The 288,358-nt window shown below is 43.7% G+C and overlaps 1 protein-coding gene across 1 annotated transcript in view; it reads left to right on the forward strand.

The window, feature by feature from the left end:
• Positions 1–280,405: 280,405 nt before the first annotated feature.
• The window catches only part of E2F8 (E2F transcription factor 8), a 20,935-nt gene continuing 12,982 nt past the window's right edge, over positions 280,406–288,358 (forward strand). Inside the window, 4 exon segments of the mRNA XM_074998542.1 lie at positions 280,406–280,483; positions 286,004–286,276; positions 286,734–286,890; positions 287,600–287,917. Coding sequence (XP_074854643.1) covers positions 280,406–280,483; positions 286,004–286,276; positions 286,734–286,890; positions 287,600–287,917 — 826 coding nt within the window.

A 288,358-nucleotide genomic window follows, 5' to 3' on the forward strand; every position in this document is an offset into this window, starting at 1 on the left:
GTAAGACAATAAATAATGATAGATAGCATCTGATGAAAACTATAGCTAACAAAAACAGATAAAGAAAAATATCACCACGCTTCCTCCATTCATCTTCTCCCCAGCAACAGATGAGCTTTTTAAAATGAGGGCCTGATCTCATATTTGGATGTATTCAGTTCTCTTGTATGTATTTATTATTTCTGCTGTAACCTGAAATTTACTGAGGGACATACCTTGTTTATGTCTATTGTGTTAACAGAAAACATCCATACAAAATGAAAAATACATATGTAAATATTGATTTTCTAATCCCAACAAATATTCTTCAGGAGAGGAAATTGACAAATAGAAATGTAATTTGGTAGTTTTTGATAATTTGTCCCAATAATTCTCCTCCCAGTAAACTAATATCCATGAGTTCATTTGCCAATAAAACAGGATATAGAGAGGCTGTGTGGAAAGTCTGATCATAATTTTAGACTACCAGTTGCTAAAGAATAGCTGAAGGGGTTTTTCTCATCCCCACTTTATTTTAATAATCTCAGAGGTGGAGCTGTTAGTCTGAAGCTTCACTAAAAAAAAAACAAAAAAACCAAGCAATCTAGCAGCCCCTTAAAGAATAACAATTTTATTTATCAGGTAATGAGTTTTTGTGGGTAAGACAAAGTTCATTACCTAGTAAATACAACTGTTAGTCCTTAAGGTGCTACAGAACTGCTTGCTTTTTTTTGCATTATTTTCATGTTTTTCAGTGTTGGTTCATGTAACAGGTCAAAGTCTTCAAGAGTTCTTTCCCTTCCTTTCTTGTACAGTTGACTCTCCTCTGATAAAATGGACAACGGTGCCTGAGAACTTTAATAAATGAGTATTCCTTATAAACTGGTTTTAAGGAGCCCCTTAAGAACATCATGACAGACAGGGAGGTGTTACGAAGAAGGGGAATTTAGAGGTTATCCCAGATTAAATGCAATCCTTACCTTTCCTTGCAAGACATTTAAATCACCATAAAGTCTGCATTATGAATTGGCCTCCCAGGAACAACATCTGGCAGTAAAATATTCACATCAGTCCCTGTCTGGATTATCTCTTTCAGACATATGGCTACAGGATGTAAATGAGAACATGTATAGGAAACCAAAGAGAGCAAAAGCACATTCTGCTGCTGTTGTTACTGAACCCCATTAGGTGGCAACATGTCTTCACTGATAGCTCATAGGGAGAGGGAGTTCAAAGGAAAAATCAGGTCTTTGGATTATTTAAATGTTTATCTTAATATATACAAGTGCAACGGTTAAATATACATGGTTTATATCACATAATCCTCTCCCTCCAAATTCTAATATTCATAAGACTTGCACTCATATTTCTAACCATAGAACAAAAATTTCAAACTACAGGGTTTGTTCATGAGATTATTCCAAACAGCCATTTTGACTACCCTCTTCTTACAGGGAACTGGTCATTTTGTTCTTGATTTTCTTAATGCATAGGCACATACTTAATTACCATCTGTAGTTTCACTATTTTGGTGAGAGCTGGAGTAGTAAAGTTAACCAGGTGCATAAATGTTTTCAGGATTAGGGCCTTTAAGCATGAAACAGTATCTAAGCAGCAGGCTCTGACTTCAGTCTCGATTGACTTTTTTACACATGGCCTCCTGTTTACCAGAGCAATGCTGTTCCAGCTGAGCTGAAATTTGAATAAAACCATAGGCTGTTTAGCTTTGAGCCCAAGAACTACAGCAGTTTAAAATAGTTTGAACCAAGATTTTCTCCAACAACAACCAGCATTTATTCATAATTGAAATTTTTACACAAAAATTTTGACTGTTTTGAATTTTTTTTAGTTTTGATGTTTTTACAACATTTTTTTATCAAAATATGTAGAATATATTTGGTCAAAAACATTTAATAGAAAGAGTAGCAAAAACGCTGCTGAAATCCAGTGTTTTCATATGGGAAAATGCTGATAATTTTGAAGGAAAATGCTGTCCATCCAGACTTCTAACTGTTCTGTGAACAACTGGGAGCATATCCTGCACTTGTGAGTCACTGTAATTGTTCTTTTCCATTGTGACCTCAGACACAATCCTAGAACAGTTTCAGTATATTCTTCAATATCCAGCAACCCCAGGACCAAGAGGTTGATGGATATTAAAATATTAACTGAACTATGCCGCTTAATGGAGAGGCAGTGGCGGGATCCCTAGCAGGAGGGCAGGGGACCCCGCCAGCCCCGTGGCTGAAACCTGGCTGGGGTGCAGAGCCCCGCCAGCAGCTCCGGCCCCAGGGAGGCTGGGGCACTGGGTTCGGGGAACTCTGCCAGGGCATGAAGCTGTGCCAGCAGCCCCAGGCTAGGAACTCTGGGAGACTCAGTGTGCAGGGCTGTGGTTGCGGCCCTGGGGCGTGGGGCTCTGCTAGAGGGCACAGGGCTCTGCCAGTGGGCCTGGGGAAACGTCAGTGAGCCCAGGACACAGGGCAGTCCCGGGGTTTGAGGCTCTGCCAGCAGCCCTAGAGCTGGGAGCCAACTGGGGCACAAGAGAAGCCTGCAGCTCCAGTGCTGGGAGAATGCTGCTGCTCTGGTACCAGAAAGCTGACAGCTCAGGGACCAGGAAGCTGGCCAGGGCCAGAGGAAGCCGGCAGGAGCTGGCCAGGGCTGGGGTGGAAAGTGGCATGTTTGTGCCAGATAACAGAGTTTCAGCTGAATGAATACCAGATGAAAGAGAGTTCACTGTATTAAGGTATCTTAATTCATATTTAGTGTGTAGAATTTTTAATAGTTATGACTAAAGCCAATACAGCTGATACTGAAGTACGAAAACACACAAAAAAGTGTATTAACATTAAGATAGGCCTTAGCGTATTGCCAAGCCTAATAAAGTCTGGCTCGTATGAGTTGTTAGCACAAGTAGCCTAAACATTAGCATAAGTACTTGACCTACAGTAAAGAGATTTAGCAATAAGTGCTTTATACTAGACCAGTTAAAAGCAAGAGAATAAATCTAATGGAATTTTGGGGGTGAGGGAATTGGATACATATTTTACTGAGGCTAACCACATTGAGTAGTTGGAAATATTGACAAATATACTGATGCAAACAGCTAGCTCAGCAATCAGAAGCCAAATTATGATTCCTCAAAAAGCCACATTTGGAGACAGGGGGCCAAGACAGAATTAAATAGATATGGATAAGTAGGTGTATGGAAAGAAGGAATACAAAAACAGATACTTGAATACTCATGAGTGGGATCATAGAAATAAGCACATGGCAGCTCAAACCTCATTTCCGTTTCGGACTGCCCCCACTGATGTTTACTTCTGTTATTGTTTCATATATCTTCATAATGTTGTATGTCAATGTTGTTGGCATCCTTTTGTCTACTAGGGATGGTGAGAATTGCAGCCTATGATGTACGTGGTTTGCAATGGCCATGTGGCTGACAATCCAAGATTCGCATTAGCTTTGGCAGTTATTACAAATGCACGTATCTTGGTTGGGAACTGTTTGACTCCTAACTTTCTTTTCAAGCTAGTACTGTGAAAAGACCTGCTCTGCTGACAGCTGAACGATTTGGTTAGATCCACAAAGGTGATGGTACAATGGTTGGTTTTTGCAAGCATTATGTTTCCCCCCTATTTCCACCCACCCCGCAATTTCTCCAGAGCATTGCTTAACTGCCAGGAAGGGGCAAGGCTCTCTTGCTGTGTGCCTGTGTCCCTCTCCTTGGCTGAGGCTAGCCTAGCAGGCAGCTCAGGATGCTGCCTCCTGGTCCCAGTGCCCATCACCACCATCTTCTACATGTGCTGGGTCCATTTCTGGGCAGCTAGTGAGTGTCTGGGGGGTGAGAGGAAGGGACAGGGAAAGGAGATGAAGAGAGAAAACACAATATGCACCAGAACAGTAGTGCGGAAAGCTTATACAGAACTTGCAGACATGATATCCAGCTCCAGCCAGAACTATTGCCCTACCCATCTCCGTGTATAAGGAACAAATTCCCACACGTTAGGAAAAACAAAACAATATCCCATTTGGGATACCAGTACTTTAACTTTTACAGTGCCTTCCCTCAAGGGGCTTCAGATTTATGATACGCTGTGTTCAATACTGTGCTCAACTGTACTAAAAATGTAAGACGCACAGGCAACCAAGTTCTTTCCTTATGTTCCACCTAGTTCCAGAGGCCAACTCATCTTTTACTTTTACAAAAGTAAAAAGCACTTGTACAAAAGCCCTGGCAGAAGATCACACAGTGTTGTAAGTTTCTCCCTCCTCTGCCCCACCCCAAGGCTTTCCCTAAAGGAAAAGGATTTTAAATCCACTTTTTACCAGGCTACGATGGAAAAACTGGTTGAATATGCTAAGATAGGGTTCTGTCCATTCATAGTTTCTCTCGTAGTTCAATTTATCATAAAAGTATCTCACATTTGATTTCTTTTGAGTTTCATTCCAAAACTTAAAGCTAAGAAAACCCCAACTCTAACTTCTGTCCCAAGTGGTAATGCTGGGATGCATGGAACAAGTGTGACTGGAGAAGGGAATGAGAACAAACATCAGTTCTTGTTGAGAGTTGTACATTGGTAGCCTTAGTGACTTCAGGCCAGATAGAACATATTTTTACATGAGAACAGATTTTGGTCCCTTCTGTTTTTTCACACCTTGATAAGCACAACATGAATCACTTTCTTCCCTAAACTCTGATCACCTCAAGAGGAAAAAATAAGCCAGGTCTGCATTCTGCTTGATCCTTCATTCTACACCAGCCTATCACACACCAGATCTGAGTGTGGCACTACAGCAGCTTTGGTTGGACTCTTCTTATGAAAGTTTGTTTATGGTTCTTTTCAGAGGTTGATTTACAATAAAATATTTTTGTTGGGACTGGGGGCAGGGTGAGCAGGGAACACAACAGCAAATACCTATGTTTTGTCATCTCCTAGCCATACAAAAGCTGAAAGGCTTTAATTAGATTAAGTTTGCGTACTGATTTTGAAGAGCTAACAAACTACAAAAATGCTACATGTTATGACCTGGGCAGCCATCTAAACTCTTCTCTACCTGCTACCCTTGTCTTAAAGAATGTTTAAAAACAAACAAATTAAAACTGTAGGTGGCTGGGGCACTGCACACAGAAATCACGTTTAAACCTCATAGCACGTCACAGCTACTGACCACGCAGTCTAGAGTAGATAGCGCTATGAGTGCAGAGGACTGGACTAGATGACATCTCAAGGTCCCTTCAGACCTATAATTTTATTCTATTAGAGGTTGGATCTCCCAGGTCTGGCAATCTTGGCACCTGACTGGTTCTGAGCAAGGGAGCTTGCTGGACAAGGGGAGATCGGGCCTTCAGGTTCTCCCAGGGGGCCACCATCCTGCTGGCTATGCTCTCACCTCGGCTCCCTGCCCCCAGGCTAACAGATGGGCTCTGTTCCCAGCCCACCGACAACCTCTGTCACTGTTGCTCTCTAGTCCAGGGCTCCGCAGTCAAGCAACATCGGTGTTCCTGTTAGATCACAGAGGGTGCTGGACCAGAGAGCCTCGGACCAAAGAGGTTCAACCTCTCTTCTAATTGTGGAAGAGCATGGTGACAGGATGGTGTGATGTGGTGAATCACTAGGGATTAAACTACACAAACAGTAGTGTGTAATCTGGAAACAGTAATTCACATAATTTTGAAAGGCAGCTTTCAATGTCACCCAATGTAACTTCCCCACTTCACTTCTTCTTTGTCAGTGGATTTTACACCTGAGTGGTTTTTTTTTCCCATAGCAAAAGCTAGCTTCCTCTCAGACTGAATCAGAGTGAGATAGGGTCTGTGATATAGAATCCACAGTCTTGGGGCAAACACCTGCAGTATGGCTTGGCTTTATACTGTGCCATGTGGAGAGCTGCTGATAGAAGTACAAGGTTGAAAGAGGTGAACAGGATGGGGAATATGTTAGTGTCCACCATCATACAGATGAGCATTCCACTACCTAGGAAGGCGTAGGAAGAGGACAGGGTAGCATCCCTTGTCCTACCTTTTGCTCAGAAGTATCCGTTAAGAACTGAGTGCAGGTGGAGTAGAATACACTTGTTAATTTTACATAAGTGAATAGTAAATAATATGTATGTAGATAAATGTTTGATGACTTAACTTTGTTTTTGGCAATATATGTTTCAAACCTAGGTCCTTCCCTCCCATTAACTTTAGGCCCTTCATAACCTTAATTTGGCCCTGACTTTGACTAAAGTTGTTACTTGGATCTGTGTTTTTAAATCTTCCCAAAGTTCTTCTGCCCCCTCTGTCTTCCCATGCATGCAAAAGTTCCAATGCCTTCACAAATTCCAGGCATTTTCTCTGGTTTTAAGTATTAGTAACTTTGATTTAGGGCTTGGTCCTAGGTTTTGCTCTGTGTAGTTTCATAGCTGTAGCCTTCCCTTCGTGACACTGACCATTGATTGTTATCAATCAGCACTATGGAATGCGAGTGTTCTGCATTAAGGGTATGTCTTTCCTCTTGACGATAACAGGATCTAATTAGCGGCAGTAGTCTGATCATGGATTTCACCACGACATTTTGTGGCAATCTTTTCCTGTAACATATGAATTGGTAATGTACACTTGATCTTGGGCACAGAATTCAAGGAGTCATTGGCCACTCCCATTCATCCTGCCAATGTCAAAATGGCCATGGCATTCTTTTGATGACCTGATACAAAGAGTCATAAAATGTATCCTCCTCCTCAGGGCTAGATTTAAGTATTGGTGCAATGGCAGTAATGATGTTCACAGAGCCTATGACCATTTGAAGTTTAAGTGAGATGACAGAAGCACGGATTGGGCAGTCACAGCCTAAGAGCTTTACCCAACTTGTTTCTCACAGCAAAGCCAATACCCACCACATGATTTTCTTTGCTGCTTTTTCCTTGCCAAAAGAAGATGGAAAGAGACAGCTTCTGCAAATCTAGCTTCATGAAGTGCTGCAATGTCAAAGTTGAGATTGTACAGTTCACGGTCTATCAAAGCTGACTACTGCTCGTATATTGTATAGACCAACATCTTCTGTTGGTCCCAGACATATGGTCTTGATACTCCAGCTTTAAAGCCAGAAAGGTATTACTTTCCTACTTTTGTCAAGTGCAAAGTTTCCAGCTGCCTTTTGAATTTCAGTCTTGCCCCATGCATTTCATCAGGCAGACAGATTGTGGCAGATCACCACCTAACTGTCAAGAGGCTGTCCAACTTTGTGGTGGGCAGGGGCTGACCAACGGAATGCAATAATTCCTCTCACCATCAAAGCTGACTAATGACACCACCCTTTATGCCAGTCAAATGAGATTTCATAATCCAACCCTGCCATTTGGTGTGTTGTGTCCACATTGCCAGTGAAGATGGAGTGTTCTCTCCATGAAATGTGTCTGCAATAGCCTGGGCAGTTAATATGCAGGAGCTACTTTGCCCATGTGTCACTGTCCCCAGCTGCAGTGCAGGGGCTGCCAGTGCAGAGGAGATCTTCCATCTGCTGGCTTTTCAAAACTCCACTCCTGGATTGGTTATCACTCATAGCCGAAGGGCCCAATTCATCCTGGGTTGATGTTGCTGGAAAAAACACTGAGTGAATTCGCTCATCCACCTTTTGATGGCATGTCTTCCATCAAGGATTTCACTCTCCTCCTCAGGCACTCATCAGCCTTCAGCTGTTGACAGTTCCTGAGGTTTCTGGTTTAACCTAGTGCCACCAGTCCTCGGTGTAGACTAGTACATGTTGTACCTTTTATGGCCATAGCTGCAGCAGGTTTTCAAATCTGAACTGACATGAATGTCAGCTCCAGGGATTTCTTTATTCTTTGTATCTATTTACCGTGCATTATTGTTTGCATTTTGGATTAATTCAGATTTTAAGGTAATTTGTCACATTTTTGTTTGTTTGTGTAACTCGCTCCGGTCTCAAATTCAGTAATGTTTCTTACCTAGCCACTTGAGTAAAAGAGCCTGTTATTTATAACTTGTGAAATCTGTACCCTAATTTCATCAAAAGGTACTTTTTCAAAATAGAGTCATTAACCATAGCAGGCAAATTTGGGAAGCACAGAGCAATGGTATCCCACAGTGCTTGACAGAATGTAGGATTTTAATTTAATTTAAATCTCATTACTCTTTGCAGCACAAAGTAGTAGTCTAATTCCAGGTAATCAGCACAAGGAAAGTACAAAGCAATCCTCGTCTTAAGGGAAAACAGTGAAGGTGACAGTTCTATACAAGGCTCTAGGCATCCTAAAACAATCAGTACAAAACACACATGCATCATTAAAATAACCATTCTAAATGGAACTCTACCAACCTGCCACCTACAAAAAGGCTCCTCACCTCCCTTTTCATTGTCCAGGGCAGGGGAGCAGACAGAATTGCCAGGCCTCCAGATGAAGTGAGAGTGTGGCCAGCTTTCTGGCCCCAGAAGGGGTAGGGCCTTAAGCAGAAGAGGTGTGGCTGAAACTAGCATTCCCTAGGCCACATTCAGTGCTGCTTCCAGGGCTTCTTACCCCCACGCTTCCTCCCAGCATCCTGGGAGCACATCCAAAACCATTACTGAAAATGGGTTCTGAAGGAAACATAAATCCAAGGACTCAGAGGTCTTCCTGCAATTTCACTGTTCTCTACATTATAACAGACACTTGGAAAAATATGAAGAGGCATTTGGAGCTGCTGAAAAGGCCTTTGGTGATGAGCCTTTAAAATTAAATTTAAAGTGCTCAAAAATTAACTAGCAAAGATAAACTTTATGTAAAAGAGTTTCAGATGAAGACTTAACAGGGTTGAGGTAAGATTTTAAAAGACCAAGCAGGACTGTGTTATTTTCTTTTCTTTGTGGTTTACCCATGGAGGCAGGCCTAACACAATAGGAGATCATCTCCAAATTTAAGGTTTCACCAGTGACATTTAAGCCTGCTATTCCTAAAACGTCTATTATGACTTGGTTCATTCCCAGTAAGCCTCAAACTAGGAATAGGAAAGTAGGGCCCTTTATTTTTGTTGTGTTGGTGACAGTGACTAACAGCTAACCGGTGGCTTCTTGGTATCATACCCAAGGAGATGCTTATTGATGTACTAAACAGGAGATGCAAGTAAATCCCACAATGGCAGCACAAACAGCTGCACCTGATTAGTAATCAGTATGTGACAAGAGATTTGTCCCTTCCCTTCTTTGAATATTCTGCCACAGGGCAAGCTCAAAATTTGCACTGTCCCACAGTCAGATGAAAGGACAGAGCCAATAGCTGAACCCCCAGTCACATATGCGAGAGAGATGTAAGGATGAACAAACACAGAATGTGCTTCATCAAACAACTTCAAAACATAGCTAGGAGAGCAGATGTAACCCCTTTGTGGAGTATACTGGATGGGGTCCTGATCATGTTTGGAATTATTAAAGGGTTCAACCATGGTAATTCAAGAAGGAGCCCTGACAACTCATGATGGAGATCACATTAAAAGAAAGCAGGGCCTCCGGTTTGCTCTGGAAACTGAATTCCAGGGCTGGCAACCACTTAATGATAGCAGAAAGATTAAGAGTCTGGAAATAAATCTGTGTGTATGTGCAGGGGAGTATTATCATTCACTCCACAATAGTAACATGTACTTCTATAGCAAGCAAAGAAAGCACAGCAAGTATCTTCTGGGCAATCTCTGCTTTGCAGGGTGTTCTTTACTGCCATCTGGTGGTTCAGTAAGTCTTACCTGTATTGACTGGTCAATTACAACAAACAGTACAGTAGAACATGGAGATGTATTTTCCACTGAAGTAAAAATACTTATTTTCTGTTTTTTTTTAAAATAGAATTCCTATGTATCTATGGCCTGTTTGCTTGGCAGGATTGGAGAAGGTTATTCACATTATCTGCAGTTATCTGAGATGTGTCCATCCCTCTATAGCTGCACCAATTGGGGGGGAGGGGGTGCGCAGGTGTACATATGTGTGCATGTCAAGTTCTTGACCTGAGATGTTTTTGTTAACAGTGTCTATATGGTCTGTGCATATACCTTGTGCCTTCCCATGCAGACAAACTAATCATAATCTTCTCTACCCAAATGCCTCTAGAGAGAGAAGTCTGAAGTGAAGGGGAAGGAAGTGGAGACTCATCTTAAAACAGGGAACCATCTTTTAAAAACTGCAGTTAATGCACCAGGAGAATAACCTCTTCTTCAAATAGATTCTCTATGAATGCTCTACTTCAGATGGCTTCCAATGAGCTTCCACAGATGGGAGAGGGTGTTGAAGAAGCGAAGATAACAGGGCAGCCACATTGTATCTGACAGCATAAAGCACAGTGCTTCAAAACACATATGTACTGAAGCCCACATAGCAGTCCTGTATCTGAGACATCAGTACATTCTTAAGCAATGCTGTGGATGTTGCATGTGACCTAGTATGATGTGCTATCATCCTCTGAGGAAGATAAATGCCGGCAATCTCACAATAAGTGACAATACATGCATATCTTTCTCTGTAGTCTGAACAGAAACCATGGCTCCCTGGGATTTACCCACAAAGGGGCTGAATGGCTTGGGTGATATGTGAAATTGCTTGGCCTTATCCAAGTACAAGGCCAGAACCCTTCTAACATCCAGAATAGGAAAACAGGAGGCCTGCAGAGAGTTATGTGGCTCCAGGAAACATAACGATAGCTGAATGGAATAGTTAAGCTGAAAAACTCTTAGGCTGTGTCTAGACTAGCCCCCAGCTTCGAAGGGGGCATAGTAATTAGAGTGCTGGGAGATTATTAATGGTGTGCTGTGGTGCATATGCAGCACTTCATTAGGTCAAATCTCCCCTGCGGCAACTTCAAAGTGTGAAGCTTCCAAGTCGGCTTGCGTGTAGCCATGAGTCAAAAGAAATAAAAGGACTTTGGAGTAGCACAGGAACTTCGAAGTACCCGCGGCTACACGCAAGCTGGCATTTTGAAGTTTCACACTTCGAAGTTGCTGCAGGGGAGATTTAGCCTAATGAAGTGCTGCATATGCACTGCAGCACTTCATTAGTAATCTCCCAACACACTTATTACCATGCCCCCTTTGAAGTTGGCAGCTAGTCTAGACACAGCCATAAAGGTATCTGAGCACCAAGTCAAGGGCCTAGGTCAGAGTCGGGTCTCCAGTCTGAGGGTATGAGTTGTCCAAACTATTAGATTATACAGGATGACAAAATATGGAAACCTCTTTATTGTCAGATGAAAGACTGATATTGTGGCCAAACTAATCTTAATTGAGCTGATTACCCTGATTTCTTCAGACCCAAGATAAACAAACTGGGATGATTAAAAGACACACAGATCCAGGCTAAAAGTGATAATGAGAACGTTAATGGAATATTTTCTTCCAATCTGGACAGTTGCATGGGTTGATTTCCTGCTATTACTCAGTAACACCAGTTGAGCTTCCTTGGAGCAGGAAGAGCCTAACCCTGAGAACAGTTAAGGAATCACACTAAGAGGTAGAGTATCCCCTGGACTGGGGTGAAGCATGCAGCTCACCTCTTGTGCGGAGAGATAAGGTATAGTCAGGTGCTTCAGCAGTAGGTGGATGTATAAATGAAGCAAATAAGGGCACTAGGCTTGACCAGGTAAGTACTATAATGGACAACTCTGGCCCTGTTCTTTCTGATTTTGTTCATCGCTCCCCATCCCTGCCCATGATTTTGGAGGAAATACATAGAGCAGACCCTTCTTCCAAGGCAGAAAACACACATCTCCACTAAAGAGTGGTGGCCTGGCTCCATCTTGAGCAGAAAAGAGGGGGCTTCTTGCTGTTGGAGGTGACAAAGATCTATCTCTGGCAGACACCACCCTTTGAATGTGTTGTGGAGGACATGACAGTTTTTGTTAAGAAGTGAGTGCTGAGGACATCAACTGTGGGGTTCTGTATGCCTGAGAGGTAGACAGCTAAAATGTTTATGTGATGAGCTCTGCAGCAATTCTACAGCTTCATACCTTCAATGCACAAAAAGAGGGCACTTATCCTCCATGTTTGATATGGAACATGCAAGATATGTTGTCCATTATGATTGATTTGCCTCAACGAGGGGCAGGATACGGAGACAGGCACTCCCAACAGCCCTGAGCTCCAACAGATTTTAAGGAAATCCACACAGAAATTTGCTTATAGAGACTTATTTTGGACACATTGACACCCAGTGCAAGGCTTCCATTTATAACTAGGGCTTCTTTCAGTACCATCTCCTCAAAACGAGAGTCCACAATCCTCTCTTTGGTAGCTCTTTTAAAGAAAGCCTGAGTCAAAACAGAAGGTTGTTGGTTCTCAAAGGTATGGGAGGGGTCTCCTGACCTGACTCAGATGATGGTCAAAATGAGCACTCCATCATTAACAATCTGAGTTTATTCCCGCCCATTTTTTCCCTGTGCTCAACGAGAAGGGTAGGCAGGCACTGCACTTCTAAGAGACATGGGGCTCCTCCGAACAACAGAAACAGTCGCTGGCTCATAGCTAGTGTCACCTTTTTTCCCTACTAAGGACCACCACAGGGTTACATTCATATATATTTTATTAAACGCCACTGTTAGATTAAAGAAAAAAGGAACTAGCTTTCAAGCACACACCCTCCTGCACTCTGACACTTACACAGGCAAAGAGTTGTGTAGAGACAGCGGAGGAAGCTAAGGCAGGGTGGGCCCAGTGTGTCTACCTGCAGTCATGAATCCAGGGTGGCAGGCTGACTGCATGAGTCCCTTGTCAGCTTGCTCTCTTGTCAGAGTAGTACTCAGGAGCAGTCAGTACCATACATCCTGGGAAGCAGGGGAGAGGCCCTACTACCTCCCCAGCCAGTCAAGACTAACTGCTGCAGAGTGGTGATAGCCAGAAACACCCCTTATAGCTTTGCACCAATCTTTTTATATGTTCCAGTCCATAGCTGTTGTCCTGTCCCTCCTGCTGCAGGTTGCTGTATGACCTTCAGTCAGCAGCTAGCAGCAGATAGGACTTAGTTTTTCTCTTGATGGGTACTGCCTCTCTGTCTTTTATGTAGGTTCTTTTGCAGGGCTCAGCTCCTATTATTCTCTGGCCATCAAGGTGCTGCTGGCAGCTGGTCCCTCAGACAGGTTGGCTTTGGGGACTGGTTACACTATGCACACACCCACATTCACACTCTCCTCAAGTATCAGAGGGGTAGCTGGTTTAGTCTGTATCCACAAAAACAATGAGAAGTCCTGTGGCATCTTATGAATGAACATTTTTTGGAGCATAAACTTTCGTGGGCAAAGACCCACTTCATCAGATGCAATGTAGTGGAGATTCCAGAGGCAGGCTTGTGAAAATGGGAGAATCCCAATCAGTCCTCTTTCTCTTGATTGGGGGGTTCCCTGCTTTTCATGAGCCTGTATAATTACACTTTCCTCACTCACACAAAGGAAAACTCACTTCAGAGAAAGAAATTTCTTTTACAAACAAACAGCCAGGATTTCTTAGAGACTTACAATATCATAAACACTTTCTTACTAACTTATAATACTTAATATAGACCCACCAGCTTCTACAAAACAAAACTTACAGAAAGTTACAGGACTTAAAACCAACAATGACAGAGTTACAGAATTTACATCTGCATTGTACTGGACTGGGCAGAGATTTTATACAAGAGTTAGAGCCTCTCAGTAGGAGGAGGAGGAGTGTTTGAAGCTTGATGAGCCAGGCATGCCCTACCAGGAAGCCAAGACTCCCCAACAAAAAAGAGGAATAACCACCCCCGCATCCAGTCACTAACTCTAACTACAGCTTGAACCTCTGTGGTCCGGCAATATCTGTGGTATAGCAAGATTTTGGTTCACTTATCATGAGTGGGGCCTAATTTCTTGCCTCCCTTACCCCATCCATTCCTGTCACTGTCCCAGGCTAAACCCATAGCTGAGGACTTCTGTGGAGTCCAGCAGCCAGGATGGAGCCCTGGGGCCAGAGCCTGGGACCCCAGGACCAACACTGAAGCCCCTCAGGCTATGGTTGACCTTCTGTGGTCCAGCAAATTCTCTCATTTGACACCAGTCAGCTCCCCAAAGTGTTGGACTGGAAAGATTCAACATGGAGTACCAACAACTAATAAAACTTAAATAACTAGAACACAAAATACTTGAAGCACCCTGAAGGAAGGCAAGCCAGAGCACCATCTCAGGCAGAAAAGGTAGAATGGATGGGATTAGAATGCTAATGGGAAAAAAAAAAAAACTTTGATCAGGGGCTTAAGAGGAACAGCTGCACCTCAAGTGGAGCATCCACAGGGGCACAACTGGAAGAATGACATTCAATGTTGACAACTGCTGCTACACATTGAATGGATGTTTTCAGAGAACTATTCACAATCGTTGGGATTCCTCCAGCCCCCCAATCAGATAGCTGACTACGGATAAATGTCAGACAGTGTTTTTTTGACTTTTGTTTTTAGTTCCAAGAGTGGAGTATAGGAAAGGGGAAAAATTTAGTAGCAATGGCTAGGATCTCACAAAAGTGTCATTTAAAAGATCCTTTTGTGATACATATTGTAACCTCTAAGATTCAGTGGCACAATACCATCCCAAAAGGAGACCTGTAAAATGTTGATTTCAACGAGAGGCAAGTGGCTACTGCTCAGGAACGATCATCAATCATCCAAAACCTACTGAGATTCCTATACAGCTCATCTTTTTGATATTTCACAGTTAGGGCTCCATTCCTCAAGATGCTGAGGGACGTTGGCCCCAACTTACCAACCCATTAACGGACATGCACAGTTTTTAACATGTGTATGAGTAGTTGCAGGTTTTGCTGCAGAGAGAGCCAGAGTAAACAGCACCTTGCACAAACAAACCTTTAATTTCTGCAATTAATACTATTTTAGAAGTTTAGATTGTTAATGTTAAATTAACACCAAATGCTTTTGCAAATGGCTGAGAAGCACAATAACCGGATGTGGATGTTTTTAATTATTTAGTTGTAAAGTTAAAGTTGTATTAGTAAATGGACAGTTAACAAAGGTTCCTAAGTCTGTCCTAGAGGCTAACATGGCAGATGCTTTTACTCTGTTTATAGGCTATTATACTTCATAGAGAATATACAGATTATGCTACCATAAATGGCTCAGGTTTCACTGAACTTGATACAGGCTTTTACTGCTAAGCCATATTTTAATGTTATAGAATAAAACAGGTTTAGTCCTACTTTACATTGGTAAAAATGGCTCTAGACACACTATATTGATTAGCACTTCCATTAGCAGCCCCAGTTTCTCTTCCTTGACTAGGAGTGATTATCCCTTTCCTAGATTTTCAAATCACTTTATTTTAAATGATTATTGTTAGTCATATTTGTCTGTCTTACCCTAAAGGATCAGAGTCAATTGCCCTATCAAAGTACTTTGATCCTACTGCCAAATCCAAATCTACAACAGAGATTCTATGTTTAGCTGAATGAATCATCTATCAGAGCTGTTTCTTGATTCTGTCCTTAACAGCTGCCTTTTGGATGCTGGCTCATTAATGAGCTCAGACAAGGGGCACAGACCAGCCAGCAAATGATAGATATACCTATTTCCAAAGCCCTGAGGTATGATCTACCGCCACCACACATGCAGGAAGTACAATCTCCTACAAACATTGAGAGGGGTGATACAGATTATAGTATCCATAGGGAAGAAGTCTAAAATCACAGTGGTTTAACCCACACTTTTTTTTTTGGGTAGATGAATACTTTCTACCCAGATCCTGGACCAGACTTCCTTTTTTATCTACTTCCTAAATGTCTCTGTTTAAATGCAATGCATCTAGCCTGATGCACAAGCTATACAGGATTAAACACAGATGACTTCCCAAGCAGATAACTCCCTTTCAACACACGTCTAAGTAGCAGCTACCCATTCTTTGAGACTTAAGGGAGAAACAGTATTATATGCCTGTGCACTATGTAAATTTGTGTAGATGTTTCACTATTTTCAATGTATCATCATAATCTACAATCTTTCATTCTAAAGGATTCCAGGACACTTTACAAACTTACTACCCAATTCTGCTTTCACTGATGTTTTTAACTCACCTACAATGACAATTTAACCCATATTTATGAAGGGAGAATCAATAATAGAAAAATATAAAAAGATGGACAATGGAGAACAGCGTGGAGGAATGCCAGAAGAAAGAACTATTGGGCTAGTCACAGGACTAGATGATGCAGATTTAGTGTTAGAACCATTGTAACAACGAAATGAAGTTGTGAGGGTGTCAAACACTTGAGATATTAAAGAACGATTTTGGATCTAGAATTTGTCTTACCCTAAAATTTTGTACTCCAAAATGGTTTGCATCAGAAGCCATAGTAATGGGTTTATAACAATTTTGTGAAATTCTAACTGAACACTTCCCAGAGTGAGCAGTTATTTTGCTTGTTTTAGACAAACCAATAATATAGAAACTTTTAAAATGTAATTACCATCATGGTAAAGTACAAGAGAGCAGCCTTGCAGCCTGGGCTGATAGATTTTCAGGGCTTTGCAATGTTGGTTTAAAGCTGGATATGCAATTTGCTGAGCTTTCCTATCAGCAATTTCCTTACATGTATGGGCATTTTCTGCAAAACCCAGTAGAGGGCAGTTTGTGCTTTTCTAAGCCATCAGCAGCAAATGAGTGTGAGGAACAACATTTTCCTCCTTGCACTGTTCTTTATAATCACACAGAAAATGCCCGTCGATCAAATAAATGAAATACACACCTAGACATTTCTAACAAATAGCCAATTTCTCTAGCCAGCTCTGTGAGTTTGTAACTAAGGTAATTACTGGCCATAGAAGAGGATGATACAAATATCCATTTACTACACAAAATGATTTAGTAAAATGTAGTACTCATGACTCCATCATATGGCCTGAGATTAACAGAAGACCAGGGTTACAACTGAAGTTGCCCACATGACTGAGCTCTTGTTTCTTTATTCAGATAAGCAGACAAAAACATATACAATGATCTTCAGGTCCTTCTTGTCAATCAGATTGGAGGCAAGCTAAAAATACCCCAAAACAAAATCATCAAATCTCCTAAAAAGTACCACAGTCAAGGCCAAACAAGAGTTGGCATTAATACAAAAATACACCATTGTTTTGTCCCATAACCACTCTTTTTTCTCCCATAAAGGTAACTCATGAAAAGATTAGAGACACTGAGAAAATATGCAGAGCAGGGAAGAGGAGAATCTAGAGTGAAAAGGAGTGAGCTGGGTGCTCCTCTCTCAGCTGCTTCCGTTGAGTTAGATATGCCTGTCCAGGCACAGACTTCTCCGATTCATGCTGAGAACACATAAGAAAATGAAAAACCCCAATTGCTTATCAATATGGGCCTCTTCATCCAATTTATTATTTTGGGTGAACTATATTTTCCTCTCAGTTGTCTGTAGCACGCTAATGAGCATTGATCCCACTGTGTTTACACTGCTGTAAACATGCTGACAACAATAATCAACATACTGATGACAATTATTATTCAGAATTAGTAGTCAACGAGTATACAAGAGAGACACGATAGTGTTTTGTTAATCAACTTGTTCTACACAGAATTTTTCGTGTGAGATTGCCAGTCTCCAAGATGGACAGACAATATTACAGGGACACAATCCCTTCCTTGAATTAGTAGTTTTCAGGGCGAATCCCATCTCTGCTCTGACTCTCGCCTTCTTCCAAACCTCTCTGCCCAAAGCAGCATTTGTACAAAATTTCAGAAGATTCAGCTCACAGAGTCCCCAGTCTTCTTCCTAAGGGTTTTACTACACAAGGGTAATATAAAACCCTTACATATGGCACCAGTTAAATGCAACTACTGCTGGGGTGGAGGAAGGCACTCAGCCAATAGACATAGGTCTGGACATTTTTTCTAATGAGTACAGCACACAGGGCCAAACTTAGGCATATACAGAAAACACAGCTGCATAGGGCGCCCCAAGCTGTGTATGCCTAGCACTAGTCGAGGACAGTGCTGACTCAAGCAGCCCTAGCTCCCTGCCCTCCAGTCCCAGCCGTGCCTCTTGGCTTAGGCAGCCCAATCCCATGGTCCCTGCTCCTCTTCCCAGCCCTGGTGGCCCAATCACCCAGCTGCTCAGCTCCCGGTCAACCTCCCAACCCCAAAGATCCAATCCCTCAGTTCTCTGGCTCTGCTCCACCCCCTGGAGCCAGAGGCCAATCTCCCTGGCCCTCAGCCCCTGCTCCATCTCTTGGTGCTGAGGGCCCAATCCTGTGACCCTCTCGCACTGCCTCCCAGCCTCCACCCCTTGTCCTGACTGCCTCCTTCCCCTGGCCCCTACTCCACCTAACAGCATCAATCCCCCAACCCTGCTCTGCCTCCCGGCTCACAGCTTTGCTGGGCTGCACTGTTTCCTCTTCGATCTGTTCCCCCACCAGCCTTCCTGCCCCACTCCTGCCCCCACAGATTCTACTGCACAGCCCTGAGCACAGCTTCCCGCTGCACAATTGATGTCCCACTCTTTGGCAAGGGTGGGGTATTCAGGTGCTCAGTGTGCATAGAGCACCTGAATTCATAAAGCCAGCCCTGACAGCACATACTTCCATTCTTGGGAAACGTGAGGCGATCTGATTCTTTAGTATCCTTGTTGAACTAATAGAAACTTCTTTTCAACACAACACCTCTGAGAACCCCTTAGAATAATCTGCTACAAGGATCTCTCTCTCTTCCCTTAAACTCTCCCACTGGTACTCAAAAAGAGTGGGAAAAACTGCCCTGTGCCCCCCAGCAGCTACCAACACCTGCCCCTTCTGTGGTAAGACCTGCAGCTCCAGAATGGGACTGATTAGCCATCAACAGGCTCACAAAGAGGAAGGTGACATGAAGACATCCTACTCATTATCGAGTGACTGCCAAGAGGAGACTCAAATGTAAATTGTAAGGCTGAAGGGTTGCGTGAACCCACCTGACATTTGAACCTGCTGTTTCAGGGAGTATCAATAACTGAGATTTTGGCTTCGTCTACACTGCCAAATGAACAATTAAACTCTTGTTCTTCACAGGTGCTTAAATTACCCTGAAAGATAAACTTTTGCTGAAACAAGTGGCAGTGTGACCAGGGGGAACATGAACCCTGCTCAAAGGGGTGGAAGTATTTTATCGACAAAAGTGTCAACAAACAGCAATTGCACTTTCAGGCCATCAGCAACACAGCCCTGTAACTAAAAGCTGGGCAGTGTAGATAAAAGCCTGAGTCACCACTTACATCTAATTTTGTTCCTTCTCATACACTATGGTTACGTCCACATAGCATGCTGCTGCCAGCAGGGTCATGCAAATGAGGGCACTCAACAGTGCAAATGGGGTGCTAATTCACAAACTGTGTCCCTCATTTACATACTCTGGCGCCATCACTGTCCCGGCAGAGGCTTCTGTTGCTACAAAACAAGCCATGTAGACAGAGGTCTGTCAACCAAAACCCCCCATGTCAACAGACCCTTATCCCTCATTTTTGTAAGGGATAAGTAGCTGTCAACAAGGGGACGTTTGGTTGACAGACCCCACCTGCATGACTTGTTTTGTGGCAACAGAAGCTTCTGCCAGGACAGCGATCGCGTGAGAGTATGCAAATGAGGCATGAGATTTGTAAATTACCACCTCATTTGCACTGTTGAGTGCCCTCATTTGCACGACCCCGCTGGCAGCAGCACGACGTGCAGACATGGCCTATAGTCAAAGAAGCGTGCTACTAGCAATTCTGTGGCTTGGTCTACAAAGCTTTTAGTGACATAGCTGTGTTGTTAGAAGTAAGACGGCATAAATGTTGGCACTTTTGCCAACAAAATATTTCCTCCCCTATGAGCAGAATTCTCGTTGCCAGCAGGAAAATGCTCCTGCAAACAACACACTATCTATACTTCCACGTGTTATGGCCAAACTTTTGTCATTGGGCTGGGGAGGAGTTTAAGCACCTGTGAATGAACTAAGTTGTGTTATTCAATTTTAAGTGCAAAGATCGACTAAGTTACCACTACAAACATGGTTACGAAGGAAATTTCTTCATTTATATTATTGTTGCCCTAGGGAATCGTGCACCGAACTATGGTGCTTTGGGGCTGGCAATCCTCTAACATTCTGACAGTTTATGCACTTGAATTGTCACAGCTCAGCAAAAGAGGGAAAAATGATAATCTCATAAAATCTGTAACACTGAATAATTCAGCGAATGCATTCATCTATACTCTCAAAAATCTGCAGCATGGTAGTTTGTTGCAGCTGCATTTGATGCATATGGAGGATTTTTCAAGGGCTTTGCAGAAAATAAGGAAGCTGAGAATTCTGCCAATGGTCCTCTCTCTCTCTCTTTCTAGCGAAAAGAGATCTGCCTCCAGATTATCTGCCCGGTATTTATGAATCCTGCATGTGAAATTATATACCAACAAAATAAATTACACAGCCAGTTGAACAGCATACAAACATCAAGCATGCTATGAATTTTTCTACTCCCTTCCAATTTGCTAATCCAGTAAGCAGGTTTTCCAAATCGTAGCTAGATCAATTTTCTGGGAACTGAATCAGAAAGGAAAAAAAACCTGAATTTTCAATGAGTATCAACTGTGAACTCTCACTGCCACACACTCCTCTCCTATGTTCAATCCATCTGTTTTATTTTCTTGTTTCACTGGTGGAAAGCACCCTTTTTTCCTGCCCTCAGGAAGAAAATCAACTTGGGCAAATCCTGAGATCACTTACCCGTGCATCCCTACCATCTGTACTCTTTCCATCAACTGCCTAAGGCTCCCCAAACTTCCCCTGCATGCATCATCCTCTGAAGCTAACTCCACCCACCCAGTCTGACCATGTGGATTCCATTTAGCAGCTTCATTAATAATTTACCAGATGAATACAAGAGACAAGCCCTCTCCCACATGCTTTTTCAGACAAAAGAAAGGGATCTAATACTACTACAGTAAGGCTAACCAGCTTTTGTGGGGTTGTGAGTTGAGAAAACAATGAGCTTTTGAATGAAGGGAAATTGCAGTGTGAACTAAGTAGCAAAGGGTCTCAATAATCAAATATGAAATTAGTGGGAAACATCTGTTTAATTGGTATTATACATCATGAGAATCAAGACTACCAATCAAATGCAGATCAGACATATATTTAGGAGCACAGCTTGTCACACGCTGTCACTGTAAACAATTTAAAATATATATTCTGTGAAACAGATTACTGGAACATAAATTTACTGCTCTGAATGCCTTCATGCTCAGAATTTGAAACGTGAAAGATTCTCGTAGTCTACTGCTTTGTGGTTGCTAATTTATCAAGATGTCTGCTTACCATATTTTTTGTAAACAACTAGTGTTCACCAAGTCCTGTTTTCATTAATTTCTAATTTTTTGGAAAAATCACAAACAAGTGAGAATAAATGGGCTGACCAACACATCTTCGGAGGAAATCAGGAGCAATTTTTGTTTATGTTACTAAGATAGTTAGGAAACAGTTCACTGTCTGAGCTAAGAGAGGGAGAGATTAAAAGGCCCCATCAGAAATTAAGCAGACAACATTGTAATTTTTGATAATTTTGGGGCTTGCTACTGGCTACAAGCAGCAGTTTTTATCAGATCCAGAAGTAGGTTGTGTGAGTATTTGGGTGTGACCTGGAGGTAGGGATGAAAGTAACAAATTTCTTACAAGTACAGGGCAGAATGATGAGAGGGGGCTGTGATATGACAGCACCTGTAAGAAATTTAAGTGTGGAGTGGAGTGCTCGGGTTTGGGAGAGTCAAGATGGGGGGAGCTCAGGGCAGGGGGTGTGGGCACAGGGGTCAGGGTTGGCATGTGAAGGAGTGCAAGAGTGAGGGTTGGAGCATGTGTGGGGGATGCACAGGGGCACAACGGGGCTGCAGCACCCAGATCCTACCCCCCTACCCCCAAAGATCATACCAGGACTGCTTGTTTTTCCCCTTCCTGTCACCATCAGGGAGCAAGGGGAAAGTGCACAGCTTATCTGCCTCCTGTGCTCCCCAGCCAGAGTGAGGAATGCCACAAACTGTGCACTTTCCCTTCACTCCCTGGTGACAATAGAAAGGGGAAAAGCAAGCAGCGTCCCCTGGTGTGAGTCTCTGCCTCAGCCCCCATGCACTCCCTAAGTGGTGCTCTGGGAGGAGCTCAGGGCTGAGGTAATCCCGAACTGGTGTGTGAGGCACACCCCCAACCAGCCCCTTTCACCTGCATGGCTGCATTCTGCTTAGCACAGCAGCCTGCAGGAGACCCCCAAGATCCCAGCTGGGAGCTCCCCTGCTATCTCCTGCCACTGAGAGCACCAGTCAGCTCCTCCTTCCTGAAATGGAGCACTTGCTTACTTTCACCTCTGCCTGAAGGTACTGTTTTCAATTAAGCAGATGGAATGCTTCCCAGTAAGCGTGTAGTAAACCAGTCTCCTAGAACAATGAAAGAAACCACTGCATTGCTGGAGGTCCCATCGTCTGTAAAATATACAACTGATCATTTTATATCCATTTTAAGCTACTCCGTAGCACTGTAGACAATGTTGGTTACATAAATTCAGAAACAATGACAGATTCCTCAAATGAGAAGATTTTCCAACCTTCTAACCAGTGCTTCCCAATTTTATTGAACCACAGAACCCTTTTAAACTCAAAAGAATTTAGCGGAACACCTAATAACAGTCTTGTGTGTGGAGCTGAAAAAGTAGACCACAACTAAGTAAGGACAATAATAAACAAATGCTAAACAAGGTCATGAGATCAACATTTAATTGAACTGCACATATTTAAAAACAAAAGTCACTTTTAATGTGTACAAAAATAAAGCTCATAAACTAATATGCATTATACAGCATTGCCAGTTTTCAATGCAAAGAATGTTTTTTCTTCTTTTCTTGGAAAATTCTTTCTATATTTGGTTGAATAATGGAAAGTTGGATTTGCTTATCTAGCGCAGCATTCAGTTGATTTCTGTATTTCGTTTTTGCTGCTGCATAATTCGAGAACCTACTTTCCCACAAGTACGTCCTGGAGAAGGGTAACAACTGATGAACTGCATGTCTTGATAAAGCTGAATATTCTTGATGTAAAGCTGCCCCAAAATCATGCATGCTCCCTGACAGTGACTACGAGGATTTACAAAAGTATAAAACAGGCGCTCACATCACTGACTGACTGCTAGTGCAGCGCTGAACAGTGACACCCTCATCCCCACTCTCTAGCTAAGCTGGCATTACACAGGGACACAAATTATGGCAAACACAAATGAAAATTGTTTTTAATAAAATTCATAAGTGCTTAAATATTAATTATGTTTAAATCATAAAATGGAATGGAATTTTCTTGTGGAACCCTAATTTCACTTCATGGAACCCGGGGTTCCACGGAACACCATTTGGGAAACCCAGGCAGCTTTAAACCTCTGATTAAGAGGAGTCAAATCTAGATAACATATCTCCTAGGTCAAGTGTGGCTCCAGAGCCAGATGTGGCTCTTTAAGGCCTTTTTTGTGGCTCCCAACGCTATAATTGCAAAGTAAAATAACCCCCCTGATTATTTCTGATAAATGGTGAATGCTTAAAAGACCAACAATGAACAATTCATATTTAAATAGCAAATGATATGTGATCTCAAAATGTTGGATAACTCCCCCTTCAATAAGTGCAGTGAATTGTGGAACATGATACTGTATCTGTGTCTTGATCGTGTTGCTAATAATGTCTTGATTTTGAAAAGGAAGCTTGCAGCAGTCCTTCTGTGAAGGGGAACACATATTTTAACAAAGAAAACTGAAATTAAATGTGAAGTAAAATTGGCATAAATAAAGTGGAGTTGGAACAGCTTCATAAAGAGGAAAACTGAAGATGAAAACAAAGAATTTTAAACTAAATGGACCCAATCCACGTTTTTATCAAGTTTGGCTGGGCTCCCTTTATGTCTCATTAGCAATGAGAAATTGGCCTACAACAAAAAATGCAACCTTGAGAGGCATTTTCCCAAAAAAAAAACCAAAAAAAAAAACCACCGCAACTTTTTCTGAACAGTATCCAGCTGGAGATTCCAGTGGGGAAAAAAGCATTTGAGGCACAAGGGACTGTTGACGGAGGGTTTAGGTGGCACAGGGACATCCACATGACCTCTGCACTGCCAGCACCCCCTTCTGCCAGCACCAAACTCTCATCTGGCTATGGTAATGAGCTTCGGGAGTATGCAAACGGACAGCCATTTGCAATCCCAAGAAGCTCACTTTGCATAGCTCTGCTGGCAGCAGTGATGGCCAGAGCCCCGTGTAGACATAGCCCAGAACTGTGACTCCCAGAGAGAAAAGGTGGGTAACAGTAAAAATTATGCTTGTAATAAAGACCCATGATCTATGACTTATTAAACCAACCTGTATCCAACCCCTTTTTGTTCTCTGGTGGCACTGGAATGTTAACCAGCCAAATCCTCCTACAATATGTGCAAATCACCTATGCCATCTGTTTGATCTTGTTTTTAAGCTGACACTCACTTTCTTAACCAGTCCTGAAGAAGAGCTCTCTGTAGCTCATCCCTCTCCCACCAATAGAAATTGATTTAATAAAAGATAATGCCTCACTCTCCTTGTCACTTTAATTCCTAGAACATCGGGGGAGGTTTGTTTGGTTTTTTTTCCCCTGCAGTAAAGTATCTCAGGAAGCCTCAAAATTGAATAGGAATTGTATAAGAAAAAGACTGGAAATCTAGAAGAATGTATAAAAAAAAAACCTCCAAGAACAACAAACCATCGCATGGGTTTTCAAACTCTTATCTCCAAATGAATTAAATAATGCAAAGGAAATGGGGATTTGTCACTTTACATAAATTATTAGGTCTGCAGTGGTTCTTATGTGGAACTGTCCAGCCTCTCTCAATTCCGTATAGGTACTTCTTCTTCACATCTAGCACAAGAGTTTTTTCCAAGGTTGTTGTCCATGCCAAATTTCATGCCATACACAAAAGTGTACACGAAACAAAATGATTAGGAAAGAGTACAACTGTCAATATTACCTTCTAAAATTATCTGAGCCTATTTTCTGGTATTAACATGTGAGAACCAAGGTTGAGGCAGAAGCCTAGAAGCAAAATACTTCTCTTAACTATCAAGGGTTTTTGTTGTCTGTGATGTTACATCCTCCTTCATTAAAATGTTTCCATTATACACAAAAAGAGTCTTGCTGAAAACTCTAAAAGGCAGTCAAATGCTAGATGAGCTTCATTTCTTAAAGTGCCTTTCATAACTACTATTTTTATTAATTTTTATGAAACTATATTTTAAAACTTACTTTTAGATTGACCTAAAGCTGGTCACTTGACATTGGTGACACTGTGCCTACACAAATGTAAGGGGCACAGTTAGCTGCTTATGTAGCAATGTTCTGTTTGTGCCGACGACTCTTTAAAATCAAGGTTTTCATGGAAAAACATTTTCTAAAATGTATAATGTGAATTAATATGAGTCTAATTTACTAATCTATTTTAGCCAACAAAAAAGTCTCAGCATAACCTGTTTAATCCCTTCTTTTGTGTTCAGCATTTCTGAACTCTCATATTTTCCATCCATTTAAGTTTGGCATTAATACCATAGACCCAACAGCAAACTGCGATGCAATATTGTCAGTTTGGATACAGCTGATTTACTATACACAACACACCAAATAATAAAATTAAAGAAAGTTAAAATTAATCACAAAACCATCACTCAGAATAAGTTGAAATTTAAACAATACGGCATGATCCAAAATAACTAGCTGGTATTAGCCACTACTACAGACAGTGTGCTAGTCCAAATGGACAAGGGGTCTGATTTGGCAGGTCAATTCCTATTCTACTGACATCAATTGGATTTGAATTGGACCCATAATCTTCACTCCTGTTCCTTCTTTAAGAGCAGGGGACTCCGAGGGAAAGAAGGATATAAGGTTGGTCCTGAGTACACAAATAAAAGGGATTAGTTCACAGATAGTTAAAAAGGGGGAGTTGTTTGTTGGGGCAGATGGTGTTACATTACTTAAAACTGATTGTTTCTCAGACACAAGGCAGAAATCCATGCACATCCTGCTCTGCCTGGTATAACTTCACAAGATCTTTCTCGGGACTCTAGTCTGCAAAACCTTCCACGGATGTGCAGGATTTTACAGGCTTTCAGGATTGCCCCAGTAGCCCTCTCAGTCAGGTTGTTCTGAGGATGAAAACCCCCACTGAGGGAAAGAGGGGAAGCAGAGAACCAAAGGGGGGATCGCTAGCTGAAAAAATTAAACAGATAAGAGAAAAGGCAAATTTATTATAACAATGCTGAAGAATCCAACCTACCCCAGACTCAGGATAAATGAGGTCAGCTCAATTCATCACAACAATTCAAGTGGAAATAAGTTTGGAATTAAGCACCTGAATCTTGATCAGAACCAAGGGGACAACAGAATCAATGTACACCACGAATGGCTGTGACCCACATGTCCTAGTCTCCACGTAGTCTTCAACAGCTCACTTACAAAGCAGCAGTATTTACAGAAACAACAGCAGCATCTTTTTATCGCTAAGGCTCCTTTAAGACCTTTCATGCTCTTAATCCTTACTCAGAGTTGGGCTGCCTTTTACTTACATGAATAATAGTCCCACTGAAATCAGTAGGGCTATTTACATGAGTAAGTATTACTGAAAGTGAGTAAAGGTAGTAGCCTCAGCCCCTTAATGAACATAATCTGGTCCAGTAAATACAATTGTTCATAGGTTAGAAATGCCTAATTTATTTTTAGATTGAATAGCAGAGAGTCCCACAAAGTACATTCCAGATACAGAGTATTAAGCCATACCATTACCAATGGAATTTAACGGAATGTGATTCAGTCATTAAGGCACAAGCTCAGGAATTAGGAGATTCATTTGCCACATTTCATGCATGAACCACGCTTCCTGAACTCTAAAATGGAAACAATACTTTCCTACCTCCAAAGGTCTTATGAGAATAGAGACATTAAAGATTACTAGACGTCAAAATACTTCACGTTGGAAAGTGCTATACAAGAAATAGTATAAATAGTACAATTGTTATTATCGTACATACATTGTAGAGCCTTGTGGCATATGAATCCAGATACAGAAACAAAGGAAGAGAGTAATTGGAGACATACATCTCCTAGAACTGGAAGGGACCTCTGGAGGTCATCTAGTCCAGTCCCCTGCCCTCTTGGCAGGATCAAGCACCATCCCTGACATCCATCTGCCTTAATTAGGCTCCACAAGGATTGAACTCACAACCCAAAGTTTAGCAGGCCAATGCTCAAATCACTGAGCTATCCCTCCCCACAACAGAACCAAACACCATTCATGACCAGCTTCATGAACTCATTTATCAACTACTCACTGACCCTACCAGCACCATTAGGTTTCTTTAAATACACAATTACTGTAGCTTTAAAGAGATTTACCATTACATATGTAAGTTTGATCCTTCTCTCTCTCTGTAACAGTGATACACTGGCAACACATACACTGAAAGGGCCCTTGCCTTTGGAATACTTACCTTTCCCCACAAGATCTGAAATAGCCCAAATGAGTGGAGCACATTGGAGCCCAAATGAGTGGAACACATTTAACAGTAAGTTAAAGCACAAATGTTTGAGGCTATGGTAGTTGAGCATGGAATTTCTGTGTAATGGGGGACTCAACTGCCCAGATCAGGTGACTGGTGAGATATTAGGAAATAAAATGCTACCGCTTTAGACTATTTCCGTTCTGTAGTCCTTACACTGCTGTGTTTCTGCATGTAAATCAAAGGACAAGTTTCTTTTAGATTTAAATCTAAACACAAAAAAGTGAATCTTTACATTTGTGATGCTTGAGGTACAACATATTAAAAGACAGAATGACTTGAAATCCTTCTTGCTCTTTTATATCTGTTTCTACTTGTTTACTATTCGGCCCAGGAGATACAAAAAAGCCTAATTTTGAAGTTAATCCATACCAGAATTACCCAATGCTTCTTGTGTGGAAATCTGGATTGACCTCTTGTGAAAAGCTCTGTACAGAGGCCATAGTAATCTATAAAAACATGAAAGCTCAGGTAATCTTAATATTTTTCTGTTTCATCTGAAATATGGCGCTTTCAGAAGCACAGCCACCTCTATTACCAAGCTGTGACCTTGCTTCAGTATTCATCTATAGGAAAACATACCATTTATACTACTTTCTGCAATACCTTCAAGAAGTTTTTTGTTGGTGGCCTCTGATCTAATTATTGGGTTTACCCCTCTCCAAGTGATTTTTGAGATAGGTGTGATAGTGCTCTGAACCAAGAGGCTACATCTACACTTTCATTCCTTTTTTGAAAGAGGAATGCAAATGAGGGAAATGAAAAATGCAAATGAGGCACTGATTTCCATATCTCATGCTTCATTTGCATAATATCTTTTCAGAAGATACTCTTTTGAAAGAAAAGAAGCAGTGTAGACAGTGTTCTTTCGAAAACATACCTCGTTTTTGAAAGAACCCTTCCTCCTGAAACAAAATAGGAAGAAGGGTTTTTTTTGAAAATGGGGTTTGTTTTCATAAGAGCCCAGTCTACACAGCCTTTTTTTCTCTTTAACGAATCTCTTCTGAAAAGAGATTATGCAAATGAAGCAGAGGATACGTAAATCAGTGCCTAGTTTGCATTTTAAATTTCCCTCATTTGTATTCCTCTTTCAAAAGAGAAATGCAAGTGTAGATATAGCCAGAATGGCAGCCAGGAACACCTAAATTCTGATTCAAATCTCATGTTCTCTGAAGATTTAGAGAAGCCATCTAAAATATTGTCCTCTGGTTCCCAGCCTATCTGTAGCCATTCATCTCACAGGAGTGCTGAGAACCAATTAATTTTTGTAAATAAAAACCACTATATAACAATATTAGGTAGAGAATAAGCCAAAATATTTTGACCTAGATTCAAAAGTCCACAGCACATGTGGAGTTTAGATCCAGCTTATTCATTGGGACTGCCCTTCAATGTCGGCTATTATTATTCTAAAGAGTCATAATATAGCTGAATCAAAATTAAAAGATGAAACGTAATTCACTTTATTTAGGTACACAATATGTTCCATCTAACCACTGCGGGAACATGAGAATAACATATGCTTCTGAACTAAAATTCAGTACCTTTCGTGGTAGGGAGCCAAATCTACACATTTGTACGAGTCCTGCTCACTCACATAAGACTTCTCATGCAAGTACGGTTTTGTGGAATCACACCGTCATACAAGACACCAGCTGGCATGCAGTTCAGATCAATAACATCTAACTGTAACAAAATAAAATGACCCACTGATAAAACGATTCCTGTGAGCTCTACAAATCCCAAGGACATCTCTCTTCTTCCGGCATGCTCTGAATTCTAGGTCCTGATTGTTAACACAGGTGCAGATCAATCATTTTATTCCCGAAATAGGACAAATGATAATTTAGGTTCTAAGCCTCCTACATAAGGACATGCTGCATATACTATACTACACTGCATGCCCCTTTTTACCATCTTTGGTGAATGACTAGCCACACGTAATGATCAATGGGTTATTTTTTGTTATTAGTGGAGCATGTCTGTTTTTACAGTTCCACCTACAGAAGTGAAAGAACCCCCTGCTCCTAAAAAGCCCCCCCACACTTTATCATCTGCTCCAGGGGAGAGTATTAAAAGACACAAAAGGCATTTAAGTGCTGAATTCTCTTTGAAATACCATTATGCCTTTCAGAAACTTTGCTCTACCATACTCCAGGAAAACTGTCAGCCTTCAATGATAAGCAATAATGAAAATAATGGTTCTCTCCTGTTCCCAGGTGTAAAGAAGCTTATCATTGCTTCACTCTTAGAATACCTGATATTAAATACTACCAGTTCTATGTATATATGTTTCAACAGCAAGACAGGGAGCATGTCCTGGCAATCCAGTGAATACCATGAAAAAATTCATCTCTAACTCCAAGCTGCGAAGTGAGACTGGAGATTTTGTGCATGTATAGTGCCCATGTCCAGCCAGAGCATACAAAGATGCAGTTTGTAACCAAATTTAATAAATTATTGGATATTTATTACCAAATGATCCTTGAGTAATCTTCTTGGGGCTTCCTAGTTGAAATGGTCATTCAAAAGGAAATGAAGAATTAATCTCATATTTTATCTGTTCGGATACTGAAAACACAGTTCTAGAGGCTCCAAAAATCTGGGAGCTTGCTATTTTCGGAGAAAATAAATTAACCAATTACACACTCAGCAAAATACATGAAGAATGCACAGATACTTAGATTTTGGTTACCTTTTATTCAATACTGAGCCAAAGTACACATCTGCAAAAACAGTACACCTGTCCACTTTTTAACATTAATATTTGATAGATGTGCCTGGCTTGTTAAATGTGTGTAAGCAGATTTCACTTAACTTAATATAATCAGCAGAAACAGCACACCTAGGGTATTGCGAAAATCTCATTAACATGGAAAAAACACATTCAATAAAGAACTCAAAATTGTATTGAAACTTTAGTGATAAACATCGATTTATGGAAAGTCTAGATCAGGTGCAATGGTATTTCAATGCCATTTGGAAATTAATATATTCTTCAAATATATTCCCCCCAAAATGTCCAACTAACAGTAATGTTCAAAAGCGACATCTGCTTGAGGATCAAGTCAGGAAACGCCACAGACTCCTCTTGGATTTTGTACCATCTAAGTTCAGATGTGATGCAGGATCCATTGTGCTAGGATATCACCAATGAGTATTCATGCACCACTAAACAGCATAATGCTCCTCTCTGACTAATGCATAGAACAACAAGGGATACAAATGGGATTATTCTCTCATATCATGGAAAAATAGATTGAGGATTAGAATGAAGGTGGGAAAGGGAAAACAATCCCCTTTTCCCATGTTAAAAGAAAGAATTAAATCTCGTAAGGGGAAATAAAGGTAGTGGAATCCCCCTAGCAAGGTGACTAGACCAGAGGGCATTACCAAGATACTGAAACCTGCTTCAATAATCTCATCAAGTGACAAAGTAAGACATTTTCTTGCTGAAGGCCTTCTTAAGCAGATGGAGTATAGGCTTACACCAACATTTGTCCTACTGAATTCTTATAGAAGAACATCCAAACTTACTACTATAAAAATCATCACAGAGATCGAGTATACTGGTGAACTCCTAATTTTACATCCCCAAATCAAAACATATTGTGAACACTTGTTTCATTGTTTGAAAAATATATTTCAGTTACATGCAAACTTCTTCAATGCACACTGTTTAAACAAGCTTCTTTGATATCTGAGGCAGAATATTTCTTACTACATTTTATGGAAATAGCCACCAAGAATTCAGTGACTTCTTCAAACATACATGTACTTCAGAAGTGCTGCACCTTCCACAGGCAGGGTTGCCAGCACCCCTAGTTTTGCCAGGAGTCACACAGAATTAATCTTACTCTCCCAGAGGCTTCTGAAGCCCATCCAGGGGATTCCAAACCACTAAGAGTCTGGTGGCGCAGTGGGGCTAAAGCAGATTCCCTAACTGCCTGAGCCCTGCACCAATCCCAGAAGCAGCCAGCATGTCCCTATGGCCCCTAGGTGCCAGTGGGAGGGCAGGTATTTTCCATGTGTTGCCCCCACCCTGAGCACCAACTCCACAGCTCCCATTGGCTGGGAACTACCTACCCCCACACCCCATAGGAGATGGAGGTCCACTCTAGTAATTTCCAGCAGCAGCATGAGGCCAATGCAGGCAGCTGGCAGTTGTATCCAAGCTACACCATCAACCGAGAGCCGCCAAAGGTGAATGCCACCCAGCCACAGCCCACATCCTCCATTTCCTCCCACTCCTCAATCTAGTGCTCGAGTCCTGAGCCCCATCTCAGAGTCTGCTCTCCAAACCTCTCAGGCCCAAGCCCAGCCCTATACCCAAACTCCCTCTGAAAGCTCACGTCTTCTCTTGCACCCCACCTCCTGTTTCAGGCTCCCCTCAGAGCCCTTTCCCACAAAACAAATCCTTCAGCCCCCAGCTCAGAGTTCACGTCCCAATCCCTTGCCCCATCCCAGTGAAAGTGAGCAAGGATTGGGGAGAGTGAATGAAGAAGGGAGAGGGGATGGAATGAGTGGGGGGCAGGACCTCAAAAGGGGTGGCGAAGAAGCATGGCCTCAGTGCAGGGGATGGGGCAAGGGTGTTTGGGTTTGTGTGATTAGACATTTGGCAGCCTTACCAACAGGGAATATACTGAACTGCAGGAACAAATTGACCATTCATTTTGCTAGTGGCTTTAATTTCAAGTTGGGATTTTTCTACTTTTATTTATTTAGGCTTTGATATGCAGAATGAGGACATTCAAACCCACTTAAAATATAGGCAAAAATAAGTAAACGAGATTAAACTAAGCTGTGGTATTTCTTTTCTTCCTATCCACCTATGAAAAAGAAACATTTGTACTTGTGCAGCACCTGCTAGCCAAATGTCTCAAGATGTTTAAATATTTCAGCTACTGAAGCCTCATAACCCCTGTGTGGGAGGTATTATGATAAACTGAAGACCAGGCAAAGATTCCCTAGTTGACTCAAGATCACACAGCAGTGGCAGAACCAGGAAGGAACCCCTGGAGTGTCACCTCCTACTCCTTTGTTTCTATTACTTGACAGCACTTTTCCCAATTATATGCCACACACATATGAACAAAACCTCACAGGAAAATGTAAAAACATTTAAATGCTGCTTCTGCATGTTGGAAAAATTTATTAAGAGCTTTTCAGCCCATTGTATAACAAAAGTTTGTGTAATTGTGGGAGACAACTTTTGCATGAATCATTTAAAATGAACAATTGTTGTCCATGCATTCACTGCATAGTCATCTCAGGCTTTTCTTGATCAAAAGCATAATTTTTCAACAAAATTCAGACTGCTGGTTTTTTTTAATACTACTGAGAAATGGCATTCTTGGACACTTTTGCTCTTTAAACTGAGTGCATTTGTCAGAACACTTAACATATGAATAAAGAATTTTTTTTTACATCAAGGTCTTCACCTTCACACATGCAATACAGTAAATGAACAAGTAGAGCTTTCTGCTTCTATAACAACTCCAACCCATGGATCTCCTAATATGTTACAAATTCATGAATTTAGTGTCACAGCTCTCCTGTCCACCTGGTCACCAAAGAACCCTAGTGGCTCTGCTGAACTGACCATTGAAAGTCTGATCGGCCACAAGTAGGCTGTGGCATGGGATGCAATTTGGGGAATTGGCGATGTGCCTCTGTGGCTTCTAGGTGCAGACATATCCAGGAACGCTCTGCATGCTGCCCCTGGCTCCATCACTGCAACTCCCACAGGCCCTGATTCTGGGTTAGCATGAGAGCTAGCTCTACTTCCAAGATTCTCAGCCAATGGGAGCTGCGGAGCCAGCAATTGAGGCAGTATGTGGAACCTCTTTAGCTGGCCCGGTGTCTAGGAGCAACAGGGATATGTGGAAATGTATGGGACTGAACTCTGGGCATAGTCACTAGGGAGCAGCTCTTCAGGTGGTGCAAACTGTCATAGCTACATCGAAGTCAACTGACTCCAGCAGAGGATCTGGCCCTAGGTGTTAGGAGGATAAGAAGCACTAGAGGTCAGCTTGCATTAAGACAAGCCCAAACAAGAATTTGATATGTCCTGAATCCAAAGGAATTCAAATGTTGAATCCACCTACAAAAGGTCACTCAAATACGCCTACGGAGAATAAGTGCTCAACACTGTTCAACGTATTTTACTACGATTAAAAGTTTCTTCCTCAGAGCATTTGGGCTCTTAAGAGTTCTGTTGTATAGTATTATTTGTTGCTTTTCTCTATTCTCCCTTCTTTTCCTCATTAGAGGACTGTTTGGTCAATATTTAGCTTGCCAGGAGCAAATAACTCAAGAATTTGTTTCTCTTCCTTGGTAATATCTCTTTTCTTTAGTTAAAAATCAGATGCTACAGCAGTTTTATCCATTCTGAAAGTTCCATCTAGCAGTCAAGTCAGAAAAAGGAGTCATGAAGCAAGGCCCTCACCTAACACTGTGCAGGGATGGAGACCCACACGTTAGCAAGATAGCAGTGCACAACTATTTTGCAATAAGAAGAATTAACTAATTGTTCAAATCATAATGATCTGTGATTGCTTGCATCATTGCATTTTAAATGTCAGTGGGGAATGAAATTCAGTCTGTAAATTACCAACATGTTGTGATCAAAGGAGATTGCTGAAACTGCTGAAATGTGCTTTATTAATAAGGGATGAAGAGAATGCAAATAAACTAATTATAAATTGGGGTTAAAGCAAATTCCCAAAGTAAAATTTTAAGTGATGTTCAAATGATTAAAATTATAATTAAGAACATATAGCCAAATGTAGATGACATGATAACTAACCTCAATATAGTATACATGTGAGGTACAGAACCACCCACATCTTTGATTTACCTGCACCCAGCACATCAGTTGTTAAGTGCTAAAGCTAGGAATGCCAATGTAACTATGGCTGACTACATATTTCTGACGACTGAGGTTCAACTGAAGATCATGCATGAAGAATACTAATTGAGCCTCAGTTTGAAGCAGTTAATCTGATCAGATTGCAACCTAAAAAACTCTTCTCCCCCAAATGGACGAATCACACATTGGGTTTTACACACAGAAGCTCATGACCTAATAAATTTGTTAGCCTCTAAGGTGACACAGAACTGGCTGTTATTTGTGATGCGACAGACTAACAAGGCTACCCTCTGATTCTGTGTCCTAGTGAGAAGTTGTTGTATCTTTTCTCTTTGTATCAAGTTAATACTTTATAATACAATTCACCAAACAAAAAACCTGATCTTCTGACGTTCTCTGCATCCACTCCTAATTCCAATTGACTTCAGTAGTTTTGGAGAGTAATCAAGTAACACAAAGAATCAGGTCAAAATCTAAGAAGCTGGAGGAGTTATATTCTGCACTTACAAATAGAAATAATGTTTTCTGTCTCTAATTAAAAAATGCCTTTCCCTCTCTGCTTTGTGACTCATGCAATAAAATCCCAAAGACCTAGAAAGCCAAGCTCTCAACAAATCTGTGAAGCGATACATGTGTGCCCAAGTTCAGCCTGAGAGCACAGCCATATGGCACTGATGTTATCTAGCATACTGAGCTATGGTCACACATCTTGCATTATTTTTAAATATTTAGTTCTAACAATGGCAAAATATCAGAGATTTATCATAGACATCAGGACAGCTATAAAAAAGTGCTAAAATACTCTCCTCAGACTGAGCCAGACCCTGAGCTGGTGTAAATCAGCATATTCCATCTAAGTTTTTCTGTACCTTTGTAGTGGCTTGATCCTATATTCAACAAGGCCCTTCTGTATGTGCCTAATTTCAATACACTGAGTAGTCCAACTGATTTCAGAGGAATTTCAAGTGGTTAAAATCAGGCTGCATCAATAAAGCTACCCTGGTGTACATTAACAAGGATCCAGCTCATGTTATGGTCATATTCCTGCAGCAGATATGGAAGAACTACAGAACTTCCTTCTTAGCCTGGTACAAACAAGATACACTCATTGTAAGAGCTTTTAATGAACTGTCATTTATGGCTGAAGTTATATTAAATAAAGTGCAAGCAGTCATTTAGCACTTTAAAGACTAACGGAGTTATTTGTTAGATAATGAAGTTTCATGGGTAAGACACACTTCTTCAGACTGGAGATTAAATGAGATAAAATGAGGCACTTTATGGAACTGTACGTAAAATACCTGTGCACCTAGTGGCAGAACAGTATAGTTTACTATGCTATACTGTACATACGGTTTAGCATTCCCTTACATCTCTCTTTTTAAAGCTCACCTTTAAAAGGCCTAACATTTACAATATTTACTCTATCACATTGGTTTTGAAGTTCAGTACCTTTCAGTCTGTTAAATATCTTTGAATCTTACCATGATAACTGGTTCATCTATATGTCCATTAGTTGCAACAACTGGCTGTGGTTGATCTAGAATCTTTGAGTCATCTTGTTTTAAACCCTTCTTTAGAGTTGGCTCTGTTGAGTATTCTTTCTGGAGGAGAAACCGTAGATATTGACCATTTCTGTTATACTAAATTTCTACTACTGGTATCAAATTAATAACCTGAGTATCAAATTCTCTTTATGCTAGCCAGAATAGCAACCTTTTTTTCCCACCCCACAATCAATTTGACAAATACACAGTTACTAGGCTGAGTGACGTTTGTTTCAAGAGTGTTCCTAAGCTTTTTGTCCTGTTTAGCTATTCTCTTCAACCGTGCGTACACTACAATGATCTTTCGAAAGATGATACTCCAGAAGATCTTCTTTCGAAAGAGCACATCCACACAAAAAAAGTAGAGCAAAAGAGCAACCTGTTCTTTCAAAAGGGAGCATCCACATAGACCCCTCTTTTGAAAGAATGGGCTAGGGACAGAAAAATCCAGTACCATGAGGACGACTCTTTTGAGCATAGGACACCCAGAGCATCTACACATGCTTTTTTACTGAAAGAATCTTTCAGAAAAACGTGCTCTTACTCATTTGGGAAAAGTGCTGGGTTCTTTTGAAAGGCATTCGAAAGAGTATTTTGTGTGTGGATGCTATGCTTGTTCTTTCAGAAGAGGGACTGATTTTCCGAAAAGACTTGCTAGCGTAGATGTGGCCGAAATTCACATCTAGATACTGACAATATAGAACTATTGTTTCAACTTAGGAAGAGAATCTGAGCTGTCTCCCCATCAGATGGTATGTTGGACAACATCCAATAGCTGCTACTGGTGTTAATGTGTAACTCAGAAAAGCAGGGAATTTATCTTCCCACCACAGGATTTTCTTGGTTATCAGTTCTGCTCTCAGCCTCTTAACTCTCTTGTGGATAACATGAGCTGATAGTCATACGATCAAAATCATATTTTGTTCAGAATGACTTGAATTCTGCTGCAGTGTATTATGATCACTAACTGTACATCACTAATTATAGAATCATAGTATACTAGACCTGGAATGGACATCAAGAGACAATCAATTCCTGTTCCCTGCCCTCTCAACAGGACCAAGCACCATCTATATTATCCCTGTTAGATAATTATCTAACCTGTTCTTAACTATCTCCTATGATGAAGACTACAGTTACCCCAGGCAATTTATTCCGGTACTTAATCACCCAGACCGTTAGGAAAAAAATCCTAATGTCCAACCTAAACCTCCCTTGCTGCAATTGAAGCCCCTTACTTCTTCTCCTATCATCTGAGGCTAAGAAGAATAATTTTTCTCCCTCCTCCTTTTTAGGTACTTGAAAGCTGCCATCATGTCCCTTCTCAGCCCTCTCTTTTACTAACTAAACAAATGCAATTATTTTAATCTTCTCTCGTAAGTCATATTTTCTAGTGCTTTAACCATTTTAGTTGCTCTCCTCTGGATCCTCTCCAATTTCTCTACATCTTTCCTGAAATGTGCTCGACAGAACTGGATGCAGTACTCCAACTGTGCAGTGCGGAGTAGAGTGGAAAAATTACTTCTCATGTCTTGCTCACAACACTCCTGTTAATGCATCCCAGAATCATGTTTGCCTTTTTTTTTTTGGCGCAACAACTTCACGCTATTGGCTCATACTCAGCTTGTGGTCCACTATGACCCCTAGATTCCTTTCTGCAGTATTTTGTCTTTTTCCAAACTTCTGTAATCAATCTTGTCTTCCATGATTTTCAACCATCATGGCTACTGGCTTGGATACTTCCTTTATCAGTTCCTTGAGTATTCTAGGATGCATTTCATCAGACCCTGGTGACTTGAAAACATCTATCTTTTCTAAGCATTTTTAAAATTTGCCTCTCCCTATTTTAACTTCTTGACCTAACCCATTTTCACTAGCATTCACTGGCTACGTCTACACTAGCGAGTTTTTTTTTTTAAAAAAAGCCAGGGCTCTTTCAAAAAGTCCCACAGAGTGTCTAAACAGAAAATGCATTCTTTCTGTACTAAATCCAAAGACCACAGCACTTTTTCTGGCTGCCCTCTTCCTCTCCCAGATGAGGAAGAGTACCTTTTTCAGGAAGATTCTTCCAGGAAAAAAAAAAGTGTATAGATGCCCCAGGGGCCCTTTTTTGAAAGAGCAGTTCTCATGGTGCCACATTCTTCAGTCCTTGGCCCATTCTTCCAAAAGAGCAGGGGGGCTGTCTGGATGCTCTCTATCGAAAGAACAGATTGATTTTTCTGATCCACTTTTGTGTGTGGACCTGCTCTTGCAAAAGAAGTTTTTTCAGAAGAGATCTTCCAGAAGAATTTCTTTCGAAGGATAGTGTGGCAGGGTGGGGCCAAGAGAGGGGAGGCAGGAGTAAAAACTGAGCAGAGACAGATCTGGCAATCAAAGTGGGAGCAGCTGAGGAGTAGGCTGCCCTAAATCAATTAGGGCCAGATGATCCTACTCAGGGCTACCTTTATACGCTCTTCTCCACACATGGCAAGGGGAGGGTGGTGAAGGAGAGTTTGGGAGACGAGTGAGGAGAAGAAAGGAGACTTAGAGGAACACCAGGGACCACGAAAGAAGAGAGGAGCCACAGCAACCCGGGGGCTGTACTGTCCCAACCCAGTTGGGCCTGGAGCTCCACCAGAGACTTTGAGGAACTGGTCAGCTGGAGGAGCCGAACAAAGGAGGGGACTTGCTGTCACAGCTACTACTAGAGGAGGGAGGTACTGGGGGGAGCGACCCAGGAAGAGGAGCTGCAGAGGCCAGGGTGAAGGGGGTCAGCCCTCATGACTAGCAGCTGTCCAGGGTCCCTGGGCCAGAACCCAGAGCGAGTGGGTGGGGACTGAGTTCCCCCCCCAGACTGCCCCCTGCCTCAGCAAGGGTAACGGGGTTCATATGGTGGGCCAGCAGACTAAAACAGAGGACCCAGGGCCCAGGAATGAGACTGACTTTGTCACAATAGCTATAGTGTCAATGTAGCCGCTGTGTTAGGCTTCTAGTTGCCATCAACCTTCTGGATGAAAACGCAACCAAAGAAATCAGTAAGTACCTCTGACATTCCCAAGTTTTCTGTTATTTCTCCCTCTTCATTGAGCAACAGGTCTACCTATCCTCAGTCTTCCTCTTGCTTCTAATATACCTGTAGAATGCTTTCTTGAATCCCTTTAGGTCTCAAGCTAGAATGAGTTCATTTTGGAATACTGAGGTTTGCAAAAGTTCAGTTCAGTTTCTCAGTAACACTGCTATACGTTAGGTCTTTCAAATCCCTTATTTCTATATATCTGAAAAGAAAAAAAAACAGTCTACTATGACCTCTAAATATGCATAAATGTGCAGCTAGTCTCTTCCAAGCCACCTCTGACAGAGGTGTTTGTACAGTTTTGCTCAGCCTCAAGTTGATTTGTACTGAATTTCCTTTTGGAAGTCCAATATCATCAATCCCTCAATTAAGTTCTTCCTCCTTTCTCAATAAGCCAGTCATGAGTACTATGTTGCACTGAGAAGGCTGCTGGCCTTTGATAACAAATGTTCTGAATGCTTAGATTTGTTTCTGTGTAATTTAATACACCTCCAGGGTTAGTCAGACTTGCTACATGATATTAGCTCTGGGAGGGCTTGAAGGCGATTTTAAATCCATTCTGAGATGACTGACACCTGCTCCTGAGTCAATTCCAAATCTTGCAACATATTGTTTCCAGTCTGTCCACTGTGAAGATTTGCCACAGCTGAAGTCCTCTGATGCACTAAAAATTGTCACACTAAAGACCTTTCCCAAACTTTGTTGCTTTGTTCCTTCTTCAATGTTCCTAGCTTAGGCCAGATAACACGTCCTGTTCCTGAACTAGAGATAGATGGCTATAATAGAGCTTCCTTCTTAGCCTGGTACAAACCAGATATGTAAGCCTCTTTACTGCATTTCCAGGTATGCCTGAGGTCAATTAAAGTGAAGTATTTTACACACACTAGGTGAACAGTATGACACAACATAATATTTCATTTCAGAAAATCAAACTTTCAAAAAATGTGATAATGTATATGCTACTCATTTATTTAAAAAAAACACAACAGTTCAACAACTAAGGTCTCCATCCAGCAATGTACAAAGAGGCATATGCCTAATTTCAAACACTTGAGTAATTTCACTGAAATCCAGGGGATTACCCAAGTACTTAAACCCTAAAAAAGCTTACTGAGTTAGAAGCAACACCACTACAGAGGTACAGAAAGGCTGATGACAAGAATTTCAATCACACAGAAGTTTCACATTTCATTCACAAAGAGTTACAACCATAGAGAAAATGGGTTGTCCCTGTATTCAATAGAAATAGAAAGGTAAAACAAAAATAACCAAAAACACACACCAAGAAATTCAAATAGGTCTAAAATATAAATCAGCCCAGGGCTTTAACAAAAATATATAGTAGAAGTACTGAAATGCCTGTGCTCACCATAAAATTTTCAATTAGTTTGTATCCTCAACAATGTATCCATGAAATCCAAAACTGACAAGTACCCAAAAGCCATTCTAGCCAGTCTCAGTCCCATTGAAAAACAAATTACAAATGCATCTATTTAATACGGCAGCAAATCAACTTTCCTAACGTAAATTGCTTTTCTACTCTCTGTACTTATGTAGGTATTGAATAATATGTGCATATTCTTTGGGGCAATGAATTCAAGCTATTTAGATTAATGTTAATTTATTATGGAAATAACACACTAAAAGCAATGTCTTATGCATGTTGGGTGAAAGCCTGGTTCCACTGTAGTCAACTGAAGTTTGCCAGACCAGGATTTTACCTACTCAAGACAGGTCAATACTACTGATGCACCTACATTGCTGCAGTCAGGCCCGCTGATGGGGAAGGAGGGCAATTGCTCCATAGCCTGGCCTTTAAATCAACTCCAGAGAACTGGCCACCACAATCAAGAGCCTGATTTCCCCAGCCCTGTCCGTTCCACCCAAGGCCTCACCCTTTCGAGGAGCACAGAGACAGTCCACCCCCACCTGCACTGCATAGCCCCCTTGGCTGCAGTACATCCATTGAAGACAGGAGAGATCTCTACATCACATAATTATCTCAATGAAAGGTGGAAGCTGTGTTGGCATTACAGTGTCTCCCATTGATGGAAAGCAGCATGGAGACCACTGTAAGTCAATGTAACTTACGTCGCTCAGAGGGGTCTTTTTCACACCCATGAACAATGTAAGTTACATCAACTTGAGTGGTAGGGTAGAGAAGCCATAAATCTTCAAAACATAGAGAAGTCTTGTATTGTGGTGAAGATCTGGAAATATTCTTAAGATTTTTGATTCTTCGAGACCAGTTGACCTAGTCTCTGTTGTCAGACTTATTTTCCCATGTCTCTTCCACTGTTGATACAGGAGGGAGACAAGGGTTTCAAGTAAGCCAGCAAACTGATCGTTACAGATGGAATTCCAGACTTGTGTGTTCTCTCCGCAAACTTCTGGCTCCCTCTCACATCAGAATGCAAGTTTTATTGCACAGAGGAGGAAAAGTTAACAACGAGATTTGCCTTTACTGTGTTTGAAATCACCCAAGCCTCTATGGGAGTTGAATGTTACCTGCATTTTTCAAAGCCACTTAGCAGTCATTTAGTACAGAAGTCACTACCTGCAGGTGAGCAAACTGCAGCTGGTCTTCTATGAACCCAGCAGCATTTGCTTTTGTTTTTAATTTCAATTTAAATCACGGAAAGAAGGATGGGACAAGACATATCATGCGCTCCAACACAGGCAGTCGCAGCTGCAGCAGCAAGAGCAGCAGATGCTCTGTTAATCTGGAGACACTGGATCATTTGCCAAAACATCTGAAAATGTGAGTCCAATCTCAGGATATACTTAAATCTTTTACTCCAACATATCTTGTTTAAGTGGCAAGAACAGTTTTCATTACAATATTTTAATTGGATTTCTTGCTTTTAAAAAAAGAGAACTGGTATCATAAAGGTTAAAAAATGCAAGAGATGTCACTTTAAAAGCGCAGCCTTGAAATAAGATGACATATGCATATGAATGTTACTGAAGTTATGGAGTATTAGATTAGGATTCAAACATGCAATTATCTTTCTGCTCAGTAAAAGCAAAAGAAAAAACCCCTTTGAATGATAAAAAAATCAACTCTATATTAAAAGAAAGCATATAATGTTACAGAACTATTTAATGCAGGTGTTAAATTGAACGAATCCAGTTACTGAGACCACTTCTAAAGTTTAATTTGAGCAAAAGAACTTTATGAGTTATTTCAGTTTTATTTAGGTGGATTTCAGTCCCCTTGGACTATATCTACACAGCAGTGTTATTTTGAAATAAGCTGTTCTGGAAGAGATCTTCCAGAATGTTTTATTTCAAAATAGCACCTCTACACACAAAATGCATATTGAAATAGCGCTCAGCTATTTTGAAATAGAGCAACCAGACACAATAGAGCCTATTTTTGCAAGCTTTATAAGCATATTCTCTATACCATTATCTAAATCATTAATGAAGGTACTCTGTAGAACTGGTCCCAAAACTGTCCCTGTGGAACCCCACTCTCTATGCACTTCTAGCATGACCATTTTAACAGGGTCAGGTAGGCAGACGCTGCTAGGAAAGGGAGAAAAGCACCTCAAGCAGGCAGCCTGAGCTAGGGAAGCAGCTAGGCCAGCAACACAGGTGAGAGCACTGCAATCAAGTAAGGGGAGCTAGCTGATTTGACTGACAGTGTGTTGGGAAGGTTTTAAAAACCCTCCCAGTGAAGCAAGCAGAGGTGGGTGCGGGGGAGAAGAGGAGGTTAAAGTTATTGGAGAGCAGTCAAGGAGGAGACCAGGAGAAGACTAGACTGATAAGGAGAACAGGGATTGCCTGAAAGGACAGCTAGGGAGGGAAGAGCGCCTGAGCTCCCCTCCCTCAGCAAGGCTGAGAGCCCTGGCTGTGACTAGGGGTGGGAAAGAGACTGACCAGATGGCCAGAACAACAGAGGTGGGTGCAGCCCAAGCCCTCCAGCCACGAGGACCGGTGTAAGACCCGAGGAGGACAAGGGGCCACACCCATCACACCACAAATGATTGATAACTACTCTCTGGGAATGGTTATCCCACCAGATGTTTGTAAATTAATATTTGCTCCATTATCTGTCCCAGTATAGAGGTAAAGCTGATTGCTCTATAATTCCCTGGGTTGTCCTTATTTCACTTTTTATAGATGAGTACTATGTTTGGCCCTTCCTATCTTCTGGCATATCTCCTATCTTCTATGACTTTTCAAAGATAAGAGCTCAGATATTTCCTCAGTCATCTGCATGAGTATTTGAGGTACTGGTGGCTTGAAGACATCTAACTTGTCCTTGATCTTCACTGGTTCATTATTGCCTTCCACATGCAGTTTAAGATGTTGGCTATATAAAGCTATAAATGACTTTAGATGGGGCTTACCTGAAGGACTGGCCTTCCGCTCAGGCTATGGTTCTGTAACTGTGGGCAGTAAAAGCATTGACATGGTAGCCCCCTTGCATTGAAAATTACTCTTCAATAGAAAACGAATGGTGGAACTAACTCCTGTCACAGTACAAAGGATCCTAAATCTTCAGGGTTCCCTGCTTTCCCCAGGCTAGAGAAGAGAGGTGAGTGGAGGATTAGGATGTATGCACAGGGACTGAGAAGTATGACAGAAATGAAAAGAGTACATGATTGTGGATGGGTGGCACTATGGGTTTCGAAGAAGCCGCTGCGTTTACTTTTGTCATATTAATATAGCTGCATTTTGAATACAGAGCAAGGGTCCTTAAGACCCTGGATCAGCACATTTTACACTTTGTGCAAATCTAAGTTAAACAAATAAATGCATCCCTGAAGAGCACTGTGCATTACATGGTCACCAAAGATATACAAGCATCCTATTTTGCACTGTGCAGTATAATTCTGCTCTCTCATATTTTAATAAAAAGAAGCCAGCTTTATTCATCCAAGTTACATGGATAGATAATCATAATAAATTTACTCTTGCTTGTAAAATGCATAAATACCATTATAGATGTAGATGTCATCCCACTTGGTATTTACTACCAATAGTCTCATTTACAGAGCTAGCTGCAGTATTCTCATTCTGCAGTAGGAGGACATAGCAGGATGATGTGCACATCTATTTTAAATGGCACAACACATAAAAATAGCAAATGATACTGTTCAATTTCCAAATATTAGACCACAAAATCCTGTGCCTCTACATATTACACAAGTTGATGTGTAATGCATCAAAAGATGGGAAAATTATAAAATTGTGCAGCATACAGGCAAAAAAAATGCAAGGGCATTCTTTTATGATCCCTGTAAACATCAAATTATACACTACAGCATGAGATTTGATTACTCTTGTCCTGGCATGCAAACATTTTGACCAAAATCCTGCAAAGTTTTAGGCACCTACCATAAATTAAGAGCACAAATGTTATTACTGGAGATAAAATTATTGAGCTATCTTGTTTTACCTTTTACCTAGTCATAGTGCAAGAGTATTTTGTGAAGATAATATGTTTCTTTTGCTTTAGGCCTAAATTAAAACTCCTACTAATTTAAGGCTAACAGGAATTGGCTCCAACTGATTTATTCCAGATAGCATAGTGGTATCATTACAGATAGTGTTTGTAATCTTATTGGTTTTAGTGAAAAATATAGGACAAGGGAGCTAATACAATAACTTTTTCAGGACCCACTCTTAGATTTGAAGATAGAAGCTTTTGGCCCAAAGGCTTGTATATTGGAACATCTCTAATTTTTAGACCTAAACATAATTTTATCCATCTTGTCTATTTTTAGCTATGTACATGAATACATAAGGTATATAATAAAAGGTCAATTCCACGGCACACATATAATTATAACATAAAACAGCAAAGCAGAGTTTCCAAAGCTTAACTAAATGTTCACCCTTAGGAATAACGACAGTATGAAAAACATTTGCCTAAACTCATAACTTACACAAGCATAATATGGCTGTTGTGCAAAATAGAAAGTGACTTTTCAGCTAGAAATACTGTTTCTAATTTTCACAAGAAGATAATAATACAATAGAAAACATACCTAATGTGAAGGCATCTCTGAATATATAATTAGCGTGAATGCTGGCTAATGGCGTTAAAATAACTACACTTACCTTCTAAAAGCATCCCTACCAGAAAGTAACCCTAGTGCAGTGAAAGTGTTGAGAATGGAATGCTAATCCAGGGAGCACAGTGTCTGCATATAAATGAGCCTCTCATTAGGTCTCTAAAATCTAACCATCTTTTGTAAATGTGATCAGGGAGAAGATTTTAACCACTTTTCTTCAAAAGGCCAGAGAAGATTTCAGCAATGACTCCAGTTTTGTGGATGTTTCAGGAAGTGAGTAAAAAATTCCCTAACACTCACTTTAATATTGTCCTGAATTAAGTATTTTTGAAATAATATTTTAAAGTAGTGGCTGGATTTTCTTAAAATACTTCCTTTCTTGTAAAATCCATTAACTTTACACTTCTCACGGTCACTAATTTGTACAAGAACAATATTGGATTCTTTTGTCAGACAATGAAGTAACAATCACAATTTCAGTGGTGCACTCATTGGTTATATCTACATATACTCCTCTTGCAAGAGAGAACCCGACATTGCAAATGAAGCGCGATTTACAAATCTTGTGCTTCATTTGCATAGTCTCCCATGATTGAGGTGTCAGGAGAGATTTGGCAAAAAAAAATCCATGTAGATGGCGTTTTGTTGGCAAACCCCCCTTCTTCGACAGAACCCTTATACCTCTCTTTTTTTTCAGGGACAAGGGTTCTGTCGAAGATGGGGGTTTTTGCTGACAGAACCCCATCTACACAAATGTGTTTTTCTTTTCATGAAAATCTCTTCCTAACAATGCAACAATGTAAATCAGTGCTTCATTTGCAAAGTGCGGTTCCCTCATTCATATAGATGTAGCTGCTATGTTTTAGAACAGTGTTTCTTAAACTTTTCCAGACCAGGGAACACCAAAAAATTGTACATTTTATGCAGAATGCCTATGAAAAGTTTAATGAAAAAACTGTTGGCAGACAAAAAAAAAAACCAAACAGCAACATTCACAGCAAAAATAAAATGAAGCAATTTAATCAGGTATCGTAGCAATGAAGAAGTAACACTTCATCTGGTTTTAATAACAGAATATATATATACCATCAGTGTATGACATCAAAAAAAGTGTCAGATGCTTGCAGCACATCTGCAAGTTGTTCATGGAACACAGAACATAGTTTAAGAAACATCATTTAGAATAACCAAAGTACAGAGCTGCTACCCTACCTTCTACTGAGAAAACTTCCATGTTACATCCATGTTCTTGTATCGAGTAATCACTTCCTTAAAACTGTAATTGCATAGTGGGAAACTCAATAAACCATCTATCTGATTTGAAAGAGACACGAAGTGCCTGAATGTAACACATCGGCCGTGTCTACCCTAGCCAAAAACTTCGAAATGGCCATTTACATGGCCATTTCGAGGTTTACTAATGAAGCGCTGAAATACATATTCAGTGCTTCATTAGCATGCGGGCGGCCGCGGCACTTCGAAATTGACGCTGCTCACCGCCGCGCAGCTCATCCCGACGGGGCTCCTTTTCGAAAGGACCCTGCCTACTTCAAAGTCCCCTTATTCCTATGAGCAGAATAGGAATAAGGGGACTTCCCAGTAGGTGGGGTCCTTTCGAAAAGGAGCCCCGTCGGGACGAGCCGTGTCAATTTCGAAGTGCCGCGGCCGCCTGCATGCTAATGAAGCGCTGAATATGTATTTCAGCGCTTCATTAGTAAACTTTGAAATGGCCATTTGCATGGCCATTTCGAAGTTTCTGGCTAGTGTAGACATAGCCATCTTGTGTAGAGGCATAAGATTACCTCAGACATACTCAATCTTTAATCATGGCAATAACATGTTCATTCATTTTATTTACACGTAGAGGTGAAGGAGGTAGGAGTGAGTTAGGCTTTTCTCCTTCATTTAAAAAAAAAAGTTAGAAAATTGTTATGCAATTTGTTCCCTGAGTTGTCACTGAATCACTCCTGAAATCTTGCTGGCATCTCCTTGCTTTAGGAAGGAAAACAAAGCATCACAAAATACCACAAAAGACAAACAAACAAAGCAAAACAAAATCCAGATTTATCCTCCACTTCCCTTTCAACAGCCAAAGCTCACAGATTGCTACTGTTATGGGTATGTCTACACTTACGGGGAGCTATACACACCTCAATCAATCTTCTGGAGATTGAGTCTGCTGCATCAGTGAAGATGTGGCAAAATTGATCTCTCTGGGCTCGGCTGTCAACTCTGGTACTCCACACAGTAGTGTGGAGTAAGGGACATTGGCATGAGCCTGAAGAGCCCCGACCTACACCAGGGAACAAAGTCAGTCCTGATACATCAATTCTAGCTACGCTAATGCTGTGGCTAGAATTGCATATCTGGCATCAACTTTGATCCCTGGTGTAGACCAGGCCTATAAGTCAAGGTGGCATTTGTCCTTTATGCCACCAGCTGTAAAGCTGCTAACTTCAGAAAGGAGTAAGAGAAAGGAGAGGACTAGTTCAGTATGCTGAATAGGCAGATGCCCTCCTGGCAAAAATGCACTGAGGTGAAATGATTGGCAAGCATACATTAAGCCCTGATATTGAGAACACCACGCAATACACACACATACACCCCTTCTCTGAAGAACTAAGTCTTCTTAATAATGGGCTACATTTCAGTGAAGAACACAAATTAGGAAATACCAGGGGAAGAAGGCAAACTAACACCACGTAAAGGTTAGGTCAACACTAGCTGCAGAAGATCGAACACTTAGGTTCCATCTTCTGGGGCACTGTTTTGCACATGCACAAAACAGCACATTCTGTGATCGATGTTGAACCTGGAACTCCTTGCGAGCCACAAGGATAAAGGAATGTTCACATTCTGTAGTGAAGACAGGGACCCACACTGACGGCTGCAGAATAGATTTTAGGTTCACAATTGGCATACCTAAAATTGTGTAGCAACCGTTGACATTCCCAGCAAGTGTAGACGTAGCTACAGGCATACATACAAAGCATTTTGTCACTCTAAAAAGTCTGTGTAGGAATTGTTCAAAAATTGAAAGATCAAAACTACAGAAAATATACTGGCAGATCAATAAGAGAGGACATACTATTGCCACCATCAAGCTAATCTTAACCAGCTTTTGAATAATTCAGTCTCATTAGACTTCCAAACTGTCAGCCGAAAAGTTATATGAAACATGCATCAGTCTGTCAAAAAGGTGGCAAATGTCTCTTCACTGTCTACCCACACATCAGGTATTAGTATAGAGGAAAAATGTATTTCAAAGTTTTTAGCTAAATCATATCAAAATTGTGATCCTGAAAGCATTTAACTCATCAGGAAAAGAAAAGGGATTTTTAAAAACACATGACACTCAGAAAATAACTGTCTTTGTGTAGTATTTGCAGCATAATACAAAGCTTATTATGAAAATCAAAGTAAAACAAAACTGTAAACCAACAGGGACCAATAAATGACAAGGAAAGGCTGGCCCAAAAGTGTTTGATTTATGGTATAATTGAGCAAGTGCCTTTTTTTTGGAACAATATTGAATTTCCTTAATGTTTTCTTTGAGACGACAATTTTTTTCCACATCATCTTACCTATACTAGTAATGTTACTGCATGAAAAGCACGGATCATTTGTATTTTTTAGCAGCTGGTTCCTCAGCCTAATGGTTGCGACACACACGGGTGTCACAAGAAGGTCAGGTATGGGAGGGGAGACCAAGTACTGTCTCTTTAAAAAAAAATTTAGGTGTGTGTGGATTCCCATAAGGAAGGGAGAGAAATCCTGAAACTTTTTTTTCCCCATAAGATAAACTCATAGTATAATACAGCTTTTTGATGGTGCTGAGCATTTTCTTTTGTGGCAATTTCATTTTGCAATAACAACAGGAAGAATCAAAAGAATACTAAAAGGTTTAGAAATCCTGACTTACAAGGAAAGATTAAAAACTGGGTATTTTTTATAGCCATGAGAACAGAAGCCTGATGGGGGGGACCTTGCTGGTTTAAAAAGGCCAGTGATCGTTCATTCTTTGTGTTCACTAGTACGACAAAAAATAATGGGCTTAATCTTCAGCAAGGGAGAATTAGGTGAGATACTAAGGAAAAAACAAAAAAAACAAAAAACACCTCACTTCATCTCCCTAAAGTACTGCAACAGGTTGCCTAGTGAAGCTGAGGAATTTCCATCAATGAAGATTTTAAAGACAGGTTAGGCCCACCCCAGACAGGGAAGGCCTAGGTATATTTAGCCCTGCCTCAGCATAAGGGCTGGACTATATGACCTCTTGAGGTCCCTTCCCCATCTACATTTCTCCCATCTGTGTTTCTTACACTATAGCCTAACGGCTAAGGTACTAGCCTGGGATGCTGAGGTTCAAGACTCTACTCTGCCTGATAACACCATGTTCAGATCTGTGACATACTGCTCTGAATCAGAGCACAGGCTTGGACTTTGATGCCCTGTAACCCAGGTGGTCCCAACAAGCAGGCTACGCCCACCTCTTCCTCAAGAGAAGAGATCAGAGTCTGGCCTAAAAATAGACATTTCAACACAATTCTGTTTTCCATCACTTTGCCAAAGAATGAATGGACACAAACCAAACATTAGGAATCGGAATATACATAAATCGGCAAGTGAGCATTTCAGTTTGGCAGGAGACACCATTGAAGAATGAATGATGTGCATTTTAAAACAAAGAGATTTTAACACCAGATTCCAAAGGGAGAGATCTGAATTGGAATTTATTTTCAAGTTTAATACCTATCACCATGGACTCAACAAAGGTCTCAATTATCTGACTCATTACAAGGACAATTTCCCCATATTTGATATTTGCAGTGATCACCAGCATCCCACTCAACAAACACTTGAAGAGGCTTTTTCCTCCTCCCTGCCCAGCCATCCTTCCCCCCACCCCCATCTAGCTGATTCATCAGCCTTTTTTTTTTTAATTCTTTTTCTCTCAGTTATCAGTTATTATCCATATCTGAAGCTGGTCTGTCCCACTAAAGCTCATAACCTAATAAATAATATTGTTAGTCTTTAAAGGTGCTACAGGACTGCTTTTGTATGAAGATACAGACTAACACAGCTACCTCTTTCAGAAAGGATATGTTCTCATCCAAACAAGTTTCAAAATAATACAAGCTACTGAGAAATCATTGTCGTGATTTAGTCAAGCTTAACTGCAATCAACTGCTTTAGTAAAAACTGTTTAACCCTGTGGTACCAGCAGGTGACGAAAACATCCAGTGACATCAAGGTATTTTCTGCTTTAATGCTTCATTGTGACACCTCACTGCTCAGAATAGGCTATAGAACTGAACACATTGAACAGGAAATGAACAAGAGGAGCATGATAAAGACATACAAAATAATGAACAGAGTTCAGAAGTTAGATGGGGAAGGGTTATTCATTCTCTCTCACACTACAAAAACTGTATGGAACTGACAGATAGCAAATTTATAACTACATTTTCATATAATGCACGTTATCCTGTAGAACTTTATTGTCACAAAACACCACTTAGTTAAGAATTTAGCAAGATTCAAAATGGATGTTTAGATGGATAACGTGCAGTTAAAATACTAAAAATGGGGAGAAAAGTGTTTGGGCAGTATATAAGCCAACATGTTTAAGAGTATAAGCCAACATGCAACCTATAGGGCAGGGCATAGAAAGAATTTGTGCTGAAGTAGGTTATGCCATAACTTATCCCTTTCTCTCAGCCAGGTGGTAACTAGACACTGCTGAAGACAGAACATTAAACCAAAGGGACCCCTGGTCTGACCCAGTATAACAATTCTTATGGTGTTATACTACTGTTTTAAGTTGTAACTGAATAGTCGTTAACAAAAAGAGAAACGTATTTGTGGTCTCCAAGAGATAGAGACAAATGTGGATTAATAAAAGGGCATGTCTACACTGCTACCTTTCCATGCTATAACTTTTCTGGTTCCCATGTACAGCAACTTAAAACACTGTAAAGAGCCAGAGTAAACAGGCTCCCTGTGCTGTTAATTACTCCCCTTGCGGAGGTGGTTTACCTACAGTATAGGGAGTTCTCTCCCAGTACTGGCACCTTGACCACACTGATGCATTAAAGCACTGCCATGGTTGCAGTTTAAATTTTGAAGTATAAATGAAGCCTTATGTGTTCATTTTACTTTTATCTAAGATGCCAAGATCTCTTAGATAAGCTGGAAGAGCTGCAATTACTTTAATTAATTTGACTTTCTGTAGAGACTCACTCAAGGGAAAATAAAATCAGTTCAAACCAGTAGGACTAATGTGATGACAAAGTTCCTCAAATTGTTTGGTGGAAGATCTTTTCAAAAACCGCATTATGTTTACAAAATCAATTACATTTGAAGGAATTTCATTGGAACCACACAAGGAGAAACACTTGAAGGAAGAGACTCCTTCTCTTCACTGACCTGAATTTCATCTAATCTCAGAATCTGAGTTTCAGAAACAATGTGTGGACTACTTTTCAGATTATCACCATTCTTGGGCTACGTCTACACGTGAAGCCTACATCGAAATAGGCTATTTCGATGAATAACGTCTACACGTCCTCCAGGGCTGGCAACGTCGATGTTCAACGTCAACGTTGGGCAGCACCACATCGAAATAGGCGCTGCGAGGGAACGTCTACACGCCAAAGTAGCACACATCGAAATAAGGGTGCCAGGCACAGCTGCAGACAGGGTCACAGGGCGGACTCAACAGCAAGCCGCTCCCTTAAAGGGCCCCTCCCAGACACAGTTGCACTAAACAACACAAGATCCACAGAGCCGACAACTGGTTGCAGACCCTGTGCATGCAGCATGGATCCCCAGCTGCAGCAGCAGCAGCCAGAAGCCCTGGGCTAAGGGCTGCTGCACACGGTGACCATAGACCCCTGCAGGGGCTGGAGAGAGAGCGTCTCTCAACCCCTCAGCTGATGGCCACCATGGCGGACCCCGCTATTTCGAAGTTGCAGGACGCGCAACGACTACACATTCCCTACTTCGACTTTGAACGTCGAAGTAGGGCACTATTCCCATCCCCTCATGGGGTTAGCGGCTTCGACGTCTCACCGCCTAACGTCGATGTTAACATCGAAATAGCACCCAACACGTGTAGCAGTGACGGGCGCTATTTCGAAGTTAGTGCTGCTACTTCGAAGTAGCGTGCACGTGTAGACACGGCTTTGGTTACTTAAAGAAAAAAGAGGGAAACTGCCAGTAATGTTTAACAGTGTGGTAACAACAGAGAGCAACAATATTACCAATTACTGACCAGTTTCTAACCCAGACCCACTTCTTCAGATCTGGAGATACAGTATTTCCAGTACAGACTGACAGTTATATAACACAGAGGTCCACATAAAAACTGACAAATCAGATATAGAACGGAACGAGAGGTGAGGGATACGAGATGCTAAGTGTCCTGCCTGAGATCATTATGAATACCAAAGGAAGGGAAACAGTCCTTGCCATGCATGAGGTAATTGATATCTCTATTGATGCCAAGTGTTAATGTATCAAATTTGAATATGAACCCCATTTCACATATCTCCCTTTGTAATCTGCTGCTGTCTCTTGGTTGTAGGATGCATATTCTCAGGTCTTTAACAGAATGGCCCACGCCATTGAAATTCTCACTGACAGGTTTATGTGTATTCAGATGCCTAATGTCTGCTCTGTGCCCATTCATTCTTTGGCGAACTGTTTGTCCAGTTTGTTCGACATACATAGCACAGCGGCATTGCTGGCACATGATGACATATATAACATTAGTTGAGGTACAGGAGAATGAGCCCATGATGTTGTAATTAACGTGATTAGGTCCAGTGATGATATCTCCTGAATAAATAATGTTGCAAGGAAAAGTTTCAGGATTACTACGACTGTGTGTTGTGGGGCGGAGTGGCCACCCCACTACCGAAAAGAAGAGAACCCCTCCTGGGAGCCTTTTTATATGGAGCCTGGCCCCTCCCAGTCACCTGACTGGAAGTCAGGAGGTGGGGCCAGGGTTATAAAATCCTGGGCTGAGGACTCAGTTGGGGCTGAGCCTCCCAGGGGGGTAAAAGGACAGTTCTAGGCTCTCTACCTGGGAGGCTGAGGCCTGGATTGGACTGCCTGGGCCCATGCTGGTCCTGGTAACCCATGAACTCCAGCAGAATCAGCCTGTAGAAGACACACTGGAACTGGAGGACTGACCAATGGACCAACCTCAGTCTGCACCCCGAGCCAGCCTGAGGCGGTGGGAAAACAGGCCTCAGCCTGCACCTTGAGGCAGCAGAGCCCATAGGCCAAGCAGGCCTGGATCAGGCTTCCCAAACCCCAGCCACATCTGGAACCCCCTGAGCACCAAGAAGTTGGCAAGACACAGGGTATGTGCTGGGGGGAGGGGGAGACCAGATGTGACCCAGGGGATAGAGGGGACCATTAAAGGATCTCGGGTTGGCGTGTTGTGCTCTGGATTTCCTGCTGACCCATGCAGCAGCACGGGGCTCCTGGATTTGGACACAGTGGAGTGGGTGGGCCTTTGTCCCCCCTGCCACCAACTTCCCAGGTGGCAGTCTCCCCACTCTCTACCAGCACAGGCAGAGTGTCTGTTTGCTGCCCTTCCCTGAGCTATGGCCTAGACCTCCTGAAACTGCTGTATTTGTTTGATGCCCCACCCTGCACCAGGGCATTGACTTCTTTTGGCTGTTTGCCACCCCTTCGTGAGCTACGGCCAGGGGCTTTCTATGAACTGCAGGCTTGTTGCCCTGCCCTCACGTAGGGCCTGGGGCCTTCTAAGAGTGTGGGTCTGTTGTTGCCCAGACCTCAGGCTAGGCCCTGACGAGAGCTAATTTTCCCCAGCACCTGCTGGAAGTAAGGAAGGGGGGTTTGAACTGTCACCACTCACCCACCTGAGGCAAGGTGGAATCCCTGAACAAGTGTCTTGGGGGGTTGTTTGGTACTTGTGGCAGGGGAGCAGGATGGACACCCACTGACTCAGAAGGGGAGGAGCCCTTCTGGGAGCCCCAAACCAGCTACACTGTGGTATGGATTGTGGTTGCTAGCATGAATATTCAATATATTAGAAGGTTGTCTATAGAAGAGAACAGGCCTGTCACCTAGGACGTTCCAGAGTGTAGCATCATGTTCTAGTATAGGTTGTAGGTTTTTGATGATGTGCTGCAGGGGTTTGAGCTGCAGAAGGTAAAAAAGTGATTGACAGGGCCAGACAGATACCCAGAAACGAGCTACCTCTAGACAGCCCCAAGAAGGTTAATAACAAAACATCACTTGTTATTACCTATAGCCCCCAGCTCAAACCAGATCTGAAGAAGTGGGTCTGCCACCTGAAAGCTCATCACCTAATAAATTATTTTGTTAGTCTTTAAAGTGCTACATGACTGCTGGTTTGTTTTGTTAGAATACAGACTAACACAGCAACCTCTCTGTGACAATCATTTGTGTAGGCTTACTTTTCTTAGCATGTACGGTTCATGATAACCTGCCCATTAGGGTAATTATACTACCCATCATATATCCTTCAAATGTGTCTTTAACATCTGTATTCTGTTTCTCAGACTCTCAAAGCTCTAGGTGTTTTGCTGGGCACAGCCAAACTTCCGCCAAGTCAACTGATTACGGACAAGTCTATAACCACAGCAATGAACTTGTTCAACTAGATAAACCTTCCTTTCAAAATCCTCTACACTTTTTCATTCAAGGACTATCTCCCTTCCCTTTATTACTTAAACCCTTCATAATCCAATCAACCTCTGTAGCATCATGTCAGCTCTGTCAACACTGTAACCCTGTAATATTTCATTCTAGTAAAAGAGCACGAAGACTCCACTTCCAGAGAAGCTGTAATTCCTGCCCCTGACCCAGCTCTGCTTAGGATCCATCTTCGTTTGGCTTATCCACCTTAGAAAAATTGATCCTATTTTCTGCACATCGTTATTTCACTGAGTTTCAAAGGAAAAAATTAACTGATAATTGCATTATCTCCTAGGGGGCTGCAGGGCCTGGGACAACACTCTCCGCACTGGTCCCTGCCCCGCCACCACTCTGCCCCCTTTGCACCCCTTCCCTCAGGCAATACAACCTGAAGAATTACCTGAGAGGGAGGGATAGCTCAGTCGTTTGACTATTGGCCTGCTAAACCCATGCTTGGGGTTCAGCCCTTGAAGGGGTCATTTAGGGATCTGGGGCAAATAGATTTAAAAAAAAAACTGTCAGGGATCGTGATAGGTCCTGCTGTGAGGCCAGGGGACTGGACTCAATGACTTCTGAAGGTCTCTTCCAGTCCTGAGATAGGATAGGACTCCTCACAGATGACAACATGAACCTTCTGTTTCTAGCCAGAGACTTGGACAGCCATCTCTGTGTACTGACACTCCCTACACAGCTTTCAGCGACTGGGGTTTCAGGTCAATGGGCACTGTGAAATCAGCACCCTATGGCCATTCCTCCATTTAGAAGCAGAAGAAACATGTTTCCAGGTCCGGGGAGCCATTCACAGCCAAGTAATTATAAAACAAATCAACTGGAACATAAATAGTAGTTATTGTACTTTTCAGCATACAGTATGTAGAGCTGTATAAACAAGTCATTGTATGACATTTCAGTTCATACTGACTTTGCTAGTGTCTTTTATCTAGATGAGCTGATGTATTTCCTAGAAGACCTCTGTGTACTGGATTCAGAACCACTGCTACATGCATCAGTGACAGCTCAAGCAAAGATTCTAGTGGCTGCCTCTTGTTAAGCAGACAAATTGATTGCAAGAAATAATAATCATTTTTTATTGTTTCCTCTAACATGGGGAACAGCAAAATGGTTTGAATAAGGTATTTTTATGGGCATTTGCTGAGCACACATCCTTTCTGCACATTTTTCATATGCCTCCTTACCCCATCCTGAAATACCCACTGCTAATTAGAACTCTTCTGAACAGTGGTGTCACTGGATATAGACCCAAAACCTGTCAAACTAGCTTATGAAAATTTTAGTATGCCAGAAGCTAATCAATACAGTTGAATCTTCCAAATTGCTTTGCATGCACCCTTCCAAGGTCAAATATGTTTGTATGTAAAACTAACACATTCAGAGGTCCAGACAGTTGATGAAAAATCTGCAATACTCCATTCTGGTGTTAATGAAGCTATATTGTTTTAAACCAGATGAGGATCTGGTGCGTGTTATGCAAATATCTAATAAAGCTCAGTCGTTATTTCAAGCCAAATGGAAAAGAATGTGATCAAGCACTGACCTCTAAAGTCTGCAACAACATGCCTGTATTAATTGCAAGTCTAATGAACGAGATTTGAATTTCGGGCATGAAAATGTACTGTAATATTTTATGCAGGGTTAATTAGCAGAAACATATATTAGGATAAGACCCATTCAGTTACTGAACACAAGCCAAACATCCCTTACTGCTGCGCAATTTCTGCCACCATTATACTTGATAAAGCCATTAATTAGACTGTAACCAATGAATTAGTGTTTAGAGGATTATGGAATCATTATGAACAACTGAAAGGAGGAGACTTCCACAGAATACTTTCAGGCTAATTTTGACTGAAATTTTCTTTACTTCTTTGTTGGTGTTTTTTTTTTTTCATCTCAGATACCAAAACAGAGCTGAAACAAAGTGACAACCACAAAATAGTAATTCACCAGAGCATCTATCCATTTAGAATGGATAGCTTATCATTTCTAATAGAATTACCTAAAATGTGACATTTAAGAAGAGGACATATTATTAGCTTTTCTATAATTTATCTGCAATTTTTTTCTACTCATTAACATTTATGAACACAAACTCATAATTCAGCAACAAAGAGAGAGTTATAAATATGATCCTTACAAGGCAATAAACTAGAGAGGTTTCTTCAGCACGAGAAAACATTCACATTTTTGTAAGGCGTTCAAGGAACAGTGCAGGACCATCTTATCCATTCATCATCAGCATTACAGTCCATGAGAGGACACAATCCTGTAACCATAGAAACAGGGTTCCTGTGGACATGTTCTCTCTTTATTAAAAAAGAATTAGGCATCGTTCCCATTCCCCATAATATGCATCTCAAATGCTTCTTGAAAATAATTCCCTGTTGTTTTAAAACCAAGCCCCTAACCTGCAACCCCCAACCATTTCTCTTTGTATTAGAGTAACATTATCCAGCCCAGTTTTGTTCAGCATTCCAGTCCCCTTCCCCACCCCACCCCTTTTTTCTTTGCCCCCCGCCTGGTCAAAGAGCACACAACAATTGCTGATCATAGAACAAGGTGCTGAAAAATCACTGACAGAAGAATTTAGGACCCATTTCAAACAAAACAGGGAAAGGACCTCTTAACAAACTTGATTTGCACCTACTTCTAAGTTCAAAATAGGAGTTATTAAAAATCAACACCTTCCACTTTTCCTCCAAGCGCAGACATTACAGAGAATGAGCACCGTGGGATCTATAAAATTGCTATTTACCACAATTAGTGCATGAGTAATGAAACACCAGTGACACACTGCAGTCAGCACCACTCTACAGCAAGTCAACACTCTTGGTTACCAGTTTTATGTGGATCATTAATTCATGCACTCAATCTTTACCCTTTGTCCATTCCCTAGTCTGTTGGATGATTTCTTTTTAAAAAAAAATGGGGGAAGGGCCTCAATAAATTCACAGCACAATACATTTTAAAAAAAGTTAGAGACTGATTCCGCAGACACCGACTACCAGGCATAGAAGCTTCTACTACGATCCCTCATAAGCATTTACACAATCAGAACCTCTGTTTTTAAATGCATTTATGGGAAATCACAGCTTTTGCTAGCAGTAGATTTTAGTAGCGGGTCTGTGGCACAAAAATAAGAGGGTCAAAAAGATTTAGGCTGGTCTCTGCAAGCAGTACTAAGGGAGGAAGTGTTAAAACTGACTGGGTATTAGGCATCTTATTATAGCAGCTGCTCAGTATACTCTGAACAAATACATTTACTCATTTTCATTTTGAAAACCCCAGTAATAATTTTCTGAGCAGGTGATGAAACATTCAGTTTTACACAGAGTTCTTACCAAATCAATAAATGGTATTGGAATACAAGTTTATTTTCTCCCATCTATAGATATTTAATAATTTAGAAAACAAAATATTAGAAACAAATTTCAGCCTTTAATGAGCACGTTTTAAAACAGATATAGACATATATAACACTGCCTATTTATGCAGGTATAGCAACTTGATATAGAAAATTGCACTCATTTAAGACTAAGGATAAGAAATTAGGCACATAAAAGCGAGGCATGGAAATGCAATTTTTTTTAACAAATATAATCTCACCCCCATTGCACATACTTCAAAAATAAAACAGGAATAGACAACATTACGTGTAGCATGGCCAACTTAATACTGTTACTGGAATTTTAACTTTCAAATTTCCTCCTTATTGACCTTCTAATATGACAACTTTAATGTCTCATCAATGCATTCGCTTTCATTTTATTTCCCTACTTGTTAGTCTTTAAAAGTAAATACACAATCATTTAGCACTGAAGTGGTTCTTTAATCTAAAATGACTCTATGAGCCAGAATTTTAAAAGTTCTGCAATTAGGCTACCTTCATAAAAATTTACTTCTATTTCTCTGTATAGTCAATCCCACTATCTTTAAGCATTTTTAACTTTAAAAGCACAACAATTTTTTTTTCAAATATGGCTTGATTTTCCCCCCTTCAGTGGAGAAAATGCTAGTCAAGTTATTACATATTTTAGAGTTACAGGAATGGGGAAAATAAGATTTTTTTCCCTATGCTCTGACATAATTCTAGAGTAGCAGATTTAATTTTACTTAAAATTTCTGGAAGAAAAAAAAAATCACTCTTTTGGCAGAGAACTACTGTGGAAAGTTTCTGATCAGATGAGTCTTTCTCCGACCACAGAAGATGTGATCACATGAAACTTTTCAAGCTTCATTGGGATGACAATGGGTACAAAGTGGTTATGTTAAAGATAAAACTACAAACAGGACTGATCTCTCAGCAGAAAGACTTGGCCATGAGGTTTAACTGCACAGCTTTCACTTATGTAAGGATTTATAAGGTTGCTATGTACTATATTGTAAAATGTACAAGTAAAAGAAGAAAGGTACAGCAGCCCACAAAACAGAAGTCCATTGACTGGAGAGATGGAATAGATCCACAGATCACCTTGTCCATCCACTGCCAATGCTAACTTATATATAAATCAGGATTTCATCTCACTATCTCTGAAATAAAATGTGTGTTATTTTTGTCCAGAATCACCCATGGTAAGGGAAAGAAATGTAACTGATGCCTCATTGTGTCATCCTGCCATCATCGCAACTGAGCAGAGGTTCAGCTCTTGGAAAGGCAGGCATTGTGTCTACAAAATATCCTCCAGTTTTCATGGGCTTCTGCAAAGGGCTTCCCATGAATGCAGCCCACTGAAACTGCCAAGAGAATATGCTGAAGCTGTCTGTCTAACCCAAGCTTTTTCCAAAAAAATCAATACTTCACTCAACCAAGTTGCTGGCCACTTTTTGCTGTGCTAACCCTGCAGGCTCCTTAGTTTCCCCCCCAGACAGCAACTTTCTTCCAATTTAACCCCTACGCTTTTCTAATGGATTTCTGCTTAATGAACCATGTGCCTAGATTTCCAGTGAATTGTGCCATTTAGCCACCACTTGTGCTGTTTCTAGTACCTTACATTATCAGCATGTGAAACTGGTTATACTGAAGTGAGCTCTGGGTCAGGCTTTAGAGAAGGGGTGTGCAAAGTTGCAGGCAGGCCCACCGAGGGGGATATGAAATTTCATAAGGAGTGGGGACACAGTACAAAGAGTTGCTGGATCTCAGGCTCATCTGTCTCATTAAAACTGTTAAAATATGTTACTGTTTTTATGAATGTGCATTCACATTCATATACCGATTAATCATATTTTTACATTCTACATACTCATTTTCTTACACATGCCGAAAGGGATTTTTTTCATATGAACATAATCAAAATTTCCATCAGTTTGGATTACACTAGACAGGTCGGGGGGGGGGGGGGGGCTGCTAATTGCAGGGAGGAAAAGTGGGGCCCAACATAAAGCTTGCTATTAAGCTTAGAGTACTAAGCTTAATTGGTCAACTACAACAAATACTGAAGAAACGTAGTAGGATTGTGAACAGAGCTCTGATATGACAGGCTTCATCCAGGAACTTTTAAATCTTATTATCTGTAATAAAAACTTCAAAGCAGAGGTTTACTAGCAAATAAAACTTAGAGACTTTCATCCATAATGACACCAACAATTAATTGCTATAAAATGCACCAGATCCATAAATCAAGAGTGACATCTGTTCCTGCTACTGTATTTCCTTTACATCCATCTTTCCAAATGGAGGCATACTAAGACACAGCATTGCTCCCTGTCTCTAAAATAATGTTTCAAATATTACTCCAAGAAGCCTTTAAACAGTTAGTTGAAGTCATCCACCTTACTTATATTATATACATATATATATACTGTAAACAACAGAAAACAAACACAGCCCTAATTATCAAGCTAAATTATCAAAAGTACGGTATATCACCAAGTACAATCATTTGCATTATTTGAGGAGGCAAAAATTTTCCTCTTTCCTTCACATTTTGGTGTACATATATACTGTATACTTATTCTGCTTATCCTCATATATTAGTTTTTCTTAGTATGCAATTTACATAAATATTTCCCAACCCACTCCCAAGCAAACGTATAGACAGCTTGGCTTTTTCAAAATGTGCTGTTGAACTAGTGACTTAATGTAAACAGTCCACTGATTATTCAAGCCCTTCCCATGCAAGGATACTCAAATTGTATATGAAGTTCTGCTCAGTCTCTCAGGAACAACAGAAAGCTAGCACCACCTGAACAAGGTACATGTGTTGACAAACAATGCTAGGGGAAAGAAGGGGATGCTGGAAAAACATGTCTGTCTGGAATCCGGGAGAGAGCAAAATCCCCACGTCCTTGCTCAGCATAAAAAATGCTGAGCTTCCAGCTCCGGCAGGTGATTGCCCCTTTAGACTGTAGTCATTAATGTTAAGGTGGTGAGCATAATATTAATCAATTCATTATATTTAAGCCCAGAGGTGACCATTAGATCATCTAAGACTAAGCTAGTGGTTCCCAACCCATAGTTTGTTTGTAGGACCCATAACAGTCTCAGGAGCATGGGGTAGTATATATAGAGTAAATGCAGCCCATGTAAGAGAGAGAGCTGCATATGCAAAGTTCAATAATAAATAGGTTGAGAACCACTGACCTAAGCTGATTGCCTATCAGTCATTCAAATCTACCCAGTTAACCCTTATTGAGCCTGATAACTATTGAACTAAAATTTACCTTTCAGGAAGACATCCAGTCCTGACTTGAAGGCACCAAGACATGAAAAATCCACCACTTTTCTTGGTAGTTTTTCCATTGCTTAATTATTTCCCCATAACATCATTTCTGGGATTGATAGCATGAGTCGTGTAAGCAAGACACAGGAAGTAATTCTTTTGCTCTCCTCTGAGCTGTTCAGGCATCAGCTGAAGTACTATGTCCACTTCTATGTGCCACACTTCAAGAAAGATGAGGATAGACTGGAGAAGGTCCAGAGAAAACCAATAAAACAAAATAATTAAAGATCTGGAAAATTTGACATAAGAGGAAAGATTGAAAAAAAAATGGTTTGTTTAGTCTGAAGAAGAAAAGATGCAGAACAGTTTCTACAACATAAAATGTTCTTATAAGGAGGAGCACGAAAAATTGCTTCTTGTCCTAGCCTTGGAGATTAAAGAGAACAATAGGCTAAACTTCACCAAGAGCTGTTTAGGTTGTACATTAGTAAAAAAAACTTGCTGTCAGGTTGGTTAAGCACTGAAATAAAATTGCCTGTGAAGATTGTGAAATTTCCATAACCAGAGATTTTAATGAGGAGGTTCGACAAGGAACAGGGAACCTTTTTGGCATGAGGGCTACATTTTGGTATGCAAATTATATGGAGGGCCACAAACTCTCATGAAATTGGAGACTGAGGAAGGGCTCTGGAGTTTGGGTGCAGGATGGGGCTCAGGTGCAGACTAACGGTTCAGAAGGCACAAGGAAAATCAGGACTGAGGAATGTGGGGCATGAGGGGTCCAACTGGAGGTACAGGTTCTGGGGCTGGAGTGGGAATGAGGGATTTGGGATGCAGGCAGTGATAATTTAAGCAGCACCACATCCTCCCTTCGGTTCCTACACAGAGGCTCAACCAAGAGGCTCTGAGCTCTGTCCCATCTGCAGGTACTGCCCTGAATCTCCGATTGGCTGCAGTTTCCAGTTGGTTGTACTTGGAGCGAGGGTCGCCTGCAGAGCTCCCTGGCTGCCCCTATGCTTCAGAGCCGGAGCAAACCCATGGCCCTACTTCTGGGAGCTGTGTGGAGCCACAGCATGGATAGAGTGAGGCAAGCACCCAACACTGCTCCCTAGAGAGAGAGCTCAAGGGCTGAGCTTAAAAGGTTTGAGTGATGGGCCAGATATGGCCCATCGGCCATAATTTGCCTACCTCTGGTCTAACCTAAATCTCACTAGCTGTATATTAAGAACATTACTTCCTGTTCTGCCTCTAATTTTCATGGAGAATGACTGATCACTTTCCTCATTACAAGCACTACTGACCTATTTGAAACCTACCAGCTCTCTGCTACCTTCCATATTTTCCCAAATCAAAACACCGAGTGTTCTTATAATCTTTCCTCTTAGGTTACGTTTTCTAGACCTTTTTACTTTTTCTCTTCTAGACTTTCTCTGAATTGTCCACTTCTTACCTGGCAGCTGGCATCCAAAACTCGACACTGTATCCTGCTGAAACATCACTAGTGATGAGCAGAGTGGAACAAGTACCTCCTGGATTAGATGTAACCCTTGAACCAGAATGACAATAGTCTCATTTTGCAACTACTTCACATGGTTGACTCATATTCAATTTGTGAGCCACTATAACCCTCAGGTCCCTTCATACAGTACTGCTGCTTAGTTAGTTATTCCCTCGTTTGTATTTGGGCATTTGATTTTTTAGTTAAGTGCAGTAGTTTGCACTTGTCTTTTCTGGATTTCATTTTGTTTATATTGCTCCAATTCTCCAATTTATCAACTTCTTTTGAATTCTAATCCTCTCATCCAAAGTGTCTACAACCCCTTCTAGTTTGTCACATGCAAATTTTATAAGTGCACTGTCCACCCCACTAAATCATTAATGAAAATACTGAATAATGGACAGCCCTCTGTAAGTCACCAATAGACAAGTCCTCCAACAGTTTGACAGCAAAGCATTGATAAATACTTTGAATACGATCTTACAACCAGTTGTTCACTCACTTCATACTAATTTCATCTAGCTCACACTTCCCTAGTTTACTAATGAGACTGTCACATGAGAATGACAAAAGCTGCACTAAAAATCAGAATAAAATTACATGTCCAGCTTTCCCCTTATCCATCAGGCCAATAACCCTAACAAAGAAGGAAATTAGATTGGTTTGACATAATTTTTGTTTTTGAGAAATCCATGCTGGCTAGTATTTATCATTCTAATATCCTCTAGTTACTCTCAAATTGATTGTTTAATCATTTGTCCCATTGCCTTCACAAGTACCAAAGTTAGGCTGACTGGTCCATAAATTCCTAAGATGCTTTCTGTTCTCCTTTTAAAAGAAAGGTGCTATCTTTTCCCTTCTCCAGTCCTCTGACAGCTCATGTGTCCACCAGAAGTTCTCAAGATTAACTGCCACTCTTGGCAGACCTGGCTTCTAACTATCTAATGTTCTTCCATCTCTCCTTACATCATCTCTATGACTTGTGTTAAATGCCTGGTCACAATTAAACTTTGTTACAAAGACTGAACTTGTTACTCCTCCACTAAATACTGGACCTATATTTTCCCTAGTTGTGGCCTTTCTCCTAATGTATTTATTGAATTTAATTGCCTTTTATGTCTCTTGCTAGGTGTAACTCATTTTTTGCCTTAGCATTTATGAATTGGTCCTGATGTTTATGCTATTCTTTTGTGCTCCTCCTTAGACACGTGTCCACATTTCCACTTTTTGTAGGATTCCTTTCTGATTTTCAGATCATTAAAGAATTCCTGATGCAGCCAAACTGGCCACAGGGCTCCCTTTTCTTCACACTAGATGGTTTACTGTTGTGTCTCAAATATCATCTCCGAGAAAATGACAGCTCTTCTGAATGCCTTCTTCCCTTAGAATTTTACATTACACAGAAAATAGGATTTGGCACACCAATTTCTGTTCAGATTTAAATTTCTAATCCTGATTTTTATTATAAAGTCCCTGAAAGCCATCATGAAAATAGTGCAGGGTGATGTGGTTTTTAATCAAATAAGACTTCACTCATCCCTTGAGGTGAACTAAACCTAAATTCTGAGGTTCAAAAGGAGCTCAATAAACTGTTCATTTATTTGAATTTTATATTCCACCAACCTTTTTGGTTTTAGTTAGCACAGGAGGCAGAATGCTAAAATATCAGGCATAAGATTATCACCATCATTCACAACATCACAACATGTAACAGGATAGCAGTGGTATAAAACGACTCTGAAAATCCCAACTCTGCTCAGAGAAGCAGTCTCCTGGAGCAAGAACATTGGAAGACAGCCAACTGTAAGGCTGTCTTGAACACCTCCCACCTTCAATCACAGGAACAAGGGCAAGCCAGAAGCAGAGTTGAGGTCTCTGCAGCCTACAAAGCAGAGGAGGCTGCCATAATTTACATCTCCGGTGTAGTCTTAATTGTACCGGGTATCTCTCCAGTACCTGGAACAGGATTAGAGAAGCCACCTTAACCTCTCCTCCTTCTGAGCGAAAAGTCTTGTGATGTGTCTTTTAGAGACTCAATGCACAATCTCACCCATGAGTATAAAAAGCTCTCAGAGAGCCAGACTGTCAACCCTTTACTCAAATGTGTCAGCAGGTGTTCACTCATGGAATCTTAGAAAAGAACTGTGCCCTCCCACCCGCCGGCAACACCCTCACCTTTCAGCTACCACTTCATCAATTAAAGGAAAGAACAAACTTTTATTGTGCTAATCTTTCAGCTGTATAGTAGTACAATTATTGGCTTTGCAGAAGCCTAGGAGAGTTAGGAAAAGAGCATGGGCTTTAAATGAAAAAAAAATTGATTTTAAATGGTGCAAACAGAATGGACACCAACATTGAACTGTTCGTTTTGCCCATACAGGGTGGCATGTGGTCAGGGTTAAAGCACACCAACAGTATAAAATATGGAATTGCACTATTGCATCTTGGACTTTAGGGTCCAGAACTTCAGCTGATATAAATCACTGTAGCGCCACTGAAGTAACTTGATTTCAACCGAGCAGGATTCTAGACCCAGTGTGTCAGACGTCAAAGCTACCCAGTGCACACCATTCATCTGAATGAAGTATTCAAGTTTTCCTCCTCAAAAGACTTACATTTTAATGTCAAATTTCACTGCCAATAGCCAAAAAGCAGCAGCTGCTACTTTAACATCAGTTTTGATTTATATCTGATAAGAAGCCAGGCCTTTTACAACAGTATCATGTCTGAACAGAGATACCATTTGAGAGTGTCATCACAAAGCAGACAAAATGTTTCCATTGTCTAAACATTATGAAGAATGAGGATTGTGACAGCTTTTAGCTGATCTGTGAAATCCCTGAACAAAAATCTCTAACAGGTTAATAAATGGCTCTGAAATTCTATTCAGTTTACCATAATCTAATCATACCCCCAGTTCTCCTAAGGAAGTGTTCACCCTTAGGCACAAACTACAGCTGCAACGAAGTGAAGAATCCTAAAATGGCTAGATGCTGTATGTTTGCAGTCACAGAAAAATTACTCTAATTCTTTGGGATCTTTCTAATTGATCTCAGACATTCTCACACAGTAATTATAAAGAAAATATGCTTTGATGCTAGCTTAAGACCAACGACTCATTATTCAGCTATCTAGATTTCAACTGGGTGCATCATTCTGTTTTAAAACTTAAATTTAATTGTTGCCACAGTGAAGCCCTCTCTCTCCATTGTTAGCCCCCATGATCACATCCTTTGATTGTTTTTACAATCCTTTGATTATCCTTTGATTATTGTTCGGTTTGCACCTATTTACAGCAATTCCCTCTTGGTTTCAAATGATTCCCGAAGCTCTTGGTTATATGCTTTCAACAGATAATTAAATCATGGCCACATTTGCTTGTCAGCTTTTTAAATGAGAGAATTCACAGTGCAGGTTTCAGTTACATCTAATGAAAAATTATGTTCTCTACTGCAGCAAAATAAAAAAGATACAAATGGCCCAGAGACTGGAAAGCTCCAGGAATTAAACAAAGGAAAATGGAGACAAACACACAGAACATTTACCTGAGATTTCATATGTGATGACCAGTAATACAAGAAAATTAAGGAATCTTAAATGTAAACATCTAATGAAGTGATAAAAACTGGATTAGGAGAAAGGACTCCAAAACTCTACAGTAGAAGCTCGAGTTATGTGTGGGTTGTGTTCCTCGCAACCCCCGTGCAACTCAGATTTCACGCAGCAGCCTGGTTCCTGGCTCCCCTGGCCTTGCAGGAGCCAGGAAACTGATCTATCATGTGCTGGTCAGTTTCCGGGGTCCCGCCAGCACAGAAGAGACAGGAACCAGGCTGCCACTTGGTTCCCATCTCCCTGGAGTTTCCCAGGTCCTACAAGTGGGGGTGGGGGAGCTGGGAACCAAGCGGCAGCCTGGTTCTCATCTCATTTCCCCCACCACTGGTGGGAGCCTTGGAACTGACCAGCCTCAGTGGGGTGGTCAGTCTCCCAGCTCCAGCAAGCCCAGCAAGCCCAGGGGAGATGGGAACGAGGCTACCAAGTTCCCCATTCCCCGGTACTCTGAGAACCAGGTGGTGCTTCTTTGTGGCTTCCCCCAGTGGCGGTAGCTGTCTGCCCACCCGCCTGGCTTCCCCACCCCCGTTGGGGGAAGCTAGGAGGCAGACAGCCACAGCAGCACAGTGTTTGCCTGGCTGGCTTCCCCCAGCCGGGGGAACCTGGCAGGCAACAGCCACAGAGCATCTTTGATTTGTGCTTAACTCATGTTAACGTGAGTTAAGCGCCACTCGAAGTCAAGCATTTCAAGGGTTTACTGTATTCCCAAAACTACTCGCACTGTTTGGTTGTATGACCTTGGGCAAGTCATTTACCCTCCCTGTGACTCATTTAACATCTCAGAGAGAGAAGGGATACTTTGAACTTCTAAATCACCTTGCAGTCTTTGACCTCAATGGCCTAATGAATGTTAAGCAAGCCACACAACTGTCCTGTAAGAGAGACAGCTGAAAGAAATCACACATGCGAATGTGCAGAAAACAGATTTTATATATATAAAAGACATGCACATTGTTTTGGTTTTTTTTTAACCAAAAGAGCAGCCAGTACTCCGCTGGCTCCCCACCCTCACCCGTCATCCCACCAGCCAGTCCCACAGTCCACACACACAGAGCAACTAAGGTTAACAATTATTATTCCTTCACTGCTATCAATTTGACCAAGGAAGTTAAAGGATCGGTGTTATAGTTTTAAACTTTCATAAATGTATACACAAGAATTTACCCAGGAGCAGTCACACGTAAATCAATGCAAGCAAACTTTTGCAGGGTCAGTTCCCCTGCTTGCAATCTGAAGACTTTTAAGTCTAAAATTCTGCTTTTTTATCCTAGATTTTATCTTGTAACTAAGTTGGCTTCCTCATTACTAAATACTCCTTCCTCCTTCACTCCTAGAATGATCTGGTGGGAAATAGCACTGTTTACCCATTTCAGTAGCTAACCAGTAGTAGGCTCCATTTTGTCTAATAGAAAAGGAAGTGGCATGCTGAAGGCAGAAGGGATATATCCATCCAACAGGAAGAGAGCTGGATAGTGGAGGGGAAGGAATGAGGCAGCCATCTGGGATATGTCTTCAAAGGATAAGCCTACATAGGGCTGGAGCTGATCTGGGAAACAGTTTTGGGTGGCCTAGGGTCCAGAAGGAGCAACAGGACAGAAGAAAGCAAGGAGTGACTACTAGGTGGAAGACCAGAGTGGCCTCCAAGGAGAGCACAAAAATGTGGAACTAAATTTTGGATGAGGGGTGGGGGACTTACAGAGCACCCTTTTCAGGGAGTGAATGCTAAGAGGAGGAACTCAGGCAGTAGTAATGAGAAGTCCCAAGTGAAGAGGTTACTTTTGGACTATCCTCAGGGGCTAAGTCATCTTTTTTATTGTTGTTTTCATTGTTCAAGTTATCGTGCCAAAGGATTTGCAGCCTGTGTTTTCTGCCAGCCTTACTAAAAGAAGCCAATTACTGATTCAAAGTGCAGGACTGTTTAATAGGAACCAACTCTTGGCTAGATTCTCTGAAACGTAGTACGAGAAATGCTGACAATACTTGTGTCCAAGTTCATGGCAGAACACACAACCAGATGCCTAAAAAGCCACTGTTGTCAGATATTCTGATTTTATTGTTAGCTTTGTGATACTCATTTTTTTGAAGCCCTGGCTGCCAGAATCAAGAGAGTCTATTAGAATCTCAGCTTTTTGTTTTTGTTTTCTTTTGTATATTTTGTGAAATGTTTAGTTCTCCTGTTTTGAAGAAAAGCTTGAACCATAATTTTGACTTGATTAATAAGTTCTCAATGTCAGCAATACAGACAAGGTACTGGTATCTTACAAAGCTCATAGTGCATCATGGTTGGGTACTCTAGATTAATCACAGAATTAGCACAGTGGAATTTAAAGGTTTTGCACATTATCTATCCCAACTATAATGTTCATTTCAACCCACTGTACACAAGGATATATTTTCATATAAAATTGGCTATTTCCAATTAAAATTCAATAAGCTCTGGTTAATTACTGCTATTCAGAATGGACTTTTACATAGGTTTGGGTTTTTAATACTAGTCTATCCCTCAGGGAGAATGACCACCATTACTATGCAATCCTCCTGGGAAACCCAAGACAACAGCTGTCACTTTCTGTCACCATAGTAACACTATTGTAACTACACGGTATCCAGTCAATAAAATATAGTCACGCACAATGTGTTCACATTTTTGTAACACAATTTAAGCAATTTGATTCCAATTCTAATAGGATTTCTTCCCTCTCCTACTTTTGCCAGATAAACTCTAATATAGCTTGGAATTGTGGTGAAGGATGATGATGGGGGGGAATCAAGTAAGCCACCCCCCCTGTAAACTAGACTACTGTACAATTTGTGTTAAATTGATAAAGAGTGAGAAGGAATGTGTCATAACAATCCCAGATATTATCATGTTCTTAGACATTGCAGGGTTTTTTCCCACCATTCCTCTTTCTTCTCCTCTAGATTTGTCCAAATTGCCTCAAGGCAGTGCTAGTCAGATAATGCCATCACTGCTCACCATGCAATTTAATCATACTTCCAGTTCAGCTATTAATCCAGTAAGAACCAACAATGCAAGCTTTACTTGTATCTGCTTTCTCCTCCAAACTACAACCCTCTCCAGGGGCAATGTGGTCCTTGGTGCATCAATGTGCGCAGACTGTGAAATACCATAGGTGTTTGTAGCTAATAATAAATGGCAGAAATCCCATCATATCACAGATTAGTGACTAGGGGATCTAATTTGATGCTTTGGCCTCACATTGGTTCATAGAGGAGTTTACCCTCTTATGTCCCATGTTTCCTCTTTCCCCTCAACACCCCAGTGAAGATAGGGAAAAAGTTTTGTATTTATGCATGATGTTCCTGACAAAGAAGTACTTCTATTGCTATGAAAGTGCATGATACTGCCTATGAAAAGTTAAAGCTACTGCTTATTTCTTATTCATGAAGTCCAATTTTCTGGTTTCATTTGCATTAAGTATTTTTGTTTTGCTTCTTTTTGAGCTGTCAAATAAATCTATTTTTCCTGCTGTATTTTGCTGTTAAAGAGAGAGATGAATGAGTGATTTGTGTTTTGGTAATGCCCTGAACTCATTTACTGGAGCCAGTTTTAATCATGAAATTCATACACTCATCAATAAGTGATTTTACATTAACAGAAAACAATACCCACAGAGAAGTAACTATTCCTTTCTAAATTTGGGTACACAGGAATTGCCATAGTAGGAGACCCATTCATTTTTGCCACCTTTCTCCAAAGCCTTCCTAGATCAGCAATATCCTGTTTGAAATAGGGTAATTGTGAACCAGGGACTTGTGGGCACCAACAGCAGAGGGCACAGGGGAATACACAGCATTTTACAGGGATTCCCTGGGGGAGGCATGCGCATGCGCTCGTGCGCGCACACACATACACAATTCACCAAAGGGTGACGTGGGCAGCGTTCCCTGTAAGCCAATCAGTTGGACAGCCACCAGGAGAGACTGCGGTGCTATCCAGCTGATTAGCACAGCACCCAGACCCACACCAGTCTGCAGCATGTGTCTCAGGGGTGCACATCCATACATGCCTTGCTGCACATAAAATGGAAAAACTCAGAAGGAACATGGCACACGAGGACTCTAACTACAGCCAGTTCCCTCTCTACTCCCCTCTCCTTCCCCCATTGCCCTCTAATTAGAGCCAGTGGTCACAGTAATCATTGCAAGATGTATATATTAATAATATTTAAAGAGTTTTTTGTTTATACTCACAATTATGCCCTTAAGGCAAGTAACCAGGAGGTGCCGTATCTCAGGCAGGGGATAACAGATGTTGATCTCATTGTGTACAGTCTGCTTCATATTGGAGATCTAGGTACATATTGATGCTAATCAAAACATTGTAAAATAAACAAGAGGGGAAAATCACTAGAAAAAACATCAACAGGGGAGCATCCTGGTTATGAAAAAGAACTATCTTGGTAAGTCTAACGGCACCTTCTTTCACAAATGAGGTAAGCTGACAGTGTGGTTTGCCTCATGTCTGGAAGATGAGACTCAATCCTAACAAACTCTAGAAGGACTTTGGTGGGAGCACTGATCTAAGACACAAAACATTTAGTTAAGTAAGTTTAGATTCCAGACTGTGTTATGATTTTATTTGATGTACAGTAGTGCCTGAATTTACATGAGGGTTCTGTTCCCAGGCAGATGCGAGTAACTACAATTTCGCATAAGTCAAGGGACGGCTTTTTCCCCTGGCAGAACGCACATTCTGCAGCCGGGGAAGCAGCAGGAGCACCTGGAGCTCCTTTTGAAAGGTAAGTCCTGGAGTTTGAGGGGGCAGCCAGGGAAGATTAAACCTGGCGCCGTGGGCAGGGGAGTTACGCCTGGTGGGGGTTAGGGCTGCGGGGGGCTGGAGTTCAGCTGGAGCTGCATGGGGGGGTGGGGAGGGCTGAACAAGGGGAACGGGGGTTGAGCCGGAGCGGTGAGCTGGGGTAATGAGCCACAGCCGTGCTCGAGGGGTGAGTTTGAGCTGGGGCTGTGGGGAGGTTTGAGCCACATACAGATGGGGGCGGGGGTTGAAGCAGGGCCAGGGGAGAGTTGCTCCAGATCCATGCTCAGGCAATGAGCTGGTGGGTGGTTTGAACTGGGGCCAGGGGGGTTGAACCAGGGCCACATGCAGAGGGGGAGTTGAACTGGGGTTGCACATGGAAGGTGGGGGTTGAGACAGAGCTGCGCATGGGTGGGGTTGAACCAGGGCCGGGGGCAGGGGACTGAGCTAGAGACGTGCTTGGGCAGTGAGCTGGTGGGGGGAGGGATTGAACCAGAGCCTTGAACAGGGGTAGTGAGCCAGGATGTGGGGGCGTTTGAACTGGAGTCGGGGTGATCCAGAGCCAGAGCCTGGCACTGGGGTGGGGTGTGAGCCAGAGCCATGTGCAGGTGGTGAGTGGGGCTGGGGCGTGGGTTGAGCCAGGAGGAGCGGGATTTTGAGTTGCACTTAACACATGTTAATGTGAGTCAAGCGCAACTCAAAATTGCCCATTTCAAGGAATTACTATATAGCTATTTACTTCCAACATTTCTACCTGATATCCCTTGAATTTGTAGCTATCCTGCAGCAAAGAAATTTCAAGAACAGACTCCAAAGAGAAATTGCTGAGCTACAATTCATCTGCAAATTCAATACCCTCAGCTCAGGATTAAACAAAGACTGTGAATGGCTGGCTAAATACAAAAGCAGCTTCCCCTCTCTTGGAGTTCACACCTCCAGATCTACTGATAACAATACAACTCAGCCTGCCTGACTGAGCTAACCTCGTTATCCCCAGCCTTGCTCTGGCCTATTTATACCTGGCCTTGCAGATTTCCAGGACCAGCATCTGAAGAAGTGAGTTAACTCACGAAAGCTCATGCTCTAAACTTTTCTGTTAGTCTATAAGGTGCCACAGGACCCTTCGTTGCTCTACAGATCCAGACTAACACGGCTACCCCTCTGATACTTATATTCAAATTGTTACTTGTTTCAAAAAAAATCAATTCATCTTTGTTTTTTTATGAAGGCATTATAATATTCACTATTACAGTACTAATCATCATTCTATTCCTTATGCGTCTTAACGTATTGTTTATGGTTTTTACCACAAATGCCCATTAGCCAGAGGAGCTCATGGAGCTGTCTACAATGATGTTTTGGTCTCTTTCCAGAGCTGACATTCTGCTGCAATATCACTCCACTGTAGAAGTGGTTTTAACAAAATGTCTAGCACCAGTATTTGATTTTTGTTTTTTTCCAGACAAGACACTTTAAACAACTCAGAATCACAGGTATGAAAGTTAGCTTCAGATTTCAGGGCAATCTGAGTAACCTTGTGGATTTTAGAGCACTGAGAGAGTCAAGCTTTAAACAGAAAGGTGATCTATACCTTAACTACAGCAGACCTGGCTGTCTACTCTAATACAAATAAATTACTATCGCTTACAGAATATCTAGGACCTTACATTATAAGGCTATTTTACACCATTATCCTTCATGGTCACAAACAGGCTTTTAAGAAACCTTTAGGAGAAGTAATTAATCATAATTAGCATAACCTCAGATATATTTCAAGCTTTTCGTCCTCAGCTCTTTATTTATGGGCCTTTCAAAGTTGTTCCAGTACATTAATTTTTCATTTTTTAAGCAAATTACAACCAGAGCCTAGCAATTACTGAAAGAATCTACATATCCAAATTTATAAATACAAATGTGGCTCGTGCATGATGTTAGTTTTCTATATTTTTAAAAGCCACAAATATGTTAAACTCATTTTTTTAAAGTGGCCAGTTATTGTGGATACATCAGTTTATAAATAACTCCATCTGAGATGCCTTTTAAAGGAATCCAGTGTGCAGAAAGTGAAAAACCCATGAAATTAAACTCAAAAATCACCAATCACTTTTTGAAAAATTGTGGTTTCACTGTTGGTTAGTAGCAGCTGTATTGCAAAGCACAGGTGCTATGGATCTAGATTTACTCTAAACATGCTTCAACTGAAAAGTTTATTTTTCCATCATTCATAAATAAAGCAAAGTATTATAATACAGTTGGGAAGTTCTCACAGAAGAAGTAAAAACTGGAACAGAAATATATGAAGGAAACCAGGGGCACTTCATATCCAAATAGACTGGCAGGATGCTAATGGCATAAGGAACTGTTAGCAGGTTGCACAACCTTTCCTATCTGGAGTGTCAGTATGAAACTATCTTAAGATCTCAAAGCTGGAAATATGGAAAGCCTATTTAGGTGTTTACCTGACGTGACATTTTTAACTGAATAAATATATACATACACAAAAGACACCTCCCACAACCACTTAGAAATTTGAACAAAAATATTCCCAACAAGTAGAAACCACCATAACAGAGACAGCTGTGCTTGGGGGTGAGATAAAACAGAACCCCATCTGGGTCCTTGCACTCCTCCAGCACCATGCAGACCCAAAACTATCTAGGGCAGAGCCTCTACTATGTGAGGAACCAAACACAGATGTGCTTCTCATTCCACCAGCCCCATGATCTTGGTGAAAAACTAAAGGGAGGAGAAGTTAGGCATATACCAATGTGGTTGCAAACACAGAAGCTGCCAAAGCACGGACCTTTAGACACTGGAGGCATCAGAGAGCTTTCCAGTGTTTTGACTAGACTTTCTCTTCCTTGCATTACCTCTTACCCTCCCTCCTTCTGTGCTCATCAGCTGGCTCTGATTAGTGAATAGGGCTGACTGGTCCCAAGCCCTTAAATGGACCAGCCAACTACAGCATTGCAGTCCTGCTCTAGCAGGTCTAACATCTCTTTCAGTTGGTTGAATGAAATACTGTAGTTGTCTACTAGGAGTTTGCAGACTGTCACCCTTGTGCTAGATAACTTACGAGTCACACTATAGTAAAATACCTGGCAATTGTAAACCTTATGGATTCTTTGAGTATTTTTCAGGGACTAAGAGCATTTTATAGGCACCTCACAGGACAAACAACACATGGTTCATGCCCCAAAGAGCTCACAACATATGGGCCAGATTCTGTCTATCCCTTAAATGGATACAAAGGTGAGCATAGGTCATACATCAACAGCCTTTAACCCCCTCCTTATATGGGCTACATAATGATTACACAGAGCTGTGTTAATGCACAAAGCCAGGACTGTTGGGTGGAGCTGGCTAATTGTTCAGAATCACCTTCCAAAAATGCTGTACAAGCAGCATCTCCCACTGAAGACTGACAGTCAAGGAAACAGTGTGTCTGTGTGCCATCCCTTCTGCTTGTATGCGTATGAATAGCACAATCTGGTCCAAAATGGTTATGAAGTTTTATGTGTAGAGCAGACAACAATGGTACACAATGCACTGTTTAAATTTACATTTAATATAAATCTGCAAGTTGTATCAACTACTATAGAAGATCATAGAGGAAAAACACCAGGAAGGAAATTCTCCTTTCTTAAAATTCTCATGGCACCAACCCAGATGAACTGAACTTCCAGAACAATGTCCAAATTAGTAGCTGGATTAGACTACCTAAAAAAAAAGGCAGCCTAAATCATGCAGCCTTCAGAGGCTGGAGCTACATCAAAACAGTATTTTCATGTCAAGTCTCAATTGAAGTCATGTTGCTATCTGCATAATGCTAACAGAGATTTCTCTCCTGTCTCTAACCAAAGAGGTTTGCCATTGAGCATATGTAATATATACATACCTCATAAAACAGGAAGGGAACCTGAGGGAATCATTAAATCCAGTCCCTGGCACTCATAGCAGGACTATCACCATCCCTAACTGATTTTTTTAATCTAACCTACCCCAGACCCTTGAAATGCCCCCTCAAAGGCTGAGCTCACAACCCTGGGTTTACAAGGCCAATACTCTAACCCATGAGCTATCCCCATGAGTTTCTCTTTGCACACACCTCAGAGAATATGCATTTGAAATTTCAACATCCTTGTTAAGTGCAACGAAATTTCACTTTCTAGTCATTGAAGCCCATCCTTAACGATGAGGTTCTAAATTTGTTTTTAACCTGTGATCACTCACCCCCCCTTTTTTTTTCTTTTGCTTTTTAATAGAGTCTGGCCACAAAATGGGTAGAAATCATGTGATCAGTATGAAGGTGAGGAATAACCAGTGGCCAAAAATGCAGGGCAGTTCATCACATCCTTATCTTTGCAGATCACTAAGCAGAGGTCCTGACCCAGCACAGCCTCCAATACCTCCTACCCAGGCAGCCAAATAAATGTTCATTAGAGAGAGAGTAGAAGAGAATAAATTAATAAATCACGTAATGTAGTTCAGCCACAAAACAGAATTAAACCAACTCCTTGTTTTACCAAGACTACAAAGCGTAATACTGTACTGAAAAACAGAAGCCCTTAATAGAAACTCTAAGAGATAGTCAGTGGAATCAGATTATCTGGTATGAAAGCAATACAGTACTATTTTGTGCTCTTTTTCTTTCAGGTAGACTAAATATTCCTTAGTGTGAACATTAATTTCATTTCTTAGGTATCTATTTGAGAATGATATACAAAGATGGCATTTACAGCCCTGCCCCCCCCCCGCCCCCCAAAAAATACCAGGAGAAAATTGGAAGAGAATATATGTTATCAATGGCCAAATTCATGCCCATGTTGATACAACTTCACCAGAAGTTCCACATGTCCTGCTACACATGGATTAATCAGTATCCTTGTGATTCTGGCATTATGATCAGGGCTGCATCAAATTCACAGTCATGTAAAATGAGTCACAGACTATGAAATCTGATTCTTCCCCATGAAACCTGGTCCTGTGTGCTTTCACCCTAAACTATACAGATTTCATGGGGGAGACTAGTGTTTCTTAAATTGGGAGTCCTGACCCGAAACAGAGTTGCAAAGAGAAGGGTATCTGGGTATTGTCACACTACAGTGGTAGTGTCCCAACAGAAGCAACACATAAGTCAGGGTGACAACACCATGCCATCCTTAATGGTGCACTGCTGCTGGCTGTTGCTCTACTTCATGGGTGGGTTCCCAGCCATCAGCCACTGATTTCTAATTCTGAAGGTAGTGCCAAACCAGCAGCCATGCAGAACGAAGGGCAGAAGAAGCACAATCCCCCCCAACACACACACACCAATAATCTTGCAATTCCCCCAACCACAACTCTTGTTTGAGTCACAATCCATACAACACCAGGACACTTCAGATTTCAATAGCTGAAATCATAAAATTTACTATCTTTGAATTCCTATGACCATGAAATTGACCAATATGGACCACAAAATTGGTAGGGTCTGAATTGTGAGGCTGAGGAGAGCCCAATATAAGAAAAAACAGACCAAAAGTTTCAAACATAGGGGCATAAAGTTAAGCATGTAAATCCATATTTAGAAGCATACACAAAAGCAGCCTGATTTTCAGCATACACAGCTTCCATTGACTCTAGAAGAAACATCACATGTTCATCTCTAAAAACTGCACCTATTTGGTGTCCGACCAAGTTTGCAAAGTTTTCCCAAGGACCCCAGACTTGCAAAGCACCATTTGTTTGCACTTGCTTTAGCTGCAAAGATCAAAGGCAGCTTGGAGAGATCCAGGTCTTAGTTTGTTTCACCTGAAGGCAAAACACAGCTTTATGGTATTAAAGTAGAACATTGCACTACGTTCCTGATCATTTGGTACTCCCATCAAAGAAAACAGAAAAGCTTCCATGTGCAGCTGGGTGAGGTTCTGAATAAAGAAACAAAAACATGAACTGAAATTGTAAATCGTTACTTAATATTACCTGTTGATTACTGACAGAGTACCACTGTGAATCTAATTCTTGCATTATTTTACTTGTTTTAATGGGGCAAAGCAGTATCTCAGTTTTTCTTTATCACTGCGGATGTAACTAACCCGGGGTCAGCAATCTGCAGCTTCGGAGCCACACGTGGCTCTTTAAGGAACCAGGTAAGGCTCTGAGAGCTGCCACTGCTGACTCCTCTTGCAGCTCTGGAGGCTGCTGCTGCTTAAACAAAAATCTAAATTCAGTTGCTGCAGCTGAGCCAATTGAATTTAGTTATTTTGTTTAAATTATGGCAGCTGGAGCTGCTCAGTCATCAGCTGTGGCAGGGAGCCTGGAAGAGAAAGCTAGCTGGGCAGGTAGCTGCTCCACATGGGCAGAAGTCTAAGTTGGCAGGAGAGCTGGGGGGGAGGGGACCACAGGCAGCCAAGCCCGCCTCTGCCGGAGCCACGCAGTCGTGCCAAGGAGGAGGCAGCAGCCGCAGCAGAACTGCACGTGCTAAGGTGAGTTAAGCCAGGGGAGGGGGGGAGTTTGGGGTTCAGGGGGGTTAAGCCTGGGTGTGGGGGAGGTAGGTTGGGGTAAGGGGACTAATCCTGGGGATGGGGGGGTGAGTTTGCAGTTTGGGGTGGTAAAGCCTGGAGATGGAGGTAACAACTTTCTAACTGATACAAATCATTGTGTGTGCACTGTTCTTAAAATAGTGGTGATAAAATGTACCATTTGATGTTACTTATTAAGGACTGTCGCATATTCATGTCCATTGTGGCTCCTGAAGGATTGATTTTTGTAACTGAATTCGAAAAAATGGCTCTTCTCACTACTTCAGTTGCAGACTCCTGGACTAACCTCATACACTTACTTATGCTGGGCTCTAAGGCATTTGGTTATAAATGTTGCAGAAGTGTGTCAGACTACAGTAACAACAAAGCTCTATTTTCTTTTATATCATACAAATTTCTGCAGACAGGCTTATTTTTCTAATAAGACAAATTTTGCTGGAAGAAACACATTGTCAGCTTGCCAAGATCACAAGGGTTGTGCCAGATCAGCCTAAAAGAGCAAATTGCCATAGGCCTCACCTTGAATAGGGAGGTGTGCCCTGCAGCGCTTTTACATATAGATGGAGTGTGTTTCATAGAGCATTTAGCTATTTTGAAGTCTGGGTTTGTACCAATTTGGAATGAAAACCCAAAAGTTAGAAATTCTGTTTGAAAGTGAATTGAGCCCTGGCAAGCTGCCCCAAGCAGTAGATTCTGAGAGCCTGAGCTGCCAAGAAGCATGAGCCTGGGAGCTGGGACTCCTGGCTTCCTATCAGTCTATCAGGTAGGATGCTGAGAGTCCAGGAGCCTGGAAGCTATGGGAGCCTAGGCTGCCAAGGAGCAGCAAATGACACATCCACACTCTTAGCTCTCTGCCAGCCCATCAGGTGACCGCTGAGGATCCTGAGCAGTAACTTGGCATATTTTATTGCCACTTCCTCACTGCAAAACATTGAGATGGATAAGCCAGCAAATTCTGACTAAAATGTTCAAGCAAAATGTTTCCGGTCAGATGTGCTTAGGAGAAGAGGGAGCACTACATTCTGGAAACTACGCAGTATGGAATTAGTCTGCATAGTCAAGGACCGGGAACCATGAATTGCATTTTGGCACTTGAAAAGCCACGTTTTGGAGCATTCTTACTATAGAGTTAAGAGAACAAAATAGGAAGCACAGAGTTCAATGAACGTTAGCAGCCCAGCATACATTGCAGACAGAAACGTGCAGCCCCCACTAAACAAACAAAACTATTTAAATGTTTCAAGATTATTCGATTCTGGGTTGTGATGATCCTTTGGACATTTTACTCCTCAAAATTTTAATACTGGTACAGAAAACATCATGCCTTATTCATATCTTTCTATTTTAAGAAGTCAGATATTAGTGAGCCACCACAATGCTGATGGCCCAGAATCTTTTTTTTCTGGTTTGGAACTGCATAAAATATAAGCTTGTCAGAGAACCATGTAAGTAACAATCAATTTCCACATATATAGTGTCTGTCTGACCAATTTTACTACCACCTTCTGCACAGGCTATTTTCTAACCCCCTGCTGTGGTAATTTAAAGAGAACCTAGATTCCCTAACTCTGCTACATTTCAGTACAATCCACATATCAAGCACACTGCTTTTTATTTAATTATTCAATGTGATCTCTGAAAAGCCAAAATTATACAGGAGGCAATTTTCATATTTCATAAAAAAGAAGAGAATTGAGACCAATAGCAGGAATGAAAAAATTAAGATGTCAGTATCAGATCTGATGAGCAAATGAAGGATGCTCTGATTAGCAGATAGAAGTTTTGTACCACTCAGACTTGAAATGGAGTCCAAAATGGAGTCACAGTAAAATGTGTGTGGTTAGTTCACCACTAAACTCAGATCAGAAGAACAACACATGTTTCTGGGCACATTTTGCCAAATGCACTGGCAGTAACACTGTTTACAGATCATCAACAGACAATTAGCTCTTCCCTTGTCTACTTAGAACAATACAAAGGATAGCGTGCGGGTGAGCACATGGAAGATGCTCTATTGTGTACCTTGAGCCTTATTCTACATGTTCCCTGCAATACTAAAGTCAGAACGCATTCAGGTTCACAAGATTACAGGACTTGATCCCTTTTGAGCACAGATATAAAGAAGGTTGCAGTGCCTGAGCCTTCCAAACACCACACATCAATGACAACTGCTGCATACGGTCGTATTCCACTTCTGGCTACATTTTTTCTTCATTTGGCTTCAAAACTGAGAAGCTTATATTTGGAAAATAGCCTGAAACATAGTTTTCAAATGAAGGCAGATAAACAAAAGGATTTTTGATTAGAAGTGATTCAGAAGAAAAAAGTGCATATGTCTCAGAAGGGTGATGAATACTGGGACACAGCTACAATTTGTGATAACATTTAACCTCTTGCCCTCAATTTAGAGCCTGTAAGATGGTAAATGAATACCAATGTGTCAATAAATGAGGACAAACACAAGCTGGGTTATAATGACAGAAACCTTTCCCCCCAACAATATGCTCTTTGTGTCTCAGATTGTGGGAGTAGTGCATGGAATTGAAATTCTTTCATCTACGGGCTTACATAGGCTGTAAAGGGTTAAATCAGGAAGACTGCTCAAACACCTGCGGCAGCCAGTTCATCTGCTCTCCCAACACAGTGGCCCTGCAGGTCACTGCTCTTTAAAATCTGTCTGCTAGCACCAAGCCAATATCTGTCAGCACCGCAGCTGTATTACACAGCAGTTGGCACAGAGAAAATAATTCTCTGTTAATAGGATTTAGAAAATATGCAGAACATTAACTAAATGTATGCAGCAACTGGCTTTAGTTCATTTTATTTACTTAGCAAAGGCTATTGCTCTGTAAATAGCAGGGCACTGGTAAACAAGTTTTCTTTCCTATGGTCAACCAAGGCATGAGTGGGGAAAAAAGTGCAGATCAGACAAAATCATCAAAGGACAAATGCAGCACCAGTTTTAACAGTCCCTTCTTGACTTCTTAATTTTCAGACTTTTAAAAAAACAAAAACAAAAAAAACACGCTTTCTGATGAGAGCTGAGAGTGCTCAGCACTGGACCAAGAGCAGGGAAATTCAAACTACTATTCATCAATTTAACTATTACTTCCCTGCCCACTCAATTGAAGTTGGCTGCTATTCCAGGATCCAGTATTATTCTGCCTGAAAGTCTGTAAAATCCTTCTAATAAAGAGACAACTATTGTGTGGTAGTCCAAATATTAGACCTACCAACTGCTCAGACCTCTTGTCACTCCACTACTCACACTGTTTCATGATTCTCCAGTTAAAGCTGCCATTTCCCAGGTTCTCCTCCCTGGCACCTACCCTCTCTGGCTCTAGTTTAGTCTATGCACAGGCCACTTTTCCCTGGTGCCCCCGCAGATCTAGGTACATTCATATCCATCTCTTGTTCATTCTAAAATGTTGCAGCAGTCTCCAGTCTTCTTGGCATTCCCCTTTGGCACTGGTATCTGCAGTTTTCACTTGGCTTGAAATGGCTTGAGCAGCAGCAGGGGAGCTCTTAGGAGCCCTGCAGTAACAATAGCATTTAGGAGGAAATAAAAGCCAGTCAAGAATCAACAGTCAGTGGAAGTACCAGCAAAGCCTTCTCCAGAGAGAAAAAGTCAGTATGTGTGTGTGGATAAAGTGTATTATATAATCTGGGGAAATGCCCTCTCAATTTTTAATGCTCTGAGTTAATATCTCAACTTGTTCTGAGTTGATTATCTGCATATATCTCAACCCACCATGTTAAAAATGGGGAGGGTATTTCCCCTTCCAGTTTGCCCTTGTAACTCCAGTAAGATGTTACAAAGCAAGCTGCAGGGCTGACCAACACTGGCACATGTTTTTCTGCACACCTGGGATGGGCATCACTCAGAGTTCCTTCGTGCCACTACTTAATTAGCAGGAGCAATTTACTTCTGATCACCCCCAATGCTGTGTGTTTAAACAGACTTGGCCTTCCACAGCCAGGGGCTAGGTTTTATTTGCAGATCAAATTAGAGGCTGCTGAAATCCATCATCATCTCACCTCTCTGCACAAGGAGCCAGCTCTTCTCTCTCTCTATGGGGTGAAATGAAAATGGGCTTGGTTGCCTAGAAACCTGAATGATCATCTTCTAGGTTAAAGCAGAGCAACTTCTGGCCTGTTGAATCAGTGAGAGTGAGCTAAGAGAACAGTTGGTGGTGTCCTGCTACCATAGTCTCTCTGTCACCAGCTGTAGGACACAGAGGTGGTTTACTTGCCTCCAGAAGACTGCCACCTGAAGCACAAGCTATGTAATTTAAAGCCAAAATATAAAAATACTCAGAACAATTTCTTCACATTATATAAATATTTCCTCATGTAGCATTAGGAAAGGACCTCTTCCTACAGTGTCACAAGACTTAATCTATACCCTCCAAGCCCCTGATGCTGCAAAGTTGACTCACCCTTGTCACTTTATGCACTATGACTGATTTCAGTGGAACTATTCAAACCATGCAAAGTTAAGCACATCCATCAGTCTTTGCCAAATTTGGACCCAAGAATACAGTACTTTTTGCCCAACTTCAAGATCCAAGAGACAATTTCAACAGGATCATTTATCCAAAGGAGGTTAACAGTATAATGTAATAGTAATTACATCACTATTACTACTATACTCTTATCCAGCAACATCTGTAATCCAGCATGATTTTATTCAGCTGGATGCCCACTTATGGGTGTGGCCAAGTTTCCCACTGTTCCATAAGGTTTGTTTACAGCCACCAGCCCTGGCTCTGTGTTTTGTGCTGTTATTTAGCTGTAATTTACCCCCAAATGTCTTGTAAGACCCCAGTAAGCAATACAAGTGTTGGTAATGCTACTAGATATTAACCTCCCATGGTTCTGCAAATTCTCTCATTTGACACAGGCCTCACAGATGCCAGACTAGAGAGGCTCAACATGTACTAATAGTACCAGATGCAACTCTGCAAATAAGGTTTGCACTTAAGCCAGGGATAAAGTCTTTTTAATGTATAATAAACATACAGTTGAACCTCAGAGCTATAAACCTCCAGTTACAAACTGACCAGCTAACACAAATTTTTTACACCCAGACATACAAAATCAGGCAGCAGCAGAGATCAACAACAACAAAAGCCCCACACAAATACAGTACAGTATTGTGTTAAATGTAAACTAGTAAAAGTAATGGGAAAGTTTTTTTTTGTTTGTTTGTTTTTTTTTTTTTAAAAAACTAGATAAGGAAACTGTTTCCAAGCGTATTTCAGTTAGTTGGTTAAAGGCAGCATTAATTTTGCACAGTAAAATATCAAATCTGCACCAAGCCAATGTTCATTTGCAAGCTTTTGAAACAACTATAATGATCTGTTCAGAGTTATGAACGTCCATTCCTGAAAAGCTTATAACTGAAGGTTCTGCAGAATGAATTTTCTGATAATTACAAGAAAGCTTATGAGTTACAGTTTATTTTATAAATACCCATGAAAGCTCACTACCTAATAAAGACAATTGTTAGTCTTTAGGATGCTACAGGCCTGACTGGTTCTTTATATGTGATTATAAAGTGCCTAGCACACTGGGCAGAGCCATCTGCATCCATAGGACAGTTCAGGACAAGCCCTGGACCCTGTGATTTGGGGGACCCCAGGAACCCCAGAGCCTGGGAATTCCCCTGGGAAGGGGGTGGTCTAGTGACAGCAGCAGGCATCACAGGAAGCAAAGGGACCAGCCCCAGCCCTGCTTTGGTCTTACTGCTGCTAGCTACTCACTCTTCAGAATCAGTCTCCCTCTTAAGCCCCCAAAGCTTCTAGGATTCATTAGCAAGAGCTCCCATGAAAAAACCCTTCTCATGTGGTGTATCTTGATGCACTAACTGCACATAAGTATTATCCACACAGCCAGCCAGACCTTCTCATACTAACTGCCTCCAGTCACAGCTGCACATAAATAGATTCCCGACAGCTTCCTGCCCCCAGTCTCTAGAGACAGCATTATCAGTACATTACCAGCCAAGAAGGTGAAAACAAGGGAATGGAACTAGTAAGGGGGAGGGGAGAATAAAATGAAAAATACACAGCAGCTGGTCAGTGAGACTTGATTTTCAACTCTAATCTCAGCTTGTGCAGTTGTCTATGGGGGAGAAATGGCACAATTTGCATGACAAGAGCCAAGTGCACTGAATGGTGGCAAATCAATTCTGCAAAAGGAGATAAAGCGAAATATACCTAATGTTTTAGCAGAAAGGTAGGAATTCAACTCCCATAATGTCAGATGATATTGATTAAAACTGACATTTTGTTTTATTCTGCCCCCATTTAGGCCTCAGAAACAACTAAGCATTATAAAGACACATTTGTCTTACATACATGTAAATATACTTCAGTGTTGAAGAGAATGATGTAAACTCCACCTCCCTTAAAAGTGCAGCCCTTGGAACTCGGAAAGGCTGAGCTGTCTAGTGTTATAAAGCAAGGATACTGAGCTCAGTCCTAAATTCAGTAACTAGCATAACTGTCAGTGAAGATACTGGGAGGGAAAAATAAAGCTGCAAAGACATGCTGGAATTTTTTAATTAATGGGATCATATCTTTATAAAAATCTTTGAACAACTTAAATAAAGTTCACTCATCTTCTCTGAAATATAAAACAATCCTCCTTCGGTTCACTGAGTAGCCAGGGTGATGAGATTGGGGGAGAATTGCCTTGAAGGTATTTTTTTTTTTTTTTTAAAGAAACTGATGATTAAAGAGCTATACATTTGCTTAAACAAAAGCCCCTTTCTATCTTTAACGCATCCACAAATGGTTTCCTAAAAACTTGGATTTCATCTTTAATAATGCTGTAGAATATAATAACACTGATTAGAACTACTGAATTTAATAAACTAAGAGTTTTTTTAAATGTGCACCTGTCTTCTGTGATTAAAAAGCAATTTTCTTAATCTCTAGCAGTCTCCCCAGTTTAATTATCTCATTAAACAGTCTAATTTTTAAAGAAGACAATTCATCTGTATCTGATTTATTGATCTGACAAGAGTAATGTATGGTAAAAGAAAAAAGTGACTTTCCACCAATAAACACTGCAGCCAGTTTATCAAAAAAAAAAAAAAAAAAAGTGTGACTGAATGCAGACAGGAGAAATAGGAAATTCATGAAGAATATTTGAAAAAAATTCTGCAGCAGTTTTAATAAAAACCAATTCCTTCTATTTTATAGTGTCAAAGAAATATTGCAACAAAGCTTCATTTCTAAGTTTAATCTTATTTACAGTATTACATGACACCAAGGATAAATTATGACTCACCCCAAGGCCAGATACAGAACTGCAGAAGTTTTACCTCCATGTAGGGTTATGCTGATAATGGAGTCCTAGCCCTGTCTGAACTACAGCCCCTACTACTTCAGGGAAGAATTCCAGGCCTCATTTTTGCCAGCATAAAATGTGGCCAAGGAACATTTTTCCTCCCGAAGCAAGGAAGAGCAGTCAAAATACAGCCAGTGCCTCCTTGAGCACCAAGCTTTTTAGTATTTTAGCACTATGCTTGTTGGAATTCTTGCACTTCAATCTCATTCCCCAAACCCCTTGATCTGGCTAGAGTGGCCCCTTCATGTTCTGCTAAGCTACGTCTACACGTGAACCCTACATCGAAGTAGCTTATTTCGATGTAGCGACATCGAAATAGGCTATTTCGATGAATAACGTCTACATGTCCTCCAGGGCTGGCAAAGTCGACGTTCAACGTCGATGTTGCGCAGCACCACATCGAAATAGGCGCTGCGAGGGAACGTCTACACGCCAAAGTAGCACACATCGAAATAAGGGTGCCAGGCACAGCTTCAGAGAGGGTCACAGGGCAGACTAGCGCTTCAGGGGCAACAGCTAGCCGCTCCCTTAAAGGGCCCCTCCCAGACACACTCCGCTCGCACAGCACGCGGTCTGCAGAGCCATAGGCACGCACACCTCGAGCGACGCAGTCATGATGGACCCCTAGCAGCAGCCGGCAGAGGTCCACCCAGCCGCCCCTGCAGGAGTAGTGCTCGCCCTGCTCCATGCCATGCAGGAGGCAGCTGAGCACCTCCTTGCCACAGAGGAGGAGCTGCCCGCAGGGGAGGAGGACGCAACCCCCAACCCTGCAGCACCCTGCCCCCACCTCATATGCCACTGGCTGTGGAGCTACCCCACGAGCACCGACTGGTGGGAGCGGCTGGTGCTCGGAGAGTGGGACGACGACCGCTGACTCAGGAACTTTCGCATGAGCCGGCAGACATTTCTGGAGCTATGCCAGTGGCTCACCCCCGCACTCGGGCACCAGGACACCGCCATGCGGCATGCCCTCAGTGTGGAGAAACGGGTCGGCATCGCTGTCTGGAAGCTGGCCACTCCAGACAGCTACCGATCTGTGGGCTGGCAGTTTGGCGTCGGCAAGGCCACCATCAGGGCTGTCCTCATGGAGGTAAGAGGACCCAAGGGGGGAGGGGGTGGAGGCAGCCCTGGCAGGGGAGGGCCCCACACACCCTGCTCACCCCTCATTGGTGCTCCCCCATGTGCTTCTCCTGCAGGTCATCCGTGCCATCAACACCATGCTCCTCCACAGGCTCATGAGGCTTGGGGACCCAGTTGCCGCCATTGCGGGCTTTGCCACCCTGGGCTTCCCCAATTGCTTCAGGGCTCTGGATGGGACTCTCAAATCCCCATCCGTGCCCCGGAGCACAGTGGAGGACGTTACATCAACAGGATGGGATACCACTCAGTGGTCCTCCAGGCCTTGGTGGACAGCCGGGGCCGTTTCCTGGACATTTATGTGGGCTGGCCTGGTGGCACCCACAACGCCCAGGTATTCCGGAACTTGGGCCTGTGCTGCCAGCTGGAGGCGGGGACCTACATACCCCAGCGGGAGATCCCTGTGGGGGACACCACCATGCCCCTCTGCATCATCGCAGATGCGGCATACCCCCTCTGGCCTTGGCTCATGCACCCGTACAGGGGCCATCTGTCTGCCAGCCAGGAGCGCTTCAACCAGTGCCTGAACCACGCGTGCCAGGTGGCGGAGCGCTCATTTGGCCGCCTCAAAGGGCGCTGGAGGTGTCTCCTCACCCGCCTTGATGCGGGCCCCACCAACATCCCCCAGATTGTGGGTGCGTGCAGCACCCTACACAACCTGGTGGAGAGCAAGGGGGAGGCCTTCTTTCAGGGGTGGGCTGTGGAGGCCAGCAGGGCCGATGTGCAGCCACCCGCTGCCCCCAGTCACCAGGTGGACCCTGAAGGGACCCGGGTCCCGGAGGCCCTGCGGGCCCAGTTCGATGAGGCCGTGGGGTGAATGGGGGCGGGCCCCCCACTGCCCCCCCATCCTCCACGACACTCCCTGCCCCTATGCCCACACCACAGAGCAACCCAACAGCACACCCCCACCACTTTTCTTGTACAAATAAAAGCAGACAGTTGTTTGTGAAATCAAACATCTTTACTGGAACTCTTATTAATTATAGAAATTCTAACATATATGTATATTACTATAAAAACAGGGATAACAAGGAAGGGGAGAACTATTTACATGGGGGGGTAAGGATCAGCCATTGAAAACGGGGGTCACAAATAAATAACTATTTACAGCCCAAACAAACGTAAAAGTGGGGGGAATATATACAAAGGGGGGGGAGGGCCACATCCTGGGCCCCACGCCCCTACAGTCCAGCACTGGGGGTGGGCGGCCGGGATCCCCACCTCGGCCACAGCCCTGGCTGGGGGCCAGGCGGACCGGTAGATACAGCCGGTGAGTGTCAGCTGGCCCCAAGTCCCCCTCGGCGGAATGGCCCTCAGTGGCGGTGCGACGGCGGACGGCGCTGCGGCTGGAGCAGCAGGTGGCGCAGCTGGTGGAGCACGCAGGGCGGGTGCAGCGGCGGCCAGCGCGACATGGGGGGCCAGGTAGTCCGCTATGCGGTTGAAAGTCTGCATGTAGGCCCCCCCCATGCCTCCTGGCACTAGGCCAGCGCCCGCTCCTGCAGGTGGAGGCGGCGTTGCTCCACCCGCAGCCGCTGCTCAGTGACCTCCACCTGCTGGCGGTGGAGGGCGAGCAGCTGGGGGTCCATCGGCGGCGGCTGCTGCTGCTGGGTCCGCCGTCTTGCCCGCCGTGGGGCCGGTCGGTCCTCCGCCGAGGGGCTGGCCTGGAGTGATGGCCCCAGAGGGCTTTCCAGGACCACTGACGCCTCGCTGGCGCTCTCTGGTCCTTCCGATGGTGCAGCTGAGGAACACAGGAGGTGGGGAAGAAGAGTGGAGACAGCCGTTAGTGTGGGCCACGGCCCTTGTCCCCCCACCCCTGTGCTGCAGGTTCCCCATCCCTGTCCCCAGGAGATGCTGCTGTGATGGGGTTCAGAGGTCCCCCTGCACTGCACCCCGTCCGCTGGCAGGAGTGACTCTCACTCACTCAGCAGGTATGACAGGAGAGGTTTATTAGGCAACAGATGCCCAGTTTCTCCCAGAAGCGACAGTACAGCAGTCAGAGACAGTCCTTCCAACCCGTCCTGGGGAGAAGACCCCGAGGGGTGCGCCTCTGGGGTGTAGCTTTCCTCCTCCTCAGGCAGGCAGCCTTCAAGCTCTCCCTTCCCCTAGCCTCTAACTGCGGCCCCCGATTTCAAACCCAGCTCGGCTCCTCCCTCCCCTTTGTTCAGGGCAGAGGTGTAACCTGCCAGTTGTAGCCCCAGGATCATCCTTAGCCACTGGGAGCTATTCAGCTTGTTTCTCATATCTAGCCTGAGTCTCACATTTGCACTCCCTCCTGCCCCAGGGATGGGGCATGGTACTGTCGTGCTGGGGGGGCAGGGGCTGATGCACTCCTGTGAGGGACATGCCACTGCTGTCCTTGGGGCCATGGTCATCTGGGCATGTGGAGGGCCCTGGCCATATCTATTACCCCCGCTCCTCAACCCAGGGGGTGTGCACCGGGGGGGTACATACCTGACGGTCCACTCCCACAGTCCGGGGGCGCCCGACTGCAGCTCCAGGACGGCAGGATGATCTGCAGGCCGGCGTCACTAGAGGAGGAGTCCCCCCCCTGCTCCGGTGCCCCGGGGGTGGGCTCCTGGGGGGGCCCCGCAGGGTGTGGGGCTTGCCTCTGGGGCGGACTCCGCCTCCGGGGCCTGCTGCGGCTCCTCAGCCGAGGTGTCAAGCGTGGCCGGAGGGGAGGAGGTGTGCCGGGGGCCCAGGATGTTCCTGAGCTCCCTGTAAAAGGGGCAAGTGACGGGGGCGGCTCCAGATCGGCTGGCCGCATCCCGGGCCCGGGGGTAACCCTGCCTCAGCTCCTTCACTTTACTCCGGACATGGTCCGGAGTGCAGGCAGGGTGACCCCGGGCGGCCAGGCCCTCAGCCAGCTGAGCAAACGCATCCATGTTCCACCTCTTGCTCCCCATTACCTGGAGTACCTCCTCCTCGCTCCAGAGCCCCAGCAGGTCCCAAAGCTCGGCCTCCATCCAGGAGGGGCCCCGCTACCGCTTCCCGGCCTGGCTCCTGGTCTGGGAGCCCTGGCTCCACTTGGGGGGGGTCCCCTGGGGGCGCTGGGTGGGCTGCCGGGCGGCCATCACGTTGGGTGGGGGTGTGGATGGCTGTGGAGGAGCGTGCAGGCTAGCCGCGTATTACTGCTGCTGCCTGCACGCTCTCTCAGCTTCCTGCACAGGAAGGGAGGAGGCGGGGACCTTTAAGGGGCCGCTCCATGTGGCCACCATTGAGCTCAGGGGCTGGAGAGAGCGTCTCTCAACCCCTCAGCTGATGGCCACCATGGAGGACCCCGCAATTTCGAAGTTGCGGGATGCGCAACGACTACACGTTCCCTACTTCGACGTTGAACGTCGAAGTAGGGAGCTATTCCCATCCCCTCATGGGGTTAGCGGCTTCAACGTCTCGCTGCCTAACGTCGATGTTAACATCGAAATAGCGCCCAACACGTATAGCCGTGACGGGCGCTATTTCAAAGTTAGTGCCGCTACTTTGAAGTAGCGTGCACGCGTAGACACGGCTCTAGAGTGTCATGTTAGTTACTGGCAGTACACAAATCCTTTGCAAGTGCCTGCTCCGGAAAGCACTCACAATACTACTGAAGTTTGAGAGTTCTGAGTGCTCCGTTCTTCTCAGGACCCCTGTCTCTAAAGCAGTGTTTCCTGAAGGGTGGTATGCAATAGGATTTCAAAGGATACGTGGCAGAAAATAAATTACTAAAAATCAAAACAAGAAAGCAGTCAAGTAGCACTTTAAAGACTAATAAAATAATTTATTAGGTGAGCTTTCATGGGACAAACCCACTTCTTCAGACCATAGCCATACCAGAACAGAGGGGTAATAGGGGATGAGAACTGAGGAATCATTGTTCCAGGTCAGCCATAAATATATTAGGATATTGTGGGGCCATGCGGGTGCTCATAGCAGCCTCTCTACTCTCTGATTTGCTCACCTTGTTTATTTTTTTCTGATTTGTCCACCTAGATTACTATTTTTGGTTCTCTGTGCTTTAAATATTGAGTTTGTTCTGGCATGGCTATGGTCTGAAGAAGTGGGTCTGTCCCATGAAAGCTCACCTAATAAACTATTTTGTTAGACTTCAAAGTGCTACTTGACTGCTTTTTTGTTTTGATAGTATACAGACTAGCACGGCTTTCTCTCTGTTACTACTAAAAAACGGGAGATTGGCACTGGGAGAAGGGGTACACCGATAAGGCTGAAGTCTCAAAACGGTTACGCAAATATTTTAAGTTTGGGACACACCGCTCTAAAGGAATAGAAGAACGTTTCTTATCCCAAAGTAGTACTGAGAAGTGATGAGTATCACTATACCCCAGCACCCAGGGAGGCATTCTGCATGATTCTGTCACTGCTTAAACACAACATTAAGCACAGCCCTAGCCAGGCCTCTGGCAGCAAGCATTCGAATCTGATTCTGAATAATAGCATTCCCCTCACAAAGGGTGTCAGACTTCATTTAGTGCTCATTGGGTTTTGTAACTAACCTGAGCACAGGCCCAAGTGCCATTCAGTCCACTAAAGTGAAAATGTTCTGAGATATTACTCTTTGCCATGCAGTCTTTGACAGCTGAACCTCTGCAATCTCTTTCACAGTAGCGTGAAAGGAAACAAATCTTTTGGGTTTAAACAGCAAGGAGATAAGACATCCAAGGACACTAAATGTCACTAGAGATGGGAATGGAGCAATTTATACATGGAGCTAAAACAAGGTTTTCCTTTACCAGTTTGTTCTAGATAGCTCCCCAAAGAAATAAGCCTTTTCAAAAAATGATCTACAGTTTTCTTAAGAATTACTGCAAGGTTTGCGCTAAGGTGATTTCTGAATGCACTGTGGATGTAGACAAATAAACCACAGCCGAGTGATTACTTTTCAGTAGACACAATTCTCAACCTTTTGCTCCCAAATTTTAAAGCTTTATATTTACAGAGCATGCTAATTTATTTCAGCAGCCCAGCCTTCAACTGGATTCAAAAGCATCACAGGGTTTACATTTCGCATTTCTTTCTGATCTGCTGATGCAAAGAATTTCTTTGTGCCTTCAGAATGCAGTCTTTGGGGGGGTTCCCCTCTCCCCCAGAATAGTCCTTAATATAGTCTAAAAGCTCAAAATATTGGGCTTCATAACACAGGAAGAGAAGCATCATACCACAACCATCATTATCTTGACAAACCCTTTGTAGGTCTTTGAGAGGACAAGGCACAACTGTGCCACTTCCAGCAAGAACCAGTTTAGCATGTCAGGGAGACAAGGAGCAACTTGGGGTTGGGGAAGGGAAAAACAATCCAAATTTCATTAAAGGATACTGAATAAATCAGTATGTACAAAAGGAATTACATGCTAAGCTGTTTTCTGACAAGAACTGGTTGAATAATCTCTAATAAATATTTATGACAAATTTATCCTTTTTTTTTTTTTTTTTTTTTTCTACTAATAAATTGCTGAGAACAGGCAATGCTTTATTTACAAGTATTAACCAGAACACCAGTGTAGGTAAATGTTTAAGAGCAGTTCCTTTGGAGTATACAAAATTCAACAGGATTAATTAGTTTTGGTTGCACATACATCACATGGTGTTTTTCTTCCTCCTGATTGATTGAATGTAATTCTTGGCATCAAGTTTCTACTAACACTCATATACAAATTCAGCTTTAATTTTCTGCTGCTAGTCCCTCAAGGACTCATCTTTTTGCTCTGTGTTTCTACTGTGAAGTTCTGATCCATGACTGGGCCCCCTACGCACTATACCAATACAATAATATTTTTGCTTACATTTCATTTTTCTGTAAACATTCCTGCCAGTGAGCACCCTTTGCTAGATTAGCAACCCCGGGCCTTACATAGTATAAATATCTTTGCATACTTCTGTGCAGGCAATTAAGCATGGGTGGAAACATTTGAAAGACCAGACCCTTAGCCAGGAGCAAGCAGATAAAGACAAAAAGGGATATGAGAAGAATCAAAATAAATACATTCAAAAATCCTAAGGATGTTCATGGATTCCCCTTCTCTACCCATGACATTTGCACTGGAATATAAGGTGGCTTTCACGCTGTAAACCACAGAATCATAGGACTGGAAGGGACCTTAAAAAGTCTTCTAGTCCAGTTTCCTGTACTCATGGCATGGTTAAGTATTATCTAGACTATACCTGACAGATGTTTGTATAACCTGCTCTTAAAAATCTTTAATGATGGAAACTCCACAACTTCCCTAGAAAATTTATTCCAATGCTTAATTACCTTGACAATTAGGAAGTTGTGTTTTTGTTTTTTTGTTTTGTTTTTTTTTTCCTAACATCCAACCTAAACCTCCCTTGTTGCTACTGAAGTGCAGTGCTTCTTATCTTATCATCAGAGGTTAAGGAAAGCAATTTTTCTCCCTCCTCCTTGTAACCTCTTTTATGGAAAACATTATGACCACTGTATCTTCTCTTTTCCAAACTAAACAATCACATTTTTTTCCAATCTTCCTTCATGTTTATTGTTCTTCTCTGATTTTTTTTTTTCCATTTTATCTGCATCCTTCCTGAAATATGACACCCAGAAGTGGACACGATACTTCAGTGGATGTCTAATCAGCACAGAGTAGAGAAGAATTACTTCCTGGCTACATCTACACTAGAGTATAATAGATAAAACTGGGGTTTTGTCAACAAAACTCATGGAGCAGCTACACACAAAATGCATTTTGTCAACAAAAGAGCTCTGTAGATGCTCCAGGAGGCCCTTTTGTTGACAGAGAGGATCAAAAGATCAATCCACTTGTATGCGTAGACACAATCTGTTGACAGAAGTTTTGTTGGAATCTCTCTCCTGAGAGGAACTTCTGTAGACAGCTGCTTCAAGTGTAGATGTAGCCCTTGTGTCTTGCTCACAAACACTTCAGGTAATACATCGGAGAATAATGTTTGCTTTTCTTGCAACAGTGTTGACTTATATTTAGCTTGTGATGGTCCCTTCTGCAATAGCCCTTCTCAGGCTGTCATTTCTTATTTTGCAGTTGTGGAACTGATTGTTCCACCCTATGTGGAGTACTTCATGTTTGTCTTTATTGAATTTCATCATATTTATTTCAGACCATTTCTCCAGATCATTCTGAATTTTTATTTTGAATTTTAATCCTGTCCTCCAAAGCACTGGTCTCAGTTCACTATCCTTCCCACTTGATATAGTCTACAAACTGTGTAACTGTACTCCCTCTGCCATTATCTAAAACAGATATTGAACAGAACCAGATCCAGAACTGATCGATGCGGGACCAAACTCACTATGCCCTTCCTGCTTGATTGTGAACCACTGGTAACTGTTTGGAAAAGTGTTCCTGGAGAGCAAGGCCATCCCTATACCGGTGCCAGAACCAGAGTGCTCCACTTCCTGTCACTGTTAGGAAGTGGATTGAGCCAGCACGGAGATGGCAGCAGAGTAGAGCAGGCTGCTGAATTACTCTGCTTCCCACCACCCTATCTCAGGCCCCACCCTCCACAAAAAATCCCCCAGGATTCTCTGGCCCTCCCAAAGCCTGCAGCCTGAGGTAGCCACCCCAAAACCACCCTACAGACAGGACGGCTCTGCCAGAGAGTAGTTATGCAACCACCTTATCATAGCTCTGCCTAGGCTGTATTTTCCTAGATTGTTCATCATAAGAACATGAGAGACAGCATCTAAAGACTTATTAAAGTTAAAAGATATCCTATCTACCTTTCACACCAGCCCCAACATCCACAATGCTTGTAACCTTGTCAAAAATGATATTTGGTTGGTTTGACATCACTTGTTTTTTAAAAAGTCTTACTGACTTATTTGTCACTTTATTATCTTCCAGGTGTTTGCAAACTGATTGCTCCACTATTTTCCAGGTATTCAAGTTAAGCTAACTGGTTTGTAATTCCCAAGATTGTCCTCATTTTCTCTTATATAGATAGGTAAATATAGTGCCATTTTCCAGTCCTCTGGACTCTCTCCAGTCTTCCATGACTTTTCAAAGATAATAGCTAATCGCTCAGATATCACCTCAATCAGCTAGGAAGTATTTAATGAGGCCCTGGTGACCTAAACACATTAATTTGTCCAACTAATTTTAATGCATTCTCTCCCTATTTTAGCCTCTGATCCAACCTCATTTTCATTGGCAATCATGTTACATACCCAGGCTGCTTCTACACTAGAGAGTTTTGTTGACAGAAGGGGCCTTCTGTCGACATAACTCAGAGCATCTACACACATAGGCGACATCTACACTAGCCCAAAATTTCGAAGTTTACTAATGAAGCATCTCATTAGAATGCTGGCAGCCGCAGCACTTTGAAATTGATGTGGCTTGGCACCGCATGGCTCACCCAGATGGGGCTCCTTTTCGAAAGGACCCCGGCAACTTCGAAATCCCCTTATTCCTATCTGCTGTTAGGAATAAGGGGATTTCGAATTTGCCAGGGTCAATTTCGAAGTGCCGCAGCTGCTGGCATTCTAATGAAACGCTGAATATGTATTTCAGCGCTTTATTAGTAAACTTCGAAATGCCCATTTTGAAGTTTTGGGCTAGTGTAGACACGGTCATAAAGTGTTCTGTTGACAGAATTTTGACAGAACCCTGCATTTACCTCAACAGTGTTATCTCAAGAATTTGAGGAATAACACTCTGTCAACAGAGGCACAGTGTAGACGCTTCTGTTGACAGAGGAGGTTTCCGGTTCACCGGGCAGCCTTATGTGTAAAGCTTCCAGTCAGCCATTCTGTCCACAGAAGGCAGGGCAGCCTGGCTTTTCTCTGTCAACAGAGCAGAGCAGAATAATGTCAACAGATGCTTCTAATGTAGATGTAGCCACAATCATTACTAACCTTTTGGTGAAGGAAAAAAAAAGCCTAAAAAGTCATTTAGCACTTTTTCCCATTTCCATATTTTCTGTTATTTTTCCTCCTTCATTCAGTAATGGATTTATAAGATGTACCCTGGAATGATGCTGCTTCTACTCATCCTCCTGAAATTATCAGGCTTATGAGCTCACCATAACTTAAATCACTTGAGTCCTGGGTATTCAATACGCTAGCAGAGAAACTGAAATACATACAGCATAATGCCTGTAGGACATTGTCTTCATGATTATGAAGTTTATTGCTCATCTATTTTAATGAAGTTGTGCTCCTCCAAGGAATTCTGTTCTCCTAAAAACTGATCTCTTGTATTGTTACTGCATACAGTTTACAAACCATACTCAGCAGAGTTGATTTTCTTCATTTGGCTTAGTCAACTGTGAAAGTACCAGGAAGAATTCTAGAAGAGAGAAATACAGTGTACAATTTTTCCCCTTTTGCAATTCCTTCCTTTAAAAATGTTTTTAAATAAAAACAACAAGCTTGCACTTTGTTTCATTTACAAATATTTAAGTAAAGATGTATACATAAGTAGAGCTCAAGAGAAAGTAGCAGAACTTGGTGAATATTTTTGTCCAGCAATAGCCAACTCTAATAAATATTCCAGTCCTTTCTATGTATGCGTCTTACAGTTAAGGATAACAGTTTTATAAAACCATTACCTAAAATAATCGTAAAATTATTATACATGCCAAATTTCATTAAGTATAAAATATAAGTCGTGTGTGTGTGTGTGTGTGTGTGTGTGTGTGTGTCTTCATACACACACACTCAAAAGCTGTGTCTACACGTGCACGCTACTTCGAAGTAGCGGCACTAACTTCAAAATAGCGCCCGTCACGGCTACACGTGTTGGGTGCTATTTCGATGTTAACATCGCCGTTAGGCGGCGAGACGTTGAAGCCGCTAACCCCATGAGGGGATGGGAATAGCGCCCTACTTCGAAGTTGAACGTCGAAGTAGGGCACGTGTAGACGATCCGCGTCCTGCAATATCGAAATAGCGGGGTCCGCCATGGTGGCCATCAGCTGAGGGGTTGAGAGACGCTCTCTCCAGCCCCTGCGGGGCTCTATGGTCATTGTGTGCAGCAGCCCTTAGCCCAGGGCTTCTGGCTGCTGGCTGCTGCTGCTGCAGCTGGGGATCCATGCTGCATGCACAGGGTCTGCAACCAGTTGTCGGCTCTGTGGATCTTGTGTTGTTTAGTGCAACTGTGTCTGGGAGGGGCCCTTAAAGGGAGCAGCTTGCTGTTGAGTCTGCCCTGTGACCCTGTCTGCAGCTGTGCCTGGCACCCTTATTTCGATGTGTGCTACTTGGGCGTGTAGACGTTCCCTCGCAGCGCCTATTTCGATGTGGTGCTGCACAACGTTGATGTTGAACGTCGACGTTGCCAGCCCTGGAGGACATGTAGACGTTATTCTTCGATGTCGCTAAATCGAAATAAGCTATTCGACGTAGGCTTCACGTGTAGACGTAGCTAAAAAGTTTAGGAAACCCAGGACAGAGAACTAAAGAGTTGCAGTCTTACAAATCTACTAACAGTACTGGTCTGGATTCTCCTTTCACGCTAGTGAGAATCAGAGCAAACTCCACTGAAGATGATGAAGTTAAACAAGTGTAAATGAAGGCGCTGTAAATTAAAGAGCAGAATCAGGCTCATCCCTGGTATGTCAAGATATCAGATGATTTTTGAAACTTTATGCAGCACTTGTACCACTCCCAACAGCTGAGCAAATATCCACCCTGCCTCTAATCTACTGGAAATTTGAGAGGGGTGCCATTAGTGAGAGGATCTCTTTCTTACAAAAGCAGCCTCCAGAAAGAAAAAGTTAGAGAACCACTGACTGAATGGAGCACTGCTGATTATCTGGGAGTGAACAGTGTTATTGCTGGATGTAAAAGGATACCAGATTTCAGTTTCCCTGTCCATGCTTTGTTATGATTTTCTTTAGGAAAATAATTTCAGAGAAGAGAAATGTTGGTGAAAGGGATCCCATCAGTTCTTCTTTTGCTGCAGCAATGACATTTTACTAGTTCACTCTCATCAAGCCATTGAATGTGAGAGTCAGTTATTGCTCATAATTATTCTCAAATTATTTTCTTTGATCATGAAAAGGATATGATTTGGATGCAGGTAGGGCACAACTGGAACAAACAGCTGTTTCAATCATTCATAAGCAACCCTTTATCTCACCCTTCCCTCCCGCCCCCAAGCCCTCAAGGACAAAGTTGCAGAGCTTTTCAACACCAGGTGTCACTCAAACTAAGAGTGAAGTGAACGGCGGAGTAAATAAAAGAGGTAAAATTACGTAACACTCTTTTCGCCACTTCACCAATAACAAAATGCCTTGCTTTGGAATTACATTATGACTCTTGCCCTTTACAGACAGTGAAAATCCATTCTGTTCTGGAGGAATTATTCCTTCTCAGAGTGACCCTCTTTATATGGCTCTTTTGCCCCTCAAGCAGCTGACAAAAGGAGCCTATTAGCTTTGAGAGAGGGAAGCTGCAGTCACCCAGCTTCAGGGTGAGTGCTGAATATGTAGCTGCTCACAGAGAGAGAATACTGAGAAGTGAGAACAAAGTAGCAGGTCAGAGGGATGGAAGGAAGAAACACTTGAATATCAGACTCTTACCACTGGACTACTGCCAGTCTCATTTGTATGATGTCTTGAGCGCCAAACTTCCAAAATAATAAGTTCTCTTTACATATTTAAAGAGAAATCAGCTGTCAAAAATAACTTGACCATCACACATGGAGATATCTTTCTCTGAACACTGTAGCTGCGTCTACATTAGCAAGTCCTTTCGAAAACACTGGACCTTTTCTGAAAGAACCTGCAGAGTGTCTACACACACACTACGCTCTTTTGATCTGAAATCAAAAGAATACAGCACTTTTTCCCATGCCCCTCTTCCTCTCCTATCTGGTGATTGGAGGAAGGGCTTTTGAAAACTGGGAGGCGGTCCTTTCGGAAGGTCCTGTCTCCACGGGTGGCACATGATTCAAAAAGCCGCACTTTCGAATCGCCGTGGCTGTCATTATGCTAATGAGGCACTGCATATTCATTGCAGTGTCTCATTAGCATCTTTCAAACCCACTCATTAACATGCCCCTTTCGAAAGGAAGGGGCACATGTAGACACAGCGTAGATGTATAAAATCAAATACACTGTGTTCTTGTAGCAATGCAGTTTTTTAATAGCCCATATAGAAATGTAAAAAGTGCAGAGTAAATGATCCAGGCTGTAGATTTAAGAAATTTAAATATCAGCTCTACAGTAAGTGATTCTACATACAGAAGTCTCAAAGAAACCCATTATATTGTGGGTTTAGAAGTGACAGTCTTAAACCTTTGTCCTTATAAAAAAAATCACTCTCTCATTGGTAATTCCCTAATGGAAGATGTAATGTATTGTGACATCAACAATAAGAGCATTTTGAATCTTTTCCTCCTCCCTACATCCCTACACTCTAACTGCTCTGTAATGGTTTCACTTTTCAGTAATAAATATCTTGCCAGCTTTCCCAGCTTTAACTGAACACGTATGATTCTACTGAAGGTTTCTTGAGCAGCACCCAGCAGCATAATTATATAAAACAAAAACAAAACAGCTGTTTAAAAAAAAATCAAACCACAAAAAACTCAGAGTGGTCACAATGAATCTGCAGTTTTCTGCTGCATCAGAGGACTAATCCATCATTTGGGACCATTTCCAAGAAACAGCCATCTGCTCTCAGCATGACTGTTCATGATACCTCACAGAAATTTACCTTTTCCGCAAGACCTTATGGAAAAATCAAAGGTTTTTAAAAATGGCAAAGCCAGTAAATAGCATAAACTGCAACACTTGGAATGACTATGAAGATCAACCCTCTGCAATGCTTCCAAATGTTTAACTTGCATTTGCTGTCTTCTGACATGCATAACAGTGCCATTTGGATGGAAGAAACAAGGGATTATTGACAGAGGACCAATACCTACAATGAGATCACATCAGGAAAAACTATTTCTCACACCTTTAAAAAGACCACCACTACATACATTCATAGGTGGAAATCTTTGCTGTTATCCAAAACAGTGATAAGGTACAAAGACTGTCCATTCACCTATTTGGCATATAGTTATGAAGATTTAATAATAAAAACCCAACCAAACCATCATACACTCATGAAAACTCATTCTCTTCTTACATCCAGTTGCTTTGTATCAATGCAGCCCTGCTGATTTCAATGTCATAATTCTTTATTCACGCCACAGTAGGTGCAAAACAAAATAGGGCCAAAAAATTCAACTCTGCAAATTCCACTCAAACCATATCTGCATATACTGGCATATCCAGAGTGCTATTACCCAAAGCACTATCCATTTGAAATGTAATGCGATTTAATCTATGTGAAAAGTTATTTCCCATTTATGTGTTTTAAATCTCTTCAATTTATTATTCTTTGCCCCATCTCCAAAAGGCATATTATATCATTTCACTACTTACCATAATAATGGCTTCATGCAACTCAGAAAACAAGCTTAGCAGAAACAATATTCACACTGTTTCTTCAAAGAATACAGAGTGGAATTCAGGACTTCACCAAAACCCACAAGAACCATGTTTTGGTCATACGCACTTCTTTTCTAGAAAGTTCCTGAGACCTTTAACTCAGCGGGAAAGGGTATACAAAAAATACATGTTGGCAAAAATTGCTCCTAGATGAAGGTCTTCCATTAATTTCAGCCGTGTTATACCTGGGACGAACTTTACTAATCTGTATTTTGTGGCCAAGATATTTCAAGTGGTTAGTGATTTTGGGTGCTATTTTTAAGATACCTTACATGAGCGTAATCTTCAGAAATTACTGTGATCTATGGAACCCCTCGATGCCAGCTGGCAGAGAGCGTACCAAACATCACATCAGGCCTGATGCATTCACTGCCCCAACCCTCCACTGTCATAACATGCATGCAAAATTTTTCATTTCAGGTAGTACATGCCAGCAGGTACCTTCTGAGTCATTAATATTATTGTGCCACGTATGTACAGGGGGTCCTCATTATAAGCTCAGTTATGTTCCTAAATAACGCAACTTATAGCAAAACAACTTATAAAGGGGAATTAATACCCATACGGAATAACGTAATTAGCTTGAGATACATTCCCAACACATACAGTTCATACATGGGTGATGCATATAATGCAACTATAATCCACAAAAAACAATCAAAAGAAATAGGTTACATAAATACAGTACTGTACAGTATTTTAAGATAAAATATGTGCACTCACAATGCATTCACTTCAAAACTTACAGACAGGATGACGCAAAGGATTGTGCTGTGGTGTCATAGTACATCACAGCAGGGATGTGCAAAGTGGAGGGGCGTGGCCCCTGCAGGGGGGCATGACATTTTTTATGAGGGCACAGCAAAGTCCTGCTCCCTGCAACTGCAGTATCACTACCGGTGGGAAAAGCCCTGCTCTGCAGAAAGGAGTGCAGGCAAGGCATGCCCTGGCCGTCCTCCCTTGCAATGGGATGCTCCCCTTGTACACCGGGAGGGTGCACATGCACTGCTGCCTCCCTTCAACTTGGCTTGCAGCCTGTCCCTGCCTCCAGCTGCCTTTGCAGGGGAGTGTGGCCGCCTCCTCTGCCTCCCACTCCACCGTGTGGTCACACTCCTGTACAGTACAGTACAGTACCTGTAGAGGTTGAACCTCTCTTCTCCAGCACCCACAGGACCTGACCTGAGCTGGATAGGAGAATTTTCCAAACAAGGGAAAGTCATCTTCCCTCAGACCCTGCAGCCAGGTCCTGACTGATCACTGGCCCCGGCTGCCATGTCCCAGCTTCTGGCTGCTCCTGGGTCCCAGCAGCCACCATCCACTGTGGCTCCCCACCACCCACAGATCCAGGCAGCTGGCCCAAATCCCCACCACCCGAGCTTCCCGTGTCTTCCCGAAGCTCCTCCTCCCACTTCCCCCTGTTCCTTTGGCTTCCCACAACTCCCTGCTGGTTCCCCCCAGCTTCCTCGCAGCTCCCTGCCAGACACCGCCCCCTGCCACCCCCAGCTTTCTGCAGCTCCCTGCCGGTCCCTCACTGGCTCTCTGCAGCTCCCCACCAGTCTTTGCTGACTTCCCATGGTTCCCCGCCAGCCCTCATGGCTATCTACCAGCTCCCCACTGATTCCTCCTGGCTTCCTGCAGCTCTCCACTGGTCCCTTGACTTCAGGGCTCACCTCCAGGGACCCTGCACTATAGCACCTGCCACCCGGCCACCACAAAACTCAGCTATGTTTCTGGCTTTTGGTCACTTGGCCCCCAAATGACATAAGTTACAGATCAGTGCAACTTATGATGAATTTACTTTAATTAATTAATTAATTAATGGTGTACAGTAAAACCTCAAGTTATACAGGGACTGCACTAAAATTTTTGCGGAAGTCGGGGTGGGGAGCCAGGAATCAGGCTGCTGCTTGGTTCCCAGCTCCCCGCTGCTTGCACGACCCAGGAAACTGACAGCCCACCAGGGCTGGTCAGTTTCCTGGCTACTTCTCCCTGCCTTCCCCCAGCCACCCATCTCAGCCTGATAGTGGCACTGCTGGGGGAAGGCAGGGAGAAGGCTTTTAGCCTGCCTAGCTGCCTGCAGCCTTCTCTCAGCCTTCTTCCAGTGGTGCCACTGTCAGGCTGACAGCTGCATGGCTGGAGGAAGGCAAAGCAAGGCAGGCTGACAGCCACAGAGCAGCTTCAAGCTGTGCTTAACTCACGTTAAAGCGAGTTACGTGCAACTTGAAGCCGTGTATTTCGAGGGTTTACTGTATACGTGAAATGACTTATAGCGAGGTGACTTGTAACGAGGACCCCCCGTACAGGATATGCATAAAGAATTGTAGATGTGAGCTGGAATCATGGTCTTAAAACATGCATAAGCCTAGCCCTCCCTACACCCAGTAACACTATTGTGTCTACTTCTCTGGGCCTCCAGTGTAAACTCAGCATGGTGAAGCCAGAAACGGTGAAAATGCTTTTACATATACAAAGCCATCGAACTGGCAAATGAGACCGATGACCACCTACACAGGATGGTGGCTGGGTCTCCAGAAAGCCTTGCTCTTCAAACAGAGAAAAGGGCTTTGGGAAATAGAAGCAGGAAAGCCATTTAGGCTTTCATTGGCAAAATGACACAAAAGGCCAGAGTTCTTAAAATCTAGAAACGTGCATCCTTCATCCAACGGAACTGAAATCATTGGGAACTGGCTGTAAGTGAGAAGCCAGCTTAGACAAAGATAGCAACTTGCTGTGGTGAAATTTTAGACATTAGGAAGCATGTTTCCCACATAACCTCTCATATCTTTCACTCTTATTAGAAAACACATGACTTACACTTAGGGCCCTACCAAATGCACAGTCCATTCAGGTTAATTTCACAGCGAGAGGGCTTTAAATATGGTCTGTTTCACAATTTCAGATATTTATATCTGAAATTTCAGTGGTGTAATCATGGTGACCTGATCCAAAACAGGATCACTGGGGTTGTTATTAAAAGGTCTCAAGATTGCTACTCTCTCTCTCTGGGCTGCTGGGAACATGTGGGCCAGAGGCTCCCAGCTTGTAGTCTATGCCAGAAACAGATTAAGTCAGGGGCTCCCAGCCAATTGAGGGCCCTCACCTGAGGACAAATGGGTGCCCCAGCCCCAGAAAGAGCCCCAGGGCAGAAGCCCCTAACAGATCACTCCATGCCCTAGCGAGAGCCACAGGGGAAGAAGCCTGGAGCCCCAGCTGCCCCAAACCTCTACCACTTGTGGGGTGCAGAAGCTTTGAGCCTAGGTTGAAGCTGTGGAAAAGGCAAAGGCAGGATCAGGGGCAAGAAGTCCAGAGCTCAAGCTGCCCAGGCTGGGAGGAAGGGGTTGGGGCAGAAGCACCAAGCTGCCTCACCTGAGGCAGCAGGAGGCAGAGGTCCAGAGACTTGGCTGTCCTGTCTGCAGCTGCCAAGAGTGGAAGCTCCCAGAGAAAGAAGCCCTGGGCTTGTTGCCTGAAACCACAGCAGGAAGAGGGAAAGAGAGCCCAGGCTGCTGCTATCAGAAACAAAAGCCCTTACCCAGAAGAAGCCATTGTGGAAGGAAGCCCTGAGCTTAGCACCTGGAGCTAGAGCTGTAGCCCAGATCCTGGGATGCTGCAGCATGGGAGTGAAGGCGTACTATCCTCATTTCTGTGCTGCCCCTGGAGGTGGGTCTGATCTCCCCATCAGTGGCAGCTGTGCAGAGGAAAGACAAGCCATGTTCTTTCTCATCATGGCCAGACTAGCAGCTCGGAGCCCCAGGTTCCCAACAATAGGGGAGACCAGATTTCATGGTCCATGATGTGTTTTTAATGGCTGTGAAATTGGTAGGGCCTTACCTCTGTTCTCTGGTACAACACTTATTCTTCATGTATTACAAAGCCATCTCAGTGCTATTATACTGAAGTACAGCGTAAGTGTTCTACCCACCTATCAGGCTGATGTATGCTTGTCTCTTAGGAGGCAACTAGCTTCAGTGAGTGGCTGTGAGAGGGGAATGGATGCTGCAGAGACATCTCAGGGGACCTCAGGAATAGGAGCTCACTTGGTTGTTACTTGAAAGGCAAGGTTTGGACTTGCAGAGTCCTACAGAGCTTGCTGGGAAGGAGACAGATTTGTCTGCAAGGTTGGCGGGGGAAGGCAGACAGACTGCTGAGCAGAAGCAAAGCTCTCGCTCTTGGTAAAGACGAAGGTTAATGGTGACTCTCAAGCCTGAGCTCCACAACCAAGAAGTTGCAAGTGCTCAGTGTTTACCTTCTCCTGCCCCAAAAATAATCTGAGTAGGAAACAAAAAAGTATGGTGCCCAAAATCATTTGAGAATTCTCCAGCCTGTCTCGTCATATTTCCTCAAGTGCCCTATTTATTGACACCCAATGATGTCATTTCATGGCTCACCTCACGCCCTTCCCTAAAATCTTCTGGGAAATCCTAGATTATTTGAAATAAAAACACCATAATTCTTAACCAAATGTTTCCTCTATTTTTACCAACCATGTTCAGAATACATTTTCTGTGCACTGAGGCGTGTACGGATATGCACCCCTGGTAGAAACATATGCTGCTGGCTGTGGGCAGTCTGCTAATCAGCTAGGCATCATTTCAGTCTCTCCTGGGTGGCCACCTAAGTGCACAGCCTACAGGGAACATCCTTGATAACTGAATAGGATGTTGGACATCCCATCCTCTCTCAATGCTACAACACACTTCCATTCAGCACTGAATGCGAGCTCAACCTTGACAATCATAGCTTTATACTCTTGCTAGAGCAGAGGAAAGCCAGAGATCTTTCCTTCATTAAGAGCCTAGCCCTTACACCTCACTCAGGGCTTGATTCTGCCCTTAGTTAGTTAGTACCTTACCTCCCTTACTTAGGAACATCTTACAAGGCAGGGAGGAATGACGGAATCTTGTCCTCTCTGAGCTTTTTCATCTCCAGCTAGTGGCACAGGAGTTGAGAAACAATTTAAAATCTCACAATTTAAACACCTGCCAAATAGCAACACGTGGCTTTTCCTTGAAAATAATCTGGCTTTATAGTTTATCATGAGGGATCTGGATCACTGCGTTGTAAAAACAGTACAAAGTTGGTGTTATCCCTTAAGTCTTCACTATGGCTCCAAGGTATCAAAGATTAAATATCACTGGTAAGGATTTTGCTTACATCGGGTGCTCAACAATTTGAATTGAAGAGAAATTTCCTAGAAGAAGCAAATAATTTCCAAACATGCAACTTGTTTAGTGAGGCCTTTGATTAAACAGCTATAGCAAGTTCTGGTGTTAACAATGCCATTGCTCCATTCTCAGCATGAAGCTACAAATTGCTCACCTTGACTATGACAAAAGTTTCTTAAAACTAATAATCAAGAAAAAAGTCACCTTCCAAAAGCACTCCTTAATTAACTCTTCCTAAAATTAGCCCAATGTGTTATAATAGAAACCTCTCTGTGGTGTAATATTAGCATATGGTAATGTGGAATCTCAAGACTGAAGATTAGAAAAAGAGGAAAAAAAGAGAGACAAGCTTACTGTAAGACCAATAGTGAGGACAATGTGCAGCATGCCAAGAGAGGCTCTGAGGTACATGTCTGACTCAATATCACTGATGGAAAACCTCCCTTTGAATTCACTTTCCATGAGACAGGCTCAGCCTCTAACAGAGTAAGAGGTGTTACCAAAAGCACTACATAGTCACATCCTACATACAAGAGCATTATTTTTGTACAAAATAAAACCCGGGAAATGCATACTTAAAATACACACTTAAAAACTAGCACCTTACATAAGAATATTGCTCATCAGTGTATGTATGAAATGTGTATTAAGAGTGATGACTAAGTCATAATTATAAGCAAGGTGTGGTTTACCAGACAGTCTGGAAAGCTGGTAAAAAAGTTTATCAGAAACAAAGTATAAGCCGGTGCCCCTCACCAAGTGTCATTGGTGGGTAGTCAACTGTGACACGGTAATTTTTTGGCAACAAAGTGGGGCAGAAACAGATGGATCTGCATTTTAGCAAACGTGGAACCTTTTACTCCATGTGACTATGTAGTGTTTTCTGGTAACAACCCTTTTATCTGTTAGAGACTGATTTAGGGACAACACTCAGGTCAATAAATTTCACAGTGTGCTGGATATGACAGGATGCGCTAGGTCCACAGACTTCCTGAGAAAGGCCTCAGGCACCTGTCCCAGAAAAGAGGAGAGAAGTCATCATCTAGGCAGCCTATAGTAGCTGCAGAGAACCAACCAACGGGTCTGCTGGAGTGGCCAATCGGGTCCTATACAAAGGAGTAGCAGGGGCAGAGCAGTCCGTAGCAGCTTGGGGAGCAAAGAGAGAGGACTAAGTGCCTGACTGGCTGGAAGAGCGGCAGGACCATGGACAGCTCACTGCTGGCAGGACTGACTCCAGGGAAAGCTATAAACCTCCTGGCACCTGTCCGGCTATATGTACAGCAGGACCACGGATAGGTCAGCATTGAGCTACTGAGCCCTCAGGATTAAGCCCAGAACCTAGCCAGGGCAGGCATGGGTATTATGATTGGCCCTGCTAGTCTGTTTGAAGACTGAGCCCAGGGAGGGCTGTCAAAAGGACACCATGTGAGAGTACGAAGATGGGCCCCCATGGGCTGTTTAAAGGACAGCACTTCCAGGGAGAAAGCCTTGGTGTAATGGATCCATATCCTGGAAGGGCGGGGGAGGGGGGAAGGACTACGCATGACTTATCCAGAAGGCCGACTCACAGAGGACCTGTCAAAAGAACTAGGCTGGACAGGCATTTGCAAGAGGCCAGTGCCACCCCTCTGTGAGAATAGAAAGAAAAGCAGGTTCATAGCCAACCAGAAAGGGGGCTGCTGGAAGAGATGAGTGCCACCCCATTCAAAACTTAGTAATCACAGACATGTATTGGCCAGAGAGGGGACACTCACAGGATGCAGATGCTGACTCCATTACACTGGACTAGAAAAAGGAGCTCTCTCCTTCACCTGAGGTAAAGGAATCAGCCTTTTCAGTCTGGGAGATCTGGACTCATGAATCTGGTCAGCCATGATGCTGGGAACCCATGTTAAGGACTCCACCTTGAAGCAACTCTTGCTTTTAAGCTTTAGCTACTCAGAGCTTTTTATCTGTTTTTGCTGTAACCATTTCTGACTTTAATTCTTATGCTCATGCTCATTTAAAAGCTCTCTCTGTAGTTAAATGTGTTTTATTGTTAATATAAATGAGTCCAGTGTTGTGTTTAAACTGAACTGTTTAACTCCACGCCAAGTAGCAAACTGTTGAATATTGAACCTTCATAAGGGTAACGGAAAAGCTGCCAACAGCTGATTCATGGCATTCAAGCTCTGGGAGCGAGAGAGAGCAGTGGGCATAGAGCATGAGTCACTGGATTTATGGCAATCTGAAAGTGCTAGGAGGGTGGGGGAGGAGTAGGAAGTGTGGGGCTCCAGTGTGCAAGAGGCATGGGGGTGGGGCGGTCATGCAGGCTGCACATGGAATTCCTAGTGAACTGTGGGCCACATTGTCTCTTATTACTGCTATCTATGTGGCCCATTCACTAGTCTTGGTTGCCCATTGATGATTTAGAGGGCAGGACAGGGCAGAACACCTATTTGAGCAAATTTGGGAGTCCAAGTGTTTTGGGGATCACCCTGCAAGTACAGGTTACAGCTCTGAAAATTGGCAACTCTCTAGTCTGGCAGGACCACAGGTGCTCCTGCACAAGAGAGCCCAGGAGCCAAAGGGCAGGAGGGACAGCTGGGGCCAAAGACACAAGTGGGCTGGGTCAGCTCAGGAGAGGTGCTGGAGCCCCAAGGCAGCTCACAGCAGAATGGGGCTGTAACCCCCATGGCATTGCAGCTCCAGATCTAGGAACCCTAGAACAGCCCCTGGGAGCATGGGGAGGAGGCTGAAGCCTCTCATAACCTACAGCCTGTAGCCTGGACTGTCCAGGGAACCTACAGAAGCCAGGAAAACAGCCCAGCCAGGCTGGGACAGGAGAGGGAGAGTGCCTGCTGGAAGCAAAAGCCTGCTGACACAGGATTGGGAACTGATGGCAGGGGATCCTCCCTAGTCTGGCAAATTCTCTTGTTGAGGGCCAGTCAGGTGCCAGTGGTGCTGGACCAGGAAGGTCTAACCTCTAGTAACCAAGGATGGTGGAAGCCAGACTATAACTGGTGTGTAGATGACAAGGTGCTGGGGTCAGAGTTGCTAGACTAGACTACAGCTGTAATAATTCACACAGACGTGACCTCATGCCGTTTGTGAGCAGCTCTAGGTGGCAGCCACAATAGCAAAGCATTGTGAGGTACTCACAATTGCAGGTACATCGTGGCATGGCCCATCTCTGGTCTGGACTTCACATAGACTGCAACAGGGGCAAAATTTGCTTGTCAGGGTACACACATCACATTCAAGGTCTATGTTTTAAGACGCTACATATTAATCACATTTTGGTAAATAATAAAAGGATTTTCCCATATAGATGCATCCTGACAGGTAGTATTGTTCTTAAAACAAGTTATTTTGAAAAGCTCTCTAGAACCTTAATGTCATTTCAAAGTACTGCCCAGTCATTCTATCAATCAAAATATCCACTAAACATTATGTGGCGGGGGAGGGGGGGACAGCCTATTTTAAACAAACTTGCATTCCCTGTCAGGTTAATTTTCACCTCTCATTTCCAAATCTCACAAGTAACCTTTCCTCTCCAACCTCCCACAGCATTTCAAACTGTACAGCTTTAAAACCAACAATGGAAGATAAAAGAAGGATGTCATAAACGTGAAGAAACATGTTAACGGCTAAAAGAGTATTAAATTTACTGGTTCTCATTTTCATTAACCTACTGGGAAAATTTGTAATAGCTCACATAGATCCTTTGTGCTCCTTTATATTATTGTTTGTCTTCATAGAGGGTTCCTAAGACATTTATTTAGAAACTTCAGCTTTTAACCTTCATTGAGAACATCTATCACAAGAGAAAAATATTCCAATTTTTTATTATGGAATATTTTATTAATCACCTGCGCTAGAAAGCTTTTGGATTGCTGAAGGACCCAGACCTATTTCATTTACACAGCTATTATATACTGGCAATAAGCAATCCTCTCCCCTCCAAGACAGTCTTCATGAAATAAGTATGACAATGAGGAAAAATAAGGGCTAATAATTCTATAGCACTCCTGTTGTAATCAGAAGTGTGGTGGAGCATTATTTTGGAATAGTATACAATTTTTAAGGAGCAAATTCAAGGGCATTCTTAGTTGCATGATAGCCAATGACCCCTTCAGTCATCAGATAAGGATTTTTCCCTCATATGAATTTTAAATTTTTGTATTTATAATGCTATTTCCATGATTTAATGACAGACACTTTGGGGTCTGAGGGAGAGAGGTTAAGAGAGTTGGAGGGAGCAGAATACAAAGGGTTTTATTTTCCTTTGAGATCTTGGATGGAGCTAATTAATATGAATGATTATTAATAATACCATCACCCTTTCTACTGTGCCATTCATGTAAGAATCACAATGTGCCTTACAAATGTCACTCACTCCACTCACCTCTCTTTTTAACCTGCTGAAAAAGCAGAGAGAGATGCTGAAGTCAAATCAGGGCCTTTAAGCCAGGACTTGCATTTGAGGGTGCAGTGCGATTTCTACCATCCTTGTAAAAGAATGCAGCATCCACAGCTCATTCCCCACTGGGCAACTAACATGATCTCTGGTGGTAGAACAGGAAAGCAGTCTTTGCAATGTCTAGTCATACTGAACCCTCTCACCTAATTAGGGTCAAGCAGAATAGAGTCCTGACTCACTTGCCCAAGATTATGGAATCAATTACTGGCAGAGGAAGGATTAGAACCTAGACTTCCTGCCACCAACTCCCCTGCCCTACCTACCTCAGAATACTTCTTCAATTAATATTTAATGCATTGGAAGAAATCTCCTCCTGTTACACTGGTTCCATGGAGTTGCAAAATACCATCCAAAAGGAAAATGTGACTTATCTACTTGTTTTGTTTTTCTCTAATACAGCCCTATGAATAAGGATTTAAATATACCCTGAACCCCTTTAGGATAATCCTTCATTTACATTTGGAGATCAGCATATGGTATATTTTGATAATGATGCCCAGCCTCCAATTTCCCCAACTACTCCAGCCTCTGCAGATGCCCTCAACTGGTAAACTAGCCTCTACCAGCCATACTGCTTCTGCTCTGTTGGCACTAGTCCTCAAAGCCATGGGGAAAATATGTTCCTGTTCCATGTGTTCCCAAAATAATGGTGCCAATCTTGGACATCAGCCCTGGGCAACAAGCCAGCTAAAAGGCTCCTTACTCCTCTGCTGCATGAACTTGACTAATGAAGGAGATGAGAGAAAGAGAGAGCGTCTCTGTACTATAAAAGGTCAGTGTTGTGCCAGATTGAAGAAATAAGCTTCAAACAGAAGTGCACCAGGCTTGCATCTGCAATGTATGAGGGGTTGAGGAAAGCAGGAATGAGAGACCCATCAAAGGGAAATTGAAGAGTGAGTGAGCTTTATGAATTTATGAAACTCACAAACCTAACATGGTTATGTATATACTACAGCGATCTTTCAAAAAGAAGTTCTTCTGGAAGATCTCTTCCAAAAAACTTACTTTGAAAGAGCACATCCACACATAAAAAAGGGGCTTGAAAGATCAATCTACTCTTTCAATAGTGTCCACACAGCCCCTGCTCTTTCGAAAGAACGGTCCAGGGTCGAAAAATCTGGCACCATGAGGACTGCTCCTTCAAAAACAAGGGCCTGTGGAGTGTCTACACACACTTTTTCTAAAGCAGCTTTCGAAAGAAGGCACTCTTCCTGATCTGGCAGTAGAAGAGGGCTTCTGGAAGAAGAGCCACTTTCTTTCAATTTCAGATCAAAAGAGCTCATTTTGTGTGTAGATACTCCACATGTTCTTAAGAAAAAGGACCAGATTTTCCGAAAGAACTTGCTAGTGTAGAAGCAGCCCACCTGTTTAGGATTAAAGAAGAGAATTATTTCCCTGCTCTCGGATTGTAATAGTTGCTGTTTTACCAGCTTGCCAGACTTTCTGGTAAACCACACCTTGGTTATAATTATGACTTAGTCATCACTCTTAATACACATTTCTTACATACACTGATCAGCAATATTCTTACGTAATGTGCTAGTTTTTAAGTGTGTATTTTGTGTCACATTTGCTTAGAGCAGGGTTTCCCAAACTTTAGGTAGTTGGAAACGGTTTCTTTTCAGTACCCTTTTTTGCAGCCCAAAAATATAAATGCATATAAAAAATGAATGAAAAATGAATGTATTTTCACTGTTTATTACTTATTCACAGTAATAATAGTACACAATGATATATATCTTGATATAAAATAGTCAAGTGCCTAAACTTATTGTTATTACCTTAATTATGTGGGAAAATACGAAATGTACCAAATTAATAGGATCATATGTGATAACTTGTATATTTTCTAAGGACTGGTATTTTTTTTTCCAAGGACTGGTACTGGGCTGCAGACCACTCTTTGGGAAATGATGGCTTAGAGGACTAACTAGGCTGATGATTTTGCCGCTCAGCATTTGTAAAAGTATGTGGAGTGTTCCTATCCAAGATTTCAACTCAAGCTGGGCCAATTCCAAAGTCAAGGTCTCCAATTGTGAGCCTTAAAAAAAGATTGGTGTTTCTGAACAGAAACATTCCTCTCTTCCTTCTGCCATCCCAGCTTATTCATATGTATATTGTGCTTCATTCCAAATTCAAGCTGTTTCCCGGTGTCTATTTCAACTGCCAGATGAAGGGCTACTGTTTGCAGCCTGACTTTCGGAATATTAACTTAAGGCAAAACAAAGAATTCAAGTTAGATTAATTATGCTTCATAGGGTAGCTACGCACAGAAACAAACAAACAAAGGGAACTGTAACCTTTTTGGACAAGTAACAGATCACCCATCATGCAGGCTGCTAGGTCTCTGATATTATTATTTGCATGCAGATAAACAGTCTGTGCTTGTCTGGCACATTGATCAAGAGAAATCTGGCATGTGTTTTCTTGTGAATAATTAGGACAAACACTCAAAGCTGTGTTATTTCAAGGTAGCTTTTTATTAGGGCTGCATTGCTGTAAAGATTTGGAACTAGAATGGAATGGATGAAGGACTGAAGAAGCATATTGTTAAAAAAAAAAAAATCTCAGTAAGGCCAGCGGCTGAGCTAGATGATCTAATAGGATTTAGTTAGACGCAGTTTCCACACAAGCAAAGACTCACAATGCTACACTCTACTTTGAAAACCCAGACATATATGAAAGAGTATTTCCCTATAATGGATCTTCCTCTTCCTCACTTTAAAGTTGTTTAAAATGCAGTGGTTTTTTGTGCCAGTACTTGCAAGTACTGAGTACTGGCACCTCAATAGCCCCAACTTTTTAAAAGCTATCATCAGAGTGGACTACATGACTGTCCCTATGCAAGTGTGTGTGAAAGCACAAGTGTGCACATGTGCACTCACATTTTGAGATGGGGTATTTGTTCCAACAATGGATGGAAGCAATATGAGTTGGAGATGAGCAAGAAGGCCCAGAGAAAAATCTGAGAATAGGGTCTGTTCCTGTTAGGACTGAAGCAAGAATCAGCACTGTCAAATTCCATGATTTTATAACATCTTGCAATATCGGGAGTTACACAGAATCCCAGCCTTGGGAGTCCTACGAATGCATGAGATGCTTATGAAAAAGGAGGGTAATGGATGTAATTTCTAGAAGGTTGTTTTGTAAAAAGGAGGCTACAAAAGTGTCAAACTGCACTTCAGAGGTTCAAAATGCAGAAAGTAAATAAAATCTTCCAACTCTTTAAAAATAAAACATTCTGAAGCCAGTTGAATGACTATGGGGCTTGACTCACGCTTCTTGAATGCATTGGGTTGACAATACTGCTGCTTTAGGAAAGACCCACCATAGGTCTTAGTCGGGAACGTGGATTTTTTGGGTTGGCAGCCACTGACCCACAGAAAAGTCAGTTGGCCACATGAAAGTGAAAAGCAAAATAAAATAAAATAATAACATACAAAACCCTTGTTCATGTGGCCCCTGACTGAGACACCTCACAATCCAGCACTATGGGCAGGAGAGTTGAAAGGGGAGGGTTGTGAGGTTTAGGGCTTCATCCAGGCCATCTTAAATCTTCTGGAGGCCTGAGGTAGGACCAAACTGGGGGGAGGGGAGAGTTCAGGGTTCAGTGTGTGCGAGGGGACTTAAGGGGAGCAGGTGTGGGGGTATGGCGTCTAGATGGGAGGGAGGGTACAGGAACAGGCTGAGGGTGAGGGCCCGGCCAGTAGGGAGGGTGCAGGAGCAGGTTGGGAGGGAGTGTGCAGGAGCAGGCTGAGGGTGGGGATCTGGGCAGAAGGTGGGGTGCAGGTAGGGATGGGAAGCAACCAACAAACAAGCATAATCTACTAAATCAGAATGATTACAGTTGATAGCGGTGCATGAGTCATTGGGTAGAGAAGTTCCCAGATCTGGCTAAATTCTAATTTATGGCTGGGGCTTTCCAGAAGGAAAAAAAAAATCCCCAGTTACCAGAAGGCTTGTGATCAAATAAGGGGAGTTGGTATTACTGATATCTAGTCAGTTTCAGAAAGTGAGTCAATAGTTTCACATCTTACACCTATGGGCAGGACTGCTCTGCACCCATGTATCCCTCTCAGGCTCCCCGGGCTACAGGGACCTGCCAACAGTGGTATGAAGCTCACAGCTGGAAGCTCACTATCCCCATTGTGCTGCCAGTGGTGGCAGTGGGGGTCCCCAGTGGATTTTAGATCAACTGGGGGTGGCAGGCAGGGCTGGGGGATGTTGGCAGGGGGAGGAGCATGGGGCTCAGGAGACAGGCCCAGGAGACATAGAATCATAGAGGTTATTAACTCCAGCCTCCTGCCTAAAGCAGGAACAACCCTAAATAAATCACCCCAGGCAGGACTTTATCAAGCCAGGACTTAAAGCCCCTATGGATGAAGATTCCACCACCTCTTTAGGTAATGCATTCCAGTGCTTCACCACCCTCCTGGTGAAATAGTTTCTCCCCCAGAGAGCCCTGCCAGAGTGAGCTCCTCACTGACCTTCTAGGAGGATCTGAGGACTGGCACTGGCCCTAAAGTAAATGGAGTTTGAGATCACTGGACTAGAAGCTTTTGGGTGTTGTTATTTAGCTTCCTGTTCACTGACTTCCCTGTGAGCAAAACAGTGACTGTATTTTTATTTAGAACAGATGATCAACAAAGATGACTGCAACTTGTTGGGAGAAAGCTTAGTGAGGGTATATCTTCTCTACAGGGAAGATCGACCCTGCCATGGTCAATCCTCCAGAGTGCAATCACAGAATCACAGGGCTGGAAGAGACCTCAGGAGGTCATCTAGTCCAGCCCCCTGCTTCAAGCAGCATCAACCCCAACTATGTCATCCCAGCCAGGACGTTGTCCAGCCGGGACTTAAAACCTTCAAGGGATGGAGAATCCACCACCTCTCTAGGCAACACATTCCAATGCATCACCACCCGCCTGGTGAAGTAGTTTTTCCCAATATCTAACCTACACCTCTCTCTCTTCAACTTCAGGCCATTACTCCTTATTCTGCCATCTGACACCACTGAGAACAGTTTCCCACCCTCCTTTTTAGAGCTCCCCTTCAGGAAGTTGAAGGCTGCTATTAAATCACCTCTAACTCTTCTTTTCTGTAAACTAAACAAGCCCAAATCCCTCAGCCTATCCTCATAGGTCCTGTGCTCCAGACCCTGAATCATTTTTGTTGCCCTTCGCTGAACGTGCTCCAGCAAATCCAGGCAATGTAGTGTGCCTGGTAGGAATGTGCTAAATTGAAGTTCTGCACCAGAAGTAAGGGAAGTCAACTGGAGCAAACACTCCCGTTGATCTCCCTCAGTGAAGACGGAGCAGAAACCCAAATTGAGCTATGTAATTAATACAGCTGGAAATGTTGCAAATGTTAATTCAACCTTCTGCTGTAATGCAGACCTGCCCTAAGATCACTATAAATTCATGGTGAAAAAAACAGTCAGACAATTAGAGGAAGTGAAATTGCAAATATTGCTGTAAAAACCCATTTGTTCTGCTTTTCTTTTTAAAACAAAAATGCCCAATTAGCTACACTTTTGACTCACAACATAATGCCCGAATTTAGAGATCACTGCAAAAGAATTTGGGGATACATTAGATGACCTTGTTCCAGACTAGTATGATGGAAAGTGATGAGTCAAATGAGTCAGGGTTGGTATCTGACCAACGTAATTCATTTAATCCTGTAGTTATCCTGGGGGGAAGGGTATGGGAAGCATTCCTTCAGACACAAGTATGGTGAAAGAATCACTAATTAACAAAAGCAGTGGGGTGGGGATTATTTTGCAATGCTAGTTAGTTTACTGGAAGGGCTGAGTTACAGTGGAAGCAAAGTCTACAGAGCAGGAAATGGGTGGGTTGCTTGGTGATAAAATGCAGACTGAAAGGCAACAGGGTAAACCTTTACTGCTTATAAATTCCACCCATAATAAAAATAGATAATCACCACCACCAGTCACTAAGCTAAGATTTGGTGTCACAGAGGTGTTTAGGGTAGAGCTTTAAACTCAAGATGCCTCTAGGTCTGGAAAAGATAAGTGTATGGCAGATAGTGACAGTGAAGGTTTGGTCACTGTCAAATCAACAATGCTCTTGGTTTATCTGTAGTATTTCAAGCCCCTTGTTTTACTGCGATCCCAATCTCTATTTCTGATTTCCATCAATAAAGTCTGTGTTCTACTAACATCTGTGTGAAATACTGTCTGCCTCCAGAAATGACCCCTGTAGCCAAAGGTGGCAATGTTTTCTAATTCCTTGTGATCTGGTCTCTTAATATTAAAGACTACATCATCTGTCTAACCATTTCTAAATCATTGAATTCCACTTTTGTGTCTAAACATTAGCTCAAAAGCTTCCCTCAGTGACAACAAGGCTCCTTTCAGGAAAAAATGAAGCTGAGGAGTGGAGAAATTAGACGATGTTACACAAGTGAGTGTTCTTCATTGCTGATTCTGAGTGACTCTTTGCTATGTAAGCTGATCATTGCGGCACAGTAAACTTATACTAGTTAGTAAAGAGTTCCTAGCAGTCCTTAGAAATCACCTGTTACTGCACATATGCATTTTGCAGCCTGCCTCTACACTTCAGCTCTCTGGCAATAGCTGTTGCATGAAAGATACTTTATTTCCTCTGGGTCTGATCCAATGGAAAGATTTCAGCAGACTTGGGATCAGGCTCTGCCTAGATACACATATGTTCGTATACCTAGTCAAGAAAATGGATTTGGCTGTGTGTATTTAGACAGCTAAAACACAGCACCGTTTTTACACTGATCCCAAATGGGCAGATACAAATTTTGAAATTCTTAGCTAATTTACCACCATAAAAATGCATTACTAAAAAGATTCAGTCTCATGTTGCTACTATTACAAAATGAATAATTGCCTACATTTTTGTAAGATATTAGGTTAGGATCCTATTTCTCATAAATCTAAAGGCTTGTATTCACAGAAGTTTCTCTCACTTCACAGCAGAGTTGAGGTGGAAAAGTAACACAATTATTGAACAGCTTATGAGGCCAAGGGAAATATCTGCTCTCTGTGCACTGGTGTGAATCCAGAATAGCTACGGTAGATTCAGAGTAGCTAGTAACTTCACCAAAGCTGTTCTGGATTTACCATAGAGCACAGCTATTTCAGCGACACCTCCCACCAGTACCATGTGATTGGTTTTACTGATAACAGGAGCCCCAATTATACCAACAGATCATTTGCAAAAGGCAAGCTGGATTTGGTGGTTGCTAACAGTGTAGAGTGAAATAGCCCAAAGGATAGCCGAATTGAGATAAACAGCCTTTTTACTTAGGCTAAGCATTCAGTTCTCACCAGTGACCAACAGTCAATACTACAAAAGAGCCCTTTCAGTGAACTACGTGAAACAAATCAATGGCCAGTCCAATTGTTATTAGACAGGTATAATTTGTCAGCTTCGTATTTGACACTTCTTGGCATCCTTGCCTGAAGTCTCATTGCAGTAGGCAGGACTAAATAAAGCATGGAGAAAACTTAATGCTTTCTACCCCTTTGAGGAGGTCATATCAGGCTCTGACTGAGGTATAGCAGTCTGATTGTACAGAGATGCTTGTGCTGTGACTCTCCATGCTGTACTCACTCTTTGCTAAAAAGAGGACCTGGTCTTTGAGGGAATGCCTGCGCTTCAACCTTGGGTGTTAATCATAGTTTTAAGGGACAGACCCACTTTAGCTTTGACTTAAGCAGTGCAGTGAGGGCAGTACAATCCCCTCATACGTTTGGTATTTGTACTCTGGCAACAAGCCCCTCCTGTTGTTCCCCTTGACAGAGTTACACTCTACCTTTAGCACACTAATGTAATGCCATGCAGACCCTGGTTATCTGTGGGTGTAACTGAACCTGGAACTTCTGGACCTTAGTGGATAAGCCTCTACTGCCCCAGCTACAAGCAAGCAGGCTATTAAGTAAGATTATGCCTAGATTAGAATGATCTGTCGACAGAAGTTTTTGTCAGAAGATATTTTCTGACAGAACTTCTGTCAAGAGATCACAACCAGACAGCAAAGCAGGTCGCTCTCTTGATCTGCTCTGTTGACAGAGAGCGGCCAGGCTGCCCAGCTGCTCTCTCAACAAAACGGCCACCTGGAACACCATCACACAGGGGCACCTGGCCAGCAATCCCTTCCAGAAGCCCCAGTGAGATGCACCCTTAAAGGGTCCCCCCAGCACCCATTTCCTGCCCATGCAAAGGAGTGCCCACTTCCATGAGGGACAGCACAGCTGCTGGAGCAGGGCGTTGATGCTTGCTGAGAGACACAGTGCTTTCCATTCGGCCATGGTACCAGAGCTAACCCCAGGCTTGCACTGGCCCCATCCAAACGTGCTTCAGCACCTGCTGCACCTCCTGATGGCCATCCTCCTCTTCCTCTGGTAGGGCAAGCCAGACACCACCTTTGAGGAACTCGCCATTGCTGCTGCATGGTCCCACGTGTGCCCACCTCCCTCGATGCACAGGTGGATCTAGAGGTACCACACCAGTTCCAAATGTTGGGCCCAGCTGGTCATGGGGCAGTGGGATGACTAGCAGTGGCTCCAGAACTTCTGTGTGCAGAAAAATACCTTCCTGGACCTCTGTGCCTGGTTTGCCCCCGCCCTCTGGGGACAGGACTGCATAACAGCGGCTCTCCTGTGAGGCTGCAGCAGGCTCGTGTCCATGCCTGGGAGATGTCTAATGGGTCTGGGTGGCACACACTACCTTGCAGGTGGCTCAACATGGTGAGACCACAGCACAGGGTTCTGCCCAAGCTGGCCAGGTGATGCTCCCAGCACATCCCAGCTCCAACCATCTCTTGCACTGTGGGGTGTGCAACACACAGGATACCCACCAGTGAGACCCTCGCCCAGCTTTGAGAATGCTCTGGAGGTGGCCTGGCTGGTGGGGACTGACTTCAGGACAATCATGAGAATGCTGCTGGTGGCCTTCAAGTCCAGGTTTGGTGAGGTTGGCTCTTGGAGCACTACTTCTCCTTTGAGGACTCTGACTGTGGGATGGCAGGGGGGCCTCTGGTGACATATTGAGGAGGCTCTGCAGAAGTGATGTGTTCCCCCCCCCCCAGGATCTGGTGCAGCTTCCTGTAGGGACAAGTGGCTGTTCCTGCCCCCAGAGTGTCACCTGGTGTTACAGGCCCAGGCATAGCCCTGCCAGAGCTCCTTAACTTTTGCCTGTACCTGCTCCATGCTCTGGGTGGGGTGGCCCCATTCTGTGTGGGCAATGACCATCCAGGAGTTGGTGGGAGCATTACGCCGCTTAGTTTTGATGTCAAGGAGGGTCTCCTCATCACCCCATGGGTCCAAAAGGGCCTGGACCTCAGGCCCAGTCTAGGATAAGGCCCAGCGCTCGGTGCCCCAGGGTGGCTCCTGGGACTCCTCAGCGTCTTCTGGTGCTTGCTGCTCAGCCATCTGGGAAGGTTTGGTCTCAGGCAGTGGCTGTGAGGGCATGGGGGACTGCTATATGTAGTTCTGTTGCTTCCAAGCTCTCAGCTTCCTGTCACAGGGTTTCCCAGGATCTCTGCAGCTTTAAAAAAGGCTAGAGGCAGGCACCATAGAGCACTGATTGCTGTGGATTGGGTGTCCCCTGGGGCACCTGGAGGCCTTTTCTGTCAACAGAAGGCCCCCTGGAATGTCCAGACTGTCTTCCTGTTGACAGATCTCTATCGACAGAGGCATTATGGGGAGTGGAATAGGACTGTCGACAAAACTGATGTGGTCTGTGGATTCACTGTCAACAGAATGCCTTGGGAATCTGGATGCTCTGCCAGTTTTGTCAACAAAACCCTCTAATGTAGGCATAACCTAGGCTGTAGAGCAGACTATTTTCTCAGTGCCACTACATTGAATGCTACAACACACCCAGATTGTGTGGGGGTTACACTAGTACATGTTTCCTCAAGATGGGACTTAACACTTCCACCTCAGTGTGAAGACAGAAGTGCACTGTCCATCTAACTCTGTTCTCCCTGGATTACATTCAGTTTTTTGAGTATCCATGCAATACAGATGTATGTTTGGAAACATGCTTTTCTATACCTACTATTCTCAGATAAAAATCACGTAAGATTTATTAGCAGGACTCCTAGAACAAGTGTTTCCTAGATCCAGGAAAAAATATCTCAGCTGCAAACATCAACTGAAGGTAATTAATGAGGGAGAGTACACAGAAAACCATTACAATGGCCTCCCAAATAAAGTCTGCTCCACTGCACAGTAGTATATAGAAAGAACTAAGCATATATTATTCACAGATTGATCTTTCTAAACCCTCTTAAAAGAGAGGGGGTTTAAAGAGCTGTTTTCAACGTAGGGTCTTTCAAAGAAATGTGTGTGGTTACTGACAAGTGCAACTACTAGAAGTGGGATTCTCTCAACATGCCCACAGCATAAACAGAACATATCACCCACTCCAACAAGACCACAGAGCTAAAAAATGACCACCTGCTGGGCTCTTTCCCTGCTGTCAAGAAACAAACATGCTGTCACACCACAAACATTGCTTAAATTACACTTAAAACTTTTCTATTTGTTTCAACTCTCCTGGGTGGGGCATCTATTCTTCCATTTAATTCCTCTTGGCACTTCTCTGAGAGACTCTTTGAACCAGGCTGAAATTTTATTCTTTGGAGACATAAGTTAAACAAGCAATGCAGGGTTTAATTAGTAAGCATGCAATTATTAGAGACAGATTGTGACTGGTCATGCAGAAGTGCTAAAAGAAGGCAGGGAGGGTCAGAGACAAGCACCTGCCAAGCATGCTGAGCTTAAGGGGAGTGTTAGGGCTGCCACCTCTGCCAAACAACCTGAAGGGCACATGGCAAGGCAAAGCCAAGGTCCCAAGCCCCAGTCTACACCATCTGGCAGATTCAGAGAGACAAGGAAGAGGGACACATGCTGGTTCTCCAGAAGGTGATAAAGAAGCCATTCTAAGCGTGCTCCTCCAGCCACCGTGATATCTGACTGTATGCTGTATAAGCATAATGTCTATCTAGTGCAATACTTCCCCACACTCTCTGAATGGTGGAGTAACTCTCAAGGCCACAGTCAATTATTTACATTCAGATTCTTTTCCCACTCTAGCCCCATTTAAAAAAGAATGCTTCTGTCTTCTAGAACTTTCTCTTATTGAGTTCATAAGATGTCCAAGAGAGCAGAAGAATACAGCCCACCCCCATACATTGGAAAGGTTCTGTTCCAGATCCCACATCAGCAATGAAGGCCTTCCGTTTCTAGCAGCCACGCAATACAGAACAGAGGGGAGGCAGAACAGTAGAATTCAAGGAATCTCTTCCCCTGGATCCCCACATTATGTGCCTCTCTATCCCCAGAGTGGGAGGGCAGGGAGAGTGGGAAGGAAACACTCAAACCTCTACACCAGTCTCCTCTGGCAATATCAGGAAACCAGGAGCTGGACAATATAAGCATCCTAACTATACCCCACTATTGAAGGGACTTGCTTTTCCAGGAGGATTCACACACACACACAAAACAGCTAATGATCAGACAGAGAGTCTTGAACCAAAAAATGATTTCAAAATACCAACTTGGGGTAGGTACTGAGCACTGCAGCATGACTCAGCATGACAGCCAGATTGTGTGAAGCAGCTTTGCAAAAAAGGTGGTTATTCCACCCTGAGGTCAAGTTAACAGTCACAAAACTTGTGGGGGGATCAATACACACACACACAGGACAAAAAGTTTGCAGTGGTAAATCAAACAGACCTTTGTTGACGCTAATAATCTTAATAAATGTGCAGCTTCAACTAACTACACAGGAGAGAAAGGGGGATCCCAGCCACAGCAGCTCTGCCCAACCAACCCCAACTGTTGAATAACTGAGGCAGGGGTGGGGGAGAAACCAGCTTGATAGCATCAGCTCACTTAATGTTCTTGCAAAATAAAGCCACTGATTACTTTTGCACAAGCCACAAATCAAGCCCAATTTGACTGCTTTTTTCTTTCGTACTATTACAAAAAGAAATCTTTTGATGAAAGGAGTGAAGCTGATGTAGTATATCCGAATTTAGCTAAGTATTTGATGTCATGTCACAGACAACTTCAAATTTAATTCAAATGGCTTGGATGTGAACACTTTCACTTTGATTGCAAACTGGCTGATGGGCTACAAACAAAGAGTAATCACAATACTTTAGAATGTTCATGAGCAACAGCATGTGGGTGCCAGAAGAATAGGAGATAGGTCTGACAAGACCTAACATCTGTATTAATTATGTGAACTGCAAACTTTTGGGGACCGGGCCCCAGGTTCTATCACCTAGGCTACCTGATTTCCCATCACCACAGACCCAGAATCCTTGGCGTGTGCTGGCAAACAATACATTAAAATAAGTTCTAAAAATAGGAGGAGAGACTCTCAAAACAAAAAATCTTGCAGCTTTACAACATGCACACAATCGCTATTGGGATACAGTTTACCTTTTGATAAAACTCACTGAAATAATTGGGGTAAGACCAAATATGCCTGTTGGGTAATTTTTCTAAAGATGTCATATAAACGTCACAGAAGTACATGACCACAGGAATATCAGCACCATATTAGCTTGATCTAGTCTGTATAACATTTGTGTCAAAAATGAGAACATTCATCTTCTGGGCAACAGCTAATAATCTATTCTGTCAGCATGGACCTGCTTTGTAGCAGGTATTACACGTAAGATAACTGAACTAGTTTCTGTGACTGTAAGGGTGGATGAGTTAGTTCTTTTAAACTTAAATTTAGTGAATTTGTGCATGCTGCTGTTAATTACTTTTTACCCACAAAAACTCATGACCTAATAAATGTGTTAGTCTCTAAGGTGCCACAGGACTGCTTGTTATTTTGAAAGTTACAGGATAACATGGCTATCCCGACACATTTAAAAACCAAAGAGAAAGATAACTACTCATGCCCCACCGCCACAAAAAGAAAAAAAACCAACACCATTCACTTGCCTTCAAGTTAGGAGCCTAAACTTGATATACCTGTTGAAAATTAGAGCAACTGTTTTGCCATATGCCCTCAAACTGCAGTATTTACAAGTCTATAAATCATTACTCTTCAGAAACATGGTCTTTTTTTACAAAAATCTAGAATTAAAGCACTCAAGCAATTTAGACATTTCAGATTAATAGACCCCCTGCAAATTTGCAGATATCGCCTTATATCAGCAGATATCCACAGCTGTGGATATCCACAGATCACTTTTGCCGATCTGACAGTAGATACCAATTTTGTGTCCATGCCAGCCCCTACATATTATAACATCTTAACTTTCATTTGCATGGGGAAAATGTCATTGGTTCAGTTATGCAATTGCTTTCTCTAATGTATACTGGCTTTGACGACATACAAGCACACAGTTTTAGGTTTAATATTCCCCTTATTGTTTAATCTTCTGAAGCTCTAACCATAAATATTACCTTGCATGCTCCAAGCAGCTTGTCAAGATGGGCAACTTTCTCGTGTCAAAAGTTTTCAATCCCTAAAGACCTTCCAGTTAATTCATTGAGTAATTTAATTATAATCAAAGTATAATTGCATCTTGCCCCACTATCACATTTTGCAAAAAGGATTTAGCTAAAAATGTATGATCAATATTTCTAATAGAAGGTGAATAAAATCACAATGGGTGGGAGAATAATTGGAGGCACTATGAAGCCACACAAGTGTAGTACCCAGAGGCACTGAGACCTCATCTGGGGTGAGTAAAGTCTCTGCTCTACAGCCAAGGCTGAGAGCCACCTGGCCTTTAGCTCATGTGGTAGAGTACAGGGCTTTAGACCCTATGCTCACAGGTTCTATCCCTGGTGCCAACAACCCAGGTCTGTTGGCATTACACAGGCATGATCCTTCTTGGGGCACTACACTGTATATAATCCTGCCCAGGCCATGCTTCTTTACACTATGGGTTATCCTCTCTTGTGCATCCAAATTCATATACAACCTAGTGAAACCAAGACAGACAGGGGCACAGTCCAGACTTCATTACCCCTCAGGGCATACAAAGGAGCCACCCCTATACTATTTGGAGGTCAAAGCCTGCAAATGTCTGCATCCTTTGGAAGCATAAGCAAGGAGAAAGATCCTTTTCCCCCACTCTAATCACTGCACACCACACCACACCCAGCCTTCACATTGCCTTAAGTGACAATTACCTACACCTGCAGGAAGCATATTGTGGTGAATGCAGGTTGGAAGGCTGGTGCGGCAGCTCAGGCAGTGGTGCAGTGACTCAGGAGCTCAGGTGCCGCATGGCTGGCTCGGGGGCTGAGCGGTGGCTCCTTGGGCACCATGCTGCTATAGCCACACAGCCCCAAGCCCTGAGGCATGGTGCCGAAGGAGCAGCCCCAACATGCAGCCCATGAGCCAGCCACACAGCACCCTCCAGCCACCGCCACCACATGGCACCTGAGGAGTTGCCACATGAGCCTCCAGAGCCACCACACCACCATCCGAGCCACCGCACTGGCTCTCGGGACTGCGCAGGTTGGGGCTGGGCAACTCCAGTGAGTCATGGGGGACAGAGTGCCTGGCTGTGGGTGCAGAGAGGGTAGGGTGCCTGGCTACAGTGGGGGAAGGAGTAGGGTGCCTGGTTGCAGGGGCAGGGAGGGCATGTGACAATCAGGTGTTTTCCTTTTGGACACCACTGACATACACAATGTGAAGTTGCCTCCTGCTGTCTTGTAGAAATTCTGCAGACTTCCCTAACTACAAAACAAGAAGAGGAACACACTTTGTATTCTGAGTGGTTAACTTTCGCTATGGTAATAGACCTGTATAGCCTAGTCAGGTATTGCATAGCCATCTATGCTCTCTTATATCAGGAGACTATTGGCGGGCACAGAACTGGGTTTCTTCAACTGACCTGCGCAGTGAAATGGGACTCTTTTCCTGCATAAACTGTACTGGCACAATGCCAGCAGGCACCTCCTAGAACCAGATATTTTCTGGTTGATTGGAACACAAAATTCTAATCCACAATCCTTTTGGGAAGGGAAAGAAACAAAAAGGTCACCGCATAATTTTTTTTTCAGAGGCAGGGGCGAAACAACAAAAACAAACACCTCTTCAACATCCTTTTATGGAAATTGGTAAGAGTCCAATGTGCCATGTATAAAATGTTACAAAATATGCATACTGCCTGTTTCCCATTAAAATGCACAGAGGAACTACATGCATCAAGACTACAAAAAAGAGTGCAATGCCAGCAGGTTCAGATTGGTAATTCACAAAAAAACTGACAGATAAGAACATTTCTTCTGCTGCCACTTGGCATGCACACGGATCCAGGTCAGCAGGCCCTGATAAGGACTGCCTTTGTCAAGGGAATTATGGCTATCTGCAAGACCTTTATTGAAAACTGCAGATACTGCACCACCTGTCAATAGAGTAATCATGATGGAGCCTGAAGAATACAACTAAGGCCAGCAGATAACTGACTGGTTAGGATGTTCAGCATAATGCTAAAAGAACGATAAATTTATCATAGATGGTTCTGAGATGTACTGTCAACAGACATTCCACTTTTGGGGGCACCCCTGCAGCAAGAGTGAAATCTGTGTGGATAATCAATTGAAGATCACCACCTTCAATACATTTGTGCACAGATGTCAAGTGCAGTCAGACTAATTTGTCAGCCTGCATTAGAGACTTTGCACCCCACCCAGAGTGCACAAAGTTATATGTAATAAGCATTAGAGGTGATATCACGGAGAAGAGGGGTTCCTGATGAACAGTGCTATCTACTAGGCCATCCCTGCTATGTCCAAGACACAGCTCAAATACAACGTGAAACATGACATGCCACAGACAGTAAGAGCTAAAAGAACTGCAGTCAACATTTTTCTTATTAAAAATTTCAACAAAACTAGATACATCAAAGTTTAAAAAAAAAACGGAAAATAAGTCATTTCAGTGATCCATTCCTAACTGAAAGTGACCAGAAATATTTCAGAATCCCAAATATTTCAGATTTAACACAACAAAACCTTGGGAGAAGGAGGGTAAAAATCCCCCATGAAATGTTTATCCTTTTCCTACCCTCTCTAAATCAAGGCCTTGAGGGACTGGAGGGCTGTGCTATCGCAGCCTTAAGCAGCTAGGCTAAGAGCAACCTTAGGGAATTGGATGAAACTGCCTGTCAACTCAGTTTCAGCAGGGCTAGTACTGTGGTCAGGAGTGCAGCTGAGGCACTGGAAGAGATCAGGTGGCAAAGGCAGGCCAGATTACAGACTTCTTTTCCTTTACCATTGAACTGAGGATGTAGGGCTCTGTTAAACTCTAAAACCACCATGAGCAGAATCACCAACAAAAAGAGTGGCCTGGAAGGTGGTGGAAGACGAGGACACACACAGACAGACACATACACACACACTTAAATATTTGTGGTTCCTGTGGTTCCTCTCCAAAAAGGACTTTGGCAGGTCATAAGAACAGCCATAGTGGGTCAGACCGAAGGTCCATCTAGCCCACTATCCTGTCTGCCAACAGTAGCCAATGTCAGGTGCCCCAGAGGAGGTGAACCGAAGGCAACGATGAAGCAATTTGTCTCCTGCCATCCATCTCCCGCCTTCGACAAAAGGCTAGGCACCACACCTTACCCCTTGCTAATAGCCATCTATGGACCTAACCTCCAAACATTTATCAAGCTCTTTTTTAAACTCTGTTAGAGTCCTGGCCTTTACAGTGTCCTCTGGCAAGGAGTTCCACAGGTTGACTGTGCGCTATGTGAAGAAAAACTTTCTTTTATTAGTTTTGAACCTGCTACTCATTAATCTCATTTGGTGTCCTCTAGTTCTTATATTATGGGAACAAGTAAATAACTTTTCTGTATTCACTTTCTCCACACCATTCATGATTTTATATACCTCTATCATATCACCCCTCAGTTTCCTCTTTTCTAGACTGAAAAGTCCCTGTCTCTCTAGCCTCTCCTCATATGGGACCCATTCCAAACCCTTAATCATTTTAGTTGCCCTTTTCTGAACCTTTTCTAACACCAATATATCTTTTTTGAGGTGAGGAGACCACATCTGCACGCAGTACTCAAGATGTGGGCGCACCATAGTTTTATATAGGGGAAGTAAGATTTTCTTTGTCTTATTTTCTGTCCCTTTTTTAATTCTTCCTAACATCCTATTTGCTTTACTGACTGCTGCTGCACACTGCATGGATGTTTTCAGAGAACTATCCACTATAATTCCAAGGTCCCTTTCTGGTCTGTTGTAGCTAAATTTGCCCCCATCATATTGTATGTATAATTGGGGTTATTTTTCCAAATGTGCTTTACCTTACACTTACCCACATCAAATTTCATTTGCCATTTTGCTGCCCAATCACTCAGTTTGCTGAGATCTTTTTGAAGTTCTTCACAGTCTGCTTTGGTTTTAACTATTCTGAACAGTTTGGTGTCATCTGCAAACTTTGCCATCTCACAGTTTACCCCTTTCTCTAGGTCACTGATGAATAAGTTGAACAAGACTGGTCACAGGACTGGCCCTTGGGGAACGCCACTAGTTACCCCCTTCCGTTGTGAAAATTTACCATTTATTCCTACCCTTTGTTTCCTGTCTTTTAACCAGTTTCCAATCCATGAAAGGATCTTTCCTCCTATCCCATGACCACCTAATTTACATAAGAGCCTTTGGTGAGGGACCATGTCAAAGGCTTTCTGGTAATCTAAGTATACTATTGTCTACTGGATCCCCGCTGTCCGCATGCTTGTCAACCCCTTCAAAGAACGCTAATAGATTAGTAAGACACTACTTCCCTTTACAGACACCATGTTGACTTTTACTCAACAAATCATGTTCTTCTACGTGTTTGACAATTTTATTCTTTACTATTGTTTCTACTAATTTGCCCAGTACTGACGTTAGACTTACCAGTCTGTAATTGCTAGGGTCTCCTCTACAGCCCTTTTTAAAAATTGGTGTTATGTTAGCTGTCTTCCAATCATTGGGTACCGAAGCTGATTTAAAGGATAGGTTACAAACCACCGTTAATAGTTCTGCAATTTCACATTTGAGTTCTTTCAGAACCCTTGGGTGAACACCATCTAGTCCCAGAGACTTGTGACTGTTTAGCCTACCAATTAGTTCCAAAACCTCCTCTAATGACACTTCAATCTGGGACACTTCCTCAGATTTGTCACCTATAAAGGACGGCTCAGATTTGGGAATCTCTCTAACATCCTCAGCCGTGAAGACTGAAGCAAAGAAATCATTTAGTTTTTCTGCAATGGCATTATCTTCCTTGATTGCTCCTTTTATGTCTGTATCGTCCAAGGGCCCCACTGCTTTTTTAGCAGGCTTCCTGCTTCTAATGTACTTAAAAAACATTTTACTATTGTTTTTTGAATTTATGGCTAACTGTTCCTCAGAATCTTTTTTGGCTTTTCTTCTTACATTTTTACATTTAATTTGGCAGTGTTTATGTTCCTTTCTATTTTTGTCACTAGGATTTGACTTCCACTTTTTAAAAGATGCCCTTTTATCTCTCACTGCCTCTCACTACATGGTTGTTAAGCCATGGTGGCTCTTTTTTAGGTCTCTTACTGTGTTTTTTAATTTGGGATACACATTTAAGTTGGGTCTCTAATATGGTGCCTTTCAAAAGTTTCCATGCAGCTTGCAGGGATTGTACTCTAGTTACTCTACTTTTTAATTTCTGTTTAACTAACCTCCTCATTTTGGTGTAATTCCCCTTTTTGAAATTAAATACCAGGGTGTTGGACTGTTGTGGTGTTCTTCCCAACACAGGTATATTAAATGTTATTATGTTATGGTCACTGTTTCCAAGTGGTCCTGTAATAGTTACCCTTGGACCAGATCCTGTGTTCCACTCAGTACTAAATCAAGACTTGCCTCTCCCCTTGTGGGTTCCTGCTCCAAGAAGCAGTCATATAAGGCATCAAGAAGTTTTCTCTCTGAATCCCGTCCTGAGGTGATATGTACCCAGTCAATATGGGGATAATTGAAATCCCCTATTATTACTGAGTTTTTTTATTTTGATAGCCTCTCTAATCTCCCTTAGCATTTCAGCATCATTATCACTGTCCTGGTCAGGTGGTCGATAATATATCCCTAGTGCTATATTCCCATCAGAGGAAGGAACTGCTATCCATAGTGATTCTATGGAACATTTTGATTAACTTAGGATTTTTATTTCATTTGGTTCTATATTATCTTTCACATACAGTACCACTCCGCCACCCACTCGACCCATTCTGTCCTTCCCATATATTTTATTTCCCGGTATGATCATGTCCCACTGATTGTCCTTATTCCACCAGGTTTCTGTGATGCCTATTATGTCTATCTCCTCCTCTGATATGAGATACTCTGATTTACCCATCTTATTAGACAGACTGCCCTGATGGTATAATTTAAAGTTTTGAATCATTCCTACCTGGAGTGTTTTAAGGAATTAGAGTAGCCAAACCAAGGTAACATTTCATAAAGAAAACTTTTCTATTTGCCAAATCTTCTGGAGTATATTAAGATTACCTCTATTACTACCATCAAAAACTGTGCTGACATAACTCAAAATGGAGAATGGAATTTATTTAACTCAGGTCATTTAATAATAGATGAGGTTAAAAAAAAACACCACACAATTTTGTGGTCTTTTTATTTTTACTGCATGTAAGACAAACAAAAGGCGTAACAGCTTAATGCAACTCAGAATACCCACATATTGAATCACGTAACAAAAGTATAAGGAAAGCTATTACATTCCAAGGTACATAGTCCTGCCCTTACACTCAAACTCTCATGTCTGCCAGTTTGCTCAGAAGAATAGACTCACATTTTAGGTCTCCAGTCAGTGTGCTGAAGGGAATTACCAGTAAAATAAGTTTAGTGTTTCCATACAAAAATTATTCAAACTGTATGTCTCCTTTATTGTATACAGTGTTGTAGCCATATTGGTCCCAGGATATGAGAAAGCAGTGCTTATTTTGTGCCAGTACTGAGGCCCCTTGGCAGTCCATGTCATGGGATTGGCTGGGGGTGGGGAGACAGCTGAGTACCAGCTCCTCTTTTTTAAAAACAAAAAAGGCACAGTGAGAAAGACAAGGTGGATCAGGCAATATGTTATATTGGACACACTTCTGTTGGTGGACGAGCTCTCTCACCTTCCCTCTCTCCCCCACATTTCTTTAATTGTAAGGTGTGAAGAGGGAGATGATATTTTGCCATCCTTTTGATCACTTGTACAGATCAAGTACAATGGTGAATATCTGCACTACATGCAATGCTATAAATCAGTCTGATAAAAACCTTTAATAATAAACATTACGCACTACTTTCTAAATGCTTTTACCAAGTGGAAACACACAAATATGGAATCACCAAGAGGACACAGAGAAGAAACATGAGGTCTCCTTTCTTTTCCTGGTGCTTTCTCCAGTCTAGCTGCAAACATTCCAAGTGTCTTTCTCAGCTCCTCCAGTGGAAGATAACAGTAAATTAGACTTCAGTGTCTACTAAATTGTTCTGTCTGTATGGTCTTATAAATTAAATTGAAAACTGAATATTTATTTCATTCCATTGTTTTTAGAACCTCAATCCTCCTCCAACTGGTCTCTTTTCTTTATCTTACATCTTTCAAATATTTTAAAGTAGAGCTGTGGGAACAATTGACTGAAGTTCACCAGCAGTTCCAAAACAAAGCTTGGAAATTAGTTTCAGGTTGACCAAAATAATTGTTTTTAATTTCGGAAGGCAAAGAAAAAATTAGTTTCATGGTTGGAGTCCCATATTTTGCTTATTCTGAAACTAAACATTTCCTTTAAATTCTTCAATAAGAACCAAAACAAAATTAAAAATGGAAACATTGTTGGGAAAGTGATGAAACAATACAGTATCCCTGATATTTTGCAGAATAAAATAGCATAACCAAAAAAAATTGTGAAACAGTTTAGTGTCATTTCATCTGCATTTTTTGCTCAAAAAAATCTTGGTCAAAAATGTTCCACCAATGCTGCTACAATATCCCCTTCCTACTCCTTAGTCATCATTTAGCCAATCACATATGCAGTATTACTGAGCACATTTCCAAGGAAAAAACACAGTTTATACAAGGGAGATTTGTCTAAGGAAACCTGGATCAAAATTTGGAAATCAAAGAAAAATATGCAGAGGCTTTTATTTATCTAGTAGATAGGGTTTTAAGTTAAATGGTATGTTGCTTGTTCTTCCGTTAAGCACAAGCTTTTGCTCTTATGTTGAAAAATTCTGAATGAATTGATGGACTGATAGAACTGACTGGAGGCTGAAAATTAAAACATATCTTGGACCTCAGGATTCCTGTAAAGAGCACCAAATGCTAGTTGCATCCCACACTGCACTGGGGTGAGACACAGACGTTACATCCACAAACATTTATGAAGCACATCTGGCCAAGTGGAGCCCAAGAAGAAATTAAATGAAGAGGTAAAAGGATTAAATCTACTTCTCTCTCAGGGTGAACCCACAGTATTCACAAGGAAAATGAGGGAAGGGGCTTGTTTAATTTTTGGCCTTGGGTTGGACATGCTGTTCACTTAATATGTAAACAGGATTTTTAAGTTTGGGTAGACAGTTTCTGGGGCAAAACTATAAGCTTCAACCCAAACTCCAGTCCAAACAGTTATCATGGTATCAAACAGTTGCCAGACATTAGGAGAGCTACTAGCCTTTCTTACAGAAGAAAAAGCAGATTTAACAATCCCTAGGTAACACCACGTTAAACACAGTGCCTACATCTATACTAGAGAGTTTTGTCGAGAAAACTGGAGTTTTGTTGACAAAACTCATGGAGCATGTACACACAAAATGAGTTTGTTGATAGAAACTGTGGACAAATATAAGCCACACAGATGCTCCAGGGGGCCCTTTTGTTGATGGAGCAGATCAAAAAATGTGTAGATGCGATCTGTAGACAGAAGTTGTGTAGGAACTCTTCTGACAGTAACTTCCGAAAATAGATGCTTCTAGTGTAGAGGTAGCCTCTGGTTCCACTTTACACAGAAAAATCCTTGCTCTACTGAAGACAATAATGAAAGTATAGGCCACCTTTAAACTAATGAGTTTTGTAGGCAAAACCAGGGTTTTGTCAACAAAACTTGCCAAGCATCTGCACACAAAATATATTTTGTCAATGGAAACTGTCCACAAAAAAAACTGTGTAGACACTCCGGGGAGAGGAGGGGACCTTTTGTCAAAAGAGCGGTTCAAAAGATCCATCTGGTTTTATGTGTAAATGTGATCTGTCAACAGAAGTTTTCAGACAGTAACTTCTGTAGACAGATCACTGCAGTGTAACCATAGCCCATAATGTCTGAATGGGACCTGGAAACATTATGGTAACAGTAAAAAACTTAGAGTTTGTTATTGATTTAGTTAACATAATGTCTCTGGGTCATGCTCCAACACCATGCGTGAAATCCTAGCTGCAATAAAGTCTATGGGAGTTTTGCCACTGTTTCAATGGAGCCAGGCTTGTGCTCAATCTTATTATTCAGTGACAAGAAGCCCTGACAGCCAAAGTGCAAGCAGTTAACCACAGGCACACCCCAGTTCTTCTACCAGGTTTGTCAACCATATACCAGCTAGAGACTCCAGGCTAGCTCAGCTATTGAAGGCTGACACAGTCTGTTGCCTTCCATCTTCATTTTCTACATTAAGGGTTTTGCAGAAAAATATTCTTTTTTATTCAAAGAAACTACTCTCTCCCGCTATCCGATATCCCAAACTAAAGTAAAAGATGGCTAACATTTTTGTGTGCTTAGCCGCTCTGCTGCTATTTCAACTACTAGATAGAAAGACAAAGAGGTTTCCAGCCCCAGTTTCAGTAAGTGATGGCCCACCTAATTGACTGTTGTTACAGGTTACTATTAAGAGTCACTCACCACACAAAAAGGGCATTATCCACTTATGTAGTGAACGTTCTTGAACCATGAAACAGACTGATGTGCTACTTTACACAAAGAGAAACATCACATTAGCAATGTAAAAATATCAAGACTTCTGAAAAGATAAAAGCAATGGTTTCTGAATAGTAAAATCTTAAAAAAATTAAAAGGAAAAACAGTCTTCTATTTGATAAATGCAAAGTAATGAACATTTAAGAACATAATCCCAAATATACATACAAAATGAAGGGGTCCATACGGAATGTTACAATGTTACAAATAGTCCTCTGAAAACATCTACTCAATATCCAGCACCAGTCAAAAAAGCCAACAAAATGTCAAGAAACCATTAGGAAAGGGAGAGCCAGTAAGTTTCAAGATATTATAATATCATCACATAAATCCATGGTATGCCCAAATATTGAACAGTACATGTAGTCCTCGTCACACAATTTCAAAAGATATTAAAATTGGAAAGCTATAGAAAATGGCAACAAAAATTATGAAAGGGTGCGGAATGGCTTCCACAGAAGGAGAGATTAAAAAAGACAAACTGTTCATCTACGAAGAGATGGTTAAGGGGGGGTAAGACCAAGGTCTAGAATATCAAGAATGCTGTCGAGATTTACCTCTTCACATAACACACGAAGCAGGGGTCACCCCATGAAAATAATGACAGTAAAAAAACATAAGCAAGTGAATCTGTGCTACTTACTGTCCAAGATGGGGGGAGGTTGTGAAGGCTGAAATATAACCTGATTCAATAAATGATTAGATAAATTCATGGAGGAGAGGTCCATCACTGGCTATTAGCCAAGATGGACAGCAGGACAATCCTATGCTCTGGAGGTCTGTAAACTTCTGACTGCCAGAAGCTAGGACTGGACAACAGACAATAATTCACTAGGGCTATGTCTACACTAGCCCCCACCTTTCGAAAGGGGGATGCTAATGAGACATTTCAGGAGATGCTAATGAGGTGCTGCATTAGCATAATGGCAGCTGTGGCACTTCGAAAGTGCCGCTTTTGATTGCGTGAGGCTCGTCTACATGGGGTCCTTTTCGAAAGGACCTCACACACTTCAAAATCCCTTTATTCCTATTTGGTTATGGAATAAGGGGACTTCAAAGTGTGCAGGGTCCTTTCAAAAAGGACCCCTTGTAGACAAGCCATGCATGATCGAAAGCAGCACTATCAAAGTGTCGTGGCCACCATTATGCTAATGAGGTGCTGCATAGTCACTGGAGCGCCTCATTCGCATATCCTAAAGTGTCTCATTAACAGCCCTCTTTCTGTTCTGGGTCATTCCCCCTGAAGCACCTAGCAGCGCTGTCAGAAGACAGAATACTGATATGTACATTGGTTTTTCCCAGTGTGGTCATTCTTCTGTTCATATGTCTGCTATGTGTAAATGCCACTACTAATCTACTGAAAAAAAAAATTAGTGACAGTTCTCGGATATACTGGGCACCTTCAATATCCATTGTTACTATTGCTTTTATTATAGTACTGTCTAGAGCAGTGTTTCTCAAATAGAGGTACATGTACTGTTGGGTTTACACCAAGATCTTCCATGGGTTACATCAAATCAGCTAGATATTTGCCGTTTTACAACAGGCTACACAAAAAACACTAGTAAAGTCAGTAGCATTTAAAAGTTCATTCAGACAATGACTTGTTTCTACTGCTTCATATGCCTTATGCTGAAATGTTAAGTACAACATTTCTATGCCAACTCATTTATTTGACAATTACATGGCAGAAAATCCTAAGTTTTCAGTAATACTCTTCTGTGATATTTTTGTTTGTTTCTGTCAGTAAGTAGTTTTCAAGTGAGGGGTAACTTGGTGGTATGCAAAACAAATCTGGTTCCTGAAAAGGGCACAGTAATCTGGAAAGGTTGAATGGCATTTGTTTCAAGTCCTCAGTTTACCTAAGGGCCATGATTTTCAACTAGTGGTATGTGTACTCTAAGGGGTATGTGAGAGAAGTCTTGTAATTTTTTAAAGGGTACTTCTTAAAAAAAGTTGAGAAACAGTGGTCTAGAGGCCTCAGCTGAGATGGGACTGCATTGTATCAAGCACTGCAAAGAGACAGGACCCTATTGCAAAGATCTTACTATCAAAAGAGACAAGACAGAGAAAGAGTGAGAGAAAATAAGCATTATCCCCATTTTACATACAGGGAACTAAACGACTGAGCAAATAAATAATTTTTACTAGAAACAGAAACACAACTGGAGCTTCTGTCTATTGACATAACTGTGAAATCAAAAGGGCATTTGTCAAGATCCTTCAAATCAACTGGCTGCTTAAATTTAACTGGAAACAATGGCCATAAAAATCTGAAAACAGACCCTTAGAAATCTTAGTTAAAACAGACTTTTGTTTTTAATTTAGGTATCCCTGACAGCAGAAGTTATACCTACTGCATGAATTGAAGGGTTCAAATGCTCAACACAATTGCTCAGGTTTCATAATGGGTCTGTACAATAAATATATTTTATTTTATGTAGTCTCACCAATATAGCTGTCATCAAAACATGCATTTTTCAGGTAGTGTTCCTAAAACAAGCAAAAAATAACTATGCACTGTATTATGTATTCTGAGTTCTGGCTATGGTCAGAAAACCTGAAAAAGTGCTTGGCATCACACATGAAAACAGACTGCATATTCACAGAAATTGGTACAGCTGAACTAAAACTGAAGGCTCCCACTATAGTACAAGACTGCATCACCATATTAATAAAAGATGCTCTATAAACTAACATTACAGCATGATGCAACAATATCTCTTTTCTATTAAGCCCAACACTGTGACAAACCCACAGCTATACAGCACTTCTCAGTTGTACCTATTCTGCACACCAGGACCATTTGGAAATTCAAAGCAAGACAGGCTACAACTCAAATCATTCTACTTCAAATGTCAGATCCCTAATTTTGCGCTTAAAGGAGCAAAGCCTTATAAAAATAACCCTTATTCAACCAGATGAGGATGAGGAGATAGATAAGACCCCAGTTTATCATAATAACCCAGAGATTTCTAGTTCATTTAAAAGCCTTTAAATTTCTGCTGTTTGAAAAAGAAATAATCATCCCATTAGCTGCTGTTCAGTGGGACAGCTCTTAGCAATCCTTCTGTAACAAAGACTACTCAGTAATGTTTCAAAAACAACAAGAAGTCCTGTGGCACCTTATAGACTAACAGATATTTTGGAGCGCAAACTATCGTGGGCAAAGACCTGCTTCGTCTTTGCCCACAAAAGCTTATGCTCCAAAATATCTGTTAGTCTATACGCTGCCACAGGACTTCTTGTTGTTTTTTGAAGATACAGACTAGCTCGGCTACCCATCTGAGACTCAGTAATGGTTAAGACTAATCATTCAGTCCATTTGAAAAAAGGTACCCTAAAACTATGCTATATTCTACTCACATACAGTGATGTCAATCTAAGCTAATTCCAAAGAAAGCCACTCAATTACTCCACATTTACACAAATGTAACCATGGAAGGTCTCTGGCCCTGCTCTTGGAGGTTCGAGCTGTCCTTTGGTACATGAAAACCAGACGGTGATGAATACGCCAAGACAATTCTTATGGAGTTTATTCTTCACACAGCAAGAACAAGATTAAATCTTTCCATTTACTACATTGCGTAAAGGGAACCAGCACTTTCACACCTATGTGAGAATAAATTAACAGATACATCTAGCATTGCCGTAGTGCTTTCAGTCTCCAAAGCTCTTTCCTAACATTCATTAATACATACCATACTCCAGGAGGAATTGCTACTTTAGTAAGAGGTAAAGTCAAGTGCCAGACCACACGTAGAGGCTTAGGACTCAGTTCTGTAAGGTTCTGAGAACCTTCCATCTCCCACTTAATTTTCTGTGAGCCTTGAGGCTATTGAGCACTTCACAGGGTTATATTCTAACCTTACCTAAGGCAACAATGGAACAAATGGAATCCAAGTTGTATACCCATTTCTACTACAAATGGTTTGAACCAGAATCGAAACACCGAACCACATGGCTTAAAAATCAGTAGACAGTTCCCTCTCTCTAGACAACATCATTGTTCTAGCATAATCGGAAGAACCTTGTTCCTTGTTTGACATTATTTAACTGACAGCTGTCATTTTGAGAGACGGTTGTAAATTCCAACAGACCTTGTTAGGATATTAATTACTGCCCTCTATATTTCTGTATTTATTTTATTATATTACATACACCTGTCAAATATTTCCTTCTCCTTAATATTTCTATCCTTTAAATAGCTGTAGATAATTATATCTCCCTTACTACTATTACAACTTGTATTCACCTGTAGATATAGCTTACCTGAATAAAGACATTTATTCCCAGACATAGCCAATTTTGAATGCCTTCTTGGATGCTGTGAAATGTTTCTGATGGTAACCTATAACTAGCATTCTCTGAATTCTAACAAAAACAGAAGTAGGGGCAATAGGTGACCTTCCAGAGCAGGATGTCCAGGACGTATGCATATACAGGCCAGCTCAGAGCACTTCATCTTTGACAGCTAGCAAACATGAAAATCCCTCTTCTCATAAGGATCTGGGAAAAACGTATCTAAACACTCTCTCTTTTAATTCTAAATATCTATTTTAGGGTGTATTCCAGTTAGGTTTCACAGCTCAATTGAAATCTGTTCCTGAACACAGAAATTACCCTGTCCAAGATGCACATATGATACAGAATTATACTCACGTTATGCCTTGTTTAACAGCATAAATGCACAGTTGAACAGCAGAGCAGAACAATGGGTTCTAATTCTCTGTTTACTATCTGAGAGACTATACTGATTACTGATTCTCAGAAAGGGTAGATAGTACAAAATTACACCTTTGTGCAAAAGCGAATTTTTTATTTTGCAAGAGCTGGTTTATACCTTAGCAATATCCCTCTATCTAGAGAGATATGTTAAAAGGCACTTACTTTCCTCTTAGCAACTCATGTAGCTGGCACGTGTTCTTTTCTATACTCAGTGAAGCTCAGTTGCACTGAGCAAGAGCTGCTGTTTTATCTGTGGCTTTTTCAAATTAATTTTGTGCTGGTGGAAGGTCTTCCAATTATCCCCTACTGAGCCTTGTGTTACCCCATTTTCCTAAAGTAGCTTTATCTCATTGACCCTCATGCAATCTGAAGACAATGGGGTTGCAAAGGAAGAACTGAGAACCTAACGGTCAAAGCACCTCAGTTACTGGTGTTAATTTGCAAGGTGAAAGATGCAAAACTTGACTCTTGGAGCACAGTGTTAGTTTGGAAAATATTCAATAACTTGTTAACAATCTGAAAAAAGCAATGACATTCAAATGGGCATAGAACTCCACTAGAAACTGCAAGCTTCCAGTACTACTTCTTAATAAATACTACTTAAGATTTAATTTTCCACTGTCTGAAGAAGTTCTCAGAAGTCATATAGTGGCCAGACCTTTCCTGGGTTCTGTGCAAAATGCACAGAGACAGAGATCAGACTGCCAGTATTACAAAGTGAAACCTAGAATTATTGCCAAGTAACAAATTGTTGCAAGATCCCTGTATGACAGGGGAAATGTCTGAAATTGTGTATACAGCAACAACAATTACAATAACACTTTCCACTTATCTTTTAATCTGAGTATATCAAGGAACATCACAATACGTAAATTAAGCAGATGTCATTATGCCTAATATACAGATGGGAAAAAAGGGGCACACAGAAATTAAGCAGCTAAGGTCACACAATAAATTAGTAACACATCCAAGAACAGACCCAGTATTCAGGTCTCCCTGCCCCTGCTCAAGTCAAGTGACAATACTTCCTTCACTGCACAGAAATTATTCTGCTGATAACTAGAGAATTGCAAATAGTATCTCAGGGTTAAAACGTATAAGTGCACACTTCTCTATTTTGAAAACCTTCCCTGGGTATTTGGATGAAACGTATTTTCAAACAATCCTTTTTAGTATGCTGCTGAGTACTTTATAATGGATCACACCATCTGTCCAACCTGGAAAATGCAAATGAATTCATCAATTTTTAAAATATAATCATAAAAATATTCATGCAATACCATTTATTTTTAAAGAAAACACCTTTCATTGCTACATTACCATTTGAAATCTGCTGGGAAAATGTAATTTCTTTCCTTACGCACATGCTTTCAGTTTCTAGAAAATACTATTAAAAGTTCCACTGATCTTTGTATAAAAACAATGCTTGTGGCGTCTTCATCTGAATATTACAGTCATAGTACAAAGCATTTTGTTGATATTAATGCGCTTACAGCTTATTACACAAAGTTAATTAAAAACTGAATAAGGCAGAATCTGAAAATTCTGCATGCCTAATTTGTCTACCAAAGCTGCTTGTATAATGAATGGATTTATAAGAGCATTATGTTATCATAATGCAGCATATGACTACATTCCAGCTCTATTCATTTCAAAGAGAAATAAGGAAAGCTGTGGCTTTGTGGACAACCTGTTAGCTTGTCATCTCTAGGGAAATGGTTCAAATCTGGCTGAAGTAAAAATGCCTTGATGATCTCAGCCCTCTTCTTTGCTGAACTGTATCTAATGGCATGTCACAAAACCACAAATGACGTGTCACACATGGAACTGCTTGAGACCCGAAGTCACCCATAGTAAGTGGACTTCTGAGGTCAAAGCTATTAGTTTATAGTTTACAGATCTATCCGAGCTAGGTAAACAAGAGTATTTAGCTCTTATCCCAGCCTGGGCTTTAGGTACTGTTCAAGTTATTCTGAACCTTTTAAAAAACATTAAAAGCTACGTTGCCCATTTAGGCACAGCTCCACAGTAGGGGAGTATAAATGGAAGCCATCCAGGCACAAGCCCCAAGAAAATACATGCAATACTCATTTAACAGCATGCATAAAATGGTCTTCACCCCACATCCCACTATACAAGGCTCTTTTTACCCTTTTCCTTCTGTTTCTATTGATTGCCAATATTGGTTGGAGGTGTTCCATAGGTTTCATCACATAATATTTGAAGATTAATCTTCAGTTGCTGGAGAATCCAAGGAAAACCTCAGGGGTTGGCAACCCTAGTTCCCATCCTGGCATGATTTTGCAAGCTGGTCCAAACATCTAACTCATGCATTTAAAAGACAGCCAGGTTCTGTGCTGAACCTCTTATATCTCTGGAGGCAGCTCTGCAGTTCGAGGAGACTGTTATCCCAACCTAGGCTTCAGTGGGACAATGGCAATTTATGTCAGCTGAAGTTCAAACCTCTGGGATTCTGAACTGGCATAAAGTAGAAGTGCTCCCAGAGACAGTTCTGTTTGCATCAATACTCACACTCCTCTTCCTGAGGCATCCACCAGCCACAAAGGGGCTGCATGTGAGCCTGAAATTGTGCTCTCAACCATACTATATGGCTTGTCTACACTTGCCCCCAACTTTGAAGGGGGCATGGTAATCAGGGTGATGGCAGATTACTAATGAAGTGCATAGCCGCAGGCCCTTCAAAGTGCCCACAATATTTAGAAGTGCCTTTACTCCTCAAAGTGACCATGGTTACGCTCATGCCTGCACTTCGAAGTTTGACACTTAGAAGTTGCCGTGGGGGCGAATTTGCCTAACAAAGAGCTGCATATTGACCCAACTGGTGCCCAACAAGAGAATTTGCCAAACCACAGGAAGTAGATATTGTGTAGCAGCATTACCAATGTTTACACTGCTTACTGGGCTCTTAGAAGACATCTGCAGTGAAATAGAGCTAAAGAACTGCTCAGTACACTGACAGCCAGGACTGGTGGCTGTAAGACAACTTTATGAGACCACAGGAAACTTGACTACAACCATGATAAATGGATATCCAGCTAACTAAAATCATGTCAAACTATGGATGTTGCCAGACAGGAGCATGCCAGATTAGAGAGGTTCAACCTATATCAGAAATAGATTTTAAACTAAATCTGACATCCGTGCAGCCTGCCTGTCAAACACTTTATGGTAAGGCAGACTTTAATCCCCACTGAAGACTGCAGCACCATCTAATTATATGTTAACATTCAAAACTAGTGAAAAACTCCAGTTGAGTATATCCCCAAATTAGAATGAGCAGCTACAAAAACAACCAAAAGAGACAAACCACTCAGCACCTTCTTTCTAAACCTTTTTATTTGTTAGTGAACTCCACAGTACAAAACATCCAAAGAGCTATTTCCTCTCTCTGCGACTATTTGTTTTTCAATTTGCTTCTAACACATTGGACTAAACTGAAAGAGTGATCAACTGAGCCAACACACACATGCAACACTGGCTTCCACTCAATTCCTGTAGCACGCTGATGCAGAACTTTAGATTTCATTCCTTAGTAAAGCCACCTTGAGGGTTTTAAAATACCTGCCAGCTCACAGCCTCAGACCTCATTCTAGAGTGCGTGACATACATTCCGTTCAGGTTTGCATTACATTTGCAATTATTTCGCATCACAGTAGTTCTAACAGATCTAAGTATCATCTTTCCTTAAAATTCCTGTATTTTAAAGCCAAGAAAATTAGTAAAATTAAGCATACAAAACACAGATGTTCTTAAAGAATGAATTTTAAAAGCAATAAATTCAAGGTTGGTATAATTTCAAACATTTCAAAGTACCCAATGAAAAATTAAGTGATGTCCAGCAATAAAGTATGATCAACGTCATTAGCACAATTTTATTGACAGAGGCAGGAAAGCAAGCTCAGATAAATAATGACTACCAGAGACCATGGCAGCTATCTTTAGACATTTGACTGGCAAAAAACACTATCACTAGTAATTTCCACTTTTTATCCATCTCTTTTATCATAGACTCTAGTCATCAAGTGTTGTGGAAGCTAACAGCTCACCTTATTCAACAGCTACTGCTCTGTCCAGTTACAGACTGGTGCTGACAGTCTACAGCAGGAGTGGACAAAATATGGCCTGTGGGCTGGATCCAGCTCACCAAGCCTACAGATCCAGCCTGAAGCCCAGCAGGAGCCTCGAACGTGCTCCCTACCACCATGTGTCCTTCAATGCAGCTGGCTGTGGGGCCGTGTGCTTCTCTGACCACAGGAAGCAGGGGAAGAGAGGGGAAGGCTTTCTGCATTAGTCCCTGCCTCCAGCACAATCTCGCATCTCCTAGTGGCTGCAGACTTCCTCCCAGATCACTTACTTCCTCCTGCACCCCAATCTCCTACTGCAAGCTCCCTTCCACACTCATCCTCCATCCCAATCCTTGAAATCCTTCATTAATATCATGAAAAAGTGTGGCCCTTGACCTCTTTACCAAATTCTTGGAATGCCCCCCCCACATCAATAATGATTGCCCACCGCTTGTCTATAGGAACCACAAAGTAAGGGTGAGGAGAGCAGGAATGTGAAAGTAAATTAAATAGATTATTTGGGTAAGGCTATTGAGTGAAACTTGGTGAACTTCAGTTAATTTTTTTCAGTTTACAGCCAAAAAGTTGGACAAATTTTCTGCAGAAAACACTTCCTACAAAAAAAAGTCATTTAGCTGAAAGCCAATTTTCCAATGAAAAACAGTTTTTAATGGAAAATTTTCAATCAACCCTAGTATGGAAACCATCATGCACACACATTCATTCATAAAGAATACATATTAAAAGATTTAGTGTATCCAGCTGGGGTTTTATGTTCTCATTATCCACAAACAAACTATTAGTTAAATGCACTATAAACGTAGTGCAATACTGAGTACTTCAAGGCTGAAAGGAAAAAGATAAAATGTAGTATCTTAGCAGAATAACTGGTGAATAAAGGAGCCCTGCCTCTGCTCCTAGAAATAAAACAGAGAACTGAAGATGCTGTTTTCAGTTTACAAGATCAACCTGCTCTGCGTGATAAGAATCAGTCTATTTTACATCTCCCATGGCCAGCAAATCTACTGCATTTATAAAGTAGATACATAAATGTATGAGGATAGCGTGTTAACATTAAAGAGAGTTATATGCACACGTCAGAGGGACTAGTCCTCTCCGGCTTCTGTTACGGAATGTCTGTACTTCAGCATTTAGGACATAAACCCAAACAGGTTTGAGACGTTCTACGTTTTAAACTCATCCAGATATTGAACCGTCTTTTGCCATTATTCTCATTCTCCAATCAACCTATTCTTCCATGTTACCGCTCATCCTGTATAATACCGTAAATCTAACAAGCCATCAAAGGGAAACACGGTGTTCAGTGTAAGGAACTGAGAAGGGCAGGGATCACAGGATGGAGCCATTAACTGCTGTTCCCAGAACACACAGTCTCTCTCACTTTCTTTCTTGGACTCGTGAGCTTTTTCACCAGCAAAATAACATCATTCATGGTAAAACCACTTCATCTGCAAATGGGGATAACTTGCAGGCTAGTGGACAAGCTTTAAAAGATTTTCATGCTACCATGAGACTACCCAGTGCACTATACGGCTTTTGTGAAATGACTGTGTTCTCAACTGGCCATCCATCCCATGCCCCATCACTGCTGAAATGTGGTCCCTGAAAATCATGCAGGGGCCCGGAATGTTAGATTCAGAAGAATATATGAGGAAAGAATTTTCGGTTTCCCCTGCACTATATTGACAACACCTGTTCAGCAACTGTATTCTGAACCGGCCCATCCATCCCATCTCCCATCATCACAGGAAAAAGAATTGTAATTTTTTTCCAGCAGCAGCAGGAAGCCCAAGAATGGGCCAATGGAGAGGGGGTGTTACTGGATGACCAGTTGAAGAATTCTCCCTCATCGGCAGAAAGCCCCTTGGAAACTGGGGGAGACTTTTCCCCAGTGGCAGCAGCAAGCCCAGGTATGGGCCAAGAGGGTGTGGGGGTGTCACTGGATGATCAGCTGAGCTGTTCCTTCCCCCAAGTCCCCAATATCTTAACTGCTGGGGGGAGACTTCCCCACAGCAGCAGCAATGGCCCTTGTATCTTAACCGCTGGGGGAGGCTTCCCCATGGCAGCAGCAAAGCCCCCCAGTATCTTAACCACTGGAGGAGACTTACCCACGGTGGCAGCAAAGTCCCCAGTATCTTAACCACCAGGGGAGACTTCCCCACAGTGGCAGCAAAGCCCACTCTTTCCTGCACAACTAGCAGCATTGCCAGCTACGAACGGCAGGCACATGCTTTTATTGGGTTGGGTTGGGGGCCACCCACATGTGGCAGGCCACAGGATGTGGCAGGCCACAGGAAAGACCAAGACTGTGTGGTGCCTGTGGGGAGGGAAGGGGGTTCACACACAAATGTAAACTGCTGAGAAGACGTTTCTCATTGTGTTATACAAGCACAACGCCCAGCACAGCCTTGTTGACAATGGTACAGCGGGCAGGGTCTGGCACCAGGCAGTGCAGAAAAAAATAGCAAGTGTACAGAGAGTTGTGAACTCCTTGTAGAGGCTATTTGAATGGGTAGATGCATGCACCCCACTAATAGCATAGAAATAAAGAAGACAATTCTCATGCTATCACACTAACATGAGCCACACCTAAAGGCTTGCTGCTCCCACTTGGAAAATCATGCTCTTCCTGTTACTGGAGCGCAGCGGCCAGAGTGTATCAGTGAGAGGGGCATTGTGGGTTACATACGGCACACCTCTGGAGGCTAATAATTCAATTTTAAGACCTGGTACTTGCACACTGGCCCTTAATCAAACTTCTGAATTCAAGCTTGACGCTATACCCATCACGTAACTGCCATTCTGTAATCTCAAGATTAGTCCACCTAAAATCGAGCTACTGGTCTTTACAGTGAACAGAGTCATGTAGTAAAGTCGAGCTAACTGAATTAAATTCAAATTTATCTCATAGTGTAGACACAGCCTCACACACACACAGCATAAGTGGAGTTTCACCCACAAGCAAGACTGCTGGAGAACGTTACTAATATACCTCCAGGGTTCCACAGGAGTTGACAGAAGCAGCCCAAGGGACATAGAGAATCAAAGCATCTCCTGGAGTCATATCACTCTGCTGCTACTATTACCCATTTTGAAGGGCTGTGACAGCCAGTTGCAGCCTCACAGCAGGTGTGAAGGGTGTCTCATGCTGCTCCAAACATCCTCCACATGGATTTGCAACTGCCACAGACAACAGCTTGCATTAGCTGAAAGCAGTGATTTCAAGAACTAATTGAAGCCCTTATTTTCCATATGTCCTTTGAGAAACAAAAGGGGATTTGATGGTTAAGTTACCATAAGAGGATTCTAGAGCATTGTCACTTACTTTTATCTCTTGCAGAGACTTCCTCCGTAATCTGGGCAAACCTTACCATCACTCATCTCCCCTTTCATACAATTTCAGGCACTATATTTAAAGTTGGCAGGAGTCCAGAAGCAACCAACAAAAATGATGAAAAAATTGTAAAAAGAAAGGGTTGGGAGGCATGCCTGGTCAGTCTAGAAAAAAGGGCTGAGGAGGGGCATGAGATCAGCCTTTCAACCTGTAAAAGGCTGTTATAAAGAGAATGGTGATCAGTTGTGCTCTCCCAGGTTATGGCTACACTACAGAGTTATTTTAAATTAACAGCTGCTATTTCAAAATAACTTTTCTAGTGTCTAGACTACGCATGCACTATTTCAAAATAAAATCAAAATAGGTGCATAATTTCAAAATTGGTAACCCTCAATGCAGGAGGAATAATGCCTATTTCAAAATAGGCGCTATTACAACATGGACTAGCACTATTTCGAAAAAAACCAAAATGGGCTCCAGTAACATGATTTCAAAATAGCGCTGTGTGTCTCAAAATGCTATTTCGAAATAAGTTTTGTGTATATTTGTGTTATTTTGAAATAGCTGTTTCAAAATATCTTACTTCGAAATTGGGCTGCAGTGTAACCATAGACCTACACAGACATGTAGAACTCAAGACATAATTGACTCAGTTTGCAGCAAGTGCAATTTAATTTGGATAGTAGAGCCCCCCCCTCCCCCCCGCAAAAACAAAACAAAACACTTTTCTAACTGTAAAGCTAGTTGTGCTTGTCAACAGGTTGCTTAAGGGAGGTGAGGAATCCTCACGGTCGGAGGGTTTTAAGAAAAGATTAAACAGATACCTGCTTTAGCACAGTGCAAATGGACCACATACAGTGTTCCCTCTAATTATTCCCAGCCCTGAGCAGAATGAATTTTCTTATGTGAAGCAATGCCAAGGCGATATGCAACACATGGCCTTCATACTGATGCACATAGCGAAGTTCATGTGGCAGGAGTGGGCCAATGAGTTCTGAGTGTGGGAGGGGTTCAGGGTTGAGACAGAGTTGGAGCGCAGGAGTGTGAGGGCTCTGGCTGGCAGTTCACGTTCTGGCATGGGTCTGGAGATGCAGGGTTTGGAGAGAGGCTCTGAGCCGGGGGTTGGTGTGCAGGAAGGTGCCCATTCTCTGGGCTGGGGGTATAGGTTTTGGGGTGGGACCAGGGATGAGGGCTTTGTGGTCCACGAGGGTACAGATCAATGTGGGGCAGGGGCTTGGGATTACCTGGGCAGCTCCCTGCTGAGAACAGTGAGGAGAGGCTCCCACCGACAGGCCGTGGCAGCTGCATGCTGGGTTTGAAGCAGTGGGGCTCCCCCCCGCTACACCAGCCATGGCAGGTTTAGGGCTTGGAGAGAGAGATCAACTTCCTGCTACAACCCTGAACGCCTATCCAGGGCTTAGTGGGAAGTTGTGCATCTTAGGGGGAATTTAGACTATATGACTCTTGAGGTCCCTTCCAGCCCTATATTTTATGGGTAAATCTATGTTGCCCCTGCAACTGTAATTTTCAGTTCAGTTAGACTTACACATTCTAGCTTTGACTGACCTCTAGCAATAAAAATAGCAGTGTGGCACCAACAGTTCAGGGAAGCTGACCAAGAACTATATAGGGTCTTGAATGGGATTACTCTCTAGCAGCTAGCCTGAGCCACTGCAGCTCAGATCAAGGCTAATGCTTGCATGTCTATTCAAACCGGAAACTACCCCTCCAGCTGCAGCACACATACCCTAGGATTTTATCTGCAGAACAAGCATCATAAAGAGAAGTTACTCACCTGTAGTAATGATGGTTCTTCGAGATGTGTCCCCGTGGGTGCTCCACAATAGGTGTAGGGCTCGCCCGGCGCCACAGATCGGAAATCTTCCAGCAGTTTCTCCTGGATCACGCATGCACCGGCGCATGCCGCCCCCCTGCGCGCCTCCAGCCGCGTGCACGATCCGGTCCCCACCAGTTCCTTGACCAACCGCCTCGGATGCTCCTGAAAAACACTAGACAGAGATCCGAAGCGGGGAGGATGGGCGGGTGGTGGAGCACCCACGGGGACACATCTCGAAGAACCATCGTTACTACAGGTGAGTAACTTCTCTTTCTTCTTCGAGTGGTCCCCGTGGGTGCTCCACAATAGGTGACTACCCAGCAGTAACCCAAGGAAGGAGGTGGGTAATCGGTTTATGTGCAGCTTGCCCCCGAGAGGACTGCTGTCGACAGACGGGTATCCTCTTAGAATACCCAAGGCAGGGCATAATGCTTGGCGAAGGTGTCATAGGATGATCAGGTCGCCGCTCTAAAGATGTCTGTTAACGCAATGCCCTTGAAGAAGGCTGTTGACGCCGCCACCGCCCTGGTGGAGTGAGCCCTGGGCGGGGCCAGCAAAGGAGTCTTTTGAAGTTCGAAGCACATTTTTATACAGGACACAATGTGCTTTGAGATTCTCCGGGAAGAGAGACCTTCTCCTTTTGACCCGGGAGCAAGAGAGACTAGAAGCCTGTCCGTTTTCCAGAAGGACTTAGTTCTGTCTGTGTAGAAGGCCAACGCCCTCCTCACATCTAGGAGATGCAGGCGTGCCTCCTTGCCGGAGCTGTGAGGCTTCCGGTAAAACGAGAGTAAAACTATTGGCTCGTTAAGATTGGACTCCGAAGAGACTTTTGGAACAAAGGCTGGGCGCAGCCTTAAGGTTACCGCCTCCTTTGAGAATACTGTGCAGTACAGCATTGCCATCACTGCCGCGAGCTCACTTACCCTGCAGGCTGACGTAGTTGCAAGGAGGAAGGTTGTTTTTATCGTAAGGAGACGTATGGGAACTGTGGCTAATGGTTCAAAAGGTGGACCCAATAGCATGCTGAGCACCAAGTCCAAATTCCACGATGGTGGAAGCAGTTTCCGAGGGGGGGTACAGGTTTACCAGCCCCTTCAAGAACCTGGTAATGATAGGATGGGCGAATACCATGGGCCCTTCCTCTGTATGCCGAACGGCTGATATAGCGGCGAGGTGGACCTTTAGCGAGGATAGAGAAAGCCCGCCTCTCTTGAGGTCCAATAAGTATTCTAGTATTACAGGTATAGGAACGTCAAGGGGAGCTAACTGCTTGGCAGAACACCAGGCTGTGAATCGAGTCCATTTCTGCTTGTAAGTCCTCCTGGTGGAGGTCCTTCGGCTACATTCCAGGACTTGTTGTGCTCCCTCCGTACATGTGCTCTTTAAGGAGCTGAGCCATGGATTAGCCATAATTGTAGGTGCAGACCCTGAGGGTGCGGGTGCACTATGGACCACTGAGCCCACATGAGTAAATCCGGCGCCACCAGTAGAGGGAGCGGTGGGCGGTCCAACATGCGCAGAAGCAAGGGAAACCATTGCTGCCGATCTCAAGCAGGACTATGAGTATCATACGAGCTCTCTCCCTTCTGGCTTTGTGCAAGACCTTGCGGATAAGAGCTGCAGGGGAAACACGTAAAGTAGGGAGCCCTTCCATGAAAACATGAATGCGTCCCCCAGGGACGCCCGCCCCACTCCTGCCCTGGAGCAGTACTGGGGACACTTTTTTTTTTTGTACTGGTTGGCAAACAGATCGATCTGGGGAAAACCCCCACGTACGAAAAATGAGCTGTAGCAGATAGGAGCGGATCTGCCATTCGTGCATGATTGCGAAGCGCCTGCTCAGCTGATCTGCATTCACGTTCTGAGCGCCCGGCAAGTATGAGGCTTTCAACGTTATGTTGTTGGCGATGCACCGATTCCACAATCAGAGTGCTTCCGCACATAGGGCACGGGATCGTGCTCCCCCTTGTCGATTGATGTAGAAACATAGTGGAAGTATTGTCGGTACTGAATCCTGACTACTTTGCCATGTAGGTAATCTCGAAAATGTTTGCAGGCGTTGAACACTGCTCTGAGCTCCAGTATGGATATGTGCAGAGTCTGTTCCGCAGGGGACCATAGCCCTTGCTTTACCTTGACACCGATGTGCGCTCCCCATCCCATGTGGGAGGCGTCGGTAGTAAGAAAAATAGAAATTTGTGGTTAGTGAAAAGGCACCCCCCTAGCAGATTCTCGTGGTTTTCCCACCACACCAGGGATCTGCGCACCTCTGTTGTGGGCGACACCACCCTGTGGACAGTGTGGGATGCCGGTTTGTAAACGCTCGCCAGCCAATGCTACAGGCTTGACATGTGCGACCTGGCATTCTGTACCACAAACGTCGCTGCCGCCATGTGGCCCAGCAGCTGTAGGCACGTTAAAGACCGGCACCTTGGGGCTGTATGTAATGACTTGCACCAGCAAACTGATTGCGCGGAAGCGGGCGTCAGGTAGGTACACCCTTGCTGTGATAGAGTTTATGCGTGCCCCTATGAACTCTATATGTTGTGTGGGTTCAGACTTTTGACTTTGCGAGGTTGATGACTAGGCCCAGCGAAGAAACGTGTCCGCTGTGACGCGTATCATGCGTGAGACCTCTGCCTTCGAGGTCCCTTTTAGCAGGCAGTCGCCCAGATATGGGAAAAGTAAACACCCCCTGTCTGTGCAGGTAGGCTGACACCACTGCCAGGGTTTTGGTAAAGACTCTGGGGGCCGAGGAGAGGCCAAACGGAAGAACCCTGTGCTGGAAGCGCTCCTGGCCGACCGTGAAGCGGAGGAAGCGTCTGTGTGCCGGGTGGATTGTTATATGAAAGTAAGCATCTCGTAAGTCGAGTGCTGCAACCCAGTCTCCACTGTCCAGTGCCATGAGTATCAAGGCAACTGTGATCATCCGAAACTGTTGCTTGCGCAAGTTACAGTTGAGGCCCCGAAGATCTAAGATGGGCCTCCGGTGTCCTGTTTTCTTCCCTGGTAGGAAGTAGCATGAATAAAAACCTTCCCCTGGAATTCTTCCGGCACTCTTTCCACCGCCCTTATGAACATAAGGTGAGTCACCTTCTGCTTGAGCCTCGCCTCGTGGCAGCGTCCCTGAGGTGAGGCCTGGTGGGAGGCTTCGTCGGTGGAAGCGACTGGGAGGGGATCGCGTAACCCGTGGCTACGATCTCCAGCACCCATATGTCTGTGGTGATCTTTTGCCATTGGGAGTGGAACGGTCTGAGGCGATGATGGAACATGAGATGAGAGTGGCATTGAGCGAGGGTATTGATAGTGCAGCCCCTGACATACCCGTCAAACTTGTTGCCTTTGGGCCTGACCCGAGGGCATACGGCTTTGTTGAGAACGTCGCCTAGGAGTTCAGTACTGTTGCCGCTATTGATAGCACCCTTGGCCGTAGCCCTGTTGATATTGAGCACGCTGTGGTTGTAAGCGTAGCGTCTTTGCTGAGGATAAAATTTTTCCCTCCTGTATGGGGGAGTATAAATGCCCGAGCTTCTAAGTGTAACTCTTGAGTCCTTACTGGAGTGAGGGACCGAGTCGGTTGAGTCTGCAAACAGCTTTTGTGTATCAAAGGGAAGGTCCACGATCTTCGCCTGTAGGTCCCTCGGGATACCCGACGTCTGGGGCCAGGATTCTCTACGCATGACCACTGCTGTAGCCGTTGAACATGCCACCGTGTCCGCCACTTCCAGGGCAATCTGGACTCCCGTCCGCGATGCTGCGTAGCCTCTTGAACAATCGCCTTTAACACCGGCTTTTTATCTTCCGGAAGTGGATCCATGAGGGGAGTAAGCCCGGAGTAATTATCAAAATTATGGTTTGCTAGGTGTGCCCATAATTTGCCATTCCCAATAGCAGGATAGGAGAGGAATACACCTTCCTGCCAGACAGCTCTAGCTTCTTAGCATCTTTGTCCGATCCCCCGATTTCTACTGAGAAGCCTTTGACCTCTGCTGGGATGACCCGACCACCAAAGAATTTGGTTGTGGGTGACTGAAGAGGAACTCCATGCCCTTTGCCGGGACGAAGTATTTCTTATCCGCTCTCTTGTTCGTAGGCGGAACAGAGGCCGGAGTCTGCCATATAGTAGTGGCTGACTCCAGAATGGCTTCGTCCGGCGGAATAGCAATTTTGGATGAAGCCGGGGGTCTCAAATTTTCCAGGAGTTTGTGATGTTTCTCTGGCACCTCTGCCATTTGAATGTCTTGCATGAAAGCCACCCTTTCAAACAGCTTCTTAAACTGTTTAAGGTCATCCGGGGTAGAGACATCCCCAGGGGCCATGGCCTCATCTGGGGAGGATGAGGAGGAACCACTAAGGTAAACCTCCCTCGAACCCTCGGGTTCCTGCGGTCGATGATACACTTGTTCACTGGAGGATCCTGAAGGAAAGTCTCGGGGTTCTAAAATTAACTCCCCTTGAGACAACTGTGTTTCCGTCCCTGATCGGGAGTGCCCACGGGGGTATTGAGCGGCCAGGGGGGGACCTGCCCCTGGGTGTAGGCCTGTGGTTTGTCTGTGTCCAGCATGATAAGGACGACCATGGCAGTATGGGTGAAGGTGGCCCAAGCCATGGTGACATTGGTTGGAGGAACGGAGAAGGAGGTTTTTCTTTTTTTTTCTTTTTTTTCCGGATGGGCCGGTGGAGACACAGGCCTTCGGTGCGGCGTGTGTATCACAGGGGGAGGGCTTGGTGCTAACAGCAGCGCAGCCCTGTCCAGAGATGGACTGCGGTGCCGGGTTTTTGATGTTGCCTTGCCCCTCCGCTGTGGGGCCGGCACCGCCCCCTCCCGTGCTGGGGATCTTGGCCCCGCTGTCAGCGCCGCGCTCGGCACCGTCAGCTGCGGTGCCGCGCGGGTATCCTCCTCCGGTGCCTGCAGGCTCCGTGCCTGGCGCCCCTGCACCGCTGGTGCCGCGGGGGTCTGTGCCGCCTGTGGCGATGCCACCAGTTCTGGCGCTTGCCTGGCTAACGCTCTAGGCGCCGTGCGTGCTGGCTGTTGTATAGCCGCGCTGCCGCTTGCCTGAGTTTGCGGCTGGTGGCTGTGTGCTCCACTTGTCCTGCTCGCTGCAAACGCACGGCAAGGATCAAGCCAGGGAGAGTTTCCTCCGTTTCTGCACTGAGGGGGTCAGAGAAAAACTTCCCTCCTCTTATGCAACCCAGAGGGCCCTTCTGGGTGAGGCTTCTCCGGCAAGTCCGGCTGGAGAGCCTTATCAACAAGAACATTTTACGCCTCATCGCTCTGTCCTTCCTGGCCCTGACTGTGAGCTTAGCACAGTGAGAACGCGTCTGGGTAGCCGTAATTCCCCCAGGCATCAGATGCCTTCGCTATGCCCCATGGAGGCCGGCATAGCTTCACGGCATGACTCACGCTTTGTAAAACCTGAAGAGGTCATTGTGGTGAGTCCTTTATTGTTAATAGGGTACTTAGCACTTAATCTGTGCCTTTCCACCCCAAATAGTGATCACCGGCCTGCGGGAGCGGGCGGCCTAAATGGCCTTCACGTCCACTCTTCTCTTCTCCGCTCCTCTCTTTTTCCTTTTTTTTTTTCTTTCTGATATTCTCTTTGTCTTTGCTTTCTCTCTCTTTTTTTTTTTTTGTTTAATAACCAAAAACAACAAATTACACATGGAAAAAAACCACTAAGTAATCTGACTCTGGCCTTAGCCTGAGTGGATTCCATCTGCAGCCTATGGTGGTTGAGAAGGAACCGGCGGGGACCAGATCGTGCATGCGGCCGGGGGCGCGCAGGGGGGCGGCGCGCGCCGGCACATGCGCAATCCAGGAGAAATTGCTGGAAGATTTCCGATCTGCGGTGCCAGGCGAGCCCGACACCTACTGTGGTGCACCCACAGGGACCACTAGAAGAAGAACAATGATTTACCTCACAGGAGGTAATGCTTTGGTGGAAAGCACGGCAGAAACAAAATACAGGTTGAATCCCTCTAGTCTGGCACCCTTGGGACCTGAGTGGTGCTCAAATGAGAGACTTTACTGGACCACTGGAGGTCAGTATGGTCTAGAGACATTAATAAGAGTTCCACTGGCTACTGGGCTCTTTAGGGGTAAGTTTAAGGGTAAATTACAGCTAAATAACACTACAGAACATGGAGAGCCATGACAGTAAACCACAGCAGCAAACAAACTTTATGGGGTCTTGAGAAGCTTGTCCACACCCAGGATAAGTGGTCATCCAGCTAACTAAAATCATGTCAGATTATAGATATTGCTGGACAAAAGTGTGCTGGACTAGAGAGGTTCAACCGGTACTCTTTTCCAACCTGCAGTGTGACTATTCCTAAATTGAACCTCCCTAATTGACTTCTGATAGTTAAGAAAATGATTTCTCTGGAGCACCAAATAATTCCAATGAGAAAGAATAAATTCATATATTGAAGAGTTATGAAAATATGTGTGTATAAACTGAATGAAAACATAGCTTTCTTATTTATTAAATGCCCAAACCCAGCTTTTTAAAAAGTTATTTTCCACTCATGTAGCTGATTTATACCCTTTATATACTGTGCGGTAAAGTGACAAATATTGTTTTAGCTTTATCATACTTCTTTTTGGTAGCTTCATGCTCAAACTGTATCTATGGTGCTAATGTTTTCCTATTTTAATTCAAACTAAACTGATGTAAGGAAAAAACTGACTGTTGGTGTGAAAACACTCAGGATTACTGGCAACCAACCTGAAAGAAACTGAAATTTTGGATCACTTCATGCAAAACAGAATGCCCCAAATCCCTCCTCCTTTTTCATTATTTTTACAGTAACCTGATTTATGTCAGGCCTTATTTACAAAACCTGATCCTGAAAGAAGATTTTCTAGTCTCTCTGGCTGACAAAGACCTGACAGCAGAGACTAACCAACTGCATCTGTATCTCACAAGGAAAAAAGTGAAAAATGTGGAACATATCCACAGATGCAGAGAAGGGCACGTAGCTAAATATGGGACACTGTGAAATCCCTTTATTAATACACTTTCACTTACAAGGGAAGGAACCTTCTATTCCTTTTATACTGAAAATCCTAAAAGAAATATGACAGAATTTCCTATATAGAAAGAGCTAGAAGGTCATCAACTCCCACGATACAGCTAATAAAACCTCTCTCTACAATTAGAGATGAGTCAATTCACCCATGCTGAAGCAGCAGCAGCAAGAGCAGATAAGAGACAAAAAAGAGATTTGATAGAAGAGAAAATATTCAACAGAAAAAGATGAGACACTAAACGGGAAATTTTGTAAAGTGATTTATGATCAAGTATTTCTTTTTACACTAAATGTATTTAAAATGCTTACTATGCCCCTAAAAATCATATATTTTATTAGCATGACAATTACAGAGAAAAAGCTGATACCCAGAAAGAGTAACTTGTGATTGTGTGATTTAATGTCCTTATTATAGGCTTAACTGGACTCACCGCCTCTGAATCATGTATAGGAAGGGATTTTCCGTTTTATGTAATTAACAGGACAACCTTTAGTTTAAAAATAAGTAGACCGGAGAAAGCTAAACATAAAGCAGATAAGTGAAAGATTCCCTCAACCTCTGTCCTCCTCGATATTCCATGGTTCATAGTTTACAGCTATAATTGGATTCCAGATCTGCACAAGCAGCAGCATCTCTCCCGAAGAAGTATTAATGCCTCAATAATGGAATTGCAAACTGGAGAAAGATAACTAGAATCCTGGTGTTTATGGCATGGAAAATGGTTGAAGCAATATTTATGAAGAAAATTTAAAAAGTTGGAGACTAATTGCTTTTTGCATCATAATGAAGGGTGAAGCAGATTTAGTTAGCAGATTTAAATTGAATAGTCCCATTAAATAGTTTTTATGATTAATTGTTTAAATGTGACAGCACATAATTACTGCTGTTTAATCAAGCACAGATATTTTCAAGCAAGCATTCAATACCTTGACAGAATGAATATGACATTCTCTGATCAGCACACCTCACATGACTAGAACCCAAATTATAAATAATTAATGCTGTCCAATTACCTAAAACAAATAAAACTTTAGGAATCTCTTGGATTTTAATGCAAATCTACCAATGGTGGGGGGGGAATCATTCATCTTGCATGAAGGGGTCCACTTGCATAATGATATTTACCATAAGGAAGCTCAGTAGGTACCCATATTAGTTAAAGCTCTCTTAATTAAAATGCTACGTATGCAGAGGCTGACTGATAGTGTTAGGCCGTTTTTAAGTGAAAGCTGAAGAGAGAGTCCCAGGTCAGCAATGTGACAAATGCACTTTCATTAATTTTGCTCCGAACATGCATCTCAATATATTCCTAAGGTCAAGACACGGCTGATGCAAGCTACGCTAATTTTATTGCTCAATTCCACCCAGATAATAGATTTTAAATAAGGAAAAAGGGTTAAATAATTTTCATTTACTATATATAGCATAGAGTCATTAAACAAGAACTGCTCATTTGACAAAAATAGCTGTTATAACAACTAGATGGAAACAATTTTTACTGCTTTAATCAACAATTATTTTCCCTTAAAGAGTCTTAAAATGTATAGGTGTTTTATTAGCCATAGAAATTTTAAAGATTGCTCTGTAACAGTAGAATGCAAAGTCTTCGTTTTGGGATGAAAGAAGAAGTATGATAGCATTTCCTCTTGTAACAACAGGATCTAGTAACAAGTTCAACTACTTGGGCCCCAGGCCTGGAAAGGCTAACAGTGCGCTTCATCTTACATATTGCAGCTTAGGTTATTGATTTTAAGTAAAGCACATGAGCAAACCTTTGCAAAATCAGGAACATGGACCACAAACCGGATCTGAATTAAGAGTACATCTTTGTGGAACTAAAGCTAATAGAACCCTACCACCACCAAGACACAAAACATACTACCCCAATAACCATTTGTATCTTTGAGACTTTGTTCCAGTGGATTTCTGCCCATTCACAAAATAATCATTACACCACCTTAGCTTATCTAGTCTGTGGATGTATACACTGAAAAAGAGTATCAGCAATACATTAGGCTCTCTGATCCTTCAAGATGGCCACTGTGGATCATGGGTGCAAAGAGGCATCCATGCCCACATCATGCCCTACACAGAAGAAGAGGTTCAATTGTGATAACTACATTTTGGATTTGGATCAACTTTGTTACCTCACTGTTTTTGAGACAAGATAGATCTTAACTAAAACCATCACATCTGCCAGAGAGTTGCAAGACATCTAGCCAAGCCACATACAAAACCACTACAAAGACAAAAAACACAAGCCATGGCCAGTTATGCATTTGAAACCAAGTAAATACCATCCCACAAAACAGCAAGAGCCTTTTCCATAGCTATCCGAAACAAAACAAAAATGAGTTAGAACCTCAAAGAAAGATTTTCACTGTTTGGGGCTTTGCAAACTACGTCTCAGCTGGTTATCTGTTCCTTTTGCTCGCTCTTGTAACCAGGAATCTGACCCTAGGAAAAAAATCATTGTGTTTTGCTTGAATTCATGGGCTTTTTTTTTCCCCCGTCAAGCCACACACAATGCTTGCACAGATATTTTTGTTTTAATAATAGAAATGATTTTTTCTTTATTAACAAATACTGCCTGATCATTTGTGTCAGGGGTTAAACCTACTTGGCGGCCACAGACACATTATCAAAGAGCTCATAGCTCCCTGCATGTTTTTTTGTGGGGTACTTATTTCTTTCCATCTCCTGGGGAAAAGGAGTGGGGTTGCCCTCAGTGAAGAGACTCCAAGTTATTTCTCTCCAGGAAGAGGTATTTTGTACATTTGGTGGTGGCAACTATGGGTTAAGTTCAGGGAAAACTGAATATCAGGAAAACTTTCCTGTTTCTGGGAACTGCAGAGACAGGATCTGGTAGTGTTTTATTTAACTAGTCAGCCCTCCATCACCTGTACTCTAAGTGCCAAGGTGGGGAATCAGCAGTGAAATGCTCCTTCATGCGTCAGTCACCATTCCAGAAGACCTGCATCCATGTTGACGACAGGTTCTACCTGGGGTGGGACTTGAGGGTAGTAAAGCAAATGTCTTTTTTCTGCTTCTCAGTTGGGGGGAGGGGTCACATGTGAGTGTTTTTTCTCTCCTCACTTGGGGGTCAGGTCAGTGAGGGTGGACGGAGTTTTTTGCTTCTCACTTGTGTGTGGCCCCGATTGATCTGTCTGTGGGTCAGTGGCCCCAGACCCAAACAAGGCTCCCACTGCTGCTGTAAAGACTTGGGGATCACGGTGAATAATGAATTGAACGTGAGCTCTCAGAACAAAAGAGTTAATGTTACCCTTGGATGTACAAATAGGAAAAATATCATATTTGTATTCCTCACTGGTATGACTGCTACTGGAATACAGTAGTGCCTTGATTTATGTGAGAACTGAGTTTCCAGGAACCCTCCCATAATGAATTTAGCCTAAGTCAGGGTTGGCTTCTTCCCTGGAGGAACGCGCGTTCGGCAGCTGGGGAAGTGGCAGGAGCAGCTGGAGCTCCTTTGGAAAGCTAAGTACTGGGGTTAGGGGGTGCAGTTGGGGAGGGTTAAGCCAGGTGGTGGTTTGGAGCCATGGGAGGGGGCAGGGGGTTAAGCCTGAGGCAGGTTAGGGCTGCAGGGGCTGGAGCTGCACAGGGAGGCAGTTGATCCAGGGTTGGGAGGTTGAGCTAGAGCCATGCACAGGGGTGGTGAGCAGGGCTTCAGGGGCATTGAACCAGGGTCGGGGGGTTAAATTGGAGCTGTGTGTGGGGGTAGTAAGACAGAGCCATGCTCAGGTGGTGAGCCGGCGAAGGGTTTGAACCGTGGTTGGGTAGGGGTTGAGCCAGAGCCGCATGTGAGGGGTGGTGAGCCGGTGCCAGAGGGGAGCAAGTGGGTGGGAGGGTGAGCTGGAGCCATGTGCAGGTGGTGAGCAGGGCTGTGGGAGTTTGAACCAGGGCCATGTGAGGCCAGGGGAGGTTGAGGCAGGGCTGGGGGGTAGCAAGATTTTGAGTTGCGCTTAACTCGCGTTAGTACAAGTTAAGTGTAACTCAAACTCACACATTTTGAGGGTTTACTGTACAGTGTCCAATCCTCCTGCTCACAATACAAGAAAGATATTGCAAAAATGGAAAGGGTTCAAATACAAGCCAGGAGAATGATGGGAAGACTAGAAGATAGACCTTTATATTGACAAGCTGAATATACTGAGCTCTTAGAAGCTAACAAAGAGAATGTTAAGGTGTGACTTGATCACAGTCTATCAGTACTTACACAGGGAACAAAACGTGATCATAGCTCTTCAAACTAGCAAATAAAGATACATCAAGACCCAATGACTGAAGTTAAAATTAGACAAATTCAGTCTAGACATAAGGTTCACACAGTGTGGATCATTAATTAACAGAATAATTTCCAAAGTATTGTTGTGGGCTCTCCACTAGTGGAAATTTTTAAATCAAGTTCCTATGTGTACTAGTTCTACTACAGCTATTGGACATGAAACAAGAATTATCATGAAAACATACTATGAACTGTATTAAAAGCATCTATAATCACAATGGTTCCTTCTGGCTTAAAAAATACAAATAAATCCACAGTGCCAATTCCAGCAACCAGGTCTGCAGACTTCGGTAGCTGGATCAGACCCCTGCACCAGATTCCCACTGAAGACAGATGACGTCATGACCTCACTGAAGTCAATGGCAAATCTCACTGTTCTTGAGGCCACAATTCTCCCATGTGTTTTTCTTGCAGGTCTGGTACCTACGTGTGTACTCCACTCAGAAGGATGAAGATAAAGAATGGACCCAGGCAGCCAACAATACAGGAATCCCTAATTGCACCATTGTCTTCATGGCTGCAAGCAAAGTACAGTTCTACTATATGTAAAACAACACCAACTGCACAGACCCTGAGCGTAGATTTCAAAAGTCAGTGGTGCCATAGCTGCCTGTCCTTAATCAACATTCATTGTGAATGCCGAATACAACCACTGCTGTTGGGAGAGGAAAAACTTTCGTGATGTTATTTAAAAAACAATTTCAAGTTTTGGCCTATGGCCAAAAACAAGGCCCCTAAAAATGATTGGTTTGCTATAGTGCAGAGTCCCTGTGCTTACATTTGTGTCATTACCCCAGCACAATTGAGAACAGAATTTGACCCAAAACAGGTAGCCCTGAAAACTGTTCAGACAGAACAAGTCTCTTTAAAATCTGAATATTTTAACTGAAGTGATTAAAAATTGATAAAATGTGATAAGTGAATTGAGAATTCTTAACTGTATTTGAAAGAAAATCTGCCAGTCAAAGGCAATATTTTTAGATTTCTTCTGCTTAACCAAAAGCAAGAGCTGTTGAACATACATCAGGATTGCTATAGTTAAATGTCACACCCTCTAACCCAAATCACCATGGAACCACTGATAATATACACAATGCATCCTGTCCTCCTGCCCCCCCACCCGCTAAGCCTATACCTTTTCAATTTTCATTTCTGTGGTGCAATAAGGTTGAAATTCTAAGCTGCTGCATGGACTTTGGAAGTGCATCCAATCCTTCAGACCCGACTACAGGTCACAATCTTCCTTCTGCCCAGTTTCTAATGCCATGAACAGTTGCCCAACTACCAACAAAACTCTATGCCCTACAAATGCCTCTTAAACTAAAACAAAACAGTTCATGGCTATAAGAAAAACGGCTTTTGTTCTTTACAAGTACATTCCAGTCTTACAGAAAAAATATCAGCATGTCAGTAGCATAAGGATCAAAGGGTAAAATCATCTCTCAGGCAACTTCACTTACTTCCATGGAGTATAGAAGAATCTGTATCAATGAATTTATTTACATGTGATATACCAAAGCAAAAATAAAGACCAGACTATGTTTGTTGAAAGTTATCTTAAGTCATTTAATATAAGAATATTTTAATAATGCACTAATCATATGAAATATATGTTTTAAAAGACAAACAGCATATTAATATTTTATGTGTTATGATCTACAAGTCTTTAGGACTATTGATTACTTCCTAAATCCATTAAGTGCTATTTTGAGCTAAAACAGCTGGAGACAGTCTGCAAGGAAATCCAGGCAAAGATGCATTACCGTAGCTATTCTGATAACAGAATTTTAGATTACAACAGTTCTGTAATGGACAATAACATTTATGAAGTAAGTGATTAGTATATGGTGACTATCCCAATCTTCCCTGAGAATTAAAACACACACACACACACACACACACACACACACACACTTTTCTTTCCCTCTCTCTCGCTCTCTCTCTCCCACCCCAACTCCCACCCCTCACTCCCTTAGGTGACTGTTCTGACCTAACATGAATGATTCATCCTCCCTTAATTCCTGATAGCAAAATAAGTAACAAAGATTTGAAAAATTCCAAGGGTTCTCACATTGGATGCACACAATAGCGGAAAGCAACTACGAAAAAGTGACATATAAAGATTACAAATCAGCTCATTTCCAGCTGTAGATACACGAGGGCTCCATCTACACTAGCAAGTTCTTTCAAAACACTTTTTGAAAGAAGGGGGCTCTTTCAAAATATCCCACAGAGCATCTACACACAAAAAGTGTTCTTTTGAAAGTAAATTGAAAGAACACAGCACTCCTTTTGAAAGCACTCTTCCATTCCAGTTTCAGGAAGAGTGCCTTCTTTTGAAGAAAAATGTGTGTAAACACACCGCAGGCCCTTTTTTCGAAAGAGCAGTCCTCATGGCACCAGATTTTTCAGTCCCTGGCCCATTCTTTTGAAAGAGCAGGGGACCGTGTGGATGCTCTCTTTCGAAAGAACAGATCACTTTTTTTGTGTGCGGACCCACTCTTTCGAAAGAAGGTCTTGGAAGAGACTTTCCGGAAGATGTTTTAGGAAAAGATCTTTGTAGTGCAGATGTAGCCCTACTGTCACTGACTTGCTTATTCTAATTTTTTGTTTTCAGTTAACCATTCCTAGAAATTCATTATCTGTAACAAAAACTTGAAATGCCCTGCCCACAATGAATTAAGTGCTACAAGCACTGCTTGAGTACCAGCACCTCAGCAGCCCCAGCCATGGCACTGGCTGAGGATAGGGGACAGGGAACTGGCTGAATACCATCTCTCTCTCTCTCTCTCTTAAACCAAAAAAGCACTGACTAAAAGCATGTTCTCCTTTAAGCAGGAATGAATACAGAGTTCTAACTTAAGTGAAGGTACATCTGTGATCCAACTCTCCATTCCACAATCAGCCAAAAAGCTCAGTGAATGCTGTCAGAATTATAGAAACTCAGCCCAGAGTCCATAATACTATTCTGCACTTGAAGTCTTCTGCCTTTCAAGTTTCACTACATAAACCACTCTCTTCCTTTCTGCCCTGACATAAGCCCTGCTTTAAATGTGAGCAAAACATTTCAACCAAGTTATATACACTTTTGCTAGGAATGAATTTAGTCCAAGGCTCTCACTGCCTTAAATATTGTGTTTTGTTTTCCCATAGTAATGGAGTCTGAAAACTAAAAGCTTTTAGAGGAAGAATTTCATAGGTGCACCCACACAGAACATATCCAGATCTCATTGAGGTCAGCAGAAAGGTTCCCACTAATTTTAACGATAAATGGATCAAGCTTCAGATCCATAATTCCCATTGTTTTTCAGCAACAACTGGGCACATCACTGCTTTTCGTTCCTATGAAAACTGTCCAGTTCCCAGCTAACAGGAACTGAGAGATTTTGCTGGAGGTGGGGGCAGCACACGAAGCCCTCTCAATCCCCAGTACAGACAGCCACATGGAACAACCAGTGGGCTGGGGTTACTGAGAGGCAGGAAAGCCAGTCTAAGCATGCTGCTGGCTGTGAACTGCTTAGGTCAGTGCCCCCTAACCAGATCTTGCCTCTGACACCATACACCACCTCCCAGAGGCTGCACCGCAAAACCCTGCGGCAGGTCACAATCCCCTACCTCACCAAAACTCCCTCTCAAACCACACATTCTTCTCCACCCCAGTCTCCTCTCCTAGGCTCCTTTCTGCACCCAACCTTTGTCCCAGACATTGAACCCCCATAAAAAGTACAGCCCTTGACCACTTACTAAAATCTTGGAGTGGCCCCCCATCAAAAATTACTGTCCACTCCTGCTTTACAAGGACAAGTTGTAGACATGTTCATAATATAGAAGGTCTCAAATCCCAAATCTTGGCGTATGCAACTCAAGCCTGATGACAAAACAGGAGAAAATGCTCTCTGCCATCACTAACAGGCAACTCCAGCTTCCCATTTACTGCTGACAGGTCAGGAAACAAAGTATTTTACCTCTGACACACTGGCTTGAATGTACTCCAGGTCTGTGGTCAACAAAAAATGTTGCTGTTCCACACCATACGTGCTGACTAGAGTTGTGAAAAGTGAGGCAGTACCCCCATCTTGAAGTGGTTTCCATCACATACAGGGTTCACAGTCTGGTTCAATAGCCCTCAAACCCTCCACTACACAAATTGTTCGAGTAACTATCTCATACCTATTTGGCAGCCTGAAGGCCTGGCCAAGGCAGGTATAAATATACAGGCACGTGAAAAAAGGGGAGTACCAAACAAGAGGAAAGCCAGAGTTGACAAGGTCAGTTCAGTCAGGGACAACATGGCCCACTTCCAGCAACTGATGTGGAGGTGTGAACACCAAAAGAGGAGAAACTGAATAAGAATAAACAGACACATAGGTGTAACTGAACTTCTTTTCCCTCTTAACCTTTACCTGTCTCATCTATTAAACAATGAACTCTAGGGGCATGGACTGTCTCTTATTACTCATATGTACAGTGGAACCTCCATCTCTAGTCTATTGGTCCTCCAAAGACTAGATAAATAAATATAGTAATAAAAACCCATCCACTCTCTGTGTTCCTCAGTAATTAAACATCCCAAGTTGCACAATGTAATATTTCAACACTATGGCACAAGAGAAAAACTCTAAGCAAACACATACAAGGTTTTCTTCACAGACTGACAGTGGATATTCAATGGGCAATATGAACAACAAATGTATTCAAATGCACAACAAGATTTCTTTCTAGCCATGGAAATAGCATTTACTACACATCAGTGAAGCTTTCAAATTGCACAAAGAATTACAAGCAAGACACTCATACATGTACATTATTCAAAGTTTGTTCCCACTCTCTGCTGTGATTGTGTGTGCAAATGTGATATTAAATAAGCATCCAGGAATAGCTTTTGACACGATTAGTTTGCTATTGTTTTCATTTGCAACATCCCATAGTATAATAGGAAAACACTGGGGCTGCATCCACAACGGCCTCTCCTGCCTCCACCCCACTTTCTCCCCCTTCACCTGGCCACCCTCTCGCCTCCCCTCCTCAGTCTCCTCTCCCACCGCACCCCCTTCAGCAGACCCCCCCCCGACAAGCTCGACCCAGCTGCCCTGGTCCCAACTGACGTCCCCCTGTCCATCCTCGTGAAGCTGGCCTGCATGTTGCCCGAGGAGGCTTCACCCTTGGCCTCCCTGCTTTTCCTGTGCTGACCCTGGTGAGGCTGCAGGGGCTGCAGCCCAGCTGCACCCCACCTCCCCAGTCTGCTGGCACCAGCCCTGGCCCAGCCCCAACAGGGCCCTCGGACACGGGGCGTAGGGGCAGGTGCGGGCGATGGGGATCCCATCCCTTGACCCCCGTCAAGGGGTAAGTCCCCCCACCCCAACCCTCATCCCTCCTGGGGCGTTGTGGTCCTCCCACCCTGGCCTGCACCACCCCTGTATATAATTCCACAGATCCCAACATACATAGTTCCCCCAACCCCACCATAAATAGTTTTCAGGTTTATTCAGAGGCACAAGCTGTGGTACAGTGCTAAGTAAAAGGTTTATTGTGTTGTACAATCCTATGTCCCTTGTTCAGGGGGGTGGTGGGAAGTGTCTGTGCAGTGGGAGGTCACTGTGGCTCCCGGGTGAAGGCCTGGTTCAGGGCCTCCCAAACCTGCACCTCATCCTGGTGGGCCTGGCGGCACAGGGCAGCAGGCACTGCTCGTACCTGGTGCATTGCCTTGGTGGCACACCCCATACAAGCAGTTCACATTTTGCCTCCATGAGGTTGTGCAGGGTGCAGCAGGCCCCGACCACTGCCAGGACGTTGTGGTGGCCCACCTCCAGCCTGGCGAGGAGGCATCTGAAGCGCCCCTTCAAGAACCCAAATCCTCGCTCAACTGTATTGTGGGCCCAGTTGAGCCGCTCATTAAAAACGTCCTGTGTAGGCTGTGTGTGACCTGTGTATGGCCTCATGAGCCAGGCCTGCAAGGGGTAGGCCGCATCCGCCACAATGCACAGCAACTTTATTGTGTCCCCACCAGGGCACTCCTGCTGGGGGATGAAGGTCCCCTCGGCCATCCGGCGGTCTAGTCTCGAGTTCCTGAATACCCTGTCATTGTGGGCACAGCCAGACCAGCCCACGCAGATGTCCTGAAACCATCTGTCTGCGTGCACCGGTGCCTGCAGGACCACCGAGTGGTAGCCCTTCCACTTCACATAGGCCCCATCACTGTTCTCCGGGACCCAGACGGCAACATGTGTGGCGCTATCCGTTTAGAAGGAGGACAAAGGAATCAATCTTGCCAGGCAACATACAGAGCATGCTTCTTGGAACACAGAATAATCCTGGGCTATATCTGTATCTATCTTTGTGAGGTAGGAGCTCCAAAACACCCTGTTCTATATCTTTGTCTGTCTTTGTGAGGTAGGAGCTCCAAAACATCAAAGAAAATATTGACAAAGAGCGTTCCTGAAAATACCAGAATGCCTCAGAACAAGCCCCAAACCACTCTGAGACAGAGCGGCACCAGCAGAACCAGCAGAGAATTGGACCCTGACCACTTGAAAAGAAATTAAATAACTGGAGTAACAGCCCATCTTGAACTGCATATAATTGAGAACTTCCAGTTCCACACAATTCCCTAAGTGAAGGTATTATCCTGAATGGTCAATTTAATGTAATTCTTTTGACAAGCCTACAGGATACACCATGCAAACCTTTATGGATAAAGTAGGGAGTATTCACAGGAGTAAGGACATTGCAGGATCAGGATCTTCACCCCGTAACCTCTCAACCACTGTGACTGGGACTAAGCTTACAGACAGTGAAATTTAATATCACCTTTACAACCATATTTACAGTGGTTATACGAACTGGTTTAGAGCTGATCCTGCTCTGTTTCAAGTCAGTGACAAAAACTCTAGTCAGCTATCCCACAAGCCATTCGGCACACTCTTAGTGAAGTTAGGGCAAGCTGCATGTCTATGCTGTAATGTAAATTCTGGGTTAGCAGAACTCAAGCTGCAGTCTCCAGACTCGTTAACATTGGACTTAAGCATCAACAGTCATTAGTAACTCTAAGTTAGGAACTGCTGAACCATTGGTCTCACTGGGGCTCCAGGTGTCTACACTGCAATGTGTGTGTGCCTGAGTCCAACTACCCATATCCCAGACTTCCTAAAACTCTCCCCAAATGTGTCCACTTTATCTCTGTAAAGCAGTATGGACAAACTTGTACATTCATCAAGTTTGACTATCCACAAGATAAATCAACCTAGGGGTACTTCTGGCAGACTCCCAGAGCATAAAACCAGAGGGATGTGTCAACACTGCAAGGCAATGGGACTTGAACCCGGGGTCCCAGCTTGACTCAGGCTCAAGCCCTTATCCCCATAAGATCCTGGGACCTTGTAGCCGTGTCTACACGTGCACGCTACTTCGAAGTAGCAGCACTAACTTCAAAATAGCGCCCGTCACGGCTACACGCATCGGGCGCTATTTCAAAGTTAACTTCAAGGTTAGGCGGCAAGACGTCGAAGTCGCTAACCCCATGAGGGGATAGGAATAGCGCCCTACTTTGACGTTCAACGTCGAAGTAGGGACCGTGTAGTCGTTGCGCGTCCCACAACGTCAAAATTGCCAGGTCCTCCATGGCAGCCATCAGCTGAGGGGTTGAGAGACGCTCTCTCCAGCCCCTCAGCTCAATGGTGGCCACATGGAGCAGCCCCTTAAAGGTCCCCTCCCCCTCCCTTCCTGTGCAGGAAGCTGAGGGAACGTGCAGGCGGCAGCCCACACACGCGGCCAGCCTGCACGTCCCTCAGCCACCCACCCAGCTGCGATGGCTGCCTGGCAGCCCCCCCAGCGACCCAAGGAGACCCCCCCGCAAGGGGAGCCAGGGCAGCCAGCCCAGCCAGTCGGGCAGCCAGGCTGGCAAGCGGCAGCGGGGCCCCTCCTGGACGGAGGCCGAGCTGCGGGACCTGCTGGGGCTCTGGAGCGAGGAGGAGGTGCTCCAGGTAATGGGGAGCAAGAGGCAGAACGCGGATGCGTTCGCTCGGCTGGCCGACGGACTGGCTGCCTGGGGTCACCCTGCCCGCACTCCTGATCACGTCAGGAGTAAGGTGAAGGAGCTGCGGCAGGGTTACTCCCGGGCCCAGGATGCGGCCAGCCGATCTGGGGCTGCCCCCGTCACTTGCCCCTTTTACAGAGAGCTCAGGGACATCCTGGGCCCCCGGCACACCTCCTCCCCTCCAGCCACCCTTGATACCTCGGCCGACGAGCCCCAGCAGGCCCTGCAGCCGGAGTCCGCCCCGGAGGTAAGCCCCGCACCCCGGGGGCCCCCCCCGGAGGCCACCCCCGGGACATCGCGGCAGGAGGAGGAGGAGGAGGAGGAGGGGGGCTCCTCCTCCGCAGAATCCGGGCTGCAGATCCTCCTCCTGCCATCCCGGAGCAGCAGCCGGGCCTCTGCCCCCCGGGGATCTCCGGACCGTGGGAGCAGACCGACAGGTAGGTACCCCCCTCTGGTGTACACCCCTGGGCTTGAGGGGCGGGGGGTAATAGATATGTGTCCAGGGCCCCCCACATGCTCACATGGCCATGGCCCCAAGGACACCAGGGCCATGGCCCTCACAGCACTGCATCAGCCCCTGCCCCCCCCCACCCCGCACGACAGTGCCATGCCCCATCCCCGGGCCAGGGGGGAGCAGAACCTCGAGGGGCCCCCGGGAGGAGGGGGTGGGACACCCCGCAGCAGCAGCATGTGATGGAGTGGAGGGAGTGCAAAAGGGAGACTCAGACTACATATGAGCAACAAGAGCCGAATAGCTCCCAGGGGCAAAGGAGGATCCTGGGGCTACAGCTGGCAGGTGACACCTCTGCCCTGAACAAACAGGAGGGAGGAGCCGAGCTGGCTTGGAATTGGGGGGGGGAAGGCGGGGGCCACAGGTAGAGGCTAGGGGAAGGGAGAGCTGGAAGGCAGCCAGCCTGAGGAGGGGGAAAGCTGCATCCCAGAGGGGCACCGCTTGGGGTCTTCTCCCCACGACGGGTTGGAAGGACTGTCTCTTCCGACAGCTGGTGCTGTCACTCCTGGGAGAAACTGGGCATCTGTGGCCTAAGAAAACTTTCCGGCTGTCAGACCCTGCGGGGTGAAGTGAGAGTCGCTCCCACCAGGGGATGGGGTGCAGGACAGGGGGACCCCTGAACCCCATCCATCACAGCAGCATCTCCCGGGGACGGGGATGGGGAACCTGCAGCACAGGGCTGGCGGGACAAAGGCCACGGCTCGGGGCCCACATTAACGCCTGTGTCCATTCTTCTTCCCCCCCTCCTCTCCTGTGTCCCGCACCTGCACCATCAGAAGGACCGGAGGAGAGCGCCAGCGAGGCCTCAGTCGTCCCGGAGAGCCCTCCGGGACCATCGCTCCAGGCCAGCCCCTCGGCCGAGGACCGACCGGCCCCATGGTGGGCTAGATGGCGGACCCCGCACCACCACCACCCGACGGCGACGGACCCCCAGCTGCTGGCCATCCACCGACGGCAGCTGGAGGTCGCGGAGCAGCAGCTGCAGCTGCAGCAGCGGGCGCTGGCCTGGCGCCAGGAGGCATGGGGGGCCTACATGGAGACTTTTAACCGCCTGGTGGACTACCTGGCCCTCCATGCCGTGCCAGCCGCTGCAGCGCCTGCCCTGCCTGCTCCAACAGCCTCACCACCAGCTGCTCCGCCCGTCGCCGTCCCGTCCGCCATCGCCCCGCCACCCACCGCCGAGGGCCGGTGCGCCAAGGGACCCCTGGAGCCACCTGAGACTCGCCGGGCATCATATCTTCTGGTCCGGCCCACCCCCAGCCAGCCCTGGACAGGGCTGAGACCGCGGCGGGGCTCCCGGCTGGCCACGCCCAGTGCCGGGCTATAGGGGCGAGGGGCCCGGGACGTGGCCCTCCCCTTGTACATAGTTCAAAGTTATTATTTGGTGCCCCCCGTTTGCCCCGTCCCCCCCATGTAAATAGTTCTCCCCTTTATCCTCCCTGGTTTTCTTTTTATTCATGAGGACACTTGCTTCTTAGTATTGTTTTATTTTTGTACATATTAGTTTGTTTCCACGTTTGTATATAGTTTGTTCTTGTTTCATATATTTACAGTTAAAAAAAAAGTTCTGAAAGAAAAAGAAGTTTAAGTTCAGCCACAAGTGCGTGCTGTCATTTGTCCAGGAAAAGTGGGAGGGGGGTGCGGTGGGGTGCTCCATGGGGTGGGCGTTGGGGCAGGAGTGTGGTGGAGGAAGGGGCGGGCAGTGGGGGGCCTGGGCAGAGTTCACCCCGCGGCCTCATTATTGAAGTGGGCCCGCAGGGCCTCCCGGACCCAGGTCCCTTCGGGGTCCACCTGCCGACTGGGGGCAGCAGGTGGCTGGACGTCTGCCCTGCTGGCCTCCGCAGCCCAGCCCTGGAAAAAGGTGTCCCCCTTGCTCTCCACCAAATTGTGCAGGGCGCAGCAGGCACCCACAATCTGGGGGATGTTGTTGGGGCCCGCATCCGGGCGGGTCAGGAGACATCTCTAGCGTCCCTTCAGGCGGCCATATGAGCGCTCCACCACCTGGCGCGCGTGGTTCAGGCGCTCGTTGAAGCGCTCCTGGCTAGCGGAGAGATGGCCCGTGTACGGGTGCATGAGCCACGGCCAGAGGGGGTATGCCACATCTGCGATGACGCAAAAGGGCATGGTGGTGTCCCCCAGAGGGATCTCCCGCTGGGGGATGTAGGTCCCCGCCTCCAGCCGGCGGCACAGGCCCGAGTTCCGGAAAACCCGGGCGTCGTGGGTGCTGCCAGGCCAGCCCACATAAATGTCCTGGAAACGTCCCTGGCTGTCCACCAAGGCCTGGAGGACGACAGAATGGTAGCCCTTGCGATTCAGGTATCGTCCTCCACTGTGATGTGGGGCGCGGATGGGGATGTGAGTCCCATCCAGAGCCCCGAAGCAGTTGGGGAAGCCCAGGGTGGCAAAGGCCGCAATGGTGGCATCTGGGCCCCTCAGCCTCACGAGCCTGTGCAGGAGCATGGCGTTGATGGCACGCACAACCTGCAGAGAAAGCACATGGGACAGCACCAATGAGAGGTGAGCAGGGTGTGCGTGGCCCTGCCCTGCCCTCCTCTGCCCGGGTCCCCCTCCCCTGCCCTGCCCTCCCCCCGTGGGTTCTCTTACCTCCATGAGGACAGCCCCGACGGTGGCCTTGCCGACACCAAACTGCTGGCCCACGGATCGGTAGCTGTCTGGAGTGGCCAGCTTCCAGACAGCGATGCCGACCCGTTTCTCCACTGTGAGGGCACGCCGCATGGCCATGTCCTGGTGCCTGAGTGCGGGGGTGAGCCACTGGCACAGCTCCATAAATGTCTGCCGGCTCATCCTGAAGTTCCTGAGCCAGCGGTCGTCGTCCCACTCCCCAAGCACCAGCCGCTCCCACCAGTCGGTGCTGGTGGGGTAGCTCCACAGCCGCCGGCGTGTGAGGCCGAGGGGGCGGGGCGGGGTGCTGCACGGTTAGGGGTTGAGCCCTGCTGCCCTGGGGGCAGCTCCTCCTCCGGTGTAGCAAGGAGGTGCTCAGCTGCCTCCCGCATGGCATGGAGCAGGGCAAGCCCTGCTCCTGCTGGGAGGGCTGGGTGGACCTCTGGCTGCTGCTGCTGCTGCTGCTGCTGCTGCTGCTGCTGCTGCTGCTGCTGGGGGTCCATGACTGCGGCGCCCGGGGTCTGTGTGCCTATGGCTCCTCAGACCGCGTGCTGTGCAGGCTGAGTGTGTCTCGGAGGGGCCCTTTAAGGGAGCGGCTAGCTGTTGCCCCGGAAGCGCTAGTCCACCCTGTGACCCCGTCTGCACCTGTGCCTGGCATCCCTATTTCGATGTGTGCTACTTTGGCGTGTAGACGTTCCCTCGCTGCGCCTATTTCGATGTTGGGCTGCGCAACGTCAAAGTTGAACATCGACGTTGCCGGCCCTGGAGGACGTGTAGATGCTATTCATCGAAATAGCCTATTTCGATGTCGCTACGTCGAAATTAGCTATTTCAATGTAGCGTGCACATGTAGACGTAGCCTGTCAGTGCAATATGCGTGTAGATGTAAGGAAAAGTGGTTAGGCTCGAGCCTAAGTTCAAACGCCAGACGTACAGCATAGTCTAGACATTTGAAAGGCTGGGAATCACCATTTCTTTATTCTGTGTGGTTTTTAAGAAACTCAGCAGTACATGCTGAAGAATTTTTGAGGAACAACAAGTAATTTGGGATGTTTGAGGCTGGGGTTTTCTCACTGAAAATGAAAAAAAATCAGTCTCTCTGCTAAGGATTGCATGTGGTGTTTAAATGACTGGAAAGAATACTTACTTCTTTCACAAGAAACCAAAGACAGATTTTGGACGAAGGAGATATTGTATTGATGCAAAATATTTCATTCTCTTTGCAATTACAACTTTTAAGATATGTATTCGGCTAACTAGAAGGGAAATATCCAGATCCTCTAGAGACATTTGCATGAAAAAATAGCAAGTTATGGTTCTTAAAATGTGGAGCTCATGGTTCTCCCCTATATTGATAACAGCTGAGGAAAATAAATATTTGGCAAGGTTGCCAAGAGCTAGAAACATATTTGCTTTGGTAGATTACATGCTTTAAACCAAACTGATACATAAACCTTACAAATATTTATACATAAATATTGTATAAAATTAATGAGTATATATAAATACATACAAACAGACACACAGAGCCCTCTAACTTTTCAAGGAAATGCCATTTTATGCTTCATTTTTCCATCTCTTTCCTTATAGATTCACCTCCTTGCATCAAGCATACATATTCCAGTTTGTAATTAAATGCTTTTATTTTCAGTGTACGGATCACCAGCCACCGCTGGCCCAGTTCTACTTCCAATCTATGGTCAACAGGATGACCATGTGTAATGAGAGTTCTGGAGGTGGAAAAGTTCTAGAGTTAGGCTAGAACAGATAAGGACAATGATATTCTACAGTTCTATGCAGTACCCTATTTCAGCATATTTGTAGCTTGATTTCTCTGCCAATACTTTCTAATTCAGCAAAACTACATTCCTTATTTGCAGATTATATATGGTAATGTACTGTCTTCCAGCATTTATATTCAATGAAATAGGCGCTGTTAAGACAGGCTGCATCTACACTATGAGATAAAATCGAATTTAAAGGAGTTAGCTCAACATTAAAACGTCCCTGTCTTCCCTGTAAATGTCATTAGCTTGATTTAGTCTGCTGTAATATAGATAACAAAACGTTGATATAAACTGATGAGTATAGCATCAATCTCAAGTTTAAAATGTCAAACAAAGGGTAGTGTGGAAGTGCCATGTCTTTCATTCACATTTATTAGCCTCCACAAGTGTCCCATATGTATCCCACAAAGCTACAAGCTGCAACTGGCTCCCAGTTCCCCGCTACTAATGGGAACCAGGAAATTCACCAAATCTGCTGCACTCTCACTTTCCTGGGTCCCCAAAGGTGCGAGGACCAGGGAAACTGACAACACTGCTGCTTCTGGCTCCCAGCTCCCCTCTACAGTAAAACCTCGATTTTATAGATCCCACTTTAGTGGGAAAGCTTGAGCGGGGAGGTGAGGGGGAATAAACCCTCACATTTAACAGACTATTGGGAAGAACAGACAGCCCTTCCCTCTATTAGTCCGTTAAATGGAGGGTTTACTGTACTAGCAGGAGCCAGGAAACTGACCAGGCCTACTGCACTGTCAGTTTCCCAGGTCCTCCAAGCTGCAGGACCCAGGAAACTGACAGAGTTGCTGCACCTGGCTCCTGGCTCAGAATGCAGGGCTGAGGGAACTGTGGGATAGGTTCCCACAATACACTGCTGCAACAGTCCATGTTTGGTGATTTCACTATGGAAGCAATACATCAAATTTGTTGGGAGCCTGTGGGAAGAGAAGATCCTCAAAATCAAATTTAAAAAAAACAGCATTATAAAATTGATTTTAATAAATTTGACTTTATCTCATAGTGTAGATGAAGCCACAGGGAATAGTGCGTCCAATGGCTCCATTTCGAAATAGACTCTATGTCTGTGGCCACACTGCCCCTACCTTTCAGAATCTGTGTGGAACGGGCATGTAAATTATGGCCATTTGAGGTGCTTCCATGCATATGCAGTGCCTCATTAGCATAATGACGGACACATGAATTTCAAAGCTGCTAACTTCCAAGTGCTGACCGGCAGTCTAGCCACACGTACTTTGAAATACGTGCCCAACTTTGAAATTCCCTTACTCACAACTCATTCTCGTTTCTTTTGTCTTTTTTTTTTGAACCACAGAAGACAACCAAGCTCACACCTAAAAGGGACACATATCATCTGACATTTCTTTTGACTGCTCATCCCCAATCCAAAATGTTTCCTCTGACTTGTCCAAATTAAGCATCTATCTATGGTTCTCATCCAAACACTAATCTCAGCCATCCTCTCAGAAATAAACACTACCACGAGGCACAGATGAAACTGAGACAAAGACAAATGTCATCAGCCTACTGACTCTGTACTTCATATGGCCTCATTAATTCCCCAGCTACTTCTATGATCCTTGAATAAGAGATGGGACAACATGGAACCCTCGAACACTCCACTGAGAGACCGTTGAAAAAGAAACATTGCCTAATAGTAACCTCTGAGTATTATCAGAGGCAAACTAACCCAGCCTCTGATACAGCTATGGCAGCCCCATCTGAGAATGAGAAATTTCAGCCCACAGGACGCTGCCAAGAAAAATTTCCAACTATCTGAACAGCAGCTCAACCTGAGAATGCCTTGTCAAACTTAACTAGAGCACAGCTACCACAGAACTGTAACATTCAAAACAAAAACTTTTGCTCCTGACCTTGAGCTACACACAGACCTTACCCATGACCTCTCAGAGCAGATTCAGACTTCACATCCCTAGGGGCTTGTCTACACTACCACCTTCCTACGAAGGATGGTAATTAGGGTGTTGGGAATTTACTAATGAAGTGCTGCGCTGCATACATAGCACTTCATTAAGCATATCCCCACCTCCCCCAGCAACAACGTCAAAGTTTTAAACTTCAAAGTGCCACGACAACTTCGAAGTCTCTTTACTCCTTTGAGGAGTAAAGGGACTTCAAAGTTGCCCCAGCACTTCGAAGTACCGGCGGGTGAGCTGCAGCTAGACGCCAGCCGGTACTTTGAAGTTTAAAACTTCGAAGTTCCCGTGGGGGGAGGGGGGGCAGAATTTGCTCAATGAAGTGCTGCGTATGTAGTGCAGCACTTCAGTAGTAAACTCCCAACACCCTAATTACCATCCTTCCTTTGAAGGAAGGTGGTAGTGTAGACACAGCCTAGGTGATGGATCAAAGACACTGGATCAAAACACCTCTGACCCTCAAGGCTTGAAAGCTGAACTCTCCCAAATCAGGAGTATTCCAGTTCAGATTTTACATTTATCCCCTTCCCCCACCTCTCCCCCTTCCCCCCCTCAAAAAAAAACACAACAGAAGCATAAGAGCTGTGAAAAGATATCCAGTTCAGTATTATGGTTTGGCCTGTCTCAATTTGCAGTATTTATAGCTAGAAAAGTTTAAGATTTCCCCTTCCCATTTTTTATTACCAACGTATAAACTTATATATAAATACACATCTAAAAGTGCATTTTTAAAACATCAGTTGGGCAAGATGCACCTTTTGCAATAACTTATGTTGCAGGTTGAAAGTCACAACTTACAATATAAAAACTTCCCTGGTCTTAAAAATCGGAGACAAGCATTTCTTCACTAAGACAGTTTTCAGATTTAGTTACCAGTCTAAGATCTACGTTTGGACCTGGCAAAGAAGACCCTCAGAACAAGAATTTAAGTAGACATGGGCAATACTGAAACTGCAATGAATCACTGAAACGGTTATAGCGCAGGACAGCTAAAATTATAGCCAGCCCTAAAAATTTTGCCTGCAGAGGGAGACTTGTCCTGGGTGGCTAAAAGACCCCCGGCTACAGCCAGCAACCAAAAATTGTAACTGCCAAGTGAGACTTCTCCCAAGCAGATGAAAGACCCCCCAACTATAGCCAGCCCCTTGGCCTTTGGATAAGGCCCATACAAGAACTTCCCCTGAGAGGACAGCGCCTCCAGACACAAAGTATTTTCTTCTGTTGCCTGAACGTTGGGACCACCCAGGGAAATTTTCCCTGGACAGCTACAGGATCCTCACTGCGTGCAAGGTGCCTGGCACCTTGCACACCATGTCCTTCTTTTGGTTCGGGGTCAAGGCATGTGATGCAGCTGGGCACTGGAAAGTTTCAGACTGTGTGGCACCTCCAAGGGGAGGGAAGAGAGGGGCTTTTGGAGGATCAGGACAAAATGTAAGTGGCTGAAAAGAAGTTTCTCGTCCTATCATTCAAGCATGATACCCATCCACAGCCTAGCTGCCACATAGCGCTGGGGGTGGGGGAGCACCTGGCACCAGGGAGCACAGAAAGAAAAGGCAGCTAGCAAAGGTAGACACAGAGCCACAGACCCCACAGCCACACTAACAGCAGAGAAAAAGAAAAAGCAGTCAAGTAGCACTTTAAAGACTAGCAAAATGGTTTATTAGGTGAGCTTTCGTGGGACAGACCCACTTCTTCAGACCATATCCAGACCAGAACAGACTCAATATTTAAGGCACAGAGAACCAAACACAGTAAGCAAGGAGGACAAATCAGAAAAAGATAATCAAGGTGAGCAAATCAGAGAGTGGAGGGGTGGGGGGGGGAAGGTCAAGAATTAGACTGAGCCAAGTATGCAGACAAGCCCCTATAGTGACTCAGAAAGTTCCCATCACAATTTAAACCATGTGTTAATGTGCCAAAATTGAATATAAAAGCCAGCTCAGATGATTCTCTTTCCAAAATGGTGCAAAAATTCTTTTTCAGTAACACACACACCTTTAGGTCATTGACAGAATGCCCCATTCCATTAAAATGTTGACTAACTGGTTTGTGGATCTGGAGTGTTTTTATGTCTGTTTTGTGCCCATTGACCCTTTGTCTAAGGGAGTTAGAAGCTTTGTATATTGGACATTCAAAAAAAAGTTTGATAAATTGATGCTCTAATATTTTCACATTTTAAAAGTAACACACTCAGAGCTACCATAGCTCTTAGTTCCTACAACAAAACTTGGATGAATGCATGTCTCACACATCAAGATTCTATCAGGAACTGGAGAGCATCTATACATCATAGTCATTACATCACCATACATGCAGTTTAGAACTGTTCTCTAGCGTAATTTAAGCAAATATTGTGTCAAACAACTCTACCATAAAGCACACTAAGTAATCTTTAGTGCATGCAGCAGATTCTACAAAGACTAATTAATGCACAACATGTTCAAGTGCTTCAGAAAGTACATCTTTGTGTGTTCCACTTCTACTGTATATTGACAAACCCTTAGATACAAGTAACCATTTCTAGAACTTTTTGGTGTTTATTGGATAAACTTTTTATTGGCATCAGGATATTTTAATCAGTGTTTATCAGTTAAAACCTAAAATCAGAAGCCCTGACATTATACCACTTGCTCCCCCCAAGATAAACAGGCATCTTAAGCTGGCCACAAGTACAGCAGTCCCTTGAGTTATATGAGGTTTGAGTTCCCACCCCCCCCCACCTAATTCGAATTTCATGTAAGTTGGGGGGTGACTTTTTGCCCTGGCGGAACACTCTGCAGCAGGGAAGTAGCAGGAGCACCTGGAGCTCTTTTTGAAAGGTAAGTCCTGGAGTTGGGGGGCAGTTGAGGAGGGTTAAGCCTGGTGATGGATTGGGGCCATGGGAGGGGGGGTTAAGCTTGGGGTGGGTTATGGCTACAGGGGGCGTGGAGGGGGGTGGAGTTGAGCTGGAGCCACATGGCCCTGCGAGGCGTTGAGCCAGCCCTGTGTTGCAGGTAATGAGCCAGAGCCATGTGGGGGGTGGAGTTGAACTGGGACTGCAGGGAGTTGGGAGGTTGAACCAGGGCTGGGGGGGAATGGGATTTTGAGCTGCACTTAACAGCTGTGTCTACACGTGCACGCTACTTCAAAGTAGCGGCACTAACTTCGAAATAGCACCCGTCGCGGCTACACATGTCGGGCGCTATTTCGAAGTTAACTTCGACGTTAGGCGGCGAGACGTCGAAGTCGCTAACCTCATGAGGGGATCGGAATAGCGCCCAACTTTGACGTTCAACGTCGAAGTAGGGACCGTGTAGACGATCCGCGTCCCACAACGTCGAAATTGCGGGGTCCTCCATGGCGGCCCTCAGCTGGGGGGTTGAGAGATGCTCTCTCTCCAGCCCCTGCGGGGCTCTATGGTCACCATGGGCAGCAGCCCTTAGCCCAGGGCTTCTGGCTGCTGCTGCTGCAGCTGGGGATCCATGCTGCAGGCACAGGGTCTGCAACCAGTTGTCGGCTCTGTGGATCTTGTGTTGTTTAGTGCAACTGTGTCTGGGAGGGGCCCTTTAAGGGAGCGGCTTGCTGTTGAGTCCACCCTGTGACCCTGTCTGCAGCTGTGCCTGGCACCCTTATTTCGATGTGTGCTACTTTGGCGTGTAGACGTTCCCTCGCAGCGCCTATTTCGATGTGGTGCCGCGCAACGTCGAAGTTGAACATCGATGTTGCCAGCCCTGGAGGACGTGTAGACGTTATTCATCAAAATAGCCTATTTCGATGTTGCTACATCGAAATAAGCTATTTCGATGTTGGCTTCACGTGTAGATGTAGCCAACTTGTGTTAATGCGAGTTAAGCACAACTCGAAATCGCACATTACGAGGGATTACTGTACAGCTAAAGCAAAATCAGGGCCCTCCCCGCCAATTCTGGCACCCTATGCAGGCCAGACACCTGCATCCTCCTCTGCAGCAGGTAGAGAGGGAGGAAATCACTCCATAGGAGGCCGGTCATCCACAGTGGGAGGATTCTGCCCTCAAAGGCTGCAGGGGCAGAAGCTATAGGAAGGGCAGGGGCAGGGAGGCAGTAGAGTTTGGGCTTGCCCCTGTGCTTGCTGGCAGCAGCACGAAGTGGAGCAACTCAGCCCAGCCCGCCCCACTTCCCCCAGCTGTGTCATTCAGTGGAAGAAGTTTGGTGGCACAGGCGAAACCACCCCTCTCATGCACCAGCAGCGGGAAACGAAGTGATGTGTGTGGGAGCTGATGAAGCACAGTGGGCTGGGGCCAGGTTGCTCTGTTTCCTGCCACCACCTGTGTGTGGAGGGAGGCGGGGAGTGAGTTCTGACACCAGCTGCTGGGACCAGGCCTCCCAGACCATATCAACTGGGGTCAGGGTGTAGCCCAGGGATGGCCTGCGTGGGGGGCTGGCCAGGGAATGGGGCTGGCCAACAGAGCCTGTGCTCACCGCACACAGCATGCAGCTTCCAGCTACTTAGAGCACCATGAAATATGCCCCACATTTTGTGGTACCCTACACAGCTGTCCGTTTTGAGTATTGATAGGAAAAACCCTGAGCATAGTGCATTCCGCTATCCCTTCCGTGTTCTTTTAAGTTACGTGGGAACTCCTTCAGCCCCTGGTCAATATCAGGCAAGTAAAATTGTAACAGAGAGATAGCTGTGCCAGTCTATACACTATCAAAACAAAAAAGCAGTCCAGTAGCAATTTAAAGACTAACAAAATTATTTTGTTAGTCTTTAAAGTGCTATTGGACTGCTTTTTTGTTTTGATAGGTGTGATGGAGTGGGGGATACCTGTGTGTGTGTGAGTGGCTCACAGAGGGTGTGGGTCTCCTGCTGACGGTAACCTTGATGACCAGGTAACACCTTTGTACTGCAGACAAAGGAGGAGGTGGAGCCTGAGGGGTTTAAATTGGAACTGGGAGTTGGAAGCAGTTAGTCTGGGCTGAGGAAAAAAGAGACAAAAGGAGGGGGCAAGGCCCCGGCTCTGGGGGCCCCTCGGGGCCTCCTCTCCCCAACATGAATTGAACTGGCTGTCTCTGCCTGCTGTACTAACTCCTCTGTACGATGCTGTGTCCTGTCGGCTAATAAACCTGCTGTTTTCCTGCTGAGTGAGAAACTCTCCTGCCTGCGGACGGGGTGCAGAGCTTGGGGGACCCCAAAACCCCATCACACTGGTGTCAGGAGTGGGATGTTCCGCACCCCGAGGATGGAGCATCCAGCAGTAAGTGACCGGGGCCCCGGAAGAAGTGGGGCCTGCGAGACCCAGGTGTGCTGAAGGGCAGTGAGGTGCAGTTCCCCAAGGCGGAGGGGCCTGCGGCCAAACCCAAGCAACTGCGGTTGTGGTCCTCGAGAGGGGGTGTCACACCCGAGGAGGGGTTACTCCTGGGAATCTGTTGGAGTCGGTCCCAGAAGGTGGAGGGGCCGAGAGCCCAACCCCCAGGAACAAGTGACCCCTGAGGAGACTGACGCTGAATGAGTCCTTCCCAAGACAGGGTGCTCATGGTCCCTGAGAGCGGGTGTCACACTGAAGAAGGGGTTCCACTGGGAGTCTGTTGGAGTCGGTCCCAGAGGGCAGAGGGGCCTACGGCCTAACCCTGGGCAGCTTGTGACCCGCAAGAAGCCTGGCACACTGAAGGGATTCTTCCAGGAATCGTGGGGTGCAGAGGGCATCAGCCTGAGAGCCTGCAACCACGCTGAGCAACTCCGCTGTGAAGTGGCAGCACCTGAAAACCGAATCAAGATTAAAGAAGCTGAACAAGGCAGCGTGGATGTGCAGTGGCGGAGCTGATGGCTGGGGAGAATCCTGCAGAGGTGAGCCCGAATCGGGGCAGGAAACCCTGGACTGCATGGAGCTCTGAACCGAGTGGCCTGCCACAGCTCAAGGAGGGAAGGAGCGATTCCAACCCATCATCTACTAGTGGCCAAGACAGACCTGTGAAAAGTTTTCCAGGCCTGGGCCGAGGAAGGTGCCTGTGTGTCTGTGCAGGAAAGCAGCTTGTCCACTGGGAATGGCAAGTTGTCTGTGAGAGAAGCTGCTTCACCTTCTGTGTGTGTGTGGAGACCAGCCGGGGGGCTGGGACAAAGGAGAAAGTGTCTCCCATTGTCTGTCTGTGTTAAACAGCAGCAGCAGCAGCCTGGGGAGAGAGCAGAGCCTGCGTTTGGAAAAGGTGCCAATGAGAAAACTAGCCCATTGTCTAAGGAAAACTTCCCCAGCCTGGGGTGGCTGGAGAAGGATCCACCAGAAAAGAGCATTCCAGGTGTGTCTCTGAATCCAGCCATGGGGGCTGGAGCAGAGGGAATGGCTCCGGGATGGGGCAGTGGTATCCCTGCTAAGGACACTGGTCCTTGGTGCAAGAAAAGTGCTTCTGCTTCTGGGGAAGTGAATCCTTTGCCTGAGCCTGTGGGGGCTCAAGATGGAGCCAAGATCCCAGAGCTGGATCTGAGGGCAGCTGAAGCCCAGATGGGAAGTGGGCCTGCCTCTGTGTCTCTCAGGGGGGATGATGCTTTAACTCGGTCTGATCCAGTTAGTATCATCAGGAAATCCCAGAGACCAGACGATTCTGGTACTTGTTCTTTGCCTGATGCTGAGGTGTTATTGGGAGGGGGTGAGAGGACTCTGTCCTACCAGAGTCATCCTCTCGCCAGGACACAAGAACAGACGGGCAATGGAGTTACGCTGACTGATGAAATAAAGGAGCTGGTAGCAGAAGGGAGGAAAGGGATCCTGACCTTCTGTCCGGTGGTACTGGCTGTCTGCCTGGAGGGGGATTACGTGGGAATCTGCCTAATGGGCCAGAAGTGATCCTGGGCGTAGGTGAAACCCAGGAGCTGGTTGTGGCTCAAGGGAGCAGTGCCCCTGTGGAGGCAGACAGGGGTGAGTTGTTGTTTTGGGGAAGCTCTTAAGGAAGAGAATTTCCCTGAAACTTTTCCTAACCCATCTGTGGGGACTGCAGACAATGGGAGTGAGGTGAAGGAGAGTGAACAGGAAAGGTGCTTGTCTGTAAGAGCCAGAGCAGCCCTTTGCCTGGGGAGAAGTTTGTTTCAGCTCCTGATGGCCAGGACCTGCCTGAGTGTGAAACCACTGGCTGTGCTCTGGAAGGGTCCAAAGCAGGCAGTGTAAAAGTTTCTCAGGAATTGGAAGTTGGTGCAAGTAAAGTGAAAACTATCAGGGAATGTGAGCAGCCCTGTGAGAACCAAATAAAACAGCTGCACAGTCAGTCTCTGTAGGATGCAGGAGAGCGCCAGCAATTCCCCATCTCCAGATGGTGGAAACACTTATATTCTTATACTGGACTCCACTTCTGATTCCATGGGGAGGCAGTAGTTGGAGGTGGAAGGACAAAGGAGCTTTGGGCCTGGTGGGCCAGTAAGGGATAAACAGGAATTCCTTCATGTGGATTCTGCGTCTGGGACTCACAAAACAACTCTCAAAAAGCAGTTTGGTTTGCAAATTTCCAGACTGGCTGGAAGGGGGCCGTCTCCCTGAGATCATCAATGGCGCAGCTCTTGTTAAAAGGGAGGGCACAGCCAGAAAGATCAAATTTCCACCCCGGGGGCAAGAGAGAAGATTAGAACTTAATGGTGCTAAAAAAGGCCTCAGCCATTTATCCCCAAAATACCAAATTCTCAAGGAGGTTACACAAAAGTTGTGGTCTACCAAAGAGCAACGTAAATGTACAGTTGCAATGGGTTTGTTCTGTTACTCACGCTAACTGCTGTAACCAAGGGGTGCTGCTACCAAAAGCTGTAGAATTGTACCATGCACTAAATGTTTGGAAAGAGCCATGTGACATGATGACATTAATGTAAAAGCATGAACTGTATGTTAAAGAAGTCTGTAACTCTAAAATGTCACCATTGTTCCCTGTAACTAGTCTTGCAACCTCTAACATAAAAAGGAACATTCCAAACCTATTGTGTGGCATAAAAGGGGAAACTGAGGCACACAGCCATTGTGGTGGTCTGGCTAAATGCCAAGGGTGGAAGCATTTGTACCTTCCGTTACTGGACTGTAACTGAATTCCAAACATTGGCTGGAGCAGCTGTATGGACTGGTGGTCAGATGGGGCAAAACCCAGACCACAAAAAACCTGTTTAATCTGTTGGTGCTGCAGCATCTGTATGGGCTCTGCCCGCCTGACTTGAGAACGTGGCTAACGGACCGGGGCCAAAGCAGGGAGACCAACCAACCCAAGGGAACTAAAGGGACTTGCCCGGCTGCATCACATAAAAAGGGCCAAGACCAAGCTCCTAACTTGGAGCCTCCCCCAGCAGGACTATGACGTGGAGGTGGTGCACATCAAGGGGAGAACAGAGGGTACAGCCAATGCCCTGTCACAAGGGGAGAGCCCCGAACTTCCCCAGGTCACCAGTTGAGTGACCCCGCTCAGTTCGGTCTGGAAGGGGGGAGAGATGTGATGGAGTGGGGGATACCTGTGTGTGTGTGAGTGGCTCACAGAGGGTGTGGGTCTCCTGCTGAGGGTAACCTTGATGACCAGGTAACACCTTTGTACTGCAGACAAAGGAGGAGGTGGAGCCTAAGGGGTTTAAATTGGAACTGGGAGTTGGAAGCAGTTAGTCTGGGCTGAGGAAAAAAAAGACAAAGGAGGGGGCAAGGCCCCGGCTCTGGGGGCCCCTCGGGGCCTCCTCTCCCCAACATGAATTGAACTGGCTGTCTCTGCCTGCTGTACTAACTCCTCTGTACGATGCTGTGTCCTGTCGGCTAATAAACCTGCTGTTTTCCTGCTGAGTAAGAAACTCTCCTGCCTGCGGACGGGGTGCAGAGCTTGGGGGACCCCAAAACCCCATCACAATAGGTAAGTTAAAGCGTGATTTAGAGCTCCCACTGTCCCACCCAAAGTCCTGCATCAATAGGCCTAGGGATCTGTCCCTACATACTGATTTACAGAGGTTCTGTACCTAACTCTTGACAAAATATTGCAGCCTAACTTTGAAAAAATTATTTATGTACATAGAGCCCAAGTACGTAGAGCCCCTATGAATGTACAAGTACAAGGAGCCCCTATGAATGTGCCACATGTTGACAAGCCCTCATACAACAGGCACTTAAATTCTAGGTTGTGTATGTCCTAACATGGCAGGATGCAGCAAAACTACAGGTCAAAGAGTTTGACATGGGAGATTCCAAGTAGGGGTTGGGCCAGGAGATGGCAAGTATATATTAAGACACATGGGTTAGTTCAGGGGTGAGCAAAGTGGGGGGCAAGCCCCCTCGTGGAGGCCTGAAATATCCCAAGTTGGGGGACAGGCACAGCATGATCAGCTGCTGGGTCTCAGTTTGAAAAAAAGGCTGAAGTGTGTTACTGTTTTTATGTATGTGTGTTCACATTTACATACCAATTAGTAGTTTTTACATGCTACAAAGTATATTCAACAGCAGGCTTTGGAGAGAGCTTCTTCCTCCCAGTAGCAGCATCCCATCTCCTGCAGCCCCTTCTTGAAAAGCAATTGAAAATGCCTGAAAACAGTTATCATTATATCCTATTTCTCTAATGGGATACCTGCTCTCTTTACAATGTATTAGAATTTCAGAGTTTATTAATATTAATTTGAATGGCACTAAGGATGTGTTAGCCACCTGAGTGTTGTATTCAAAATTATGCAAAACATTGGCACAAAGCAATTTCATAATATTCAGGGAGTTTATGGTTTCCTGCTGACTTTCAGTTCTCTTTCTGTGCCTAACAACATGCATTTCTAAGCAATGCAATGACCATCTGAATACATTCCTTATGGTAATGTGTGCATTATCATCTTGTGATTGATAATCACAGGAGTCTTCATGTTACACTGCACTTGGATCCTTGCCCCTCTAAGCTCCAACTGCACAACAGTCATTTGCAAAAGGATCTTGGAAATGCAGCATAGAACTAAATGCTTTCTGGCTAGCACTGGTGGGTTTTTTTTTCCAATTATTTGCATACAAGCTTGTCTGCGGTAAGCAGGATTGATCTTATAAAATATGCTCAAGAAGGTGAGACCAAGTTACTACAAGTCAGAAGACAAAAATGTGTGTAAATGTGTTTAGAAAATTAAAATTGAGAGCATCTTTCCAGGGTAACTTGGTGGGCAGAGGAGAAATATAGCACTGATCAAAAACACCAAAACCCCTGATCATTACTACAAAGGTATCACAGCAAACAGCAGAGCTGAAATTTCTATTAATTTTCCACACATATTTTGCTTACAATGCACATCAGAGATTCATGGCTTTCATACCTTGTTATGTGCTTGAACTGATAAGACATACACAGCCATATTTTGAGAAGCAAGAAACAGCAGAACTACAACAAGGCAGTTCTCTAGAGTAATGCATTGTGCAGAAAACTAACAGAAGTATTTTAAAACAGGAAAAAAGGTACTTCTTTCTTGTGTGCATACATCGTTAACAGACCCCCCCCCAAAAAAATTCAGTGCTAAAACCGTTATTTTCCAAATGTGTGGGTCTAAAATACCACAGCTAACAAGTGTAGGAAAACGTCAAGCACAAGGATCATGAGATTGTGACAGTACAGGCAGAAAAATGTCATATGTGTAACACTTCATTGTGCTATGGAACTAGCATTTTAAATAGAAAGTAAACACACAATGGAATAATATGATCTAAAAGCTTCACTTGGACTGTAAGCATGATCTTGTGTTTAAAACCTTGAACTGGGATTTAGAGGGGCTGGTTTCTGTTCCTGATGTTGCTGCAGACTTCTTGTGTGAAGTCAGGCAGGTCACTTAATCTCTCCATGCCACAGGGAAAATGGCAAGAACATTTCCCTTTCTCAAAGGAAGATAAACTTATAAATGTTTGTGAGCACTCAACTATTACCAAGATGGGGGCTATAAAGTGTCAATAAAACATCTGTTTGGGATTCTGTATATACATATAGAAAAACCATTTTGGTAATATTTGAGACGGTTTAATAGATGACTCTTCTTTACACCAACCATCTGCCTATTAAACCAAATTGTCTTATAAGGCAACTAACTACACTAGGCCCTAGGAAAGCAAAAGGTATTTTTCATTTTAGTAAAAACTGGAAGTTTTATAAAACAGATTTCCCATACTAAATGTGGGGACCGCAAAGATCTGATATGCTGGGTTTTGTGAGGGTAAATGCAAGTGTCATACTCAGTGGACAGCTGGGATCATTTACTTTGCCGTCATTAACTTCTCCCCATTCTGATTACAACATGCAAGTTCTTAAACTTGTCACTAGTTCAGAATTGAGCAGTTGCACTTCAGACCAAGGCACTTTGTTTTAAATTAAAGAGATGGAAAAGAAACTCGCATTCTTGGATGGTGGGCAAGAAGCAAATATTTCTCAATTTGTTTTGTAACTGGCAGCTGTTGGAATGGCCTCAAATTAATAATGTTCAAATAAAGTGCCTGACAGAGAGATTAGAAAGTAAAGTACAACTGCTCAAGGCTTCTTGATCTTCAAAGACATTTGCAAAGGTGGAGCAATGTATGCTGAGTCCTGTATTATCCTGAAGCTGCAGATCTCTAGAGAGACAAAAGGAACCAAAAGGTATTCAACTTTATGCAAATTAGATGCACCCACAGGAATCCCAGAAAACTGATGATACAGAAATTGTGTGTGCAAAGTTTGGATCTCCAATATAATAGGCAGAAATATGCAGCGAAAGCACAAAAGAAAAGGTTCCCATCTCAGGATAGCTAAAACTTCCTCAGAACTTGTTCTCTCTACTTGTCAACCCCCAACCCTCAACTACCAATCTCCTCCACTTCCACGTTATCAGTGAGACTATTGCAAAGGACATCAATCAATGTGGAATCCAGCACACTAATGGAACTGCATTGAACTGGGATATATTTCTTGCAAGAAATATTCCACAGTTGACCTTATTACAGTATACTAATCCAGTAAGTAAATCTGTAGTTGGCAGTTGCAGGAGGATGAAGGATTGACTGTAACTCTGAAAAACAGTCTTCCTTGTGTAGCTGATACAGTTTTGATAGGTAGAGGTGGAGGTGTAACCCATTGATGAGTGGATATTACAGGAGCTCCTTCCACTGTGGCTAGTCTGCAGAGGATGAGTCTGTTTCTGCCTCAGTTAGACACCATTAATCTGTTGAAGTTAATGATTTTTAGCTGTGGAGATCCCTACTTCAGTCCCAGGTATGTTGACCAAGATGGAGCATGACAGGTAAAGCTAAAGCATTCTATCTGGGACTGTAACCAACTTGTTATGCTCTGCAGCAGACACAGAGGGGAATCCAGAATACATGCTCACCAGTGGATTACACAGAGCTGAAAGGGGAACAACAGAAGTGCTTCTAATGCTTTAGTAGCTCTTTGTCCCAGGCAAGAGCAGTAGGGCTAGTACGAAGAGCACTACAGCAATAACATGCATAGACTATAATGAATGTAAATATTATTCCAATATGCCAGAGACGCTGATGGATATTTGCAATAATCAATTTAATGGAAAGAGGCAAGGGAACTGTAAATCCAGACAGATGTGGAATGTGGGGAAGGCTAGACACACCAAAGTATTAAAGGGAGAAACATCTCCTCAGTGAACTGGAAAGCTACAGAAGAGCCTTCTGCTGGAACAGGAGGAGTATAAATATGCTAATTAAATCAACTGCCCTATTTTCTAGCACAATAAGGTTTAAGCACACTGGCTCTTCCTCCAATTTTACAGTTTCTCTGAGCAAACCAGAAAAAAAGAGGCTACAAGACAGATTAATCATAACTAGTAAGGGTCCCAAGCAGAATGTCTAAACAGTGAGTCTTAGAGCCTCAGAAGGAATTTAGGCACCCAAACAGCCATTGATTTCATTCTAACATTGAATTACCTTTAAAAACTTGGGTTGAATGAATTTCCTATTTGTGAAACATTTATTCCCATTTAAACACATATTCCCATTTATACCCTACAGCCAGATTTTCAGCACAATAACCTGGAATCATGGATGCCTAAAGCCTCTTAAAATTAAGTTCCAGCCTTGCCTGGATGGTGCATGGGCCTTGTGTAGGGTCCCTGCACAAGAGTAAATTTCACCAAAGATATGCCTAGTCAGAGAATGCTTCACGCTAAAAACAAACAAACAAAAAACATTGATGAACCCCAGGAAGGTATTCCCTAACAATAAATAATACGTAAAACTTACATTTCATTGTGGATCCCTGCAGGTTTCCACAGATTTTTATGGAGAACACCAAACAATAAGAACTCATCAAAAAAAGTAATGTTAAATGCTTAATCGTCATCCTTAATGATGAAATTTGCTGGTGGCCAGCCTAGTTGGGAGCAACCCAACTGTGGAGGGGCCGACAAGCCAGGCAGAGGGACCCCAAGACAAAACAGTTAACCTGTTACGTAAGCACTAGCATTAAAGGGGTTAATCGTTTTAACATCCCTCATAAAAATATTTGAAAAATTGCATTAAAAGTGGAAATTTCACTTTTGGATGAGAGAAGAGCTCATTTTAAAATACTTGCAAAAACATTGCCCCCATTTTTCAATCAGTCACAGAGCTGCTTAAAAAATTCAGTTATTCACAAACAGAAATAGATGAACTTCCTGGGAGAATACCATTTTTCAAGCAGCCCCATTGTCAATAAACCAAGGACGAAATTAAGAGCTCTCTCTTATGCAAAGCCTCAAAGAAAAAACTCATTTTTTGCAACATATTAACTTACAAGCATTTGCTTTTGTTGAAGTTCAGACTTCAAAATGTTAAACATTTTGACACTGTTGAACCAGCCAGTGGTTTTGTTTTCAAACTGAAAGTAGTTTTGTCAAATTTCTAAACAGAAAACTTAGCAAAAGGTTACAAATCAAAGCAAGAATGTTTTGACTGGCCCCGAACACTCCCCCACCCCGACCTCCAAAAAATCAGATTTTTGGTTTACAAGGAACTTCAACATTGACTTCTCATTCCAAATGGAGATAAATTTTTCAAGAGAAAGAAAAAATTTCCCATCCAACCTTCCCATCCCTCCTCTTTTCCAATTACACCTTTACAATTTCCAAATAAACTGTATTCCTTTCACCTTCCTAACTTCTATGCACTAAGAAGATAACCAAACACATGCACAAACACACAGTTATAGTGTAGCTTAGCTATTCACACACATAATTTAGGTGCAAATTAACATGTGTTTGCCTGACCCTGTGTTTTTAAATCCAAAAACTATTTGAATAAAAGGCACCACAGGCCCAAACCCTCCAGGAATCAATTACCTTGGATTATGGCCCATATAAGAAGTTATTTTACTCATTTAAATTTTATACCTAATAAAGCAATCAAGCACAGCTTTGTCATACAAATTGTATTAGTTCCAATGGATGTCCCATGAAAATCATGAGTCCAGGATTGGGATTTTGTAAATATTTATAGCACAGCTCAATATGGTTTATAAAATAACCACCCCATGAATCAGACTAAAAAGAAAAACCACCAGTTAAATATGTGGGGCATTCTCTTGATAAACAAACACCTAGGCTATGTCTACACTAGCCAAAAACTTTGAAATGGCCATGGAAATGGACATTTCAAAGTTTACTAATGAAGTGCTGAAATACATATTCAGCACCTCGTTAGCATGCAGGCGGCCGCGGCACTTCAAAATTGACGCGGCTCACTGCCGCGTGGCTCGTCCAGACGCGGCTCCTTTCCGAAAGGACCCCAGCTACTTCGAAGCCCCTTACTCCCATCTTCTCATAGGAATAAGGGGACTTAGAAGTAGCCAGGGACCTTTCGAAAAGCAGCCCCATCTGGATGAGCCACGTCAATTTTGAAGTGCCGTGGCCAGCCGCATGCTAATGAGGCGCTGAATATGTATTTCAGTGCTTCATTAGTAAACTAGGCCATTTCGAAGTTTTTGGCTAGTGTAGACATGGCCCTAATGTACAACAGCAGCTGTTATCTAAATCACAAAACAACTGCAAACTTGGCATTAGTAAACAGTGTAGATTCATCAATACTAAAAACCTTGGGATTGTATAGAGCAAAGTGATGTAAAGGAAGTTCTTGCACAAAGCAGCATATAAGCCAATATTAATTTGTTTTCAGCAGCAGGCAGGATGTGGAAGTCCATCACATATGAGGGTTCACCCACCACTTGAGGCTAAAAGAACCTCTTGTCTCCTGGATACCAAAACTCAGGACAATACGTACATCTGCTCAATGAACTATGCATCTTCACTACTTGGAAAGGCTAGATATTTGGATCCAGACTCTTTCCTCAGTAACACCAACAAAAATGGAGGTAAATGGAATTACTTCAAATTTACATCTAAGTAACAGAATCTGCTGTTAATTCTACATCTGACCTCCATTCAGCTGTCTAGAGAGAGTACGGAAAAAAAAGTACAGTACATCCTCAATTTTACAGACCCCAATTTAGTGGACTTCAGGAACAACAGGCATCCCTCTGTTGTTCCCGAAGTCCACTGAGGTCCCTAAAATCATCCTCCCTGACACCACCCGCAAAAAGAATTAAGACTTACCAATACTGAAGCCTAAAGGAGCTGCCACCTCCTCCACTGAAGCCAACAAGCCTACATGGTGGCAGCGCCTCCAGATGCGCTTGACTGGCTGCCTCCAGCAGTGCAGCCAGGCACCTTCAGCTCCTCCATCAGCGACAGCTCCAGTGAGTGGCAGGGATTTATTTGGGGGTGAGGGGGGGCAGGGCTTAGGCTGAGGGAGCCTGGCGGGGTGGGTGGGCAGTAAACCCCCGCATATTTCAGGAACAGAGGACAACCTTCCTGCCCTAATTAGTCCGTTATAGTGAGGGTTTACTATATTTATAGTGAGGGTTTACTACATTGTGTACCTATATGTGTGTGTGTGGGAGGGGAGAGGTACATTAGCATTTATGGACAAGTTTTCCCAGTGGTTACGTTTTTCTGCACCATACCCATTTTTTGAAAGCATACTTCTGTTTTTGTAGTTTTGTAATTCCTGACTATGAAAGAAAATGCAATAGATATCCATTGTACAAAGACCTCCATTTGTACCATTGCCACTTTCTTAGCCCATGGTACACATATTTGATTTCGAAACAGTCTAAACCATTTTCTACATTATGGAACAGATCCTCATTTGGTGTTACTAGTTATTGTTCCACTGACTTCCATGCAACAATGACAACTTGCACTGGCTGAAGATCTGCCCCATTAACTTTTTAGAACATTGTAGTACAAGATTATTCACAATACTGCCTTTGCATAGGCCAATCTTGAAACCGGTATTTGATGCAATGTAAAAACATGCACAACTTACTATCATAGTCAACTATGTGAAAGGTTGCAAAGACTCACCATTATAGAAACTGGGCATTTGGCCAGCAAGAGAAGAAAACAAAACAATAAGACTCCAACAGGCATTAAATTTTAACCGACAGTTATGAATAGCTGGCGACTACCAAAGTTCAGTGACCAAACATCTGACATACTACATAAATCTGCCACATACACTCTTCTGACATAAAGGGCTTTCATAATTGTAATTGGTTCTCCATTATTGTGACATTGGTTGTAACGTGCCATTGACCTTGTGCTTATATTGTAGCCACATAATAGTTTAGATGTTAGACTCTTAAAAAATTATCCAATGTAATTCTTAAATACATAGGGATAGATTTGTCTCCCAGGAAACAAGGGAAGACCATAACCTCCTGAGACTGATAACTAAGGTATCTGCACACAAGCTGTAAAATAGGAATAATGCCACTGGTGAAATTTTATATATATAAAATATATATGTATATTTTTTTAAACTGGCCTTCATGTAGTCATTTGCTAGAGTCCACATGTAATTCTTCATTGGTCTAGGAATAGAGATAAGTATGGTCAATCTGCATTTATGTTTTGGAGTCAGAAACTTCCAATTTCTGATCCTAACAATTTCAGAACTCTCTCCAACCTTGCTCGTTACCTCTGAAAAAACAAGGTAGAGACAAAGTAAAATAGGGATAATTATTTTCTGTTTTGCAGGGGTAGAAAAAGGTAACCTTGCAAGACTTCAATAGCTACACCTTATGAGTTCTTGAGAAGAGAAGAATGGCCAGTGGTTCACCTAGCCCAGTACTGTGCTTTGGACAATGGCCAACACCATGTGCTATAGAGGGAATGAACAGCACAAAGTAATCCATCACCTGTTATCCATTCCCAGATTCCAGGAATCAGAGATGAGGGACAACCAGAATAAGGCGTTTCATCTTGGTTAATAGCCATGGATGGACCTGTATTCCATGATCTTACCTCAACTTTTCCTTAAAGCCCTGCCATAGTTTTGGCCTTCACAATACTGGTTGAGAATGAATGCCACAGATTAACTGCATTGTGTAAAAAAATGCCTCCTTCATTTTAAACTTGCTACCTATTAACTGAACTGGGTGACCCCCAGGTCTGAAAGCAAGGGGTTGGGCAGGACAAAGACAGCAGTTGTTTTGGGGTTTCGGGCAGCAGCCACAGCTAGAACTCCAGGCTCCTTTGAAGCACTAGTAGTGCTGCTCCACATATCTGTGGGATACCCAGCACCATGGTCTGGGTGACATTAAGGGCAAGTGCCCTCTACCGCCCTCCTTCCAGGGTCATGGAGCTGCCCCCTCTCCACTTTGCTGCAGGGCCTGAAGTGGCTGTCAGCCCCACTGGTGACCCCTCGTTCTTACGTCATGTGAAGAACTAGATGCTTCCTACATCACACCACTTAGTTTTATAAACCTCTATCATATCACTTGTTAGTCATTTCTTTTCCAAGCTGAAATGTTCTAGTCTTTTTAATCTCCCCTCATATGGAAGCTATTTCATGCTCTTAATCACTGATTATTGTTCTCTGTAGCTTTTACAGTTCTAATGTATTTTTTGGGAAGGGGAAAAGGATAGGTAAGATTGTGATCTTTACTATGCCACCATATAAATCCATGGTATGCTCATGCCTTGAGCCACAATATTCAAAGTATGCGTGTACCATGGATTTACATAGTAGTATTGTGATATTTACTATCATATCGATCCTCTTCCTAATAATTCCCAACATGGTACACTTTTTGGACGGCCACTGCACCTTGAATACATATTTTTTCAGAGAGCTACCTACAATTCCAGCCTCTCTTTCCTGAATAACTACTAATTTGGACCCCGTTGTTTTACAGCTATAGTTGGAATCATGTTTTCCTAATATGCATTTCTGGTTAAAACGCCGAACTCAGCACTCTTTTGTCCGGCAACATCCATCATCCAGCAAGACAATGGATCCTGCAGGACCAGAGAGTCCTGGAGCTGAGAGGAGAAGGGGCCAGCCAGACCAGTGGCAGGAGCCCAGGGCAGCTGGTCTGGTGGCAAGGGGGGACAGCAACCACGGAGCCCGGGCCAGGAGCAGCAGCAGGGAGCAGAGACTCAGGATGGTAAGCTGGCAGCTCAGGCAGGGGATTGGTCACAGCAGCTAGGTGGGAAGCTGCAGCCTGGGGAGGCTGGAAGGGTTGGCTGGGGCCAAGGCCAGCAGCTCGGAAGCCTGAAGGGGGCACTGAAGAGAGGGGTTCAGAAAGCTGCGATGACAGGTGGAAGGGGAATCCAGGAGCAGGGGCTGAGGCCTGGGGCAGGGGCAGAATTGACTACCCCAGTCTAGCAGAATCTCCTCTCTGGGACTGCTCAGGTCATGAGGATACCAGATGAGGGAGGCTGAACCTGTACTTTGCACTTAACAGCAACAATTTTCTGCGGCCATGTTATTTTGTGAGATCTAAGCCTTCTGCCGGAAGGAGGCGGCAGCAACCAGGGCCGGGTTCAACATCTAGGGGTTCCTTTTCACTCATCTCACATAGAACTGGCTTGAGCCCCCACCCAGTAGCCTGGGAAACTCACACACCCCTGGGTGCCTCAGAGAGGCAATGCTTCCCCACTCGCAAGCACAGAGTCTGAGTGTAGGAAAGAAACTTTTAAAGAAAGAGGCAGAAAAATCCATTGGCATAAGCTTGGGAAAATATCACACCCAGGCTACGGCTACACTAGCACACTACGTCAAAGTAGCCTATTTCAAAGTATCAAAATAAGCTACTTCGACGCATACTGTCTACACATCCTCCAGGGCTGGTACTGTTGACAGTCAACATCGAAGTAGCGACAGGGAGCGTCGATAGGAGCCACCCCGGAAGGAAATGTGGAGCATCCACACACACAAGTGCTCCCCGTCGAAATAAGGGGCCAGGAAAGGCCACGGATGGGGTCACAGGCTGGACTGGCCCTTCCAGAGCAACAGCAAGCCAGTCCTTTAAAGGGCTTCTCCCAGACCCACCCAGCCTGCACAGCACGAGGTCTGCAGAGCGCTAACTACACTCTCACAGACCAACGCACAGCAGCTATGGACTCCCAACAGCAGCAGCAGCAGCAGCAGCAGCAGCTGAAAGCCCTCCAAGTAGTCACACAGGGAGCAAGCATCCTGCTAGATGCTGCACGAGAGGCCACCCAGCAGCTGCTGGCAGAGGAACCCTCCCAGGGGGCAGACAGGGATGCCCCTGACCACCGGGCTCTCCTCCTCCTCCCCTGCTGGGTGCTCCGCCATCTCTGGAGCTACCCCACCAACTCCAAGTGGTGGGAGCCCCTGGTCATGGGGGAATGGGACGACGACCAGTGGCTATGGAACTTCCGCATGTGCCGGCAGACCTTCCTGGAGCTCTGCCAGTGGCTCACCCCAGCACTGAGGCACCAGGACACCCAGATGTGGCGCACCCTGTCGAGAAGAGGGTCACAATAGCCATCTGGAAGCAGGCCACTCCAGACCAGTTCGGAGTGGGAAAGGCCACGGTCAGGGCCATCGTCATGGAGGTAAGGAGGCCTAGGCATGCATCCACTGGGGGGGGGGGACCCAGGTGTGGGGCTGGGGAGGAAGGGGTGCTGGGGAGGGAGGGGCTGGCCGGGGGGGTACCCGGGGAGATGCCTGGGAGGGAGGCCTGGGGGGGGGAGGAGGCTGGGGAGAGGGGCCTGGGGCACCCTGCACACCCTCGTGGGTGTTTGTGTTCCCTCCCAACAGGTGGTCCGTGCACTCAATGCCATGCTGCTCCAGAGAGTCATCCAACTCGGGGACCTGGACGCAGCCATGGCCGGATTTGCCACCATGGGGTTCCTGAACTGCTTCAGGGCCCTGAATGGGACCCACATCCCCATCTGCGCCCCAGACCACGGGGGGGAAAGATACATAAAAGGCAGGGGCTACCACTCCATGGTCCTGCAGGCCATGGTGGACTGCCAGGGCCACTTCCAAGATGTTTATGTGGGCTGGCCCAGCTGCACACACAACTCCTGTGTCTTCCGGAACTTGGGCCTGCGCCACCAGCTGGAGGCAGGAACCTACATCCCCTAGAGGGAGATCCCTCTAGGGGATAACACCGTGCCCTTCTGCCTCATGGCAGACGCAGCCTACCCTCTCCAGCCCTGGCTCATGCACCTGTACACCGATCACCTCAACGCCAGCCAGTAGCAGTTCAACGCCCGCCTGAACCACGCCCTTCAGGTGGTGGAGAGGACCTTTGGCTGCCTGAAGGGCTGCTGGCAGTGCCTCCTTGCCCACCTGGACGTCAGCCTCCAGAACATCCCCCAGGTTGTGGGCGTGTGCTGCATGCTCCACAACATTGTGGAGGCCTTCGTCCAGGGGTGGGCAGTCGACGCCAGCACAGGCTTCCCCCAGCAGGCCGCTGCACTCAGTCGCCAGGCCCACCACCAGGGGGTACGGGTCCGCAAGGCCCTGCGGGCCCATTTTGATCAGGGAGACCCCTGAGCACCTCCCTGGCCCTCCCTGGAGGGCCCCACACACACCGCCCGCACTGCCCACACACCGCTGCCACCGCCTGCACACCATCCCCTCAACAAGCACGCGTCTCAGGTTCTTTGGAAAAATAAAACTGTGAATTATTGAAAATTGGTAGCTGTGTTATGTGCACAACCAAAACTGTAACCAATACACAAAGGAGGACAACTATATACACGGGGAACAACTATATACAAATGGGGGCCCAGTGGATGGCTCAGTCATCGGCCCATCAGTCTGGGGTGGATGTAGAGGGGCGTGACCCCCAGCTGGTATGGGTCGTGATCCCCCCACTTGTCTGCGGTCCCCGGAGCAGCCGGCTGGGGGTCAGGAGGACTGGCAGGTACAGCTGGGATGCCTCCACCAGCCAGTCTTCAGCCCCAGTAGGCTCCAGTCTTGGGGGCCTGGCAGGCAGCATGGCAGGCGGCATAGAAGGCGGGGCGGCGTGGCAGGTGGGGCAGCAGGCGGTGAGGCAGGTGGGGAGGCGTTGGGTAGAGTGGCAGGGAGGGCAGTATGGTGGGCAGTGGGGGGAGCGTGCCGGGCAACAGCCTCTCAGATTGACCCTGCCATGTCCCAGAATAAGCCCATGAACTCCTGCCACTCAGCCCAGCGCCAGGTGGACTCCTCCCGGTCAAACTGGAGTCTCTCCTTGGCCACCTCCGTCTGCTGCTGGAGAGCGGCCAGGAGCTGGGGGTCCACGGGGGCCATCCCCTGGGTCTGGCAGTGGCGTGAACATCCCGCTGGCCTTGGGGGTGTCCCTGGGCGCTGGAGGTGGCTGACTTCCGGCGGGCTCTCGGGGACCATGGAGGGTGCCTGGCTGTCTGGGGCCTCGGATGGTGCAGCTGCAGAGAGGGAGAGAAGGAGGGAATAGCTGTTAGTACTGTGCCCTGGCCCATGGCCTGTTCCCCCCCGCCCCCCCTTGGGTGCTGGGTCTCCGTCCCCATCAGTGGGTGTGATATCCCTGTTGGCTGTCCCCATTGCATGGACCCCCCACCCCCGGGGTTAGGGCACAATGCTGTCCATGGGTGTGGGTGCTGACGGGCACTGATGGCCATGACACCGTCCTGGGACCGTGCTGTGGCTGGGTAGTTGTGGGTCAGGGTCCACTGGGGGTGTGTGAGGCTTCCGGTCATGTCTGGTGCCCCCACTCTGCGGGCCGGGGGGGTGTGAACTGTACGGTACATACCTGACCATCCATTGCCACGGTCAGGGGAATCCCGGTGGGTGGATGCCCAGCTGGTGCTCCGGGAGACGAGGTCTATGAGGAGCCCCCCACCCTCTCTGCTGGACCCCCTCCTCCGCCATCCTGAAGGGGGCTCCTCCGGTGGGCCCCGGGGTGCGAGGCTGGCCTCCAGGCCAGACTCTGGATCTGACGCCTGATGGCACTCGTTGGCCGTGATGTCAAGGGTGGACAGGGGGAAGGAGGTGTCCCAGGGGTGCAGGATGGCCCTGAGCTCCCTGTAATAGGGGCAAGCAGTGGGGGCGGCCCCAGACCAATTGGCCAAGTCCTGGGCCTGGGCGTAACACTGCCGCAACTCCTTCACCTTGCCCCAGACATGATCCAGAGCACGGGCAGGGGGACTCTGGGAAGCCAGGCCCTTGGCCAGTTGGACGAATGCTTCTGCATTCCGCTGCTTGCTCCCCATCATGTGGAGCACCTCCTCCTCACCCCAGAGCCCCAGCAGGTCTCGGAGCTCAGCCTCCGACCAGGAGGGGCCCTGCCTCTTTTGGCTCCCACCCGTTTGGCTGCCAGGGGTGCCTGGGTCCCCTCGGGGGGCAGGGGAGCCCTGGGGGCACTCTGGGGGCTGGCTGGATGCCATGGCACTGGTTGGGATGTTCAGGGCCTCTGGAGGGCGTGCAGGGCTAGCACATGCGTGTGCCACTGCCTGCACGCTCTCAGCTTCCTGCCACAGGAAATCCGGGTCTGTGGTGCTTTAAGGGCTGCTGCATGCGGGGACCATAGAGCCATGCAGGGGCTGGACAGAGTGTCTCAACCCCTCAGCTGATTGCCGCCATGGAGGACCCCGCTATTTCAAAGTAGCAGGACGTGGATTGTCTACACACACCCTACTTCAACATTCAACGTTGAAGTAGGGTGCTATTCCCATCTTCAGATAGGAATAGCAATTTTAATGTCTCGCCGCCTAACGTCGATTTCAACATGTAGACGCGACACGTGCTATTTCGACGTTGTGCCGGATACTTCGAAGTAGCCAGCTAGTGTAGACACACCCCCAGAGTTCATAACCAATCCTCAAGAAACTGTCCCAGCTCGAATGTCTCAGGCTCATCAGTCCAATACCATAAACAGACAATCCACATACCCAACTTTCTCTGTACCTGCACTTAAAATGCCCCACTTACAACTCGGTTCAGTCCGTGCAGGCCCTGACATCTCATGCTGATGCATTCCCTCATTAAACCTGAAGCAATACCACCTTTGTGCTAGTCCAGCATTCTGCCTGCTCCCTGCCAGCTGTCCTACCAGCCGGCCGCTGGTCGCACCATCCATCTCTCACTCCTCCTGCGTTCATCGCTCCTCCTATCAGCTGGCCGCCAGCTGCACCATCCATCCACCACTCCTCCTACCAGCCGGCCACTGGTCGTGCTGTGTGTCTGTCCACTGCTGCTCCTACTGGCCAGCTGCTGGTCACTCCTTCTACCCACTGCTCCTCCTACCAGTCATCCACCAGTCATGCTGTCTGTCCATCCACCGCTTTTCCTACCGGCCGGCTGCCAGTCACACTGTCTGCTGGGGGTTTGGCCTGAGGCAAAACCTAGGATTTCAGCTCTTAGGGGCCTTAGCCACCCCCCTGTGACTTCAGCTCTCAGCATCTACCAAAGTAGAGTCTCATAAAAGATACAAACACTACCATCCAGCTCTATCTTTTAACAGGTGGGGAGGACTAGTCAAAGCAGGCTTTTAGCTCTATGACCAAGGAACTCAACTAGCCAGTTCAACCCATACATCTCCCCTTCTGCCTTACAATGCTTTAAACCAGAGAAGCCCTGTGTAATCCATGTCTCACGCAGTTATGATGACTGCCCTCTCCCCCACAACGACTTTGGAGCATTGGTGAGATTTCACAATTCTCATACTGAGCATCAGCATAAATTGTGATTTTTACAACCACGTGTTTACAATAGACAAAACCTCATTGCTTCCTCGCTACCCATCAAGCTTTGTTTGCAAGGTATCGCATATGCTCACCTTCGCATTCTCATGCAAATTATCTCTGGGAGACACATTCCTCCTAGCCTTCAGCAGCATTGACTTCCTGCTGGCACATTCCCTACACCTCTGTAACTCTTCACAGTCTGCTTTGGATTTAACTGGAATAATTTTGTAGTGTTGGCAAAATTTGCCACCTCACGATTGACTCCTTTTCCACATCACCTGCTAAATAACACTGGCCCCAGTACTGATACCTAAGCAGAGTGGATAAAAATCTATTAAAAAAATTAAAAATTGGAGTTTTATTTTTTTTAAAAAAAGAAAATCAATAATACTAAATTTATCACTTAAAGTTATAATTACATCTTATCATAAACATGCTACACCTAAATTTACAGTCTCATAAAAATGAGTAAATGGCTCTAGTCTGTCCAGCCTAACTACTAGCTCATGCTTCATCTACATTCTGGACTTTCATTTTTTGTTTCTCAGCAGACTGAAAATGAGCCTGTGCAAAGATAGAAACAAGCTGTTCTGTGGTGGTGGACCTTGGCCCAGCGCAGCAGAGGAGTCAGTTAAAACACTTCTTAAAGACAGGGGAACAATACATAGGAAAGAACAGAGGCAGCATAGAGAGGAAGATTGAAGTGGGCTGGAAAGAAAAAGAGAAGACATCATTCCGCACACACGCTTTCTCTATTTCCCCATACTTTTGCCACAGAACAAAAATAATGTGGCTTCTGGGCATAAGAGAGACCCTACCTGGGAATATTGTAAAAAATTATACTTCCTAGGTAAAAAAGTAAAGTGTGTCAAGTGCAAGCAGTGCAAGATGATGATGCAGGGCCCAGCTGCAAGGATGTTGCTAGAAAAAGAGGTTTAGCTTAGCTAACCCTTATGACCTGTTGAATTAGTTAATTAGATTTAGAACTTACCATCTAAGTATAGAAAGCTGCACAAAGAGAAATCTAGAGTTACCCCTATCATTTTCTTATCTTCTATTACATAATACATGCCCCTTATTATGGAACATCATGGTCACATCACAGTCAAGCTTTGCTTTTTTGGTAACTTGATTTAAATCAATTATTTCAATTGCTTTCATTTAAAATCAATCAATCAATCCACCTTGTGCATAGGGGAACACCACTAGTTACCTCTGTTTTGAGAGCTGACCATTTCTTCTTATCCTTTGCCTTTTTGAAAAGTTACTGATCCAGGAGAGGATCTTCCCTCTTATTCCATCACTGCTTACTTTGCTTAAGAGCCTTCAGTGAGGGACCTTGACATAGGCTTTTTATAAACTCAAGTGCATTATAGCCACTGGATCACCCTTATCCAAGTGCTTGTTAACACTCTTGAAAAATTCTATATTAGACTGGTAAGGCATGCTCTGAGTGTCTGATAAGTCTGATCTTCACTATAGTTTCAGGCAAATTTGCCTGGTCCCAGAACATGGCTGACAGGCTCATAACTACCAAGGTTGCCGCTAGATCCTTCAAAAAAAAAAAGTCACTTTAGGTATCTTCCAATCATCTAAATTTAAATAATGGTTACATACCTCACTTAGTAGTTGCACAGTTTCTAATCAGTGGGTCTGTCCCACAAAAGCTCACCTAATAAATTATTTTGTTAGTCTTTATAGTGCTACTTGACTGCTTTTTGTTTTGATAGTTTCTAATCAGAATTCCTTCAGTATGTTTCAAAACTGCCTTTTTTTAATACCTCAATCTAGGAGAGTTCCTCAGATTTATCACCTAAAGAAAACGGTACAGATATGGGAATCAACTGGGCATTCTCTACACTCAAGGATGACACAAAAAGCTCATTTTTACTTTTTCTGCAACAGCCTTGCCTTCCCTGAATGCTCCTTTAGCATCTACACAGTCCATGGACATTACTGTTTCTTTGGCAGGCTTCCTGTTTCTGACATATTTCCTGTTTCTGTTGGAAGTCTGAGTCTTTAGTTACTCTTCACATTGTCTTGGCTTGTTCAATATACATTTACACTTCTCTTGCCAGAGTTTATGGTCTTACCTATTTCCCCACCTATGATTTAAATTTCTATTTATAACTGTTGCCTTTTGGGCCTCTAACAACTTTTTAGTTTAGCCATGGAGGTATTTTTTGATCTTCTACTTTTTAAAAAAATAAATGGGCTATATATTTAATTTGAGCCTCTTATGTTGCTTTTCAAAAGTTTTCAAAAAATTTTGGACAAAGAAAACAGTATCTGTTAAACATGTTTTTCAGGAGTACCTCATCCATAACAAAGTCACTGGCAGCAACCCAGTGTAAAATGGATTGATTGTTGGTAGAGCAGGAGGAGAGATTATTAATCAACAATGCAAAAATAGTGTAACCGATCTTCAGCTAGCCTAAGTCAGTATAACTTCACTGACTTCAGTAGACTAAAGCACTTTATATAAGATATTACTTACATATAACTATCTTAAACAAGCAACTGGGTAAACCAACACAATATTAAACACAATTGCCATGAAGGACATCCCAAACTGGAACAGATGCTATTTTAATAAATGTGTAGGAGGACCAGAAATTAATTGTGATAATAATGTGAAAAGAATTCCTAGACTGCTAATCTTAATTGTCGACAAAGGGTTTCATTAAATTGCACTGTAGGAATTGATTTGCAATGGGTAGTTTTAATGTACGCTAATCTTACAGAAGAAAATTAGTCAGTCTAGACTCCCAAAAGAATATAGAAATGACATCCGGGCATATGTTAAATTTGCTAAATACCACATGCAAGCTCTTTTAAAGAAACGTAATTATATCCTGTTGTAACCTCCAAGGACCACATTAACTGCCTTTGTATTACCCCTTTTACCTAGCCATATCCATGCTGGCTGAATCCAGCAGTGGCTGTACATTCGGATGTACTTCTTCTAGGATGGGGTTGTCCTTTGGAGATACACAACGAGCTACAAAAAGGATAACAAGTGATTTCCCTGACTTAGACAGTTTGTCTCTGTGGAGAAGAATGGTCATTTTCTTTGCACTTCATCTCAGAAAACTGTTGACTCTCAGGTCACATTTCCCAGGTTTCCACAGGTGTACAGTGACCTGATTAAATGATTATAGCAGGCTTTCATCACTTACCCCCAGAGGTAAATGAAGGCAGGTTAACACTATTATTATATTTCATGATATTTGCAAGGTTTTGAGACAAAGGTTATATCTATTTTTAACCTGCCTGACAGCTTAGAATGCCTCCACCCTGCCACCTAAACTGGGTCAGCTATAACATTATAAATACAGAGGCAAATTCTTTAATTTCTTAACTATCTGAAATGAATCTTCAATAAATGACCTTTTCCTCAAAATGTTTCAATCCTATTCCTACTGAACTCTATGGCAGGACTGCCACTGAATTCCACAGAATGGACTGTAATCGAAGTATCCAAAGTATCCAGAAATTGTTTCAAACCATTAAGAAAGTGTTAAGATTTCCACTGTACATCACTCTCCATACACAAGAAAGGGGGCTTAAGCAAGATAGCCCATGCTGTTGCCCTTCCATCCCCTCAGAACTGGGAAAAAAGTGGTGTAAAATTAGAGCAATCCTCAAGCCCTCTGAACTTACACCGAAGGACTGGCCCTCCCCACAACAAGTCTACTACACCCCTGGAGTGCAAAGTGAATACCCCTCTACTTCTGCACACACTCTAGACTTGTGCTGTGCTGTCTCTTAACTTTTCACATTCAATATACTTAACACTCAATTTTTGGAACCAGACTTCAAAATATTTGCCAGAAAGAAACTTGAACAAAAGATGTAGCTACAAGTTCTGAGCATCCAATGTACTCGTTCCCAGTGATGTATTAACTGAGCCAAAATTCTGAATCCTTTTTGTACCCTTGGTTATTTTTTTGGTTTGTTCTGGTTTGGTTAGTTCTAGTTTGTTCTAATACATTTCAAAGGCACCTAGAGTAACCATCCACTTCCCTGCTGTTGGCATTGTGAAAGCAAGATCTCTGAAATGGTGCAGGAGTACTGTCATGATAAATGGTTTACTGACTAGCCTACAAGAATTGTGCTAAAAGCATTGTGATCCACCATGCTCCACCTGCAACAGCTGTGCACCACCCACGCATCTTAAACAGGGGAAGGAGCACAGAAAACATTTTCAAGTATTTGTTACCATATCTGTAATTTTGTAAAGCTCCTCCGGTTCAGCGAAGCTGAATGTGCTGCAGTAGTAGAGGGGAAGAAAAGCGGGAGAGAAGAGAAGGGAGGAAAATTGCTTAGTCACCTTTGTATTCACTGTGATTCCAGCCCCTCTGCCTTGTTTTATATTGTCACCTTAGCAGCCAGGCACAAGCAACTTTGCCAGTGACCTGGGTACACTGGCTTCAAGTCACTCAGGAGTCCCCCATACAAGAAAAATTCCAAAGTGGTTTAAGCTGCCTTTTGTGACAATGAAATAACCCAGACAGGCTGTAGTGGGGATGAAGTTATGCCCCAGTACTGTGTAGACCTGGCACCTTAAAGAGTGTGTTGAGGGAGGTTGTTTTCACATTTCAGCCCAGCTCGGAAGTTCCCATTTATTTCCAGAAGAGGTACGTCAGGTCAGTTGGCAGTAACAGAGAGACCCATTTTAGAAACTCAGCTCTACAACGACATAAGGAGGGAAGTTGTGATTGGTTTGGGTTTTTTTAAAGTGTCTGCAGCTTACATAGCAATTGAGCTCTGGAACAGTATGTACAGTAGTTCATTTTATTATTTCTGGTCACTGATATCTAATATTGGCAATGTTAATGAAACATTTTCATATGGATAGAAAGCCTGATAGCTATACCACAGTACACTGTGAATTTATTCTAGCAGTCATAAGCTATCCACAATCATGTGAATCCAAAACTTGGACTACCAACTGGGTACTGCAAGAACCAACATTCTGTCCTGATGTTACGACCTGGTGAGGCTTTAGAAGGCTCTGTATTGCCACAGGTGTCATCTTTGGCTAACACATAAATCAGAGGCACTGACCATTATGCTAAGAATAATACCTTGTTCTTACATAACACTTTCTCATCAGCTGATCTCATATTGCCTTACAAAGAGGGTCATAATTATTCCCCCCTTGTACAGATTGTGAAACTGATGCACACAGAGAGGTGAGATGACTTGTCCTATGTCACCCGCAGACTGGAAACAGAGTTAGCAATAAAGCCCAGGCCTTATATCCCATCCTAGTGCTTTATTTACTGGGAATCCATTACCTATAGTATTTATGTATACCTATAGTATAAGATACTGTACTGTGTTGAAAGTTCACCTCATCTGACATTGAAAAGTGGGAAAACACATTGGGATTTAGTTTAGTAGGCAATCTTCTACGAGCTAATACATTTATTAAGTATGAGTTTAAACAAGAAGTCATTTGCATGCTCAGTTTTTCCAATTCATAAATATTTATGAAGAGGGTTTATCCCAATACCAATGCATATACAGTACAGCTAATCTTCCTTTTATTTACTCAGGCATCCATAAAAATATTTTTGAAAACAGAATACTGCTGCTACCGAGTTTCAGCTGTAGAAGTCAGCACAGGCTTTGAAAATGAGGCTCATCAGGTTTTGGAAGGATCAGAATCAAACTCCTTCAAATATGAGTTTTAATCCAACAAACCAGAAGCCATAGGATTGAAAATGCCTAAGCCATAGAGTAGAGAAGTCTACATGCAAGATACAGCAGTACACTATAAATGATAATAATGCAAATGCAACAATAAGGCAACTCACTACAGTGAACATCCAGAATCTGGAAAATGTAGGGTTTTTATTGAACATCAGTAGAGGTACTGATACGTTTCATATTTACTGGCATATAAGCAGGCAGCAAAATTCACATTATGCTTTACTTCACAAAACTCAAATGATTTATGCAAGTCACTCCTTTCTAATATTTCTCTTTAATGACCCTTGTAATGTAGCCTGAAATACCAGCAATAGGTATGGCCAAATATTGTCGGTGTATTTAACAAAATAACCTTGTTTCAGGATTCATACTGGGGGAGAAGAGGAAATCAAGGGACACTGCTACTCAGACTAAGTTGTTGGTTGGCCAGTTCCATAGACTGCAAGCTACAGGGCAGAGAGGGTCTTAATTTTGGAGTCTTATGCACTACTGACCACATATTTGTGCTAAAAGGAATACTACAATCATGACTTTTTACCACATTTACTGGGGGGACAATTAACAGTGAAAGCACCTGCTCTAAAGTCTATCGAAATCAATGGGAGTCTAACTTCAAGTATATGCATGCTCCCACTCATTTCAGTGAGACAACTTATATTCGCTCCCATTGATTTCAGTAAGACAGCTTACTGATGTTGTTTCACTAGATGAAAGCTTGCCAAGCAAAGTTTTTATACAGGAGAGGAAAAGCTGTATGAAAAGTTCTTCTGAATTGAAGAATGCAGCATCAGCTGCTAGGGTTAGGTGCAACATTAGCATTTAGAGGATGATCACAATACTGTATCTGAAGCCATGTTCTGAATTGTGGTAGCATCAAAAATATACTCTGTTTGAGAGGGGTGCAGTAAAACTAATGAAGAAACTGGAGACATTTGCATGGCCAATTAACATGCAGATATACTGAAGTAACAGAGGGAACTCAAGCCATCTGTTTAAGTCTTCTGAGGAACATTGTTTACCCAAAACATACTCCCCATCTTGGTGAAGATCTGAGAGTTGTTGCTGTCATCACAACACAGAATTATGGAATTTTTAAAAGCAGATATAAATTAATAAGCCAAAAGCTAGCTGAATGCTTACAGCACTTGGATTTCTACCCTTCTCTACCTGCAAATATGATACAAAATAAACATTTTGCTAAAAGCCATCATGGATTCGTCAATTTAGTACACTGGGATATTGTGAAAGAATTTTTCCTTACTTCAGTTCCTCTTAGTGGCAAGGTCTGGGAAAGAGAGATTAAATGTTCACAACTGAGTATTCCATTATCAGCACTGATATATAATAGCAACAAAAGACATCCAAGCATCGTATCCTGTCAGCAACTCAAGTGAATCACAACCTCAGTACTATCCATTTTCTTAACACCACAAGTACAGGGCCAATTTCAGCTCTTCCTGAATCAGAAATAATAGTAAAAGGGAGCTTTGCAGGATATTTAAGTGAAAATTCCCCCTCTCTCAGAGCGCCCATCACTGAAGAGTCAGGTTCCCCACCCTCACCCCCCATGGAAAATATACTGCATGATCCAATCACACAAATGTGGTTGATTTCCAGAGATCTGAGTTGTGAATCACATGAGGTCCTAGATCTCTACAGTGGCTTGGTCCTTGTGGTTCTCTGACTCATAGCTGAGAGACTACCAGTACCTATTTTGGTAGGCTTGGTTTGAAGGAAAAGTGTTGCAGAAAAATGGCACTGGAGCTCTAGGTTGCATTATTCTTCCGCAAGGGCCAGGGAGATGATGGTGGTGTTCACTGTTCCCTGTAAGCTGGAGATTCTAATGCTGCCCAGCTGATTAGCAGAGCCCACAGCTAACTTCCACACACACACAGTGGTAGTGTGCATGCACATGCCTCAGGGCACACAAATTATCCCACACATGGATGGAAAAATCTGCACATGGAAAAGATCAGAGGGAACATTGGTGCTGCTCCGTATATAGCTCTTAAGAGTACAGGGGACAGGGATAAGGCATGCCTGTTTTCCTCTCACTCCAGTGTAAATCTGAATTTTCTCCACTAAATTACTGTAAAGTTACAACAGTGTAACCTTCAACAGACTTTGATGGAGGTACCACATTTTGTGTACTAACGGTGTAATCAAAAATTGTTGCAATATCCCATATACACCTTCTAGCAATTACTATCACAACCCTTTGCAAGAAGCTAACATTTAAATTATACTTATATCTCTCTATTGCATGCATAGTTTCCCTCCTCACAGCCCCTGCTGCATATTTCCATGGGCATTCAGCAACATCTCTTTCACCGTGTAACAAAATGCATGTTGCAATGCTGTTTATAGATACCAAAGGCACAGAAAGCCTCTCTACTGTAAAACTAATAATAAAGGTTTAGCGTACAACTGTAGTTTGTTTGGATTTATTGGCTACATTAGGCTTCACCAATCCAGTACAATAGATGACTCAAGGATGTGCTAAACATGCTATCATCATAAACTCAAAACTAGCCTATCAAAAAGAAAAAAGTTAAGCACTCAGGCCCTAAAAATAAAATCCCGCATAAAATAGTGTTCTTTATGTCCCCCTTCCGTCTCAAAAATCCACTGCAGACAGACAGTTTGTGCAGTGTGCCCTGAAAATAATCACTGTTTCAGAGGCTATTCTCCACCTTCCCCCAATCCTTCTTTGCAGGAATATCAAATTGGGTGAGGAACATCAGACTTCAAGGCATAGACACTAACAGTTGGCAACTAGCTGCCTAATATGAATTGTACTGGCTATCTAAATCTTTGAAGAATATTATGATCTAGAGATATTATAGTATATAACAATTAGCTTGCAACCAGAGGCTATCCATTTGTATGATAATGGAAGTATTCTTCCAAAGATGTGCAAAAGAAAGCAACACAGTAATGGAGTTATGTGTAATATCTGAGAGTCACACAGACAGCAGAAAGAAAAAATGTTTTTGTTCTATGAAAGTCTCCATTTAGGTAAAGAAACAAGGAGCTACAGGAAGCAATAACACGGGCTCAGTTCTGTAATCCTTACTTACACAAGGAGTCCCACTGACTTAAGCTGGACTGTCAGACATGATCAGGCTTCCAAATTGTGCAGCAAACAGGAAAGTTTGGGGTATTTTTAATGACACAGCAAACATTTGAATACCAAAGTTGCACTGACATTTTTGTATTGCACTCCTAACATAAATGTAGTCAACAAGCTTCACTGACACAAGCGAAAAGAGAGGAGAGAGATTTAATTACTGGGATATGACACACTCAGGTACCCAAGAACATATTCTAAACTGCACGGTGTGGAGAAGCCTTTACAGCACTTAGGCGAAGAACAAATAATTTGTTAGAAGTGCCACATTCCATACCTTGTAAGACAAATAACAGTGCTGTCTCTATCATCACCTGTGTTCATATACATATAATTCTTATTTTGCAGTTTTTCTCCTTTTCCTACCCTATGCTTTTGTTCCCACTGCATGGTAGTGGCAGGTTGCTAAGGCCTGATCCAGGAAACCCTTAGTTCCAGAAGTGAGTAACCACAGGATTTCCCCTTAAGGGGGGGCGGGAATTATAGTCAGTACAGTGAAGATAAGTGAAGCAAACTGACTTCTAATCTTATATGAGTCCAAGGCAGGAGTGAAGTATCCTTTCAAACACTCAGTTCAAGAGAAAACACAATCCTCTGAGGAGAGGCAACTGCAGTCTGCAAGTGCATAATGTAAGAAGAACATCCTGAAGGGTGACGGGATTGAATATACAATATCTTGTTGTTCATTGTGGGGAGGGCGGAAAGCAAGATATATGGGCCTTAAAAATCTCTGGAGAAATGGAGTAGACAACCATGAATAATGTCTGTGAGTTCTAATTAAAAGCACATTCAAAATCAGAAACAGCTGCACCTCTGATTCCAATCACAGATTTGTCATTCACTCTTTAGCCCTCATTTACTTAAAATTTTAGGTCACTTAGGAGTGTAAATTTTTCACATCCATGATTTGTGCTGTTAAGCCCACTTAGTACATTCTGCTGGAGAGGCACTGTATTTGCATCTTTCACCTACTGGGGTTGCTGTAGCACCAAAACAGAGGACAGGTGGAGTAAAAGCAGCCATTGGGAGGAGAAGGGAAAGAGAGGAAGAGGTGTGTTCCTCACAGGGCATTGCCCATGGAGTCAGGTAAGGATGAAAAGGGAATGAGTGGGGAATAAGGCAAGTGGGAGGACAGAATGGGTAGACATTGAGTAGGAATGGGGACACGGGGCCAGAGAAGGCTGGAATGGAGATCTGCTTCACTGAGTGGGAGGCTACAGGTCAGAACCCACATAGGCAGGGCTAATTCCATAACAATCCTTCCACAGCCCAAAAAGAACCTGTGCCATATTTCTCTCACTCAGCCAATCACCTTTCAGGTAACTCTCAGATTCCTTCCCAGCAATAACTTTTCTCTCTGTCAGTTCTTCCATTACCTGTCCTTCTCCAAACCCTTTTACAAGTTCTAAGAGGTGCAGGTTCCTGTATAGTAATGTTAATGAATTATAAAAATCTGTATTAAATATACCTATTAAGGAATTTATTTGTCCAGGAAAATAAATCTACAGCACAATCTGATTTTTTTGTTCATATTATTACAGACATACAGTATCCTCATGATTTATAAAAGAAGCTACGTCTGTGCTACTGTAACACCAGCAGTATTGTGCCCTGAAAAACCTCATTGTCAGAGTGGCAAAGGAAATGCTATTTTACAGAGTTTAGTTTGCCACAGGCTGAATCTCACAGAACCTGATAACCTGGACAGATTAGAGATTACGTTATGACTATTCAGCTTCATAACTGAGCAAGACAGAATAAGGATCGTTTTCCCCACATAAAAATATATCTGGCTGGGTCTATGATGGTTGGTTGGTTTTCTGCCCCCTCACTTCCCCCACCCCACTCCCACCTTCCTCTGAAGTATCAGATATTGATCACTGCCACAGGCAGAATACCCAACCAAAGGACCAGTCAGTCAGATATGCTATGGAAGATCTGACAATACATTCTTAATCTTCTGAAAGGAGAGAAGAAAGACCATCTGCCCACACTACACAGCCCTTCATTCATGATCAGAAGAACCCTATGGGCAAGCTCACAGCAGAAACTGATTTAGCGCTTGATTTTATGAGACGCAAGCAACCTCTGCTCCCTTGACTTCACGGTGCAGAGCATCCTCAGGACCAGTGCATTCATGCCTCAATTACTTCCTTTTCATTTGGTGCAGTTTCATTTAAGGCTGCATTTGTATCTCTGCACTGTGTAAGTTTCTTCCCAAGATATACATTTCCAATGGCATGCCAAGGTTTTTGGAATCAAACCACTAGGACAATCTTCCCTCCACCTTTCTTCTGATTAAAACCTGTCTAGTCTGTGAGCACAACACAATTTCTCTCCTGTGCCCAAGGGCCTAGACTTCAGTAAAAACAATGACCCACAACTGGATGCTCTGCTACAATTGTGCATTAATCTATACTAGATAAGAGATATTACAGATGCTTACATGAAACTATTCATAGTACTACAGCATGTAATGTCAAGTTTCATGCTCATTTAATTATTTCCTTAGTACTCAGCTGTGGTAAGTACCTTTGTTTATCCCTCTCTTTCTTTGTAAAACTCCTCAGAGACCTCTGATGTAGGCACTGAAGCACCAGCATATGCAGATTACTGTTGATCCAGCTATTAATCCAACCCTTATTTTTTTGACTTTTCATAAAGCACCTAGGTGACTTAGGAGCACACATCTCGTAATTAGTGGGAGGTCACTTGGGTGCTTCTGAAAATCCTACCCTAAGACTTTACATTATCTCCTTGGTAAGAAACAACATTTCTGGATAACAAGCCCCTTTTCTCATATTCTGAGAGGCAGAAGTGAGCTGTTCATAAAAGTATGTTATTAATTTTTCACTTTGAATATATGAGCAAAGTAATCTTAAGGAGGCACACACACACACACACATACACACACACACACACACACTCCTTACTAACTTGTACATTCAGTGACTTTGAATAACAAACATCAAGCTGACCATGTTTGAAAGAAAGTACAGAGACACATAAAGCTCCTTCTAAGGCACAGTTAATTACTGAAAGAACAAAAATTATTACAATTGAGAGCATTCCATTCTAACTTCAGCACAGAGAAGTCTGAAAACTGTACTTCATAAACAATCAAATTCTCCTTTAAACTGTTTTTAATGTGAAAGGCCACATCCTCTTTTGGTATGAACTGGTGTAGTCAATTGTATCCCATGAAAGATACGGGATTATATACGGGGGAAGCTCCAGCTGAAGATCAAGTCTATTGTATTTAGAAAAATAATGTTGAAATTCATTAACTGATAGAAGAGAAATAACAACTTGTCAGTCATAACACAAGGTTATGTTTGTAAATTATATTGTATGTGAGATTTAAACATTAATTTTTTTCCATCTAGAAAAAAATATTAAAATGTTAAAGCCCGAACCTAACTCACCTGAATTGTCTTCTCTCATGCAATGCAAGGTAGCAAGATTTCATACTTAAACAACTAGAAACCCAGTTGTACAGGCTAAGAGAGATTACCTTCCAAAACTGCCACACCAGGTTTCTAATTCTGCACCACTGGAGTTAGTGTGTGTTTTGCTGGGACAGAAACAGACCAAAAGAAGGGATAAAGCATTTCCTACGCATACACAGTCTGGGTTCTAACGTTATTAGAAAAGCCAACCAGTATCTTGCTGGATGGATTTCTATCTGGGTCATATTCCAGTTGAACAAAATGAAGCCTGATTACAGCAGCACACCACACAACAGCTTTCTGCCTTTGCACAACAGAAACTCTTGTTGTACTCCAGTGACTGCACTTCAGTACTCACACAGGGTAGTGAGAGCTCAGCATAAAAAACACTGTACATGCTGGACATTCATCCGTCCAACAGATCTAACCACACCTTAAACTATTCAAGCTATAATACCTAAGGGGGTATTTGCGTGCATGAAATTAGCTTTAATTGATGATAAGATAGTGGGAATGTGCTACAGATTTGCTTGATAGTACAGATGTAGCAACCCACAAGGAGAAAAAAAATGCACAAGAACCCCATAGCATATGAAATTGCCCATGGATATCATGAAGAATCTTTAATAAGAACAAGAAGGATGGCTATGCAGCAAACCCCTCTAGCTATCAAAAAACAAACTTCAAGCCTGCTTTTAAATGTAGACTTAAACTAAGGGTTTGTTTACCCCTGCAGTTCCTATACCATCATTCAATCAAAAGTAAGGAAGAGAAGGAAAAATTTTCTTACACGTACAATAATGAAATGTGTCTGGGTTTTCATTAATTATACACAATTTTCTTTATCAAAGTAAGCAACTGATTTCTGAATCAACTAGGAGCATGCATATATGTAGGGAAAAATCTTCAATTAATTTTTCAAGTTTAAATGAAACTGATGATTAACTTTATCATCACTTTTAACCATCTAATAAAGGTCCATTTATTCACACATAGGAGAAAAGTCCAAGTTTCAGAGAAATCACCCCTTTGTGACAACTGTGTGCCGAAGACCTACCTTTACAAATATTCCATATTTATCAGAGCAAAAAAAAAACAAAAAACCTACTATATCTGAATAAGAACTCAGAGGGAGGGCAGAAATCAATCCAAGAGATGTTCCCCTTCCCTGATCAATAGTGGTGTGTCATAGAAAATTTACATCTTCCATCTGTACTGGTCAAGTTTCTGAAAAGATCAACTCTGAATTTAGTAATCATGGTGGAATAGATATCTATAACTGGTATCAAACCATTAATCTGCAAACAAACTTAAAATCAGGGCTGTGTAATGGTTACTGCCATTTCCAGTATAAAGCATATGTTATAGTCATGTGTAGGACCAATTCCTGCTCACTGCTCACACCAATATGTCCAATGTCTTCATGGGGCTACACAATTGAGTGAGGACATGGTTCTTAAAGCTGATCCACGTTTACCCTGAAATTAGGTGTTGAATGGGATTTAGCTAATTCTCTCCAAAGCCAATGAAAGTGTTGTGGCTAAACCCAGTGTGACACTGAACATTATTAGGGTCAATCTAATTGCAATTCCAACTGAAAAGAACCTGCTCCTATCAAATTAAATGGGGACTGGAGCAGCATCCAGATTTCTATGCCTTTTGGCAGATTAATCCAAAACAAAAATAAACAGCCAGCAAATTGAGACTTGGACTAGGTGCTCTAAATTTGACATCCAGAAATTTGGCTACTGAAAGAAGTAGAAAAGAAATAAAGAAATTCCAGCCTAGTCATCAGTTTTCCTTATTTTGCTTGGGCAATGAAGATCAATCAAAAGCAGCACATACATATACATTGATATGTTTTTCAATGTTGACAGTCTTTTTAGCATTCTTCAGACATCTTTTACTGCTAAAAGAAATACAGATTTTCAAAAACAGGAGAGTATATGATTTCCCTGATTTAAAATTAGTTTGGCCTTATTTTATTCATGTTCTTTCCTGATTTTAATAATCAAATCTGCACCATATAAGCCTAATTTTCAATGCTCCCTGATCAGATTCACAATATTCTGAGCCACATTTTCAAGGATTCTGAATTTACCGTATGTGAGCAATTGCATGGAAGATTATTTTTATTCACATCCACAACAGAAAGACTGTATCTCTACATTCCAAATTCTCTCTCTCTCAGTAAACATAAATTGGAGCAAAGATTTGGTAAGTTACCTTTCCCTAGAAAATTCAAGAGGAAATGAAATATAATACTCTAGTAAGGACCTGTTTTGCAAACAGAAGTGAAAGAGAGAGAACAAGAGAAAGAGAGAGGGGGAGATCACCCAAGCATAAAGAGTCATTAAAATGGATCTTACATATATCATTATAAATTTAATAATCTCCATGACAGCTAGAGTTCAAGTTAAAATGAATGTCAGCTAAGCATGACCAATTGATGTTATCCCAGCTGCCACTGAGCCTCACTTGGGGTTATATTATATTTTCAGAAGCTCCATATTATATGTGCACCAAACACGGAGAGCCAAGAGCAGATGGGAGATGTAGGCTTCTTCACCTCTCAACGAGGACTGGCAATCATAACTTCTTCTTAATTTGGGTGTAACAGAACAGTTAGAATATACCTTTGTGCAATGGGTCCCAAATGTTTCCCTATTAGGGCTTAAGTACAATATTGGGTGTACATTTAAAAATCTCAGCAGTCTCACACAAATAAAGTCAAGAGAGGGATTTTCTTTCAGCCTTTATTGATTTATTTCAGTCCCAGAATGCTTCCTTGAAAATACAAGAGGGAGGATCTTGTCAGCTTTACAGCTAATAGATCGAACTGAGTGCATTAAAATCCATTTGGTTCTTTTTCTGGGTTCCTTAAACTTAATTTATGCTAAGGAAAGAGATGCATTTGTATCAAGCTTCTGAACCCTCCTTGGACTGGCTTGATTTCTAAACAAAAATCCACGTTAAGTCACTTGTTCTTTGAAAGATCCATTAAATAATATGCAAGCTCCTCCCCAAATCAGTTGGACTTTTTGAAATGTTGAAATAATAGTTGGTCAGTTTTCAGTTCTCCTAGTTCAGCAGTAAATTTTTATGTCTTTTCTTATTTAAGGAATACTAAACAGAGTTCCCACAGAAACCAGAATCTGTACTATTTTCTTTTAGCAACTAATCCTCATTAGAAAATATAAATGATTTATACAATAGACATGTCAAGTTTAACAATTTGTTTGGACTTGTATTAAGACCACAAATAACAACTAGAAACCCCCCAGTTGCTCCCAGATTATCAGTTTTCCAGAGATGGTGGTTTTGTTTAGGTATATTTAATATGCAGTAGCTATTCAAATTATTCAAAATGAAATGTTATCTTACACACATCACACAACTCTGAGGTCTGAGGTAAGCACTTCAAGGTGCTACTGGTCAACAGTAATTACACATTGTTGTGTTTTTCCAGCACAATGATGTCATTTGACAAGTCTACTGTCAAAATCACACTGGTCTCAAAGACAAGGAGGCAAACTTTATTCCTCATAATCTTTCACTGAATTTAATGGCCATATTACAAGAAACCTGTACATGGATATAATTTTTCAGGCTAATTTGTAAAATAAAAGCAAACATCCAATACACCAGTCTGACTTAATAAAGCAAGTGACCCTGTATTAGTTACATTATCAACAAACCCAGGATAACAATCTTAATAAAAATCTCTACAATTTCCCCCTTTATGCAGAAATTTGGGAAGATGGTACACAAAATGAATTAAATAATGCCCTGAGGATATTTTAGCCCCTTATTGCCCTATGTAGCAACAAGTCCAGAAAAGCCAAAACTATTTCATACTCAGAGCTCATCCACATATCACTAACCAATGGAAAACAATAACAATAGATACAAAAATTATAAATTGCACTTAAACTCCCAAAATCATGACCAGCAATTTTAGGACAAACTGCCAGTGGTGAAGTCTTGTCACTTACCCTTTTTTGATCTTCCAGTCCATGTGTCACAGGCTTTCTTTTCTGATGTTGGCTAGACTCAGATCCTGGTTCCATTTCCCAGTTAGGAATATTTGTTGATTCTCTTTAAGCTGTCCCTCAAAATCCACAGTCTGAACAAATACCAATGTGGGAAAAAAACCAAGGGAATTCCTTCAAATCTCTTCCCTGTTTCTTATCAACCTTTCAAAAAAATTGTTTGCCATCACTGCTCACTATCTTAACAAGCGTGCATTCTGAGAACCTATACATCCTACTTTAGCTCAGATGAAGAATTCTGTTTATGTGCTTTATAAAAGGATGGCAAAGCTGAATCCATATCCAGTAGTTTGTGCCACATTATTGCTCCATCAGCACCATTTTCATTGCACTTTTAGCATGGATAATTTATAAGTCAATAAAGGTGTAAATGTGCATTTAATCCACTGGGTTGATATTATTAGCATTCCTCTCTTAGACCACCTTCCTCCCATAAATCACTGCGAACACTTCGTAATGATAATTGCCTTTTGCAGATCTTGCAGGTGTTCATAACATGAAATCATCCATGCAAGGTTGTCCTCTTCTTCCACATATTCAAACAAATGTCTAAAAAGAAGAAATAATATTTTATTCGTGTAATAAATATATAGCTACTGATATTCTTCTGTCAAACCAGGAGCTGCAAAGTCAAAACTGATGTACCTTCACAGTATTTTATACAAACATAACCACTTCTTCTGAGTATTTCAAAGTTCTTTACGAATATTAATGCCTATTTAATGCCTTTGGGGCTTGTAATATTAATAATCACTATGTGTCTATGATATTCCTAAGTGCCTCTCATAGTAGTACCGAGGTACTTGCCCTACTGATGCCTAGAAAAAAAACCTTACTCCTACTAGTAGAACCAAAGCCAGATTCATTATTGACCTACAGTTCTTTGCACAGAGACCCTCTCCACCAGGTTCAAAAAAAACGTTATCCCATCCCGACACAAGCTCCAGGGTAAGGAGGTATTCAGAATAAGAGGGTAAGTCATAGGAAGAAACAGGCAGTTCAGAAGTGGAAAGAAGTGTGGCTGGTGTGATCCTGTGAGAGCGGGGAAGGACAAAAGCACAAGACCATGGCAGAAGAGAAGGGTAAATTACTGGGACTGGACTCTCACTTCTGAAGACAAAGAAAAACTCATTTCTGCCCCTGTCCCACTAGGATCAGTACGTGCATGAAGTCCCTGGCTAAATCAGTTGGCTACTCATGCCAGTGGGAACTAGATCTGCAAACAAGTGCTTGTAGGCTAGTGCCCTATCTCATAAAAAAACACAACTTTGTGACTCACTGGGTGGCTAATTCTGTACAACCCTTTACTGACATCAACAGCTTGTATTCATCCCAAGTAAACCTTAAGTGAAAGCAATAACGAACTAGTAGCTGTGCAGTGATCTTGTGGAAATGAACTTGCTGCTGTCAGTCCAATTTCAAATGGAAATGTCTTCATACAGACCTATACTGCAGTTAGAACTCCTTGGCAGTCTCAAGACATATACCAAAGACCAAACATAGATTAGTGACTGAACTGCCCTTAGAGCCCTAGAGATGATCACTGCACACAAGCGACAAAGGGCATTCTAGTGAAACTAACACTGCTGCCGTCTGTGTCATACCTCTCTGTGAAGAAGAGGATAAGGTCCTCCTTCACATAAAAAACAAAAATATCCCTGCCCCAAATGGAGATAAGCTACAGATCAGTGATGGACAAGAATATCATAAAACACAAAGCAGAAGGATTTTTAATAGCTAATGAGCAATGCCAATACCTAGAACAGCAAGTGAGCTAGCAAGGAACACAAGGGAACTCACCATTCCACTAAATTCAGGAAAATGGTCAGCCTCAGGGTGGAAGGGAAAAAAAAACAAAACACAGTGCTCATATACTACTCCCACAACCTCAATCTGACACCAGCGTGAACTCCAGTCATTGTAATTGCTGCATTGGAGAAGAAAGAGTCTCCCTGTCCCCTGGAGAAACAGCAGGTAGTTAGATGTTCTCTGGGATAGTAAGGATTAAATCGTAGGAAAGTGTTTGTTAGTGAATATATAAACTATGCTTTTATATTTAAAATTTCAAACCAGAAGCTTGCTGGGACATTATGGTCTATTGGACCACAGCTATATGGACTCTGTGTTGTAGTATCTGATCTGAAGGGGTGCTGAGCACTCATAACTTCCTTTTATTTCAGTGAGTTTTCAGCACTGAATGACTCTCAGGACGAGGCCTCTTTTTAAGCACGTAAAAGAACGGGCTATAAAATTACTTAAAGAGAAATTGTTCATTGTCTGAAGTTTCTTCTAATAGTTTAGCACCACAGCTAATTTTAAAATATGGTTTTTGTGCAGAAAAAAGTCAAATAAATAGTTACAGACATATTTCCCAGGTTAATTTTTTTAGGCAGGGCTAAGCTCTGATAAGGTTTCTGTAAGGTGAGAACCAGAGGGAGTGCATTTATTAGCTCTGGTCTAGAATATGGAAAAATGCCGAATGTTACTTCCATTTAAACCTGTGGGAGTTTTACTATTGACTTCATCTAAGGGGGTGAAGTGATATTACTTATTCCTGTTAGTTGACACCCCCAGGCATTGTGCTAGGCCCTGTACATATTGATAAGAAATGACATTCTATTGAGGAGCAGGGATTGTTCCCCACCAAAAAAAAAAAACCTATTCCTGAATACTCTATTTTGCACAGTACAAAACTGCATTCAATAGATTTATCTTGCTCTTATATTCAATAAGAATTTGACTTCTGAAAACCCACCCTACTGCAAAATGTCAGCCCTAAATGTATTTGAACATCCGCGTTGTAGAGCCTTTGGATTCAGGTAATAGTGGTTTTGTCAGTCGGCTGTTTTTTTCTGACTGAATTACTACTCATAATATGTGGAAAATTGTCTTCCCAGAGTGTGAGGTTCCTCTGCCCCATTGATCCAAAGAAAAACAATAGCACAAGCAATGCAAATGAATTATCAGACACTCACTGCACTAATGTTCCTCACGCTATTTTGAAGGGACCATCTCCAGGCATGAGTGATTAGCTCCCTTTCTATGACCCATTCAGCCATTACCCTCTTTTGTGGCTGCACAACAGTAGAGTGCCTAATAATGCAATTGTGGCAATGCTTTTATACTCAGTCACTAGGACATCTGAGACCACCAAACTCATTTCATATAGAAAGAGTGAGGGGGTTCTAACTTCAGCGCTGAGCTTCAGACACTTCTAATCTGTGGCAGTACTCTTCTTGTTATCAATGAGAGTTGTGCACATAACATGAAGCCTGTTCTTCATCTTTAACCTCAACAACAGCAGCACGTGCAAGAAATACTTTTTACAAATATCCTTAAATCACAGTGGTGAAAACTTTTCTTCCGCCGATGATTTCACTGTGAACATGAGACTGCTGCAGTCACATCATGTTATGCCATGCTGTGAGAGCATGACATAACCAGTGCAAGTAAGGACAGTATCTCCCTGCATGAAAGTTTCCCTGAACCATAAAAAGCAGTCTCTCGAAAATCCTTTAGATTGCATTTTTTTACTTTCTAACCACCTCAGCGCCAGCTAAGATTGAATCCATGGGACCACACGCCATTTTCCATTACCATTCATATTTCCTCCAGACATACCGTGAATGCCCCCTTAAGGTCATGTTCCCAAACCTTTGTACTGATGTTAATTTGCATCCAGCTGCACTTAAGCTTTTTTTTTTTTTAAACCATTGTCTTCCTTTAAAAACATTAATGCAAGAGAAGAGAAATCCTGGTACTTGAAGATCTGAACAAGAGAGTTCACTAGCCAACACATTTCAAATAATTAGTGGTTCAGTTTCACATCACTCCCGACAAAGACCAAGGAGGTTTCCTCTCTCCCGTCACAATCCAACTCTAGTCCCAAAGCTGTAAAATGTTAATTTAGTTGGCAGAAGACTGGCATAAAGGCAGACTCAATGTACTGTAAACCAGACTGTTATTAAAAAACATGAATTTGAGACATCACAAAACAGACAATCCTTTTAAGGCTATTATATTACCACATCACTTTGAATATCACTATTTAATAAAACTCAGAAGCCTCTGGATTGGGGCCCTATTGTGTTATGTGCAATAAACAGATACAAAGACACAACCACTACTTTTAAGCTCTAGTCCAAGATTTACCCATTGACTAATTTTAATCATGTTGATGAGCAGCCAATGAACTTCAGTGAGACTAAATCTTTGCAGGATTGTGATCTAATTTTCCAGCCCTGCAAGTGGATTGCACTGGTGGATCATTGTTTTCCTGCACAATCTACTGACTTCAAAGGGGTTGAACAGAGGCATAGGAGATAATGCTCAAAGATCTAGTTGCAGGATCTGGGCCTACAAATACAGTAAACTTGTTCACATCCAGCATTCTATTATCCAGAACTCTCAAATAACCAGCATTGTAACCATAAGTACATTTTAGTTACATCTTCCATAAGTGCAGTACAGTGAAAGTAAACACAAATAAATACAGCAAATACAGTACAAGTTTACAGTGCACAATACTACTGATGTTTGTAAATGAAGTACTCTGAATATATTTTTGTTTGTCTCTTAATATCTAATCTCGTTTTTCTTTAGTGTAATGCATTGCAGGGTATACCTCTCTATTATCCAGAATATTTGAATATCTGGCAACTTCCTGGTCCCAGGCCCACCAAATATGAAAGAGTTTACTGTAATAACCAAATGAGAGGTTAGTAACCATTTCATCATTAGCAAAATACAAATGTCTCCGTTTACTTAAGAACATAAACAAACATACAAGTTACAGCAAATAGAGCCATGGGCTACTTTCCTAAACTAGTCTTCCAGAGGTTGAGGGGGGAGACACACAACTGTAGGAAGCTGCTGTTGGTCATATAATATACCATAAAATAATTGCGGGGGGGGGGGGGGTTGGCGAATCTTTTGTTTGTATTGGGACACTTCTTTCCAGCAGATATTGTCTTCTGATGGCACAGATATCAACATTTAATGATCTTAAAAAAACATAATTGAGCGTAAAACCATTGTAAATAAGAAAAAGGAACCTATATCTACCAATGAGTGAATTGGTATCCTAATGAGACCATCTAAGCCATATGTTCCTTCGAACACACTCTTTACAAAACACTCAACGGCAACTCAACACTCCTGTCCTCTGAAAGAACAAAAAATAAATCTGGATTTTTAACTGCTTTGTTGGCAAATATGCAGCAACTAGTAAAGAAAACAGCAGCTGTAACAGCACAGGAATGCTTACAAATCAGAAATAAAGAAGTCAGACCTGTTTAATCTTCCAGCAGAAGTTAAAAGCTTCAGAAGAATTAATGTATTCAGCTTTTCAAATGATTTAATTAACTCATTGCCAATAATAGCAATTGTAATTAGTCTTCAACAGGAAAGAGAAAAGGAGTTGCTCTCCCCCACTTTGCCTGTATGGAGCAAGAGGCAGGAAAGGCGAGGGGAATCCAAGAAACGACGGCTCTACTGACTGCTCGGGATGGAGATGCAGCCAGACTGCAACTGTTCCGCGGCTCCGGGTGGTGATCTACAGCTCCCAAGCCCCTCTCGCTCCCCCGCTGCACCGGCTGGCTGGGGAACAGGCAGCAGCCGCCTGCTCTCCGTGGCGCCTCGGTCAATACGCCCAGGCTTTACCCTTTTCTTTCAGGGATCAACCCCAGACACTGGCAGCGAGGGGCGGTGTCTCCCTCTGTCACTTAAACCTCCCCGGAGCCCTTCGTGCGCTAGGTTCCCCCCGTGCAGGCGCGCACCCTGGGTGCGGAAGGGGGCTCCCTCCGCCTTTTCATCTCCAAGTGGCAGATTCCCCGCTGCACCTCCTCGCAGCAGGCGGGGGGGGGCTCCCCTCTGCGAGTCCGGGCAGATTCCCCTTTGCACCTCTCAGCAGGGGCACATGGAAGAAGAAGTCGTTTCCCCCATGACCCCCGCAGGAGGGGCAGCGGGGTCACTTCCCAGCGGGACCCAAGGGAGGGGCAGAGATTTCTCCTCCGAGCCTTTGCTGGAGGAAGCGTCTTTGGGGGGCCGGGGGGGGCCTCTACTCTATCGCGCAGGAGGGCGGCAGCGGGTCAGACTTCCCCGGGCACCCAGCTGGCCCCCACTGCTCGCCGCGGCTCTGCCTCTGCCCTCCCCGCGGCGGCGCTCCACAGCCCCTCCATCACCCCGCACAAAACTTTCGCACCCGTCCCCCAGGTAGGGCGCCTCCCCCGTGGCGGGAGGGGAGCAAGGCCAGCTCCTCCGGGTACCTGCCGCTCCGCGGACGCCGCCCGCTCCTCGGGGCCCGCGCGGGATGCAGCCCCCGGGGTGACGGGCAACGCAGAACCGGGGGCTGCTCACCACTCGCCGGGGCCGCTACTCACTCGCGTTGCCGTAGCAACCGCCCCCTCCCCGGCCCAGACTCGCCAGCCAACCCGAGGGTGCTCACGTGGGGCGCGACGGCCAATAAGAGGAGGGCTTCCTGCCCCCCACTGGCTGGGGAGGCACTTTCAAGTCGGGAGCCGAGCGAGGCAGTGAGAGTGGGGGTCGGTCCGCGCAGCGTGGGGCGGCTGCAGTTCAGACTCCGTCTCTGCGGGGACCCCGCTTGCAGGGCAGTCCGGGTTTCTGGCGGGCCGAGACGCGCTCACCCAGCCAGCCTGCGCCTCGGCGAGAGGTGCTGGGGGCTTGGCTCCGTTCCCAGCCGTGAGATCCGCGCTTCCCCTCAGCCTGCTGCGCGGAGCCCCGGCGGAGCGTCCCGGACAGCAAGCCGGCTGCCCGTGCCCTGCCTGCTCTGCAGCCCACCGGCAGCGGGCGGGTGCCAGGGTTGGCCGTGAAACGCCTTGGGGTCATGCCGACTGGAACTCCTCCTTAAAAATTGTACCCGTGGGAGCAAGGTGAGCGGAGAGAGGGAGTCAAGCCTGAACTTCATGGCTCTGCATAATTCAGGGGTGAGCGCTTCGTACATCAGGCCCCACTTTCCCTTCGTGCAAGCAGCAGCCCCCCCCAATGTAGTCCAAACCTATGTTCATATGAAGGAAATCCCCTTTCGTCATGTGTAAGACAATAGGTATATAGTCTGTAAGAATTTAATTAACTGGTATGTGAATGCACATATTTCAACACTTTTAATGAGCTGGATGAACCTGAGACCAAGCAGCCAATTGTGCTGTGCTTCCCCCCCCCCCCCCCTTATGAAATTTCATGTCCCCCCCAAGAGGGCCCACCCTCTGTTTTGCACACTCCTCACCCAACTCATCATCCACTAACCCTTACTTCAAACCTCACTTTCCCATCTGAACAATGGAACTGATCACTTATTTCTCATGACTGTCATAGGACTTGGTTCTCCAAAGTGTTTGCCAATGCTAGAGGCAGGTGCCAGTCCAGATCACTCCCTCGTGGGCTGGACTGATCCTGAGGGGCCACTCAGGCTCCTTTAGTTCTTTGCATAACTGCCCACAGGCAGACTCAAACCTGGTACCTCTAAAGCTTAGTGCAGGTGCTTCTGCAGTTTGAGCGAAAAACACCATCCCTCTCAGTTAAGGCTACAGGGCAATGTTTCTCAATTTTTTTTGATAAAGTACCCCCCCACACACACACACACTTCTCTCCCATACCCCATACATGTACCACTGATCAAGAAACACAGTCCTAAAGTAATCTGAGGTCTTAAAACGAGTGCCATTCAACCTTTCCAGTTTACTGTACCCTTTTCAGGAGTCAGGTTTGTTTTGCATACCAAGTTACAGCTCACTTAAAAACTAATAAATCAGGCAAAAATATCACAGAAGACTACTACTGAAAACTTGCTGAATTTCTACCATCTTATCAAATAAATGAGTTGGAATAGAAATATTGTACTTACATTTCAGCATAAGGCATAGGAAGCAGTAGAAGTAAGTCATTGTCGAAATTAACTTTTGGATTGTACTAAGTTGATAAGTGCTTTTTTAGGTAATCAGTTGTAAAACTATGCAAATACCTGGATTAATTAATGTACCCCCTGGAAGACCTCAGTGTACCCCCAAGAGTACATATGCCCTTGGTTGAGAAAAACTTCTATAGAGGTCACTCTTCCTTCCTAGTGATCTAGAGGCCACTACATGGCAGAGTGAACCACATCCACTAAGTGTGTGGGTTATGTATTCCCCTAACTGAGGAAGCATGTCCTGAACTTCAGAGACCCAGCTGAAAGCCCGGATGACACACCCCCCCCACTTATAATTGCCCCCAGGCAGACTTAAACATGGGATCTCTGGTGCTCAGTGCTCTGAGCCTCTGCAGTTTGAGCTAAAACCCTGCTGGCTGACAGCTAAGGCTGTAGAGGAGGCTCATTCTTTCCCTGTGAAATGATCTAGGCATCGCTACATGGGACAGTGAACGACATTTACGTGTGTGGGTTACATTTGCATTTATTTATACTCAGGCCAGAATACTGATAAGGTATTCTCTTTGTGAGGTTTTAGTCTTCCAAATACAGGTTCAGCCTCCCTTGTCCAGCGCTCTCGGGACCTGAGCAGTCCCAGAGCAGGGATTTTACTGGATGAAGGGTGGTCAATTCTGTCCGCTGCTGGCCTCAGCCCCTGCTCCTGGGCTCACTGCCTAAGGCTTTCCAACCTCCTCTCCCTTTGTGCAGGATCTCCAGCCACCAACTCCTGACCCCAGCCACCCTTCCTTAGCCGCAGGTTCCCACATGGCTCCGGCAATGAGCTGCCAGCTTACCAGCCCAAGCCACTGCTCCCTGGCTTGTCTGGCTGGCCCCTCCTTCTCCCAGCCCCAGAACTCACTGGTGCTCTAAGATCTGTGGTCCTGCTGGATGAAAGATGTTGCCAGATGAGAATGCCGGATTTGGGAGTTTTAACCCATACTGACTTTCAGCCTGGCAGGGTCAACTCTTTTTTGTTGAGGAATCCCATTTTTCCCCCTTGGTGGGCTTTATTTCCAGCAGCTTTGAGCTCTTGGGATAGCTCAGTGGTTTAAGTGTTGGCCTGCTGAACCTTGGGTTATGAGCTTAATCCTTGAGGGGACAATCCAGACATCAGGAGCAAAATATAAGGGTGGGGAGGGATAGTACTGGGTCCTGCCAAGAGGGGAGGAGATGGGACTTGATAACCTCCCTAGGTCCCTTCCAGCTTTATGAGATGTGTATCTCCTCAGCACAAAGGATGCCAATTCACATTGTATGGCTTTAGGCTGCTTTCTCACAGTAGACTAAAACCACCCTTATCCATTTTTAGAGGAGCCCACACCAATTGTGTATAGTGTTCTTATTGCAGAGCATACACCCACAGGCCCTTTACACCTTTCTCTCATTTTTTATCTGTTTTTAAATCAAATACTTGTTATAACAGCAATTTTCAAATAGGGGTACATCAACTCATCAAGATCTTTGCCTCATTTCACAATAGGCTATATAAAAACCATTGCAAATACAGAACGAAAAAAATCATGCAATGCCTTGTTTATGCTGTTTGTATATAAAACACAAAAAGTACACTGTATTTCAATTCCTTTTTTATGATAGAGTGATGTCTGATTTTGTAATCCAGTAGTTTTTAACTGAAGTGAAAACTGGATTACATATGGCAAATCAGACTCCTGAAATTTATACAGTACTCACAAAAAAAAAAAAATGAAGACCCACCACTTTATAGTGAGATCACATCACCTTTCAATGGCCAGTATGGGAACACAGGCCCACTCTCTATACCAATTTCCAGTCCAGAAACCTAAATCAAATAGCCAAGGCATACTTGATCAAGTTATCTTATTAGTACCTCTCATGGCTCCTTCCTATCATAACCTTTCACCTAGCCCCTTCCTAAGCTCTTTGTAATAAGCTATATTTTTCAGACACTGTGGTACCTATCTTTGTTTCAGGATCAGCCAGAGGAGCTTACTTCAGTCCTATGTCTTACAGAGATCTTCCCTCCCTGGACTCTCTTCTTCCACTTGGGAGAACCTTCTCGCACATCTCAGCAAGTACAGAAGTCTCACCTTATCTTCTATAGTCTCTTTCTGCTCCAAATTTCCTCTCCTTAGCTCCTCCCCATCTGGGCTCCATCTTGAATTAGGGTTGGCCCTCCTCAGGTACAGCCTTGTAGGTTAACTGGCATCTCAAGCCTACATTAACCCATTAACCACTAGTTCTCCTTTTGGTGGAGAGGTATTCTGTCACATTCAGTCTTTTCAGAGCACAGACCTTGCAGTATTTTTAATAACCAGAAAAAGTAAACATTTTGTATCATTCTTTTGCCAAAAAGCACCTATCTTCATCTCTGCATTGTAAGAATTCTTGGAGGCCAGGATGAAACTTCCAGTCAAGGATCAACAGTTATTCTCCCTTATGAAGCTGTTTTTGGAGATCTTCTCAACGATTAGTTGTGGGACAGAGTATGTCTACACTGCATTAAAATGGTGGTTCTCAACCTTTTTGTCAAATTGTATACCCCTAACAATTTCAAATGGTGGTAAACACACCTTTGGAAATTTTGAATGGAGGTGCTCAAGTACAGACCTCTTTAGAAATCTATTGTGTGTATATATAGATAGATAGATGTTAATTCTAGTCAGTCTGTTTCCAGCCTGAGTCTTTCATAGCCCCCTTACATCAGTGATAGGTAACCTGCTGCTCTTCGGCCAAAGTGGTCCATCAGAGTTCTATACGTAACCTGTGAGACATTCTGCTTACCATTGCCCATGTGCAGTGTTACCAGATTCTGCTGGTTTCCATACACATAGTTTTTTTCCTGTTTCTTATTATTAAAGTGACATGAACATAAAGTTGGGGCACATGAAGTGAGGTGGGTGCTGATTGGGTGCAAAGGGAATGCATAGTTCTCACAGTCAGCGCACTGCTACAGTTCCATCAGTACATCCTACAAATTCCAGGAGTGCATGCACAGCTAGCAAAACTACTCAATCGTAGGAGACCTTCTTGGTTACAGTAATCTTGCAACCCACTGAAATGGAGAGCTACTCATGCAGTCTACTCACAAACCTAGGGTGCCCACTGCTGCCTTCAATGTAGTCTACAGACCAGAAACTGAGAACCATGGTACTAAAATATGCATAGCTGTTCCATGTTAGATTGCTCAGACTTGGCCTCAAGCTCAGGTTCAGAGGGTTTGACTTCAGACCAGAGCCTGTGTTGCGGAATTCTTTTCTGTAGTTAAAAGGACACAGTGAAGGCCTACAAAAATGCCTCACAGTCCACTGTAAAACTCAATATCTGAGCTAGAGTTTCTACACTGCAACTTCATAGTCCTGAAGCTCAGTCAGCCAAGGCTCGGTAGCCATACCCATATTGTCCCTGGTAGAAACTGACATTTCTGTAACTTCATATGTCATGTTTGACTCATCTTCAAGTGGTGTGTCAATTGTAGTTCAGGCAAGACCAAAAGGCTGAGAAACTAAGCTGAGTGTTTTTTGTCTGGCCTGAACCGTGAATGAGACACCATCTTCAGAATGAGAGACACTTTGCCATATATTATTCAATGCTACCTCTAATGTGTTTGCATCTGTAGAAAATAAATCTCTCAGTATTAAAAGGAGAAAAATAAAAACAGTTTATAATACAGTCCAATCCCTGATAAAGAAAAATTCCAAGTCAACAAGACCGCTCCAAAGGTTGGCCTTATTTGTTTTTTTGAGCAACTGTGTTTTCCCTTCCACTTGCTTCTCCAGAGCACTAGTTTCTGAATAATTTTTTTTCTGTAATTCTTCAAAGTGATAGATTTTCACTTTCAAAGTATACTTGACTGCAGAGAATGGTAAAAGTGCAATATATTTTTGTGTGTGATATTTTGCACTTTGAAAAGACAGGTGTACTGCCACCTTCTTTGTTAATTTGCACACCAAGAGTCATCAAATTTGCATTTGTGGATTCATGTTCCTCACTTTAAAGAAAAACTAAAGTGATCTTTTTGGATTTCCAGTTAAACATGGTTTGCAGCTATGTGTGCTGAATGTTTCTCACTAACCTGGCTAAGTGAATATTCAGTATATTTGTAAAATAAAAATATGCTTTTTCTTTTCTTTTGGCTTGATAAAGGTTTCCTTAGATCCAAAAGCCCAGACCTACAGTCATCACACAATCCCTGAGCTGAAGAGCTTATAGTCTATGCAGATGAACAAATTGAAGAAAGAGCATTATAGTTTCTATTTTACAAGTGAAGAACTGAAGCATTGAAGGACTAAGAGGTTGTAGCAAAATCAGGAGTTAAACCAAGCCCTTCTGAATCTTAGGCCTTAACAACAGCTGAATGTGGTCTGTTGTTGGTTCCTAGTCTGCTGGCTTACTAGCCATACAGTGTTTCTTAAATTTTTTTGAGACCACAGAACACCAAACAATATTTTTATGCAGAACACCTATAACAATGTTCTTCAAAAAGATTGTTGTCAGACAAAAAAAACAAAAAACCAAACAAACAGCAACATGCATAGTAAAAACAAAATGAAGTAATTTAATCAGGTATCATAGCAATGAACTAATAACAATTTATCTGATTTTAATAACAGAAAATATATACCATCAGTATATGATGTCAAAAAAGTGTCAGATCCTCAGAGCACACCTGCAAGTTGTTTATGGAATACCAGTGATCTACAGAACATAATTTAAAAAACACTGCTCTAGTCTGCAGGACAGGAAAATTATGTATGTCATGGGGTAGGGATTCTCAGAAGCAGAAAGCTGATCAGCAAGCAGATTCTCATCTCACTTGCTATTAGCTGAAGTCTGGAGTAAAGTCATTGACTTCATTGGCCCCCAACAAAATGTGGTATGTAGCTTTGCTCATGTGGATGGGCTGGAGAGTCATATTTCATAATGAATGTTTTGGGAAGGGAATGCTGAGAACAATGTGACACACCCTATAAATCAGTAATAAAAATGACAAAAAGTCTACAATATTTCATGTTTAAAAATGCTTTGAACACATTAATCCTGTAATAGTTCCCAACCTGGCATCTGTAGACCCCTGTGGGATCTGCAAGGGTACTGCAGTGGGTCCATGAAAAAAAAAAAAAATAAAAATGATCATAGTGAACAGAATTGGCTTTGATGGGGTCCACAAACAGTTTGGAGGAGTAACTGGGGGTCCGCACTAGTGAAAAGTTTGGGAACCTCTGCATTAATCAAAGCATTCTTGTTGGCAGCAGTGACAATTCTAACTGAAAAGCCACAGTGAAGGCCTATTAAAATGTCTGAAAATCAACTATGAAACTCAAATACCTAGTTCAAAACATAAGAGTTGAAACCTTCTTCTAAAGCAGACTAATAACAGATGGTAAATGATAACTAAAAAGTTACAAGATCCCAACATGATTTTAGTTGTAAGGAGTTAAATCTTACAGTCCTTATTAACAATCTGAACATAGGAAATGATTTCACTGAGTATTCAGAATTGTGCAGGACCTTCAGGCCCTATGCAGGCAAAACTCCAATTAAAGTCGGGGGGGCAAACCTGCAGTGGCACTAAGCAACTGCAAGTCCCATACATTTAAATCCGGACTGCCAATACTCAGTGTAGTGTTTTGAGAACTGTTATTACAACTTAGAGTGAGCTTAACATTATGAGTTTTCTGGTTCTATTTGCAGGTTAGGGGTCTCTGAGAAAAGGCTTGCAGTCAGGCTCCTGTTTGGACAATCTGCAAAGAGCCAGCTTGGAGCAAGGTCTGTTGAGTTGTGTTTCTATTTTAGGAAGCCTGTTTTGTCTTTCTCTGTTTTGATTGTTGAATTAGAATTTGAGATTCTAAGAAATAAAACAGTGTTACAAAAATATGTACACTGCAAACTTCCAGTACACCTTTTTCTTAAATATTCTGCCATTGGTCTTACACTAAGTTCTATGAGACTCCAGGCATATGTGAAGTTCCTTCATCTATTAATGAAGAACAGCCCGTGGTTAAAACACTGGTGATAAAGTTTTAGTATCTGGGTCTGTCACACAGTATATCTGTCTGTAATCTTGGGTAAATCACTTACTGCATAACTGATTCTGAAGCATCTTATTTCAAACCTGGACCAGGCTACACTGCACTGGAGTTCAAAATAAGTGCTTACGATGAGGGTTACCCGGAACAAACCACCATGCTTGAAACAGGCTAGAAACATTCTCAAATACAAACGTAACCTAAATTGAAACAATAGTGTACACTTAGCCTTAATATCTTTGTGGGTATACAGCCATTCCCTATCTGCCAAATGCGTATAACAATTTCCTACGCCTGTCTTGTCAATTTCTATTTTAAGTTTCTCTTTGTAGCATGGGCAGTCTCTTATTATATGTTTGTGGAGTCCTCCACTACTAATGGATTACAGATAATAGCCCTTAGTAAGAACTGCAGGCTCTGGCCCAGTGCATATTACTTATGATATTGATGCAACATCCTGTCCATTCCAAACTACCACTTTCTTTGTTGCAAATGTGTTAATATACTGTTTCCTCCATGTGTGATTTGTTTTAATCTTATAAAATCCTTCAATGTCCACAGTACAATGAAATTTTTAATGAAGTGGAAAACATCTCTGAGGTTTCACAATTGCAAAATATTATTCACAAAGAGAATTCAGAAAATAAACAATGTAATATAACAGGGGTGTTGTCTTACCTTTTTAATTTGCTAGTGCTATCTGTGTGTAGCACTAGGGTCAGAAGACTAATCATGCCTCATGGGAAAGCCGTATAAAGATTAGACAGTCTCATGGTGTCTGAATGACTGAGACACACATTTTACAAATACACACATAGCAAAGATTTAGCAAGAGCACAATGACTGATCCAAACATTATCATGCCAAATTCTGCTCCAGTTAGATCAGCATAATCCAGAATAATCCAATGGATAACCACTACTATGATTAGGGGGCTATAAGTACCTACATTTACAAAGACCAGATAGATTTTGGACAGGAGGATTGCTCTTGTTATTAAGACACTTGACTTAACCTAAATTCCTGGTTCTGCCACAGAATCCTTAAGTCATTAACCTTTTTTTTTTTACAATGGAGGATAATACATTCTCTCTCTTTCTCTCTACCTTTTTACTACTTCAGTGCAGGGGCTACATTTTACTGTGGGTCTGTATAGCACCTAACACAAAAGAGCCTCTGGGCAATACTGCTGTAATGCAAATAATAAGGCAATGTAATTACTCTAGACTGACACTCACCTAATCAAAGGCAAAATCTGACCTGTCATTTCAAAATAAAATCAAATATGGTGGTTCTTCTAATATTAATAAAATAAGCAGATAAATCAAAACTTAATGAATGGCAAATAACAGTATCTGCATGGTTAGCATCCAATATTTTAATCTGAGACCACAGAATCAATGCCATAGTTAGAAAACAAAATAATTAGCAGCTACATGCAATCCACCATGTAAAGAATTTTAGTCATTTAACTTTGGTCACTTCAGCTTTGATCTTGATATTTGCAAGTCAACATTCCATGAGAGAGCTCTATAGACCTTCAGGGCAATCTCAAAGTTCATTTTTCTACGTATCTGCTCCAGGGCCTGAGTAAAATGTCCTGTTACAAGACTGTGATAACCCCTCAAGAAGGGATGCTAAGAGACCTGGAAAGAAGGATGTTCAACTACAGAAGCAGCGGGATTAATTAATTTTCCTAGCTGTAACCCATCAAGCTGTATTTTCATATCAGCTGTGACACAAGGCAATGAATTCCTGAAAAGGTCTTCCTTCACACTCTTGCTATGTTCTTCTGTGAGACATGTACCTTAAAATAAATTGCTTAAATCTTAATAATTGTAACACTATTTTCTTTAAAGGATTAACTCTTTATACCACTATCAGGTCTCTTCTTTCATCAGACACTGACATTTATTGTACTTTTCTGCTTTTAATCCTTTTTTGCATTTTTCTTTATTTTTTTCCCCTGAGTTTAGTGATGGGAGAGTCTGTCAGATTATCTGACTTGCCTGGAGAATGAAACCCAGTTTTTATTCATCAAACAGAAACAATGCTGAGAGCGAAAGTGCAAGATGCTTTACCAATATGCCATGACCTGCAGGGACTATCTCCAGGAATAAGAAAGTTCAAACTCCAGAGCAAATCTAAATGATGGTTTTATGATGTGCTCCAGGACTAAGCTTATCAAGGTCCCATGAGACAGTAGCAACATTTGGATCTCCTCTAAGAAGTGCTTAGTGGTAGGGCAGATACTCAGCTGCTGTAAAGTGTCCTAGAAGCCAGTGCAGCTGTGACAATTTACATCTGTTGAGGATTACCACTTTTTGCCTTATCCTCAGAGTATAAACATTCAAAGATAACCCACCTGAATAACTGCAGTTATTGGAAAATAACCACTTGTTCTTCAGTACAAACTGCAAATTCCCACTCTTGGAATAAAGCCTCCAGCGCTGCCAGCTTTATCCAGAGATTGTATGTATCAGGACAAGCATTTCAAGACTGAGTATAGCAAGTCACCTTTTGTCAGTGCTAACTAGGGGTGGCCAAAAAATGAGGGGTCGGGAGTGAGACCCCCACAATGACATTATTGGTGGGGTTCTTCCTCCATATAAACTCAGGCATTCTAAGTGAGGGAGCAGATGAGAAGAGGATCCAGAACAGCTGGAGATACTGCCCCAGTCCCAAGATCAGTCTCAGGATTAGGCAGCAGGTCCCAGAAGACCTGGAATGGGTCCAGCAGAAGGTAGGAATCCACAGGAACCTCCTCCGCAGTCTAGAGCCCTGCTGCAAGTCCCATTACCCACAGAAGTTGACAGAGCCTGGACTCTTTCTGTTCTCTCCTTTCCTTCTGCAAGACTAGTTTTGGCTCTTGAGGGGAGGGAGAAGAGTCCTGCCTGCTTCTTGCAGAAGCTCTAATTGACTACTTACAACCCAGGAGGTGGGGCAATGGGGAAAAAGTCAATCACAAGGTATTTTCCACATGTACTTACCTCAACTACTGGCTTGAGCAGTAGAAGATTTATTTGCCAGGTCTGCAACCCCTCCTGACCTAACATATTTTAAGTACTGGAGCTATCTCACACTGAATTAGAACAACTGACTATACAGAAGATTTAATAGATTACTGCCTGCACCATCCTGCCATCCTTTATTAATGCTGCCAATACTCGTAGGGCCTCAGAATCTGTCCCTTTATCACAATAAGTAGCACCGTGCTCCACAAACTCCCTCATTGATATCTCTGGGATTATTCTCAGACTAACAGGGTATTTAGTATATCAGAATTTGGCCCTCAGTGTAAGTGGTTGAAAATAAAATAATTTCCCCTACCTTTGCCATGCTGAGTCCATCATTTGAGGGGCAATAGAAAACATTGACTGATCACCTATATTCCCTTTCCTTTCAGGATCCCCAACATACTTATATTATCCAGCGGTACAATGATTAGCCTCCAGACAAGTGGGGCCAACAGCCATCAGGGGTCTGGGGTAAGGTGTCAGGGGAAGCTGAGTTCTGCACCCCTGGAAGGGGCAGTGCCGAGGGTGGAAGAGGGGGGCCAGAGGGCAGTCAGCCCTTAAAATTGTCCAGATCGCACCAAGCCCCAGCCCTGAGAACTGCATTGAGCAGTGCTCCAGTGGCTGTTCAAAAGGGCCCAGGGCTCCCTCTGCTGCCTTTTCAACATCAGCAGCAATGGCAGCCAGGAAGTCCAGGTCCCTTCGAATCTCTGGGCCCCAGTGCAATTGCCCCCTTCCCTCTCACCCGCCCCCCCCGGCCAGCATCGGCAGGGCTGGTCTGAATACTCAATAACAAAAAACAAGATCTTTTCAAAGTCTGTCAAAGGGAGCAGGACACACCAGACTCGAACCTGGATTAACACTAGTAGTTAGATTGGAACTGAGAACCAAAAACTTGTGCTTAGTAGTGCAAAGCACTGTCTGGCAGTAGTCCATTTAAGTAGATTTAAATACTATAAAATAAATATTTTTATTATTCTAAGCAATGAAAACTCAATTGACTTGAATTAATGAAAGCCGGCTACTGATTTGTTGTATATCTAAGGGCATTCAAGCATTCTAAGGTGTCTGTTGAAGCAAGAGATTTAAAATTACGGGGGCAAAATATTTACAAGATCCATATATTAACAAGAATCTCTAAAATACATTTTTCTAAGTCTCTTTTTTTAACCAAATATATCTTACAAGTTAGTCATTCAGCCTGTCATATCATAACAGTCATATATATACAATGATGCTAAATGAAGCAAAATACTGCAAGAATAAGCCATAACAAATAATTTTGTTTATTTAACATTTGTATACAATCCAATAAAATCTTATTATGTTTGTTTGGTTGGCTAAGCTTTTTTCAAGAGGGTCCTAGGAGACTGATAATCAACATATGTGATTACACATTACAACACAACACTCATTCATATTAACATTTAATCTGTGATTTAATCTCATTTGAGAGAAAAGTGATATTATAATGAATTCTTGGTCTAAATATCTAGTGGCTATCAATTCAAGAATTCCAGCACCCTAATTGTACATCAGGTCATGAATGTTTGCTTTGTCTCCTGTCTTAAGTGTCTTACATTTCTATTTGGGTATCACAGAGGGCAGTCAGATACCTAAAACATATATGCAGCATTCAGGTGACTAATTTCAACAACTGTTGATGCACTGAGTACTTTTCTTTCCTCTGCATCAAATGGACAGTGTTCTCTGCTGCCTTGTGTCAGATGAAGTAGAACAGAGGGATAACTAGCCCATCAATGGCACAAAAGATAAGTTCTGAAACCAATTCAACATGGGCTGAGGAATTCAGATAACCTTATACAGTGGTGGGGAGGAAGACCAAGGAATCTCCCTGGTCTCTGTAAAGACATGACCAGCAGACTTGAACTGTAGGGTGGGTAATCCTTTTACCTAGCTCTATCCTGGAGTATTTCCTACTGGGAGGCACTCTCATCCTATCTACTAGTGAAAAAAAAAGATATAATGCAGGGCACTTGCCCTGTTTGCACGCATATGACTGGCCCCAGAGGCAAAATAGCTGCATGTTCCCTGAATGAGGTCAGGCTTTTCTTGCTGGTTCCAGAGCCAACATGAAATGGATCTTTTTCTCTTATAGCCAACAAAAGCCATGGTGGCAATATCTGGGCCTACTGTTGAAAGGAAATCAGTAATGCCTCATCGATGGGAACTTACCCCTTGAAGGCTGATTAAAGTGGATTGAAGCAAAAGAGAGACTTACCTCAACAGCCAGTGAGAAGGGGGAGTTGTGAAGGACCACTGTTCATCTGAGACAAGGAAATGTTGGGGAGCTACACTGCCCCCCTTCTTAGCGTAACTAATGCACTAAAATGCAGTAATCCATTTTCTTGAAAAGCTGTCACATGATATCAACAGTCTTATTTTTCAGTACTGTCCTCTCTCTAATCTTTGTGGCATGGAAAAGTGTATTGGGAAGATACTCGTGGTGAACTCCTGCCCTAACAGGTACCACAGGGAACAGTCACCATTTGTGCTGGTATAGAGTGAGGCCTAGACTGTTGTATACTGTGCCCTGGTATTTCCACAAAGAAGTTGCTCTAGGTTAAAATTCTAAAGCAGCTGGACCAATACAGTAAACCCTCAATTTAATGCACCCTGATATAATGAACTTCAGACATAATGGATGCTGTCTGCCAGCCCCCACACACCAAACAAATGCCAGAGACTCACCAGAGCCACCATTGGAGCTGGAAAAGCTACTGGAGCAGCTGGGGCTGCCAGGGCTGGAGGGGCCATCGCAGCAGCTGGGGCCACCAGAGCCAGAGGAGCCAGGGATGGGGGGCTGCGGTGGGGCACAGGAGTTCTCCTCCCCTAGCCCCATGTGTGTGGAGCATGTTGGCGCCCAGCCACTGCTGCTGGCAATGGCGCTGAGCAGCAGCCATGGTGTTGGAGGCTGCTGCCTGCTGGCAGGCTGGGGACAGCCACACTCTACTTTCCAATGGGTGGCTCAGAGCTGGGGGCTGGAGAAGCCACAGCACTGAGAGCAGCAGGAGGTGGAAGGAGCCAGGTCAGCATTCAGCTCCCCTCCGGTAACTGGGGAGAGGAAGATGGAGGTGTGAGGGGAAGAATGGGGCAGGAGGGCAGAAGGGAAGTGGGGGCAGGAATGAGTGATGGGATGGGAAGGTCTGTGCATCATCATACAGTATAACCATTTGGATATAACAGACTTTTGGCATTAACGGACACCCCTTTCCCCTATTAGTCCATTAAATGGAGGATCTACTGTAATTTTAAACCCTTCATAAATCTGCAGTTGTATTCAAAGCATATTAAAAACCATCATTCAATCAGCTCAGCTTGACAGAGGAAGATTTTCAAAGATCCTGTTGTCATTAATCATGAAAAACTCCCTTTGACTTGAAATGAAACTGAAAGATTTCCTCCCACCCCCAAGTATGGACTGCAGGATCTGACCTATCATTTTAGTTATGACATTAGTGTCCCTGTACATATATTATCATACTAGCAGCAAAAGGGGGTAGGGGAGAGGGGAGAGAGATTACCCCTCTTCCTTTGAAACCATTAGCCGTTCTAATTCTAACATTTGTAGTTCATACGTGGCTCAGTGTCTAGACACAAGGCTCTCTGGCAAACACCACATACATTTTAAAAAGATTTGTACACATTGGGCAGTTTGACTTAATACGGTTCATAACCTGAATGTAACCTAATTTAGGAGTCACTATACCCCATTATAGGCATACAGAAGGATCAGTTCAAGTCTCTCAGCATTTGAAGCAGTACTGCAAGTCTACCATACATCTTGAAAACTCAAATATATTTAGCCTAAATATCCTTTTGATTGCAGAAACAAAGAAATAATGCAAAGAAACCTACAAATATGCTGGGCAGTTATTTACAAAAAAGACTTTAAAATATGTTCCAGCAAGAGTTTGCCATCTGTATATTATCAAAGGGAAACAATAGCTGTCTTTTAAATATAAGGTATGTTGGTGGGGGGATAGCTGTGGAGTCATGTTTTAGCTTTAGTGTTAATACGCTGCACTGCTACAGTCCTTTTTACCTAAGGATTTCAAAGCAATTTGCAGATATTAATGAATGTGGGCTCCCAGCACTTGTAAAAGAAGAAGTAATGATTTGGAGATTGAAATTCCAATAGGTGTATAGATAAAAGTGTGGAATAGCAGTCCTGAAATTTCATATAGCACTTAAAACTTATGTAAATGCACTGTTTACCCCAGCAAAGGGGTAAAGGGCTTGGGGAAAGCTGACAGATGCGGAGGAGCACATAGTTCACATTCCTTAGGGGAGGATTTATTAAAGAAGACACTGTATGCTAGTAAAGAGGAGAGGATGGAAGTTTACAAATTGCAGATCAGATCTCGATAGAAAGAGTTCCATTCAATTACTCTCACATGAAGGGAGACAACTAAATATTGGAAATTTTATGAGGTCCTGTGTACAAATGCGAGTTGTCTAAAAACTAAGTTGAATGAACTTGAGTGCCTGATATTAAATAAGGATATTGATTTAACAGACATCACAGAAACTTGATGGAATGATGATAATTAATGGAACATGGTAATAGTAGGGTACAAAAATATATAGGAAAGACTGAGTGGTGGGGACCATGCACTAAATGTGAAAGAAAGCATAAAGTGAAATATAGTGAAATAAATGACTCTTTCACAGAACTCTCCCATGCTTTACTAAACTTGGTTTATGAATATGCATCACCTGATGCTTTATGCAAAGCAGGTTAGATAACATATCATTTTAAAGTTACTATCTGCTGAATCTATGTACCCTATTTTTGTGTATGTATCATTAGTGTATGTGAAGTTAGAAATATGAAGTGTGAATCTGTTAATTCTAAAGGTGGTAATGAGAGCCATTAGTGATATTTTAGGAAATTAATGGCTCAGTATTCAAACCAAAGACCCATGAATGGTTTTGTTTTTCCTGTAAGGCAAAACTGTGGTTGGTCCTAAAAAAGGCATGTGACAATGCCACCCAATGCTGGTATCCATCTTGAATCTGGTGTTTTCCCATAGGCCATTTTCCCAAAATATTTTGGGAAGGGGCCTCTGGAAGGAGGGCTTCCTTCCGGAAGACCCCCGGGGGCCGTGCTTCTACACATTGTTTTGGAGTCCAGAAGAACATCTTCCAGACCCCAAATCATGTGACCTTATGCTAGTGAGGCATGGGGAATTTGCATCTGTGCCTCATTAGCATATTTGAGCCGTTAATTAGCATGTCAGTTTTGGAGAAGTCTTTTGTTTTCAGCTGGCTTTTGAATTTGCCTCTCTACCCTAAAAGGATACATGTGAAGAGACCTGGAAGCAAAGAATTGTAGTGAAAGAGGTACAGGCAAAGTTGTGCTGGGCCCAGGTCAGAAAAACATCACAAATCAACCTGTCACAGAATCAGGGAGTGTCAGAGAACCCGTTTGGGTAGAAGTTCCATGCTGGAATAGTAAGAGTATAGAAGTGGGCCACCTGACTAGTATGAAGACAGCAACTGGGAATTGTCCAGGCAGATTAGAGATGCTCAAGAATAGAAAACCCAACATCAGTGTATTTCTACTATCCCTATATTGACTAGGAACATGTTACCACAGGATGCAAAGATAAAATTTCTAGACACCACTCATGACTGCTTGCTGAAGCAGCTAGTTTTTGAAAGCAACAAGGGGAGAGGCAGTCCTAAGATTTAGTCCTAAATAGAGCACAGAATCTGGTCAAAGAGGTTAATGTATTTGAACCACTCAGTAATAGCGATGTGCCATTAAATTTACTATCCTTATAAGATGTGGGGGAAAAAATCTATTGTAGCATTTAACTTCACAAAGGGGAACCACACACACACATTAGGAGGCTACCTATGCAGAAATTTAAAAAGAACAGTCATGAGAATGAAATGCCTGGAAGCTGCATGGAAACACCCCAGTGGAGACTCAAAAGATATCTATATCCTGCTTTTAAAGAGAAACACAAAGAGCATCAAAAACGTCAGCACAACTAAACAACAGAGTAAAATAAGCACTTAGAGACAAAAAAGGCACCCTTAAAAATTGGAAGTGAAATCCTACCGAGGAAAATAGAAAAGAGCATAAACGCTGACAACTCAAGTTTAAAAATATAATTAGGCAGGTCAAAAAAGAATTGAAGGAGCAAGTAGCACAAGACATAAAATACTAATAGCCAAAAAAACACATCAGAAGCAGGAAGCCTGCCAAATAATCAGTGGGGCCACCAGACAACTGAGAGCTTAAAGAGCACTCAAGGAAAACAGGACTCCTGAAGCAAAGCTAAATGAATTACTTGTGTGGTTTTATTCACTGCAGAGGATGTGAAGGAAAACCTACACTTGAGGCAGTCTTTTAGGTGACAAATCTGAGTAACTATCCCAGATTGAGGTACTGGAGCAGAAGGTTTCGAACGATGTTGATACATTAAACAGTAACAAGTCACCTGAATGAGATGATAGTCACCTAAGAGTTCTGAAGCGACTCAAATATGAAAATCCAAAACTACTAACTGTTATACCTAACTTATCATTGGAATTAGCCTCTATACCAGATAACTGGAAGATAGCTAATGTGACATCTGTTTTTAAACAAGGCTTTTGAGGTTATTCTGCCAAGTAGAAACCGGTAAGTCTCACTTCAGTAACAGAGAAATTGGTTGAAACTACAGCACAAAAGACCAAAACTATCAGAAACACAGATGATCATTGTTGGGGAAGAGCTAACACACCTTTCATAAATGAAAATCATGCCTCCCTGGTTTCTTGGAATTCTTTGAGAGTGAAGAACATGAAGACGGGTGATCTAGTGGACATAATGTTCTTGAACTGTCAGGCTACGTCTAAATTGAAGAGATCTATCAGCGTATCTCCTGCCAACAGTTCTGTCAAGAGTTCTGCCTTTCTATAGAGGGCCAAATGCCGGGAAAACACCCTCTGCCAACACCCCCTCTTCCTTGTCTAATGAGGATAACCGAGATGTTGGGAGAAGGCTCTTGCAGAAGTAGACTTCTGTGGGGAGCCCTCCAGGCTCCCGCCAGAAAGCTGCCATCCAGACGTAGCCTCAGAAAGCCTTTGACAATGTTCTTCGTTGAAGACTCTTAAAGTAAGGAATCATAAGATAAGAGGAAAAGTCCCCTCAGACACTGGTTAACTGGTAAAAAGATAGGAAACAAAGGCTAGGAATAAATGGTCAGTTCTCACAATGGATAGAAATAAATAGTGGAATCACCCAAAGATCTGGGATTTGTACGGGGATTTGTGCTGTTCAACATATTAAAAAATTATCTGGAAAAGGGGATAAACAGTGAGGTGCCAAAGCTTGCAAAGGAGATAAAATTAGTCAAGATAAATCCAAATAAGATTGCATTAATTATGTTACAAAGGGATCTCACAAAACCGGGTGGCTGGGCAACAAAATGGTAATGAAATTCACTATTGATAAGTACAAAATAATGCACATTGGAAAACCTAATCCCAACTATATATACAAAATGATGGAATCTAAATTGGCTGTTATCACTCAAAATAGAGACCTTGGAATCATCAAGAATAGGGAACAGAGTCCTAGATCCCAGGATCTGGCTGAAAGCTGAACATCTACACCACAGTTAAACAGACCAGTAACCCATGGACAAATCAGCTGACATGGACCAGCTGCAAATATTTAATTGCAGTGTCAACATACCCAAAGGAAACACCCAAAGCATTCTGTCTCTTCACTATGCACAATACATTGCCTTTACATGCACATGACCAGTCAGCAAACCCTGCCCAGAACACTGAGCTGGTGGGGATACAGTCAAACCTCTTCTTACTTTCCATCCTGCCTCACAATAAAAACAAGTTAGAAAGTATCAGTAACTGGCCCAGCAAGCTAGAGAGGTTTACATCATAGACTTAAAAGAAAGGCCTTGATCAGGCTGAGCTTTACATGCATGCAAATCTGAACTAATCCAATTGAAGACAATAGACTTCTAGTATTGGTACAACAGAATCAAGCCCAGTGTTTCTCTGCAGTGATCATTACGGCAAAAGGAATGAGCCTTGGCACACAGTGACTTATGGCTTATGGAAGAGTTCCAATTTTACAGAAAATTACAATTATAAAAATGCAAAGTTCACATTGCAAATTCAAGTGTGTGTTTTTTAATCATTTATTGTAGGTGTAGGGCCAAATTCTGATCACTTTATGCAATTAAATAGTTACAGAAATGAGTAATTCCACTGAAACCTGAATAAAGTGACTAGGATTTAGCCCAAAAAGTTCAGAGATAAGTATTTGGGATATTGAGGTGTAAGCAATGTTTTCCCAATGATAAACACAGTAGTTTCTTTTAGATGGTATGCAAGGATTTTGATGCGTGTACTTTGGAATTCAGTGAGTTGAGCAGGTGTTCTGTGAAGCCTCAGACCTTGTGCTTTACTTTTTGCTCCTATTGGTCACAGATGCACAGTACTGTCCATGCATATTTGTACTTCTCTAAGCTGTATAAATTCACAAACAGAACCCAAAAAGTAGGCGCTTCATATGTCTGAAGTAGCATGTGTGCTATAACCATATAATAAGCAATCCCTCTTGATGTGTGGTTTTCATTCCATAAAGAGTCAATCATCACATAAAGTGCATGTGATTTCTTGACTCAGAAGTTCTTGTTTTCCTAGGGCACTAGGAAATCAAACTCTCTGCAGTTTGAATTTTTCCACATTTTAATTGATTATTCATAGTTTAAGCAGAGCTAGAAACTGAGACCTATTTGCTTACACAATGTTCACTTCAATCATAGAAAATGTGTACTTTATAAATAGAACCTCATTTCACACTTCATCTACATAGCAAATATGAAGAGCTGATTTACTATGAATGTGTATCACTCCTTATTTACAGTCATGGTAATCAAGTTTAAAGATAACCAGATGAAAAGAATTCCCTTTAAGAAAGCATTGTCCCAAACATTCAAGTTCAGAACCTCCCGGAAAGCTGTGGCGGCCAATGAGTTATTCAAATGTACTCTATTTAACTTTCCTTACCTCACTTCCAGCTGCATTCCACTTATTCCGCAGTCAGAAGGGCTGGGTCTACACGTGCCCCTTCCTTTCGAAAGAGGCATGCTAATGAGCCAGATAGTGATCTGGTGATCAGAAGAAGGGCTTTCAAAAACTGGGTGGGGGGTCCTTTCGGAAGGTCCCATCTCCACGGGTGGTGCGCGATTCGAAATGCCGCACTTCCGAATCGCTGCGGCTGCCCTTATGCTAATAAGGCACTGCATATTCATTGAAGCGCCTCATTAACATATTTTGAACCTGCTCATTAACATGTCCCTGTCGAAAGGGAGGGGCACGTGTAGACCCAGCCTAGGTGAGCAAGCACACACCCTGGAAAGGAGCAGACCTGGCTCAGCCTGGGCTTCAGGTGCACATGGAGGTGGCAGCAACATGGGACCAGGAAGCCCAGCCTGGATGTGAAGAGCAGTCCAGCCACCGCTCCCTCCCAGAGTATGGGGCAGAGCTCTGCAACATATGAGAGAGAATTAATCCCATAGCTCTCGGAAGCTGCCCACCCAGGATGTGTCTAGACTAGCAAGTTCTTTTGAAAAAGTTTTCAGTAGAAGGGGGCTCTTTTGAAAGATCCCACAGAGTGTCAATACACAAAAAGCGTTCTTTCAATAAATCAAAAGAATGCAGCACTCCTTTCAAAATCACTCTTCCTTTCCCATTTCAGGAAGAGTGCCTTCTTTCAAAAGCTTCTTTCAAAAGAAAACATGGGTAGATGCTCTGCAGGACCCTTATTTCAAAAGAGCATACCTTATGGCACCTGATTTTTTGATCCCTGGTCCATTCTTTCAAAAGAGTGGGGGCTGTGTAGAAGCTCTCTTTCAAAAGTACAGATCACTCTTTTGATCCGCTTTTGTGTGTGTGGATGCACTCTTTTGAAAGGTTCTTTCAGAAGAGATCTTCCCGAAGGGCTTCTTTCAAAAGATCTCCGTAGTGCAGACATAGCCTAAGTGTAGAAGCAGAAGACTTAACAGCTCCCCACTGAAATTATTGGCATGATTTGCTCCATCAAATGTAATCAATTTTAGGTTTAAAGAAAGTAAGCCAACAAGTTTGATGATGTCCCTTTTAATTTTAAACATATTAATTTCTGAGCTCTGATTAGATTTGAAGTCCTTCATGGCCTACCTCCCAGTCATTTTACTGATCTGTTGATTGTCACATGTTATATTCTGCTCTGGGAAATGTTTGTCAACACCTTCAGTATCAACCAAATCTTTTGCTAATAGGAGTTTTGGCTTTCTGTGCCCCACAGCTCTGGAGACTTTGACACTTCAGATTAGGCTTTGCAGGGTTCTTTGCTTCATATGTTTGCACTACGTTAAAGCAGTACACTTTTCCTTAAGGCCCTGCACAGTACTGCTTTTCTTTTTAGTGAAGTCACTGCTTATTCCCTGCTGAGAAAAGTAGGATGGGCCCTGCAATTGTGTAAGACACAAACTGATTAATTCACACTCTAATCCAGTTTTTTTGAAATTCTTGTTATCTATTCCAATCTGAAGAAGTGGGTCTTACCCACAAAAGCTCATTACTTAATGAATAAATTTCTTGGTCTTTAAGGAGCTACAGGACACTGCTTCCCCACAAAATTCATTAGCATCTTGAGGCTACTTCACAACAACATGACTGCCACAGTATTGAGCAGCAACGGATCCCAAAGCAACCCCTTCGAGGTCAAAATGGGAGTCAAACAAGTTTGCATCATTGCTCCATCACTGTTCTGCATTTTCATTGCCATGACTCTTCACCTCATTGATGGTAAGCTTCCAGACGGCATGAAGATTGTCTATAGAATGAATGGGAAGCTTTTCAATCTCAGGAGACCGAAAGCTAAAAGCAAGACCTCCATGACTGACATGACCAACTTCAGATGAAAACATGGTTGCTGCTCTTTCTCCCGCAGCCCTTCACACCATCTTAAGTGCCTTCTCTGAAGCATACAAGAATCTCAGCCTCACACTGGACACCAAAAAGGCCAAGGTGTTCCACCAACCATCGCTGACAGGACAGTCTCATGAACCTTCTATTGAGGTCAGTGGAGAACTGCTGGAAGACGTGGAGCACTTTCCATACCTTAGAAGTCATCTTTCCACTAAAGTTGACACTGATGGGGAAATCCAGCATTGTGTGAGCCGTGCAAGCTCTGCTTTCACGCACCTGAGATGAAGGGTCTTTGAGAAGTAGGACATCTATCCCAAGACAAAGCTCCTTGTACACTGTGCAGTGATTGTTCCAATACTACTGTGTGCATGCAAAACCTGGACGACATATAAGTGTTATCTGAAGAAACTTCAACAATATCAATGCTGTCTCAAGAGAATTCAAAGTATCTCTTGAAAGTATAGGCATACAAACACTAGCATCCTGGAAGAGTCCAACATGACCAGCACTGAGGCCATTATCATTCATCTACAACTTTGCTGGACTGGTCACGTGGTTTGGATATATCCGATCAGTGCCCCCCAAAACAAATTCTGTTTTCCTAATTGCAGGAGGGGCAGAGGAGCATTGAGGGCCAGTGGAAGCGATATAAGGACATGCTGAAGGCACACATGAAAAAATGCAGCATCGGTGTCAACACTTGGGAGAACTTTGCCCAAGACCATCCCCAGTGGAGAAGAGTAATCCGTAAGAGGGTGTACACAATTTGAGAGGTCCCACCATAGTGTGGGTGACGAGAGGCAGAGAAGAAGCAAAGAGCATCAAAAACTGCCCTGCAGCCCTTCAACACCTGCCCCTTCTGTGATCAGATCTGTGGCTCCAGAATCGGGCTGATAAGCCATCAACAGTCTCACAAATAGGAGGGTGATATGAAGACATCCTAATCATTATCGAGTGACCAAGCAAGAAAAAGACAGGGCTACTTGGTTTTTTATAACCACATTGGTTTTCACACAGAGAGATTGTAGTGCACTTTTGAACAAAGTTAGAATTCACTGCTACTAAATCTGTTTGCGAGTCGGCCATTAGTTGTCACAATACGCTCTGAGAATCAAATTCTCAATTGGTGTACATGGGTATAACCAATGCTTGTTTTGTGTCGGTACTTGCTGGTACCCACTGGCACCTCAGCAACCCCAGCCATGGGATACGTTGGGGCTTGGGGTGGTGGGGTGGGGAGCCAGCTGAGTACCATCACCTCTTTTTTACAAAAAAAAGGACTGAGTATAGCTATACCAACTTACATCAGCTATAGAGCAAGCCCTGAGTTCCTATGGTGGTGATCTACTAATCTGCAAAATAAGCCAGTAGACTATGGACATAATTCAGTAGAAACAAACACCTGAGCAAAAGGAGAAAACCATTAGCAATCAAATAATCTTCTGTCTGCTTTAAAAAAAACTGTTAAAAAAGTAAAGGAAATAGGAACTAGATCCTGGGATTAACAAACAAAAGCTGCGTCTACACGTGCCGGCTACTTTGAAGTAGCCGCGCCAACTTCGAAATAGCGCCCGCCATGTCTAGACGTGGCGAGCGCTATTTCGAAGTTGAAATCGACATAAGGTGGCGAGATGTCGAAGTCGCTATCCCCAAACAGGAGATGGAATAGCGCCCTACTTCAACGCTGAACGTCGAAGTAGGGCATGTGTAGACGATCCGCGTCTCACAACATCGAAATAGCGGGGTCCGCCATGGCGGCCATCAGCTGAGGGGTTGAGAGACGCTCTCTCCAGCCCCTGCGGGGCTCTATGGTCACTGCGTGCAGCAGCCCTTAGCCCAGGGCTTCTGGCTGCTGCTGCTACGGCTGGGGATCCATGCTGCATGCACAGGGTCTTCAACCAGTTGTCGGCTCTGTGGATCTTGTGCTGTTTAGTGCAAGTGTGTCTGGGAGGGGCCTGTTAAGGGAGCGGCTAGCTGTTGCCCAGGAAGTGCTAGTCTGCCCTGTGACCCTGTCTGCAGCTGTTCCTGGCACCCTTATTTCGATGTGGGCCGCCTTGGCACGTAGACGCTCCCCTGCAGCGCCTACTTCGATGTGGTGCTGCCCAATGTCGACGGCACCAGCCCTGGAGGACATGTAGACGCTATTCATCGAAATAGCTTATTTCGATTTCGCTACATCGAAATAAGCTATTTCAATGTAGCATACATGTGTAGATATAGCTAAACTGATTCAAAAAGTCATCCAGAGCTGAGAATTTTAAATGGCCCACACACTTGTAAAGCAGAACACACAGGATCAATAATCCTGCCATTATATTATCTTTTTAAGTGGTCATTTTGTGACCTATGGCCTTTTCTGCAGAACTATAAAAATAAAATAAATACCAACACCGGTATCCCAGCTTGCTCTGTGATTTCACCTGAAACCTGTCCACTTTCCAAAAGAATGTAATTTTGTGTGAGTGCATGTGTAGGTTGGTCATTTAAAGAGAGTGAGAGTGAGAGAGTGTTTGTTTTTGTTTCTTGTGGCAGCTGGCTAGGATTCTTCAGCACATTCACACAGACTTTTTTTTTCAACATGTACAGTCCCAGGCTGCCTTATACTCAGACAGTACAGTCTACACATTGGCTCTTAACTCCCACCTAATGCAAATTCTGAGTATCCCGTATTGTACTAGGCATCCCTGCAGAGGAACAGAGATGTAAGTCCTTTCACCAAAGCCATAGACTGGCCATGGAGCTGCTCCCCAGCTGCTACTGGAGTCTTGAGTCTTCAGTAGCCCCTGTGACCCTAATGTGTCCTCTCTGAAGAAAGAAGGACTTGAAGATCCGTGCAGCAGTGAACTCTCCAACCCTGTCCCTTGTCAGAATGCCTCTGCATGCCCACTGTGTGCACAGGATGATGATGATCTCTCTGGAGGTGTACTCATCCCCTGTGCAGTTACCTCAGATCCCCAACACCCATCCCACTCCTGGGGAGGAGCCAACACAGATTCACACAAGTCAAACACTGAATCACCTAGCATTTTGTGGGTGCCTTTTCCCTTTAAAACTTGAGTTTCACATGATCTTGAACAACACTGCTACACATTGGGCCTGAACTGAACACAACCATAGATTTACTTACTCCATATGTGATTTTTTTATGCCACTGCTGCTCAGTCCTTCAGGTAACTTCAGAGCAAGCAAACAGAATTGAACATGGTTTTCCTTGTGGAATTTGTCACTTGCAAGGTTTGCTATTTTCTCCTTTTCTCTTTGCTCTCTTTTCCATTCTGTTTTATACACACACACACAACTTTCTGAATTAAATGAAGAGAGATCCCTATGTTAACACAATGTTCAGAGCTGACATTTTTACACACAAAATTAGCATGTTGAAAGCTGTGATTCTTAGAGCCTCGTGACACTTAATGGCATGGTGCACTTTGTGTCGGATCATGGGCCTGAGCCTGCAAGTCCTCCACATGTGGAACTCCCTCACAGCGCACACAGAGTACATGGGACAAAGGTTTGCTGGATCAACCCTTCCATATTGTTAACACCCTAATGCACAGAGCAATAATACTTTGGTATTCTATAGCTCTTTTCTTTGGAGGACTGAAACCACTTCATTAACATTAGTTGGTTATCTTCATAACAACCCTATGTAAATACCATTATTCCCATTTTATAGATGAGTAAAGTGAGGCAGAAAGCAGATACATCACTCATTAAATGTCACCGTTTCTCAGTACTAAATCTAGGAGTCCTAGCACTTGGTCCTGTACTCTACCTGAAAACACCCATTTCCTTCTCTTCTCATAAAAGTTCTCTCATGATACGGAGCCCAGGGTAAGGCCATTCTCACAATTTAATCCCTTCAGTAGAACTTCGCTGGAAGATCACCTGGTGGTTCTTTTGTGCAGAGAAGAGCACTTTGAGCAGCTCAAGGGAAGAAATTAACTATGTGTTGAAAAGGGACCAGGACAGAAGTGGTTTGGCCTAGCAGTGGCAGCTGGGCTGGGGGCCACACATCAAGGACAGTAAATAGTAAGTCGGGATTATAGGAGTCACAACGGCCAAGTTCATTAAGCAATGGAGGCAAGAGTCAGGGTCACAGACCAGATACCAGAAGCCAAAGTGACAGTTGGAGTCACAGCAAGCCAGTTGTCCATATAGACAGTTGCCCAGACAATTTCCTGAGACACCAGCCAAGGTTAAATAATGAGGTTCACCAATAAGAGAGGTGCAAAGTACTGCCATTTTGCATCCTTTGGGTGGGACTTCATGCAACCCCTATTCTCCACTGTACTTCCCAGTTACAGTTCTCTGGTGCTGCGGGAGTATCAGCCATTTAACAGACCTTGGTTCTAGTCCACCACTCTTTACACAATGCTCCTAACTTCATTCCATGAAAATAGCTCAAAGCAGCTGCAAATGCTAATCCTCATTTTAGGCAACAGCAGGAATCATGGAAGGGTCAAGGATACAGTGCAGTACATTCACATTTCCTCCCCAACTCAACTAACTCTTTCACATGGAATCCAATTACTCGTGCTTTATATGAGCAAAGTGGATTCTATTGTACAGATGCAACAGGGCAGAGCAAACGCACTCTAACTTTCCATTACCGACTCTCACAGGGGCAGCCATGTCAATCTGTAATTTCACAAACAACAAGCAGTCCCATAGCACCTTAGAGACTAACAAATTTATTAGGGCATGAGATTTTGTGGGTAATGGCATGAAACCTCATGACCTAATAAATTTGCTAGCTTCTAATGTGCTACAATACTGATTGTTATTTCAGTTACCTGACTGTAATATGCTTAAATTTTTAACCACGATGTTGCAATACTGGACCTTTTGCATTTAGTTATCTTGATTTGCTTATTTCAAAAAATAAAAACATAACTTACAATGGGCTTGTTTACAGGGCTTGTAATGATTATTTACAGAAGAAATTTCTCTCAGCATATGCAGGGCAGGTTTTTTAATTGACTGTTAGTCCATATCCAACCACTTGTGAGCTATTTAGCTGCAAAAGACAAAACACAGCAAACAGCTAAAGAAACAAACAAACAAATCTCCTACACATCTGAAAGTTTATGAAACAAGGAAAAAATAAACTTCCGTCCCCCTCTATTTTGAAGCCTGAATAAACAGACAAGGAGAATGTTTTAAAAATTAAACAAAAACCTAAAAGCGCCATAACACACCTTTTGGGATGAAAACAGGTATGAGAAATGGGACCTCAAAGGGTAATATATTCAGAAAACTGTAAGTGCCTGAAAATAGGGGGCGTAGTGAGGAAGTGCCTCCTCAACCACAACTACAGTGTCACTAACGTAAAGCTATAATCTTTTATCCCCCGTGTTCTGACTATTATCTGAGCACCAAAGTGTCAGCCCAGAATATGTATGAGAGGAGGAGTTTTCACTCAGCTGGAAAACAATTTCAGCATCCTGGTTTCTTATATGTAGATATTTTAAAAACAAAATAATATTTTTGTCACTGATTTTTAACTGATCCTCAGTTTATTGCTGCTGTGACAGCCTTTTAAGGAGACAGACTGTAAAATGAAATGGTGCTTTGATGCTATGACTAATAGACTGAAAGTGTCCTTTCCATCAGAAATGACAGTTTCAATGCCAGCACTGGGGACGTTAGAGCCTTCCCAGATTTTAGTTACAAGACAGATGAATCAGATTAGTCAGAAAGCGGGAATTGATACCAGTTCTTGTTTAAGCTACCTTTTTGTGGTTTTAGTTAATGTGCTGGGATATAAAATGTAACTTTCTGGAGCCGAGCAGCTCTCTTGTTTACCAATATCGATTTTAGAACATCATAAATGTGCTTTTTATCTGGGGATTTCAAAGTGCTTTATGTATGGTAGCGTGTATTTCACAGATGAAGAAACTCAAGCATCCTGAAGTAATTTACCCAGGAGGTCCTTTTAAGCCAGATTCTGCAACCCTGTTATTATACGGGTCCTTACTCTGTCACACTGATATTAGCAAAACTATTCAAAGAATAACATGCTAGTCACAACAAATACGAGTGGTAGAATATGGTCCATAGTAAATTGGCAGCTGAGCATGAGCTGTTGGCCACTTGATTCACAAAACTTGGATATCTGTAAGGGTTTGGCACATAAGATTTGAGTACAGAGCTGAGTAATGTTTTTGAAAATTCTAACATTCAGGGGCATTTGGATCCTGAGTTTTGGTATGGCCCATGGTTAAGAAAAAGGTCACATATCTGTTTGGTAGGGTGTATTCTGATTTTTGAAATTCTTCCTCTGAGTGCAGGAGCTATTGGTTCTAACTCAGAAGCACCTCTAGTTTTCAGACAGTTTTTCTTCTATCACCCTAACGTCTTATTTAAATAAATAAATAAAAGAAAAACATCTTGAATGGAAGCTACCAATACCAACTTGGTTTAGTCACCACGGTCAAATAGTGTACATAGTTTTACCAAGAAGAACAAATAAAATACTCAAGATTAGCCTAGAAATACACAAAGTGGTGTTCATATGACTATTTGTAGATCAAGCAAATCACGACGTTATATTCATATTGGTATGTCAACCTTCTTTATGTCCTTTTATGTTCATTTTTATCCACAGTCCCCCATTCTGGGACTAAGACAGCCAGTAAACAGATTTCACACACATTAGTGTAGCTTGCCTATTCCTTTTGATTATAAACATTGAAGCTAGTTCTACACTGCAGAGTTCTGCCGACAGAAGCAGCCTTCTGTTGACAAAACTAAGGACCATCCCTACTACAAAAGCGTTCTGTCAAGAATCTGTTGAGAGAACACAACAATTTTCCCGGCAGAGTTCTGTCTTGACTATATGAGGCATAGTGCCTCTGTCAACAGAGTCTGTCAACAAAAAATAACGTAGATGCGCCAGGGGGCCCTGTGTAGACAAAAAGGGCTTCCAGTTCACTGGGCTGCCTTGTTTGCACAGCTTCCAGGCTATGTCTACACAGCGCTCCGCCCAGCGCTGCAGCTGGCAGAGCAATGCAAAATGAGCTTCTCGGGATTGCAAATGGCCTGCCATCAGCTTACTCCCGAAGCTTATTACCATAGCTCTGTGAGAGTTCAGCGTCGGCAGAAGGAGGTGCTGGCACTGCAGAGGCCATGTGGACGTGCCTCTGCCAGCTAAACTCCCCCTCTGTCACCAGTTCCTTATGCCTCAAATGTTTGAGGCATAAGGGACTGGTGACAGAGGGGGTTGTCTAGCCAGCAGAGCATGTCCATGTGGCCTCTACAGTGCCGGCACCTCCTTCTGCCAACACCGAACTCTCGCAGGGCTCAGGTAATGAGCCTCGGGAGTATGCAGATGGCAGGCCATTTGCAATCCCAAGAAGCTCATTTTGCATAGCTCTGCCGGCAGCAGCGCTGGAGGGAGCGCCATGTAGACCCAGCCCCAGTTGGCTGTTCAGTCAACAAAGGGCTGTCCAGTCAGGCCACGCTCTGTCAACAGAGGGCATTGACAGGGGGAGCCTCTATTAGGTGTAGACATCTCTGTAGACAGAGGTTCTGTCAGGAAATATCAGTTGACAGTGACTTCTGTCAACAGATCTCTGTAAACACAGCTTTAATGGCTAATTACCAGTAATTATCTGGTGTTCCAGCAAAAGTGAAAGCTGAAAAGTACTCACTCCCCTGTCTGCCTCAAACTAGTAAAAATCACTCAGGAAAAGTTTTAAACAAGTTATCATTCTTCTGATGAGGGCAAATAAATTATCATGAGCCTATTTCCATATTATGGGTGAATTCATGCTCCTGTAGACCTACCTCTAAACAAGTTTTGCTAATAGGATTCTAGCATGGTTGCCTTGATATCATGGACAGTGATTTTTCTGAGCCAGAATCAAGTTAAAAACTATGCTTGGGGCCCAGTCCTGTGCACAATTAAGTCAATTGTGCTAAAAACACATTGCCCCAGTTCTCTACTATGTGCTCAGACATAGGGGAGAGGAGCAGCTGCAAGAAGCTGGTGGCAGTTCCCTGGTTCAGAGCCTTCTACAAGTTAGGCTTGCCCTAGAGCAGCCCTCCACTAGTTGAGGATCAGATGTAGCTGAGCTCTACATGCCCCTTCTTTTCCCTGACACTGTGGGTTGCTGGTATAGAAAGCACCTCTACATCTCGGTCAGCTTTACATCAGCAGGGAGTTCCCCTGAGAGGGGCAATTCTCCAATGACCTTCTCTGATCACCATGCAAAGTAGCCTAGAGACTCCAGCCCTCGTAAAGACCCAGAATGTGCAGCACTCACATTCTACAGTGATGGGGCCATATAAATACCTTAGGGGTATGTCTACTCTATGAGCTGAAGGTATAAATCCCAGCTTGAGCAGACACGCCCCTGCTAGCTCTGACCGCTATTGCACTGTCAACAGAGCATCACTGAAGCAACATGAGCTGTGGGAGGGGCTGATCAAGCTGAAATTTGCATCTCCAGCTCAAAGTGTAGACATACCTTAAGATAGATTTGTCCATAGTATACTTCTTGGAAGATATTCCTATCTATTCTGTTTTAGTTTTTATACTCTGCCCATCACCATGGCATTTGAGAGTCTGAAACATCATGCTAGACATCTCTAGATACAGATGTCGCTCGTATAGTTTCAGCTGCAGTGTGGACAGGGCCAGATTTATTCATTGCACTGCCTGGAAGTCTTACATAGAATTTAATAAAATAAGAAAGGAAACCTGCTTTCGTATCAAAACATTTTTGTGCCCTCCCCTTCCAGGTCTTCTTGGGTGAACATACAGCATAGAAGTTGTGATACAAGACAACCATGCTTCCAGACAAACTGTGGAAGTAGCGGATGACTTCATCTATCCAGGCAATAAACTGTATCAAATGAGCACAGAAAATTGGTGTAGAAGCATCAGCTATGAAGGAGCTTGTAGCAGGGTGGTTATTCTGCTCCAGGAGGAGAAAGAGTTCGACTCAGCCCGGGGAGAGGGCTAGGGCTGAGGAGCCAGCAGCTAGGGCAATTCACTGCCAATGAAGGAGTGCAGCTACTTAGGACCCAGCTAGGGTTGTATAAATAAAGGGATCTCTTATTCCAGCTGTGGAGCAGGAGGGAGCTAGCTGCTAGTGAAGTTATGGGGCTTCCTAACACACAGTAGGGCTGGGGGAAAGACAAACAGAATGGGAGGAGCTCTAGCCAGGCAAGCTCCCAGGCTGCAGTGTCTGAGGCATGACCTGACAGTACTAGGCCTTCAGATAGGCAGCCAGGGTAGGAGAAGGAAGCAGATCTCAAACCCCTTGCAAAGATGAGTGGCCATTTCAGACTGCAGTTTGCCCCAAGGTAAGAGAGTAGATGATGATGGGCAGTGGGTCACTGAGGCAAGGTGGGGATTTGGGGTTCTGTGTAAGGGGAGAACCTCAGCGAGAGAGAAGGGAGCTCTCCAGCAGGGCAGTCCCCCAGGGGAAGAACACTGTGGTCTGGGAGGGATGTGGGTCCTGATATAAGCTGGTGGAGAACAAAAGGCAGGTAACAGCAGGCAAGACACTGGCCAGAAAAGGGCACTCCAGAGGCTGAAGAGCTAACTCCTGAGTGAGCAGGAGGAGGTGCTGCAGCTGGGAGTCCTGCCCCGTTACAGAACTGCATAGGTTTGGAGCCAAAAAAGTTGAAGCTATACACAAAAATTGAGATTTATCAAGCCTGCATTCTTCCAATTCTCGTATCTGGACCAGAAACAAGAATCTGCTTAAATAAGACAACAAGAGGCTGAAGGCATTTTTTATTCAATGCCAGTGGGAACTACAGGGTATAAAATGGATTAATTCTATTATTAGTAGGGATGTATCATACAGAATTGGCCTCGAGAGGACTGAAGTCGGCACTGGCCTCTGCTGACAAGTCCTTTTTGGTCATGTTCCCACACTGAGTCCTGATGATCAGACTTGAGGTCAGGAGAGGACATTGCCTGGACATAGACTGGCAATGATCTCATGGTAGCCTGCTATTAACCTGGCTGCACCAGATCATAACAATCCTGTGGAGCTCTTAGACACCTGCAATAAAGCCAGGCAGTGTGGTCATGAATACTCAAACCTACACACTTCTGGTGTTTAAGTATATCACTGTTGATGTTATTCCCAGTGTTAACTAAGCAATAAAATGTTTCACTTGCCTACAAGTACTTAAAATGCAGTCATGCATCTGTATATTATGATATTTATCTTCAGGCTCCTCAGTTTCACGCTTTGTTAAGTGCATGTGATTTTAGCAGGTGCACTGAACTGACATCTGAAATACTTACCAGTACAAACAAGCCTAAGGTACAGCATTCAGATCCCGGCCCTGGCCACACAGTCACTATCCTTCCAAATTTCCCAAAGCTGTGTTTGCCTTGGACACCTCCTGATTCAATAGAAATTCCAAAAGATAAAGAGTGACAAATCAATATATTGAGGAAGCATACATAATTTCACTTCTTTCCTTCCTTCCTTCCTTCCATCCTTCCTTCTGTCCCAGGTGTGATAATCATTTCACACAGAGTAAAAACAACCACAAACAAACCAAAAGGTCCTTGCCCTAGTAAGCTTACAATCATTGAAATGCAACCACTAGGGCAGCGAATAACAACAATGCATGACAACTTAAAATAACATCTATGTATGTATTATTCATGCATCTAGGTGAGATATTAGTTTACAGTAATACACACAGATTCCATTCTCCTTTACATCTGTGTGAATCCAGAGTAACTCCATTGCCTTCAATGGAGTCACTGTGATGTTATTAATTCACTTTTCAGCCCATCAATTCAATGATCATCAGCTGCGTTCCCTTAGGTATTAAGAAATGGAAGTCAACGCAAAGGATCATCTAAAGAAGTGTAGTTCGGTACACTTGAGCTGCAGTGACCCATCAATCTTACAGCAGCATTTAATAGGTACGGACTTCATCCCTGTAGCCATTTCTGACTTGAATGTGGGCAGTTACAATCAGCGATGAACCACTTCTACATTTCTCTTGAGAGACACACAACCTTTGACCAGAAGGTCTGAGAACTAGTGTTTGGTTTCTGCTTAGTTTAATGCTCAGGCTAAAAATTACCCACCTCTGAGTTATTTTTCCTCCCATCCTTTACGCCAAAAAAAAATGTAATTTTGAAATATACTGTCTTCTACTGGATTTACTCCATATTTCCTATAATTATCCCTTCTGAGAAACTCATTTTAGAGGAGGATTTTTCCTTTAGAGAAGGGAAAACAGATTAATTCCTTGGCAACAAAATTCTAATTAATCAAAAAGTAGTCTTATTCATTCATAGCTTCTTCATCCCACTAAAACATCAGATGTTTACTGCCAAAATTGTAGGACTGATTCAATATAAATAAGGTGGCTCTTAAAATGTAATTATAAAAATAAGAATTGGGTTTATTAACTCTGCACAAATGTTTATCTTGCTTTGTGATTCACTGATTACTGGAATACATGATTTGAGAAAAGAGGCAGGACTTTCTGTAAACACTGTAGAAACATGCTTATCTCCAGACTCATAGGCTACCAATCATCTCACTAAACAATTTCTGTTTTAGCAATAGGTATATGCCTTCATTTTGTTCCTCCCCAGCCTCATTAAAGCCAGATTTCCATTGTGAGAGGAAATAAATTTTTATGTCATCAGATTTACATATAAATCCATTCAGACCCCCAGTCCTGCTCCCACTAAAGTCAACATCGAGACTCCCAGCAACTTCTACAAGAGCTAGTTCTCATCGTGTATGTCTGATAATTATCACAGGTGTCTGAGCTAAATTCAGTTCTTTTGTGAGACTTCATTGGCTCCCGTGATTAAACCCTCCCTCATACTGAAATCAATGGCAAAATTCCCACAACTGGGTGCATAGTATTTTAAAAAGCACATGCTCCTTATTTGTTAAATGAGCCTAATCCCGAATTCCAAAAGCATCCAGAACACCCATTAAAATTAAAACAAACTCTGTTTTCAATTAATTTACACATTAAAATTGCTTAAAACATGTCTTTTGATATTAGATATTTTATACTTTTTAAAAAAGAAAACCTAAGTATTGGAGCTAACCTATCTGGCAGCATCTCTGCAATCAAGTTGCACATGGCACCTGTCCTTAAAGAGGCTGAAATTGAAAACAGAATTAGTGAAAGCATTTTCCCCTTTCCTTCACCCTCTCAGATTTGGAGGACTGGGTGAAATAGGAAATTAGTCCAAACTCATTCTGTCTCTTGGTTTTGCAAAACAAAAACTGCCTGCGGTTTTGCTTCATCTCAAGTTAAAGATAATAATTTGAATAGACTCAGAAAGTGATGGCCATGGTGACTAAATGCATTAGTCGGACATGTTCTGGGATTTCCCTGGGGTTTATAAGACAGCAGGAAGCTCAGTGATCAACATGAGCACATATCTGGCAATTTTTGTAAAATTTAATGAGTTATTTACAGAGATGGGTCTCTCCTGAAACCTAGCTCCTAACACCTCAAGAAGCTTGGATTCAAATCTAGATCCAGAATCTAAAAGGGCTTCACCTGGAGTTGTGCTCCACAGGTGGGATTCTATAAAGGTCCCTCATGTTTAGACACCTAAGTTAAAATATTGGTTCATTGTGATCTACAAAATTCCCTCCAAACTTGTAGGCAACTACACTCACTTGGCACCTACATTTTCTTGGGGAAAGTTCCCTGGGCACCTAGGTTTCTGTTTCTGTAAAGTCACTGCTAGTCCACTAAAGCCCTAAGCAGGAATATTTCCACTTCCCCCCCAAAACACATACTAATCATCAATATGGGCCCCCCCTTGTGCTGGTCAGCACCCGAAGCAATGACTTAGGCTGCTTATGCCTAGGACTGGCATGGCCTCCCTACAGGTGTTCAAGTGCCTATCTCCCACCTAAGTACCAGGGCAAATCATGTCTGGCCACCTATCTCCCATGTAGGAGACTTCTCAGCATGCTCACCAGATGTGGTCTCATTCAAAGTCTGACAGCAGGAAAAAACACTGGTGTTCACCTTATAACTTTTGTCTAGTGCAGGTGTCGGCAACCAAAATAGCAAGAACAGCCAAACACTGAATAATTCAAGAGCCGCAATGCATATGAATAGGAGATGGTCCTTAATAAATAATGTCAACCCAATAACTTTTTGTAACCCCTATTTGAAGAACAGCAGACACAGAGATTTGTAATGTGATCGTTGTTTACTGCAGGACATTCACAAACTTTTATATATTCTATTTCCTCATGCTTTCCATGTGTGTGTTTGTACCACTATCTTCCTAACTTTCACTCCTGAACCCACTTTAATTATGCCAATTATACTTCATGTTTAATTTCAGTTTTATTTCTTAGAGTGAGTGTTGCCATTTACAGCAGGAATGCCGCAAGCTTCCTTTTCCTTTTCAAAATCAAGACTTTATTAGCAACATGATCAAAATACAGATACAGTATCATATCCCACAATGCATTGCACATATTAAGGGGGAGTTATCCAACATTTCCAGATCACATATCCTTTGCTATTTAGACCCGTGTTGCTCATTGTTGAGCTTTTAGGCATTAAGCGTTTATTGAAAATAATCAGGAGGATATTTTTACTGTGCAATTATAATGTCAGGAGCCAAAAAGAAGTCCTTAAAGATCTTCATACAGTTCCGAAGTCTCAGCTTGCACATCTCTGGCCCACTGGTTACCACAGTCACCTGGAATGTGGGAGACTCACTTTCTCATGATTGCCACTTTACAGTCAGAGATGTGACAAATTGAACCCAGATCTCCTATCTCTCTGGAATATGTTCTACCCACAAGAAATGAGATATTCTAATTAACAGATCCATTAGCCTCTCCTGCTGAAGCTATTTCACAGTGGCTAATTGACGAAAGAGTGACTGGAGCAGGGAGACTGAAATGGGGGGGTCTCCCACTTCAGTGTAATAACAATTGGCTATGAAGTCATTCCCAGTCCTTTTCCCAGTCTTTTTCTCTCTAGCTCAAGTATTGAATGGTTTATCTATACTGGAACAACTACAACAGAAGAGACCGACAGAACCCCTCATCAGAATATCCAATAGGTCAGGCAACAGAACTCACCTGAAAGGTGGGAGAGCTTCACATCACCCAGGACATACTCTAATCACTGAGCTAACAGTTATAATGTGGCTGGGCCTGGCAGCAGCTCTTCTTTCAACTGAGTTTTGTGGAGTGAGGCAGAAACCTAATTCATTCCTGCAAGAAACTACTTAGGCACCAGAGCTCCCTGATTCCTTGTAGGTGGTTCTCATTCTGGGACCTCTATACTGAGCTAGGCCTCTGTCTCTGAGAGAAAGGAGAAAGCAGGGGTGAAAATCTATGTCCTGCACTGAGTCTTGTATCCTTAAGCAAGATGGGAGAGGGGAGTTGCTCTGGGCCTTAGAAGGGGTGAGGCCTTGGGCAGCAGAGGCAGAGTTTGGGGCAGAGCCCCCACCTGCCAGTTCTTCATGGCCAGCTTCAGGGAGCCCTGGGTTCTAGGGGCGATTTCAAGGACCTGGGCACCCAGTCACTGCCACAGCAGTTGGGAGCTCTAAGCCCTTAAAGTTGCCTGACCCTGGGACAGCTGCCCCTTTTGCTCCTCACATCTGCACTGGCCCTCGCTGGGGGGCAGGACTTAGCACTCACACCTGTAGTCAGCGACTCCCACTGGCTTACTTAGAAGTTCCCTGTCTAACATGCTTTTGGGCATCGCATGCTTAGATGCCTATCTCTCCCCATTTATTGTCTAGGTAGCCTAGGCATTCTGCTTGGCTCAGTGGAGCACAGTGTTGATCCTATGATTTTCTACACCCCTAAAAATTAGGTGCTATGATACTCAGCATTCCAACACCTAACTCCCTTCCTGGATCCCATTGTATCTAAATAACATGGCCTGCTCTTAGCACTGAATCCTCTGGGAGTTCCATAACTTCAACTTTGCTGACCTTAGTTGAAGGTGAGGCCCAGGCCCAGGACAAGAGCGGAGGAGTCAGCCAGAGGTGGCAGCATCCTGAGCCACAAATGGATCCTTAAAGAGCCATATGCGGCTCAGATGCAGCGGCCCAGCTGGCTTTTAAAAATGGCGCCACTGGCATCTTAACTGTGCCCCCTGAGCTGTGGTGCCAGAGGCCTCACTTGCCTCACCCTTGTTATGGTTCTACCCAGGACCTTGCAACACTTGTTCACTCACTTTCAGGATCTGGCCTATGTAAGTTCCCCTGCAAGTTATTTAGGGAAGTCCTCTGTACAGTGTCTGTTTGATGCATCCTGATGTGAGAGGGAAGTTTTCTTTCAAATGAAAACAGTTGTTTATGTTGAAAACCTGATGCACAGAAAGAAAAACCCAAATATTGGTGGAAAAGGAATATTCCTATACAGACAGCTGTAAGAGTATTTTAAACATTTTAAACCTGTATAATTGTTTTCCCCTCACTTCTTCTGCTCCCTCCAAGATTAATATACTAAAATGCATTTCAAAGAGACATGTATATTGTCAATGAAGATCATATCCATGATCCTTAGTTACACTGACTGACAGCACTATTAATCATGAACAAGGGCTAAAACGCACAACTTGGAGTACGTGTAGCCTGGTAACTATCCTCTCCGGCTACAGCTGTTAATTGTGGTTGGTATCCTTATTAAATGTGGTGGAAATCAGATAATGACTCAGTATCTGTGTAGTAGAAAAGAATTAGCTAGTGGCACATAGCCAAAATGTATAAGGCCATCTCTAATCACTTTATTTTACCATGGACAGAGACCCTGTGTTATATTTTCTCTATGCCTGAGAAATGCATTATATTTGGTTTCAGCTAGCAGAAAGCAGACTTCCCTGTATCTGGATAATTCATTTGATTAAATAATTAATCCACTTAATGGATGGCAGCTGCTTCTGTATATGCAAGCGCAATTTTCTACACAATTTAGGGATGTATGCTTTCAGATTAATATTGATGATACACAAATAGCATAAGGAGACTTTTTAATTGCATGGCTCCAGATAAGGATTCCAGTGTTTTTATATGGCTAGAACATAAGCTATCATATTTCTTCTCAATGTGAAATCAAATGCACAGAATTGACTGGAATCTATTTTAAAGTAGCCCTTCTGTACACTAGGACTTTTTGCACTCTGTGGCTACGTCTACACGTGCACGCTACATCGAAGTAGCTAATTTCGAAGTAGCGACATCGAAATAGCCTATTTCAATGAATAGCGTCTACACGTCCTCCAGGGCCGGCAACGTCAATGTTCAACTTTGACGTTGCGCAGCCCAACATCGAAATAGGCACAGCGAGGGAACGTCTACACGCCCAAGTAGCACACATCGAAATAGGGATGCCAGGCACAGCTGCAGACAGGGTCACCGGGCGGACTAGTGCTTCCGGGGCAACAGCTAGCCGCTCCCTTAAAGGGCCCCTCCCAGACGCACTCAGCCTGCACAGCACGCAGTCTGAGGAGCCATAGGCACACAGACCCCGGGTGCCGCAGTCATGGACCCCCAGCAGCAGCAGCAGCAGCAGCCAGAGGTCCACCCAGCCCTCCCGGCAGGAGCAGGGCTTTCCCTGCTCCGTGCCATGCGGGAGGCAGCTGAGCACCTCCTTGCCCCAGAGGAGGAGATGCCCCCAGGGAAGCAGGGCTCAACCCCTACCCCTGCAGCACCCCCCCCACCCCCGCCTCACACGCCGGCGGCTGTGGAGCTACCCCACCAGCACCGACTGGTGGGAGCGGCTGGTGCTTGGGGAGTGGGACAACGACTGCTGGCTCAGGAACTTCAGGATGAGCCGGCAGACATTTATGGAGCTGTGCCAGTGGCTCACCCCCACACTCAGGCACCAGGACACGGCCATGCGGCGTGCCCTCACAGTGCAGAAACGGGTCGGCATCGCTGTCTGGAAGCTGGCCACTCCCGACAGCTACCGATCCGTGGGCCAGCAGTTTGGTGTCGGCAAGGCCACCGTCGGGGCTGTCTTCATGGAGGTAAGCGAACCCACGGGGGGAGGGCAGGGCAGGGGAGGGGCGGGGAGGGCAGGGCAGGGCAGGGCCACGCACACCCTGCTCACCCCTCATTGGTGCTGTCCCACGTGCTTTCTCTGCAGGTTGTGCGTGCCATCAACGCCATGCTCCTGCACAGGCTCGTGAGGCTGGGGGACCCAGATGCCACCATCGCCGCCTTTGCCACCCTGGGCTTCCCCAACTGCTTCGGGGCTCTGGATGGGACTCACATCCCCATCCACACCCCGCATCACAGTGGAGGACGATACCTGAATTGCAAGGGCTACCATTCTGTCGTCCTCCAGGCCTTGGTGGACAGCCGGGGACGTTTCCAGGACATTTATGTGGGCTGGCCTGGCAGCATCCACGACGCCTGGGTTTTCCGGAACTCGGGCCTGTGCCGCTGGCTGGAGGCGGGGACCTACATCCCCCAGCGGGAGATCCCTCTGGGGGACACCACCATGCCCTTTTGCGTCATCGCAGATGCGGCATACCCCCTCCGGCCGTGGCTCATGCACCCCTACACGGGCCATCTCTCCGCTAGCCAGGAGCACTTCAACCAGCGCCTGAACCATGCGCGCCAGGTGGTGGAGCGCTCATTTGGCCGCCTGAAGGGACACTGGAGATGTCTCCTGACCCGCCTGGATGCAGGCCCCAACAACATCCCCCAGATTGTGGGTGCCTGATGCGCCCTGCACAATTTGGTAGAGAGCAAGGGGGACACCTTTTTCCAGGGCTGGGCTGCGGAGGCTGGCAGGGCAGACGTCCAGCCACCTGCTGCCCCCAGTCGGCAGGTGGACCCCGAGGGGACCCGGGTCCGGGAGGCCCTGCGGGCCCACTTTGATGAACAGGCCGTGGGGTGAACTCTGCCCAGGCCCCCTACTGCCCGCCCCTTCCTCCCCCACACTCCTGCCCCAATGCCTACACCATGGAGCACCCCACCGCACCCCCCTCCCACTTGTCCTGGACAAATGACAGCACGCACTTGTGGCTGAACTTAAACTTTTTTTTTTCTTTCCGAACCTTTTTTTTGTAACTGTAAATAAATATTTGAACCAAAAACCAAAAACTATGTACAACCATGTTGAACAAAAGCAATATGTACAAAAATAAAACAATACAAAGAAACAACAGTCCTCAATAATCAAAAGAAAACCAGGGAGGATAAAGGGGAGAACTATTTACATGGGGGGATGGGGCAAACTGGGGGCAGAAAAGAACAGGGTCCAACTATATACAAGGGGGGGGCCACGTCCCGGGCCCCCTCGCCCCTATAGCCCGGCACCGGGCGTTGGTGGCTGGGAGCCCCGCCGCGGTCGCAGCCTGGTCCGTGGCTGGGTGGGGGCGGGCTGGACCGGAAGGTACGGTGGCCGGCGAGTGCCAGGTGGCTCCAGGGGTCCCTCGGCGCTCCGGCCCTCGCCGGTGGGTGGCGGGGCGACGGCGGACGGGACGGCGACGGGCAGAGCAGCTGGTGGTGGGGCTGCAGGAGCGGGCAGGGCGGGCGATGTGGCGGCTGGCACGGCATGGGGGGCCAGGTAGTCCACCAAGCAGTTAAATGTCTCCATGTAGGCCCCCCATGCCTCCTGGCGCCAGGCCAGCGCCCGCTCCTGCAGCTGGAGGTGCTGCTCCGCGACCTCCAGCTGCCGACGGTGGATGGCCTGCAGCTGGGGGTCCGTCGCTGTCGGCTGTTGGTGGCACGGGGTCCCCCGTCTAGCCCGCCGTGGGGCCGGTCAGTCCTCGGCCGAGGGGCTGGCCTGGAGCGATGGTCCCGGAGGGCTCTCCGGGACGACTGACACCTCGCCGGCGCTCTCTTCCGGTCCTTCTGATGGTGCAGGTGCAGGACACAGGAGAGAAGGAGGGGAAGAAGAATGGAGACAGGCGTTAGTGTGGGCCCCGAGCCGTGGCCTTTGTCCCCCCAGCCCTGTGCTGCAGGTTCCTCATCCCCGTCCCCGGGAGATGCTGCTGTGATGGATGGGGTTCAGGGGTCCCCCTGCCCTGCACCCCATCCCCTGGTGGAAGCGACTCTCACTTCACCCCGCAGGGTCTGACAGCAGGAGAGGTTTCTTAGGCCACAGATGCCCAGTTTCTCCCAGGAGTGACAGCACCAGCTGTCGGAAGAGACAGTCCTTCCAACCCATCCTGGGGAGAAGACCCCAAGCGGTGCCCCTCTGGGATACAGCTTTCCCACTCCTCAGGCTGGCTGCCTTCCAGCTCTCCCTTCCCCTAGCCTCTACCTGTGGGCCCCGCCCTCGCCCCCCAAGTCCAAGCCAGCTCGGCTCCTCCCTCCTCTTTGTTCAGGGCAGAGGTGTCACCTGCCAGCTGTAGCCCCAGGATCCTCCTTTGCCCCTGGGAGCTGTTCGGCTCTTGTTGCTCATATGTAGCCTGAGTCTCCCTTTGGCACTCCCCCCACTCCATCACATGCTGCTGCTGCGGGGTGTCCCACCCCCTCCTCCTGGGGGCCCCTCGAGGTTCTGCTCCCCCCTGGCCCGGGGATGGGGCATGGCACTGTCATGCGGGGTGGGGGGGGAAGGGGCTGATGCAGTGCTGTGAGGGCCATAGCCCTGGTGTCCTTGGGGCCATGGCCATGTGAGCATGTGGGGGGCCCTGGACACATATCTCTTACCCCCCGCCCCTCAAGCCCAGGGGTGTCCACCAGAGGGGGGTACCTACCTGTCGGTCCGCTCCCACGGTCCGAAGATCCCCGGGGGGCAGAGGCCCTGCTGCTGCTCCGGGATGGCAGGAGGAGGATCTGCAGCCCGGATTCTGCGGAGGAGGAGCCCCCCTCCTCCTCCTCCTGCCGCGATGTCCCGGGGGTGGCCTCCGGGGGGGGCCCCCGGGGTGCGGGGCTTGCCTCTGGGGCGGACTCCGTCTGCAGGGCGTGCTGGGGCTCGTCGGCCAAGGTGTCAAGGGTGGCCGGAGGGGAGGAGGTGGGCCGGGGGCCCAGGATGTCCCTGAGCTCCCTGTAAAAGGGGCAAGTGACGGGGGCGGCCCCAGATCGGCTGGCCGCATCCTGGGCCCGGGAGTAGCCCTGCCGCAGCTCCTTCACCTTACTCCTGACGTGGTCAGGAGTGCGGGCAGGGTGACCCTGGGCAGCCAGGCCGTCGGCCAGCCGAGCGAACGCATCCGCGTTCCGCCTCTTGCTCCCCATTACCTGGAGCACCTCCTCCTCACTCCAGAGCCCCAGCAGGTCCCGCAGCTCGGCCTCCGTCCAGGAGGGGCCCCGCTGCCGCTTGCCAGCCTGGCTGCCCTGGCTCCCCTTGGGGGGGGGTCCCCTGGGGGCGCTGCCGGCCAGCCATCGCAGCTGTGTGGGGGGCTGAGGGTGGTGCAGGCTGGCCGCGTGTGCAGGCTGCAGCCTGCACGTTCCCTCAGCTTGCTGCACAGGAAGGGAGGGGGAGGGGACCTTTAAGGGGCCGCTCCACACAGCCACCAGTGAGCTGAGGGGCTGGAGAGAGCGTCTCTCAACCCCCCAGCTGATGGCCGCCATGGAGGACCCGGCAATTTCGACGTTGCGGGACACGGATCGTCTACACGTGCCCTACTTCAACGTTGAACGTCGAAGTAGGGCGCTATTCCGATCCCCTCATGAGGTTAGCGACTTCGCCGTCTCGCCGCCTAACGTCGAAGTTAACTTCGAAATAGCGCCCGACGTGTGTAGCTGCAACGGGCGCTATTTCGAAGTTAGTGCCGCTACTTCGAAGTAGCGTGCACGTGTAGACGCGGCTTGTGTCTGCCACCACAACAGCAAAGGCAGAAGAGCTTGTGTACACCGTAAAGAACTGTTTTCAGAGAGGGATAGAATGCCAATGATGAAAATAACTATAATATTTCCACCACTGGAGCAGCACCAATATACAATAACTTGGGAGATCTAGGCTCTCTTCCTAACACTGTCCGTCCTTGGGCAAGTTACTTTACTATGCCTCTTTTTCCTTTTGTTTATTTAGATAATTAGTGTTTTGAGTCAGGGGCCCAAGCCGTCTTATGTAGTGGTATGGTTCACCTTACCACAGTAAAGAAGCATCTCACAATCTGTAATGTATTTAGTTTCATGACACTGTGAAGGGGAGGATTATCCCATTTTACAGATGGAGAACTGAAACACAAAAAGACTAAGGTTGCATCTACACTACGAGATAAATTCAAATTTAAGGCAGTTAGCTCGATATTACCAGGTGACTGTCTTCACTGGAAATACCACTAGCTCGTTTTAGGGAGCACTAATCTCAAGATTACAAAATCGCAGTTACCTGATGGGTATAGAGCCCAGCTCGAATTGAGAAGTTCGATTAAAGGCCAGTGTGGAAGCGTCATGTCCTAAAATTGAATTTATTAGTCTCCACAGGTGTCCCCCATCTATCCCACAAAGTTGTGTGTGCTGCACCTGGCTCCCAGCTACCCACGACTAGCGGGAGCTGGAAAACTGACCAGGCTGCTGCACTCCTGTGGTGGGGCCCAGGCACCCTGCAGCTGGGTGGCTTCAGCTGCGTGAGGCTGGACATCCTGCCGCAGGGCCGCTTGAGCCAGCTGCAGGGCCAGGCACCCCATGGCTGGGCAGCTCGACCCACTGCAGGGTCAGGCACCCCACCGCCAGGCTGCTGGAGCCATGCATGGGGCCAGGTGCCCATGGGCATGCACCCACCCCACAGGCACCCTTGGCCACCTGCGACCAGATGCCCCCAGCCAGCAGGCTACAGCAGCTTTTCCACTGGAGCCAGTGAGTGGCAGTTTTTTTTTTTTAAGAGGGTTTTATTGTGGGGCAGGAGTGGTTCTGGGTGTGTTTGGGGTGGGGTTGTTTTTGAGACGTTGTTTTTGGGGGGAAGTTGGAGTGGGACTGGGGGAGCCTGTGGGGAGGGGGAGTAAACCCTCACATTTAAGGAACTATGGGGAAGAAGGGACAGCCCTATTAGTCCAGGAAATGGAGGGTTTACTGTACTAGTGGGAGCTGGGAAATTGACCAGGGCTGCTGCATTGTCAGTTTCCCTGGTCCCCCAAGCTTCTGGACTCAGGAAACTGACAGCACTGCTGCTCCTGGCTCAAAATGCGAGGCTGAGGGAACTAAGGGATAGGTTCCCACAACGCATTGCTGCAACAGTCGATGTTCGGTGAGATCACTGAGGAAGCAATATGTCGAATTTGTTGGGAGCCTGTGGGAAGTGAGGATACTCACAGTTGAATTTAGAATAACGGGCATTATAAAATCAATTTTAATTACTTTGAATTTATCTCATAGTGTAGACATAGCCTAAGGCTCAGGTGAGTATCAAATTAAGACACACAATAACTAAGCTACAGCCTAGGGCTTCACAATATGAGGGGCCTCTAGAAAAGAAAAAATTGATTCCAGTTCAAATATTATGAAAATCAGTAGATAAATAAAAGAGACCTGGGAAAAAGAAGAGTCTCACTAAATATGGACATTTTTTGTTCAAATATAACAAAAAGGGCTACACAAGTGCCCTTATCTGCTCTACTTTTCAATAATTGTTCTGTTTTAATGGGGGGGGAAGCCCAGGGCTGAGAAAAGAAAAAGATAATTGCACTTGTAAAATTAGTATTTCTACAAGTAAGTCTGCTACCAGTCTCTTAAGACAGTGTTTTGTTGACTAGCTGCTGTTAGTATAATTCCGACTGTACCTTCATAATTTATTTAAAAACATAAATAATCTCACTGCCTATAAAATCAGGAAAAATGTAAGGTTGCAGGCAGCACTGCCATGAAGCAATCCTGCCAAGCTCATGTGCTCATGGGACTTATCCTAGGAGTGACATTATGTATAGCATCCCCCTTGGATGGTAATGGCTGGGAGGCCACCGTCTTGTTTACGGTCCAGCACACTCAATCATATAGAGCCTTTGTTCCTGTTTGTCTTTGTTTTCTTAAGTGTTAATGTCAGAGATGAAGGTAAGTCGGTGAACCCCAGCACATAACTCCGGCAAAAAAGAGTTGGCTGGTTGGGGCACTCTGCTGCATGGGGAGGGAGGCACGGGTGCACTCCTAGCTGGGCTCTCCTGCAGGCTCCACACTAGACAGCAGGCAGGTTAAAAAGGCTGGCTGGGGGCTGCCTCCCAACAGTCCAGGACTGCTGGAGCCTTGAGCCCTCCCAGGGCAGACAGGGAGGCCGACATCTCCCCCATTCTTACTGTCACTGTTTGTTGTTCCCCTCCCTCGACTGTCAGGGAGTGAGAGGGAAGCTCACAGAATGGATCACTCACTCCTCTGCCCCTTGCCAGTACCAGCCAGGAGGAAGAGGAATACAGGGATGCTGGATGGTGCAAAGAGATGAGCAGAGGAGTGACCCAGGCTGTGAGCTTTCCTCTCGCTCCCCGACAGTCATAGAAGGGAAGCAACATTGATAGGGATCGGGGGGGGGGGCAGGGCTTCAGCCCCCCCATCCCTAAAGAGTGCCCTTGACCCACCATTGCCCTTACACACCCCAACCCCTGCCCCGTGTCTTCCATGCCTCGAGACTTGATTCCTGAATCTCCACACTCCAACCCTCTGCCAAGCTCCTCCTCACACCCTCAACATGATTCCTACATCTGGTTTCCAACCCTCTGCTCTGAGCACCCCCATGCTTCCAGCTCCACTTGTGCACCCCTCAACACACACACAGCAAACCTCTGCCCTGAGCCACTCCTACCTCCCAACCCTGACTTGCAGACCACCAGAGCCCCCTGCCTAGTTCCTCCTTATAACCCCAGCCCTGGCTCCTGCACCCCCCCCAACCCCAGCCACGAGCCACCTTCACTCCATCCCACACTTACATTTCTTACAGGTACCATCATATTGCATCCCACAAAATCACTGCCCTGAACTCCAGTACAACAGTACCTGTAAGAAATGTAAGTTGCATTCACCTCTGAAGAGTATGCTTTCCTCTTTTGCTTTGTACATACGTACAATTGTATGTTGTAGTGCACGTCACATTCTGCTTCATATGCTATCCATGTGTCATGTGGCTGATTGTGCAGATGATCCTTTGGACTTTGGTCAAATGAATCTTGAGGAGCATAAATGTATGTTGTTTTCCCTCTGTCAGCTTTGGGAACCATCACTAGTATGGCAAAAGCAAAGTCCCAACATTTCATTGTTTCCTAGCAAAAATTAAATCTACATAAACATTTGTAAATGTTTTATATCTAGGCTGGATAAACTTTATATTTCCCTAACGACATTAATCAAACATTTTTTGTTTATTTATTCATATGAAAAGAAGGATAATTTTCCCTATTCATGGTATAAAAAATAATATTTCTCTTGTTTTTGTTGGAAACGTAAAACTTCCATGTGTATGTATTCAATGCCCTTTCTGTGAAAATAATATATTCATATTAATGGTATGGGGCCTCTGACACTTGACATAGCATTGGGCCTCAGAATGTCATAATCCAGCCCTGGCTCAGATCCTCACAGTATTTAGGTTCCAAACTTCACCTGCTATTTTCAGGATCTAGGCCTAAGAGACTTAGCCACAGTCACAAAGCAAGTCTTACGAGTACTACCTAAGAATCATAATCACTGGACCATTCTTCTTTGTGATTCTTTTATTGTGCACCTAGCACAATGGAGCTTTGGCTTCAGCTATGTATTACACTACTACTATTTTACTACTACCACTACTAGAGGAATAGGCGCAAAAAGGCAATGCCTACGTGTGAAATTCTGCCCCTTTCTGCATCCATCAAAGGTCTTAAATGAAGCAGAATTGCTAGATCTGCATCAGCACTGAGGCAGGCTGCAGAGTGGCCTTGCTACACATCCCCTGCACTCCATGTGCAGAGCCCTGCAGCAGCTTTCTAGTACAACATGCAAGGGACTTTGAAGGTAGACTGCAGGCGGGCATGAATATGGCCAGCGGGGTACACATAACTCCCACTGATAATGAGATAGGAGCCACTAATTCTACACTAATGTCCTCAGACTGTAGCAGTGAGCATCAAGCAGTTCCAGTGGAGTACTGTGGCTGTTAGAGGGGAAAAGACTGTCCCTATTAGAGAACTCCTGGACACAGTTTGACTACTCTGGCTCTGTGCAGTAGGCCAGAGCATGGCCCTGTTATTTAGACATAAAACTGAACATTATTTCTACTAAAAGGGAGGATTTTCTTTAGAGGGAAGATTTTCCTCTATTTAAAACAATAATGAAAAGGTGTTTTTTACTTGAAAGGACATAGTGAGCTCCCCTCAGTGCAAATGGAGCTTGAAAAAGAAGCAGGCATGATTGTTAACTGTCTGTTATACTTCGTATTGTGAGCGCAGCATGCTGTGTGTCTTCCCATCCCCCTGTCATTTTAATGGACAACTCTCTGCTGTGACTAAATACTGTGTTGGTCCCTTTAGGGTGAAATGGAGCAGACGCCTCAGAATTGTGTGTACCTGACTGACAAGCTGGGATCTGGAGGAAAGCCAGAAAGGCATTCAAAGTGAAAACCTAGAGTTACGCATAAGCTTCAATGGATGAAATATTTTACTGTGCCAGGATTACGTAGGAAAAAATAAGGTTCTTTATTAGAAGGCTGTGCTTTTTCCATGTGCTTTTTCCCTAGAAAAAACAAGAACTGATGGCAGAAAATGATGATTCAAAAAGCCATTTTTCCTTCAATCTTAGCATGAAAAATTCCTCCAAGATGTATTGTGTCTATGAAAAACTGATGAAGTTGCAAAACAAATCTTACTGGATTCTATTTAGATGGGCACACATATGTTCTTGTAGGTATTATCTTTTTTGCCCTTTTTGGGGAAGGAAGTAAAATGGCATACCACTCTTTTGTGTGTATAAAAGTCTGTAAGTTGTAGGTCATCCTGCTTAAAGTACTCAGTGCATAGATGGCATTCTACATGATTGTGCCTAATTACTATTCTGTCATTAAACATTCTCTATGAAAAGGAAAGTGGGGAAATGCACCATTTGGGGTGGGGAAGCATTGTGTTGAAACAACTCTAAAGAAATTAAAATATTGTTACTATAGTAGGCCGATGATTATTCATATGTGACCAAATTAAATAACTCAGCACTAGAACTGGTAAACTTTTACCAAGGAAATCTTCTGAAATTTACTTTTGTTTAAAATGATCAACAATTTTCATCTCTTTGAATTTTCTGTCATAATTTTATTGAAATTACTCATGAAATGATTCAGTGCATAACATTTTATCATTCTTTCAATTTTTACTTAAATAGATTGTTGATGGATAGTAACATAAAACAACAAAATCTAAATACTCAGAAATAAATTTTAAAATAAATTGGAACAATATCTTTTTAGGAAAGGGTTTTCTTGACTAGTTGTACCTGGTATGTTTTGGCTACAACTTACTCCGCTCATCGTACTCACCAAGCCTTTTCATCCAGCCTGTGGCCTGCCCCCACAGCTGCAGAGCAGGGAGAACTTTGGGTGCTGCCCACACCCCCTGCAAAACGTCCAGTTCCTGTTGGCCAGAAACTGACCAACAGGAACTGAGAGATTTTGCTGTGGGCAAGAACACTTCAGCACATTTTCTCAGCTCCCTTTGGCTAGTTTCCAGACAATAGGAGCTGAGAGGCTTTGCTGTGGGTGAGGGCAGTGTGCGAAACCCTCCTCTACCCCAGTGCAGAGAGCCATCTGGAAAAGCCAGTGGGCCAGGGCTGCTGGCAGGCAGGGAAGTTTGCCTGAGAGTGCCGCAGGCCAAGAGCCGCTTAGGTCAGCACCTCCCAGCCAGAGCCTGCCTCTGGCACCATATTCCAAATCCTTCTAAAACCGTGCATTCCTATTCCCCTCTCCCGGGTCCCCTCTCTCCTACACCCATTCCCCGCACTCCAATACCCTGCTGCAGGTCACAATCCCCTTATTCACCCAAACTCCCTCTCAGACCCCACAGTCTCCTGCACCCCAGCCCTCTATCCCAAGCTCCCTTCTGCATCCAACCTTGGCCAAAGGCCCTGCACCCACTCCATAAAAAAGTGCAGCCTTTGACCATATACCAAAATCTTGTCGTAGTCCCCCACCAAAAATTATTGCCCACACCTGATCTAGAAACTGAAACATAAAGGGTTCATAGCCCACCGCAGTGGATGGGTGGTAGCACATCTCCTGATCAGCAAGTTGTTTGTGTTTATGCTAAGAGAATGAACTTGAGCATATCTATTTTCTAATTTAGGGTCCCAACCTGGCTTTGGGAGGAGTTGGGAGTACTATGTAGCTCTTAAAATATACTTAACGTCTTACAGGATAAGGCTGTTAGGGTGTTGGAAGAATTTCCTTTTGGTAGCTCCAAGACAGAAAATTGTGTTAGGTTCATGAGATTCCAAATGGGAAATATGCTTGGATAGCATTTTAGGAGACAGTGGAATAACATTTGGGATTTAAAGAGAATCTTCTGTTGATGAGAGTGGACACATTTATCTGCATCTGTTGTGCTTGCAAATAAGACCTCGATAGATTTATGCAGCAAGAGATTTAGTGAGAAAGTTAAAATGAACCTTAGCACATATTTCAGACAGAACAACTGTCAGAGAAGGAGGGAAAAATAATTACTGTTGACATGTTTAATCCCTTTGTGGCAGATGAAGATAATTCATCCTGGTTAAGGAATATAGAAATACAGAATATAGAAAAGTATTTAAATGAAGATGGCGTTTGGAATGGACAGATATAAGTAAAGTTTATTTCAGATCTTGTGGGCTTTGTGAGGATTTTCTGCAATCTAGCAACCTTCTCTTAAAAAGAAAAAGTTAATCTGTGTCATACTGAATAACTCCTATCATGTACCAAAGTTGCAGCAAAACAAGCTACTCGAAAAAAGAAATCTGGTTTAAAATAACCAAAACAGCATTTTATATTTACTTATACAGTAGTGCCTCGATTTACACAAGGGTTTCTCTCCCACACACCCTCATGTAACTCGAATTTTGCATAAGTTGTGGGAGCAGCTTTTTCCCCAGCAGAACGCACGTTCTGCAGCAGGAGCTCCTTTTGAAAGGTAAGTCCTGGGGTTGGGGGGGCAGTAGGGGAGGGTTAAGCCTGGTGGTGGAACTGTGGGAGAGGGGCAGGGGGTTAAGCCCGGGTTGGGTTAGGACCACAAGGGAATGAGGGGGGAGCTGAGCCAGAGCCACATGTGGCGGGGTGTTGAGCCAGAGCCACAAGTGGGGGATGAGCTGGAGCTGTGCATAGGTGGGGAGCAGGGCCAGGGACTGTTGAACAGGGGCCAACGGGGTTGAGCCAAGGCTGAGGGAGTGAGATTTTGACTTGAGCTTAACTCGCGTTAATGAGAGTTAAGCGCAACCCAAAATCATGCATTTGAAGGATTTACTGTATATAGTACCTTACATTTAGGATCTCAGACTCTTTGATTACCCTTATTTGATAATTTACATTACCTCTGAGAGACTGATGAAGTATTATTAGCCCTGTTTTACCATATGCAGCATAGAGAAATTAATGGTTTGTGCTGGTGAGAATGCTCATGGGTTGGTTTAATCTCAGTTGGAATTTATACTCAGCACTTTGAAATGCAAGCTATCCCTAACTTCCACAAATTTATACAGCAAGTAATCACTGAAACAGGGAATAGAACAGAAGAATCCCAATATCTAGTATTATGCATATTCTAGCTATATTTTTGTTGTATGCCCACAACTATGTGGTCTCTGAGGGGCTGGAAGAAGGAAAACATGTCTGTTCTGGACTTGATCTAAGAACAAGCTGAAAAGAAGAATCAGTGTGAAACAAATGAACTGTCACAAGTCAGAAGAACAGAACCTATGGGGAAGCAGATTTGAAGATGAAAGGATGGGTGAAGCTATAAAAGAAAATAAAAATGAGACGTGAAGAATGATGTCTAAAACTTGAAGAAAGCAGCTTTCAAAATTAATGTGGTGAGTGTCTAGGGAAAAGAAGAGCTAGAATTTTAATATTGTATACAAAGAGAAGGAGAAAGCATTTCAAGCAGAAGATATTTTGGTATTGAAAATAAAAATGTGAGTATTTCCTGGGCTAAATTCATTCCTGATGTAACACAATTGAAATTATCCCAGAGATTTTGGTCTATGTGAAAACAACTAAATTTTATTACTGTAGGTAGAGAGATGAGTCCCAACTGGAACATAGTCACATAAATTGTTAAGTTTATTTGAACCAGAAGAATAAAGGATGCCTGTGCATTGTCACTACAGAAACTTGTTTTGTTAATGCTACCATATAAAATGTGCTACATCTATTTTTTAGAATGACAGAGTAGGCCTGGAAGGGACCTTGAGAAGTCAAGTCTGGCCCCAGCACTGAGGCAGGACCAAATAAACCTAAACTATCGCTAGCAGTTGTTTGGCCAGGCTGTTCTTAAAAATCTCCAGTGATGGGGATTCTATATCCTCCTTTGGAAGCCTATCCCCCAGCTTAACTACCCTTCTAGTTAGAATGCATTTCTTACTGTCTACCCTGACATCTTTCCCAGTACAGAGTAAGTCCATTACTTCTTGTCCTGTCTTCAGTAGACATGGAAAACAGTTGATTACACCCCTCCTCAGAATAGCCCTTAACATATTAGAAGACTGTTACCAGGTCCCCTGGGCTTCTTTTAAGAGTAAACATGGCCACTTGTTTTAAATTTTTCTCATAAGTCAGGTTTTCTAAAGCTTTTACCATTTCCATTCTTTTCCTCTTGATTCTCTCCAATTTCTCCATGTCTTACCTAAGTGTGGCACCCAGAACTTGACACAACACTCCTGCTGAGGCCACAGGGGCTATTACCTCCCGTGTCTCATGTCTGAGACTTGTGTTAACATGCCATAGAATATAAGTCTTTTTCACAGCTACATTATAGTGTTGATTTTCATTCAGCTTGTGATCCACTTTAACCCCAGATTCCTTTTTTCCAGTATTACTTCTTCTTAGCTAATTATTTTCCATTTTGTAGTTGTATATTTAGTTTCCTTCTTAAGTGAAATACTTTGCATTTGTCACTGTTGAATTTCATCTTGTTAATTTCAGACCAGTTCTCCAATTTATAAACACAGTATTGAATTCTAAACTTGTCCTCTAAAGCTTGTAGCTCTCCAAGCATGGTATCATCCACACATTTTATAAGCAAACTCTGCACTTAATTATCCACATCTTTATGAGAATGTTGAATAGTAGCAAACACGGAACTGATTCTTCCAAGAATCCACTAGATATCTACCCCCCACTTTGACAGTGAACCATTGATAATTATTCTTTGGGTGCATCTAAAATAGAATGTAACTTCGAAGTTAGATGCTACTTCAAAGTAGCCTGCATAGAGTCTACACAGGTTTTTCCCTTACTATGAAGTCAACTTGAAAGGAAGGGAGTCCAACTTTGAAGTCCTTACTCCATTCCCAGGAATGAAGTAGTGCCCTGCGTCAAAGCAGGGTGTATGTAGATGCTCAGCTTCAAAGTTATTTTTGTAGCGTAGACATGACCTTTGAGTATGATCTTAAAAGTTGTGCATGCACCTTATAGTAATTTCTTCTAGACCACATTTCCCATTTTGCTGAGAGCATCATCTGTGACTGTGTCAAATTCCTTCTTAAACACACACATACAGCCAGACGAGAGATGTTGTCGGATGAGAGAGTTTGAACCTGTAATCCATTATTAGCTCTCCTTCCCTGTTTAATAGGAGACCTACACTTTCCTTTGTCCTTCTCTTGCTTTTAATGCCTAGTTGCTGGAATGAGGGAGGAATAAGTATTGCAGCTATCCTTCCTGGCTTAAAGTGGCTTCCATTGCATACAGGGTTTCTGGTTTGGTTCAATGGCACTCAGTATTCTCATCAGGAACACTGTTCCAGCACCCACCGTATATTTCAAGAATCCTTTCTTATTGCTTTCTATGTCACTTGTTAGATGTATCTCAGCCTTTCTGATTGCATCCCTACACATTTTCACTATTCTTTTTGTACCCCTCCACAGCATTTTGTCTATTTTTCCATTTTCTGGGGGATTCGTTTTTGATTTGCAGAACATTGAGCTGTTTAATATTAGACGTGTAGCTGCTCAGGCCAAAACATTAGAACAAGGTGGAGGGACTTAAGAAAAACTTCCTTGTATTTTGAGCAATTATTAAAATTTGATAGAAATTCATGTCTCATCCACATGCTGGGACTGCAGCACCAGGTCCTGCCCCAGCAATGTTCACACCCTGCCCCATCTGCACTCACTTCCCATTCCCTGGAGTGTGTTATGACTGGGGCGCTCAGCTGAGGAACCCTCCCCAAGATCCAAGGAGGCCCAGGAGGCATCTTGGCTGCCTGGGATGAGTCCAGGGTGATCATGAGGCTGCTAGTCTCACCTGGGTCCCACTGCTGCCCCTCTTCCAGCTCACCCTCCTCTGCCAGTTTGTCCCAAATTCAGGATCAGGTCGGGGGCGGGGGGGGGGCAACATGCCCCCCACCAGGAAATGACATAGTGCTCAGTAATAGGAGCAGGCGGCCAGTTCCACCCCCTGAGCAGCCCGCAACATCCCAGGCCTGGACACATCCCTGACTCTGTTCTTTACCTTGGCTGGGACCTGCCCAAGAGTGCAGTGGGAGTGGCCCTGTTCACCCAGGGCCTGAGCCATGCAGCTGTAAATGTTGACTTGCTGACACTTGGCCCTGTGGTCTAGAAGCATCTCCTCCTCAACCCATAGATACAGGACGGCCCTGATCTCTGCTCCCAGCCATGAAGGTGCACACGTTTAAAGCACCAGGGAGGGTCCAGGGACCACTGGGGCTGCTCCCTCAAGGACCCAGGGGAGTCTTGGGGTGCCTGTGGCTCTGCCATCTCTGATCTGGGTGCAGCTCTGAACACACTGGACACAGCTGCATGCTGCAGGGCTACTTCCACCCACTCAGCTTCCTGCCACAGGGTTTCCTGAGCTCCCTGTGGCTTTAAGAAGGCCCAGAGGCAGGAACCAGAGAGTGCTAGCACTGACTGCCATGGACAGGGTGTCCACTGGGGCACCTGCATGGCATCTCTGTGGACAGAAGGCCCCCATTACATCCACCCCCACCTTTTGTCGACAGATCTCTCCCAACACAGGTGTTCTTGCTCATGGCAAGCAGGGTAGAGCTGTTGACAAAATTGCACTGTTCTGTCAGCTTATTGTCAACAGAACATACTTTGCAATCTGGCCACTCCCCATGTTTTGTCAACAAAACCCTGCAGTCTAGACATAGCCTCACTCACACTATTTCCATTGTGATGGGTTTGGGTTCTCCCCTCCCCCAGGCTCTATTTTTCCCCTTCATCAGTTCCCCTCCATCAGAGGTAGACTACAAGCTGTTCAGCAGGAGAGCAGTACTGTAAGAAAAGAAATTTAAAGCAGCCAGTAGACTATTCAGTTTGCATGTATGCCCCTCTAACCCTGGTGGGCCAGTAAGTTCACTCTGTATAAGAGAGTCTGTGGTTTGTCTCACAGCTGCAACCATCTCTTCTCAGAAAAGCTCGAAGCCATTTGAGGTCTTTGGTTTCTTATCTAACTTCAAGATCAACTTCCTTAAATCTATTGCCCTCTAGACCCCTATTCTTGTATTCCATCCTTGCCTGATTCCTGACCTTGGTGTTTTCATTTAGGCTAGTGGAGGCTATTGAGTACAGTGCTGTCCCTTGGTACCCCGTGTACTCACAGTATACATGTTGAAGGGTCCCTTGTCTCAACACACTTTCTGTTGAAAATAAATTACACCTAACTAGGATTGATTTTTCATGTTGCCATTAGTTTCTTTTTTGTAATGAAGGATTTTGCTGTAAGCTTCACTGTGGCTTGTAAAATCTCCATCATGTTTATGATTTTAGTTTTCCTAGTTGTCATTACAATTCTTCTCACTACATGCACTGAAGTAATTGTAGATGGTCAAAAAAATATATCCATGAAATCCACAAAATAAACCTTTAGCAACAGAAATGGAACACTCTTGAAGGAGAAACATACCATATAGTTCTAAAGCATTGAGGAACAACCACCTACTATGAAAGCAGTTAAGAAGGTGCCCTTTCACATCTTGATGTTCACAGCAAACAGAACATTTTCTTCTTTAGTCCATTTGGTGCTGAATACACAGCTGCGTTCCTGTGCTCTTTACTTTCCTATCCAGTTAAATCTACAGACCTCTAGAATATACCTGCAGCAGTGACACAATGCTGCATTTCCTCATTTGTATTTGTGCCACCTTCTTAGCATTCTTTGAGCATAGTTTCTGGTATATGAATTTTTAATTAACATTTCCTGAGATGCAAGAATCCTGTTAACCACTGGAGGTGTTAATTTGCATAAGAATCTAAATTTCTATCAGGAATTTCCTGCTCTGACCCTCTGCATCAGTTACAAATTGCTTCAATTTGACCACTTTTAGAAGATCATGTAACAATTAAAGTCAAATAAATGAAATTAAAATGAAATTGAATCCACCCTTTCAGCAATATGACTGCTGATTTAATTTTATCCAGTCTAATGAATAAAAACTGAGGTCAGCCTTTCATGCTTGTGTGCAACATGGGGACAAGTGGATCTAACAGCCCCACCTGCTGACTAATTGCTGCCACTAGCTTTATCTAATGCTTTTGGATTGCTACCTTTGGGGTATTAATAATTATGTATTTACCATTATTATTCAACTGTTCAAAATTTGTAACTGCTGGATATGTTAGAGGACATGGAGTAAAGTCTTTACAAGCATCTGAATGATTTAGGAGCCTAAGTCCCATTTTCAATATGGGCTAGACACCTACCCATCTGTTGGCCTCTAAGTACTATTGTAAAACAAACTCTTAAGTACCTAAGTCCCATTTTCAAGAGCAGCTTAAGTCTCAAATCATGTAGATGCTTTTGAAAATATTAAATATGGCCTCTGAAATGAAGAGATTATAATGTGATTTTAGGTCCAACATGATGAATGGAAAAAAATAGAGAAAGGTTGGGGCAAAGAAAAAACAAGTAAGTTCTCATTCAATTTAGGCATGTGCACATGTTGGTAGCTCAAAAGGTAAATCTTAAAGATTTTGAAGAGATAGCAACCTCGGTATATTTGACTATTTTAATTCTATTTGTGATCCTATTCTGTAACCTGTACTCACATTGAATAATGCATCAGTATTACATGCAACACTACTGAAATCAGGCAGACGACTAGCATGAACAAGTAATGTTTACTATGAACAAATGTTACAAATCCATGACCTTGTTTGTGTGTTTTGATTTTTAAAGCACCTATAAAAACCTCACTGCACTGATACAAAGCCTATACCGTGGTGCCCTTAGTTGTATATCATGTTTCCAGAGATCCATTGCTTAACAGGTAAGTATCCATAGACTGTGCTATCTTACAGTATTAAGCACTTAGCTGCTATCATTACCAACTCTGGTAATGGTAAGATGATAGAGCAGGCTTTGAACACATGCTCTCTACAGAAAAGCTAGGCACCCACTTTTCAGTGGGTAAGCTCCCGCTTTCCAGACAGTGTCATTCCTTTAAAAGGTAGTCTAAAAAGGACTTTGTAGGAAAAAAATATGGGGCTAGTGTCCATTCCTCCTCCTCCACTGAGTCTGTACAGAGGGCCTGAAAGATTTTTCTTCAGTATTCAGACCTGCTTCACAAGTAACAGTCACATAGCACCTTAGAGACTAACACATTCATTAGGTCATGAGCTTTCAGATGAAGTGGGTCATACCTGCAAAATCTCATGACCAGAAACTGTTAGTCTCTAAGGTGCTACAAGACTGCTTGTTATTTGTGAAGCTACAGACTAACACAGCTACCCTTCTGAGACCATTTATCCTACTAATTATTATTTTAGAACCATCAAGAAAGTAAAGTCTCATCTGTCCTAGTTTTGCTGAAGAACCTTGTTTGTCTTTGAGCATGTTTATTATGGGTGCTTGCTCATACTTTAGTTGATTAATGTATTGAATTGTTAACAAAGACTCTCTTGCTGCAATATATTTACTAAGACTTAGAATTAAAATGCGACAAACATTAAAGAGGAAAACCCAGCAAATAGCAGCCAGTTGCATGTCTGTCAGATTTAAAGCCAGCCCCAAAAAGATAGCTTGAAAAAGTTGCTATAAGCAGGCACAGTAAACATAATCAATGACAATCAGGCAGTAATAAAGGTGATGTGGTGTATGCCATCATATCACACCCAGTTTTCAGTCTCTCGAGATGGTATAATTTCCTAATATCTGTAGAAACCACACTTTTTTCCTTCTATATTGTAGACAAAAGCTGAATTGCCAATATAAAAAAAACCAAACAAGAGCCCTTTTGTCTTGTTTTTAAATTAGAAGATTATGGGCATCATTTGATTTGTCATATTCCACCCCCCACCCGCCGTCAGTGATGGCATTATAGGACAGCAATCCCTCAAAATGCATGATTTTTGAGCTGCACTTAACGTGTATTAATGTGAGTTAAGTGCAACTCAAAATCCTACTCCCCCAGTTCCAGCTCAACACCCTCCCCCGCCCCTGTGCCCAGCTCTGGCTCAATCCCACGCCCAACCCCATCCCAGCTCCAGCTCAATCCACCCCTACCCCACAGCCCATGCTCCCCTGTAGGCCTAACCCACTCCAGGCTTACACCCCTTACCCCTCTCCCACAGCCTCAACCCACCACCAGGCTTAACCCTCCCCAACTGCCCCCCACCCCAAACCCAGGACTTGCCTTTCAAAAGGAGCTCCAGGTGCTCCTACTGCTTGCCCAGCTGCAGAACGTGTGTTCTACTGGGGAAAGAGAGTCACCCTCTAACTTACACAATATTTGAGTTATGCAAGGGTGTGTGGGAACTCAACCCTCGCATAACTCGAGGGACTACTGTAATTGTATCCAATGTATGGAATTTCCTGATTAGAATGATCTTGGAGAAATTCCTTAGACACAATGGTGTTCATTTATCTTTATGGGAGCCATTAATTACAATTACAAGTTTGACTAGTGCAGCATCATAATCATGGGCAAAATTCTTAAAACTAAAAAGTTATTTAAAAAAAAAAAGGTACACAGTTGGCAACATGCACTGATCTGAAAAATATGGCTCAGAGAAGAGCATGCAAAAGTTGACCAAAACAGAGAAATGAAGGCTGGTTGAGCTGTGACAAAATCCCACAGGAACCTATTTAAAGAGCTGGCAGGGATGCTGGTTACAATAAGGCAGTATCTAAGAATTCTTAAATTGTTCCATAACCCTATTCAAATCAAGAAAGAGGGGGTATGTGCAAAAAAAAAAAAAAAAAAAAATGCAGTAACCAAATGGTTGGAAATATTTTGGTCTACTAAGCAGTCCTGTAAACACCTTCTTCTGAAGAATCTAAGTGGATCTTACCCACAAAAGCTCATTATCTAATAAATTGTTAGTCTTTAAGGTGCTACAAGACTGCTTTTTTTTTGTGAAGCTATAGAGTAAGAGCTACCCCTCAGATTAATCTGTTAAGTATACATAATTAAAAGGGGCTACACTGAGGAAAAAAAAAAATCAGTACTTACCTCTGGACTGCTCATTCACTTGCACAGCGTGTATTAATGACTGCTGAATCCCAAATGTGGGATGAAACATGTAACAAGGGCCTAAAACGGAGGATATAAAAAAAGTTACTTGAGAAGAAATTTAGAATGCTGTGAGATTCATTCATTTAAAATTAATAATTCTTCCTCTAATCTCAGTGTCACGATTCATTTTCAATAAGTAATTTTCTGCAAGTTAAAGTGAGGGGATACCAACTATATGTGAGATACAGTGACTTTGGCATTAAAGTGAGTGATGTTCCTCAGACTGAAGGACACAGACACATGACAAGTATGTTTGTGTAGGGATCATGGGGTTACAAAGAGAATTGGTTCCAAAGCTCAGTGTAAATGAAAACATCTTGGGATTAGCTTTAATTTGAAAGCCTGAATTGTTCCAGCTGTGTTTGATTGCTGAACACAAGAGTACATTGACTATGCATTTAGATTACTTTGGACAATTCCATCACTCCTAGCATCTCTCATCATCACAGTAACCTTGTTAAAAGCCCACTGTTTCTTAAATGCTAGAATACTCTTTATATATGTTGCACATCACAAATGCAATAACCTTGGCTAGTAAAGCATATAGTAACTATGTCTTGCAGACCATCTTTTACACACACACACACACACACACACACACACACAGAGAGAGAGAGAGAGAGTATGGCTAGACAAATCAAATGGTTTTGGTTGTTACATGAATAATACCTGGTGAAGTTAGCAGATTTACTTCAAATGATTACATTGGGTTTTTTTTTCACCCTTTAGTTTGAGCAAAGAAATCACCCTAAAAATGTTTATTTTAAATAACTGATGTTCACAACCCTAGGTCCACTTCAATGGAACATCACGTGTGGAATAGAACTTTAAATTCAAATATCAATCAGTACAGCTGGAAATTGAAAATAATTCTCTGAGACACAGAGACTGACTAAAGGTCTGTATTCTCAACAGCACAATATGTGTGTGAGAGAGAGAGACACACACAAACACTATAAAATCTGCACTCTCAACAGCACAACATGGATACCAGACAACTTTTGCATTATTATCTCATGGAGCAAAAGTGTAAGAAGCCCCCTTTCCACAAAGTAAATAATTAGTTATTCATTTCCACACAAACACTCAATTAGTGAGCTATTAAATTCTTTCTGTAAAATGTTTTTGCTGTCTGTGACAGCTAGAGAGCTGACTCAACAGGCATATGAAGGAAAAGATATCCTTCTTGCCTGAACCCATTTTCAAAAACCGGTTTAGCTAATACCAGTTAATCAGGTTTTTCTTGGGCAACGCGTTTGGCATTTTTTAAGCAGGTGTGATGAATCACAATAAGCACATCTAACTCATAAACTAGCCTATCTAGATGATTTAAAATTGATCTAACTTGTTTTCTACTGTAAAGTTGGTGCCCAGAGTTTGCAAGAAATGAAGACCCTGCCAATATATTTAGAGTTTAGGGTTTATAGTGCAAAGCAATTAAGAAACATAATAAAGGGAATTAAAATGTAGTTTAAGTGTTTAAGGTTGTAAGCATATTCCCAAATAATTTAAAAATCAATGCAAAAAATCTGCATGTGGAAGAATTACATGAGTCTTGAGCAGGCCCTGAATAAGAAAGACAATAGTCACATAGATCCAAAGAAACCAGTATGGAATAGTGATGCATTAGAATTGGAAAGAGAAAACAGCCATGAAATTATTGGCAGACATATTTTGGAGAACAAGAGTGCAGACGTACTCATCCAAATTAGACTTTCATAGGCACCCAACAGCCAAGGCTACAGAATCTCACTGGCACACAAATGAAAAAAAACAAACACCACTAGAGCAAGTGCTGCTGATGCCCTTGTAAGTTTTCCACAGGAATACTCTCCCTAGCATTCAAACCTTTCCATGTTATTGTAAGTTCAGGCATCAGTCTTCTGAAAGGAAGATTGTGAAGGAGGTGGATCTGGAAAGGAGTAAAAGTATATTGTTTTGCAAAATGGAATCACATGAATCGATAATACCAACCCAGAATAGGCATAATAAACACAATTTGTATAGAGAAATTTTCCGTGAAACGCTCGTTTGAATCTCTCCTTGTATACACACACACACATTAGCTTCGTTTCGTTAATACACCCCTTCCAGTGGCACGTACAGCTTGGGTGAGTGAGGCCGCTACATTCACAAAGATGGATTCTCAGACTGGGGGAGAGACACCCTTCTTTGCACTAGCCCCCAATAAAATAAGGTGCCACCGATTTGCACGCAGACGGAGAAAGTGACAGGAGAAACGGGTGTCTCCCACATTGTAAGACGCCAGCCGGGAACAGGGGAGCACACCTCCCCCATCTGCCGCACACCAGCCAGTTCCCGCGCCTCGCACCCGCCAAACTCTCGGCTCAGAAACTTTCCGAACTTTGCCAGTTCAGCGGTCAGGAGTAGGCGGCGCACCAAGTACCCCGGGGGGCTGTAATTGGTTAGGCGGGCAGGACGCCGGGCTGTGATTGGCTAGGCTGTCCCCCCTCCCCGCGAGGGTGGGGAGCGTTCGCTGGGTCAGTAGCCAAGTTCCTCTATCAGCGGCTTAAATTCAAATCGACAGCAAGCGGCCCGGCAGTAAGTGGGGGATCCCTCCTGTAGCCGCCGCACAGATAGTTGCGGGCCTCAGCCGGAACCGCAGTTAGCCCGACGCTGCGAGGACCTCTCCAGATCTCACTCTAAGCCAGACGCCGCCTGGCGGGACTGAACAACGAATAGAAGCGCGGGGCTGGTGGCGCCAAACGTTTAAACCGGATCCCGGAAGAACCTCGCCCATTTGCCCGCAGCCAATCAGCGCGGCGGGGTGCCGGCGGGGGCGCTGTGATTGGCGCGCGGCCGGGCGGGGGCTGAGGTAGGACTGGGGAAACAGTTAGGGTCGCAGGGCGCGGGGTGGTTGCCGCTGGTGGGGTGCGTTGTGTGAGGCGGGGCTGAGGTGGGGGCGTTAACAGGTGCCCGGCGCTGGCTGTCCTGTTGCTATTCTCCTGTCTTACCGCCTTGGGGTGTCAGCCCAGTTTCCCGCCCGCCTTACCCGCCGCTCCCTTCCCGCTCCAGGGCTGTCAGCACTGAAATGCCGTCGCTGCTGCCCGCAGCCCCGCGCCTTCGATGACCCGCGCAGCCCGGCTGGCCAGGAGTGGTGAGCGGAGCCCCAGCGCCCGACGGGAGATGGGGACCGAAGACCAGGTACTGCGTGAGGCTGACAGGGTGCTGCGCACCCCTGGGGACTTCAGTGACGGGGGCATAGAGGTGCCGTAGTCATTAAATCGCTTTTCTGGGGCCACTCAAGACTCCTTGTGCTGGCGGTGTGCGTCCCCACCAGGCTGCTTGCACTGCCCGTGTGGGGCTCCGTCCTAGGGCAGACAGTAACAGGCAGTCTGCGTAACAGCAGCGGCGACCCACCTTGCCTATATTTCTGGCGTAGGTGGAGTTACTAATAGAGCCCGGCACAGAAAAAGTTGGGATCCAAGTCTGCGAAAATGAGTCACGGGCATCCCCATGTTTGCAAGGTTCCAGATACAAAATGGGTATCCGCACAAATGAGTCCTAGATATGCGCATCTACAGATGTGCAGGGCTCTAGTTATTAAGTCAGTGCAGTGAGGTACTTTCCTTGGCAGGAGCAAAATTTTACTGGAGACACTTAGGCTGACACTGTCCTGTCAATTAATGTTATATCATAGACCAGCTCAGAGTCATGTGTTAACCCTGCATGATGTGATTGTGTTTCACTGCTAGGCCTTATTTGTAAACCCACTTCACTTGGCATTGCTCTATAACTACGCTGCCCAACCATCATGAGTCGGATTTACAGAGAAGTTGGAAAAGTGAACAGTAAAACCCCTCTTTATGGGATTTCAACTTGCACATTACTTGGATTAACACAAATTGAAATCAACAATGGAAACCCTAGCTGTGAGTTATTCATGTGTACACACCAATATGCTCCTGGGGTTCCCAGGGACTGGCTGGAGCACAGCTCCTCCACCAGCTCCCTGTTCTAGTCCCCAGCTCCTGCAGCTGGGGGAAGCCGGAGAACAGACTGGAAGGGTGATGGGTCTTCTCGTCGGCTTCCCCCAGCTGGGGGAACTGGTGAACAGAATGGTAGGGTGGCAGGGCTTCACCCTAGCTTCCCCCAGCTGGAGGACCTGGGTGACAAACAGCCATGGCGGAGTGTCTTCTCCCTGGCTTTCACCAGCTGTGGCAGGAGCCACCAGGTGAAGTGCTGCATCACCTGTCAGGCTCCTGGGATTCCCCCCAGCCAGGTGGCTCCCCAGTGGAGCTGGTGGGGGGTTCTAATTTCCCCCTCAATTAGTGCAAAATTCAACTTATGTTCAGTTGCCTAGGAACACAACCAGCACATAAGTAGGGATTTTACTGTACTCTGTTTTGTGGTGGTTTTTGCATGGTTCAACTCTACAAGTGACATGAAAAACTCTGCAGTTATGATGACTAAAAGTTTTTCTTAAAAAAAATCGGAGATTTCAGCAAACTCCAGTACCTGTACTGAACCCATTTTAATCACTGTCCTTTTCTCCTAAGCTTTTGTGCAGCTAAGTAATTAGCTTATATTGAACTTTATAGTGAATGTATTGCTGAAAGCTCTGTGTCTAGAATGTCATTTGAAGTGGGTAAAACTTCACTGAAGGGAGGTTTTTGGGTCCTAGGCCAAGAATGTATTAAGTATTCCTTTTTTTAACCAATTTCATATATTCATGTGCTGTAAAGTAAAATAATAGCTGTCTAAATAACTTTATTTTAAAATGCTGTAAAAGAGAAAATTGATGACAGGTGTGATGGAGCCCCATTTTTCTAGGCATATCAAATAAACATAAAAGAAACAATACACAGCTTTAAATGTACAGATGAAGCTATATTAATATTACATATCACTTTTATATAACTGCTAATAATAAGTGAATGTCTTAAGCATTAACCCAAGATAACCTTTTGTTGGAAATCAGAGTTTTGGTTTGTGGGGGGGATTGTTTGTTTTGGTTTGGGTTTTGTTTGTTTGTTTGTTTGTTTGTTTTCCTAACACTAAGCCATTTGATTCTGCAGCAAGAATCAGTTCACAGTGGTATCAAAGATTTGAAATTTGCTATATGTTTCATTTTAGGAGGAAGATGGGCTCTGTGCTGGAAATTCATTAGCTTTATTTTTCAAAAGAGGAGGCAGCTCTGTCCTATAAAATGCTAAACATCTAAACAAGCATGCCCATTCCTTAGCATGACCTGCTATAAACAAAAGCAATAGATGTAATTGTGTCAGTAATTCCTGGCCCTTATTTTTGCCTTTTACTTGCCCCTGCCCTTCTCCTTTTCAATGAAAGGGATAATGGGCATCTTGGTGGGGGACTCACACCCTGGTCATCAAATGTAGTTTTTAACATTTCTCAGACAATTTTTGGCATTATCCCCCCAAATGGGGTTAATTAGCCATGGATTAACAGCCAACCTGAGTTTTATTTTAAGTTCTCTTATTCATAGAATCATAAAATTCGAGATGGGACCAAAAGGTCATCAAGTCCAGTTCCCTGCCCTCATGGGAGGACTAAGCACCATCTATATCATCTCTGTTATATATTTATCTAACCTGTTCTTAAATATCTCTAACGATGGAGATTGTACAATTAGCCAACCTGACAGGAAATTTTTCCTAGTGTCCAATCTAAACCTTCCTTATTGCAATATAAGCCCTTTGCTTCTTTGCCTGTTTTCAGAGACTAAGAAAAATATTTTTTTCTTCTTCCTTCTTGTACCGCCTTTGTAGGTGCTTGAAAACTGTCATGTTCCTTCTCAACCTTCTCTTTTCCAAGCTAAACAAATACAATTCTTTTAATCTTTTCTCATAGGTCATATTTTCTAGATCTTTAATCATTTTAGTTGCTTTTCTGTGGACCCTCTCTAATTTCTCCACATCTTTCCTAAAATGTGGGGCCCAGAACTGTACACAGTACTCCAGTTGAGGCCTAATCAGTGCAGAGTGGAGCAAAAGAATTACTTCTCATGTCTTGCTCACAACACTTTTTTTTTTTACTTGATGCAAGAAGGTTAATGGAAGAAGAGGTACTTAGGTATACTGCATATTGCACATTATAAGGCCACAGTCAGTGTGGCAAGCTTTATTCAGCCAAGACTTCATTGAGTTAATAGAAGTCTTAACTTGAATAAAGACTGCAAATTTGTCCATGGGCTATGCAAGAGAACAAACTTATTTGGTAGTTGACAAGCATAAAGAACAATATTGAAATGTATTAGAGAGGTTGCTGTGTTATTCTGTAGCTTCGAGAACAACAAGAAGTCTTGTGGCACCTTATGGACTAACAGCTATTTTGGAGCATAAGCTTTCGTGGGCAAAGACCCGCTTCATCAGATGCATGAGTGGGGGGTTGGTTTCAGAGGGGTGTTTAAAGAGTGGGGTCCCAGTAAGAGGGAGGGCCAGAGCTGACAAGGTCTATTCAGCAAGGTGGAAATGGCCCAGTGTCAACAGCACTTATGAAAAGAGGAAAAAACAAATCAGATCAGATGGGGATGTGAGCCTTTGTCAGAGTCTAATGGGGAGATATGAGCACCCAGAGCAAAGAAACTGCCGTTGTAAGCTGCAGGCCACTCCCAGTGTCTGTTTAATCCATTGTTAATGGAGTCAAATTTGCAAATAAATTGCAGCTCAGAGATTTCTCTATTTGATTTTTGACATTTTTTTGTTTTAGGACTGTCACCCTAAAATCTGCCACTGAGTGTCCAGGGAGATTGAAGTGTTCCCCCACAGGCTTCTGTACATTACCATTCCTGATGTCTGATTTATGTCCATTTATTCTTTTACAGAGACTGTCCAGTTTAGCCAATGTAAACTGCAGTGGGGCATTGCTGGCACATGATGGCATATATTATATTAGTAGATGTGCAGGTAAAGGAGCCCCTGATGGTATAGTTGGTGTTAGGTCCTGCGATGATGTCACTGGTGTAGATATGTGAGCAGAGTTGGCAGCGAGGACTGTTGCAGGGGCTGGTTCCAGGCCTAGAGTCACTGTTTTGTGATTTGTAGTGGCTGGTGAGGATTTGTTTAAGGTTGACAGGCTGTCTATAGGCGAGGACAGGCCTGCTTCCCAAGGTCTGTGAGAGTGAAAGATCATTGTTCAGGCTGGGTTGCAGATCACTGATGATGCGCTGGAGAGGCCTTAGGTGGGGGCTGTATGTGATGGTCAGTGGTGTTCTCTTGTTTTCCTTGCAAGGCCTGTCTTGTCGCAGGTGGCTTCTGGGTACCCATCTGGCTCTATCAGTCTGTTTCCTCACTTCCTTAGGTGGGTATTGTAGTTTGAGGAAAGCTTGGTAAAGGTCTTGTAGATGTTTGTCTCTGTCTGGATCAGAGCAAATACGGTTGTACCTTAGTGCCTGGCTGTAAACAATGGATCGTGTAGTATGCCCTTGTGGAAGCCATCTTGTACAGAAGCCATTTCACATCCCTTACTTCTGCATGCACACAAGAGTCTGTCCTTTCCTTGACCTGTTTGGCAATGGCTGGGAGGATGAGCTCTATGGAATGCGTTAATTAACTGGAGTTGGGGATCCAGCTCCTTTGTACCTGTTTTTCCTTGCTGATAACGGTTTCTATTTGGAAAGTGATTTACGATTCTCTAACTAATTGTCTCTGACACTGGGCTTGTTTGTGGAAGGGTATAAAATACTAGAGTTAGCTGCATCAAGCAGCCTTGCTGGACCTTGTTTTACTAGTGTCCAGTTTGGCTTATCTGTTGCCTTATTGAATTCAATAAAGCTGAATGTTAGCTGCCCAAACACAGAGAAGTCATGTGCTTCAACAACCTGGATGGAAGCTGGAGGCGTGTAGATAAGCATAGCGGTCTGTGGGTTTTTGGTATAGGGTGGTATTTATGTGACCGTCGCTTATCTGCACAGTAGTGTCCAGGAAATAAATTTCTTTTGTGGACTGGTCCAGGCTAAGGTTGGTGGTGGGGTGGAAATTGTTGAAATCACAGTGGAAGTCTTCAAGAGCCTCCTTCCCATGGGTCCAGATGATGAAGATGTCATCAATGTAGCGCAGGTAGAGGAGGGGCGCTAGGGTATGAGAACTGAGAAGGCATTGTTCCAGGTCAGCCATAAAAATGTTGGCATACTGAGGGGCCATGCAAGTGCCCATAGCAGTGCCACTGATTTGAAGGTATAATTTGTCCCCAAATCTGAAACAGTTGTGGGTGAGGACAAAGTCACAAAGCTCCGCCATTTGTGCCTTGGACTCATCAGGAATAATGTTCCTAACAGCTTGGAATCCATCTTCATGTGGGATATTGGTGTAAAGGGCCTCCACATCCGTGGTGGCCAGGATGGTGTTTTCAGGAAGCTCACCAATGGATTGTAGTTTCCTGAGGAAGTCGGTGGTATCTTGAAGAAAGCTGGGGCTGCTGGTAGCATAGGGTCTAAGTAGAGAGTCCACATATCCAGACAATCCTGTGGTGAGGGTGCCAATGCCTGAGATGATGGGGCATCCGGAATTTCCAGGTTTATGGATCTTGGGTAGCAGGTAAAATAAACCTGATTTGGGTTCAAGGGATGTGTCTGTGTAAATCTGTTCCTGCATTTTTATAGGGACAGTCTTGAGCAGATGCTGTAGTTTCTTTGTTGAAATGCAGTCTTATGCATGATATTTCTCTGATTTTTATGAGACTGTTTTGTTTAACTTTTTTGGGCAGGAAAATCACTCATCTAAACCACAAAGAAGCATAGTGAAAACTCCTCTGAAACAGTCGTCTATCTCACATTCAATATTAACAGAGATCCAGCCTAATTCTGGACTTCTGACTACACCTCCAAAGTCTAAGGAAGTTCCTCATGGGGATCCATGGACACCAACTGCTAACCTTAAAATACTGATCAGCGCAGCTAGTCCTGAGATTAGAAACAGAGAACAAAAGAGGGTACTTTCTGACAGAAGTGAAATCGTAGAAGAAAAGCAATGTTTACATGTAGGTTGTAAAAGTTTCTGTGAATTATACTGGGGCTTGCCTGTTGACTTAATGCAAATCTAGATAATAGATTTTATTCTTTTTTTAAAGGTATACTTTAATTCAAAAGGAATTTTGGAGAAGTTCTGTGGCCTATGTTATACTGGAAATCTGCTTAGATTATCACATATTTTGGCTAGGAATTTGTATTCATTATTAAATTCACTTGCCCATAATTTTGAATGTATATCACTTTCTTTGTTTAGATTTGAGTTCTGGAATATTAACTATTTGTGATACCATTTTAATTGTTAGACATGGAAAATAATGTTTACTAGTTTTATTATTTGGACGCTTATCAGCTGCTGAGGATAAAGCACTAGATATTGTTTGTCAGTACCAGATGCTGGCATTTAAACAGTGAAACTTAACATTTATACATAAAACATTAAATTCTTTATTGCTTGTTTCTGTGCAGGAGCATTTATTGGGAGATGAATATGAGAAATCTCAACCAAGCCGTAAAGAGAAAAGTCTAGGATTATTGTGTCACAAATTTTTAGCTAGATATCCTAATTACCCAACCACTGCAGAGAATAGTGATATTTGCCTTGATGAAGTAGCAGAAGAGCTTAGTAAGTCTATGCATGTTCTCTACCATATTTGTAATCAGGAATATGTACTAACCTATTTCTATGAATACGCTGGTAAAACCAGAACAACAAGAAGTCCTGTGGCACCTTATAGACTAACAACTTCTTGTTGTTCTCAAAGATACAGACTAACACAGCTACCTCTCTGATTCTGGTAAAACCAGCATTTCATCTTTGATATGTATTTGCACAGTTCAATTATGAAAATGTTTTAGAATGTACACTTAAACTAATTTTAGTTCATTCCTTTTTTATTAAAGAAAAGAAGTCCTCCATTTTTATAGCAATCCTTTTCTAAGTTTGAAATGGAAATATGTTTAATTAACAACATTATTTCTCTGTGTGTCTGCTGTTTTATTTGCAGAAGTTTTTAAGAACTTTATATAATGTATTATGTAGAACATATAAATAATTTCCACAGCTACTGGAAATAACTTGGGTTAAATTTTTGTTTCTCCAAATTATCGGTGTGATTTGTGATGGGATGCTGAAGAATGGAGGTTGTTCTCTGGCTGCACCCACAGTTTTCCCAAGGGTGCCATTACAATAAGATTTGATTTGATGCAGGCTATGTACAGACTATCACAATATGATTGTTCCTTAAATTACCATGCTGGGTAAACCAGCTTCAAAAATACATATGCTAAGAACAGTACTACATGATCCAAATTTTTAAAACACGTGTTAATATTCTGTCTCCTCATAGATGTGGAACGTAGACGCATATATGATATTGTGAATGTGCTAGAGAGCCTACATATGGTGAGCCGCCTTGCCAAAAACAGATATGCTTGGTATGGGCGTCATAATCTCAACAGAACTTTGCAGACTTTGAAAAAAGTTGGTGAAGAGAACAAATACACACAACAAATTGAGATGATCAAGAAGAGAGAGTATCAGTTTGAGTTAGACAGTGACAGAAATGAAGAGATGGCGACCAAACTTGATGGCCCAAATGAGCATTCAGAAATGTGTTTTGTTGAACTCCCAGGGATGGAATTTCGAGCAGGTACTCTTTTTCTGTTAATGCCAGGAAGACTGTACATGTGTAATTAAAAGTATCTTAACAAAAGAAAACAGATCTCTTTATCCTAAAGCCTGAAATGCATCAAAATACTTCTCATTCTTTTTCAGCTGTTTTACTTAAGACCAAGATTATTGCTGACAAACATTTTTGTTACAGATTGTACCTCCCTGGTTCGCCACTCTCAGGACTTGATTGGTCCCAAACCAGGGAATCTTCTAGACCATGGGCAGTCAATGCTACCCTTTCTACTGTTGCAAGCTGCAAGGCCCACTCTGACAGTAGCAAAGGGGCTGTCATCGACCAAGCAGGCAATGAGGGTGGGGCATTTGGGGATGGTGTGGGGACAGAGAGAGAGAGGCAGCAGAGTCTCTTGGCCAGGAGTGCACTGAGCCTTGCATCTGTGCAAACCCTCAGGGTTTGTCA

The sequence above is a fragment of the Carettochelys insculpta genome, chromosome 6, assembly GCF_033958435.1.
Source record: "Carettochelys insculpta isolate YL-2023 chromosome 6, ASM3395843v1, whole genome shotgun sequence".
Lineage (NCBI taxonomy): Eukaryota > Metazoa > Chordata > Testudines > Carettochelyidae > Carettochelys > Carettochelys insculpta.